The 249,836-nt window shown below is 43.2% G+C and overlaps 3 protein-coding genes across 9 annotated transcripts in view; 1 reads left to right on the forward strand and 2 right to left on the reverse strand.

Moving 5' to 3' along the window:
* Positions 1-15,197, reverse strand: part of TFDP1 (transcription factor Dp-1) — a 171,848-nt gene extending 156,651 nt beyond the window's left edge. The window contains exons 1-2 of one of the 2 annotated variants that reach the window (XM_077482832.1): positions 14,640-15,197; positions 12,183-12,261 (exon numbers count right to left, since the gene is read on the reverse strand). In XM_077482832.1, the coding sequence (XP_077338958.1) occupies positions 12,183-12,194 (12 nt within the window). In that variant the 5' untranslated portion in view covers positions 12,195-12,261; positions 14,640-15,197. Of the gene's footprint in view, positions 1-12,182; positions 12,262-12,629; positions 13,078-14,639 lie in introns of those variants that run through there. The other variant, XM_077482833.1, reaches the window with a different exon arrangement.
* A 66,278-nt stretch (positions 15,198-81,475) lies between these two features.
* SLC9D1 (solute carrier family 9 member D1) lies at positions 81,476-190,665 on the reverse strand. 5 transcript variants are annotated; one of them, XM_077482839.1, is made up of 13 exons: positions 190,569-190,665; positions 170,060-170,580; positions 166,476-166,655; positions 149,596-149,781; positions 144,421-144,549; positions 126,344-126,436; positions 121,172-121,358; positions 120,296-120,413; positions 109,023-109,218; positions 104,861-105,011; positions 99,224-99,303; positions 91,172-91,321; positions 81,476-87,180 (listed from the first exon to the last, which is right to left on the reverse strand). In XM_077482839.1, the coding sequence occupies exons 2-13, from the start codon at positions 170,495-170,497 to the stop codon at positions 87,067-87,069; spliced, it is 2,022 nt and encodes a 673-aa protein (XP_077338965.1). In that variant the 5' UTR covers positions 170,498-170,580; positions 190,569-190,665; the 3' UTR covers positions 81,476-87,066. The 5 variants fall into 5 exon arrangements, with proteins under 5 accessions (XP_077338965.1, XP_077338961.1, XP_077338962.1 ...); XM_077482835.1 differs by lacking the exon at positions 190,569-190,665 and adding an exon at positions 190,310-190,465; XM_077482836.1 differs by lacking the exon at positions 190,569-190,665 and adding an exon at positions 190,338-190,453.
* A 56-nt stretch (positions 190,666-190,721) lies between these two features.
* Positions 190,722-242,774, forward strand: DCUN1D2 (defective in cullin neddylation 1 domain containing 2). Of its 2 annotated transcripts, none has more exons than XM_077482841.1 (7): positions 190,722-190,874; positions 213,971-214,187; positions 228,365-228,533; positions 234,118-234,248; positions 238,283-238,365; positions 241,116-241,212; positions 242,233-242,774. In XM_077482841.1, the coding sequence occupies exons 1-7, from the start codon at positions 190,737-190,739 to the stop codon at positions 242,310-242,312; spliced, it is 915 nt and encodes a 304-aa protein (XP_077338967.1). In that variant the 5' UTR covers positions 190,722-190,736; the 3' UTR covers positions 242,313-242,774. The 2 variants fall into 2 exon arrangements, with proteins under 2 accessions (XP_077338967.1, XP_077338968.1); XM_077482842.1 differs by lacking the exon at positions 190,722-190,874 and adding an exon at positions 201,376-201,515.
* Positions 242,775-249,836: the final 7,062 nt, after the last annotated feature.

The following is a 249,836-nucleotide window of genomic DNA, read 5'->3' on the forward strand; positions in this document are numbered from 1 at the left end:
ATTACGTCAGCAGCTACAAATACTGCAACTGCTGACTTTTAATAATCGGACACTCCCAGGGTTCAGCAATACGGGGGAACAAACCCCCCCCCCCCTCGGTTCCCTGCTCCATGATACGCGTCACCTGGGACACGTGACCGGTCCCAGATGACTGTGCGGCGCCGAGGGGAAGTGATGTCAGTGCCCGGGCACTGAAGGAGGCAGACTACGAGGGACCCCCTTAGCAACAGGCATTTAGAGGAGAGTTAAAAAAAAATCAATTATTTTTTTTTTTTTTATGAATTTCAAGCTTTTTTTCTTGGGTGGAAACGCCACTTTAATAATTTCGTTTATTCAGCATAAAATGGAGCTTAGATATGTAGCACAAGGCTGTATATTCTGCAATATTTTCATTTTTGGTAAACTCAATTGACGAATCCAAGCTCTGCAAGCTCAGATAACATGCACTGCATTGATACATTCACACAATTTCACAGTAATCATGAGATAAAACAAAGTTCAGAAACATTAATTTATGCCATTGTTTTGCAAATCTATGTACACTACAAGCTGTATGGTTGAATCAGTTCTGATATTGCTGTTTTACTAACCTGACAACTTATTCTAAATGGGAAACCTTCATTTTGTTTGCAAATATTAAAGATTCTAATTACCAGCAAGAATGAGTCCTTACATTTGAAGGAGCAACTGTCATTTCAGATTCATCATGGCAGCGCCTGTTAGTGGGAATTCATTCACCTGCTGTCACCACATCCCTCACCTTTGTGTGTGCCGAATCACCAGCCATCCCATTAACCACTTGCTTACTGGGCACTTAAACACCCTTCCTGCCCAGACCAATTTTCAGCTTTCTGTATTCTCACTTTGAATGACAATTACTCAGTCATGCAACACTGTACCCAAATGAATTTTTTGTCCTTTTTTTTCCCCCACAAATAGAGCTTTCTTTTGGTGGTATTTGATCACCTCTGGGGTTTTTATTTTTTGCGCTATAAATGAAAAAAAAGACCAAACATTTTGGAAAAAAAAAAACACATTTCGTTGTTTCTGTGACAAAATTATGCAAATTATTAATTTTTCTTCATAAATTTTGGCCACAATTTATACTGCTAAATGTCTTTGGTAAAAATAACCCAAATTAGTGGATATTATTTGGTCTTTGAGAAAGTTAGAGAGTCTACAAGCTGTGGTGCGAATCGCACAAAATTGATCACATCTGATGTACTGGTGGACTATCTCGCTTCTTGTGACCCGAACAAGCCAGGAAAGTACAAATACCCCCCAAATGACCCCTTTTTGGAAAGTAAACGTACCAAGGTATTTAGTAAGAGGCATAGTGAGCTTTTTGATGTTGTAATTTTTTTCCCACAATTCTTTGCAAAATTAAGATTTTTTTTTTCTTCCACAAAATTGTCATTGTAATAGGTTATTTCTCTCACATGGCATGTGTATACCACAAATGACACCCCCAAAAAAATTCTGCTACTCCTGAGTATTACAATACCACATGTGTGGGACTTTTTCATAGCCTGGCCATATAGAGACGCCCAACATGCAGGGAGCGCCATCAGGTGTTCTAAGAGCATAAATTACACATCTAACTTGTTGACTACCTATTACACTTTTGAAGGCCCTGGAGCACCAGGACAATGACATATGCCACCGATGACAGATGGCACTAATACATGGCACTGGGGGAGGATGGCACTTTTTTTTTTTTAAACTTACGGCCGCGGCAGCCGTTAATCTCTCCCTTCTCACATGCTGTCTGTGTGAGGAGGGAGAGCGGCGCTGAGAGATGATCTCATATGTTTACATATGAGATCATCTCACATTGGACACGCCGATCACGCTGTAAACGGCCGCTGTGAGTGGCCATTTACAGCGCTCTGTGACTGGCTGTGTCCGAGGGACCCGGCCAGCACAGAACTTCCCCGATGCACGCTCGCGGGAGCACGCATTGCGGAACTAAACAGGAGGCCGTTCAGGAACGGCCTCCCGGCAGTTGGCGTCCGCTCTACAGCCGTATTTCGGCTATAGGGCGGGCACGAAGCGGTTAAAGAGAATGGACTGTCGTGAGTCAACATCAGCGCAAAGGAGCTGATGCGAGACAGGTAACAGTTGCTCTTTAACCAATTACGGACCACCGCATGGCAATATACGACCTAAGTTTGAAGAGGAATGTCCTTATGGCAGCAGCTAGCTGCCATAACCCCGGTATCATCCTCTTCAGCCAGCGATCCGCTTTCCGATAAGAGTGGTCTCTGCGGTGGATTCATCGCAAGATCACTTTTATCGATGACGTGAGAGGGGTCCCCCCTCCAGCCACACCCTGTAGCTGTCGGCAGCGGCAGTTGGATGTCATCTCTTGCTGGGTATGGAGATGAGTGAGGGGAAGATAGCCCCCACCCGTCTCCATGCCATTGCAAGGCAGAAGCAACGTTAAAACACAGCTCTTAAATGGACTTTTTTTTGTACCAAAGTATTGCAACGACTGCCATTTTATTCTCTAGGGCGTTAGAAAAAAAATGTATAATGTTTGGGGTTCTAAGTAATTTTCTAGCAAAAAATAAAAAATGTTTTTAACTTGTAAACAAATCTTAAAAAAGGCTTGGTCCTTAAGTGGTTAAAAATTATGATTTAAATCAAATCCACCCTGATTGAAACTAACAATTGTAACTTGTTTGGCAATTTTCACCATCGGATTCTACAACCTACTTTACATCTACTAACCTCTACATAGTGCAAGCTTTGTCCAAATGGACACAACTGGAATAGATTGTTTAGGTAGGCTCCACACTAGATCTTTTTAGATTTACCAAAACTGAGACTGCACAGAAATTGTACAACCAGGTTGTAAAGGCATGTTAACAATTCTCCATTTAATTAATTTAATCATTAAAAGCAATTAAAAGTGTCTGAAAGAGATTGATAAGGTTTCCTACTGTAGTTCTTGTTCCTTTGGAGCTTAAATGTGGCCCACACACACCATCATGTGCGTGTACAATCTCCATTCAACAGCTATGTAATGAAAGGGCTTACCTAAACTTCATTTAAATCAGATTCTCCATCACACTGCAAAGTGCAAAACTGATGGTAATTCTAAATGAAGCTGTAAAATAACCCTTTCATGACTAAGCCTATTTTTGGCATTTGGTGTTTACAAGTTAAAATCCACATTTTTTGCTAGAAAATTACTTGGAACCCCCAAACATTATATATTAACAGAGACTCTAGAGAATAAAACAGCGATTGTTGCAATATTTTATGTCACACGGTATTTGCGCAACGGTGTTTTAAATGCAACTTTTTGGGAAAAGGGACACTTTCATGAATTTAAAAAAAAAAAAAAAAAAAAAAAAAAAAAACACAGTAAAATTATACCATTTTTTTTTTGCATAATGTGAAAGATAATGTTACGCCGAGTAAATAGATACCAAACATGTCACACTTTATATTTGCACGCACTTGTGGATTGACGACAAAGTACGGTACCTAAAAATCTCAATAGGCAACACTTTAAACATTTTTTACGGTTACCAGGTTAGCGTTACAGAGGAGGTCTAGTGCTAGAATTATTGCTCGCGCTCTGACGATCGCGGCGATACCTTACATGTGTGATTTGAACACCGTTTACATACGCGGGCGCGACTTCCGTATGCGTTTTCTTTGCTTCGCGAGCTCGCGGGGACGGCGGGCGCTTTAAAATTTTTATTTTTATTTATTTTAAAATGACTAAATTGTTTAAAATAAAAAAAATAAAAAATTTGATCACTTTTTTGCTGTCACAAGGAATGTAAACATCCCTTGTGACAGTAATAGGCGGTGACAGGTACTCTTTATGGAGGGATCGGGGGTCTAAAAGACCCCCCACCCCTCCTTTACACTTCACTGTATTTAGATCACCGAAAACTGCGATTCTGAATACCGGATATTTTTTTTAAACCGGCGCCATTGGCAGCCGAGTAAACGGGAAGTGACGTCATGACGACGCTTCCGTGTTTACTATGAGGAGACTGGAACGAAGCCGATTACGGCTTCGTTCCAGTTCCTCCCCAGCGGCCAGAGGCATCGCACCAGGAATCGGTGCTCCCGATCGAACGGGAGCACCGGTAACAGCGGCGGGAAGGGGGGGAACGACCCCTCCCGCTCCTCCGGCATAACAGCCGAGCGGCTTTTAGCCGCATCGGTTGTTTTGGCTGGATAGCCAATCGCCCGCTGAACAAAACGGTACCGGGATGATGCCTGCAGGTGCGGGCATCATCCCGGTATACCCCCGGAAGCAGAGTACGCACATCTGCGTACGCTCGGCGGGAAGGTGATAATTATGAAATACTGCACATAGTCAGCAGAAAAAAGATAAATAAAAAAAAGTCACAGCTCTCCAATCCTCAATGATTCCAATGTAAACAAAGCTGTCTATACACTGTTCAGCTAGCAGGCTGAACAAAACTAAACAGATTATTCCTCTAGCCACACAAGCAAGGTAAATGGATGAAATCTTCCCCATCTGGGACATTGTATTCTGATAATTGCACCTTCCTTTGTCAGAATATACTAAACAGGCATGTGGGGGGGAACCTCAGCTACTGCCCATTTGACAGAAGTTGATCAAACTTCTGTCAAGCAGGGACAGCATTTACTAATCAAAATTTGATCAGTGTATGGCTAGCTTATGATCGTAAAGGTTTTATTCCTCTTATTTCATTAGAACCACAGTTTCCTGTAAATGAACTACAAGTACGGTCAGCCACTGTGGCAGACATCTTGTAGCCCTGAACAAACTGCAACGGTGCTGACAAGTTCCCCTTGCAGTTCATTCACAAGCCCTGCAGCTTTCAAACTGACAGCCATATGGAAGTACAGCCTGACACTGCACCTCCAAACCACTGATCGCGGATGCAATGCTTGCCAGGATCCTGCAGAAAAAAAATAAACGCAGATTGTTTTTCCCTGCAAAAAGGTGTATTTTTTCCTAAAAAGGTGAACTCATCCTTTAAAAGTTAGTTTCATGGTAGCTGACAGTGCTACAACTAGGGATGCACCGAATGGGTTTTTTGGTGCCGAAACCGATACCGAAAATGAAAAATACACTAGGCCGAAAACAGAAAACGATACCGAAACAGCACCGATAGCGAAAATGACTGTTTTTAAAAAATATTTTTATACAGGAGGTGGTCAGAGACTGGCGACACGGTACAGGAGGTGGTCAGAGACTGGCGACACGGTACAGGAGGTGGTCAGAGACTGGCGACACGGTACAGGAGGTGGTCAGAGACTGGCGACACGGTACAGGAGGTGGTCAGAGACTGGCGACACGGTACAGGAGGTGGTCAGAGACGGGCGACACGGTACAGGAGGTGGTCAGAGACGGGCGACACGGTACAGGAGGTGGTCAGAGACGGGCGACACGGTACAGGAGGTGGTCAGAGACTGGCGACACGGTACAGGAGATGGTCAGAGACTGGGGACACGGTATAGGAGATGGTCAGAGACAGACGACGTGGTACAGGAGATGGTCAGAGACAGACGACGTGGTACAGGAGATGGTCAGAGACAGACGACGTGGTACAGGAGATGGTCAGAGACAGACGACGTGGTATAGGAGATGGTCAGACTGGGGACACGGTATAGGAGATGGTCAGACTGGGGACACGGTATAGGAGATGGTCAGACTGGGGACACGGTATAGGAGATGGTCAGACTGGGGACACGGTATAGGAGATGGTCAGACTGGGGACACGGTATAGGAGATGGTCAGACTGGGGACACGGTATAGGAGATGGTCAGACTGGGGACACGGTATAGGAGATGGTCAGAGACAGACGACGTGGTACAGGAGATGGTCAGAGACAGACGACGTGGTACAGGAGATGGTCAGAGACTGGGGATGTGGTACAGAAGATGGTCAGAGACTGGGGACGTGGTACAGGAGGCCATCCCCCATTGCAGCCAGCGTGTGTGTCCCATTTTGCAGCCAGCGTGTGTGTCCCATTTTGCAGCCAGCGTGTGTGTCCCATTTTGCAGCCAGCGTGTGTGTCCCATTTTGCAGCCAGCGTGTGTGTCCCATTTTGCAGCCAGCGTGTGTGTCCCATTTTGCAGCCAGCGTGTGTGTCCCATTTTGCAGCCAGCGTGTGTGTCCCATTTTGCAGCCAGCGTGTGTGTCCCATTTTGCAGCCAGCGTGTGTGTCCCATTTTGCAGCCAGCGTGTGTGTCCCATTTTGCAGCCAGCGTGTGTGTCCCATTTTGCAGCCAGCGTGTGTGTCCCATTTTGCAGCCAGCGTGTGTGTCCCATTTTGCAGCCAGCGTGTGTGTCCCATTTTGCAGCCAGCGTGTGTCCCATTTTGCAGCCTGTGCAGGGAAGAGAGCCGCCTCCGCCGCCTATTTGATCACAGCGCCGGGAACATCACAGCTTTCATTTCAATAGATGTGTGTTCCAGGCCGCTAGCCGTCACACGCAGCCCCTCCCCCTTGTCCGGGCACTTTGATAGACAGATCATCCGTCCAATCCTGCGGATGATCTGTCTATCCAAGTGCCCGGACAAGGGGGAGGGGCTGCGTGTGACGGCGCGCGGCCTGGAACACACAGCTATTGAAATGAAAGCTGTGATGTTCCCGGCGCTGTGAAAAAATAGGCGGCGGAGGCGGCTCTCCTGCGCTATACAACCCCCATGATGGGCGTCACCAGGGGCGGGGGGCTGAGCCCCGCCCCCCACCCAGGCCACTCCCCATTTTCGGCTCCATTATCGGCCGTTTTTCTCTTTCGGCAAATTGCCGAAAAGTGCATTTTCGGCCGATATGTTTCGGCGGTCGAAATTTCGGTGCATCACTAGCTACAACACTGCATTTTTAAGTGCAAGTTATACACATGGGAGAGGTTGATAGACACCAGTACCAAACATATTAGTGAGCTGTAATAACGTTTATTGCATGCCCTGCAGGCTGCTACTTGATCTATAATTCCTTCCGTAATGCCGACAGATACTGCAGGGTTTGACAGTAGCCTGTCTGAGTGTAAACAATTTATTGTGCCATTTGCTACTTGCTGCCTCTGCCATTCACAAATCATGTACAATTATGGTTACACAACGAAACATGTTCAGTGAATGGAGGGGAGCTGATGAATGACAGGATTTCCCCTGCCTATTCACTGAACACTAGCATTATGGGACAATAATAGTACGAGTTCTGCGAAAGGCAGAGGGCTTATCAAGGGGTTGGCAAGCAGCTAAGTCCTTCACACTCACAAGTGCAACAGCACCGGAAAAATTCTGGGCAGTATAAGCAGCATGGACAAAGGCTTTTTTGGAGCTCTTGCGCACAGCCATATACAAGACATACGGGCGTACAGAGAAAATTAAAGCAGTTGTGGCCACCAGGAGCCATAGTTGAAGTGTATTTTTACTATGGCATGAATTACAGAAAAATCGGTACACATTACAGCAGTTAAAGTATTGAGCACATCACCATTTTTCTAGGTAAAGATATTTCTAAGAGCCTGTTCACACAGGGGCATCTTGGGATCCGACTTCAGGTCGTCCCAAGTCGTGCTGTTGAGAAAATCAATGTTAGTTAATTGAGCCGTCTTAACGTACACTAAAGCAGTTACTCAGACTTCAAAAAAGGTTCCTGTACTACTTCAATCCGACTTCTAGGCGACTTGTATCCATTGATTTCAAATGGGATTTGCCTCAAAGTCGGATCTCCATCTATACTGAAAAGACAACATCGCCTCTCTCACAGAATAATCCGCTCTCGCAGGGGAACTCCACGGTTTTGGGGGGACCCCATGCCATTTTTTTCGCCATGGGGGTCCCCCCAAAACCCATACCAGACCCTTAGCCGAGCGCGCAGCCCAGCCAGTCAGGAAAGGGGTAGGGGACATGTGCTGTTTTTTCGGCATGGGGGGGGGGGGTTCCCCTTAAAATCCATACCAGACCTAAGGGCCTGGTATGCTCTTGGAGGGGGAACCCATGCCTGTTTTTTATTTAGAAATTTGGCGTGGAGTTCCCCCTCGAGAGCTGATTATTCTCAGATTGGCCATGGCCTGGGGCGACTTAAAGCCGTGTTGTAAGTCGCTACTAGTCACGCTGTTATTCATACGCAAGTCGTGTCCAAGTTGCCTCCAAAAGTCACGCTGGAAGTCGTGTTGCCCGTGTGAACCAGCTCTTAAGGTGCTATTGACATGACGTTTTCACCACAAGTCTAACAACCCATGCAATCTTTACATAAAAAGAAACCCAAACAAAAAAGTTCAGAAATTAAGTTGTGTGTAATAAAATTGAATGCCACAAGGAAAAACTGTTGAACACAAGAAGGGAGAGGCAAAAAGGCATAGAAAGCCAAGACACCAGCTGAAATCTATCAGTAATTAGAAAGCAATCCTTCCCTTTGTCGGTGCAAATTAATATCAGCTGGTTCAGTCTCAACTAATGCCCTATAGAAGGCATCTCATTATCAAGGTGTCACACAAACATCTCATGTTGCTTTAACCAAAGAGCTTGCTCAAAACCTTTGCAACCTTATTGTTACAAAACATACTGATGGCATTCGTTACAGAAAGACTTCTAAACATCTGAATGTTCCAGTGAGCACTGTTGGGGCCATGATGCGGAAGTGGAATGAACAACATTACATCATAAACTGGCAACGACCAGGTGCTCTTTGCAAGATTTCTGACAGAGTGAAAAGAATCAGAAGGGTTGTCCAAGAGCCAAAGGACCACCTGTGAAGAGCTTCAGAAAGACTTGAAATTAGCAGGTACAAAATTTTTCAAACAAAACAAAGCACTAAAGCGCCATGGCATGTATACACGCTCACCACGCAAGACCGCATTGATAAAGAAAAAGTGTGTTGAAGCTTGTTTCACAACATTTAGACAAGCCTGTGAAATTCTGGGAGACTATAGTCTGGTAAGATGAGACCAAAATTGAACTCTTTGGATACCATAACACCATGTTTGGGGGTCAAAGCACATCACCCCAAAAACACCCATACCAACAATTAAGTTAAGAGGTGGGATCATAGTGTGGGCTGTTTTTTAGCATACAGTACTGGCAAACTTCATTGCATTGAAAGGAGGATGAATGGAAAAAATGTATCAAGACATTCGTGATAAAAAATCTGCCGCCATCTACCAGGATGCTGAAGATGAAATGAGGGTGGGCATTTCAGCAAGAAAATGATCCCAAACACAAAGCCAAGGAAACTCTCAATTGGCTTCAAGAAAGAAAATACAGCTGCTAGAATGGCCCAGCCAGTCACCAGACTTGAATCCAATAGAAAATCTATGGAAAGAACTAAAGATCAAAGTTCATAGAAGAGGCCCAAAGAAACGTCAAGATTTGAAAACTGTGTGGAAGAATGGGCCAAACATCACACCTGAGCAATGCATGTGACTAGTTTCTCCATACAGGAAGCGTCTTGAAGCTTCCATTACAAAAGGAGTTTGTACGAAGTATTAAATAAATTTCAGTTAGCGTGTTCAATACTTTCTCTGTGTAATTCCATTACACATAACTTGAATCCAGCACTTATTTGTTTTTGGTTCCTTTGTATGTATGGATTTCATGGGTTGATACCGACAAATTTAATGTCAATAACACCTTTAGAAATATATTTACCTAGAAAGATGGTGACATGTTCAAATACTTATTTTACCCGCTGTACATGCGCGTATATGCAGTCGCTTGCGTTTAGAGGTGCACATTTTTTTCCAAAACCCAAAATTTTAAGTTTTGAAAACTATGCCTGCATGCACACATCTGTAAATGAAGGAGCCAGCGTTTACGCATACGTCGTTTCCTGCAAAGGCAAAATTATGCTGCACTTTTTGCTCCCAGGTGCTACTGGGAGTGTATTTTACTCTGTACAGCCATGTGCAAAAGACCTTGAATGAAACAGCAGCCTGCAAGACATGGGATACGTACCATTATAGATAACTAATATGTTTAGTGCTGGCCACCCCCCCCCCCCCAAAATATTTTATTAGATATCTTTTGATGCGACACTGAAGAAATTACACTTTGCTACAATGTGAAGTAGTTGCTGTCCCCTCAAAATAACTCACACAGCCATTCATTTCTAAACCACTAGCAACAGTGAGTACACCACTAAGTGAAAATGTTCAAATTGGGTCCAAAGTGTCAATATTTTGTGTGGCCTCCATTATTTTCCAGCACTGCCTTAACCTTCTTGGGCATGGAGTTCACCAGAGCTTCACAGGTTGCCACTGGAGTCCTCTTCCACTCCCCAATGAAGACATTACGGAGCTGGAGGATGTTAGACCCCTGCATAGCGCCGCTCCTGAATCTCCAGTGTGAAAGCCCAAATGCTTTCACACTGGAGCGGTGCACTTGCAGGATATTAAAAAAAACTCCTGCAAGCAGTGTCTTTGGAGCTGTGTATACAACGCTCCTGCCCATTGAAATGAATGGTCAGTGCAGCTATACCGCGGGCACAGGGCTGCTGCTGCAGCAGCGGTTTGTGGTTTTAACCCTTTCTTGCCAGCTAGCGCGGCGGGGTAAAAAGCACCCTACTAGCGGCCGAACAGTGCTGCGAAATTGATGGTAAAGCGCTGCTAAAAATAGCAGGCGCACCCATCGCCCCAGCGTGAAAGGGGCCCAAGAGACCTTGTGCTCCTCCGCCTTTCTTTTGAGGATGCCCCACAGATGCTCAATAGGGTTTAGGTCTGGAGTCATTCTTGGCCAGTCCATCGCCTTTACCCTCAGCTTTAGCAAGGCAGTGGTAGTCTTGGAGGTGCATTTGGGGTCATGATGTTGGAATACTGACCTGTAGCCCAGTCTCCGCAGGGAGGGAGGGAATGTTCTGCTTCATTATGTCGCAGTACATGTTGGCATTCATTGTTCCCTCAATGAACTGTAGCTCCCCAGTTCCTGCAGCACTCATGCAGCTTCAGACCATGACACTCCCACCACTATGCTGTAGCCAAGACACACTTGTCTTTGTACATTTCACCTGGTTGCTGCCACACACGCTTGACACCATCTGAAACAAATACGTTTATCTTGGTCTCATTGGACCACAGGACATGGTTCCAGTAATCCACGTCCTTGGTCTGCATATCTTCAGCAAACTGTTTGCAGGCTTTCTTGTGGATCATCTTTAGAAGAGGCTTCCTTTTGGGACAACAGCCATGAAGACCAATTTGATGCAACGTGTGGTGTATGGTCTGAGCACTGACAGGCTGACCACACCTCTTCAACAATGCAGGCAGCACTCGTACATCTTTTCCCCAAAGACAAACTCTGGATACGCTGAGCATGTGCACTCAACCTCTTTGGTCACCCATGGCAAGGCCTGCTAAACTGCTGTATGGTCTTGACCACCGTGCTGCAGCTCCGTTTCAGGATATTGGCAATTTCTTATAGCCTAGGCCAGTGATGGCGAACCTTGGCACTCCAGATGTTTTGGAACTACATTTCCCATGATGCTCTGGTACCTTGCATTGTAGTGGAGCATCATGGGCAATGTAGTTCCAAAACATCTGGGGTGCCAAGGTTCGCCATCACTGGCCTAGGCCATCTTTATGTAGAACAATTCTTTTTTTCAGATCCTCAAGAGTTTTGTCATAAAGTGCCATGTTGAACTTCCAGTGACAGTGTGAGAGTGATAACACCAAAATGTAACACACCTGCGACTTTGTAACACTAACGAGTCACAGGACACCAGGGAGGGAAAATGGATAATTGGGCTCAATTTGGACATGTTCACTTTGCGGGGTACTCACTTTTGTTGCCAGCGGTTTAGACACTAATGGCTGTGTTTTGAGTTATTTTGAGGGGACAGAAAATGTACACTGTTATACAAGCTGGACACTCACTACCTTAGATTGTAGCAAAGTGTAACTAATTCAGTGTTGTCACATGAAAAGATAAAATATTTACATAAATGTGAGGGTGTACTCACTTTTCTGATATACTGTAAGTACTTGAAGTCCAGCTTGGACGGTAGTATTAGTCACAGAAACCTACACTCAAGTATTATATTTTTCGAATACACAAGCCAGGTCCTAGTGCCTACATAACTAGAGTATAAACGACAGCTTATTAGCCAAATTCACATGAAGAAAAGGTCAAATAGTAAAGATTCAGCTCATTAGACAGTCACATCAATGTCAAGGAATAAAAGTTAAGAAGTAACGCCAACACTTTTTAACTCACATCTTTTGCCATGATACCAGATAAGTGAAATTAGATGAACGGGGCCCAACAAGCAGGAACGCCACCCAAGGTGAATGCTCTGTTAAAACAAAATAAAAAAAAAAAAGGAAATATTCTTAGTGTCAAATAAGAGCAGACAAAAGGGGAGTGCAACATTTTTCTATCCTAACATTTACATTGATAAGTACATTGCTAATGCAATTTATCTTTCATCAAATAACCAGAGAAATTATTAAATACTTAATTTATCACACACACACCATGCTCTATTATGCTCAACCCTTAGAATATTTAGCAAAAAGCAGGTTGTAAACAGTGCAAGTTGCACTACAAGTACAGACACAATTACAATGTTGATAAGAAAAAGAGAAACGATTTTAGATTAGCAGTTTAGCAACAGAATATTAAAGGTGCACAAAAATACAATATATAAAATCAAGAACATACCTACACACTCACACAACTGCAACTAAGAATATGAAAACAGTGCATGGGCCAAAGTGCAGTACCCTCAGCAACCCAGGCAGTATTCATCCTTTGCTTTTGTATAGCATGTGTCTAATTTGCTCCTTACTCTGGAACCAACATAACCGTACTTCCTTGGGTCATTGAAAAACTGAGGTGACCTTTGACGGATATTATGAAAGCTACATCCTCTGTTCTTAGGCCCCTAGTTAACAATCTAAGCTCCACAGAAGCAGAGCACCTCCTTGAGAGGCCTCAGGGAAGGCACACAGTACTACCTGGCAATATGCGCCAAAGACAAACGTGAATGGATTTCATGACTGAAATCTAGGAAAAACATGATACAAGTTAAGGCAGTAAGATGAGTCTTATTCATTTGCTAAGAAGGATATAAAGCTAAAAGATGCCATCTTGCAAAGTGAGTCTGGCATGCTCTTACACCTCACTTCATATGTAGCCTTTCCTGTGACACGGAGGGGGGGGGGGCACTCTAGGTCAGGGGGATTGTATATCCGTTTCTCTCCCCTCCTTTCCACCCCCAAAATAAAGTCGAGAAGCATACAGGGACCTCGCAGGAAAGGATCATGCATGTATCTGGGAGGGAGGATGGTGTCTCATGGAAAAAAACACAACGCACATGTGCAGCAGCCTGCCATGCACACAGGGGAGGGTGGGGGAGCCAAGCCTCAATCCCATCCGACCCCATGCAAAACTTCTCTATCTCCTGCAGATGTGTCCTAGTGTCATTCCCCTTCCACACAGCAGTATTAGACTACCACCCAGAAAAAGGAAGGGGAGGCCCAAGAACTAGAGCCAAAATGAAACTAAACAAAGTAAGGCTTCACAGCCAGCAGGCCCTAAATAGTGGCAGCCACTCAGTATGCATAAACAGGTCTGCTATGAGCAGATGGGGAAGGCATGGCTTTTATTGAAAAAGAAAACTGGGGCAATTAATATTTGGAAATAGAGGCACAGCTGACCCTTCAGTTTAGATATGACCAATTCAGCTTGCATCAGATGATCCTTATATATATGACCAGAAAATCCTATATATGACCAGTTCAGCTTGGACCAGATGATCCTGTATATGAACAGATCTGCTTGCACAAAATGATCTAAGGCACATATATGATCCAACATATGAGCAGATCAGCTTGCACTAGATGATCCCACATATGATCAGATCTTCTTGCACAAAATTATCCTATATATTATCAGATGTGCTCGCATCAGATGAGCTAAGGCACATATGACCCAATCTTCTTGCCCCAAATTATCCTATATATGACCAGATCTGCTCGGACCAGATGATCTAAGGCACATATATGACCAGATCAGCTTGCCCCAGACGATCCCATATATGATCAGATCAGCTTGCACCAGATTTTCCCATATATGATCAGATCTGCGCACACCAGATGATCTAAGGCACATATATGAACAGATCTGCTTGCCCCAAACGATCCTATATATGACCAGATCAGCTTGCACCAGATGATCCTATATATGACCAGTAACGCTTGGACCAGATGATCCTGTATATGCTCAGATCTGCTTGCACAAAATGATCTAAGGCACATATATGATCCAACATATGATCAGATCTGCTTGCACCAGATGATCCAAAACACATATATGATAAGAACAGTGATTGCATGGAAAGGGGGGGGGGGGGTAAAGCAGGCAATCAGAAGCCTGTCTGGCCACAGGTCTGATGACAGGACCTAGTAAAGACAAGTCCTGTGTGAGTAGGTGTAAGCAGGCAGCCATTTTCCCCGCCAGCTGTCCGGTGCCATGCTGTGTCCCTGGCTCAGGCCTGTACGGGTACGCAGGAGCTGTCATCATCCAGCAGGCCCCACTATAAGCAAGGAGCTGTGGAGGGCCCCGGGCCTAACACTTGCACCCACCGGAGCTCCAGCAGGGAGAAGTAAACAAAAGGCCCGGCCACCTAGCAGTACACGGAGCCCGGCTTTTCCCGTACAGGACACCAACCTCCTCCTCCTCCAGCTCGTCCCGTGCGGCTGTAATGTGTCCACACTTCCGTCAGCACGGCGGCGTTCATGTGAGGGGGGGACGGGAAGGCGAGGAAGGGCCGAGGACGGCGGTAGGTGAACGGCTTGTCAAGGGGGTCTCCCCCAGAAGGAATGCGAGCTGTCACGGGGTGCGAGGGGCAGGAGCGGGCAGGGCCAGGCTCCGGGGGTGCAGCATTCTCAATGGCGGGAGCTCGCCCACTTCTTATCGCACCGTCAGGGCTTTATTCCCTCTCGCCGGCTTGTGACCACCCCTCGCCGCCTGTGGCTGCCGCGAAGCCTACACGCGGTGTCCGCGCACACTGCCGCGAGAAGGCGCGCTAAGCTGGGAAAGGCGGGAGGGGGGTTGGGTGTGTATGTGTGTGCGCTTCTCCGGACGCTCGTCCCTCTAAGGGCCGCGTACTAGTACAGTTCGTCCAAGGCCCTTCTCCTCTTCCTCCTTTTCGCTGTATCCTCCCTTCCCGTCACCTCAAACAAAAAACCGAGCTTGGCGGCGTCTGGACGACCCGCGCGCTCATTGGCTGCCAGCTGTTTCGCGTCAGCCAGCGTGACCCCGCCCCACGCCGGCTCCGGTGGCCAATTCTCCATTCTGTTTGGGTGGAATCGTAGGGAGTCGTGACGACACGGCCAGTTCCGAATCCGCCGGGCGCTGATTGGCAGCGAGCCACATCAGTGAAAGGGATCGGGGCGTGCCTACGAAAACTCGTGCACGAATGTTTGACGTAACCAACCGCCTGTATTATTTACTAGTGATGGGAAGTCCGGATCTTTTAACTGAATCGGTTCATTTCGAACTACTCAGTGAAATGAACCGATTCAATGAACCGATTCTTCGGTTCTTCGGTTCACTTGCTGAGTCTACTGACAAGCAAGTGAACCGAAGCTCTGACTCAGCCTTCTTAAATGATTAGAATCAAAAGAATGATTCTTCTCAGAAGGCTGGCAGGTCCTGGGAGGTTTATTTGCATTTAGTTCCTTGCTAGTAGCACAATCCTATTATTCTGTCAGATCAGCCAGCGTCATCAATTTTGGTGACACATAAAGCTGTGAAAATGAAAAGCGGATTTTTGTGCATATGATGGGCTAACTACACAGTTAACATTGCTAGACATATTTTTCCGTTCTCTTTACAGCGCATTCACAGGAAAAATGATTGTATTTTACTTCCGCGTGCAGGCGAAGTGTCCACGGTAGTAAAATCCAATCGTTAGGCTCCTTTCACACTTGTGCGACTTGAAAGTCATGCAATTTTTGCCACGATTTTTACCGTGACTTTGATGCGATTTTGATGTGACTTGAAGGAATACTTATGTAATCTTGAGGTCTCTGCCTCAAGTCGCATCAAAATCGTACCAAAGTAGTGCAGTAACTACTTTGAAGTCGCTGTGACTGGAAGACCCACAGATATGAACGGTACTCATTGGAAATCTTGGGGTACGACTTGTCATGCGACTTTGTAGTCCCAAGTTGCATGATAAGTCACACAAGTGTAAAAGGAGCCTCATTATGCACTGTAAAGACTACGGACAAATCTGATAGCTAGCAATCTTACCTGTGAAGTTGGCCCATCAGAATGCAGAAAATACACACAAAAACACGCTTTTCATTTACACGACTGTTTGTGCATCACCGAAAGTCGCAATATTGGCTGCTCCTATAGATCGCTTGATCTGACAGAACACCTGCTACCCAGGTCACTGAGCACAATCCTATACTCATATAATCATATACCAGACCCCATATGCAATAAAGAGAACCTGTCACTTCAACAAACGATCACATAGGGGCTTGTTAAGTGAAAAAATTATAAAATAAAAACTAAAACCATCCCCACCAACCCCGATATCTGCATGTGAATAAATGTTTTTTTTTATCGTAATTATTCCAGTACTTTTAAATAGTTTTATATTGTTCTATTAAAAACTGTTGATTTTTTTCCTATTTTGTCTGTGTTATTTTTTTATACCACTATTTAAAAAATGGTCATGGTTGGAGGAATTAAAAAAAATAAATAATAATCTAAGGATCCAGGGGGCATAGAAATCTCAGGACCAGAACGCAGAAAAATATTACCATAAAGCAGGATAAAATGTATTTTTGTGTTATAAAAATTAGACAGCTCTCTCATTCAGTTATATAGCTACTAAATTAGACACATGTCCCAGAAGGCATTCCTGTCCTTCTTAACATGAATATCTTCTTTAGCATAAACCAACTAAATATTAAAGGGTTAAATAATTAATCTGAATGAGGATATCTTCTTATCCTGACTCTGTCCTCTCTGTCTATAAAGCAGTCTGTAAGTGTACTACTGCTAGCTGATCATTGATTTAGTGTAGTGTTCTCTACTGGTGGTGACTCATGGTTCTTTTAGTGTACTGTGTTCTAAAAACTGATATGATTCTTTCACTCGTTAACTCGGTAACTTGTACGATTCTTTAACTCGGTAACTTGTACGATTCTTTAACTCGGTAACAAGTACGATTCTTTAACTCGGTGTACTGTTCGATTCTTTAACTCGGTGTACTGTGTACTCCTGGCTCTTGTTTTAAGTTTGTATCCAGTTCCTGAGTGTCACTGTGCTTAGAGTCAGCTAATTGGTTGCAGGGAGGGGCCGAGCTCTCTCACTCTAGGATCATATTACCACTGCCAGCTCTGCTGCTCTGCTATGTACTGAGTGCAGAGTGAACTGTTTCAAACGAATCAGTTCACTGAAAAGAATCGATTCATCCAGTTCACTAAAAAGAACCGGTTCAAAAGAACGATTCGTTCATGAACTGGACATCACTATTATTTACCTGGATATGGTTGTAGGGAACCTCTTCCAGGCTGCAAGGATTCGCTATATCGTTCTCCCTGCATTACTACATAAGTGCACCCGATTTTATAATACATGTCTTACTATTGTGCGATTTACTAACACTGCAGCAGCTATACAGAGACCAATCAGCTTCCTGCCTCTGTTTGTCATTCTTTAACCATTAGAGCTCCAGAAGATTTTACCCCCTTCACCCCCAAGCCATTTTCTGCTATTGAGCACCACGCTACTTTAACCAACAACAAGCCCTGTTTTTCATACTAGTTGTTTACAAGTTAAAATCAGTTTTTTTTTCGAGAAAATTACTTAGAACCCCCAACCCATATATATATATATATATATAATTTTTTTTTTTTTTTAAGCCAGCCTACAGAATAAAATGGCGGTCGTTGCAATACTTCACGTCACACCGTATTTGCACAGCAATCTTACAAACGGAATTTGAATGAAAAAATAATCAAACAGTAAATTTAGGCTAATTTTTTTTTTTTTTTTATATTGTGAAAGATAATACACCAAGTAAATTGATACCCAACATGTCCCGCTTCAAAAGTGCACCCGCTCTTGGAATGGTGACAAACTTTAATCCTTAAAATTCTCAGATGTTTAAAAACTGCTACAGGTCACCAGTTTTGAGGTACAGCCGAGTTATTTTTCTACAATCATTGCTCTCGCTCGAACGATCGCAGTGATACCTCACATGTGTAGTTTGAACATTGTTTAACACATGCTGGCACAACTTATTATGTGTGCACTTCTGCATGAGAGCAGGGCGGGAGGAGGCTCTTTAAAAAAAAATCCCTTTTATTTTTTAACTATATCTTTAAAAAAAATAAAATAAAATTTGGATCACCTTTATTACGATTACAAGGAATATAAGCGTCAAGTGTCACTGGACTTGATTGACAGCAGTGGGAGCCAATGGCTGTGCTGCTATCAATCTATCCAATCTTGTCCTGTGGGACAAGTTTGAGGGTTCAGATAAGTAAAATGGGGGGGGGGGGGCTGGGAGGCCCGTCACTGACAGGTGTTTTTCATCTGAATGCATAGGAAGAAAAAACACAAAACTTTACAACCCTTTTAACAGCTTGCCACCCCACCGTCGAATGACGGTGGGGCGGTGCAGCTCTCATTCTGGGACAACGACATATGACGGTTGCTAAGACACAGCGTGACCCTGATTTCTGTAAAGAGCTATTAGTGCCTCCCCATCATTGCCACCTAATCAATGCCCACCACCAGTTCAGCCTATCAGTGCCGCCTCATCAGCGCACATCTGTGAATGAGAAAATTACTTAGTTACAAAATTTACTGACCGAAACGAAGTAAAAAAAAAAAAAAAAAGAAATGCATTTCCAAATTTTTGGTCTCACATTAGACAGTATAGGAAATCACAGAATCTCAGCACACCAGTCAAGCAGCTACTAAGGATACGATGGATAAAGAACTATCTAATGTGTGCAGGCTGTGGCTTCACTGTTGCCTGAAGCGATCCTTTCTGCACCTCTTGCAAATCAACACCTAACCTACAGGCACCACTCCCTTCCTCTGGCTCTCTATTAGAAATGTCATGGTCCCTAGACTTGACCTACTGTAGACTTCTGCCATAAAAGGATTTTGCAAATGCCCTGAAAGCACTTGTCACCTTAACCTTTCAAATGACTCTGAGGAGAAGACCTCTATAGGTAATGAGCTTATTCCTTAAATCACATAGTGGAAATTGAAGCCACACTTTCAATATAAAGCATCAATTCTCACTTCTTAGACAAGAAGCTGGTATCAGTGTTAAGTCGGGAAGAGAAACTTTTAAGATCAAAGATGCTCCCCTCCTCCTCTGAGAATATGCCGATTTGGTCTTGCACCCACAAGCCCAAACTGTCCATCATAGAATTCCTAAATCAGTCTTTTACTTTATTTACAAGGAATATAAACAGATGGCTTGACCATTTAATATGTCCAGACTAGGACGTTGCTAGAACCCATAGCAGCGAAGTAAATAAAGTCATACGCTTGGGCGGGCATATGCATATAATATACGTGTGTGTATATGTATATATATATATATATAGTTATGACTTTATATATATGATCATTACATCAGGGTCCCCAGAGAGCCTCACCCTTACATCGGAGTCCCCAGAGAGCCTCTCCCACTTACATCAGGGTCCCAAGAGAGCCCCTTCCTTATATCAGGGTCCCCAGAGAGCCCCCTCTTACATCAGGGTCTCCAGAGAGCCTTCCCCTTATATCTGTGTCCCCCATCAGCGGAGCCCCTCCTTACATCAGTGTCCCCATCAGCGGATCCCCGTTACATACGTCTGTCCCCATCAGCAGAGCCATCCTTACATGCGCCTGTCTCCAACAGCAGAGCCCTCCTTACATGTGTCTGTCCCCATCAGTGGAGCCCTTTTGCATGGGTCTGTCTCCCCATCAGCGGAGCCCTCCTTACATGTGTCTGTCCCCTCTCGTTGGACACGGGGCAGAGGGCTGGTGGCAGCTACAGTTCCCGGCTTTCTCTGTGTGTTCAGTGGAGAGGGGAGGGGTCTCTGATCAATGCAACCATCAGCTTCAGTGTACAAGAGAATTGTCTACTTGTACACTGAAGAGAGAAGCCGATTGGCTGCTCCTTCACTCTCCACTGAACACATGTGGAAATAGTCCTTGCGGCGGCCGTATTTTTGTAGCCCGCCGGCCATTTTTTCTAACAACATTCCCAATTTCCTGTGACAAAGGCAAAATCCTAGGAATTTAATAGGGACGAGCTCTGATTGGGACAAGGGTCTCAAAACCGGGAATGTCCCGGGAAAACCGGGACTGTTGGCAAGTATGATCCAACTTCCCATCAACTCTGACCAGCTTCCCTGTCCCTGTTGAAGAAAAGCATCCCCACACCATGATGCTGCCACCACCATCTTTCACGATGGGGATGGTCTATGCAGGGTGATATGCAGTGTTAGTATTCTGCCACACATAGGCTTTTGGTGTTAGGCCGAAAAGTTCAATTTTGGTCTCATCTGACTAGAACACGTTCTTCCACGTTTGCTGTGTCCCCCACATGGCTTCTCAAAAACTGCAAACAGGACTTCTTACGGCTTTCTTTCAATAATGGCTTTCTTCTTGCCACTCCTTCATAAAGGCCAGATTTGTGGAGTTCTCCCACCTGAGCTGTGGATCACTGCAGCTCCTCCAGAGTTACCATGGGCCTCTTGGCTGCTTCTCTGATTAATGCTCTCCTTGCCCAGCCTGTCATTTTACGTGGATGGCCATGTCTTGTTAGGTTTGCAGTTATGCCATACTCTTTACATTTTCGGATGATGGATTGAACAGTTCTCCATAATCTAACTCTGCTCTAAACTTCTCCATAACTTTAGCTCTGATCTGGCTGGTGTGTTCCTTGGCTTTTATGATGCAGATTGTTCTTTAAGGGTCTCTAACAAAACCCTGAGGGATTCACAGAACAGTAAATAGTGTCCTATAGTCAGGAGCTGCTGGCCTCATGCCAGCCCATTCAAATGCTGTGCTGCGTGAACCACAGAAAAAAACGTATATGAACCCTTTAGAAATGGCAGCCGCAGGAAAACAGCGTGGTCTTTTTGACCATGCCGTTCCCGCACATGCGATTGTGCTGCAGGCAGAGATACATGGGGTGCCATTCAGAATGGACAGCAGCCCCATCCGTCTCACAAGAGCAGCGCAATCTAGCTGTGGGTGGTTGCAGGTATCTATGCAATTCCAGCACCTGCAACTGGAACACATGGCCCCCACTAGTGTGAACTGAGCCTAAAGAGACATTTGTTTTTTTTTCCAAATAACAAATGTTATACTTACCTGTTCTGTGCAATGGTTTTGCACAGAACAGCCCGATCCCCTCCAATCTGCCTAATGCGAGCTGATTGCTATGGGGGCACCTGAGCCACTGCTCTGGGTGTCAATTCACACACAGAGCTCTGCTTGGCACCACCCCCACTCTCTCCTCATAGGCTAACTGTGATTGAGAGTAGCAGGAGCCAAAGGCTACCGATGCTCTTTTAGCCAATGAGAAGCGAGAGAGCCAAGGCTCTCATGCACATTGCTGGATCGAGATGGGTCTCAGGTAAGTTTTAGGGGGCTGGGGGTTCTTCTGCACGAAAAAGGTTTTTTATCTTCATGCATAGAATGCATGAAGATAAAAGACCTCGAGCCTTTACAACTGCTTTAAGCCAGTCAAGCCTGCAGTCTCATGCTTGTGATAGTGTGTTTACACGTGCTTCAAGCTCCGTTTGCCCTGCTTGGCTATTGAATTTCATTGTTTATGACCTCTGATTGGAACTTGAACTTTTCTCTGAACTCTGCCTGCCTTTTGACTACGGATTTGACCCTGACTTTACTTAAACCTTTGGCACCAATTACAGCTTCAAGTCTTTTTGAGTATGAAGCTTGGCACACCTATTTTTGGGCCGTTTATCCCAGTCTTCTTTGCAGGACCTCTCAAGCTCTATCAGGTCGAATGGGGAGTGTTAGTGCACATCCATTTTTAGATCTGTCCAGAGATGTTCAATTGGGTTCAAGTCTGAGATCTGACTGGGTCACTCGAAAAGGTCTTTGCCCCATTCCAAAGGTCCAGAGGTCTCTGGAAGAGGTTTTCATCAATGATGTCTCTGTACATTACTGAATTCATCTTTCCCCTCGATCCCCACAGCATGATGCTGCCACCACCATGCTTCACTGTAGGGTTGGTATTGGAAATGAGCGGTGCCTGGTTTCCTCCAGACATGACGCTTGCCATTCAGGCCAAAGAGTTCACTCACTTCCATTTACGGATGGTGAAGGCCACTGTGCTCATTGGGACCTTTAGTGCTGCAGACATTTTTCTGTACCCTTCCCTAGATCTGTGCCTTGATACAGTCCTGTCTCGGAGGTCTACAGCCAATACCTTGGGTTTCATGGCTTGGGTTGTGCTCTGATATGCACTGTTAACTATGGGACCTTATATAGACAGGTGTATAGCTTTACAAATTACGTCCAATAAACTGAATTTACCACAGGTGGACTCCAATCAAGTTGTAGAAACATCTCAAGGATGATCTGTGTTAAAGCAAAGGCTGTGAATACTGATGTATATGTGATTTTTTTTCCTTTTTTATTTTTAATACATTTGCAAAGATTTCTAACAAGCTTTTTTCACCTGGTCATTATGGGGTATTGTTTGTAAAATTTTCTCCCTCATGTATTATGCTGTAAAACAGGACCAATCAGTGCCGGTGCTATCACTAGGCAAACTAGGCAGCCGCCTCGGGCGCATTGCTGCCTAGGGTTGCCCGGCTGCTGATTTTCCTCCACGTCTGCATGCTATGCAGGCTGCAGCATGTAACTAACTCAGTCCAAGGCAGCTGCTCCGTCCGACCGGTGGTGTAATTAGAAGCACATCACAGCACTGGAGCCCCAGCGCTAGAGGGAGCAGAACCAATGCTTCCTGTATAGCGCTGCCTCCTGTCACATGGGCAGGGCAAAGGGAGTGGAGCCAATGGGGACAGCAAAATTAGGTTTCGCCTAGGGTGTCAAAAATCTTTGGACCAGCCCTGTGACCAATCGCTATGTCTTTTAACTGTAGACATTGGGAAAGTGATCACCTTGATCACTGAATTTCCATTTGCCACTCTACCACATTCTGCCCCACATTCAACAAAAGGGATGCAACAGGGATGCCCACACTCCCCATTTCTCTATAAATTAGGAAGGACCTCTTGGTGGGTGAACACCACAAAGCAAGCCTCTATGGAGGCAACATGCTACTATATATGTTTTCAACCCTAGACCGGCATTTTTCTATCCTACAAGCTTCAAAAGTTTGGTCAACTTTAGAGAGACCACCCATAAATTTGTTGCTTTCAACATAGCCCTTGCCACTACAGAATGACAAATTTCTTTCTACAAATGTTTTCTTTCCTGTGGTCCACAGGAGCAGTTACATACCTAGGAACTAGCAGAACTCACTAAACTTTATAACCTCAGTTACACAGGACAACTACACAAGACTCGGGGAATGATCTTCTAAGAAAAAGTCTTGGTTTGGCTATATAACCCTGTTTAAGGTATAACCAATTTGTTTATTTAATACAGATACTTAGATAGAGCCATAAATGTATGCAGCGCTTTACAAATATATCGTCCCTGCCCTTAAGAAGCTTACAGTCGAAGGTTCCTAACTCCCATTCATACATAAACACACTAGGGCCAATTTAGACAGGAGCCAGTTAGCCTACTAGCATGTCTTTGGAGTATAGGAGGAAACTTGAATAACCAGAGCAAACCCAGCAGCAGCCATAAGAAGAAAGCGCACACTCTAGGCAGGCTGTGGTTGGGATTCAAATTGATGACTCTAGTGCTGCTGGCCAGAAGTGCTAACCACTTAGATGGGCTCTTTTCTTGTCAAGTTTCAATTACATTGTCTCATTCTTAGGGTACTAAAAATGTAAGGGCTGACGCCTTGTCACGACAATTTTCCTCCACTTCCAAGTTGGAGTCCGTTCCGATTCATGCGATTCCTCCTGATTGTATTCTGGCTATGGTTCACACGAGTCTCACTTCTCCTTTGGATGACAAAATTCTTGCTGCTCAGGTCCATGCTCCTCCTGAGAAACCTTGTGACCGCTGCTTTGTCCCAGAGAGTCTCCATACTGCCATGCTCCAGACTTACCATTCTCCTAAGGCTGCTGGCCACCCTGGGAAGAATCAACTCGTTTGAGCCATTTCCCAACAATTCTGGTGGCCTAGTCTATGTGCTGATATAATTGCCTTTGTAGCTGCCTGTTCCGTGTGTGCTCAGAGTAAGACTCCATGACACCTTCCCGTGGGCCTCCTACAGCCCATACCCAATGAAGAGGCTCTGGACCCACCTGTCTATGGATTTCATTGTGGAGTTACCAAACACCCAGGGCAACACAGTTATACTTATGGTGGTTGACCGGTTTTCAAAGATGTGTCATTGTATTCCACTTTAGAAGTTGCCCACTTCTAACAAACTAGCTTCCATTTTTGCTCGGGAGATGTTTCGCTTACATGGGCTACCCAAGGTAAATTGTAGACATGTGCAGAGTAAAATATTTCGTTTCGGAATTTCGTTTTCGTCCGAAAACTTAATTTATTTAGTTACTCCCGAAATTCGTTTTTATTTATTTCGTTTTTCGTTCAAAAATTGCATTCGTCCGAAAATCCACATGAATTACGGTCGAATCTGTCTTGGAAGGCTTATGGTGTCTGTCTAATGTATAAAGAAGATTCGACGGAGCTAACTATATAGCATACTTTAGAACCCTATTAAAGTCTATGGGACTCCAACGTTCAAAATCTAAAGTGCTAATTTTAAAGGCTAATTTGCAAGTTACTGTCCTAAAAGTGTTTGGGGACCCGGGTCCTGCCCCAAGGGACATGTATCAATGCAAAAAAAAGTTTTAAAAACGGCCGTTTTTTCGGGAGCAGTTATTTTAATAATGATTAAAGTGAAACAATAAAAGTGTAATATTCCTTTAAATTTCGTAGGGGGGGGTTGTCTATAGTGTGTCTGTGAAGGGGCGCATGTTTCCCGTGCTTAGAACTGTCCCTGCACAAAGTGTCATTTATGCAGGAAAAAAAGTCCTTTAAAATCACTCGCAGCTATTATGAATTGTCGGCTCCGTAATACAGAGAACACTCATTGAAAGTCATTGATAAAAAAATAAAAAAATAAAAAATAAAAAAAACGTGGGGGCCCCCAAATTCAATTACCAGGCCCTTCAGGTCTGGTATGGATATTAAAGGGAACCCTGCCTCAAATTTAAAAAAAAATTGACGTGGGGTTCCCCCTAAAAATCCATACCAGACCCTTTATCCGAGCACGCAACCTGGCAGGCCGCAGGAAAAGAGGGGGGGACGAGAGAGCGGCCCCCCCTCCCTCCTGAACCGTACCAGGCCACATGCCCTCAACATTGGGAGGATGCTTTGGGGGTCCGTGACCCCTCAAAGCACCTTGTCCCCATGTTGATGAGGACAAGGGCCTCATCCCCACAACCCTGGCCGGTGGTTGTGGAGGTCTGCGGGCGGGGGGCTTATGAGAATCTGGAAGCCCCCTTTAACAAGGGGACCCCCAGATCCCGGGCCCCCCCCCTGTTTGAAATGGTAAGGGGGTACAAAAGTACCCCTACCATTTCACAAAGAAAGTGTAAAAAATGGTTAAATAAAACAAACACACTTTTGAAAAATTTCTTTATTAAAAAAAAAAAAAAAAAAAAAAAAAAAAAAAAAAAAGATTCCAGCGGCGGTAATCCACTCTTGCTATCCAGCGACGGACGGTCCTCTCTCCAGCGATGTCTCATCTCATCCAGCGCAGCGAATACATCCTTCTTCTGTTTCCTCCACGGAGACACTGCAGGCATTCCGGCGGCTGACGTTTCTTATATACGGAGGGCGGGGCCACCCGTCACCTGACCCCGCCCCCCTCTGACGCAAGGGGAAACCCGGGGTTCCCCGTGACGTATGGGTGACCCCGCCCCCCTCTGATGTAACGGAAACCTGCCTGTGTTACATCAGAGGGGTGCGGTTCACCCCTACGTCACAGGGAACCCCGGGTTTCCCCTTGCGTCAGAGGGGGGCGGGGTCAGGTGACGGGTGGCCCCGCCCTCCGTATATAAGAAACGTCAGCCGCCGGAATGCCTGCAGTGTCTCCGTGGAGGAGACAGAAGAAGGATAGATCGCTGCGCTGGATGAGATGAGACATCGCTGGAGAGATGACCGTCCGTCGCTGGATAGCAAGAGTGGATTTACCGCCGCTGGAATCTTTTTTTTTATTTTTTTATTTTTAATAAAGGAATTTTTCAAAAGTGTGTTTGTTTTATTTAACCATTTTTTACCCTTTCTTTGTGAAATGGTAGGGGTACTTTTGTACCCCCTTACCATTTCAAACAGGGGGGGGCCGGGATCTGGGGGTCCCCTTGTTAAAGGGGGCTTCCAGATTCTGATAAGCCCCCCGCCCGCAGACCTCCACAACCACCGGCCAGGGTTGTGGGGATGAGGCCCTTGTCCTCATCAACATGGGGACAAGGTGCTTTGAGGGGTCACAGACCCCCAAAGCATCCTCCCAATGTTGAGGGCATGTGGCCTGGTACGGTTCAGGAGGGAGGGGGGGCCGCTCTCTCGTCCCCCCCTCTTTTCCTGCGGCCTGCCAGGTTGCGTGCTCGGATAAAGGGTCTGGTATGGATTTTTAGGGGGAACCCCACGTCAATTTTTTTTAAAATTTGATGCGGGGTTCCCCTTAATATCCATACCAGACCTGAAGGGTCTGGTTATGGATATTTAGGGGGAACCCCACGTCAAATTTTTTCTTAAATTTGAGGCAGGGTTCCCCTTAATATCCATACCAGACCTGAAGGGCCTGGTAATTGAATTTGGGGGACCCCCACGCTTTTTTATTTATTTTTTTTTTTTTTTTTATCAATGACTTTCAATGAGTGTTCTCTGTATTACGGAGCCGACAATTCATAATAGCTGCGAGTGATTTTAAAGGACTTTTTTTCCTGCATAAATGACACTTTGTGCAGGGACAATTCTAAGCACGGGAAACATGCGCCCCTTCACAGGCATACTATAGACAACCCCCCCCCTACGAAATTTAAAGGAATATTACACTTTTATTGTTTCACTTTAATCATTATTAAAATCACTGCTCCCGAAAAAACGGCCGTTTTTAAAACTTTTTTTTGCATTGATACATGTCCCCTGGGGCAGGACCCGGGTCCCCAAACACTTTTTAGGACAGTAACTTGCAGAATCTTTTCTCTCTGTCAAATCTTTTTTCTCTGTCGAATATTTTCTCTATATAATCTTGGACTAATAGAGGTAAGGTTAGGCACATTCGACCACAGGTTCTATAGACAGATTGTTATTGTCAGAGTCATGTCGAATCTCCTATTCTATATCGAACTGTTGTAACAAGGAAAACGAAAATAAAGCATTTATTTATGTCGGATCTTTCGTTTTTCGGATTTTGTGCTTTCGTTATCGTTTGTCAAAACGAAAACGAAAATAGCTGAAATTAGGACGAAAATGCATTCGGACGAAAACTAATGCACATGTCTAGTAAATTGTCTCGGTCAAGGGTAGTCAGTTTGTGTCCCAGTTCTGGTGAGCCTTTTGTGCACAGTTGGGAATTCAGCTTTCTTTCTCCTCTGCGTATCACCCGCAGTCTAATGGGGCCACAGAACGAGCCAATCAGTCCTTGGAGCAATTCCTTTGTTGCTATATTTCTGATCATCATAACAATTGGCCAGACCTATTACCGTTGGATGAGTTTGCTCACAACAGTGCCTTGAATTCCCGATTGTCCCCGTTTATGGTGCATTATGGTTTCCAACCTTCCATGTTGCCTGATTAGTTTGTTCCGCAGAGTATTATTGCATTAGAGGAGCATCTCTGTGGTCTTTGTTCCACTTGGGCACAAGTCCAGGAGGCTTTGCAACATGCAAATGAGAGGTACAGACTCCATGCTAATCGCAGACGCCTGCCTGTGCCATCCTACCAGGTTGGGTACAGGGTTTGGCTGTCATCTCGCAACCTCCGACTTAGTGTTCCCTCACTGAAGCTGGCACCTCAGTTTCTTGGGCCTTTCCGTATTTTTGGCAGGATTAACCCAGTGGCTTACGCCTTAGACCTTCCTTCTAATATGCGTATTTTGAATGTATTTCATGTCTCCTTATTACAACCTTTGGTCTGCAACAGTTTTACCACCTTGGTGCCATTTCCTCACCCTGTACAGGTTGAGGAGCACGAGGAGTACAGTCCATTGTTGACTCCCGTAGGCGCATACAGTACCTGGTGCATTGGAAGGGGTATAGTCCAGAGGAATGTTCTTGGGTCTCATCCCTCATACATGCTTCTGTCCTCCTCTGTGCTTTCCATAGACATTTTTCCTTCAAGCCTGATGGTTCTCCGAGGGGGAGGGGCCGTTAAGCAGGGGTTACTATCAGGGCTGGGCTCAGCCCTTCCTTCTCTGAGCTGGCTGCTTATCTGTCGGCTAATTGCCAGGTCCAATCTCTCCACAGTTACTCAGTTGTTGATATCCTGCTCATCAGGCCTGCCTACTTAAGCCGCCCAGTCCAGAGGATCTCTGCCTTCTCCTTGGTCAACATCACAGGGACACTCTCCTGCATTGCCGTTTAAAGACTTGCTTTGCTGACATCCCTTCTGGCTCCAGATCCTGCTTGCTGTTCCCTTCACATTGATCCCTAACTTCTGGCTTGGCTGACCATCTGTTCCGGTTCCTGAACTTTGGCTGTTTTAACTATATTTGTTCTTTTTACTTTTATTATTAAACAAGTGTGTTTTAACTGTACTTCTGTCTCAGTCCGATTTCATGGTTTCCGACAGTCTCCCTGAATTAAAATACTACAAATCCAGGTTGCTGACTTACATAATAGACTGGATATTTCATAGTAAGAATAACTTTGGGATAACCTCTAGGACCAGATTTTTAATGCAACCTCAACATTTCCCATTGTATTCATGAACCCATTTTCCTCTGCTGATCTGGTAGGAGACCTAATAGTCAAACCACTGAAAGAAGGTCAAATGGACTATTTCAGTACACAAACTGTGGCGTAACATCCCGATACCAGTTGATAGCTCCACGCTTTTGAACTGCGCAACTTCTTCCAGCAACTCCACAGCCTGGGCTTCACCACAGTGTGGACTCTCGCATTTTAAAACGCTTTTGACTGCAATCCTCTACACCTACTCACCTCATCTCCCAACTATATGCCATTCTCCTTAACCATGAGTTTACCACTGTCCCTTCTTAAAATACTCATGCCGTTTCTTCAGAGCATTGTGCCGTGGCCATAACTACCGTGCGCATGTACAAGAGTAACGTCATCATGGCTCAGCCATTCAAGCAGTGCACCTCTAGAAGGCTTTGTTCTAAGGTAAGTATTTCATAATATGCTAGTATGCAAGGCAAACTAGCAATTATGCCATTGCCTTGCAGGGGATTTTTTGTTTAAATGCTGTGGTTTACTACACTGTATGAAAAATATTACCCCCAATAGTCCCTTTGGCCTCAGACAAGTGCTGGCACTGCAAAAAAGCAAGAGGGACCAAACTACATATATAGTGGACATGCCCCTTGATACTATCCTTCTGGAAACAAATCTTTACTATATATGAACAGGCTTTAAGTCAGAAAGTACACTGTGTGCTGGTGAAAAAATGATTCATAAGAAAAGTTTTTCAGTGTCTTGTAAGAAAACAAAAAACAGAAAAACAAATCTACACCCGATATATCCTTATACATCTTTATACATGTGGAGGGGGATTCGTTCACACATGCAGCTATTGCCAACCATCTGAACCTAGACATGCAGTCACTCCGAGCTGTACACATGCAGCTGCAATACTATGCTAGCACAAAATTAAACAGTGGGGTGGATTTACTAGAGGCAAATTCACTTTGCACTGAAAGTGGAGTTGCTGTAGACCTGAGGGGAAGATCTAAAAAGAGGGGAAGCTCTGATGATTTTATCATCCAATCATGTGCAAGCTAAAATGTTGATTTTATTTTCCTTGCATGTCACCCTCAGATCTACAGCAAGTGCACTTGCTTTTAGTAAATAACCCCCAGTATGTCTTATTCAGCATGCATTACAGCCGCTAAAAGCGACGCAAGCCTATGTAGCTGAGCTGCAACCACATGCAATGGAGAAGTAGTGTGACAATTAAAGGGTTAAATCAGGCAATGAGGCAGCAACACAACGCCCCCTCACTGCTTGCTAAATGCCCTCTGAATAGCAAATACAGATAGCTTTTCAGAGGGCACAGCCCATGTGAACAAGACCTTAAACTGATGCTGTCATAGCTTTCTATATTTTTGGCTTCCCAGAAGATGATGGTGGCTTTAGTATGTAACTATTTCCCCCCTATTTTCAGCAAACATTGCTGCAGATTTCATCAGTCTATGACACATATGGAATTGTAATAAATAAGGAATAAAATAAATACAAATCCAGTGTGTATTCTTAATTTATTGCCTGTTTTGTGACCCGAGTTCCTGTCAGAGGGTTGCTGTGTGTGTTCTCCATGATCCCACTGTGTATAGGAATGTAGCCACCCTCTCTAGTTTATTCCCAAGATGGACTGTGGGATTTATTGTGTGCATAAAGCGTTGCTCATGCCTGTAACTAATGCACGCTGATCAATCCAAAAAAATGGAATTAGTGAGGCGAAAAGAGAGGTTTGGGAGCTCACGAAGAATGTTGCACAAAGCAGAAAATACAGTGAGGCAATTTCATGAAAAATATATCATAGGGATATTAAGTAGTGGAGGTGTATGAATTATATTTTGAGAATAGAGATATTGTTTAGTGTCACTTTAAGGCCACTTCTGAGAAAACTGAACCACTGTAACATAGTCAATGATCATGACAATATGTCATTAAAATAATAATAATATTTGTCGCTAACACAAAAGGTGACAGGATTCCATTACTCAGGCACAAATGCAGGCATTCAGAGTGCTTTTAGCTTAACTAGATAATTAGTATGCACATCCACTGGAATGAGACCTGTGGGTGGAAATAATACCTGAAAACACATTCATGAAACAGGAATTGCTGGTTCAACTCTTATCCAGCAAAAAAACTCCCCTGCAACTGCACGTTTCAGCAGCTTCAAAACAAAATAAATATCTGAAATTACGTTTTATTTTATTTTTTTGGGTAAAATACTTTGTTTCTTTGTACTTTTGAAAGAAAATGGGGGCATTTACTGGGCACAGTATTCTCTCATAAAGCACAATGCTTTAATCTACAGAGATACTGTATAATAAACTTATATGAAGTAGCCATGACAATTTGGTTTCAGTCATTTTTCTTAAAGCAGTAGTAAACTCAGACCCTCCCCACCTAAATTTGAAAGAAGGAAGCGTATTATTTCATTTTAAAACATTGTGCCAGATTGAAATCATATTGCATTTATTTTCCTTCTTTAGTCCTAAGCTCCATTCCAGGTGCAGCCGCCACCATACTGACTGTTGTGTTTCGCGTCTGATGCAATCATAACTTTCGCCTGTTTTCCCTCTCCCTGTTCATAATCTCGCACATGTGCAGTACTTCGTAATCCAAATACACAATAAATGTAGCGCTATAAAAGTGTAATAAACATACGTGATAAGTATGTGAAAAAAATAATAATAAAATCCAAAAATGGAAAATAAAATATAAAAAAAGTCATTAAAGTCCACTCCGGACGTGAAATATAGTGTTTCACACGACGTGAAGACAACAACGTGATCTCGAGGACGTTTCAAAAGCAGTGAATTCTAAGCACAAAGAAACAGGATGGGTACTCTTACCGAAACCATGAGGTCATATGGGCATCAAGAAATAGACCGATCCACATGGGTCCAGCAGCCGTTAGGCTACCGAGCCTCTCTTCCATACTCAACTGCAGGGCAAGAAACAGAGAAAAACTTATACATACAACACAAGGGAGAGACACAGCTCCACCTTAGTAGATTTGAATAAAAGAAACGAACACCTAATCACCAAAAGGAGCTAGTAATTATAATGAAATAAATAAAACTACTACTACTAAAAAAAAAAAACAGAGATGTGCTGGATATAAGTCTAAACCAAAATGAATGATATAAATGGAGAAAAATATATTAAAAAATATAAATAAACACCAAATTAATTTTCATATAAATATCAAAGGAAGGTTTTTTTTCTTTTTATATATATATATATAAATTGGACACGTAGAGCCTTTGTCAAAAAAAAAGCCTACCATCTCAGGGAGGAGACCCTGTGTTCTCAAAAACGTGGAATCTCACATCCAAAAATATATCCAAACGCATATATGAGACATTAGGATATAAATAAACAAAAATTTCTGTGTATCCATACACGACCCTAAAGGAGATATATATATATATATATATATCATCGTGTATATGCAAAGTCTCCACGTCTCCACCATAAGCTTCATATCCAATGGGTATATGCATATATAGAAAAAAATAAATTAAATTTATCTCCAATGAGGAACGAATTTGTCAATAATGACAAACTCCGTTCCTTTAGGGTTCCTGGTTATGGTGTTCCAAATAGTGTTGAGAGACACTATGGTTGGGCTTACCGTTTTTAATGTTAATTGTCGAGAAAAAGCTCAAATTGTACGTCCCACATACTGTTTTTTACATGGACAAGTCAACATGTAAACTACAAACTTTGTGGCACAAGTTGTAAAATGTTCCATTTGATATGAACACTGGGCACTTGTGGATGTGAAAGACTCACTTTTACGCCTGCCATTGATGTTGTTAAGGCAGACGCTGCATCTACAGCACGGGTAGTATCCCTGGCATTCTGAAAAAAAGGGGGTGCGTTTAGGTCTATGATGTTGGGTGCTATTCTCCCTTGTATGGAATGTGCTCCTCTGAAGACAACCCCAGCGTCAATAGGAATATTAGCACTAAGGAATCTGTCACTATGGAGAACACCCCAATGTTTTTGGATGATATTTTTAATGGTTCTAGCATGGATGGAATAAGAAGTAAGAAAAAGACCATCTACATTTCTCTCCGGGGTCCTTCTTTGGTACAGGTAATAGTAAGGCGTCTCTATCCAATCACGAGACACGTTCTATCTCTGTATCCAATAAAGCAGATTGATATCCCTTTTCAACAAATCTATTTTTCAAAATGGTTGACTGTATATGGAAATCTTCTAATCGGGTGCAGTTCCTCCTCAGGCGAAGAAATTGACTCAGAGGAACTGACTTCAACCACTGTGGACGGTGACAACTGTCGACAGGAATATAACTATTCCGGTCGGTAGATTTGAAGTGTGTTTTAAACTCTAATTGTTTCTCTATCACTTGAATATCTAAATCCAAAAAATGAATAGAGGAAAGACTGGCCTCGTAGTTGGTGTATACCTCTATCATTCATGTTTAACAGAGACAAACTCATCGAGGGAAGCAAAATCACCCTTCCATAGGAGAAGGATATCGTCTACGTACCTCGCCCAGAGAACCAATTCGGGTCTCTGGAGAGCATAGACGACATCCTCCTCCCATTTGGCCATGAAAAGGTTTGCCAGGCTGGGGGCAAACTTGGCCCCCATAGCCACACCAGTGGTCTGTAAAAAGAATTTATTTTGAAACCAAAAATAAATTATGCTGGGTGGCAAATCTAAGGAGCTCCATAATGAAATTACCTTGTAACACCGGAAATGAGACATCCTTGGATAGATAGTACTCCACCGCCTGGAAACCAAACTCATGGGGAATGCATGTATATAATGCAGATACATCTGCTGTAACTAGCAGTGTACCTTCAATATACTCAAAAGACTATAGCAACCGAATGGTGTCACCCGTGTCCTTTAAAAATGAGAGCACGCGACGCACTAATGGTTGAAGGTGAAAATCAACATATTTACCAATACGAGATGTAACCGAATCTATCCCACTGACTATCAGTCATCCCGGAGGGTCAGTGGGATTCTTATGGACTTTGGGAAGATAATATACTGTATGGCTGGAATACGGGGTGCAAGTGGAACCAAGAAACTTCATTCTTTTTTATCCAATATCCCCAAAGAGTAACCCTCATTTACCAAATCTAGCAAAGCTTTCTTATATTTAGTAGTAGGGTCAAAATGGATGGAAACATAAGTGTTTGAATCACTCAGGATCTCCTCCATCTTGGCTATATATTTTGCCTTATCAAGTATGACTATCGCACCGCCTTTATCGGCGGGCCGTATAATGAAATCTTTTTGTTCACAAAGATTCTAATCCTTTTTCAAGTTGGGATCAAGATGGCTCTTCTTAGGGGGTAATTTTTCAAGATCTTTGAGTACCAAGTTACGAAACACACTAATAGCTGGAGCAATGGTCCCCGGAGGATTAAATAAAGAAGGACTGGAGAGACCAGTGCGTACATATCCATCATCTACCCTAAAGGTAGTGTTGGACGGAAAAGTCAAAAAGTGTCTTTGAATACTTAGTTTGCGAACAAACTTTTGGACATCAATAAAGGTGGAAAAATGTATTTAATGTCTTAGGGGGAACATATTTAAGTCGCTTATCAAGTACCATTTTTTCTTCATGGGTCAAAGTGACTGTACTCAAATTAAAGATACCTGGACAGGTCAGGTCCTTTTCCTTTTTGCTTTGGATCCTCCGCCCGCCTCTGGTCCCTCTCTTCTTCCGGGACTTCCCAGGTATTCCTGTGTTGACCCGGGAAAACCCGACTGATAGGAGGGTCCTGGTTGACTTTGGTTATATCTATAGGGAGAACGAATATAAGAATCCTCCTCCCTATCTAAATAACCATATGTGTTATCATATGGTGTCCTCTGACCCCTATCTTGTAATTGAAGGAATCGATTTTGTGTACATATCGGTGTTCTCGGGATTTGATCGTACCTATATGCATTGTAATCATACTGATCATGGTGACTGTGCCACCCTGAAGTGGGGACTCTCCCCTGTTCATAATGAAAAGGGTTATTTCATCGACCTCGAGGTGCCCCTCTAGAGTTATTTTTATTGCCTCTTCCTCTGTTACCAGAGTGGTGAGTAGGATTAGAACTCAGAGATATTGGGTCCACCTCTATATGGTGGAGCTCTGGTTGAACCCTGTTGGGTTTGAGGGTTTTTGACCGTTGTTTCTCCAACTAAGGGTTTGTATGTCAATGTTCTATCAACTGAAGGTAGTAGAGACTCTGTGATCTCCATCGCCCTGCGGTGATGTGGAGAGGCCCATTTTCTTTTGCCAACCACACAATTGGTCTTATAATCGGTCACATCACGATTGTATTTCTTTCATTTCTTACTGCGTTGATCCTTCTCCTCTTTCTTGAGATGGTTTCGCAAAGTAGTAGAAAGGGAAATGTACTCAGAGGATGTATTATGTGGTGTACGTTTTTCTTTCAGGTCCTTGATTTCTTTGTCAACAGCAGCCAACCTCAGTTTTTTCCTATCAACCAAGAAACCAAGGAGCCGAAGCTCAACCTCATTAAAATACCCAAACCATGTCTCTATGTCTGAATCTCCCTGAGAAAATACATCCCACCTTAAACCTCTAGGAACCATTTTTTCTTTCATGTATTGTTCAAAAAAGGACCGTATCCCATTTTAGATGGATTTCTGTTGTCATTAAGTTCTTTAATCTGACAAAAATTCCACTGGTTTCAGTGTCCAAATTAGTGACAGTGGAAACACCTTGAGTACAGCCAGACCTCTCTTCCACAATCCACCATATTGTAGTTTCTCTCTGATTGGCCAACTAGAACAAGAGCGTTTTTATATACGCTTGATGGTGATTGGCTGAGTTCCTAATAGGATATTTTAACTGTTTTTCGCTGGCTTTTTGCCCGTTTTTCAATTTTTTTTCACATGTGGCATGGTCTCCTAGTCTCCATGATAGGCTGGGAGATATTTTAGGTTCTCTTTGGGGTTCAGTTTCATGAATACTGATTCGCTCCTTACTGATGTGGGTTGACTTCGCCATATCATGTGAGTGATTTGCCCTATCAGCTTAACCACTTGGGATCCGCGCTATTGCCGAATGACGGCATTAGCGCGGACCTAGATTGCCGGGACTACGTCTATTGACGTCGTCCCGGTTACGAGCGGCCTGCGCGCCCCCTGAGGGGCGCGCGCGGCGCGCTCTGTGATCGGCGAGTCCGTGAGACTCGCCTGATCACCGATCCGTGTAAGGGGTCGATCCCGACCCCTTATCACGTGATCAGCTGTCAGCCAATGACAGCTGATCATGTGATAAAACGGAGCCGGTAATCGGCTAGTATTCCTCCTCGCGCTGACAGCGCGAGGAGAAAAAAAAAAAGCCGATCGCCGGCGGCCGTGTTCGGGACATCAGTCCCGATCACGGCCAGCAATAAAAGCGGACACCTGCCCCCTGCCAGTGCCCACCTGCCACCCGCAGTGCCATCCTGAAATAAAGTAAGTGCCCCCCTGTCAGTGCCACCCAGCAGTGCCCATAGTGCCCACAGTGCCACCCAGCAGTGCCCACAGTGCCACCCAGCAGTGCCCACAGTGCCACCCACAGTGCCACCCACAGTGCCACACAAAATCTGCCTCAAAGGTGCTGCACCCCAGTGCCGCCCATCAGTGCCCAGCAGTGCCGCCCATCAGTGCCCAGCAGTGCCGCCCATCAGTGCCCAGCAGTGCCACCTATCAGAGCCACCTATCAGTGCCACCTATCAGTGCCCATCAGTCCCATCTATCTGTGGTACCTATCAGTGCCCATCCGTGCCACCCATCCGTGCCACTTATCCGTGCCACCCATCCGTGCCATCTTATCTGTGCCCATCTTTGCCCATCAGTGCCGCCTTATCTGTGCCCATCGGTGCCGCCTTATCTGTGCCTATTAGTGCCGCCTTAACTATGCCTATCAGTGCCCACCAGTGCAGCCTATCAGTGCCCACCAATGCAGCCCATCAGTGCCCACCAATGCAGCCCATCAGTGCCCACCAATGCAGCCCATCAGTGCCCACCAATGCAGCCTATCAGTGCCGCCTAATCAGCGCACTTCAATGAAGGAGAAAAATGACCCGTTTGCAAAATTTTATAACAAACTATTAAAACATGATTTTTTTTTTTTTTTTTTTGCATCTTTTTTTGTTTGTTTAGCAAAAAATAAAACTCCGAGCTGTAACTAAATACCACCAAAAGAAAGCTCTATTTGTGGGAAAAAAATGATAAAAATTTCATTTGGGTACAGTGTTGTATGACCGCGTAATTGTCACTCAAAGTGCATCAGCGCTGAAAGCTGAAAATTGGTCTGGGACTGAGGGGGGTTTAAGTGCCCAGTAAGCAAGTGGTTAAACATTATTATTGATTGTATAACCCAATTTGTTATTGGTCTATATTTTATGTATTAGTCTATTTATTTGTGTGCAATACAAGGGAACAGTTAGATGCCCCTGTTGAAGTCCTATGGGACGAAACGCATAATGTGTGGTAGTCATGTTCCCTGTATTGCTTTCTTTTATGTGATCATGCTTTTATTTTAAAGGAACGAAAAATTATAAAAAATGTTATCCTGTACTTGCTGATTTTTATGCCAACAGCCATCTTGTTATTTTTCATCTACACTATGGGAAGCGGTTTTTCTTTTTCTTTTTTGTCCCTCATGTCACCTTCCACCTGAGTTTGGCCTTGCCGATTATTTTGGCTTGTGGTTGGAATTTAATTTCTTCTGTCTATCCCACTGAAACGTTGGATCCCTGTGGAGGATATAGAACATCTTTCCTCTGATCGGAAAAAGACCCACAGTAATCCTAATGGCTACTGGACCCGTGTAGATCGGTCTATTTCTTGATGCCCATATGACCTCATGGTTTCGGTAAGAGTACCCATCCTGTTTCTTTGTGCTTAGAATTCACTGCTTTTGAGACGTCCTCAAGATCACTTTGCTGTCTTCACGTCATGTGAAACACTATATTTCACGTCCGGAGTGGCCTTTAATGACTTGTTTATATATTATTTTTAATTTTTGGATTTTATTATTATTTTTTTCACATACTTATCACGTATGTTTATTACACTTTTATAGCGCTAAATTTATTGTGTATTTCTTTTTATGAATTTGGTTATGTTCGTATGTAGCTGCTGTTTTGCACATTTTGATTAGCACAATATCTTCCTATTTCGTTCTTCGTAATCCAAGCCTTGTTTTCTTTGCAGGGTTACTATGCCAACCAAGTCCCAGGAATAGGAGCCAACCTGCTTTTGTTTTACTCCATATTTGGGGGAATTTATGTATGGGAACGGAGTCTCGCGGGATCTCAAAGCTACCGCTGAAGAAGGGAAATGATGTAGCCCCGGAATGTAAACACAGTACTTGCGGCATGAACAGTGTGCCGCAAAAATCTAACTGAGTGCACATGCGCCAATTACATCATTGCAAACAAAAGGACGGATTACACAGAAACAAACAAGGTAGGAAGCATACTACACAGAGCAATAAGTTAACAACTTTAGAATACTTGAGATGGCGGAAGTAGGACAGGATAGGTTTACTACCGCTTTAAACATTACTTTTTTTAGTGCTTTTTGTTATCAGGCAAATAACTGGTTGGTAATCAATTAGTAAATAACCTCCTGAGGCAGAGCAGAAACATGTCACACAGCAACTTATTGCATTGTTATGAAATAATAGATGCTAAAAATTCCCCTTTCTCAACCCCTTAATATTTGGTGATTTCCAACTTAATAACAAAGCAAACAAGGTAAAATGTAAAGAATTGTTTTTCCAATAGGGTCAAGAAAGAGAAAAAGTTTTGAGCACTACCATGGTAATAGGAATAACAGTAAGGATAATCTATGATTTTCTGTACCAACTTAAGAACTTTTTTCTCAAATACTAGCTGAAGGGTACAGAAAAGATGAACCCTTATTACTATAACCATCTTAAGGACACAAGAATTCAATTGTAACAAGCCTAGTGTCGGTTTCCCTTCAAAGTGTAAACATGCTTTGCCTTTCAGGGCAATTTTGTCAACCTTTATCTGCTTTACATCTGTCCTACATTTGTGGACACTTAGGACCTGTTCACTGTTGTTCTGCATTAGAGCATGTGTGTTGTGTTAAGGCAGTCCAATTATTTAAATGGGCTAACACACCAAAAAACATGCACCTACAATTTTTTAGGACACTGCAATTCGCAGTAGTATGTTATAGTGAGCTCCAAATCACACCCGATACCAAGATGCCATCAAGGATGGATAAAACCCAAGGCAATGCACCAATGCGCACCTTATCTGCCAGGGCTGGTACATTCTTCTAAGGATCTCCTACACTAACCATCTTTTTGCCTCTGACTTTTCTGTATTGGGATTAGGACCTTTTGTCTTGTATATTCTGATCTGACCTGTACTATCTTTGCTTCCAAGAATCATTTACAATTAGCTGGCAATGTGGCATGCTCCCATGTGTATACACTGATGCTGTACCAGCGGTCCTGTGTGCCTGCACTGTACTCACTTCCTGCAATGTCACAGATTCTAGCTCAAGTTCCTTTCAGAAGTTACCAAAACCCCTAGACAAGGCAAGCTGTCCTCTGCCATAAATGCTATAGCTTGTACCTAGTCTGTGTTAAAAAAAAAAAAAAAAAAAATCTATATATACACACATATCAGACACTATTTACAAAAAGTAGGGTGCACCTTCAAACAGAAGGTGTATGGCTTCAAGATCTGTGGTTTGAGTGGGAAGCAGGCTCCTCCCTGTTGCCTACAAGGTATGACAGCTGTAGTGGCTAAAGATTGGCATTATTTTGCTCCATCTACAGACGCGTTGAAGCAGGTACATGGTTCAAGAACCAGCAGGATTGGGAACACCATGTCAAGTGCATGACCAAAGAGACACCGTTTACTAACAGGCAAGCGAGTTTGGTTTTCTCTAAATGTATAATCTTTTACATCCCAGCCTTCTAACCAAAGTGCCCTAGACAATAGAACAGACAATTTCCCCATCCTTAAATGCTTTTAAAAGGCCACAATAGCTGTAGCCTAGGACTCCAGACATTTGTTTAAATTAAATCTTAAAAAGGGAGTCCCTACGGTCTTAGAGTGAAATCCCTAAAGGCTGAAGCTGCTCTGGATAGTAGCTGCATAGAGTAATAGATATCTATAAAGATTCTAGAAAAAAAAAAAGGACTAAAACTAGAAACAAGAATAAAAAAAATAGTCAGAACTTTATAATATAGCTGAGAGAATGGCATCCAACCTTCTAGTGTTGTACAAGTCCAGGATAGTGAACCTTATATGCTGTCTGACTTAAAGGCAAGGATATAAAGATGAGAAGGGCCAAGTCTACAGACTTGTCTAGTATTAATGTGCGCACCTTACAAGGGATCATGGGCTTCAATCTTCAATGCCTGATGGCTCCCAGGTTGCGGCCAACAGACACACCGGTGCAGATGGCAGCTGACCAGCTAAAGGACCAGAACTCAGTACAGAATCGATGGACAATAGGGACAGGACAGAAGTCAGGGCAGGCACTGAACAAGAAATGGCCATTTCTGCCTTTCAGATAAGTTCCCACTGACATAAATGATCTTTTTATCTATCTGTAAAGAGGTACAGTGCATCCAGAAAGTATTCACAGCACTTCACTTTTTCCACATTTTGTTATGTTACAGCCATATTGTAAAATAGATTAAATTCCTTATTTTCCTCAAAACTCTACAAACAATACCCCATAATGACAATGTGAAATAAATTTGTTTGAAATCTTTGCAAATTTATAAAAAAAAATAAAAAATCACATGTACAGTTGTGCTCATGCATTTACATACCCTGGCAGAATGTATGATTTCTTGGCAGTTTTTCAGAGAATATGAATGATAAACACAAAAACTTTCTTTCGCTCATGGTTAGTGAAGCCATTTATTATCAATCAACTGTGGTTACTCTTTTAGAATCATAATCACAACAGAAACTACTCAAATGACCTTGATCAAAAGTTGACATACACTGGTGATTTGGGCCTGATAACATGCACACAAGTTGACACAAAGGGGTTTGAATGGCTATTAAAGGTAACCATCCTCACCTGTGATCTGTTTGCTTGTAATTAGTGTGTGTGTGTGTGTGTGTGTGTGTGTGTGTGTGTGTGTGTGTGTGTGTGTGTGTGTGTGTGTGTGTGTACAAAAGGTCAATGAGTTTCTGGACTCCTAAAAGAAAGACCCTTGCATCTTTCATCCAGTGCTGTACTGATGTTTCTGGATTCTGCGTCATGGGGAAAGCAAAAGAACTGTCAAAGGATCTTCAGGAAAATATAGTTAAACTGTATAAAACAGGAAAGGGATATAAAAAGATATCCAAGGAATTGAGAATGCCAATCAGCAGTGATCAAACACTAAGAAGTGGAAAATGAGGGGTTCTGCTGAAACAAAACCACGGTCAGGTCAGGTAGACCAAGTACAATTTCAGCCACAACTGTCAGGAAAATTGTTCAAGATGCAAGGAAAAACCCACAGATATCTTCAGGTGAAATACAGGACTCTCTGAAAACATGTGGTGTGACAGTTTCAAGATACACAATAAGAAGGCTTGAAGAAAGATGGGCTGCATGGTCGAGTTGCCAGAATAAAGTCATTACTACGCAAATGTCACAAAGTATCCAACTTACAATACGCCAAACAGCACAGAGACAAGACTCAAACCTTCTGGCACAAAGTAATTTGGAGTGATGAGACCCCAATTGAGCTTTTTGGCCACAACCATAAACACTACATTTGGAGAGGAGTCCACAAGGCCTATGATGAAAGGTACACCATTCCTACTGTGAAACACGGAGGTGGATCACTGATGTTTTGGGGATGTGTGAGCTACAAAAGGCACAGGAAATTTGGTCAAAATTGATGGCAAGATGAATGCAGTGTGTTATTAAAAAAAATACTGGAGGAACATTTGCATTCATCAGCCAGAAAGCTGCGTATGGTACGTACTTGGACATTCCAAAATGACAATGATCCAAAACACAAGGCCAAGTCAACCTGTCATTGGCTACAGCAGAATAAAGTGAAGGTTCTGGAGTGGCCATCTCAGTCTCCTGACCTCAATATCATTGAGTCACTCTGGGGAGATCTCAAATGTGCAGTTCAAGCAAGACAGCCCAAGAATTTCCAGGAACTGGAGGCTTTTTGCCGAGAGGAATGGGCAGCTTTACCATCTGTGAAGATAAAGAGCCCCATCCACAAATACCACAAAAGACTTCAAGCTGTCATTGATGTGAAAGGGGGCAATACACGGTATTAAGAACTTGGGTATGTTAACTTTTGATCAGGGTCATTTGGTTAGTTTCTGCTGTGATTATGATTTAAAAAAGAAAAAAGAGTAAACACAGTTGATTAATAATAAATGGCTTCAGCCAAATAATAATCATGAGTGAAAGAAAAGTTTGTGTTGTTATTCATATTCTCTGAAAAATGGCCAAGAAATCCTAAATTCTGCCAAGGTATGTAAACTTATGAGCACAACTGTAATTAAGTATTCACAGCTTTAACACTCAAAAATGAGCTCAGGTGCATTCCGTTTCCACTGATCATCCTTGAGATGTTTCTACATGATTGATGTCCATCTGTGGTAAATTCAGTTGATTGGACATGATTTGGAAAGGCACACACTTGTCTATATAAGGTCCCACAGTTAACAGCACATGTTAGAGCACAAACTAAGCCATGAAGTACAAAAAAAAATGTCTGTAGACCTCACACAGGATTGTATCAAGGCGCAAATCTGGGGAAGGGTACAGAAAAATTTCTGCAGCATTGAAAGTCCCAATGAGCACAGTGGCCTCCATCATCCATAAATGGAAGAAGTTTGGAACCACCAGGACTCTTTCTAGAGCTGGCCGCCCAACGAAACTGAGTGATCAGGGGAGAAGGGCCTTAGTCAGAAAGGTGTCCAAGAACCCAATGACAGAACTTCAGCATTTTTCTCTGGAGAGAGGAGAACCTTCCAGAAGAACAGCCATTTCTGCAGTACTCCTCAGTAAAGCACTTCTCAGTAAAAGAGTTTGCCAAAAGGCACCTGAAGGACTCTGACCATGAGAAAAAAAAAAAACATTGGTCTCATGAAACAAAGATTGAACTCTTTGGCCTTAATGGTTAAGTGTCATGTCTGGAGGAAACCAGCCATTGCTTATCATCTGGCGAATACAATCCCCTACAGTGAAGCATGGTGGTGGCAGCATCATGCTGTAGGGATTTAAATTTTTTTTTGATTCTAGCCTCCATCATCACCAAGAAGAAAAGCACCTCATCCCAATCAGAGTATTTTAGATAATGGAAAAACCAAAGGAGAAAGGGGATTTTTCCGGCACTTAGTTATTGTAAATAAAGCAGCAGAGAGAGAGCAAAACATGAAAAGTATAATACACAGACTAGTGATAATATCAAAATATAATATCAAGCTTAAGATGTAAAAGAGTGTTCACAACCACACGTTCAACGGCTGGGCAAATGGCTCAAGAGGGCATAGACAGGCACCAGTCTAGACAGTAATGAAAAAGGGGATACAATATACTACCAGGATACACGTTATATTTTCTTGTTAAACAGAGTACATATATATATCAATTCCAATATCGCTTGGTTATACCTTCTAACAATAGAGGAAAAAACCAACAGGGGCAGAAGGCCTTCTTATGCAAACTTAACTAGGCTTATTAACCAAGAATTAGGGATGAGTAAATTACCAACCATATAGTATAATTCATATAATTATAGGCTCATGTAAACGAGAGAAAAAAAAAAAAGATGTTTTTTTAAATAAAAACAATCTATCAAAGCGATACTTACTGAAATAGATAGGATGAATGATCAAAATATATACTGGTAAAGCAATATACTGCTGGAGATCAGATATGTCCGGATTGAAATATACTGCTACAGCGGCTACACTTGCACCCACCAGCCAAGGCTCTTTCGTTTGGTAACTAAAGAAATATATAAGCCATAATCAGTATTAGTATATATAAACGTCATTACTGAGCTGAGGTATGGAGTAAATGATCTCCAGGAGTATAGACTTACATATAACGTCCAGTGACATATCAAACGGATCTGACACCTCCATCAGCTGTTCTGAGTGAGTAGAGCTAGCCTTTTATGTCCCTGTCCATCGAGCCGGCATCTCACGTCACCGGCTCGATGCGGACACTCGGGACGGTACTGCACATGTCCAGGAAGGGAGAGGAGAGAGATGGACTACGTTACCCATAAGGCCACTGTATTACCAGTGAACCCTATGTAGTTCTGTGATAACCAATCACAGAATACTGAGGTAACGAGTGGCTAGGATGTATAAAGCCAGAACCATACATTCCTCTCCACACTATTCCTCCGGGAACATCCACAGAGACACCGCCAAAACAAAGGGCGCTCTATGGGACTTCTCCCAAACAAGAACACACCGGGTGTCCGTATGACCTCTCAAAAACATGCCAATAATTATCCCCCAGAGAACAAAGGAAGATTACACAACAACCGGGGCTAAGCATCCAAAGGCAATTAACCCATGATCACAACACGGACCAGAATGATTGTGACTCATAGATGAAGTGCCAGAGGTCCGGGGTGTGGGAAAATTAAAAATAAAATATAATGTACAAAAGCAAAAATATTTACATTGTGCAAAATAAATTCAAAGAAATTTTATTCTATTGTAATTAACCTATAATATAATAAACATAAAAATAAATATAAAGAAAAAAACAACAACAATTCTCCTCCCCTCCCTGCCTCCTCTCCTCCCCTCCTCTAGTGTAATAACTATAAAAATTGTATTATGTATCGTTTGTAATTAAGTCTTGTTTTTGATGTCATCACTAGTCTGTGTATCCCCTGAAGAAGCTTTTGCGAAACATGTCGGGATAATCAAGCACAAGTACTCTCTATCTGCTCATGATGTGGACCAGTCACTATATGTCATTTTTGTATAAATAGATATTAATTTAACACATGTTATGTGTTAATTTTTAACATATGAGAATAAAAGAATTGTTTTTATACTTTTCATGTTTTGCTCTCTCTCTGCTGCTTTATTTACAATAACTAAGTGCCGGAAAAATCCCCTTTCTCCTTTGGTTTTTCCATTATCTAAAATGCTGCAGGGATGTTTTTCAGCAGCATTAACTGGGAGACTGGTGAGGATCGAGGGAAAGATGAATGCAGCAATGTACAGAGACATCCTTGATGAAAACCTGCTCCAGAGTGCTCTGGACCTCAGAGTAGGACAAAGGTTCATCTTCCAACAGGACAACCACCCTAAGCACACAGCCAAGATAACAAAAGAGTGGCCATGGAACAACTCTGTGAATGTCCTTGAGTGAGCCAGCCAGAGCCCAGACATTTCTGGAGAGATCTGAAAATGGATGGCGCTTGAGAGGTTCCGCAAAGAATGAGAGAAACTGCCCAACAATAGGTGTGTCAAGTTTTTAGCATCATACTCAAAAAGACTAATTGGTGCCAAAGGTGTTTCAACAAGGTATTGAGCGAAAGGCTGTAAATATTTGTGTGATTTTTATTTATTTTTTATATAAATTTGCAAAGATTTCAAACAAACTTCTTTCATGTTGTCATTATGGGCTATTGTTTGTAGAATTTTGAGGAAAATTATAATTATAATTAAAATAATTTAATCCGCTTTGGAATAAGGCTGTAACGTGGAAAAAGTGAAGCGCTGTAAATACTTTCCGGGTGCACTGTAGTTCCTCCCAATGATCACAAGTGTAAGGAGCATTCCTTCCCACTGACCATCAGATTAATGTATCATGAGTAGATATAGATATTTGTTAGCAGGAGTTACCCGAGACTGGAAAGGTATTTCCAGGGTTCCTTCTTGTTAAAAAGGTTAAGAAAGGCTGCTCTAGGAGAAGCCAAGCACTACAGTAACTGGGGCCTGCGGCTGGGAATACAACCTGATTCTCAGACAAAGGGGGTTGGTCCTAGCACAGTTTAAAGTATATTTCCAATTTTGCAGTCACATTTGGAAAATTATACTACAGTATATGTTTGCTATGTGTTCATTTTGTTGAAGGGAAGGATAGTCTCAGCTTAGACAGAAGCATATTGTGCTTTGTGCAAGTATGCCAAAGTTTTTAATCAAGTTTTTGAGGAAGAATAATTTCTTGTCTAGCTTTTCACCCCGAATTCAGGTAATCTTTCAACAACAGGAAAGACTTTGGGATTGCTCAAATAAATCTCATCTGAAAATATACTGGTAGAAAACTTCCTATTTTTTATAGATTTGTTACCCTCTTCATTGTAACCATTCTCATCCCTAGAAGAATCAGTGGAGCTGTAAACCCTAACTGAATGGCATTTATTTTGTTAAAACGTTGTATATCAAACAAAAATGTCACCTTTTTTGCATCTTAGTGCTGCTGATCGTTTTTTGTGGCCTGTTTTAGCAACTTCCTGTCTACATACATGCAATTTATTGAAGCATGCATACCAATGCTCAAGGCACCTGCCAATTAGTGACAACAGTGGACATTGATGAGCAGAAAAAGTCAAGCAGATCACAAATTAACAATCACTGATATAGATAATGTAACCGAGTTATGAAACAAATTTTTTTTGTAATATTTTTTATTGTAAAAGTAAAAGAGGTAAACATAAAACTAGTGTGATATTTGACACTGTTTTTGATAAATTAACATGTTGGTGCAGACAAGGGGTGCTCAACCTGTGGCTCTTGGAGCCCTCAACCTCAAACCAGGGAAGCGCATGCCTGGGGTCAGCAATCTGAGCTTGCTGACCCGCCATTCCAGAGCATCAAAGTGCATCAAGCCAGCGCCGGCAGTGAAGTAAGCAGATGACTGCAGAGAGATGGGGAGCTACAAAAGCCAATCTGTAGTGCCAGCTCCTGTCCCAAGCAGAGTGATACCAAGTGCACTTCGTCTGGGACTTTTTTAGCAGCCTGGAGACTGATGCCAGCAAATGCTGGAAGAGGAAAAAAATGTCAGTGTATTAAACAACACATACAGTACACTGCACTTTTGCAATGGGCATATTAGCACCTATAAAGGGGCTAACAACTATTAGGCTGATTTCACAATGCTTATTTAATATCACTCATTCCCTGTCCCCAAAAGGTGTGTGGAGATGTCCTTCACTCAGGGCCGGATTAAGAACATCATGGGCCTGATGCTGAGGATTTTGGTAGGGCTTTTTATAAAAAATAAAAATGCAAACAAATTAAATTAATAGAGAAAGAGAAAGAGAAAGAGAGAGAGAGAGAGAGAGAGAGAGAGAGAGAGAGAGAGAGAGATGAGAAAGAATGCACATGAGCATGCGTGGGAGTGATATCAATGCAGCCCGGCTAAGGCAAGTGAACAAAAGGCACAGAACCTGGAAGGAAAACCGGGTGAAGATGGAAGCACCCCAGGACACGCCGGATTGATCACAAGGCTGCGCTGGAGGGCTCAGTCTGACAGGTAAGGGTACCCTAATGTGCCAATATGCTGTGTCTCTAAAAGTAGGATTTTTTCATCATACTTACCTGTAAAATACTTTTCTTTGAGATCATCATGGGACACAGAGTCAGGCTAATATTCCTTACCTACTGGGTTATACTCCACCCTTCAGGTGAATGGACACTGGACAGGAAGTGATCCCCTATATAACCCCTCCCACACAGTAATCAGTTTTGTAACACGCACTGAATCCTCAAAAAAGAGGAGAGGGATCGCTGTGTCCCATGATGTAGTCAAAGAAAAGGATTTTACAGGTAAGTATGACGAAAAAAAATCCTATTTTCTTTTTTCATACATCATGGGACACAGAGTCAGGCTAATATTCATTACCTACTGGGACATCCCAGAGCAATAGCCTTCAGGAGAGGGAGACACCCTGTCAAATAATAGATATCAGAACTTATACGGCAGCCTGCAGTACACTGCAACCATAAGTCGAATCCTCAGCTGCTCGAACAGCCACTTAATAAAATTTTGTGAACGCATGCTCTGAAGACCCTTACAAATCTGAACCACAGATAGCTGGCAAAAAGCCCAGGAGGTTTCTACACCCCTGGTAGAAGGAGCTCTCACCCTAAAAGGGAGAAGCTTTAAGTTTCATACCATAGGCCTGAATGACCAATTGGTGGACCCAACTGGCAATGGAAGCTTTGGAAGCTGCCTGCCCTTTCTTGGGTCCTTTTAGTAAAACAAAAAATGAGTCTGATCCTCAGATCTCCACAGATCTAGACAAATAAACCTTGACTGCCCGGACAATGTCCAAAGAATGCAGTCGCCTCTCTCCTGCCGAACGAGGCTGAAAGAAAAAAGAAGGCAAACTAAAGTACTGATTTAAATGAAAGGCTGACACCACTTTTGGCAAAAAGGATGGAACAGAGGTTGCAACACGACCCTGTCATTGTGAAGGAACAAGTATGGTTCCCTGCATAAAAGGGCCACCAACTCGACATCCTTCAGGCTGAGGTGATAGCCATCAGAAAGGCTAGCTTGCGTGACAGCAAGTCTAATGGTATTTCCTTGATAGGTTCAAATGGTTGTTTCTATAAACACAGACAGAACAGAGTTCAAATCCCAAGGACACATAGGTGACCTAATCGGGGGAAGCAAACGAGTTGCCCCCTGCATAAAGGTTCGGATCAGTGAATGGGAGGCTAAAAGCCTTTGGAAGAATACCGATAGGGCCGAAACATGACCTCTGATTGTACCCAAAGCCAATTTGATTTCCACAGCTGACTGTAGAAAAGAGAGAATTTTCCCAATCACGTATTTCCAAGCATGCCATTTTCTAGCTTTACACCAAGCAATACAAGTCTTCAAGACCTTATGATAAATTTTCCTAGTGACAGCTTTTCTAGCATTCACTAGGGTAGGCTGATCCTGAGATGCCACGGTCCTTTAAGACAGTGGCTTCAATAGCCATGCCATCAAATTTAGAGACTGTAAATTGGGGTGGAATGTAGGACCTTAAGACAGTAGATCAGGGCGACATGGAAGCATCCAAGGCCCGTCTATTGTCAGTCTCACAATCTCCATGAACCAGGGCCTTCTGGGCCAGGCTGGTGCCATCAGAATGACTGGAACCCCTCTTTCTGAATTCTGCGCAACAAATGCGGAAGGAGAGGAATTGGAGGGAAAGCATAAACCAGGGAGTACTGTCTCCATGGATCGGAGCATCTGCTCTGATTGCCAGAGGATCCCTTGTTCAGGACACAAATGCTGTAGCTTGTTGTTGAACCTGGATGCCAATAGGTTGACCTCTGTCCATCCCCAATGCTGGCAAATTTTTTTTGGAACACCCCTGGGTGTAGAGGCCATTCCCCCAGGGGGATCTGCTGGTGGCTGAGATAATTTGCCTTCCAGTACTCTACTCCCGGGATATGGACTGCCAATAGAATCAGCAGATGTCCCTCTGCCCAGGCTAGTATGTGGCTCACCTCCTTCAGAGCTGAATGACTCCTGGTACCTCCTTGGTGGTTTATATAGGCCACTGCAGTGGCATTCTCGGATTGAAACCCTGTAGGGCAGTCCTGAAGTTCCACTGTCCAAGACCATAGGGCCAGACGTACTGTCTGTAATTCCAGGACATTGATGGGCAGGATCTGTTCTGTCCCTGACCATTTCCCCTAAGCCGTGAGCCCTTCTAGGGTCGCTCCCCAGCCCGAGAGACTGGCATCTGTAGTCAGTACTCTCCAAGTTAACGGCAGAAAGGATTTTCCCTTTCACAGGTTCTGATCCTGCAAGAACCACTTTAGGCTTAAGCATGCCCGAGGAGATAAGCACATAGGATAATCCAGGGCTTTTACTCTTCTGATCCATGCCAACAAGATGTCTTGTTGTAAAGGCCTGAAATGTAAGTGGGCATAGGGCACTGCTTCGAAGGAGGATACCCATCCTCCCTAGAATTCTCGTACAGAGCCGAATGGAGGGTTGTCTGGTGTCCCTTATCTGATGCACCTGAACCTTCAGGGCACAGATCATTACAAGAATACTCTTGCTTGAACTGTATCTAGGATCAGACCTAAATACTTTAGACTTTGAGCTGGTTTCAAGGCTGACTTTTCAGTATTTATGGTCCAGCCTAAGCTTTTCAAATACCGGACTGTGCATATTATGCTCTGTTCTAGAGCCTGTAATGAGTGATCTAGGAGGTTGTCCAGATACCCAAGCTCTAGGATCCCTTCCGCCCCTATAAAGACACATGAATGGTGCTAGGACCTTTGTAAACACCTGGGGAGCTGTAGCCAGCCCGAAGGGTAGAGCCACAAACTGTATGACGTTCCTTTACTGCAAAACATAGGAACCTCTGATGAGGCTGAAAGATGGGTATGTGTAAATATGCACCCTTTATAATCGATGGAGGCTAGAGAGTCTCCCCTCTGGAGTGAGGCTACTACTGAGCGGACAGATGCCACCCGAAAGGACGGTATCAGTAGGGATCCTAGGTCCAAAATGGGCCGTGTGTCCCCGTTTGGTTTCTGAACCGTAAACAGGTTTGAGTAAAACCCTGTGCCCCTTTTGGATACTGGAACCTCTACAAATCACTCCTTGAGGTACTACATGATGTAGTGCCTGAAGCAATAAATTTATTTATAGAGGGATCCGAGAGAACGCTGGATCTTAAAATCTCTAAGGGGGAACCCCACGCAACTCCAGCTTTTAACCGCAAGATATAATTGAGGTGACCCAGTCATCCTGAATTATTGTTTACCAAATGTCCGCAAAGAGCAGCAGCCTCCAACTCGATGGAGTGGGGGCGTCCCCTCAAAAAGAGGGCTTGGTGCTGGTTTTAGAAGAATCTTGGACCCAGGGCTTCTTCTGGCCCTGGCCCTAGTGCCCTGTTGGCGGAAGAACTGCCCTGATGCCGACACATTGGAGGAAGCAGTCCCTGAGGTTTTAAATGAGGGACGTCTGGTGCTTTTCTTTACAGGAAGTACAGAACTCTACCCTCCGGAAATATTTTGGATATATTTGTCCAAATGATCACCAAATAAACATTCCCCATGAAAAGGGAAACCTGCCAATAACATTTTACGCTCAGCTGATTAGCTCTAAAGCCACAAGAGTCTGCGCACAGACGAGAGCCAAACGAAAAACCTGCTGTATTGAATCCTTTAAGGCGGTAATAGCAAAACATAGCGCTCGAGAAATGTCTTACTTTCAGGCAGATCATCCTCCTTGTTAGGCCTATCGTACCATTTGACCTGATCCTTTATGGACTTGGCAGATACCAACTGCTGCAATAGCTGGTTGAATAGCTGAACTGGCTAAGAAAAGAAAGCTTTTAATAATGACTCCAATTTTTGTCAACAGGGTCTTTCAAGCCCTGCGCGTTATCTACCAGACAAGTTAAGTTCTTGTTTAAAGGAATAGACTGCTGCATCTACTGCTGGCATGCTCCATTTTTTAATGAACTTTTCATCCATGGGATATAAAAGGGAAAGCCTCTTAGGAGGAACAAAAATCCTGTCAGGATGTTCCCAATCAGCATACACTGCCTGTTCCAACAGGGGTGTAGAGGGAGAGCCTGTGCAGCCCAAACAGTCCTCAATGATCCCAAAGAGGACCAAGGGGGCTCAGTCATCTCTGCAAGAGGCAACTTAAAGGCAGAACAAACCATTTCGGTCAGAGTTAGGATCAAAAACCTCTGTGACAGAGGCAGACATCAACTTGATCTTCTTGTCCAGATTGCTCGGAATCAGACTCATCTGCCAGGGCCTCCACAGAGTCCTGAGCTTTAAGCTCTTCCCCATCCTCAACCCATTCCTGCTCCAGACTAGGAGGCTCCGGGGAGGGGGATCTGTTAAGCTTTCTGCTACCCTGCGGGATGGAGGCACACAGATACACACAGGTTACATATGCCGCGATCGTTAGGGCAAGAGCAATAATTCTAGCACTAGACCTCCTCTCTAACTCTAAACATGTAACCTGTAAAAAAATAAAATGTAATGCGTCTCCTATGGAGATTTAAGTACTGAGTATAAAAGTCTCTATCTATCTATCTATCTATCTATATATACACACACACACACACAGTGGGGATCGAAAGTTTGGGCACCCCAGGTAAAAATGTGTATCAATGTGCATAACGAAGCAAAGGAAAGATGGAAAAATCTCCAAATGGCATCAAATGACAGATTAGACATTCTTATAATATGTCAAAAAAAGTTATATCTTATTTCCATCATTTACACTTTCAAAATTACAGAAAACAAAAAAATGGCGTCTGCAAAAGTTTGGGCACCCTTCAGAATTTATAGCATGCACTGCCCCCTTTGCAAAGCTGAGACCTGCCAGTATCATGGATTGTTCTCAATCATCGTCTGGGAAGACCAGGTGATGTCAATCTCAAAGGTTTTAAATGGCCAGACTCATCTGGCATTGCCCCAACAATCAGCACCATGGGTTCTTCTAAGCAGTTGTCTAGAAAACTGAAACTGAAAATAGTTGACGCTCACAAAGCTGGAGAAGGCTATAAGAAGATAGCAAAGAGTTTTCAGATGTCAATATCCTCTGTTCGGAATGTAATTAAGAAATGGCAGTCATCAGGAACAGTGGAAGTTAAAGCAAGATCTGGAAGACCAAGAAAAACATCAGACAGAACAGGATTGTGAGAAAAGCAATTCAAAGCCCACGTTTGACTGCACGATCTCTCCATGGAAGAGTCATCAGAAGAAAACCTCTTCTACGTCCTCACCACAAAAATCAGCGTTTGAACTTTGCAAATGAACATATAGATAAGCCTGAGACATTTTGGAAACAAGTTCTGTGGACCGATGAGGTTAAAATAGAACTTTTTGGCCGGAATGAGCAAAGGTACGTTTGGAGAAGAAAGGGCACAGAATTTAATGAAAAGAACCTCTGTCCAACTGTTAAGCATGGGGGTGGATCAATCATGCTTTGGGGTTGTATTGCAGCCAGTGGCACAGGGAACATTTCACGGGTAGAAGGAAAAATGGATTCAATAAAATTTCAGCAAATTTTGGATGGTAACTTGATGCCATCTGTGAAAAAGCTGAAGTTAAAGAGAGGATGGCTTCTACAAATGGAAAATGATCCTAAACACACCTCAAAATCCACGGGGGATTACATCAAGAGGCGTAAACTGAAGGTTTTGCCATGGCCTACACAATCTCCTGACCTCAACATTATTGAAAATCTATGGATAGACCTTAAAAGAGCAGTGCGTGACAGACAGCCCGGAAATCTCAAAGAACTGGAACACTTTTGTAAGGAAGAATGGGTAAAGATACCTCAAACAAGAATTGAAAGACTCTTGGCTGGCTACAAAAAGCGTTTACAAGCTGTGATACTTGCCAAAGGGGGCAGTACAAGATATTAACTCTGCAGGGTGCCCAAACTTTTGCAGATGCCATTTTTTTGTTTTCTGTAACTTTGAAAGTGTAAATGATGGAAATAAAATCTAACATTTTTGACACATTATAAGAATGTCTAATCTGTAATTTGATGCCATTTGGAGATTTTTCCATCTTTCCTTGGCTTCGTTATGCACATTAATACACATTTTTACCTGGGGTGCCCAAACTTTCGATCCCCACTGTGTAAATATATATATATATATATATATATATATATAGATATAGAGAGAGAGAGAGAGAGAGAGAGAGAGAGAGAGAGAGAGATATTATATATAAAAATATGTGTGAAGGTTCTGAGTAATTTTCTAGCAAGAAAATTATGATTTTTACACGTAGGAGAGAAGCGTTAGAATTTGCCTGAGTGGCAAGTCGTTAATTACCATAACTAAGAAATATACAAATAATGATTATATATTGTGTTTAAGGTAATTTACTATATTTTCAAAAACTGTACTAATTACTTAAGTTTGAAGTTATAACTTCCATATATATGATTTAGCTTACCTTTTCAGCAGCAGAAGATTCTCATTTTCCCTCTTAAAGCAGAGGTCCGCCCACCACTTCAAAAATTAAAAGCCAGCAGCTACATATACTGCAGCTGCAGGCTTTTTATAATCGGACACTTACCTGGCCTGAAGTCCAGCGATGTCGGAACCGCAGCTGATGTTTCCACCAGCTATCGGGTGTTGCCGTCGCCATTGCGGGTAAGGGAACCTGGCAGTGTAGCATTACAGCTTCACGCCAGGAAACCTACTGCGCATGCGCAAGGCTCCGCTCTTCTCTCCTACTGGCCTAGCGGGATAGGAAGGAGGAGATAAGGAGGGAGCCTAGCGGTGACAACAGCCACGGCTGTGGCTCTCAGAAGTGGGAACAGGATACCTGTCAAAGAGGTATCCGCCCCCCCAAAGGTGCCAAATGTGGCACCAGAGGGGGGTTAGAGACAAATGAGTGGAAGTTCCACTTTTGGGTGGAACTCCGCTTTAACTATGTGAGAAAAACCAAGAGATATTACACTTCCCACATCTCCAAAATCAGAAGCAGCACTGTGCCAACAATTTAAGGCACCAGCTTTCAGTATAGCATTTAGCAAGTATAATTGTATAAATATTTCCCAGATAAATATACAACTGTGTCAGTGTGCCGACTAAAATTCCAGGCACAGGGATCTTAAACACACTGAAATTGACTGTAAATCCCTTGATAAGTAAGATTCAGCCAGATTTACATTATGTGCTGCTGTTGGTACTTGCTTTACAAAATGTCCCTATGTGCAGAAAAGGACATTTGCTTTGGGGGTGGGAGGGGGATGGTACAGCAGCTGCCACATCTAATCCATGGGCCAGCTGTAACGCAGGGTGAAACAGCAATGATGTCTAACCTGAGCATAGCTGTCATTTTAGAGAATGCATACTAGATGCAGCATTAGGTTCTGAGAGTCTTAAACTGAATACCAAAAAAAAAAGTTCCAAAGTAAGTAATAAACACACCACACAAAGATCCGTTCTTTTAACACAGCCACGAACACGAAGCAGCTAGGAGGGATCACGCTACTGTATAAGGGATTGAGCCAGCTTTACTTGTAGTCATTTCAGCATTACAGCCATTGCAATGTTTTTTTTTTTTCTAATAGCTGCCACCAAGAAGGGGGCCACTTCTAAAAAGACTTGGGATCCGCTCCATCTACACCTTATAGTTTTGTGCAGAGCCACGTCATAATTCATTATTAAGCTTTCTGCCTGAATCAGAGAAAGTTCTTTTACTGAACATTTACGATGAATACTGCAAAGTGGCAAAAATATGCACCATTATCTGCTCTTATTTTCACGGCATTTGTTTTATCAATAACCAAACAAGTGCTGCATTTAGATGGGAAAAAGCAGTTATTCAGAATGTATCAAGGTATCTGAAATAATTCTAATACCCCAAAAGCAATCAAATTCAGATTTGCACTTCAAAAAGACTCAGGCCGCGTACACACGCGCGGACTGTTCGCCCCATTTTGTCCGCTGAACAGTGTTTGGGCAGACAGTCCGCTCGTGTGTGGGCTTTCAGCGGACAGTTTCAGCGGACAGTTTGACGAACAAGGTTTTTCGGAAATTCCGTAAAACTGTCCGCTGAAACCTTGTTTCAGCGAACAGTCCGCCCGTGTGTAGGCTTGTTCGTCAAACTAAGTTCCGCGCATGCTCAGAAAGGATTTACACGCCGAAAGTTATAATGCAGTGTATAGGACGTCGTATTTTTCGTCCCGTCGTACGTGCCGTTCACGTCATCGCGCACGGTTTCAGCAAACTGTTCGTTCGTCGTGTGTGGCCATGTCCGTCCATGCTAATTTTGAGCGGACTGTTTGCCGAAACTGTTGGACGGACAAAGTTGGGCGAACAGTCCGCGCGTGTGTACGCGGCCTCAGAGTGTGAAAGGCAAACTTACTCTGCCAGTGTAGATGATACTGACAGTTTTTTATGCTAAACCCTGATAAACAATTGCAGTGATCCACTTTCTGCCTAATGCTGACCATACAAAGTTCAATCTTTCATCAGATGCAGCAAATTAATCTTAAAATTGTCTATGCACTTATTACTAGGGCCACAAGTTCAAATACTGACTGAAGCGATCCTTAAGGCCGGGTTCACAGAGTATTTTACAAAAGTGAGTACACCCCTCACATGTTTGTAAATATTTTATTCTATCTTTTCATGTGACAACACTGAAGAAATGACATTTTGCTACAATGTAAAATAGTGAGTGTACAGCTTGTATAACAGTATAAATTTGCTGTCCCCTCAAAATAACGCAACACACAGCCATTAATGTCTAAGCCGCTGGCATTAAAAAAGTGACTACACCCCGAAGTGAAAATGTCCGAATTGGGCCCAATTAGCCATTTTCCCTTCCTGGTGTCATGTGACTCGTTCATGTTACAAGGTCTCAGGTGTAAATGGGGAGCAGGTGTATTAAATTTGGTGTTATCGATCTCACTCTCTCATACTGGTCACTGGAAGCTCAACATGGCACCTCATGGCAAAGAACTCTGAGGCTCTGAAAAAAAAAATTGTTGCTCTACATAAAGATGGCTTAGGCCTGGAGTCTTTTTCAAAGAGGGCCACATTTGATGAAGTGAACGTGCGTGAGGGCCGACCATTTTCCCTGACATTTTTTGAACCATTAAAATTCGGTCTGTGTGTTAGTTCGAGCACTAATACACTGCCCAACAAGAATTCTCTTGCCTTTGTGCCTGTGTGTGATTTAAGAGATGAGCTCGAGCGTGTTATTTGGATTTAACGTATTTACTGGCGTATAACACGTACCTTCACTTTAAGAGGGAAGTTTCAGGGGAAAAAAATGAAAATTTTACATAAAAAACGATGAAGTAAAATAAGGGTCAGTGCCCATCTGCAGCCACACCATTGCCATGAGTGCAGCACCCACCATTGCCAGGAATGCAGCCCCCCCATCATTGCCAGGAATGCAACTCCCCATCATTGCCAGGAATGTAGCTCCCCATCATTGGCAGTAATGCAGCCCCTCATCATTGGCAGTAATGCAGCCCCCCATCATTGGCAGGAATGCAGCCCCTCATCATTGCAAAGAAGGCAGCCCCCCATCATTGCCAAAAATGCAGCTCCCCATCATTGCCAAGAATGGAGCACCCCATCATTGCCAGAAATGCAGCTCTCCCATCATTGCCATCAATGAAGCCCCCCCCCCCCATCATTGCCATCAGGAACAGGACGAGCACCAAAAGATTAGCTACAGGAGAAACTCCCGTTTTCTCTGCGGCCTCTTTAATAGAAAGTCTTGCCTCCTTTGATGGACAGATCAGTCGTCCAGTGGCAGCGCCAGAGACAAGGCTTTCTATTACAGAGGCTGCTGTGTAAACAGGAAATTCTCCTGTGTGCACGGCAGGTTCCACTCAGAACAGGCCTCGTCATGGTCGACCAAAGAAGTTGAGTGCATGTGCTCAGCGTCATATCCAGAGGTTGTCTTTGGGAAAAATACTTATGAGTACTGCCAGCATTGCTGCAGAGGTTGAAGGGGTGGAGAGTCAGCCTGTCAGTGCATCAAATTGGTCTGCATGGCTGTTGTCCCAGAAGGAAGCCTCTTCTAAAGTTGATGCACAAGAAAGCCCACAAACCGTTTGCTGAAGACAAGCAGATTTTGGAGATGAATTACTGGAACCATGTCCTGTGGTCTGATGAGACCAAGATAAACTTATTTGGTTCAGATGGTGTCAAGCATGTGTGGCGGCAACCAGGTGAGGAGTACAAAGACAAGTGCGTCTTGCCTACAGTCAAGCATGGTGGTGGGAGAGTCATGGTCTGGGGCTGCACGAGTGCTGCCAGCACTGGGGAGCTACAATTCATTAAGGGAACCATGAATGCCAACATGTACTGTGACATACTGAAGCAGAGCTTGATCCCCCTCCCTTCGGAGACTGGGCCGCTGGGCAGTATTCCAACAGGATAACGACCCCAAACACACCTCCAAGACAACCACTACATTGCTAAAGAAGCTGAGAGTAAAGGTATTGGCCTGGCCAAGCATGTCTCCAGATCTAAACCCTATTGATCATCTGTGGGGCATAGTCAAACAGAAGGTGGAGGAGTCTCTAACATCCACCAGCTCCATGATGTCATCAAGGAGGAGTGGAAGAGGACTCCAGTGGCAACCTGTGAAGCTCTGGTGAACTCCATACCCAAGAGGTTTAAGGCAATACTGGAAAATAATGGTGGCCACACAAAATATTGACACTTTGGGCCCAATCTGGATATTTTCACTTAGGGGTGTACTCACTTTTGTTGCCAGTGGATTAGACAATAAAGTCTGTGTTGAGTTATTTTGAGGGGACAGCAATTTTACACTGTTATAAAAGCTGTACACTCACTATTTTACATTGTAGAAAAGAGTAATTTCTTCAGTGTTGTCACATGTAAAGATACAATAAAATATTTACAAAAATGTGAGGGGTGTACTCACTTTTGTGAGATACTGTATGTGCGGCCGCAGGTTCATGCCTGGGGTCCGATGTGTGTCTGTTCACCGGTCCAGGTCCGCATTTTTGCCTGAATTTGCACCTGAACCAGACCCAAATAGGCGCAGAACCCTACTGAAATCCGAACCGGCGGCCGTGCCAGACCTGTGTGAACCGCCTCCATTGAGAGCCAGTCACACTTGGCTGTCATGCAAATTCACATCCAATTCACATATATGTGAACCTGGCTTTAGCAAAGCATTTCTTACAGGATTTGACAGAAGCAGGAAAATGTAAGTCACTGTCACTAAAGTTCACCTATTTAATTGTTTAACCACTTGGGACCCGCGATATAGCCGAATGACGGCTACAGCGCGGATCTCCTTTTCCGTGACTACGTCTATTGACGTAGTCCCGTGCACGAGCGGCCTGCGCACCCCCTGAGGGGCGCGCGCGGCGTGCTCTGTGATCGGCGAGTCTATGAGACTCGCCTGATCACCGATCAGAGCAAGGGGTCGATCCCGACCCCTTATCACGTGATCAGCTGTCAGCCAATGACAGCTGATCATGTGATATAACGGAGCCGGTAATTGGCTATTATTCCTCCTCGCGCTGACAGCGTGAGGAGAAAAAAAAAAGCCGATCACCGGCAGCCGTGATCGGGACATCAGTCCCGATCACGGCCAGCCCTACCAGTGCCCACCTGCCAGTGCCCACCTGCCCCCTCATCAATAAAGATGATAAAAAAATAAGTGCCCCCCCGTCAGTGCCCACAGTGCCACCCAGCAGTGCCCACAGTGCCACCCAGCAGTGCCCACAATCTGCCTCAACAAAGGTGCTGCACCCCGGTGCCACATATCCGTGCCCATCAGTGTCATCTACCAGTGCCCATCAGTGCCCAGTAGTGCCACCTATCAGAGCCACCTATCAGTGCCACCTATCAGTGCCACCCATCCATCCGTGCCACCCATCCGTGCCATCTTATCTGTGCCCATCTTTGCCACCTTATCTGTGCCCATCGGTGCCGCCTTATCTGTGCCTATTAGTGCCGCCTTAACTGTGCCTATTAGTGCCGCCTTAACTATGCCTATCAGTGCAGCCTATCAGTGCCCACCAATGCAGCCTATCAGTGCCCACCAATGCAGCCTATCAGTGCCGCCTCATCAGCGCACTTCAATGAAGGAGAAAAATGACCTGTTTGCAAATTTTTTATTTTTTTTTGCATCTTTTTGTTTAGCAAAAAATAAAACTCCCAGCTGTAATTAAATACCGCCAAAAGAAAGCTCTATTTGTGGGAAAAAAATGATAAAAATTTCATTTGGGTACAGTGTTGTATGCCCGCGCAATTGTCATTCAAAGTGCATCAGCGCTGAAAGCTGAAAATTGGTCTGGGACTGAGGGGGGTTTAAGTGCCCAGTAAGCAAGTGGTTAATGCCTGGTACACACATTAAGTTTTTTTCTCAAGCAACCCAGCAGGCTGAACGGAATAAAAAAAAAAAAAAAAAAAACTGAGGAGGTTGCTGTACTATGCAATGTAGTACAGCGATCCCCCCCAGCTGTGCTATTGTGTTCTGACAGGTGGACACCCCCCACCGGTTGTGAGATCGGCTTCTGTCGGACACACGGGCCAAAAGTTGTCTGGTTTTTACTGTAATGGCCAATATTCAGCCTGTATGTATGGGGCTTTAGAAAGCAACGTGACCCATGAATGCACAGAAGGCAACCTTTTGTGGATCAACATACCTATACATAGTTGGTGAGGTTGAAAAAGAGACACCAGTCCATCGAGTTCAACCTTTGGTGGGTGGGTGTTTGTGTTTATATCAATAATACATCGTATAGCCCTGTATGTTGTGGTCGTTCAGCACTTGCGGACCGCTGACCGCACATATACTGCAGCAGGGCAGCCCGGCTGCATGAAACAATGTACCTGTACATCGTTTTGTGCATGAGATACTGTGGGCCCACTGCACACCGGGGGAGTGTGCACAGAGATACGGCGGACTCTATGTCCGACCACAACCCGCGATCACTCCACAGAGAGGCAGAACAGAGATCTGCCTATGTTAACAAGGGGCATACTATGTTAACTGACAATTGCGCGGTCGTGCAACGTGGCTCCCAAACAAAATCGGCATCCTTTTTTTCCCACAAATAGAGCTTTCTTTTGGTGGTATTTGATTACTTCTGCAGTTTTTATTTTTTGCTCTATAAACAAAAATAGAGCAACAATTTTGAAAAAAATTCTATATTTTTTACTTTTTGCTATAATAAATATCCCCAAAAAATATCTAAAAAATATTTTTTCCTCAGTTTAGGTCGATACGTATTCTTCTACATATTTTTGGTAAAAAAAAAAAAAAAATCGCAGTTAGCGATTGATTGGTTTGCGCAAAAGTTAGAGCATTTACAAAATAGGGGATAGTTTTATAGCATTCTTATTAATATTTTTTTTTTTTTACTACCCTGTTTCCCCTAAAATAAGACCTAGCGTGATTGTCGGTGTTGGCTGCAATATAAGCCCTACCACCCAAATAAGCCCTACCCTGAAAAGAAGACCTACAAGGACTTTAACTAGGGCTTATTTGGGGGTAGGGCTTTTATTGCAGCTATCACCGACAATCACACTAGGTCCTATTTTAGGGGAAAACAGGGTAATGGCAGCGATCAGCGATTTTTATTGTGACTGCGACATTATGGCGGACACATCGGACATTTTTGACACATTTTTGGGACCATTGTCATTTATACAGCAATCAGTGCTATTTAAATGCAGCGATTCCTGTGTAAATGACACTGGCAGTGAAGGAGTTAACCACTAGGGGGCAGTGTAGGGGTTATGTATGACGTTATGTGTATTTTTTTATTGTGGGGGGGAGTGGCCTGGCATGTGACGTCACTGATCGTCCTTCCCTATAAAAGGGAACAGAGGAACACTAGGAAACACGGGGAGAGGTTTGTTTACACAGACCTATCCTCGTTCTTCAGCTCTGTGACCTGATTGTGGGACACCAGCGTATGTGATTGTGCCCAGCCGTGCCATTCTGTCGACATATATATGCGTGAGATGGTCCTTAAGTGGTTAATCTATTCCCTATTCTGTAGACGCTATAGATTTTGCGCAGACCAATCAATATACGCTTATTGGGATTTATTTTACCAAATATATGTAGAAGAATACATATTGGCCTAAACTGATGAATAAACTTGTTTTTTTTACATTTTTTTGGGGATAAGTATTATAGCTAGGGGTGCACCGAATGGGTTTTTTTTGGTGCCGAAAAACCGATACCGAAACAGCACCGATACCGAAAATGACTGTTTTTAAAAAATATTTTCATACAGCAGATGGTCAGAGACTGGGGACATGGTACGGGAGATGGTCAGAGACTGCAGGCATGGTACGGGAGATGGTCAGAGACTGCAGGCATGGTACGGGAGATGGTCAGAGACTGCAGGCATGGTACAGGAGATGGTCAGAGACTGCAGGCATGGTACAGGAGATGGTCAGAGACTGCAGGCATGGTACAGGAGATGGTCAGAGACTGCAGGCATGGTACAGGAGATGGTCAGAGACTGCAGGCATGGTACAGGAGATGGTCAGAGACTGCAGGCATGGTACAGGAGATGGTCAGAGACTGCAGGCATGGAAAGGAGATGGTCAGAGACTGCAGGCATGGTACAGGAGATGGTCAGAGACTGCGGACATGGTACAGGAGATGGTCAGAGACTGCAGGCATGGTACAGGAGAGATCAAAGCAGCCTCACCAGTTCCCCTCAGATGCAGCCTGCCTGATAAAAATACATGCACAGTGTTTTCCATGTATTCCAATTGCTTTAGTTCACACCATGCAGTCAGTTTCCGGTGCGGAAACTGACTGCATGGTGTGAACTAGAGCCATTGGAATACATGGAAAACACTGTGCATGCATTTTGTGCAAAAAAAAGCACACGGAACTGCATCTGGTGTGAACTGGCCCCAAGCAAGCTACCTGGTTCCGTTGCAACAGACTTCTATTGGGAATGCTCATATCGTTACCTCTACTAGCAATAACTTAACCCTTCCCCATTCTATCACATGGCGATAAAAACCTAGCTGGGTCAAAATCAAGATTATTATTATTTTTTTATATATGGCCAATAAAGGGAGTACAGCCTTTGTCCTGTGACCTGGTTTATATAGCATGGCTACATTCACACAAGTGGCCAGAGGTAGATAGTTTCAGACTTGTACTTTATTTTTATTTTTTTGGGCCAGTTTGATATATGCAGTAAGCAGCATGTTGCATCAAGTACCAATGTGGTCTCTGTAATCAATTTGATTAGTTCTATTACTTTGTCCTAAAAAGGGATGATTAAGGCACACTGCCAGCAAATATGTATTAAGGATCCAATGTAACACATGCATCTCCACTTACCCATGCCCGGATCAGTGCGGTGATCTCCGTGTGTCACGGAGCTGTGCATTGAATTTCCCGGGCGGCTGCAGTAACAATGTCCCGCCTCCTGTAATCACGTCACGCTGATTCAATGTCCCGCCATTGGATCAGTGTACCGTCTGTCACAGGAGGCGGGACATTGTTACTGCAGCCGCCCGGGAAATTCAATGCACAGCTCCGTGACACACGGAGATTACCGCACTGTCGGGCGGGAGGAAAGGAGGAGGGAGGAAAGGAGGAGGGAGGAAAGGAGGAGGGAGGAAAGGAGGAGGGAGGACGGAGGACGAGCCAGGAAAACACCCGTGCAATGGGCGGCACCAGGGGGCGGAGCAAAACATTTTCGGGCGATATGTTTCCCTAATTATAGCAGAAAGTAAAAAGTTGTCGCTCTTTTTTTGTTTATAGTGCAAAAAATAAAAACTGCAGGAGGTGAAATACCACCAAAAGAAAGCTTTATTTGTGGGGGAAAAAGCGCACTTCAATATTGTTTGGTTACAGTGTCGCACGCCCGCATAATTGTCAGTAAAGGCAACGCAGTGCCCTTTTGCAAAAAAAAAAAAAACGGAGTTAGACTTACCGGTAACTCTTTTTCTAGGAGTCTTCCAGGACAGCCTCTGAGATATAGGGCTCCTCCCTCCGGGACAGGAAACACGTCAACCCAATCAAATAAAAGGTGTGGTCCTCCAGGCCCTCCTCAGTTTTACTCCAAGAACCGCCGGAAGGCTCTGAAAGACATAACACACTAACAATCACGTTAGTACACATCCTCACCACTTAGTCCAACTTAAACAACTTTGGGGGGGAAACCAGGCTGTCCTGGAAGACTCCTAGAAAAAAAGAGTTACCGGTAAGTCTAACTCCGGTTTTCTCATATCGTCTTCCAGGACAGCCTCTGAGATGATAAGCAAGGAGCTCACCTTGTCAGGGCGGGACCACTGCCTGGAGGACCTTGCGTCCAAAAGTCTGCACTTTATCAGACCAAAAATCCAGACGGTAGTGTCTTGCAAACGTTGAGTAGCTGGACCACGTTGCTGCCTTGCAGATCTCCTCCGGAGAGGCTTCAGCCCTCTCTGCCCATGATGCGGAAACCGCCCTTGTAGAGTGTGCCTTAACTAAGGGTGCCTGCTTCCCCTCTAATTCATAGGCTTTAACTATCGCCATTCGTATCCACCTGGCGATAGACGATTTGGACGCCTTGCAGCCCTTGCGGGCGCCCGAAAAGTTAACAAAAAGTGAGTCTGACTTCCTGAAGACCTTAGTGGCCTCTAAAAAAATTAATAGACTTCTCCTGACATCTAACAAACTTAGAGATCTCGCCTCCTCCTCTCCTGAGGTTGAGAAAAATGTTGGTAAAATAATATCCTGTGTCCTATGAAAAGTGGACACAACCTTAGGAAGAAAACTAGGGTCAGTCTTAAGTACTACCCTGTCCTCTAAAATTAACAAAAATGGCTCTCTGACCGAGAGCGCCTGCAGATCACTGACCCTTCTAGCTGACGTGATCGCTATCAAAAACAGTCTTTAGTACCATCCACTTAAGTGATGCTCCGTCTAATGGTTCAAATGGATCTTGGGTCAAAGCCCTAAGAACCAAGGCCAAATCCCAAGTAGGACAGGTCTTCATTCTCACAGGCCTGGATCTAGATAAAGCCTTGAAGAAGTTCCTGACAAAGGGATTCTGCTGAAGGGAGGACTGAAGGAAAACACTTAAGGCCGCCACCTGTACCTTTAGAGTGCTGATAGATAGGCCCAGCTCTACCCCTGCTTGTAGAAAATCTAGGACTGCCGGGACCCCAGGACTTGCAATCCCCTGTTCTCGCAACCAGGAATTAAACCTCTTTCCTATCTTGGCGTAAATTGCCCTAGTAACTGGTTTACGGCATTCTAACAAGGTCTTAACCACTCTTTCTGAAAAACCCTGTGATCTTAAGATCTGTTCCTCAGATACCAGGCCGCAAGCTTGAGCCTCTCTATCTGAGGATACAGGATCGGCCCCTGGGAAAGTAAATCCTCCCTGACTGGTAGAAACAGCGGAGGATGAACAGCCAATCTCTTTATGCTGGCAAACCAGGGTCTCCTTGGCCAAAAAGGAGCCACTAAAATGAGGTCCGTAGCTTCCGATCGGAACTTCTGCAGGACCTCCGCCACCATCCTTACAGGAGGAAAGGCATAACACAGGCCGAACAGCCATGGATTGGCAAGGGCGTCTATCCCCCTGGCCCGATCCTGTGGGTGAACCGAAAAAAATTGCGTCACCTTCCTGTTGCCTTCTGTTGCAAATAGGTCTATTTCTGGCCTTCCCCAGCATGACACAATCTCCTCGAACACTTCCTTGTTGAGGGACCACTCGTCCTGACCTATCTTCTGGCGAATGAGAAAGTCGGCCAGCAAATTCTGAGTTCCCTTCAGGTGAATGGCTGATATTGAGAACAAGTTCTTCTCTGCCCAGCCGAAGATTCTGTCCGCAATTACCTGCAGCGCGGGGCTTCTGGTTCCCCCTTGCTTGTTCAGGTAGGCTACTGCTGCCACATTGTCTGAACGAACTTGCAGGTCCCTGCCCTGTAACTGGGACTGGAAGGTTTCTATAGCCTTCCAAACCGCCAGAAGCTCCTTCTGGTTTGAGGAACGACCTGTCTCTAGATTCGACCAGGTACCTTGGGCTAAGATTCCCTCTAGGTGGGCACCCCAACCCAGCGCACTGGCATCAGTCGTGACCACCACCGTAGCTTGTGGGGACCAGGGAAGACCCCTGTCTAGGTTGACCTGGGCCCGCCACCACCACAGAGACCTCCTGACTGCCGAGGATAGGGGCATAACCTGATCCAGGCTCTGCTGCCTGCCATCCCAATAACGGAGCATGAGTCTCTGTAAAGGACGCTGATGATGCCTTGCCCAGGCCACCGCTGGAAAGCATGATGTCATCAACCCCAGTACTCTCATAACCTCCCTGATCTGGGCTTCCCGACCTGATTGAAGCTGGGCTACCGCCTGTTCTAGCTTGCTGATCTTCTCCGCAGGAAGAAATACCCTCATCTCCACCGAAGAAATCCTGTATCCTAAATACAGGACCACCTGTGAGGGGGTCAACTGGGATTTTTCCTGGTTTATTAGCCACCCCAGTGAGCGCAGGAAACCCAAGGCCTCCTGTACATCCTTCTGCAGCTGTTGGGCCGACTGGGCTATGAACAGTAGATCGTCCAGATATGGAATCACTGTTATAGCCTTGAGCCTTAATGGGGCCAGTGCCTCTGCCAGAACCTTTGTAAAGATCCTTGGTGAGGCTGAAAGCCCGAAAGGGAGAGCTCGAAACTGGAGGTGTAACACACCCGTGTTCAACCTCACCGCCAACCTGAGAAATCTCTGAGATTCCAGATGAATCGGGATATGCAAATATGCATCCCTGAGATCCACGGTGGCCATGTGACAGCCCTGAAACAGAAACTTGGTTACCGAGAAGATTGACTCCATCCGGAACCGCTTGTATTTTATGAATCTGTTCAGGGGGCGGAGATTCAGTATTAGCCTGAACTTTCCCGAAGGTTTCTTTACCACGAATATGTGGGAGTAAACCCCCAAGCCTCGCTCCTCCTGAGGCACCTGCACCAGTACTTCTTGGTCCACCAGATCCCCCAGGAGAAGACCCAGAGCCTTTGCCTTCTCTTGGTCCCTTGGTAACCTGGTTACTTGAAAATTTGGGAGGGGAACTGAACCAAACTCCAACCTGTAGCCGTTCCTTATTACATCTCGAATAAACGGACTTTCGGTTGAAGCATCCCATTGTGGGAGGAACTTCCCCAGTCTTCCTCCCACCGGGACGCAGGAGTCACTGGGTTTTAGGGGAGGGTTGAGGAGGATTGAATAAGATTCCTCCTCTACCCCTTCCCTTGTGACCCGTCCAATGCTTTTTGGGGCGAACCTCCCTTTCCTGCAGGTTCTGTTGCCTAGGGCCTCGAAAAAGGCGTTTCCCCTCAGGTCTCTTTTTCCTTTCTGGGAAAGCTTTCTTCCTATCCTGCGTGCGCTCTAACGCCTCTTGCAGGCCGGGCCCGAACAAATGATCCCCTGAAAAGGGTAATCCACATAGCTTCAATTTTGAAGCTGCGTCACCTGACCAGGTTTTAAGCCAAATGGCCCTTCTGGCAGCGTTCACTAGTGCTGCAGATCTAGCAGCCAATTTGACTGATTCTGCAGAGGCATCTGCCAAAAACCCCACTGCCTTGAACAGTAGCGGAAAGGACTTCAACAGCTGTTGCCTAGAAGTGCCCGCAGAAATATGCGATTGTAACTGTGTAAGCCAACACTCTAAGTTTCTGGCCACACAGGTAGCTGCTAAGGCTGGTTTAAGCCCAATGGAAGAGGCATCCCAGGCTCTCTTAAGCAGCACATCTCCCCTCTTATCCATAGGATCCCTGAGTGAACCCATATCATCAAAGGCCAAATCTGTCTTCTTAGAGACTTTAACCAAGGGAGCATCCAATTTGGGAACCTTGTTCCAGGGATGCACCGCATCCGTCTCAAAAGGGAACCTCCTTCTAAGGTTACCTGAAAAAATTGAATTTTTTCCGGTTGTTCCCACTCCAGCAGAATCGCCTCAACTAGCGATTTATGGACGGGGAATACCCTGTCTTTCAGCACACTCGACCCCTGATACATCATGTCGTGTTTTGAAAGCTGGACCTGTTCTTCCCTGATCTCCAAAGTGTCATATATAGCCTTGAGGAGGTCACCCACATCGTCCAAAGACAGCTTGTATCTGGCTGATCTAATGGATTCTTCCTCCCCCTCAGACTCAGAAGTAGATTCTGTCCTAGAGGAGGCTAATGACCTAGGTAACCTCTCCCTATCCACCTCCTCCTCCTGACTTGGTTCGGATAAGGAGGGCATACTCACGGCTCTGGGTAAAGAGACAGAAGGACCCTGCACCCTATCCATCATGCTTTTAAATGACTGGAAGGTGGATGCTATCTCATCCTTTATGGACGACAAAACATTGTGACAAGCTGCCACCGAGTCCTCCTTCACCAGGCTACTGACACAATCCGGGCAAAGTGGCTTCTCCCAACCGGTGCCTAACTTAGCCCCGCACACGGCACATTTCCTTCTGGGCAAAGGTATCTGGGCTCTGTCCTGTTTAACCTAAAAAACAACGAAAAAACAGGGTCCCATTACAATACCAACCCTGACCACACCACTGTGCTTCTAGGGTCTGCCTAGGAAGTGCCCCCCTTCACCAGCAGGTTCTCCACCCCGGGAAGGTACTAAGGTCAGAGTGACCCCTCCACCCCCCAGTGTAAGTCCTGGTCTGCCCTCACCAAGCTTACCTGAGAGGTACTGGAGCCTGTTGAACCGGAGTCCACCTGCACAACTGCACCCTCCATGGTTCCTGTGTCTCACTCAGTCTCTCTGAGCCTTCACACCGCTCCAGGCAACCCTGTAGTCACACCGCCGCGCCCAAAGGACTGGAACAGGTCCTGCGGCGCCCCCAGATGACGCGAATCCGGCGGAAGTGCGTCTCTCCCACTTCCGGATGCTAGGAACGCAAAGACTCCGCCCCAACGCCGTGCGTTCCTTACGAACGCACCGCTCACAGTACCCGAACGCCAGCCGGTGAAACGAACGTCTCTCACCCGCCATCCGACCGACCAGGTACGAGCGGTTAGCGCTACAGAGGGGGGAGATTGCTGCCCATCGGGGTCCCGTTCTCTCCGAACATTTAAATGGCAGCGGGGACTGATAGCTACCCTCTCCTCCCTCCGAACGGACCGAGGGGTGCTAAGGGTCAGGTCCACCAGGTGCTCCCCCCAGGACCAACCCCTGAGAAGGAGCTCCCCTTACTAGTTCCAACGTGCTCCTTCCCGTCCGGCAGGAAACACAAAACTGAGGAGGGCCTGGAGGACCACACCTTTTATTTGATTGGGTTGACGTGTTTCCTGTCCCGGAGGGAGGAGCCCTATATCTCAGAGGCTGTCCTGGAAGACGATATGAGAAAAAATGGCCTGGTCATTAAGGGGGTAAATCTTTCCAGGGCTGAAGTGGTTAGTGTGCCCATCTAATTGTATTTTGAAACTACCAATGCTTCCTGCTGATACCACTGCTTGTGTAAGAGAATTCCACATCCTTCCGCTCTGACAGTAAAGAACCCTCTATGCAGTTCAAGGTTAAAGCACTTCTCTTTCAGTTTTAGTGAATGGCTGCGGGTTTCTTTTAAATTAACTTTTTCCTTATGCTAGGGTCAACAGTACAGCATTTGTACATTGATATCATATCCCCTCTCAAGGGTCTCCTTTCCAGAGAGAATTAGTTCAATGCTTGTATAATCTTTCCCCATAGGGGAGATCCTCCAGTCCCTTTATTAGCTTTGCTGCCCTTCTCTTGACTCTCTCCAGTTCCAGCGCATCCTTCCTTAGGACAGGTGTCCAGAACTGGACAGCATACTCAAGATAAGGCCGGACCAGAGTCTTGTAGAGTGGGAGAATTATTGTTTTATCACTGGAGTAAATCCCCATTCTAATGCATGCCAATATTTTGTTGGCCTAGCATGCCATTGCTGAGCCTGTCATCTACCAGGACCCCGAGGTACTTTTCCATCCTAGATTTCCCCAGAGATTCTCCCCCTAGGGAGTAACTTGTGTTCATATTTTTGGCATCCAGATGCATTACCTTACAGGTTATGAACCTTCCTTTTTTCAACATTAAACCTCAATTGCCATGTAGTTGCCCACTCCATTATTTTGTTTAGATATTCTTTCAAGGTGTCTACATCCTGCATAGAAGTTATTGCCCTGCTTAACTTTGCATCATCCACAAATACTGAGCTTGACTGTTTATCCCATCCTCTAGATAGTTTATGAATAAATGAAAAAGGATTGGTCCAAGGACAGATCCCTGTGGGACCCCATTTTCCACACCAGACCATTCCAAACACTCACCACTTATCACCACCCTTTGGACTCGCCCCTGTAGCCAGTTTTTAATCCAGGCCCTCACCCTATGGTCCATGCCTACATACCTTAGTTTGTACAGTAAATGTTTGAGGGCAACTGTATCGATGCCTTTGCAAAATCCAGATATACCACATCCACAGGCCTTCGCTTATCTAGATGGTTGCTCACTTATTCATAGAAGGTTAATAGATTGGCAACAATGATTCTTCATGCATCCATGTGGATTACTGCTAATGATACTGTTTTCATGACTAAAATCTTGTATATAGTCCCTTATTACGCCCTTCAATAGCTTGCAGACTATTGATGTTAGGCTTACTGGCCTGTAGTTCCCAGGGATGTCTTGCCCCTTTTTTAAATGTTGGTGCCACGTTGGCTTTTCTTCAATAGCTGGTACCATTCCAGTCAGTAAACAGTCCAAAGAAAATAGGAACAATGGTCTGGCTATCATCTGACCGAGTTCCTTAAGGATCCTCGAAAAAATAATATAGCGTGTACAATTCCGATACAAGTCATATGCAGCCACTGTCATTTTCTATAAATGCAATGCAATATGGCTACATGGAGTTGTTCTGTACACAGAATGTGTACCGACCACTCCCCAGAAACATAATTTCCTGCTTGTGTGATTGGCTCGCCAATTTTTCCAGAAGTCTGCCTAAGATACAAGTATGACTTCAGGCATCCCTTGCCACAAAAAGTTATTTTTGGTGAGATACTTCCAATAAAAACACGTCTAAAGGGATGCAGGCCCAGCAGCTTTCCTTATTAGTGCTCTGCAGCTTCCACAGCTGACTGATAATTATGAAACCACTCAGCACAGAGGCACAGACAAAACACTCATGATTTCTTCAGAATAATAAAAGGTAGGAATCTGCAATAAAGGTTGTTAGAATCCTTGCAATATACATAGATCACACAGGGGGGAATGTTTTTTTTTTCCAACAAAAGTAGAGTTACGGTTTAAGTTTTTCAAGTCTATTTCTGATTCTGCCTTTGGTTAGCCATGAAGGTGCTGTGAAGTGTTATTACAATTAACATTACAGTCTTGGTTACTGTATCCCCCACGGTTTCCTTTGTGAAGACTGAGCAGAAGAATATATGTAAAACTTTTGCCTTCTCTGTGTCCTTTGCAGCCAAAATTCCCTTTGTCATCCTTTATGGGGCCAATATGTTCTGGGCTCACTTTATGTTTATATACTTAAATAATTTCTTGTTTTTTTTGTTTTTGTTTTTGTTTTTTTTTAATCTCCTCTGCTATGTGCCTTTCGTATTGCCCTGATTGCATGCTTAAATTTCTTATTGCCGTCTTTGTATTGTTGGAATGCTGATAATGACCCCTCTGCCTTGTACTTTTAGAAGGCCTTTACCTATAGCATGATTGTTCACAACCCCAGTCCATCAGCATTTGTATATGGCTAGGCACTCCACTATGTAATAGCAATTGGGCCTGGGAGCAAGTTATTAGACTATCAGTACTACATTGTGAGATAAGGGAGGAAGTGTGCATAGTGTATGGTCTTTCAAAAGGGTTATGATGGCTGGGAGTCCTACCCTGTAGCCAATGATAAAATGTGCCCTTGGGAGGTAACCCAGGTAGCAAAGTTATGCTGCTTGCTGTGACAATGTGCCAAAGGAACTGGCACATTATCCAACTGGTAAAAAGTGCTGTTCACTGTGTACAATAAGATTCCTGTGATTATAATGGACATTTCTCCTCTCCCCACTTGAAGTTATGAATGAAGGAAATGTTTGTTTTTTCATAAGCATTACCTCATTCTTTATATTATACCTGCAGAACAGAAGTACTGTAGGTTGAAATCCAAAAAATAAATAAAAATTCTTGCAATATTTATAGTTCTAGCTTTTCATAGCTGGAGTTTCACTTTAAGTATACAAGGATGTGTAGAGAGAAAATACATCTTGATTTGTAGCTACTGGTTGCTCTGGTGTTTCAGGGATTCTTAACATGAACACATGCAGTGTAGTATAGGTCATTTAGCTGATAGTTATCTTTTTTCAGCAGATGGCAAGGGTGTGGGTGTACAACGGTCCCAAAGTTCATTACAGCACAAAGCATTCCTTTCAAAGTTTGGTATAAGAACACAGTAAATAAAATACAAATATTTAATCTAAATAAAAAGGAAAAAAAAGGGGGGGGGGGGGGCATCAGCGCCACATCCCGGTCATTTGCTGGATTTAAAAAAAGAAAACAAAGTGTCCCTTTTCCCGAGAAGCCACAATTTTAAATTTCATATCCAGCTGTACTATGAGCACAATTACATCTAGAAGGGATAAGAACAGATTTTCTGCCTGCCATATATGCAACAATGAACAAATGATTATAGATTTGAAAGTCTCAGAAGAGCTCGCATTCAAAAATGACCATTCGGAAAAAAAAAAAGGCAAAATTCAATGGGTTGTTCCAACAAGCAACTGTTCATTTCAAGAGAAATAAATACAAAATACCAGATCACCCATTTAGTGCAATCGATTTCTGAAAGAGTTCTTTTTAAAGAGTGAATTGCTATAGTTAAAAATAGAACCGACGAAGGGGTCAGTATGAGGTGTAAATCAACATACTGTACCCTCTTTTATCAACTGCAAGCAGGATGTTGTTGGGAGGGGAGCATTACAGAAGTTGAACAACCAAATGTTGGAAAATGTACACTCTGCAGAAATATACTCATATAAATGGTAGACTGGTATACAAAAATGGGTAGGATAGGCTATGTCACATCACCTAAAACAGCAGCTTTTCACCAAGGAAACAATTTGCAGTCTGTGTTCCCAGTGGCGTCACTAGGGTTGATGTCACCTGGTGCGAAAAAAATGGTGTCACCCCACCACCACCTATAGTCCCCCTTCAGTATAGACCCCTCTCCACTAACTACAGACCCCCCTCCCGCAGTATAGATCCCCCTTCCTCAGTACAGATCCTCTCACTAGGTACAGACCACCCTCCATCAATATAGACCCCCCTCCCTCAGTATAAACCTCTCCCTTCAGTACAGGCACCCCCACCTCAGTGCAGACCCCTCCATTAGTACAGACGACCCATCGGTACAGACACCCCCACCTCAATGCAGACCCCCCTCTATCAGTACAGACACCCCCACCTCAGTGCAGACCCCCCTTAGTACAGACACACCCCTCAGTGCAGACACCCTCCCCCCTCAGTGCAGACCCCCCAGTGCAGACCCCCCCCAGTACAGACACCCCCCAGTACAGACACCCCCAGCAGTGCAGATAACTCCCCAGTGCAGACAGCACCTCCCCCCAGTGCAGACCCCCCCAGCAGTACAGACACCACCTCCCCTCAGTGCAGACCCCCCCATCAGTATAGATGCCCCCCTTGCAGTCCTCAGAACAGCATATACACACACACAGCATCCCTCGAGCTCGGGCTCCTCCTCCTCTGTGGATGTAAACAGAGAGGAGGGGGAGGCGGCTTCATTCCGATCCACTGAGGGACACAGCCGTGGCGCGAGACACAGGGCAGCGGGCAGTGTTAGCGGTGCCGCTACCCACGGGTGTCACCCCTCTGGTGGATGTCACCTGGGTGCGGCCCACACCTGCCTAGCAACACCACTGTGTGTTCCCCCATCTTCAAAATTTCTTCCAGATGCTCGAATATCCTACACAAAATACTAAGGCTGGCCATACAGTATACAATTTTCTTGTATAGTTTTCTTTTAGATTAACCAACACCAAATAATATGAGGTCAAACCTAAGCACTTTCAATTTGTATGCAATCAGGGAGGCCCTTTCACTACATAGTTGAAGGTAAATGTAAAGTTAACAGAACAAGAAAACTGGATAATGTATGGCCAGCTTCACATGCTAGTAGATCAACTGCCTTACATTATAAAACTGACATTAGTGCATGCATGTGTGTTCTGTATGATTGTTAAAGAGATACAGGTTTTAAAGCTTATCATTTGGAAGATACATTAATGGCCTGTGTTGGCAGGCTTTGGGCCTGTGTCAATAGCATCAGATTGAGATGCTTCTAAGATCATGGACAGGTGACTTTGACCTACAGTTGATCTGACCTGCATTTGCATAGAATTGTATAGGAATGCAAAATCAGCTTGAAGTGAACATAAGGCCTTATGCAGCTTTGAGTTGAATATATCATTAAAGCTATTACTTTTTAATGCCAACAGTGCAAGTACACAAAATGGACTTGTCATCTGCTACTTGCAATCCACTTGGGAGAAGCAGCACAAAAAACTAGACAGTTGTTTTGGAGTGACCAGAGAGCAACAGAGATGATTTTATTAGTGTGCTGCTTTTAATTTCACTGTCCATTCATTCACTGGGGTAGGGACAGGATTTGTACAGGTTATGTTTCAGCAAAAACGTCATGTCTCATGTACCATCTACTGCACCTAAACTCACACAATGCTTTCCTATGGCCCCATTCACACACTGCATTTAGTAATGGTTTTGTTACATGGGGTTTTGTGCGGTTAGAAAAATAAATTTGACTAATAACAAAAACATGCTTTTAACAGCGGCAGAACAGCCACCCGCGTGAAAGAGGCCTTATATCTATATAGTGGTTTGCCTTGGGTTTAGCTTTAAACTTGGGGGGGGGGGGGGGTGGGGGCAGAAAACCTCATGGCTTTTGCTCTGATACAGTATGCATTGTCAGCTGTGAGGCCTTTTTGGTCTGTGATTCACATCTATGCAGGTTGCGGTTGCTGCATTTTGCCAGTGCTTTTTGCATTTTTCCACATGCGTTTTTTTTATGCGTTGTGTTTTTGGGAGGTGGCTGTTGTCTTGCAGGAGAAACCAGCAAAAAGCATAAAAAATTAAAGCAATGTGTTTTGATAAGTTTCTGCTGTAGAGTTTCTATATCTGGAATTTCTCCTTTTACACTCCTGGGATGTGAACCACAGATCACTGGACAGTGAGTTTCTGCCCATGAAATTATTTGGTTTGCTTCCTTAGAGGCTGAGAGAGGTGCCCCCCCCCCCCCCCCATGTCTGACTGATTGAGTATCCATCCAGATAAAGGGAGCCAGCATTACAGAGCCATCCAAACTGCTCTGAGCTCCGGGATGTTGATAAGGAGCTTAGCTTCTACAGGTGACCATGTTTCCTGGACCACGAATGACCTATAAGGAGTGTCTTCTCTATTGTTAGGATTGGATTCGAGATTCCCTTATATGGGAATTTGATTTACTTTGCTGGACAGGAGGCTGGGTAGGTTGAGAGAAGGAGCATGCTTGTGCCATGTCGACACGATGTTCTGTTGGAAATTTCTAGAATGAAACTGGGTAAATCGTACAAGCCTCTCATGGAGAATCTCAGTGTGAGGTTTTATTTTATCTCAGTTCTCAAATGTGGGCACTGAGAGAAAGAATTTTCTTTGCTTGAAGGAAAACCTTTAAGATTCATCCAGGTCCACAACCAAGTATTCCAGGCAAAGAACGCTGGAGAACAGATTTTTTTTTTAATGCATCACCCAATAAAAAGCCTGGAGCATCTGCATTGTCCTGTACATTTCCATATATCTGGAAGGAAGAGAAGTCCTTTAGGAGAAGGTCATCTAGGTAACCTGCATGCCCCAAATTCAAGAGAAGGGAAAGAGATGCTAGGACCTTTATGAATACTCTATGATCAAAGGATAGGGCAAGGGGCAGTGTACAAACTGAAAGTGATATTTTGCCACTATGAAGCACAAAGCACTGATGAGGTGGATACATGTTAACATGTAGATAGGGATCTTGGATGTTTACGAATGCCACATATTTATGTTGTCTCAGAGAGGCAATTACCAACCTTGCAGATTCCTTGTAAAATTTTGGAATTGAAGGTATTTATTGAAAGATTTTAAGCCCAGAATAGGATGAATACCACTGTTGGGCTTTGGTATGGTTAACAAGTTTGAATAAATTCCTTTAAAACTGTAGAAGTACTTGTACAACTACTCCCTTGGAGAAGAGATGGTTCAGGACATTTTGCAACTATAACTGTCACTGAACAGTCTTTGATTGATTTTATATAGGAAAGCGGTGAGGGGATAGAGTTTTGAATTCTGTTTTGTACCCTCTTGAAACCACTGATTGAACCTACAGGTCTGGGATGCCTGTGACCTGGAAAAGGCAAATTGTATGAGACCCCCCCACTGCTTGTAAAAAGAATACCCTCCTCATGAAAGGGACTATTGTAGGCACAATATATGTGGGAAATCAGTAATATAAAATTAACAATAGCTTTGTTATAATAGCATTAAAAAAGAAACAATAAAAATAGACACGGCTAAATCAAACTGCATGAGTTATATTTCGGTGATCACAACAATATCCTTGACCATAAATTGATGATTATGGAGACATCTGATGCATTTTCAAAATAGAGTTATGGTTCTTCAAGGATTCTCCTTCTTAGGAGTAATGATGCCCCTTCATTGGCAAGGAGGCTTTGGGGAATACCTGCTGGGCATTGTGGTCCAATTCTTGGGCCAAAAGGAAGGGTTGAATTTAGGTTTTGAAGTTGAAACCTGGGTAGAGCGATTTGTTGCTCTGCGTTTTGCATAGGTAGAGGCTCCGGAAGAGGAAATTTTTGTTTTCCGCTGTAGAAGTAAAACCTTCCATTGGCCAATTCCCTTGGAACTGGCCAAGTTTCTCTCCAAACAGACATCTTTCCAGGCATATGTGTGAGGTGCTTTTTACGGGCAGCTACCACTGTCAAGGCCATTAGAAACAAGATTCTGTGCATTAGAGCAGGAATGAATGCCATACTAGAAATTTTGTCTCATGACATGTTCCAGAGCATCCACGCAAAACAAGCAGAAATTAAGGCAACTGCTGTAAATGCTCAGTTAAAGCACATTGCTGTATACAGTTTGAGATACTGAAATTGCAGAACTGGGCTTGCAAGAGTATATAGAGTCTTTAACAAGCATCTTAAACATTTTATCTGCAGAAAAAAGGAAAGCGAGAACATCTTTAATAAGTAAACTGAAGTTACTTTAAGGCAGAATCAACCAAAGGAACAGAACAATTTTTTGTGAATGATTTTTCCACTGGATAGAGTTCAGCAATTAAGATTTTGAGGCTAGTAAAAATATTTTCTGGAGTGAACCAATCACCATAGATTGCACATTTCATCTGTTCATGAACAGGGAATGTCCTAAATATTTCAAGCGGCAATCTGGGGAAGACAACTCTTTTCTCTTTTGCAGGCTCTTCAAATACTGCCTTAACGCGCTCTTCATTTCTTTCAGTGTCGTCTACCTTGCGTAAGGAAGGCATATCTGTGTTTCACTCAGGTAGAGAAACGGTCGTAGGTGAAGAGGCATAGTAACTTTGAGCCCAGGGCAAATATGGCTGTATTAGGGCTATTTGTTTGAGGTATTGTAACCTAGATGCAGAAAATTCTGCTTATTGTGTGTCTGGAATAGAGCTAGAATAGGAAGCAGAGATCGGTATACAAGCTGACCCCTGCTGCAATGCAAGGGTGCATCATGATTCTGAGAATGTGTGTTGTGCAGGCCTTCAACAGTGCAAATATTGGAATGGATGCCTTTTGCCTGCCTCTGCCATCTCTATGTGTTAGGGTATTTCCCTGTGGGGTACTCACAAACTAGGGTGTAGAATATAGAGTACAGTGTGTCCAACAGAAGAAGAATGCAGCAAAGCATGTGTAGCCAGTCTTGTAGCGAATCCTCATGGTGAATGTGTGGGAGGAAGCATTTGCAAACTTGAAAAAGTTTACGCTCTAGTGAATACCATTTAAGTATCTTGGTCTTTTACAGTAGCAGTCAGAAGCATGCAGGGTGACCCTGTCTTACCTGTGCACAACGCTGGACTATATATAAAAGTCCAAACTTCACCCTGTCAGTGAGCATAACTTTGAAAGGGTCTTTATGGTTTGGGTTCCATAGACCATGGACCTGTATAGCACCCTGCAGTTCCCAAGGTTTACAGAGGTCGCTCCCATCTGAGCGCACTGCTTCTATTTTTGGCGTTAAAAGGAAATGAAGAGTTGAAGAATTTGAAGATACCTGAAAAGAAAAAAAAAAGAAAAAATAGTTAAGCTAAGAGTAGTTTACTTTACCGCCAACACCCCCCGCCCCAGTGAGAAAGGGGCCTAAAAGCAGAGAATATCCTTTTAGGATTAAGCCTGTTGATTTTTACAGCCTCTTAGTGCCTAAAGGGTATTTCTAAGCTATGGAAACCTTGTTAGGAAAAGTCTATTTCACGCTGCATTAATCGAGGTGTCTACACTGGAGAGCAACTGGTGAGAAACTATAGTTTGTGTCGCATATAATGCACATTTTGCAAAATCCTCTGTAGACTCTTCAATATCTGCATCCACTTTACTTTCCTCCATTTCACCCTCAAACAGGTTGAGTTGATTTATATAGGAGAGGGGCAATGTAATAGTTTTTAACCTCAAGAAACCAAAGGTTCTAAGCACGCTGAAAGCTTTCAGAAGATAAATCTGCTTTTGCAAGACAGGCAGCACTAAAATTATACTAAACAGACACTGTTTCTGCATATGGATGATGGCATTGTAATTTTTTTAATTAAAAAAAAATAAATAAAAGTACATTTTTTCCCAATACAGCAGTCACATGACCCAGATCTTTCTGAGCTTGCCTGCAGGGCAGTTGGAGTTTAGTCCTCTGCTGCAGGTCACATGCTTTTTTAAACACCTTTGGGATGCAGAGAAAAAAAATATATATATTTATAAACTGTTTGAAATTGTCATACAACTATATATCTCAAATCAAATCTATTCTTTGGCAATAGCATCTCCAGCCTGTGTCTTAGCATACCGAGGTGAAGCCTCCATCAACCAACATGTAAGATCCCACCACTATTGTGTTTAGCTGGTTAGTGGGCATGGAGAAGGAATGGAGAGAGTGGGCTGTCAATTACCGTGTATATGCCCACATGTGTGACTCTATAGTTAAATGGGCTGCTCAGAGAACAGTGGGATCAACTAGGCTTTTTTTTGAAAAATACAGAAAAGTAATCCCATAGCGACTGATTGACTATGAGCAGCCTGTAATACGGCATTTACAGATAGTTAATGATGTGGGTTTAATGACATTTAAGTGCGCCTGTAAGGGAGCTATAATCAGAGGAAGGAAACAGTGACCTTATCGGACACTGTTCCAAGACGAGGGAAAAGTTATCACCCTAAGTGGTGTTTTGTGTTTTCTGTAGATTACTGCCACATCCTGGCATTTCCTGCTGCACCAAGGGTGGAAGCCTTAAACAAGATGGGGGCCGCAGCATGCAGTCTACCCAAATGTTTCTATGCCAAAGCCCCCACACCACTACGTGAACTTGTGTTGTGAACACAGTAGGATTTGGCTTACATCCATCCAATATTTTAAATGCAGTGTGCATAAAGAGCCAGTGCCCCACAAGTTCCTTAAAGTGCCAGCACCCTAAGCAAACAAATTAGCCACACCTCCAATCACAGCACTAACCCCCTTAGATGGAGCCCTAGACACTCCATAGCCCTGTACATTTCCCTCCTTCAAAATAAAGAGAGCAGGGGTGAGACAGGATATAAAAAGGGGGGGGAGTGAACTAAAGGGAACACTACTAAGAGGTGCACTGTGACAGACAACTTGGTTGTCTGGTCATACATTCTCCTCCTAGGGACAGAACCCTACAAATAGCACACACGAAAATTGGGCAGTCACAGTCTAACCTGCATGTAGCAACAAACTCCATGCAGCTTGATGGCTGAAAATAGGAAGACTGCCAGGATCTACATTATCCAGCCTGTCTCCCAGTAAGCAATTAGCTTGAAGTAAAGCAGAACAGTAGGATTTACAGAAAAATCCTATGTTGTAATATCTATATACTAGGCTAATGGAGTTGTTTCAGTGTGGGCAAGTTTTTGGCTACCAGCAAGAGCAGCTCCCTAGGCGGTCTATCATTTTTTTTTATTTTGTATCTACCGTCCTATGCAGGCGGCACTATAACCGGTAGATTATGATCCTCCAATAAACAAGAGAAATGTAGCTTTTTTTATTATTAAACTCTACACTTGGCGAACAATAATCATTATAAAACCAACTTCCCCACTTTGAAGCATTATGCTGGCAGGATCATGCAGTGGGGATGTTCCTGAGCAACAGGCCCTGAAAGGCATATGGGGGTAGAATGTAACTAGATACAGGGAAATCCTGATGCAGTGGTGCAAACTTGAGCCCTGGGAGAAAATCAAGCATATAGTCAAGCATAAAGTCAAAACCCTATAAAAATGGCTTAAAAACAAAAGACTTACTGTGTCCTTACTGCAGATCTCAATCAAGTAGAGAATTTGTGGTTGGAAACCAGATGTGCAAAGATGATGACAACAACCTATTCACACAAACTGAAGATTGTAATTACTGCCCAAAGCTCATCCACTAAATATTACCTTGAAGGGAGAGTATACTTATGCAGGTGTGTGTGTGTGTGTGTGTGTGTGTGTGTGTGTGTGTGTGTGTGTGTGTGTGTGTTGTTGTAATTCGTTTAAATCTTTTTGCAAAGACTGGTTTTCACTTTGACAGTAAGCCCCCATTTACACCTGATTGCTTTGCCATTATATTAACCCCTTTTCTGCCAAGGTTCATTTATAAACTTATTTAAAGGGTTAAAAGAATTGAGTAACTAGTACTCATTTTTACAGCCAACCCAACTTGCTTTCAGGTAAAACTGATCCAAGATAGGTGATCTTTTTCTGGCCTTCAAAATGTGCCGATTACTCCACCACCGGCTTCTCAATTATTGTTTGGGGTTTCAATATAATTTCCAGCAAAAAAATGTAGATTTTAACATGCATGCAAAAAAAAAAAGTTGCCCCAAGACAAGTAGTTAATGAAGAACAGCATTACTTAAGATGAAGAATTCCATTATCCTTAATGGGCCTGTTCACACCAAAACCTTCTTTTGCTTGAAGCGCTAAAGAGTTCATAGCTTCTTTGGGACAGATTAGAATTTTTTGGGCACCACAGACTGGAAGCACATTTAAATTAGTTTTTTAGACACTCCCAATTAAAAGTCTATGAAGCCAAACATGCATTGTTCTGCTCCTCCTGTACTAAATTACGCTTATAAATGTGCTTGCGTACATACAAATGTGCAAAAAAAAACAACACTCTAAATCTCCAGGGTACGCTCATGCTCCAGTCTGCATACAGGTTCAGGAGTAGAGTGCATCATATTCACTATGCAAAAAAAATAAAAAAAATCTAATCTTAATAAAAGATGTAAAGCAAAGAAAAAATGGATCATGAAAAATAAATAAATAAAACAAACAATTTCCTTGCACAAGGTTGGATGATTGAAGTCAGCACAACTTGACCTCCTTCACTAAGCTTTTTTATTTATTTTTTTACTAACTTTAGTAAAGCTTTATTAAATCAGGGTCAGTGTGACTCAATAGTCTATGATAGTAAAACATGACAGACTTCCAAGGGGGAAAATTCACTTTTTTTTTTTTTTTTTTAATAATGGTCACGGTGGGAGTTACCCTTTATTGGATAACTCAAGTTTTTAAGAAGGCAGTCCTTTCAAGACACAATTGTGATCTTTACCAGGCATTATTCTAATGTATAACAAAGACAGATGTATCCTTGCAATGACTGCAAATCTCCATATGACATAAGATAAAATGATATATGAAAATGAATAAAAAACACTAGTGCACTGTGTACATGACTAGACAATTTTTTTTTTTAAATGACAAAAAACACAACGCTAGAAACATTAAATATAGACTTTATTTTACCCTTTTATAATATCCTTCATTTGCCCCAGGCTTGTTGAAGTAATTTAGCATTTTTACCTTTCATCCCCTTTTTTACAATATAAATACAAAAAAACACCAGATGCCAGTGTTTAACAGCAACAGACAGTACATTTATAGCAAAACAGAGCAGTGATGGCGAACCTTGGCACCCCAGATGTTTTGAAACTACATTTCCCATGATGCTCTACTACACTGCAGAGTGCATGAGCATCATGGGAAATGTAGTTCCAAAACATTTCGGGTGCCAAGGTTCGCCATCACTGACAGAGGATAATGTCCAACCAGTAAACAAATATAATGTGTAGTTTTTTTTAAGAAAATATCTTCAACCTTGGTCATTTTTATTTTAATTTACTACAGGCTAATGGGTTCATTGGAGAGAGATTTATGCGTGTCCCCATTAAAGTGATCAAACCCACAGTGAAAACAGTTTCCTTCAAGTTTTGCAGTAACTGGTGATCCGGCCAGTAAAACACTTTCTGCCTTAGGGTGTGTCCACACTTACACCGTTGGACAGCAGCATTGTCTGGAGAGATGGCATTATATTGGTGATGGTGAATCTTGGAACAGCAGATGTTTTGGAACTACATTTTCCATGATGCTCATGCACTCTGCAGTGCAGCTGAGAACCGTGGGAAATGTAGTTGCAAAACATCTGGGGTGCCAAGGCTCGCCATCACTGCCCTAGCATATTAAGGCTGGGTTCACACCAGTGCGAATTGGATGTGGGTTTCACCACATCAAATTCATATAGCAGGAGATTGTGACTGGATCTCAATGGAGCCGGTTCACATATGTCTGAGGAGGAGAGCACAAGAAAAAAAGCAGAAGTGACGTACATCGCAATGGAACCATGGGACAAAAGTCCCCAAGAAAATATCCCCCCAAAAAAAAAAAAAGTATGAAAAAAAAAAGGATCCAAAAACAAGGGGCAATGGGGAGTACTTCTGTTTTCATTACATTTTTGCCTGGAACTCCGGCTTTAATATCACCTTAAAGCCAAATGCCCAATAACACATTTTAAGCAGTTATAGCAACAGTTTTATTTTTCCTTTTGGGATAAAGGTTTTACATTAATGGATACATTTGACCATTGTAAGCACCCGTCAGAAATAAAAGCTCTTAAATCAACATCAACACTGACTATTTTTACTCTTTATGCTGCCAGCATTAATTTTACATTTCTTCAGCTGCTTCCTGGTTTCTAGCCTAGGCAAAATTATTTCATAGATTCCATGAGTCTTTGTGGGCATTTTTTTTCTTTCATTTGAAGGAAGGGATTTCTCATCGAAGCACACCCTCCTGCCTGCATACTTAAGATAAGGGCATATGTATTACATGATTACATGAAGTAAATGCTTCATGAATCATTTGTCTTTATTCAGTATGGCCATGGCTAGGGGGGTGGTGTCTTTCAAGGAGTTTTTTTCAATAAAGCATGAAGACATGGATGTATGGGTGCAATTTCTTATACTGTATTTATTGGCGTGTTATACGCCAATATTTCAATTTTAGCTGCTTTGGAGGGGACAGGGAGGGGGGCGGGATGAGCGCCGTCAGATTACATACAGTGAGAATCTCCTGTTTACTTGGCATCCTATGTAATAGGAAGTCCTGTCTCCTGGGCCGTCATTGGACCACTGTTCTGTCTATCATAGGAGATTCTACTGTATGTAATCTGTTGGCGCTCATCCTGCCCCCTCCAGGCTGTAGATGTGCATTGATCAGGCTGCACTGATGGCAATGGTAAGGCTGCTGCATTGATGGCAATGGTGAGGCTGCACTGATGAGGCTGCAGATGGGCACTGACCCTTATTTTGCTTGAAAGTTCCTTATTTACATTTTAAGTTTTTTTTCCCCTGAAACTTCCCTCTTAAAATGAATGTGCGTGTTATTTGCCAATAAATACAGTGAATAGCATTTTCAGTTTGTGGTGGTCAGATACAGTTCCAATTTAAATGGGTTGTTTAACTCCTCTGACACTTTTGCTGGGCAGCTTGAACTGATAAAGAAAGTTGAAAAAATGTCATACTTACTGGCTGGATCACCAAGGGAAAATAAAGGAATACATGTTTAAAAAAAAAAGAAAAGAAAAATGCAGCCAACAAATGTAAGAATATATGCAATATCATATTTTTGTCATGGGTTTAATACCACTTTAGATTTTTTTAAAAAGTGTTATGTTAGAAAAAGAAGTCTATCCTCAACAGAGCACAGTATATTATTAAAACCTCAAAAAGGGTGTAACCAATATACAGTGCTCCAATAGGGAGCTCTTACTTTGCTTAAGCCTGGTACACGCCGCTAGTTTTTTTTTTTTTCGTTCAACCCGGCAAGGCTGGCGTTGTCCGACGTTCAGCCTGTGTGTACTAGGTTTTAGTGTCTTGCTGATAACATGGTTATGGGGTCAGGAAGTAAGAAAAAATATCCCAAAGGAATACATCAGTTTAAACCTGAAAGAGGCTGAAACCAAAAGCCACACCATGTAGCAACTAAGCTAAAAATAAAAGAGGCAAGTCTGGAATTACACTTTATTATTTCTGTACAGAGCCACTTTAGTTACTGACATATACACCGCTCAAAAAAACTAAAGGAACACTTTTTAATCACAGTATAGCATCAGGCCAATTAAACTCCTGGGCTATTGATCTGGTCAGTTAAGTAGCAGAGGGGGTTGTTAATCAGTTTGAGCTGCTTTGGTGCTACAGGGCAAGAATGAGACAACCTCCAAAACAGGAATGTTTTTTCAGGTGGAGGCCACTGACATTTGGTTTCCCTACTCAACTTTCTGATGGTTGTTCACTAGGCTAGGGTCAATGTCACTACTGGTAGCATGAGGCGATACCTGGACTCTATAGAACAGTGATGGCAAACCTTGGCACCCCAGATGTTTTGGAACTACATTTCCCATGATGGCCAAGCACTCTGCAGTGTAGTGGAGCATCATGGGAAATGTAGTTCCAAAACATCTGGGGTGCCAAGGTTCGCCATCACTACTACATATGTTGCACAGGCAGTCCAACTCCTCCAAGATTACAATCAATACGTGCCCTTGCCAGAAAGTTTTCTGTGTCTCCCAACACAGTCTCAAGAGCATGAAGGAGATTCTGGGAGACAGGTAGTTACTCTAGGATAGCTGGACAGGTCCTTATCCCATCAGCAGGATCGGTATCTGCTCTTTTGTGCAAGGAGGAACAGGATGAGTACTGCCACAGGCCTACTAAAATGACCTCCAGCAGGCCACTGGTGTGAATGTCTCTGACCAAACAATTAGAAACAGACTTCATGAGGGTGGCCTGAGGGCCCGATGTGCTCTAGTGGGCCCTAGGCTCACTGCCCGGCACCGTGGAGCGCAATTGGCATTTGCCATAGAACACTAGAATTGGCAGACTCGCCACTGGCGCCCTGTACTTTTCACAGATGAGAGCAGGTTCACTCTAAACACATGTGGCAGACATGAAAGGGTCTGGAGAAGCTGTGGGGAATGTTATGCTGCCTGTAACATCATTTAACATGACAGGTATGGTGGTGGGTCAGTGATGGTCTGGGGAGGCATATCCATGGAGGGACGCATAGCCTTCTACAAGCTAGACAATGGCACCCTGACTGCCATTAGGTATTGGGATGAAATGGGCCCATTGTAAGACCCTACGCTGGTGCAGTGGGTGTTAGATTCCTCCTGGTGCACGACAATGCCCAGCCTCATGTGCTGAAAGTATGCAGCCAGTTCCTGGAGGAAGGAGAAATTGATACTACTGAATGTCCCCCACGATCGCCTGACCTAAATCCAATAGAACACCACTGGGACATTATGTTTTAGTCCATCCAGCACCGCCAGGTCGCACCTCAGTCTGTTCAGGAGCTCAGTGATGTCCTGGTCCAGATCTGGAAGGAAATACCCCAGGACACCATCTATAGTCTCATTTGGAGCAAACCCCCAACGTTGTTAGGCATGCATACAAGCACATGGGGGGCATACAAACTACTGAGTACCATTTTGAGTTGCTGCAATGAAATTTCAGCAAAATGGACTGTCTGGGGCGTCTTTAAATTTAGCTCTCTGTAGGTTGATAATTTTCAATTCCAGCAAACAATGTGGGATTCTTTTATTTCTAACACATTAACCAGTCCATATCAGTATAGATATCCAGCATGATACTTTTCCCCATTGAGATCTGATGTGTTTTCAAAGTGTTCCTTTAAGTTTTTGGACAGTCTATATTCTGCTAAATGGATTTAGCAAGTGTCCTAACTGAATTTATTCATCCACAGAAGATGTGTTATTTATCTGTGTCAGCAATATTTCAAACATGGACAAAGATTATATATATATATATATATATATATATATATATGTACAGCCTACATACCTATTAATTTTTTTGCGTTCTCTTTTAACAAGTTTCAAAAGATACTGTTGGTCTTAGTGCCCTGATGGCTAATAAACAGCAGCAGTCAATAGAGCTTTAGTGTCGTCTGAGGCTGTACCTTTCTGTTACTTCCTTTGGTCTCAATACACGGGAATGGTTGAAAGGATTTTCCAGTAGAAAAACCTAAATTCGTATTTGTATTATACGAATACAGTTTCTGCAATTTTATTGTGCAGCCAATTCAAAAATGATAGAGGAAATTTTCAACATGCTAGGCTGCTTCAATAATCTGAGACTTATACACAGATTTTTAACTATCAAATTTTCAATTAAAAATGTGAGTTTTCAAATGAAAACTTGTGTGTAGCTTGAATAACAGTCAGTACTATAGAATACCAGCAGTTAAACTGGTAAGGGTTTGTGCAACAAGCAAGACGTCTACATAAAAATAAAATGCTTTTTGTTGTGTACAGGGATAGCTAGACTTTTATGGGCACAGCAATGTAAACATATAAAGCCAACCTTAGCAATTTCATCAGATACAGGCTGACTGTATCCCTTCCTATTAACGTTAAATTAAAAAAAAAAAAAAACATTTCAACAATATAAAGCAAAAACAAATATAAACTCCCTTTATATGAAAGATTTCAACACCTAAATAGAGTCAGAAAAATTATACTGTATAGGTTATTGCAGAGAACGCGGTGCTTGGTCAGCCCCAAAAGAGGACACTGTGCCTCGATGTCTAGAACCATAGCAAGTCTTTACAAATAACAATGAAATATTCATTCCAAATACATAACAATCCACAACCTTCCCTAAAAGCTTCTCCGTTTTCCATTATTAATTTACCTTCCCCTTGATCAGACAGGCCTAGCATCGTAGTGCAATTAAAAAAATACTTCAAAGACTGTGTTTTTAACGGAAATTAATTAAAATAAGATTTATATTAAAAAAGGCACATAGAGGAAAAAAATTTCAAGGTTATCTCCAGGAAGTCACTGTACCGTTAATGTAAGCTGAACCATGGGCAAATCTGAAATGGTGATTTCCAGTAACAACCAAAAGCATACGTTTGTTGAATACATGGTTCTCAATGAAAAACATGATTTATGATATACTGTAGACTTATGCCACACTCTCTTGCACTAGTGGGCAGAATTAACCAAGAGTTTTAAGTGCTTAGCCGCTTGTCTGGTCTTGGTACACATTTGGTGATCGCTATTCTCCACAGGGCTGGTGCCAGAAGAAGACTTAGTGTTGTCACACTCAAGATGAGGAGGTAAACCTAAAATTAAAAATACAAATATATATTTTTAAGTGTCATATAAAAACATACCTGCATTCAGACTATTGCTAGCTTCATCTCAAAGACAGTTTTTCCTTCAACCCAGCAGGGCTATACGAAAAAGAAAAAAACCTGACAGCTCGGGAGGAGCCGCTGTACTAAGTGATGTTAGTACAACGATCTCCCGTGCAGTTCTATTGTGTTCTGACAGTGGGACTGCCCCCCGGCCAGAACACTTTGGTCATGATCGGGAGCCGATCGGGAGCCGATCAGCAGACCTTTTTTTAGTCATGCCCCTTCGACAGAAGCCGGCCGACTGGCTGGCTTTTGTCGGACCAACTACAGTACACACAGGCTGAATGTCAGCCGGTTTCTATAGAATTGGCTGATGCCACCCAACCATTCAGCCTGTGTGTACTGGGCTCAAGAAAATTGCTGCCTACCCTGTTTAATCCTAAAATTGATTTGCTGGAAATGTATGCTGCAGTTGAACGTAGTGACAGACACTGGGATCCCAAATCATTCAGGTCAACAACAGACAGATCAAGTAATAATCACAGATAAATAATTCTCTTTTCTGACCACCCTTTACCTTTTAACTAAATTCTGCATGGCTGCTTAATGTGTATGTAAACCCAGTAAAAAAAAAAAAAAAAAAAAAGTTCTGTTACTGTATTTTTAAAAGTAATTTAAATCTGCAGCTTTTATTAAAATAACTTGGACCTAGTGTAATGGGGGTTTATGTTCAGGACCCCTCCGTAGGGAATGACAATGCTCTGTTCTGGTCCAGTCACTCTGTGGCATGCATTTCCAGTAGAGACTATAAGCAGCCATGCCAATGCTCAATGCTCAAGCATGTTTACCCGTTGTCACCATCAGGAAGCTGCAATGACATGCATTCATTGTTGGAGCGCAAGCAAGTAGGCAGAAAGTGGATGCAAAGAGGAAGCATTAGATCAGCAGCACTGAAATGGAAAACTGGGTGTATCAAGGTGAAAACCATATTTTCCAAAAAGAAAAATGGCAAATTATTTGCCATTAAGGCAAACAGCACTTAGGCCGCGTACACACGGGCGGACTGTTCGCCCAACTTTGTCCGCTGAACAGTGTTTGGGCGGACAGTCCGCTCGTGTGTGGGCTTTCAGCGGACAGTTTCAGCGGACAGTTTGACGGACAAGGTTTTTCGGAATTTCCGAAAAACTGTCCGCTGAAACCTTGTTTCAGCGAACAGTCCGCTCGTGTGTAGGCTTGTTCGTCAAACAAAGTTGCGCGCATGCTCAGAAAGGATTTTCACGCCGAAAGTTATAATGCAGTGTATAGGACGTCGTATTTTTCGTCCCGTCGTACGTGCCGTTCATGTCATCGCGCACGGTTTCAGCAAACTGTTCGTCCGTCGTGTGTGGCCATGTCCGTCCATGCTAATTTTGAGCGGACTGTTTGCCGAAACTGTTTGACGGACAAAGTTGGGCGAACAGTCCGCGCGTGTGTACGCGGCCTTACGGCAACTTACATATCATGCAGATAGGATTTATGTCCAGTTTAAAGCCGGGCACACAACAAACGGTGGTCAGATGTTGGCTCATTAGTTACCCCAAGAATGGATTAGCTGGGTATCTTCCATTGTATGCTACACATAAGACCTATTGATTGATCCAGCTGAAAATAACCGTTTAAATATCTTTATGCTGCTTTTCCTTTACATCCTCCCTTTTCTAGTCTCTTCAAATCCTCCCACACCATTATTCCATATTGATGTGAAACACATTTTAATTTCTGCAAACAAAAACGCAACAATGTCTTGAAATGAATGACCGTTACAGCTGTATTTTAGAACACATAGGAAAGCATGTAGCTCAGGTCTAGGTGTTCACATGAAACCTTCCTTGAGCAAATAACACTAGACAGGTGTTGTTTCTGGGTGAGAAAAACAGCTGCTATAGATGGACAAAGGTGCTATGTAATGACCTCTACATCCTTGGAATCAAACTACTATTTTAACACTACCAGCTTACACCCAATGAGTTTTCACAAGCAATAGGGGGTCAGCTGTAGCCAAATGATTTCACACCATCAAGTGCCTGAAGACAGAAAAACTGGAAAGGATATACTAATGCCATTTACAACATACTACAGTGAGGTGATAGAGTAGTTGTAGAACAGATTTGAAATATTTAACACGTTCAGTGCTAAAAGTGAACAAAGACGATTACGTAAATCTCACAAATGGTTAATACAGAAAGCTATAATGAGATGAATACTCTGATTTTGTATGAGAAAAATCCTTAAATAAACATTGAGTCCATAGGTGAAGTGAAAAACATAGTGAATCCGGAGGACCCTTAAAAGGGACTTTCGCCAAAGGTTCATAACATCATATCGGTGGTGGACTACATTCACATATTGTTTCAATACCCTTCACTATTTTTGGATGTCTTAATGTTATCTGAATGGTTCCACAGCTTTATGTGACCTGTGATGTGTCCAAGAAGGCTGCAGGGGAAGAAGGGGAGGCCTAACTTCTGCTCAGAGGACCACAGCGACTTGACCTGAAGTGGCAGCGGGTACCTGTCCAAACCAGGTACACTCCTGCCCCACAAAAAAAGGTGGCAAATTAGAAGGGGTGAAGTTCCACTTTAAGAAGGGAAGTTTAGATTAGCCTTTGGCCTTTACAAACCCTAATCGACCATAGTGCAGCAAGTAAACTGCTTATAAAGTGTTAAGCTGGAGTTCAATCTGTTAGTGTTATCTAAATCTCCTAGGGCATCTAATACTTCCCATCTCCCAGACTGACAATGCAGCTGTCTAAAAAAAGTGTCCCTGTTCTTCATCCAGACCATAGGCACCCTAATACAGGAGCTGTGTTACTGGCCAGATCACTAGGTGATTACAGAGGGGGAAAAGAAAAAGAAACGAATACAACTACAGTCCACATTCCATCAGTATAACCTTCACCAATTCTTTAACACCGACTAGCCTCCAGAATTCTTGTCCTGATTAGCAGCATAATGCAAATACGAATTGTTCTTTTATACGGTCAAACAAAAGATCACATATATTGCTAATTTAAATGGATATAACTACGGTATATCCATCTACAGGCAGCAAGACAGTATGCATAGATGGATTACCTGTAATGATGTCTTTAAATGCAAGTGTTATCTATCTGCATGGCAAAAAAATATATATATATTTTGGTCTAGAAATGGCTTTTTGTAAACGGTTTACTGTTGGTCACCACCGGAGTTGGATATGCACTGGGTGACCAGTCAAACAAATTGCCCCTTTACAGCTTTCTGCAGGCAGTGAAAACATCAGTACAGAGCATTGCCTTCATTCAATGCAGCACAGCAATTGAACCCCACCCTACATGAATGACTAGATAAAGTCAGTTCTCAGTATTCAAAAGAAGTGTTTTTCAACCCGTTTTCAGCCAAGGCACCTTTTAAAATTCCAAGGCACTTCATACTTAAATGTAAAAAACTAGACTAATCGTTTTGCAAAACGCAGCAACATCCACACACGTAGGGCACCCAACGCCAGAGGTGATCTATTCATCCAAATCACAGTGGCACAGACTAATATTTCAGTGTTTCTCTTGCCCCTCAGTTTCTCTCCTTCACTCAGTGAATGTGACCCAAGTACTGACGGAGTAGGAAGAAACTCTGACGTCCTCCTCATCAACCAATGATATCATTGGTTTTCAGGAGGCCTGTGGCTGAAGGCTGTAATAGTGCACACTGAAATCCTTTTAACTAAAAAGCACTTTATCCATCTGCTGGTTTGTATACAGTTTTTGTTCAGTTTTTAGACATATTGCCAAGGCGCCCCAAAAGGAACCTATAGGCATCCTGGTTGAAAAAGGCTAGTCAAGAGTATTGCCCAGGCTAGCACGATCTTAATGGCATATGCAGCATAAATATATATACTGCACTTACCTAGATACTATGGGTTATGTGTGCAGTAAATATCCTAGCCAAACCTTAGCACTTACCTCACGAGAAATTATCCCAGACCTGCGGGCTCTGCTGCCTAAAACAAAAGAAAATTCGCTGACTTGGGCCAGACCAGAAGATACAATCCACTTGATATACTGGCTGCTCTTTGGCAGGATCAAAGACAGGACTAGGACAGCTAAAACAAACTGTTGAGACACAAACATAAGCAACACATTATATACATTGATATTTTATTTGACAATTGCATAGGGTGTAGAAAAAAAAAAATAGAAACCAACATAACTTTGGAGGGAAAACAACAAAAGAATAGAGCAATTTTTATGTATTTAGGTTCCACTTTACAAGGAAAATAACATTTTTGGGACACTGGCAAACAGAAAAGTTGTAAGTAAGCCCCCATATAACCCCTCCTCTACCCAACATAACTCTGTTTTGTAAGAAAGCAATATGCCATTGTCCACTGAGGGACATAGGAATTCAGAAACTGTCAAGATGTCAAAATGCAGCCTAATACGGGATGTGCAACAGTCACTGACAGACCCAAGGTATTGGGAACCGTCAGGGACAAAAAGGTACCTGAAGGACTAATGCCCAAATATAAGCAAGATGAGGAGGACCTTAGCAAGACAGGGGCACTGCCATGACCAAGGGGAAAGTCCAGAGCATGAATCCAGGGCTTCATATCAGGACAGACATACCACTTGTCAAGGAGAATGTGCATGAGGTTGTGGCAAAAAACAGTGTGATCAACATAAAAAAAAAAAAAAAAAAAAAAAAAAAAAAAAAAAAAACCCTACCCAAACCAACAAATCCATAAAAGAACATTTGGACACTCAAAATAGATGAAAAAATAAATAAATAAATAAATATAAAAAAGAGACAACCAGCCGTTCTATATGAAAAGGCTTCAACCTCAAAATCCAAACCTTTTTCAATCAGAGAAAGGATGTTCCATGATAAAAGAACAGGTTGCCAACTCAAGCGACCAAACTTGCCACAATGGGAGAGATTTAGTAAAACTGGTGCACACAGAATCTGGTGAAACTATGCATAGTAGCCAATCATTTCTAACTTCAGCTTGTTCAGTTAAGCTTTGACAATCAAACCTGCAAGTGGATTGGTTTCTATGTAGAACGTCATCAGATTTTGCACTCTCCAGCTTTAGTAAATCAGCCCAATATGTCAACAAAAAAAAGGGACCCCACACAGCATGATATACCAATAGATAGCTAAACAGCACTTAAAATTGACAGAAAACCCCCAAGAGTACCCCAAGGTAAAACCCAGAGAGACATACAGATGTTAGGCAGATGAATCCCTGCTCATCTTTAATGTTGCTCTAGTGTCTTGTATACCAGTTTGATTGCAGTATACCCTCATCACTGTCTACTTATGTTCAGGTGTCATTTGTTAACCCTTTTTCCTCTTAGCCAGGATATCAGTTCTATCCCAGACATTTGAAGAGGTTCTGTTGTTCAAGGTAGGAGATGCATTTGAGACAGCTGTTTTTTTGTCTTTTCACTCATACTTCTCTATCCTCTTTACCGCTCTCTACTAAATGAACATGTTATTGTGGCAACGCATCACACTTCTTTGCTGCTGGGGGGTGCCTATCATAACCTTTATTTATTCTCTTTTTACTTTCTTTTCAACATCAGCCTGTCTACACCTGGAGGCTTTTCCCTGCATATTATGCCCCCACCTTGTATGCATTCTTATTATCTGAAGTCCAATCTGATTGATTGAAAGTTGGATTTTATATATATATATATATATATATATATATATATATATATATATATATATATCTTCAGACTTATTTTTTATCTTTGGCAGGCATATGTTCTCAGCCCGTTTTGGCTATCCCTGTGCACCCCGATTTGCCGCTCCTTCACTGGGATAATATCCGTTCCAGCCTTACACATATTTTTACAACATACGCTGTTTGGGAATCTATCAAGACTCATCAGAAGTGGGAAATGGTTTTCGGTTCCCCTTTACTCATCTTGTCCAGTTTTGCTATGCGATTCAGCAGTCTTTGAAGCACGAGGTACCATCTGTTTCAACTGTGCTGTGCACTATTTAAAAAGAACACATGATCTACGAGTACTGTGTATTGCAAATGTCTGTTCTCTGCCATGATGAAATCAATTGCTGCATCAATAGATATCTGTTTACTATTGAACATAATTTTCATTTACTCATACATTTATATATTTTTTCAATAGAACTATATCAGCATGCTTCCATTTAACCCCTGAGGAAGGAAATGAATACAATATCAATCTAGCCTTTTGGCTTTTCTCCGAACCATGTTGGGATTTGTTACGACCACCACTTACATTCGACTTTATGTCTAAAATATTTGTATGTCTCAACATTTAGCAGCTGTTAAATCATATTCATATGCGTTCTATTCTAATGTTTTTAGATGTTTATGGTCTATTTCATTTTGTATTTAGCTACTGAATAAAATGTATATAATTTTTATAATTTTCTAGCACCCTTGTTCTCAATATCTTGTCAATTTTCTTACCCGCACTATCCCTTGGGGCATTTTCTCCAAGTTCTTTAAGCCTTTTCAAGGTAGGACATCTTAGCATTCTGCAATGGGGATGTCAAAAAAAAAAAAAAAAAAGGCACTAGGATAGACAGTCTAGAATTCTGAACAGCAGCACCAAAGGCCTGGACACTACAAAGTCAGGTCCTTATCAGGGAAAGGAGCAGCAAAAACTGATCCCTTCGAACCCTGAAGGTCCGATCAATCAGAGGGCCCCTTTAGGAGAGGGACAAAGCTGGGAGGTATTGAGCATCACAAGGGTTCACCAGAATCTGAGGATAAAGTGCTGTTGTGACAGGGAGAGGGTTAAGTTTATGTTAGGAATCGCCCATGAAGGCATGTTTCTACTAGGGTAGGAACAAGAGGTTACAATTTATGAGGAAAAAAAATAAACCTAGGAAGATACACTGCTGAATGCAGTAACATCCAAAATTGGTGAGAGATGCCAGACAAAGGCTTTGAGCTAAGGAGAGTGACAAGCTCTCTAAACAAACACAGGGCACCAGACATTTGCTTTAACCCTTCCATGAAAATGGGGCCCTATCCCCATGGGGAATAGGGAGTTTAACTGTTTGTCAGTGAAATCCTTAAAACTGATCATACCATTCAGCCACTTGGTGGTCTGCCTGTTAAAGTGGATCATCGGACAAAAGAGATTCATAAATTCCCTCTCCAAATTGTAAAAAGTTCTGGCACACTCTCAGGAGGGGCCCAGAAACCTATGGCGAGTTTCCATTCCACTATGTAGGGGACAGACCCAAATAGCACATGTGTCAGGAAGGTCTTCGCTTTCGCAGGCACTCTAAAAGACCAAAGACCTTAAACAGTAGGCTGATCCTCCAGGTGCAGGGTGGAATGGTTTGAAACACCACCCCGTAAACTTGGAAAACAGCCTCTCTAGAGCCAGTCTGCTGAGATTCTGAATCAGAGACAGTAACGAGGACTATGGGGTCCAGCATGCGCTAGGGGCTCAGGGTGTTCACAGCCAGACTCTGAACACCAACAGGAGATGACACTGGAGTACATTTAGCAGCTCTGTGGGCAGAATCCTCAAGTATCTGAGCTCAAGTAGATGGACAATGAGGTCCCCGTGGACATAGGGGAGGCCTCACTCACAACCAGTAGAGCTGAAGAAATCATCAATAAACATTACTAAAGCATAATAGGGGTCCCAGAGTCTGAATTATGGGCGGTATTCCCTTCTAGGAGTACTAGGCAAACGTCTTAGAACCATAAGGAAAGTATGGGCTGAGGTCACCCATTGCAGTGGGACTGTACGCTGTATGTCTTGGCAAAGACATGTTGCATCCACACATTGGTAATGCAACTAGACCCAATGCGAGGCAATGCCTCAAGTACTCACAAATCCAGGCAGCTGGTGCTGTTGAAGGTTTCAGATGGCCAGAAGTGACCAAGTTACTGCAGGTAGACAGTGCAAACACATGAGAGGTCCACAAGCTGCTCCAAGGAGTAAGAGCCCCAGTGGGAAGATGCTACCTACAGGCTGAATTGCAGAAAAGATAACACAGAACTCTTGTAGCACTTCACCCAAAGGATAACGTAAGCGCTCAATCCCTCAGCATTAACCCTCACCACAGTCAATTGGCAGTGGCAGAGGGAAATTTGAAACAAAGCCCAAAAAGGTACAATACAGTGAGGATAAGAGAGAGAGGCGCCTCTGAGTGTAGACTGTAAAATTCTTATTTAATGCACAGGTGGTTAAAAACGCTCACATTAAGTGGTACATTAACAGGCAATGTAAAGATTCCAAACCGGAGGGAGACCCTCGATGTGTCATCTGTATCCCTTGCGCTGGGTGGAGTCCTGTCGGCGTGTGTCCGCCCCTGGGGGCTGTATTAGATGTGCAGAGTCGGCTAATGTAGAGCAGTGAGCGTTAGTCCGAGGCGTGGAATGCACGAGGAACTCCGGGCGATGGGAGATGACGTCATAGGGGATGCAACGTGTTTCCTGAGCTGGCAAGACCGTGTATGACAGGACGGCTGCACTCCTTTATCAAGCTGGGCTCTTGGAATCAGGGCAGGGGTATAAATAGCACACAGGGGAGGGAAAGGGGGCGGGGATGCCGGAACCAATATACAGGCATGGGAACTAATAAGGCATGGACCAATGCAGGGGGACCATAATAATGTGAGGACACAGAACTAAATACAATGGAAACAGGAAGAAGAGGAGTAAATGGGAGAAAGAGTAGTGCAAGATCTATGTATGGACATGTATATATATTTATTTATATATGTGTGGTGAGGTAAGAGGAGTTAGTAATGAAACTAAAGTGAAAAAAGATAATGAAACAAATGAAAAAACAAAACAAAAAAAATTTGAGAAAAGAAAGAAAATTAATGAAAAAAAATTATGAGAAGGAGAAGGACAAAATAAATGGGAATTGATGGAAAATAATAAATAAATAAAAATATAAGTATGAAGAAGAAATAAAAATGAAAAATGATGGATGTGGAAATAAAAATAGATATAAATATAAATAAAAATAAATATAAATAAAAATAAATATAAAAATAATAATAATAAATATAAAATATTATATATCAAGTAATAATAGAAAGAGGAGGAATCAAAGAATAGTCAAAATCTCAATACTTTTGTTAATTCCACCAGGCGCCAAGGTGTCTAGGCAGTAGATCCAGTAAGTTTCCTTGGCGCAAAGTTTTATGAAGTGTTCAGCTGGGGGAAGAGAGCTAGGAATTTGTTCTATGACCCAAACCCTGATGCCAGAGGTGGACCCATGGTGTGCAGTGACAAAATGTCTGGGGACACTGTGTGGGTCAGTTTTGCCTTCGATATTTATTTTTATTATTGTTATTTTTATATTTATTTTCATTTTTATTTATTTATTTTATATTTTTTTATTTTTATATTTATATCTATTTTTATTTCCACATCCATCATTTTCATTTTTATTTCTTCTTCATTCTTATATATTTTTTTTTCCATCAATTCCCATTTATTTTGTCCTTCTCATAATTTTTTTTCATTCATTTTTCTTTCGTTTTTTTAATTTGTTTCATTATTATCATTTTTCACTTTAGTTTCATTACTAACTCCTCTTACTTCATATACATATATACATATACACACACACACACACACACACACACACACACATATATCTTGCACTACTCTTTCTCCCATTTACTCCTCTTGCCTCTTGCTTCCTGTTTCCATTGTATTTAGTTCTGTGTCCTCACATTATTATGGTCCCCCTGCCTTGGTCCATGCCTTATTAGTTCCTATGCCTGTATATTGGTTCCGGCATCCCCGCCCCCTTTCCCTCCCCTGATTCCAAGAGCCCAGCTTGATAAAGGAGCGCAGCCGTCCTGTCATACGCGGTCTTGCCAGCTCAGGAAACGCGTTGCATCCCCTGTGACGTCATCTCCCGTCGCCCGGCGCCTCGGACTAACGCTCACTGCTCTACATCGGCCGGATCTGCACATCTAATACAGCCCCCAGGTGCGGACACACGCCGACAGGACTTCCCCAGTGCAAGGGATACAGATGACACATCGAGGGTCTCCCTCCGGTTTGAAATCTTTACATTGCCTGTTAATGTACTACTTAATGTGAGTGTTTTTAAACACCTGTGCATTAAATAAGAAGTCTACACTCAGAGGCGCCTCTCTCTCTTATCTTTACAGTACTAATTGGGAACCTGTTTCAGTTTCCACTGGATGGCTGCCGTGTTTGGACCGTACTTTTACCCCCCTGAGAGTGATTAACCCCTTCCCTGTTGGATTTTAGACCTAGTTAAGGAAGGGGTCCTCTCCTTACTTCCGCCTCTTTCACTCCCATTCCCCCCGTCCCTTTCCATTCCCCCTCTTGTGCTGATTGCACCTACAGCATTATTACTTGCAGCATTATTATTATGCCTTTTAAATATGTTTTTTAAATATTGTGTTTATTATTATTATAGTTTTTCATTTCTTGAAAAATAGTGATAGGCGGGTGGGTGTTTTTATGATGCTTTAGCTTGACCAGTCTTACTCACTGAATCTTCAGAGACAGGGTCAAACCTGGGCTCTGCCATGGATCTTGACCCAGAAATCACTTAGCATCTAACACAGCACGCCAAAGTCTGGAACGCTCTACAATGCAAAACAACTCCCAAAGGTTGCATTCCAGCTAGCGCCACATATCCAGTCCTGAGGGATTAGAGTATGGCCTCCAAAGCCAACACTGAGGTGTTGCTGAACCAGACAGCTACTATGTCAAGACTAGCTCAAGTATCGATGTAAGAAGGAATCTTGCTTAAAATCACCAAGGAATGTTGAAGTCACAAAGGAAAAATACCACAAAGTTAAAAAGCTAGCAAAAAATTTAACTTTTCAGCAGAGCTGAAAAAAAAGGGTATCCAGCCTCCTGGGACATGGATGTATGCCGAGTTGAACAGGGGTTATAAGGGAGCTGAATTACTTTTCTGATTGCCAGTGTCCCCAAACCTCAAAGAAAGACAGAAATCTAAAATTTTTAGTTGTTTGCTATAGGTTACTCCTTGCTTTCTTCACTCTTAAAACAAACACTGTAACGCGACAGAGGAAATCCTATTAACACAGGCAAATTCTGCATTTCTCACACAATATTCAATAAATACTGCACATTTCTGCTGAATAAATAAGCAATCTTTGAGATGAAGATTCTGCTTCTGTCCTCCTATACCCAAACCACCTCTAGGGGGATGATTTATTGTGATGGTTGATGGTTTATTCTTTAGTTTATCGTGATATAGTTTTAAAGTAATCTTTCTGAAAATCTGTGATGACGACCACACTGAGTGTAGTATGACTAGATCAGACAGCAGTTGAAGAGACTTTCAATCATAGGACCAGTATCTGACCACAAGATGACCCAAAAATGGAAAAACCTTTCACTGCACACAAAAAGTCAAATGAGCTATGATCAACGGTCACCATAGTATTTTATTAGTACTTTCACAGTAGAAAGACCACCCTTTTTCTTTTTTTTAATCAATGTTTTATATTTACATAAAAATAGTTAATCTTTTTTTTTTTAACAGTTGTCACATTTGACAGTTTATTCAATCTCAAAGTGCTTTACAACTTTATGATTCTACGAAGCAAAATTTAATTAACTGAAGTTCTGTACGCTGTTCTTTTTTGCTTACCGTCAGCCTAGAATCATGCTCTACAGTTAGCGTGCCGCTATACAAGTAAGCGTGTTTTAGGGCTACATAATCTGTTCATCCATATATATTACAGAAATCAACTTTCTAGTGCAGGGCCCAATTGTGCATTGCCAAATAAAATTCTGCATTTAAAAAAGTTAAAATTGTTTTTATTGCAGATTCAAAAATATAAAGCAGCAGATATGATAAAAACAATGCATTATATTATTTCCACTAAAAACACAGATGATGTACTTCAGGGCACATCATGTAAATGTCAATGTTTGCCCCTGAATAAATCTTTTATAGAGACACTTTATTACTTCAATGAAAAAACTAAAAAAAAAAAAAAAAAAAAAAAAACACACTCACCTTCATTAGTACCAATGTCAACGTTAAGGACAACAGAATAGTCAACTCATAAATTACAAATGTTGGGAATACATGAAGCCCTGTAAGAATAAATACAGAAATACAATAATAATATATTACTAATGGATATTAATAAAGGTACAAAAACAGGATTTTCAGCATTACATTTTTTTTCCCACAAAAAAAGGGGAGGCATCTTCCAGAATGTGAGCATACACAGTCTCTTGAAGCTCCACCAGGGCAATCATAATACTGCTGCTCCTGCCCTGTAGACCAAAAGATCTTTGTGTGTCACCCTTGCTTTAGCTTCAAGGTGGCACACAGACAACCTAGAAAGACTGTTTAGTTGATGGATAGGGCACTGTAAGCCCTTGTACACACGGTTGGAGATTCCAACAGAATGTTTCCTATCGGACCGTTTTGTTGGATATTACGACTGTGTGTAGTTTGCATCGGACTGTTTCAGTCGGAATCTCAGACGGACCAACTTTTCCAACTTGCCGGTAAAATTTGAAAAAAAAATGTGTAGCCTACTCCGACGGACAAAGTGCCACACATGCTCAGATCAAATTTCTAGACCAAAGCTATTGGCTACTAGCCTGAATGTAGTCTCGTCCTAACGAAATAACGTCATCACGTTATGTACAATCGGATTTTCCGACAACTTAGTCCGACCGCGTGTATGCAACATCACTTCCGGAATTAATCCGTCGGAATTTGGTTGTCGGAATCTCCGACCGTGCATACGGGGGCTTAGATGCAGCCGAGAGTTCTAATCTACACGAAAAGCTGGGTAAAAATGGCACTAGCTCTGTATCCTTGCCCTCTTTTACCTCTACTTCGGAGAGGTTTCCTGAGGGACAGGCTGAACAAGCTCATTCTACCTCTCCTCTACAGGCTCCCACCTTGTCTCCGCATATCCATCTAGTCCTGTTGACTCTGGTGAAGAATTGAAAGCTACACTCTCCAAAATCCTAAAAGAAATATACACATCCTATCTGCACTTACGGGGAAAGGGAATAAAATTTGATTAGGCCTGAATATCCTTCCACTTACATACAGAAATGTCTAGAAAAGGGACAGCTAGCGTGGAGAGTTAGTTAGCACTGTGGTGGACACCATATAACCATTTTCTGATAAGCTACCTAATTTTGAGAAAAGGGTCAAAATGGCATGGGGGAAGGCTAGCTACCTTGAAAATAAGTTGCATGGCAACAAAATTAGATTGGTTGGTCACCTTAAAAAAAAATAAAAAAAAAAGTGGAAGGGAATGACATTGTAGATTTCTTGCAAGCATCAGATTCTCCCTGAATTCGGCAGCAACAATCTGTCCCCATTTTATTATTGAACATGCCCATAGGGTCATTTGACTGCAGGAGAAAAAAAATTAAGTCTCCTGGCTGGCTGTGTGGCAGGATTGTGCAAATCTTAGGACTGTATGGACAATACAAATCCTTTGGCAAGTAAAACAACTATCATATTATATATAGAATATATACAGTGCCTTGAAAAATTATTTATACCCCTTTAAATTTTCCACACTTTGTCATGTTACAACTAAAAACGTAAATGTATTTCATTGGGATTTTATGTGATAGACCAACACAAAGTGGCACATAATTGTGAAGTGAAAGGAAAATGATAAATGGTTTTCAAATGTTTTTACAAATATCTATCTGAAAAGTGTGGTGTGCATTTGTATCCAGTCCCCTTTACTGCAATACCCCCCAACTCATATCTAGTAGAACCACTTGCCTTCAAATGTCACCTAATTAGTAAATAGAGTCCATCTGTGTGTAATTTAATCACAGTATACATACAACTGTCCTGTGAAACCCTCAGAGGTTTGTTAGAGAACCTTAGTGAACAAACAGCATCATGAAGGCCAAGGAACACATCAGACAGGTCAGGGATAAAGTTATGGAGAAGTTTAAAGCAGGGTTAGGTTATAAAAAAATATCCCAAGCTTTGAACATCTCACAGAGCACTGTCCAATCCATCATCCAAAAATGGAAAGAGAATGGCACAACTGTAAACCTAACAAGACATGGCTGTCCACCCAAACTGACAGGCCAGGCAAGGAGAGCATTAATCAGAGAAGCAGCCAAGAGGTTCATGGTAACTCTGGAGGAGCTGCAGAAATCCACAGCTCAGGCGGGAGAATCCATCCACAGGACAACTATTAGTCTTGCACTCCACAAATATGGACTTTATGGAAGAGTGGCAAGAAGAAAGCCATTGTTGAAAGAAAGCCCTGGTCTGATGAGACCAAAATTGAACTTTTTGGCCTAAAAGTAAAATGTTGTGTGGCAGAAAATGAACACTGGACATCACCCTGAACACACCACCCCCACCGTGAATCATAGTGGTGGCAGCATCACGTTGTGGGATGCTTTTCTTAAGCAGGGAAGCTGATCAGAGTTGATGGAATGATGGATGGAGCCAAATACAGGGCAATCGTAGAATAAAACCTATTAGAGTCTGCAAAAGACTTGAGACTGGGGCAGAGGTTCACCTTCCAGCAGGACAATGACCCTAAGCATACAACCAGAGCTACAATGGTATGGTTTAGATCAAAGCATATTCATGTGTTTGGCCCAGTCAAAGTCCAGACCTAAATCTAATTTAGAATCTGTGGCGAGACTTGAAAAGTGCTGTTCACAGCCTCTCTCCATCCAATCTGACAGCGCTTGAGCTATTTTGCAAAGAAGAATGGGCAAAAATGTCACTATCTAAATGTGCAAAGCTGGTGGAGACATCCTCAAAAAGACTTGCAGCTGCAATTGCAGTGAAAGGTGGTTCTACAAAGTATTGACTCAGGGGGGCTGAATACAAATGCACGTCACACTTTTCACATATTTATTTGTAAAAAAAAAAAAAAATGGAAAACCAGTCATCATTTTCCTTTCCCTTCACAATTATGTGCCACTGTGTTGGTCTCTCACATAAAATCCCAATAAAATACCATTTAAGTTTTTGGTTGCAACATGATAAAATGTGTAAAATTTCAAGGGGTATGAATACTATTTCAAGGCACTGTGTGTGTATGTATGTATGTAAAATATATGTGCGTATATGCATACACACACACACACACACACACACACATATATAAAGTATCTCGCAAAAGTAAGTACACCTCTCAAATCTTTTCTTGACACTCAACACTGAAGAAATTACACTTTGCTACATGGTAAAGTAGTGAGTGTACAGCTTGTATAACAGCGTAAATTTGCTGTCCCCTCAAAACTCAACACACAGCTATTAATATCGAAACCACTGGCAACCAAAGTGAGTACACCCCTACGTGAAAATGTCCAAATTGGGCCCAATTTGCCATTTCCCCTCACCGCCGTTATACGAGTCGGTGTTACAAGGGGTCGCGTATCAATGGGGATCAGGTGTGTTACATTTAGTGTTCTCTCGCTCACTCTCGCATTCTGGTCATTGGAAGATCAACATGGCACCTCATGGAAGAGAACTCTCTGAGGATCTGAAAAAAAGAACCACTCTACATAAAGATGGCCTAGGCTATAAAAAGATTGCCAAGACCTTGAAACTGAGCTGCAGCACGGTGGCCAAGACCATACAGCGGTTTAACAAGACAGGTTCCACTCAGAACAGGCCTCGCCATGGTTGACCACAGAAGTTGAGTGCACATGCTCAGCGTCATATCCAGAGTTTGTCTTTGGGAAATAGACATATGAGTGCTGCCAGCATTGCTGCAGAGGTTTAAGGGGTGGGGGGTCAGCCTGTCAGTGCTCAGACCATATGCAGCACACTGCATCAAATTGGTCTGCATGGCTATTGTCCCAGAAGGAAGCCTCTTCTAAAGATGATGCACAAGAAAAGCCCGCAGTTTGCTGAAGACAAGCAAACTAAGGACGTGGATTACTGGAACCATGTCCTGTGGTCTGATGAGACCAAGATAAACTTATTTGGTTCAGATGGTGTCAAGCATGTAGGGTTGCAACCAGGTGAGGAATACAGTGTTGCCTACAGTCAAGCATGGTGGTGGGAGTGTCATGGTCTGGGGGTGCATGAGTGTTGCCGGAACTGGGGAGCAACGGTTCATTGAGGGAACCATGAATGCCAACATGTACTGCGAGTGACATACTGAAGCAGAGGATGATCCCCTCCTTTTGGAGACTGGGCCGCAGGGCCGTATTCCAACATGATAACAACCCCAAACACACCTCCAAGACGACCACTGCTTTGCTAAAGAAGCTGAAGGTAAAGGTGATGGCCTGGCCAGGCATGTCTCCAGACCTAAACCCTATTGAGCATCTGTGGGGTATCCTTCAAATGGAAGGTGGAGGAGCGCAAGGCCTCTAACGGCTCTGTGATGTCATCATGGAGGAGTGGAAGAGGACTCCAGTGGCAACCTGTGAAGCTCTGGTGAACTCCATGCCCAAGAGGGTTAAGGCAGTGCTGGAAAATAATGGCAGCTACACAAAATATTGACACTTTGGACCCAATTTGCACATTTTTAATTAGGGGTGTACTCACTTTTGTTGCCAGCAGTTCAGACATTAATGGCTGTGTGTTGAGTTATTTTGCGGGGGCAGCAAATTTACACTGTTATACGAGCTGTACACTCACTACTTTACATTGTGGCAAAGTGTAATTTCTTCAGTGCTGTCACATGAAAAGGTATAAAATATTTACAAAAATGTGAGGGGTGTACTCGCATTGGTGAGAGTGTGTGTGTATATATATATATATAAATTGCGTGGTCATGCAAAACTTCACTCAAATTAAATTTATTTTTTTCACACAAATAGAGCCTTTTTTTTGTCGAATTTAATCACCGCTGGGTTTTTTTATTTTTTGCTAAATAAACTAATAAAGACTGAAATCTTTGAAAAAAAAAAAAAAGAAAAGGTTTTTATAGTTTGTTATAAAAGTTTGCTGGCAACAAAAGTGAGTGCACCTCTGCTTCACTGATGTGCACTGATAGGCAACACTAATGAGGAAGCACTTGCGGGCACTTATTGGCAGCACTGGTGGACACTGTTGAGACTGTACTGATAATCAGTGCACATGTCCCTTTTAGAGAAGCCAGTAAATCGGCTCTCTTCTCCTCATGCTGTCAGCATGAGGAAAGGTGTGCAGATAAACTGCTTCTATTTACATCCATGATCAGCTGTGATTGAACATAGTTAACGTGGTTAATAGCTGCAATCGGTCAACAGCCATAATTGTATTAAAATGGAACTTCACTCTCTCAATCAACATTGACTATTTTTAATCCTCATGCTGCTAGTAAATAGATAGGAAAGTATATCATGTTTACTTGTTTTACATTTCTTTAGTTGCTTCCTGGTTTTCAGACCTAGGCAAATGATGTCATATCCCAGGAGTCTTCAGGAGGGGAGGAGGGGCCTTCTCAGCTAAGCACACTCTCCTGCCTGAGTTAAGGGCAAAAGGATTCCATGATGTAAATGCTACATGAATCATCTGCCCTTACTCAAGATGGCCACAGCCAGAAATGCTAGAGGGTACTTTTCAAAGTACTTTTGCGGCAAAATAAAGAATAGAGATGGATGAGTTTGCTTTAAATATTAGAAATTAATTGAATAGAATTTTTGTGGCGCTCAGATGCAACGTAGTGCCATTTTAAGTGGCAGCATGTACCTATAGATGCAAAGAAAATGATAGCTAGGAAGTCTCGAATGGGTTCAATGCATGACATAACTTCCTCTGTGACCATGTGTCCTTGGGAAGAGATGAGAGCTCCAGCAAGGAAGCACCCCAGTTCCATCGACACATCCAGTAGTTCAGTAACCTGCCAGGAATAAAATATTGAATTTAGGTCAGACCGCTATTCCTCTGGATTCATACATTTTACAGCATTGCAAAGTTCGTTTTGCTCAATTTTTTAAAGATAGCATTTTCTTAAAAAAAATAAAAAAAAATAAAACACCAAACACTACAACCGAGTTATGATATTGATGTAAATAAAAGAGGGCTTAGTTGCATGCATTTGCAAATATTTGTATATGATGTTCACAGTATGCAAATACAACCACTACTTTTATATAAAATGTGAAAGGTTCTCTTAACTGAGACGAGGACTGGCTGCTAGGGAAGTTTGTTAAACTGAGTATTTCGGCTGGGTTCACATACACTATATTGCTAAAAGTATTGGAATACCTGCTTTTACATGGCAACCCAGTCTTAGTCCGTAGGGTTCCATATTGTCACGTGACCTTAAAGCGGGATTCCGCTGCCGTTTTTTTTTTTTTTTTTTACCCGTGTCACTGGTGGGCGATTCCTACGGTGTCTTTGCAGTCACGATCGGCGTCTTTTTAACCCCCGGCGTGACGATTTCATTGCTAAGGAAAACTTTTAAAAAAGCAGTCTGGCGGTTTCCATTTTTACTGTGGGCGTTTGAAGCCCACAGGCATTTACTTCCTGGATGCGATGATGCTGAGCTCCCAGCATCCACCGCTCCATCTCGCACATGCTCATTGAGTGTCCTCTTTGTTTTCCTTCCTCTTGCCTCATGTTCTATAGTGGTAATGGCAGATAGAGCTGCCTGGCCACTTTCAAAATGGCAATTTCGGACATGCCCTCATCACGTGACCGGCGTCCTCCTTCCGAAATCTCACGAGATTTCGGCATGACTGTGTCCCCCACGGATTCCTGGGAAATAGCTAAAAAAGTTCCCAGGGACCATTGCGAAGCCGATAAACACGCCTACTCCCACGGGAGGAGAGCCCGGAAGTTGGCATAAACATTAAAAATAAAAGGTAAATACTGCATATTATTTTATTTCAATGGTCATAACTGCATCTATGTTCCAAAGCCATTTGAATAAGATGAACTTGCAATTTTCTGTACAAAACTGCTTTAAGAAATCCGCCCCACTAGCGCTCGAAAAGCGCAGCTAAAGTGCCACAAAAACTACCAGCGCTGCAGTATGAAAGGGCTCTCAAGGCGTCTGTATACCAAGAGATTTTGGACAATTTCATGCTCCCAACTTTGTGGGAACAGTTTGGGGATAGCCCCTTCCTGTTCCAACATGACTGCACACCAGTGCACAAAGCAAGGTCCATAAAGACATGGATGAGCACATATATGTGAACCAGCTCCATTGAAACCAAGTCTGGTTCACATTATGCGAATCGGATGCGATTCAAAATGCATCAAATCTTCTATCGGGTTGAAGTCAGGATTCTGTGCAGGCCAGTCAAGTTCATGGACTTTGCTTTGTGCACTGGTGCGCAGTCATGTTGGAGCAGGAAGAGGCCATCTCAAAACTGTTCCCACAAAGTTGGGAGCATGAAATTGTGCAAAATGTCTTGGTATGCTGACGCTTTAGGAGTTGCCATCACTGGAACTATGGGGCCAAGCCCAAGCCCTAAAAGACAATCCCACACCATAATCTCCCCTCCACCAAATGATTGGGACCAGTGGACAAAGCAAGGTCCATAAAGACATGGATGAGAGAGTTTTGGGTAAAGGAACTTGACGGGCCTGCACCTCAACCCGATAGAACACCTTTGGGATGAATTAGAGTGGAGACTGCAAGCCAGGCCTTCACGTCCACATCAGTGCCTGACCTAAAAAATGCACTTATGGAAGAATGGTCAAACATTCCCATAAACACACTACTAAACCTTGTGGGTGGCATTGAAGCAGTTATAGCTGCAAAAGGGGTGCCAACTCAATACTGAACCCTTCAGACCAAGACTGGAATGCCATTAAAGTTCATGTGTGTAAAGGCAGGCATCCTAATACTTTTAGCAATATAGCGTGTATGTGGGGCTGGTTTCTATGCAGAGTCTGGTGCAGTTTCCATTCAGCGGTTCAGGTGCGCATTGGACACTTAAATTGCACCTGAACTGGATTGAAAAACATACAGGACCCTTTTTCTAAATTGCACCACAACCGCTCCCCATATATGGGAACCGGTTATATTGCAAGCCAGTCTGGTTCACATGTTATGCAACCAAGCCTTACTGAAATAACCCCAATTTTTTCTCCGAACTGTGTAACACCCATGCACAGTGTAAATGAATTAGAGCAGCTACTATTTTTCATTTTTTTTTTTATTTAGTGCATGGACACAAACATCTTCAGCTGCCTTTTAACAAGCCTGGACCTCATGTTTGCATAACCAAAAGAAATGGAGCCCGGCTTCAGATAAGTCTGCTTTTAATGTATTTAGTGCTACAATGTTTTGTAACCCATGAGCACCATGGTTATGATCATACAGCAGAACTGCATGATACTCAGATATCTTGTTATCTATGCAAATGTATGCAGCTAAGACTTCAAATTTTAATTGAAATTGCAAACAAATTTAAATCGGTAGTCTTTCTTAAAGGATATATGTTAACCCAACATTTCATATTCCTGATATGTGCCTGTTGTTCTATGTAGTTGTGTTTGAAATATCCTATTCTCTTCTTCCTTTGCATGAAATACCTGGTGTTTCAGCAAGTCCCTCTGCTTTTCCAGTTAAAAATGACCACATTAGGCATAGAAGCACATCCATCTCTTAGCATGGTTAGTTTTCTGGCTGTGCTGGAGCAGCCTGCCTGTCCTCCAATGGTCACTTGGAGGATCAGTGTACTGCTGCTTCTCCACCTCTAGCTCTCTAACCCCTTATGCAGCCAAGAACAGAGGTCATGTGATATATTTATTTTTGTATAATATATATATATATATATATATATATATATATATATATATATATATATATATATATATATACACACACACACACAAAGGTTTTACCTTTCATTTTCGATTTTCAACTGAATGGGTTCTTTTACAAGCTAAGGGTTCACATATACTTTAACTAGCAGTGTGGAGTGCCTGGTAATTAGTATTTTATTGTGTACTTAGAGAATTACCCCTCCCAATGTGAATCATCAATACTAGGTTTAAATTAAATTAACTTTAGCATCTCTCATTATTTCTGCCTATAAATTGGCTTCACCTCTGAACTACCTGCATTTTCTCTCCTCTTCAGAATCTTCCTGAAAAAAAAAAAAAGGTTTGGAGGACTCTTCAGCATGATATACAGAGTAAACGCCATGGCTGTGAAAGAGGAAATGCTCAGTGTATGGGAACGATGGCACAAAGATGATATCTCCATTTCATCTCACGCCTCAACGTCAGCTGTTTTAGATGTTAGGTGTTTTTCTATTAACTGTATTATCGTAATGTTTACACAGGTTGGACTTGATGGACTTGTGTCTTTTTTCGACCTCACCTACTATGTAATTATGTAACATAATATGGATCTGAAGGAAGCTGAACACAGTTTCCAGTAAAGAGACGAAGAATATAATTATACCTTAATACATTAATATATTCAATCCAAATTATGGCCAGATGAAAGATTTATGCGTGGCTTTACGAGCATATAATCTATATGAAGAGATGTTATTTCATATTTCCATCAAGGCTGTGAATGTACAGAGTTGCTGTAGGATACAGAAACGTAACCGTACACAGTAATGTATTCATCGGCAGCTGTGAGAAGTGTAAAGCCTAGGTTTCTTCTCTCTTTAATACATGTATGGATGTCACAGTGTGAGGAGCTGTAAAAAGGAATTTCCAGCATACATAAACTGCAAAATATGCAGACATATTCATTCCTCTTCCACAAAGACCACACTGTGCTGCCTGACAAAAGGAAATTCAAACCAGAATACATATATATGTATTTTCTGAACTTATACTTGTACTAAGGCTACCAGAAATATATTCACAAAGCATTTTCTGAATACGCAGCCCTGCTGATGAAACTAATATTGTAAATAAATATACAGAAAATTACCGTGAGCATAAGAAAAATAAATGCAGAAATTCCCATGACCAGAATTTCCTTATTTCCTTTACTTTCTGTATGCAGCTTTCGATAATAAGGTCCAATGAGATAGGTCTTCATAATAAGACAGACAAGAAAGACCGCAAGCAAGGAAAAAAGGATTTGTCCAATCAGTGCCAGTATTCGGAAAACCTCCAGGACTACACTAGGGACACATTAACAAATAAAAAATGTAAATATGAGACTGAATATATCCTAGGAGGTGTAAAGCAAGCAAACAGGGATAAATGTATTCATATATCATATTAAATGTGATTTAAAAGAAAAAAAAAAAAAAAAGAAGAAAAAGGCGTCAGATTTAATGCATTTCAGGGCCAATGCATTGGCATCGTTCTGAGAATTAATTCCAATACCAATCATCTGCGCTACAGTGTGGAAAAAAAAAACTTGCCTTTACAATACCGGTAGCTAGCTGCTGCTTAAAGTGGAGTTCCACCCAAAAGCGAAACGTCCACTTTAAGGACTCCTCACCCCCTTACATGCCACATTTGGTGTGTCATTTTTTTTGGGGGGGGGGTACCTAGTTTTGACAGGTACCCAGCTCCCACTTCCGCTTGCACCTAGGCGACTCCTCCCCTCCCTCCAAACATCTGGGACACGTCCCAGAAGATTTCTTGGCCATTCAGGACACGCAGCGCAACTCGTGCATGCGCAGTGCACACCCGGCTGAAGCCGCAAGCTGTCACAGCCGGGTAAGAAAATATATATATGACAGCACTTGCAGTTGTGATATAATATAATAAACAACAAATAGAATTGTCAACGTGAAATGTAGTCTCTTGCAACGTGCTAAAGTGCTCCAGATAGGTATAAGTTGCTGAAATGCTTCATATACAGCAGGGGTAGGCAATCTGTTGCAGAACTACAAGTCCCATCTTGCCTCTGGGAGTAATTGTAACTGCCAGCCTAGCAATGTCTCATGGGAAATTTAGTTCCACAACAGCTGGAGGGTCCAAGGTTGCCTACCCCTGATATACAGTCTTTTGCAACGTGCTGAAGTGCTTCAAATTAATAGAAAGTGCTGAGGTGCTTCATATAAATGGACTGTGCTGTATGCCACACTCCCCACTTGTATCCCCACTAACTAGAACCAATGGACCCTCAGCTTTGCAGTCTGGGGGTCAAACACGCTATGATCTGGTGTTAGCAGATGGCAATCTGGGACTCCTCAGTAGGATCTTCAAACGTGAAGGATCTTGAGGGTGACTAAAATGACCACCAGGCCCGATAAAAACAAATTAAATGAAATCTCATAGTGAAGGACTGTTAAAAAGCAATTTTATTGTGCATTTATAAGCGCCACTTACAAGATTGCTGACAAAAACAGGCATGAGAAAGAGAAAGGAATTATCTGGGTTTGCCGCGGGCTGGCACGCGTTCCACGGAGGGCGGAAATGGCGTCAGTGGTTGTAAAACCAGAAATGCATCAACGAGTTTTGCCCCTCCTCCAGGGCATCATCAAGGACATAACCTCCGGTTTCGCATGATCAATTTTATATCTGAGGAGCGATACCTCCGCTATCATCAACCAATGAAATGTTGCCAATTCCAGTGGGTGTAATAGCACCAACTTCCTCCACCCAAATAACAAATTCCTGTGTACAATTTACATATGCAATCGTTAAAAGCCTTTTTATACACGATAGAGATAATTCCTTTCCACATAATAATACACATTTCTTTTAATGTAGCAAAAATATACAATTCTGTTAAAATAGAATATTGGATAAAAAAATAAAATGCAAATAAAAAAATAAATAAATATGATATAAAAAAAATGATGTAATACTGATGAACAGAAAAAATAAACCAAAAAAGTTCAGATTGTACCAGTGGAGTATGGGTAGCCCTTCTCCCCTAATAAATTCATCATACCCATCAAACAATATAGATTCTATCAATTGGATAAGAAACAATTTAAATCAAATTCTATGTTCAAGCCAAATGGACTCATAGTATCCAGCCTATGGATCCGTTGGGTTTCATTCTGGGAGATGGCCATCTTGAGATTAGACCCTCTCCAGTTTGCCTCTACCCCATCTATTCCACAAAAGGACAACCCTTTTGGGTCTCTATTGTGATTAGACAAACTGTGGTGCCTGAAACCCTTTCTGATTTTATTGACATGTTCTCTCAACCTTGTCCCCAGCCTCCTTTTGGTTCTCCCTACATATTGGAGACCACAAGAACAGGACAAGAGATAGGCGACATATGTAGTTCCACAAGAGATGAATTTCTTGATCTCAAAAGATCTCCCATGGGAGTGAGACTTAAAATGCATAGTGTTCCTATTCCTATACTTGGAGGTTCTGCAGATTACACATTTTCCACAACTAAACAATTCTGTTTCATCTAAAAAAAGAGTCTAATGATGCGTATACACGATCAGACTATCCGGCGGACAAACCGCCGGAAAGTCTGCCAAATTTCCGAACGAGCGGACCTGCCCACATGGACTATCCTCCGTACTTTTGAAATGAACGACTTGCCCACACACAGAGGAAAGTCCGTTCATTTTGAACGCGGCTCCAGGTAGCCGGGACTAGCGAAGGAAGTCAATGTCATCGCCTTCGGCGGCGAGATTGGCGCGTCGCTGGCCCCGTCCCCTGGTATGGACTTAAAGGGGAAGCCCTATGCCGAAAAAAAAGCGTGGGGGTCCCCCCCCCCCAAGGTCCTTATAAGACCCTTATCCGAGCACACAACCCAGCCAGTCAGGAAAGGGGTGGGGACAAGCTCGCGGCCCCCCCCACCCCAAATCACCTTGTCCCCATGTTGATGAGGACAAGGGCCTCTTCCCGACAACCCTGCCCGTTGGTTGTCGGGGTCTGCGGGCGGGGGCTTATCGGAATCCGGGAGCCCCCTTTAATAAGGGGGCCCCCGGATACCGGCCCCCCACCCCATGTGAATGAGTATGGGGTACAATGTACGCCTACCCATTCACCTCATAAAAACACAACACACAAGGGTTAAAAATAATTTATTGTACAGCTCCGGGGGTCTTCTTCAGTCTTGGGTGGGTCTTCTGGCCGGACTCCTCCGCTATCTTCTGCTCTTTTGCTAGCTATTTTACTAGCGGAGGAGCCCGGCTTTCTTCTTTATCGCCACCGCCCGGGGGTCCTCTTACGACTTCAGGGGTCTTGTCCCCCTCTTCGGTTCTTCTTGCCGGGCTTCCGCTCCTTCTTCCAGCTCTTTTACTGGCGGTGGCTTGGTCTTCTGTCGCCGCTGTCTTCGCCGCCTTCCTTTCTTCTCTTGAGATGTTGACTCATCGCTGTCTCTGGCCGTAATGACAGGGACGTGTTGCGCGGCAACTTATATAGGGACAATGGGCGGGGTCATAACGGGATCGTCGGGTGATGTCCCCGCTCATTATGATGTCACAGTCCCAGCATCCTCTGGGACTGTGACATCATAATGGGCGGGGACATCACCCGCCAATGTCCCTATATAAGTTTCCGCACGCCGCGTCCCTGTCATTGCTGCCAGAGAGTGCGTCGAGTCAACATCTCAAGGAAGAAGAACAAGAAAAAGAGAAGGCGGCGGCGATAGAAGACTGGGCCACTGCTTGTAAAAGCTGGAAGAAGGCGCTGAGGCCCGACAAGAAGAACCGAAGAGGGGGACAAAACCCCTGAAGAGGGGGACAAGCCCCCCGAAGTCGGAAGACGACCCCTGGGCGGTGGCGACGAAGAAGAAAGCCGGGCTCCTCTGCTAGTAAAAGAGCTAGCAAAAGAGCAGAAGATAGCGGAGGAGTCCGGCGAGAAGACCCCCCCAAAGATGGAAGAAGACCCCCGGAGCTGTGCAATAAATTATTTTAAACCCTTGTGTGTTGTGTTTTTTCACAGGTGAATAGGTAGGGGTACATTGTACCCCATACTCATTCACATAGGGTGGAGGGCCGGGAACCGGGGCCCCCTTATTAAAGGGGGCTCCCGGGATTCCTATAAGCCCCCCGCCCACAGACCCCGACAACCAATGGCCAAGGTTGTCGGGAAAAGGCCCTTGTCCTCATCAACATGGGGACAAGGTGCTTTGGGGTGGGGGGGCCGCGCACCCCCCTTCCCCAAAGCACCCCCCATATTGAGGGCACGCAGCCTGGTACGGCTCAGGGGGGGGGCTCACTCGTCCCCACCCCCTTTCCTGACAGGCCGGGTAGCATGCTCGGATAAGGGTCCGATATGGACCTGGGGGGACCCCACGCCGTTTTTTCGGCATACCGGCTTCCCCTTTAAGTCCATACCAGTTGACGGGGCCAGCGACGTGTCAATCTCGCCACCGAAGGCGGCGACATTGACCTCCTTCGCTAGTCTCATCTATCTGGAGCCACGTTGAAAATGAACTGACTTTTTGCCATGCGGGAAAGTCCGTTCATTTCAAAAGTATGGCGGACTAGCACACAAACGGCCGTATTGACCGCTGGACTGCGAGTTTTTGAGTCAAAACTACTTTCTAAGTCCGCCGGACTCTTCCGCCAGATAGTTTGATCATGTGTACGTTGCATAAGACTTTTTGGAGGGATTCCTCCGTGGAACGCAAACCGGCCCACAGCAAACTCAAATGAGTTAATTCTGTCTCATGCTTGTTTTTGTTGGCAACAATTGGCGCTTGTGATTGTGCAATAAAATAGTTTTTTAAACAGTACTTCACTATGAGATTTAATTTGTTTTTAATCGAGCCTGGTGGTCATTTTGGTCACCCACAAAATCCAAAATCCATCATGTTTGGAGATCCTACTGAGGAGTCCCAGAGTTCCATCTGCTAATACCAGATCACAGTGTATTCGACCCCCAGACTGCAAAGCTAAGGGTCCATTGGTTCTGGGGAGTGGGGATACAAGAGGGGAGTGTGGAACATGGCACAGTTAATTTATATGAAGCACTTCAGCATGTTGCAAGAGATTGTATATCAGCAACTTTTTATCTATCTGGAACACTTTAGCACGTCGAGACTGCATTTCACTTTGACAATTCCATTTGTTGTTGTCCATCACATATCAAGAAACGCAAGCAAGGTTTTTTTTTTTTTTTTAAGAGATAGAGATTATATATATATATATATATATATATATATATATATATATATATATATACACACACACACACACACACACACACAGTATCACTCAAAAGTGAGTACACCCTCACATTCTTGTAAACATTTCATTACATCTTTTCGTGTGACAACACTGAAAAAATGCCACTTTGCTACAATGTAAAGTAGTGAGTGTACAGCTTGCATAACAGTGTAAATTTACTGCCCCCTCAAAATAACTCAACACATAACGTCTAAACTGCTGCCAACAAAAGTGGGCACACCCCTAAGTGCAAATGTCCAAATTAGGCCCAATTAGCCATTTTCCCTCCCCGGTGCCATATGACTCCTTAGTGTCACAAGGTCTCAGGTGTGAATGGGGTTACTGGTTAGTGGAAGTTTAACATGGCACCTCATGGCACCCCATTGTAAATAATTCTGAGAATCTAAGAAAAAAAATAAAAATAAAATTGTTGCTCTATATAAAGATGGCCTAGGCTATAAGAAGATTGACAAGACCCTGAAACTGAGCTGCAGCACGGTGGCCAAGACCATGCAAAGGTTTAACAGGACAGGTTCCACTTCTAAAAGGCCTTGCCATGGTCCACCAAAGAGGTTGAGTGCACGTGCTCAGCGTCATATCCAGAAGTTGTCTTTGGGAAATGGACGTATGAGTGCTGCCAGCATTGCTGCAGAGGTTTAAGGGGTGGGGGGGTCAGCCTGTCAGTGCTCAGACCATACGCCGCACACTGCATCAAAATGGTCTGCATGGCTGTCATGCCAGAAGGAAGCCTCTTCTAAAGATGATGCACAAGAAAGCCCGCAAACAGTTTGCTGAAGACAAGCAGACTAGGGACAGGGATTACTTGAACCATGTGCTGTGGTCTGATGAGACCAAGATTAAATTATTTGGTTCGGATGGTTTCAAACTTGTTTGGTGGCAACCAGGTGAGGAGTACAAAAGACAAGTTTGTCTTGCCTACAAGTCAAGCATGGTGGTGGGAGTGTCATGGTCTGGGGGTGCACGAGTGCTGTGGCACTGGGGAGCTACAGTTCATTGAGGGAACCATGAATGTCAACATGTACTGAGACATACTGAAGCAGAGCATGATCCCCTCCTTTTGGAGATTGGGCCGCAGGGCAGTATTCCAACATAATAAAAACCCCAAACACGCCTCCAAGACAACCACTGCCTTGCTAAAGTAGCTGAGGGTAAAGGTGATGGACCGATCAAGCATGTCTCCAGACCTAAACCCTATTGAGCATCTGTGGGGCATCCTCAAACAGAAGGTGTAGGAGCACAAGGTCTTTAAAATCCACCAGCTTCGTGATGTTGTCATGGAGGAGCGGAAGAGGACTCCAGTGGCAAACTGTGAAGCTCTGGTAAACTCCATACCCAAGAGGGTTAAGGCAGTGCTGGAAAATAATGTTGCCCACAAAAAATATTGATACTTTGAGCCAATTTGGCCATTTTCACTTGGGGGTGGACTCATTTTGTTGCCAGCGGTTTAGACATTAATGGCTGTGTGTTGAGTTATTTTCAGGGGTCAAAAAATTTACACTGGCATACAAGCTCTACACTCACTACTTTGCTACAATGTAAAGTGTAATTTCTTCAGTGCTGTCACAGGAAAAGATATAATAAAATATTTACAAAAATGTGAGGGGTGTACTCACTTTTGTGAGATACTATAAATACATTTATTATATCTATATTATATATTATATATATATATATATATATACACACACACATACACACACATACACACTTGCTTGATTTTTTTTTATCACATACATAATTTTTCACATTTGTATCATAGCGTGAGTATTTACTGGTTTAGTGTCACAGCCAGGAGCCCACACTTGCAATGCCGGTGCCGTGGAGAGAAGAGGGAGAGTAATAAGGCTTCGGGCGGCCACATCGCTGGACCGTGGAATAGGTGAGTGTGTATTTACTAAAAGTCAGCAGCTACACTTTTCGTAGCTGCTGGCTTTTAACAAACAGAAAAAACTGTGGAACTCCACTTTCAAGTGTATAACACTTGTTGCATAGATTCTAATACCCTTACACCACTTGCTTCTGAAGACATTGCTTTTTGATGATAAAATGCGTAGGGAGGGACTTCCGGGTAATGTCACTTCTGCTGTTTGGAATGCATGGCAGCCATCTCGGTGCATCTGATGCTTCCTAGTTTACATGCATGGCGGTTTTGATCCCTTTTAACTGATGAATGTGAAATACTTTGAAGGTTTTTTTGTTATAAATATACATACAGCGGGTAAAAGAAGCATTAAAGCACAGCGCCATTTTTTTTAGATAAATATATTTCTGGAGGTGCTATTGACATGAAATGTTCACCACATCAGTAACAATCCATGCATTCAAAGAAACCAAAACAAATACGTTCAGAAATTAAGTTATGTGTAATAAAATGGAATGACACAGGGAAAAAGGTATTGAACACATGAAAGGGAGATGCAAAAAGACATGTACAGCCAAGATACCAGCTGAATTCTATCAGTAATTAGAAAGCAGTCCTGGCTCTTGTCAGTGCAAATCAATATCAGCTGATTCAATCTCAACGGATAGCCTATAAAAAGGTGTCTCATTACCAAGGTGTCACAAGAAACGTCTTATGATGAGTAAAAGCAAAAAACTCTCTCAATACCTTTGCAACCTTATTGTGGCAAAACATACTGATGGCATTGGTTGCAGAGGATTTCAAAACTTCTGAATGTTCCAGTGAGCACTATTGGGGCAATAACCTGCAAGTGGGAAAAAAAAAACTTCTTACCATAAACTAGCCAGGGCCAAGTGGTCCTTGCAAGATTTCTGACAGAGGAGTGAAAAGAATTAATCGGAAGAGTTGTCCAAGAGCCAAGGACCACTCATGGAGAGCATCAGAAAGACCTGGAATTAGCAGGTACAATAGTTTCAAAGAATGCAATAAGTAATGTACTCAGCCACCATGGCCTGTATGCACACTCACTATGCAAGATTCCATTGCTGAAGTAAAAGCATGTTGAAGCCTGTTTAAAGTTTGCTGCACAACATTTAGACAAGCCTGTGAAATACTGGGAGACTATAATCTGGTCAGATGACACCAAAATTTAACTTGTTGCATGCCAGAATACACACCATGTTTGCAGGTCAAATGGCACTGCACATCACCTCAAAAACACCATACCAACAATGAAGTTTGAAGGTGGGAACATCAAGGTGTGGGGTTGTTTTTCAGCATACAGTACTGGCAAACTTCATGTCATTGAAAGAAGGATGAATGGAAAAATGTACCAAGACATCCTTGGTAAAAATCACCTGCCATCTATCAGGATGATGAAGATGAAATTAGGGTGAACGTTTTAGCAAGACAATGATCCTAAACGCAAAGCCAACTGGTTTCAAAGAAAGAAAATAAAGCTGCTAGAATAGACCAGCCAATCACCTGACTTGTATCCAATAGAAAATCAATGGAAAGAACTAAAGATCAGAATCCACAGAAGAGGCCCATTGAACCTTCAATATTTGAAGACTGTGTGGAAGAATGGGCCAAAATCATACCGGAGTAACGCATGCGACTACTTTCTCAATACAGGAGGCGTCTTGAAGTTGTCACTACCGGCAAAGGATTTTGTACTAAGTATTAAATAAATTTCAGTTAGTGTGTTTAATACTTTTAAGCTGCGTCATTCCATTTTATTACACATAACTTAATTTCTGTACTTATTTGTTTTGGTTTTCTTGTATGTATGGATTGCATGGGTTGTTACCAACAAGTGGTGAAAATGTAAAGTCAATAGCACCTTTAGAAATATATTTACCTAGAAAAAAATGTTACCAGCTGTATATGAGGCTCTCCTCTCTTCCTTTATGGCTTGACTTGAGGCATTCTCTGAGCTTATGAAGGGAATTTTAGAGGACTGTACTAAGGCTGGATGGTGATCCTAAGGCTCGGTTCACACAGCGGGCGGCACGACTTGCAGCGCCGCGACCTGCACACGATCAGCGGCGACTTGCAAAACGACTTCTGTATAGAAGTCAATGCAAGTCGCCCGAAGTCGCCGCAAAAGTAGTACAGGAACCTTTTTTCTAAGTCGGAGCGACTTGAGTCGCTCCTATTAGAACGGTTCCATAGTACAGAACGGAGCGCGACTTGTCAGACGGCGAAGTCGCCTGGACAAGTCGCCCCTGTGTGAACCGAGCCTTATAAAAAGCGGCCATTGGAGGAACGCCATCATAGAACACTTTATTTGTGGCACTTTTTCGCACCTTGAGTGTACTTCTGTTTGCAGTGACACTGAGCACTCTTACCACAAATTTGGATGGACTGTTCACTTATATGTTGTACACTACTGTGATTGGAAGGGGTGTTAGGCAGCACTGCACCCATACACAGTGGTTAAGGGGTATTATAACCGTTCTGAGAATGGCTTTCATTTCTCCTTTCACTGAAGGCCCCTACTTGCATCTTTATTGTACATCACAGGCCTTTACACCCTATTCCCAGTCAATCCCTATGGGAAAACAGTTTTAAGGGTAAAATGAAGGCTAAGATTATGTTCCTAATTCTGGAGATGCCAGTCGCAGAACAATCAAGCAGGTCAAGAAAGCCAAAGTGAAAGCAGAACTCCTGATATGCATTACTTGTCCATCATCAGTGACTTAGGCCCCTTTCACATGGGGCGGATCAGTAATGATCCGCCCCATGATAATCCGCTCACTCAGCGGGGATCGCTCCGTTGTCCAGGGCGGTGGACAGGGCGGTCTCCGCACACTGTGCAGGGACCGCCCTGTCAGCTCTCCGCTCTCCTCTATGGGGGATCGGATGAGCACGGGCCGTCTGTCCGTGTTCATCCGATCCGCTCTGCAGACGGATAGAAAAATAGGATTTTCCTCCGTCTGCAGAATCGGACAGTTGCGGAGGCGGACAATAGCGGGTGTCTGCGGATGTTCATCCGCAGACACTCGCTATCCCATAGGGATGCATGTATGTCCGTATTTCATCTGCAAATGGATGGATGAAATACGGACATACTGTCCGCATGTGTAAAAGGGGCCTTAAAGTTTGGAAACGTTTTGGTCAAATTGACAGTCAGGCAACTAGCATTTTGTCAGTAATCAGCAGTGGAAGTTCACACAATTCTCAGGTCAGGTTTTCTGTTAAAGTGGACCTGATGTCAACTATATACTTTAGGTTCTCCCCTTCCCTTTGCTGCTTACTAGGACAATATCAGTAAAAGCGTAGTCATTTTTACCTGTTAGAGTGGACTCCCTCTGCCTTAGCAGCCAGCGTTTTTTTTTTTTTTATACGGAACCTGCTACCAGCTGCAAGCTAGAGCCAGAAGCAGTGGGCCAGTCATCGTAACCAGATCGAGTTTTGGAGCTAATCTTACATTGAGATTTCTATAGGAAGAAGCAGTAGATGGAAAAGGAACTTAAAAAAGGAAGAAAAAAAGTGAACATCACCACAGTGGGCTTTTGTCACAATGTGCATGCACCAGGGAGGCAATTCATTCCGGGACTCAAGGCATGCCGAGTTTGTACATTGAGTTACTCATGTGAAAACAGAAAAAAGTGCTTTAAAAGCAGACAAAATCTAAGGGGTATCTTCTGTAATTATAGCCTATCTGCTAGCAAACCTTAAGGGGTATCTTCTGTAATTATAGCCCATCTGCTAGCAGACTTTTTTTTTTCTTCTTTAAATATACTATATGCCTTTAGGTCAGCTTTAAACCAGCAAACAAAATCCTACCACGCTAGGTCAGCTTTAAACTGGCAAAAAAATCCTACCACTCTCAATCATGCCCCCTCTCATCCAACCTTTCTTTGAAAGTAAAATATATTTTAAGTGTGAAGGACTTACAACCATGTTTTTAATGCTGCATTATGATTGTATAAAAAGTCTCAAAATATAAATAAAGTGGGGCAGCAATAGTTTCTATTTAGACAAAAAAGGTAATTCATGGTACTTGGTGTTACAAGCTTGCTACAGGCAAAATTCCTGTTGAATAACCATTATGGTTATTCAACATTTTTCCAAGCAAAAAAATTCAAATGTTCAAAAAGGTTTAATATTGCTACAAGAAAAACATACATCTACTAAGCATAAAAATAAACAGTTTACCCAAACGAGTGTAACACAGGAAAAAACTATTATATCTTGGAAGCATATTCTAATTTTGAAACAAATCACCTGGAGTAAGTGTTCCCGCCTGCTTGAATAAGAGTTGGCATTGCAGCTATGAACAGGCTTAGCTGGACATCCTGCATTACAAGCATGCCAAGTAGTACACTGCTATAATCAATGTCGCCTGCAGAGAGATAAAAATGGTTTAAAGTTTAAAGCATTTAATACTGATCTTTTCCAAAAGTCAATATATAAGCCAAAGTCTGAAATTATTTTTTTAAATGTTTTTTTCTGCCTGTTAACTGGATTTCAATGGTTTAATCTGAGCCAATTTTCACAAAGAAATGTCAGAAGAACGTAGTTAACATGACTGTCGGCATCAATTTTCCACTCTGATCCTGAAGTAATCTATTTATTATTTAGTAAAGCTCAGGCTGGGAGAGGAAGAACCAGTACAATATTCTCCAGTACCAACAAGGTAGCAAACAGCTGAATGACAGATAAGCTCATCAGTCTGCTGCTTCTCTTTCATGGTATAGTCACTGGCTGGGAGAGGGACAAGATATGCAAGTGTTACTGCAGCAGAGAAAAATCAGGTTTAATGCCCCGCCAGACAGGGCTGTGCTGTGTAAATCAATTGATGCAGTATACAAAACCCTTCAAAGGGTAAAATGGTTTGCTTATGTTTTCAATATGTAAATTGGACTGCTTATTTGTAGGAAGTCATGTTAATTTAGGGGTTACATTTTAAGATTCAGTTGAGGACAATGTTAGGTGTCAGGTATAGTCTAAGGGCCAGGGTAAATTTAGGGATTGTGGAATGCATGAATAAACTATTTTATACTTGTCAACCTTGCAGCAGGTTCCAGGATGGTGAAATCCATTTTAGGATGATCTGTTTTCGTGCAGAAATAAATGTCAATATGAACGGTGTCTTCTTACCATCTTTATCACCACGAGACCCACCCGCAAGAAATCTGGATACCAAGGGTGTGCTTGACAGAGACAAACAAGTTGATATGAAGACACTTTGTGTAGGTCTGATTTGCAGGAAGTGGCCCCAAAGCAAACCAAATGCAATCATCAGAACAGTCATGAAGCATGGTCCTTGCACAGCGATTTTCCATACCTGCAGGATGACAAAAATGTTTAGTCTCATTTTGGTTAACCCAGATGAAACAGCAATATTGTAAATCTCAGATCCAAATTCTTTCTACTCATGCTACCATCAAAGTTTTAGTCAAGATTAGCTAGTAATAGTCAGCAAAAATGTTTTTCTTATAACTAATTGGTACATGCAGACATAGAAGTCAAAAACAGCAGTCTTCTTCTACTACCTTGAGGGCCGCTTATTCAATTTCACACTGCAATGCAGTCCCGAGCTGCAATACAATGTGGATATGCTGCATTTTATGGCAGTGCACAGGATCAGAATAAATAACAAGCATTAAATAAGCAAATACACATTTAATCTTATTATATTATATATTTTTATTTCAGTAAAGAGTCTAGCAAGGCATTAGCTCAAACTGATATTTACACACACAAGTTCAGAAGACAGACATGTGCTTTAGAAGTCTACTCTGGCAGAGGCTTCATAGTCGGACCAATTGAGCCTCAAGACAGTCAACCTATACCAGGGGGAGGGGGGGTCAGAGGACACTGCTATGAGGAAAAAGGGGGGGGGGGGGGGGCGCACAGAGGACACTACTGTGTGTGATGTGAAGGGTGGATTAGACTTCTATTGGGGGGGGGGGGGCAGAGGACACTGCTAAGGACAAAAGCACCCCTATAGCAGTGTCCTCTACCACCCTTCACATAACCAAACCCCCCCCCCAGTATTGTCCTCTTCTCCCCCCAATAGCAGTGTCCTCTACTGCCCTTTACATTCCCTATAACGGGGGCCTCTGACCCCTCCCCACTCCCCCCCCCCCCCAATGGCCAGGTATTGTAAAAATCCGAATTCCCCAGCTAGTGGCAGGGGATCTGGACTTTACAGGCAGTAAAAGCTGAATCCTCAGCCACTTGCCACCCTCCATCCAGAACTTTGCTGCATTCCGCTCCCTCCTCTGTGTACACAGGTGCTTATTTATGGTGGGTAATGTTAAAGAAGCAGAGGACATGGATATTGGGGGGGGGGAGCGATGTGATAAGTGGTGGAGGACATTGCAATGGGGGGGCAGAGGAACCCACTGTGTGGGGGTGGGGGTGATGAGAAGGGGGACAGAGCCACCCCCATAGCAGTGTCCTCTACCACCCTACACATCGACCCACACAGTAATGTCCTCTTCTCCCCCCATAGCAGTGTCCTCTACCGTCCTTTACATGGCAAGCTCCCCCCCGCCGCAGTGTCCTCTGCCCCTCTCTTCAATCCTATAGACATGTATTTTACAAATCTGAATTCCCAACAAGTGGCTAGGGATTCAACATTTTATAGACGGTAAAATCCAAATCCCCAGCCGCTTGCTGGGAATTCTGATTTTTCTTCTGGCGATCCACTTTATTTTCCTCCTGCAGCAGCTGAAAGCCAGCTTCTCCTCCTCTCCCCTCCCACCAACATACAGCTGCTGCAGGAGAAAAATCCAGGGGATTGATTCCAGTAAATGCCTCTCCCGCTGCCCCTCCTGTCCTTGTTCTTTTTTTCTGCTTCCAGGACCCCCATGTGTTCCGCTTTCACTAAAGCTTCTAAAAAAAACAAGGCTTCTAAAAAAAAAATACACCATTTACTGCCCCACTGACACCAACCTCTGTCCTACTGACGGACACCATCCACTTTAAAAGTTAGACTAAAAATGTATTTTTTGTGACGTGTTTTATTATATTTTTCTAAGTTTTCCCATACTATTTTGTTAGACCTTGCCAGTCAAGTTCTTTAAAAAGAAATGGGGCTGAACCCTGGTGATCTTTGATCTCTTTTAATGTTGTTCAGGTAGAACTCTGCCTGTCAAAGGTTGCCTGCCCCTGACCTATACAATATCATGTCCTAAATGTTTGCTTGTCAAACAAAGATTGTATGCAAGCAACAAAAACACACATAAAATAGAAGTGTTAAAAATAAACCTAAAAAAACAAAAAACAAAAAAACTGTAGTCTGTTGTACCTGTGAAGAAGCAGAGGTGAATGGACCAAAGTGAGAAAAAAGAATATTTCCAGAAAGCTGCAGAACCTGAACTTTACAGACATGTGTCCATCTCTATGATGATTAATTACATGTGAATTCATATTCTCAAAAATTCCTAACATAATAAAGTAGCTGTGCTATCATTACAGTCAGTGAACTAAGCAGCTGAGCCAGTAGTAAAAAGTGGTCTGCATTCCACCAGCTTCATAAATCAATGTATTAACATGTTAGTAGATACAAAATGCTAACATTAAAAACATGAATCAACTGCAATAGCTTATGAAAATTCCTTAAATCGTACCTTGTGACCACCAAAGAAATGGTCCACAGTTTATGGTTATTAAATATTCTGGGCGTATAAGTATAAGAAGAGCACTAAAGCACATGCTTAGTATACTTTGCAGAGATTCAACAAGCTGTCTTTTCTTCTGGTGATACAATGCCAATTTCAAAAAAGTTGGGACGCTGTGTAAAATCTACATAAAAACACAAGGCAATGATTTGCAAATCTCAAAGACCCATATTTTATTCACAATATCTCTTGAATAAAATAGCGGTTTATCAGATTTACAAATCATTTCCTTCTGTTTTATGTAGATTTTATTATTATTATTATTATTGTAGATTTTACATAGCATTCTAACTTTATTGAAATAGGGGTTGTAGATCTTTTTTTTTAATATGATACAGAAAAAAACTCCCCAAAACTGTGTAGAAAAAAAGTGAAAAAATAAATAAACCAGCAAATAAGGGGATTAAAATTAAAGTGAGCCTTGTGTATTTAAGACATAAAGTGGATGTAAACCCAGTGAAGTGAACAGCCTGAGATGATACACAGGGATGAATCTCCCTACATAAGTTTTACATGTATATTTGCTGTCTTTAACTAGCTATATTCTTTAGAATTCTTACATCATGTTAGAATTTTCACTTCCTTGTTCCCAGCAGTAGGAATGTATTCTTGGCTTGACAGCAGATTTGAGGAAAGACACATACCCCCTTCTCCAAAAAGGCTGAAGAACAAAGATACTTTAAGACCCCTTTCACACTGGGGCGCTTTGCAGGCACTACAGTGCTATAAATAGGACCTGCAAAGCACCCTGAAAGAGCTGCTGCTGTCTCTCCAATGTAAAAGCGCCGAAGGCTTTCACACTGGAGCGGTGTGTTAGCAGGACGCAAAAAAAAGTCCTGCTAGCAGCATCTTTGGAGCGGTGTATACACTGCTCCTGCCCATTTTAATCAATGGAGCAGCGCGGCTATACCGCCGGCATTTCGTTGATGTAGTAGCACTTTGCAGTGGTTTTAACCCTTTCTTGGCCGCTAGCGGCAGAATAGCACCGCAAATTGACGGTAAAGCGCCACTAAAAATATCAGAGCTTTACCACCAACGCACCCACCGCTCCAGTGTGAAAGGGGCCTTAGAGCTGTGCTGTGACAGGACAAGCTCTCTACTAATCTATTTATAGCAACCTTCCACAACACACACTTTCAGCTGCTTTTATCTCCCATCTGAAAACTTGTCAGAAGTTCTCATGCTCATAACAGAGGAACGGAACTGCAGAAACACATGGGACTTTGGAGAGCGATAAGAAACACTGCAGATATATGTGCATAGATCGAATTTCATGAATTGGGTTCACATCTACTTTAACAACTTGACAACGTAAGCATTTAGAATAGAACTTTAATTTAAAAAAAATTGTGAATAGGTAGATTTTTAATGTAAACGAGACATACTATGTCTCTTCTACATTAGAGTTTCTTACCCGTCTGTCCACAATGTAAACTGAGCTGCACTCGCTCAGTTCAGTGTACAAGTTTAGCATCTGCCTGGACAGACTCACACACATTTGTAGTTCCGCTTTAAAAGGAGGTCTTGTCTATTAAGGACCCAACACATACAAGCAAATGCATATCAGAGAAATAATTTAGCAAAGTCATAAAAATGCATGTCGATTCTGCCACTAATCCAGTGAGCATTTAACTTTCTGTGCACTCTGCATTTGCTGCACAAAGATCTGAAACACTGGGGTTGATTTACTAAAACTGGAGAGTGCAAAATCTGGTACAGCTCCGCATAGAAACCAATCAGCTTCCAGGTTTTCTTTTTTGTGGTCAAAGCTTAATTGAACAAGTGGAAGTTAGATGCGGATTGGCAACCATGCACAGCTGCACCGGATTTTGCACTCTCCAGTTTTACTAAATTAACCCTACATCAATTAGCCTGCCCAATTTAGATCTGTGCATTACAGAACACTTCATTCTTATGTTATGGAGTTGAGGAGAGCGGGTGGTCTTCGGCTGTCACACTTCCTGTTCTACTGTGACAACACTGCTCCTCCACAGATACAGTACAGTGAGTAAGTCTCACTCTAGAAGAGGAAACACTACTAGCAGGATTATCAGCTGAAAATGAAGAGGAAAATTTCCGGAAAAAAATTAAAAACGCAGCCACAAGATCTTAGGACTTTTAAAGGCTGTTTTGGGTTAAAACTTTTCTTTTTTTTATATCAATAATGGAATATCATTGCAAAAATTACAATATCATAACAAGGACAGAGGTAAATTAAATCACCACAGAAAGAGGTAAACATGTTGTACAGAAGAATGTAGCATCTCAAATTTGCTTGATACTTGCTAGTGTCTGTAAATAAAATAATGTGTGTGTGTGTGTGTGTGTGTGTGTGTGTGTGTGTGTGTGTGTGTGTGTGTGTGTGTGTGTGTGTGTGTGTGTGTGTGTCAGTCAATCTGAGAAAGAAAAGATGATTTTCTCACATATTAAATATACTATGAAATTTAGCCTTTGGAAAGGTTACTAAAACATGTGAGATACTACTCAATGACAACAACATTGTGCCTACCAGGCAAATACTTTCCATAAAGTATTCTGAACCTTTTTGTGCATGTTATAGCAGTATGTTATACGTTTCTGAGCTTTAGATTACTAGATAAAAAGAAAGGTAATCAGAAAGAATTAGACAGGTGACACATACCTTTCTCAGTCTTTCTGGAGAGAACTCTAATCCAACAAGAAAAAGGGTGAAAAAGACACCAAACTCGCCGAGAGTTTCCACTTGAACAATAGACTGAGAAGAGAAAAAACACAAATTGCTCTTCAATTCCACATAAGCATTTGCTTACATTTCAATGTGTATATCTGTCTATCTATCCATCTTTTTCTTCCTCACTTATACATAAAAACAGTACCATCAACTTATATGTCAAAACTATTTTTCAGGTTTTGAATATTGATCAAAAAAAAAAAGGCACGTAACAGTTGTGGCCCCTCAACATATTACATACAGAATGTAAGTTAAAGGAAAAGTATGATCAAAGCTTTTTTTGGCCAGACTTCTCTTCTGGATCACAGGAATGCACTTATTTATGCACTCCTGTGACCCAGATTAAGCAGAGCCTTCGTACAGGCTGACGTCACAGAGACTGACCAGGCTCTGCAGGGATTCCGACAACAATGTCAGGACACACCCAGATGCTTGGCCGGCTGCTCCCACCCTCTCCACAGCCTGATGCTCCAGTGAACGTTGAAGGGGCGGAGCAGAAAGCTGTTGACTGACACTCACCACTCTCTGCTCACTAAAGACCAAGAACTTGGGGAGCATATGACTTGAGTTGATGGGGATGCTACAGTCACATAGGTGAGTATAATAGATTTTTTTTTAAACCTGCACTTCTCTTTTAAAATCATGTAAGCACAGAGAATTAAAAGATTTTTTTTCTTTAAAAGATAATAGAATATAACACCAATCATCAATACATGTTACACGCTTTAAGTGCCAAATCAAGAGCCACTTTACGAAAGTCACCATAACTACAGTACTAGGAATCCACAGATCCCAATTTGTTTCACATATTGCTTCCTCAGATGTAAGGTGATAAAGTTTTGCTGTAGAAAGGATAATTGGTGGTGTTAAAACTCCATATATAGGTATGGGGCATGAATGTCACATATCTAGTGGGCACCAGCAAGAAAGGAGCAGAACGCAAGCCACAAAAGTAAGGATACAACCACCAAGTGTATAATTTGTCACAAGAGCAGATGGATGGCAGCACTCCTGATCTAAATAGGCTAGGTCAGTTCAGCCATGCACCATCAGAAAAATCTAATCCAGTGACATCAGGACTGGCAACTGTGTCCATATATAAAACAATATGTGGTCTGTGGGGGGGGGAGGGGGGGTCCCGTTATATAGTTATTCTAGTTGAGAAGAGACACAAATCCATCTGGTTCAACCAATTAAACAACACACCCAAATATAGAAAACATGTGATCAAAGAGGAAGGCAAAAAAACAATAAATCATGATCCAATTTGCTCCAGATGTAGAGTGACCCTCTTTCCTTTGTGATTACTTTAAAGTGAATAACTTTAAACAAAGTTCAGTATTAGGACTACTTATGTGTTTACACATGGGGTGCTATTTCCCCTTAATCTCCTCTTCTCAGAAGAAAAGAAATCGATTTCAGCTAATGTCCTGATCCCCTGATGAAGTCACGTGACTGACGAACACGCGCCGGAAAAACAAGATAACGGAAGTGACGTATACGAGCTCGCCGCTCGTCCTTGTTCTCTGCTTAGTTACTTGTTTTTAAAATGTGAGTACCCTCTTTTTATGCTGCATTAATAAAAACAAGTCTTAAACAATACTGCACTATCAAGCATCCCTCTTGCCTTTTGCAAGGTACATCTACTGCATTTTATGAGAAAAGAGAGACTGCATATACGTTTCAAGTGCATCTAATGAAATCGTCCTGGGGACAACCGGCTTGAGGACACACAAGGGTTTAAAAAACCTTTGTCTATGCTGTAACCTTACAGCAGTAAGGTAAGGGGACACTCATCTACTTAATGAATGGAGTAAAGGAAAAGAGAATCACCCCTTCTCCATTAGCGCACTACCTAGGATCACTAGCACTTTACCTGGGATTCCTTTGGTCATTTGAAGTTTGCACAATTTCCTTATATTGATTGCACAGACACTTTGTGTATTGCATTTATTGTGAAGTTTACACATTGTTTGCAGTGGTTGCACGGACATTATTTGTATTTGGCACTTGCACTTTTTATCTAATTTTCTTGGATCATCACACGATATGCACTTTATATGGCAATAGCCTGTATGGACATTTTTTTAAGCTGTTAAAGTTTTTTCTTTTTGTAGTTCCGTATGAATATTCACTGATATATTTTACACTAAATTCAGTCAAATTTTTAAATTAGAAGGAGTTTATATACAAGGATAGAGTGTGATTGGAATACTGTTTATAGTACACTCACGGGATTATGGCACAATGACCTGAAATAGCCTCAATCTTGTATTACCATATATACCCCTCCTTTTTTTTTTTCTCCCTTTTCCCCCTTTCCCTCTTTCCCTTCCTCCTCCTCTAATCTTACCAATTTCCCTTCCCTCTTGCCTCTTCTCCCCTCTCTTACATTGCACAGCACTACCTCATGCAAATACTTATTTTTGATTTTGGGTTTGAATAATCTTTTTTAGTGCATGCAGCAATACTTCCCCCCTACTTATCTAATTGGCTGGCGCAGAGATACCCTTATCTATCTTCCATTTCAGCTAATGTTTCCTCATAGCTGTTATATGTCTTGTTTTGACCTATTCAATTTTGGGGATGTGGTGTGATCCTCATGGAGACCATTTTCTGCATAAAGACAGGAAAGATTAGAACAGTTATCAGACTTTTATTGCGGTGTCCATGATGGGGAGATCTAACCTCACTATATATAGTGGTGAAAACTTAATACAAAATAAATTAAGAGGGAGTTCAAACATTTAACAGTTGTCGCTGTACTATAAAGTGGAATTTTCAAATGAGGGTGTATTTTCCAGTGGCAACTGTCAGAGGTGGGGGGGGGGGTCTTCCCATCTACTCTTCCCTACTTACTGTATTGTCTCTGGGGAAAGGAAGAGCAGAAAAAATCACCCCAAGGAGACAAAAATCATCACAGATGTTCTAACTGCTTCCATTTTATTCAAAGCGTAGAAAACAAGTTACACACTGCTGCTGTCAAACGCCTTTTTACAGGTGTTTGACGTTTTTATGTTTCTGCCTCTGCACACATAGGCTTTTAGAGGAGTTAAGAGGCAGGGGCATTTAGGGGCAGATATCTGAAGGCAAAAGATTGCATTCAGGGGAGAAATGTTTGAGCAGAAAAAAAACCTGATGCGCTTGAACGTGTGTAAACGCTACATACATTTAGCGCTTAAGTGTTTATTCCTTTTAACAGGCAGAATAAGTTAATAATATTAATATTCTGACCAATTAATGAATAAAACATCCAAGCGCTTGACGTAGTTGAAAGTTTCTAAAAGCACTTGAAAAACAAGGTTTTAAAGCTGCTTTTCTCCTGTTGGCAAAAAAAAGCTCCTGTCAGGAGAAAAGCGCTCAAAGGAGTCTAGTGTTCTTGAGGAATAACATACTCTACAGCATTCTAAGCTGAGACCACATTTCAAGTGGTTAGCACTTCTGCTTGGCAGCACTAGGGTATTCAGTTCAAATGCCTATCATGGCAATACCTGCCTGGAGTTTGCATTAATTTGAGTTTGCATTAAATTGCCTCCTGTCTAAATTGGTCCTCACACAGTGGGGAAAATAATTATTTGATTCCTTGCATATTTTGTAAGTTTGCCCACTTACAAAGAAATTAAGGGTCTATATTTTTTATCAGAGGTGTACTTTAAATGATAGAGAAAGAATATCAACCAAAAATCCAGAAAAAATATGATACAAATGTTATACATTGAGTTGCAGTTCGGTGAGTAAAATAAGTATTTCATCCCCAAGCAAAACATGACTTGGTACTTGGTGGAGAAACCCTTGCTCGCAAACACAGAGGCAAGAGGTTTCTTGTAGTTGGGTACCAGGTTTGCACACATCTCAGGAGGGATTTTAGTCTACTATTCTTTACAGATCTTGCCTAAATCAATAAGGTTTCTTAGGTGTCTCTTGGCAACTCAACGTTTCAGTTCCCTCCATACATTTTCTATAGGATTAAGGTTTGAAGACTGGCAAGGCCACTCCATGCCCTGAAAGTGTAAGTCCATGCAAAAACTAAAATCCCTGCATCTATAGACACCACAGATCTAACACTAACCTCTCTATCCCTGTAAAGAAAAAATTTGTATACATACTAATACTTACTTTTTGGAAGCCGATCTGAACCGATCTCCAGCGGCGGAAGCTCTGCAGAGGACACGGCTGTGAAATGAATGGGAAGGGACGTCCCCCATAGAGTTCCTATGGGGCTTCCATTGTCATCTGTCTCCTCTACATCCACCTCTACAGTGAAGCCACGGCTGACAGCTCAGCATGGGATCCGGTCGGAGCGGGTCAGATCGGCTTCCAAAAAGGTACGTATACCAATTTTTTTCCTCCACAGGGATAGAGAGTAGAGCTGCACGATTCTGGCTAAAATGAGAATCACGATTTTTTTTGCTTAGAAGATAGATCCCAATTCTCTCACGATTCTCACGGCGTAGCATCATCTTTCACATTAAAACAAAAACATTTTGCTAACTTTACTGTTTTTTTTTTATTTTTTTATTATTGAAGTGTATTTTTTCCCAAACAATTGCATTTGAAAGACTTCTGGGAAAACACAGTGTGACATAAAATATTGCAGCAATTGCCATTTTATTCCCTAGGGTCTCTGCTAAAATTATATATATATATATATATATATATATATATATATATATATATATATATATATATATATATATATATATATTTTTTTTTTTTTTTTTTATTATTAATTAATGTTTGGGGGTTCCAAGTAATTTTCTAGCAAAAAAATATTGATTTTAACTTAAGAAAGAAGTGTCAGAAAAAGATTTAGACTTTAAGTGGTTAAACTTCCTGCATTTACATTGCCCGGGATGCTTTATTTTGACAGCTGTGTGAGCAGATAATCTCTCCACTTGTTTATATGAAAGAATCGCCTATTCTCAGTGGGAGAGATCAGAGGAGAGAATCGAGATTGTGTTTTTTTAACGATTAATCGTGCAGCTCTAATAGAGAGGTTCGTTTTAGATCCTCAGTGTCCTATCTGTGGGAAGAAGGTTCTCATTCAAGATTTTACAATACATGGCCCCTTAATGTGGCAAAGAAAGTCGGCCTGTACCTTTGGCAGAGAAACAGCTCCAAAGCATATTTCAAGCTCCATGCTCGACTGTAGGGATGGTGTTCTTGGGGTCATAGTCAGCACTTTTCTTTCTCTTTTCTTCCAGTGAGTCGAGTTAATGACAAAGAGCTAAATTTTGGTCTCATCTGACCACAGCACTTTTTGCCAAGCCTTCTCTGAATCAATTAGATGTTCACTGGCACACTTCAGATGGGCCTGTACATTTGCCCTCTTGAGGAGGGGGACCATGCGGGCACTGCGGGATGTCAATCTATGGTGGGGTATTGTTTTACCAATAGTTTGTTTGGTGACTGTGGTCCCAACTGCCTCTAGATCATTCAAAAGCTTCTCCCGTGTAGTTCTGGGCTGATCCCTCACTTTGCTCATGATCATCCTTACCTCACGAGGCAAAGCCTTAAATGGAGCTTCAGACCGAGAGCGATTAATGGTTATTCTGTATTACTTCTATTTACGAATAATCGCTCCAACAGTTGTCGCCTTCTCGCCAAGCCCAATGCTGGAGGTCTTGTAACCCATTCCAGCCTTGTGCAGGTCTACAAACTTATCACTGACGTCCTTTGGCAGCTCTTCTGTCTTGCCCATGCTGGTGAGCTTTGAATGGAATAAAGAGATTCTGTGGACAGGTGTCTTTTATACACATAACGAGTTGTCGTTAGGAGCACCTTCTTAAAGGAGAAGTCCAGCCTAAACTCATTTGGCTGGGCTTCTCCTATGGGTCACGTTTTGCACTCCTGTGACTAAAGTCCGCTCTCTGCTGATGTCACAGAAATCAGTCCAGGCCCCGTGTCATTATGACAATGGAAGTCAGGATCTGCCAGGTGCCTGGACTGACACCCGTCTCTGCCTCTTAGCGAGCCGCTGAGAGGCTGAGACAGCCGCTCCCTGCACCTCAATCGCTCGGTTCTCAGTGTAGAGGTGCCGAGGGGACAGATTCAGCATCCACCCAAGTAAGATGGGGGAAAACCCCCAAAACCCATACTTCTCTTTTAAATTGACAGGACTAATCGGTGTACATGAGCACATAATGTATCCAGATTGTGGGAGCCAGAATTATTGTTAGTTGGTAGAGGATCAAATACTTATTATACTCACTGAACTGCAACTCATTTTATAACATTTGTACCCTGTGTTTTGTGGATTTTTGGGTTGATATTCTGTCTCTAGCATTTAAAAATCAACCTATGATACAAAAATTATAGACCCTTCATTTCTTTGTAAGTGAGAAAACTTGCAAAATCTGCATGGGATCAAAAAATTATTTTTGCCACGGTATGTGTATGTATTAATGGGAGTTAAGGACCTTAGAATGTAAGCTCCTTGAGGACAGGAACTGATGTGAATGTACAACATATATGTAAAGTGCTGTGTAAATTGTCGGCCCTATATAAGTATCTGTAATAAATAAATAAATTGAGCTAATGTTTTACATTATCTAATGTCGGCACAATGTACGCTTTTAACTAATAAGTAATAAACCAGTAAATAAAAAGAGAAGGAAACCTGTGACAGAGGAAACATAGGCATCCCTTGGCTAATCATGCTGATGCATACATTGCATAAGTAGGATTAGAAAATAATTCTCGTATGACACACAAAAAGAAGAGCTGTAATATAGTGTGATGCAATAGTATAGAATGGTTTTATACCAAGGCTGCCCTCTAGCAGCTAAACATTGAATCTATATAAATAAGGTAGGGCCTATATATGTTATATTAGCTAATAGGTTTAGCAAGGATAAAGATACAATGACAATAACTTTGAAAATCAAGCCACTGTCAAATATATGTTAAAATAAAATCAGAAAAACGTGATAAATAATAATAAAACAAGTGAAAGTCAGTTGATGTGGATTAAACAGTTATTGAATACTTTTTTGTAGAAAATAAAATGAAGCAATACTATCAAATGTGTAAATTTTTACAAATTAAGTAATTTGGGAGAGGCTATATTTTCTGCTTTGTAGTTTCATTGTAGAATGTTTAATGTAAGAAAATAGGATTTTTGTACTTCTGTAAAAAAAAAAAAAAAAAAAAAATGTTATGCAGTTCATTGGGGGACAGAGGAATGCAGAGCCTCTTGGGGTATACAGCTGTCTCCAAGAGAATTTTGGACGCTGGCACACTAAAAAAACTCCTCAAACTGAATGCCTTAATTTGATGACAAAGTAGTACCAAGGGCATGATCATAGACAGATGATTCTGACACAGATGACCTGCATTCTTTAATAAACTCCAAGAAATAGATTTTCAGTAGACCCAAAATGAGAAATTCTTTATTGTTGGTTAAGCCCCCGTTCACATGGGAGCGACTTGTCATGTGATTTGACAGGTCAAATCGCACGACAAGTTGCAGCCTATTGCCGGGCAAATGCACTGCTCAAATCGGTGCGACACCGATTTGAAAAAGTAGTACATGCACTACTTTTGCAGATTTTGGGTGCGACATGAATGCATGAAGCTGCACAGATGTCTTCAAAGTCGCACTGAGACGAGGCTTTGAAATCGTGCAATTTCAAAGTCGCATTTAATGTGAATGGGGGGGGGGGGGGGGGGGGACTAAGGGACAAAGTTATTCAGAGACTGATGATGTCCAAAAGCAGTCCAACTGAGGAGTGAGCAACAGCTACAAAACTTTAAGTGTCATGCAAAAAAAAAAAAAACAGCAGAATTGGGGACGCCTACAGTTCAATAAGCCACCTAAAGAGAGCCCAGGGGCCAATACGTTGAACATTCAAGAAGCAGAAGATAGGTCAAACGTCACAGCCACAAAGTGCTGTGGACCCGCAGGAAAGCTAAGGAAGTGTTGATGCGTTGGAAAAAAATATTGAACACCAGCAGGGATACGCTGAACCCACGCACCAAACCCACCATGTCCTAAAACGTAGCTTTCATTTGACAACTATACAAAACCCATAATATAGGAAACCAAGGGAAGTCCTAGAAAAAAAAAAACTGCCAGGTGTGTGATCTTATTGTGCAATCTAGGACCAGTGCATAGGTATGATATGAGAAGATAATCATAGAAGAGGCAAACAATTACCTTCATTAAAGGGAGAGACATACAACATATCAACAAGTAGCAAATATGTTTTTCGCTGGTGTTGAGAAATCCTATTGTCTGAGCAGAGATGTGTATAGAGTGGGGTCAGTATCCTGGCCACATGCCAATACCTACAGGCACCGACTAGTGCTAGAGGGTCACTGTGGCTACAGAGAGGATTGACTGCCTACTTAAAAGGGAAAAAAAAAAAAAACACATCAAAATGCCCATTCCAGGCTGGTAGACTCTCCTGTTAATACACCATCTCTGTCAGTACTCAACATAGTACACTTTGCCCCAGTAAACAAAGTGCCCATATGTTGTAAAGCGCTGCATAAACTGTTGGCACTATATAAATCCTGTATAATAAAAAAATATAAGTGAAAAAAAAAAAAAAAAATCCCTTATCCCAACATGTTTCACCTCAAGATGAGGCTTCATCAGGGGTGTAACATGTGTGGCTGTGTCAAGAAAAGCACATGGAAAATGGTGCATGCTTGCAGTCATCAGATCTAATTTTAATAAGAGGTAGGGGGCAAGGCAATGTTATACCATATCCACGTGTGACTCCATCTGTCACATAATTCTATGTCATGGCGTCATATGCAACCTGACGTAAATAAATGTCCTGATGTCAGAAAGGACCAAAACAATGTCTTTGCACACAATCTACATCCAGATACAGTCCCCTAAGAAGTGGGTTTGGCACCTTCAAATGGCAGAACAGTATATTGTACCCTCATATTTCTTCCTAATAGATGAAAAATTAATCGCAAGCAATATTCACCATTAATAAGACTTCCTAAAATGTATACAAACTGCATCAATATTCTAAACCAACTACCTATATAAAGGAGGCCCCTAGAAATTAGGCAAACCCTTTGCTGCAATAAAGATAATTGTGAATGCAAAGTATTTGTTTTTTTAGATTGTAAGCTCTAACGAGCAGGGCCCTCTGATTCCTCTTGTACCAAATTGTAATATAACTGTAATGTCTGCCCTCATGTTGTAAAGCGCTATGCAAACTGTTGGCGCTATATCCAACATGATTCGTTAGCCTCCTGCACAGTGTAATATGGGTATTTGACTTATTTTCCAATACATAAGTGTATGGTTTCTCCACCAGGGTTCTGGGGAATCCTAGGGTTGCTCCAGAGATTGTGCAGGGGGCAACTACTGCCTCTTAGATAAGTTCCTATTGACAGCCATGATCTTTTTAGCCATCTGATTCTTCCCAATGACCACAAATGTAAGGATAATTCTTCCTACTTACCCTCAAACTAATGTATCATGAGTTGTAGATATAGAAATATTTAGTGTAGCACCCTCTACCTAAAGGGTAGGTGCTGGACTAGTATTTTTTCCCAGTTCAGGATATGTGCAGGTAAATTTAGGCAGGTTTATGCTGCATGCTGGGCCTGTTTTGATTTTGGGGCTGGGAGTGTTCAGAGTAGTGGTGGGTGTGGTCACCTGTGCTCTGGTTTAGAGATGCCTCCCCTGCTTTCAGAAATATGGTTCTGGAATAGGGGTTGGATCTGAAGTCTGAGTGGCAGGCAGCTCATGTGAGGAGCCATGACCAATTATCTTTCGGTATTGGCAGGGGGCAGGCCTCCAATATAAGCTGAGGTCACAAATGCCACCAGTGAGGAGTCTGAAGTGCCAGAAAAGACAGTATGGAGTATTGAGGTGCTGTTCCGGGCATCCCCACGCAGGGATGCTCCGAGTGCGGAGGAGGGATGGAGGAACCGATGAGAGGAAATCCTAGATAAAGATCTTAGTCTTTAGAAGGTATCAAGCTGCTGTGAGTGGGGAACACAGGACTTGAATGCTGGACAAGATCAATACAGAAGAAGTAGCAGTAAAGTAGAGGAGAGTAGACCAGAGTTCTGTGACCGGGGACACATAACTACCAAGTAGTTTGTCAGTGTAAACGGAAGAACAGAAGAGAAGTTATCAAGAGTAGTGCAGAATGCTGTGGCCGGAGGATGCAGCATTGACAGAAAAGGACTGTCTGGGAACAGTATTCCGCCTATTACCATATGTCAGTCCACCCTTGGGGGGAGGGGATACCATGTTATCTCTGGTCTGGTTAGCACATTGGTAGTACTATTCCAAAAGACTGTATGGCTGTCTGATTCATTGATCCATCGAGGAGTGGCTGTGTAGACCTTTGGTTCTTTGATTCGTTACGGCAGGGCTTGACAAATTTGCTTGGAATCTAGGAGCCTGCTAAAAAAGTTAGGAGCCAGGTCGGTAACAGCGATCCGGACCTGTCCCTGGCCTGACATGGAGACGAGTGAGCGGAAGATAGCGACACCCCCCCCCTCCCCAAGTCATTGCCCATAGCTCTTAGAGGGACATTTTTTTTTTTAAATTGCATTTTAGTGTAAATATGAGATCTGAGGTCTCTCTGACCCCAGATCGCATATATAAGAGGACCTGTCATGCTTTTTTCTATTACAAGGGGTTTTTACATTCCTTGTAATAGGAATAAAAGTGACACAATTTTTTTTTAAAAGAACAGCAAAAAAAATCAAAATCAAAGTTAACCACTTCCCGACCGCCGCACGACGATGTACGTCGACAGAATGGCACGGGCAGGCATATGGGCATACCTGTACGTCCCTGCCTTCCCGCGGGTCGGGGGCCCGATCGGGCCCCCGCCCGGTGCCTGCGGCGGTCGGTATTCGTTTGCGAGCGATCCGGGATGAGGGGGCGGCCATTCATTCATGGCCACCCCCTCGCGATCGCTCCCGACGAATAGAAATCCTTCGTGACATCACTTCCTCTCCTGTAATGGAAACACAGGAGAGGAAGTGATGTAATCTCTCCTCCGTGTCGGTATTTTTCGTTCCGACACCGAGGAGAGAGGATCGGTGAGTTGCACCAACACGACACTTCACAGTAGAACATGCCAGGCACACTCACACCCCCCCGATCACCCCCCCAATTACCCCTGCCCCCCAGTCACAGTGACACCAATGTAATTTTTATTTTTTATTTTTTGCATTGGTGTCATTTGTGACTGTAATAACTGTTAGGGCAGTTAGGGTTAGCCCCCTTTAGTTCTAATGTACCCCCCTAACCCCCCCAATAAAGGTTTAACCCCCTGTGATCACCCCCCGTCGCCAGTGTCACTAAGGCTGGGTTCACATTGCAGCGGTTTATGAGAACGAATGTGATTCGCACCGCACTGCAGTGCAAATCACATCCGATCTCTGTGCGATTCGAGTTCAGCCATACAGATAGTATGGCTGAATTCGTGTCGCACCCGCCGCAAATTCGCACGGGACCCTTTTTTTGGCCCGCAGCAGAATCGGATCGCATGGGTGTTCACACCATGCGATCAGAGTTTGCAGATCGCACTGCGATATGCAAACTGATCTGGGGGTGTCATTAACATTTCACTGACACTCCCAGCAGTTCGCATAGGGCAGTGTGAACTGCCGCCGGGAGGCATGCGATGCGGGAACCCGCCGCGGATTCGTGGCGTTCCCGCATCGCTCCAGTGTGAACCCAGCCTAATAAGCGATCATTTTTCTGATCGCTGTATTAGTGTCACAGGTGACGCTAGTTAGGCAGGTAGGTATTTAGGTTCGCCGCAGCTTTTTATAGCGCCAGGGACCCCCATATACTACCGCATAAAGCCCCCTGATTGCCCCCTAGTTAACCCTTTCACCAGTGATCACCATATAACTGTTACAGGTGACGCTGGTTGGTTAGTTATTTTTTTATAGTTTCAGGGCACCCGCCATTTATTACCTAGTCTCACTAGTGTACCCCTAAATTTAGGGGTGTCTACTTTCCAAAATGGGGTCATTTGGGGGGGGGGGGGTTTGTGCCATCTTGGCATTTTATGGCCTTCAAAACTGTAACGCCCTTAGAAAGCCTGAAGGCGGTGCTTGGTTTTCGGGGCCCCGTACGCGGCTAGGCTCCCAAAAAGTCCCACATATGTGGTATCCCCATACTCAGGAGAAGCAGCAGAATTTATTTTGGGGTGTCATTTCACATATGCCCATGGCATGCGTGAGCAATATATCATTTAGTGACAACTTTGTGAAAAAAAAAATAAAAAAATTAAAGTTTGTAATTTTCCCGCAACTTGTGGCAAAATATAAAATATTCCATGGACTCAACATGCCTCTCAGCAAATAGCTTGGGGTGTCTACTTTCTAAAATGGGGTCATTTGTGGGGGTTTTGTGCCATCTTGGCATTTTATGGCCTTCAAAACTGTAAGGCCTCATGCACACGAGACGCAGTTAAACGCGCGTTCAGATGCAGTTGGACAGTTTTTTCAACTGCACCTGAACTCATTCAATGTTTTCCTATGTGTCCATGCACACAGTCTCGTTTTTTTCCGTTTATATGCAGTTGCGTTTAATCTCGTTTTTCCAGAAGCAAAAAAATGCGTTCAGAAACAAAAATTTCTGCGTTTCAGACGCAAAACGCGGCAAAACGCGGTAAAACGCGGCAAAACGCCGCTATCGCGTTTAGCCGCGTTTGCGTTTATATGCGTTTTTAAAGGTGACCTTTTTTTTTACATTAAAAATCTCAAAAATGATTGCAAATGATGAAAAACCATTAGAAAAATATTTTAAACAATTGCAATTGCAAGTGGACAATCCACAACTTGTGGCAAGTGACGTGGCAAGTGGACAATCCACAACTTGTGGCAAGTGACATGGCAGGTGGCAAGTGATGTGGCAAGTGGATAATCCACAACTTGTGGCAAGTGACGTGGCAGGTGAAGTGGCAAGTGACGTGGAAAGTGGACAATCCACTTGTGGCAGGGGATGTGGCAAGTGACGTGGCGAGTGGACAATCCACAACTTGTGTCAGGTGACGTGGCAAGTGGACAATCCACAACTTGTGGCAGGTGATGTGGCAAGTGATGTGGCAAGTGGACAATCCACTTGTGGCAGGTGACGTGGCAGGGGACGTGGCAAGGGACGTGGCAAGTGGACAATCCACAACTTGTGGCAGGTGATGTGGCTGGTGACGTGGCAAGTGGACAATCCACATCTTGTGGCAGGTGACGTGGCAGGTGACGTGGAAAGTGGTGTGGCAAGTGGACAATCCACAACTTGTGGCAGGTGATGTGGCTGGTGACGTGGTAAGTGGACAATCCACAACTTGTGTCAGATGGCATGGCAGGTGATGTGGAAAGTGGACAATCCACATCTTGTGGCAAGTGACGTGGCAGGTGATGTGGCAAGTGACGTGGCAAGTGGACAATCCACAACTTGTGGCAGGTGACGTGGCAGGTGATGTGGCAAGTGACGTGGCAGCTGACGTGGCAAGTGGACAATCCAAAACTTGTGGCAGGTGACGTGGCAAGTGACGTGGCAGGTGACGTGGCAAGTGATGTGGCAAGTGGACAATCCACAGCTTGTGGCAAGTGACGTGGCAAGTGGACAATCCAAAACTTGTGGCAGGTGACGTGGCAAGTGAACAATCCACAACTTGTGGCAGGTGACGTGGCAAGTGACGTGGCAGGTGAAGTGGCAAGTGACGCGTTAAGTAGAAAATCCACAACTTGTGGCAGGTGATGTGGCAAGTGACGTGGCAGGTGATGTGGCAAGTCACGTGGCAAGTGGACAATCCACAACTTGTGGCAGGTGATGTGGCTGGTGACGTGTCAAGTGGACAATCCACAGCTTGTGGCAGGTGGCATGGCAGATGACGTGGAAAGTGGACAATCCACATCTCGTGGCAAGTGACGTGGCAGCTGACGTGGCAAGTGACGTGGCAAGTGGACAATCCAAAACTTGTGGCAGGTGACGTGGCAGGTGACGTGGCAAGTGACGTGGCAGGTGACGTGGCAAGTGATGTGGCAAGTGGACAATCCACAGCTTGTGGCAAGTGACGTGGCAAGTGGACAATCCACAACTTGTGGCAGGTGACGTGGCAGGTGACGTGGCAAGTGAACAATCCACAACTTGTGGCAGGTGACGTGGCAAGTGACGTGGCAGGTGAAGTGGCAAGTGACGCGGCAAGTAGACAATCCACAACTTGTGGCAGGTGATGTGGCAAGTCACGTGGCAGGTGATGTGGCAAGTCACGTGGCAAGTGGACAATCCACAACTTGTGGCAGGTGATGTGGCTGGTGACGTGTCAAGTGGACAATCCACAGCTTGTGGCAGGTGGCATGGCAGATGACGTGGAAAGTGGACAATCCACATCTCGTGGCAAGTGACGTGGCAGCTGACGTGGCAAGTGACGTGGCAAGTGGACAATCCAAAACTTGTGGCAGGTGACGTGGCAGGTGACGTGGCAAGTGACGTGGCAGGTGACGTGGCAAGTGATGTGGCAAGTGGACAATCCACAGCTTGTGGCAAGTGACGTGGCAAGTGGACAATCCACAACTTGTGGCAGGTGACGTGGCAGGTGACGTGGCAAGTGAACAATCCACAACTTGTGGCAGGTGACGTGGCAAGTGACGTGGCAGGTGATGTGGCAAGTGACGCGGCAAGTAGACAATCCACAACTTGTGGCAGGTGATGTGGCTGGTGACGTGGCAAGTGGACAATCCACAGCTTGTGGCAGGTGGCATGGCAGATGATGTGGAAAGTGGACAATCCACATCTCGTGGCAAGTGACGTGGCAGGTGATGTGGCAAGTGACGTGGCAAGTGGACAATCCACAATTTGTGGCAGGTGACGTGGCAGGTGATGTGGCAAGTGGACAATCCCCAACTTGTGGCAAGTGACGTGGCAAGTGGACAATCCACAACTTGTGGCAGATGCCGTGGCAAGTGACACGGCAGATGCAAGTGTACAACTGCTCTCTATGCTGCTGCTGCTCACTCTGATCAAAATAGCAGAAATAGTTAAAAAAAATGCTTTGAGAGCTTGGGGAGGGTCTACATGATGTTATCTTTATAAACGCGTCTAAACGCAAACGCGTCTAAACGCGTCTAAACGCGACATGCAAACGCGGCAAAACGCGCGTTTCTAAACGCGCGTTTCAGCTTTTTTTTAACAGAGGTTTCATCTGCGTCTCGTGTGCATGAGGCCTAATAGGTAGTGAGGAGTGAAGTCAAATATTTACGCCCTTAGAAAACCTGAAGGCGGTTCTTGGTTTTCGGGGCCCCGTACGCGGCTAGGCTCCCAAAAAATCCCACACATGTGGTATCCCCGTACTCAGGAGAAGCAGCAGAATTTATTTTGGGGTGTCATTTCACATATGCCCATAGCATGTGTGAGCAATATATCATTTAGTGACAACTTTGTGAAAAAAAAATAAAAAAAAATTAAAGTTTGTAATTTTCCCGCAACTTGTGGCAAAATATAAAATATTCCATGGACTCAACATGCCTCTCAGCAAATAGCTTGGGGTGTCTACTTTCTAAAATGGGGTCATTTGTGGGGGTTTTGTGCCATCTTGGCATTTTATGGCCTTCAAAACTGTAATAGGTAGTGAGAAGTGAAATCAAAAATTTACGCCCTTAGAAAGCCTGAAGGCGGTGCTTGGTTTTCGGGGCCCCGTACGCGGCTAGGCTCCCAAAAAGTCCCACATATGTGGTATCCCCGTACTCAGGAGAAGCAGCAGAATTTATTTTGGGGTGTCATTTCACATATGCCCATAGCATGTGTGAGCAATATATCATTTAGTGACAACTTTGTGTAAAAAAAAATAAAAAAAATTTTTTTTGTCATTATTCAATCGCTTGAGGCAAAAAAATAAAATATTCAATGGGCTCAACATGCCACTTATCAATTTCCTTAGGGGGTCTACTTTCCAAAATGGGGTCATTTGGGGGGGTTTTGTACTGCCCTGCCATTTTAGCACCTCAAGAAATGAGATAGGCAGTCGTAAACTAAAAGCTGCGTAAATTCCAGAAAACGTACCTTAGTTTGTAGATGTGACAACTTTTGCGCAAACCAATAAATATACAGTTATTGACTTTTTTTTTACCAAAGACATGTGGCTGAATACATTTTGGCCTAAATGTATGACTAAAATTGAGTTTATTGGATTTTTCTAATAACAAAAATTAGAAAATATCATTTTTTTTTCAAAATTTGCGGTCTTTTTACGTTTATATCGCAAAAAATAAAAATCGCAGAGGCAATCAAATACCATCAAAAGAAAGCTCTATTTGTGGGAAGAAAAGGACACAAATTTTGTTTGGGTACAACATTGCATGACCGCGCAATTACCAGTTAAAGCAGCGCAGTGCCAAATTGTAAAAAGACCTCTGGTCATTTACCAGCAAAATGGTCCGGTCTGAAAGTGGTTAAAAGAAGAAAAAAAATTTTTTTTTTAAACGTGCCCTGTCCCGCCCGCATATGAAAGCGGTGTTCAAACCACACATGTGAGGTATCACCGTGATTGGTAGAGCGAGAGCAATAATTCTAGCCCTAGACCTCCTCTGTAACTCAAATGTGCAACCTGTAGAATTGTTTTAAACGTCGCCTATGTAGATTTTAAAGGGTAAAAGTTTGTCGCCATTCCATGAGCGGGCGCAATTTTGAAGCGTTACATGTTGGGTACCAATATACTCGGCGTAACATTATCTTTCACAATATAAAAAAAAATTGGGCTAACTTTACTGTTGTCTTATTTTTTTATTAAATTATTTTTCCCGAAAAAAGTTTGCTTGTAAGTCTGCTGCGCAAATACGGTGTGACAGACAGTATTACAACGACCACCATTTTATTCTCTAGGGTGTTAGAATAAAAAATATATATAATGTTTAGGTTCTAAATAAAGGGAAGGAGATAGGCAGGCAATAAAAACAGGCAGGGGAAGCTCCATTAGCATTGCTGGTTGTCATACCAACGGCCACCACAGGAGGGCGCCAGATTCCAGAAGGAATCATAGGACCGCAGAAGGCCTCAAAGCCGCAGCCTCAATTACCGGCCGAGCGGCCCGACGCGATCACGCCGGGGGGGGGTCCACGGAGACAGGATACCCCCAGCTGTGCTGCCCCAGGCAACCTGGTGCCTGGGTTTTGTCGAGCCCTGTGTTAAAGGCAACATCATTATGGTCTGCTAGGTGGAATTATTCAGAGTGATTCTTCCTTGTCAAAATTGGAAGTGAAGAAGTAGTGTTTCAATAATTTGCTGAGAATACTAGATGTACAAGAATTTCCAAGACAAGGCTATTCAGTATTGTCGTGCAATATATCAAATGCTATGGGCATCTCATATCACACCCTTGATCCACCCAAGTTGTATCCTGCAAAATCGTGCAAATGACTGTTCATGGTCTTAACTGATCATGGGGAGTCTGGCAGAGGGGTGATTGGTGGATTGCTAAGTAACCAAATCAGCAGCCCCTAAGGGGGTACAGCTACATTAGTAGGGGTTCCCTGAGACTAAGAAGTTATTTTAAGGGTTCCTCTATTAAAAAACTATTGAGAAAAGCTATATTAGTGTAACCAACTCTTATTAAGTGAACTCCATCACATCAGGCATTAGGAAATACAGTTGGGAGATGAGAGGTAGATGTGTATGTTCTTCCCAAGAGTTTTACAACAGATTATTTACAACAGGACTGCATTAAGAAGCTCTGCTCAAGCACGGTTTATAATAGTGCTCACCCTGCATTGTATTTAATAATTTTAAGCTTTATGTCAATCAGTCTTGGGCTGGTCTTTTTTCTGTTCTCAAGGTGCAGCCCTCCACAGACATAAAAGTTTTAAATCTGTATTTGTGACGTGTGAGTTTTTAGGAAAACTATAAACCCATTACAGGTCACAATTTTCTCCTTTTTCTTTAAAGACTATATGCCCGCATATTGGATTTCCAAGATCATATGCTTGGCATACAATATTCCATGAAAAAAAAAAAACTAAGCTCACACATAGGAAAAGAAAAGTTACATTTAGTAATAAAATATTACCTTTATACTGTTTAATCCAGATGGTCCTAAAAGAACTCCACACATGATATAACCAAACATAGTTGGCAGTCCTATCATTGTACACAACCATCCACAAGGAAGAGATAGCATCACTATAGTAACAATATCCTACAAAACATTATATTTATGCATTAGATAAAATGACTGTAATATACATGTTACACAAAACATTTAGAAAAAAACATTACAGCAGTAACAGATCATTTACAATATTTAAATTTACCTGCCTATAGAACTAGCATCCTTGGTGGCTAGGACACAGACAGCTTCTGCTTCCCAATGTCCTTGGTTGCTAGGGCGCAGATGGCATCTGTGACTAAATGTCCTTGGTTTCTAGATGCATGTAGCTCTGGCCTCCTAGTGTCCTTGACTGATAGGACACAGGCAGCCATTCACGGCTGACACGTAAACATCAATAAGTGGGTGATGCTTGGAACGTTGCAGGAAAAATGTACTACTAGATCCGTAGAAAAACATAAGAAGCCTGAAAAATAGGATTTTTTGTACTCACCGTAAAATCCTTTTCTCTGTAATTCATTGACCGACACAGCTCCTCTCTTAGCCATTGGGTTGTTATGCCCACCACTAGGAGAATACTAGGCATTACTTGTTATGCAACACACAGAACTTTCCAGTTCCGCCCAGGGGCCGGTCCCTTGGGTAACAACCCTCCAGCCTGCCATGCAGTCATCAGTACGTCAACAAGCAGTATAATGTAAAGAGAAAAAGGAGGGGTGGGTGCTGCATTAGTCGGTGAATTACAGAGAAAACTATTTTACGGCGAGTACAAAAAATCCTATTTTCTCTTATATTCACCAACCAACACAGCTCCTTCCTTAGTCATTGGGACGTCCCCAAGCAGTGCCAAACGAGGGGTGGGAAAACCAGCATAAAACTTCAACCTCCATGGTAAGTAATAACTAGTGAAAACTTTACCCACAAAAAACAACAGTGCGTGGAAAAAACCACCACCACAAAAACCAGGGTATGCCTCAACAGGAGGAACCACCCTCAACCGCACCAAAAACTGCGATAACTAATGCAACAGTGCATTAACTTCAGGTACTGTGTTTTTTTTTTTTTTTTTTTTTTTTACGAAAAAACAAAACAAAACAGGAAAGAAAAGAAAATACATTGCATATTTAATTGCAACTATACAGCCGCCTGAAAAAAACTTTGTGGCCAAAACAGGCATCAGCCGATGCACCGACGTCTACCTTGTAGAACTTGGTAAACGCGTGGAGAGATGACCAGGTCGCCACTTTACACACTTGAGTAACAGACGCTTCGTGTCGGAAGGCACAAGACGTTCCGACTGCCCTTGTGGAGTGGGCCGTGACCGGAAAGGGGGGGCACCTGCCCCTTCAAGGCATAGGCTTGTACTACAATCTGTCTGATCCACCTGGAAATGGTGGCCAACGAGACCGCCATGCCTTTCTTTGGACCAGACACAAACAAACAGTGAGTCTGACTTTCGAAACGAAGCAGCGGAAGACAAATACACCTTTAGAGCCCAAACCACTTCCAGAGCATGAAGAGCCACTTCCTTAGGGTGTTTTGGCTTAGGACACAGAGATGGTAGCACAATGTCCTCATTGATATGAAAAACCGAGACCACTTTCGACAGAAAAGACGGTTGCAGACGCAACACTAACTTATCCTTGTCGATAACCAGATAAGTGACTTGCATAACAAAGCCGCCAGTTCCGAAACTCTCCTGGCCGATGTGATGGCCACTAGAAAGACAACTTTCTGGGAAAGAGTTATCAAGGGAATCTCTGTGATATTTTCAAACGGCGGTTTTTGAAGTACCGATAACACCAGGTTCAGATCCCACGGGGGTAACGGTGGACGCACCAGAGGGACTACATGTCGCAGCCCCTGAACAAAAGTGCCCACTAATGAGTGAGACACCAGAGGTCGCTGAAAAAATATTGCCAAGATATTTGCCCTTTAATGGTGCTTAACGCCAATTTCTGGTCTACTCCTTGCCGAAGAAACATCAGGATCCTGGATATAGCAAAGGAGCGTGGATGCCATCCATTCTCCTCACACATGGAGCTGTAGGCCTTCCAGGTACGATGATATATCTTCCTAGAAGAAAATTTCCATGCCTTCAGCATAGTTGGGATCACCAAGTCCGACAGACCCCGGTTCCTCAACACCTGGCTCTCAATAGCCATGCTGTTAAAGCCAGCGATGGTAAAGCAGGATGGAAGATCAGACCTTGAGACAGAAGGTCCTCTCGTAACGACAATCACCAGGGGGCATCTGCCACCATGCACACTAGGTCTGCGTACCAAGGTCGCATCACTGGGATCCCCTCGACTTTCATTCTGCAGAGCAGACGTGGTAACAGTTTTAGTGGAGGAAAGGCGTAGATCAGCTGGTACTGATCCAACGGAGCCACCAGCACGTCTGATGCGTCTGCCCAAGGATCTCTTGTCCTGGACAAGAATCTCTGCACCTTCCGGTTGAGATGGGAGGCCAGAAGATCCACGTCTGGTGTGCCCCACCGCAGGCACAGTAGCCTTACTGGTCTGTGGGAGTAGGGTACTCTTACCACAGGTGGCATTTTTAATAATATCATCTAACGAGGCTCCGAAAAGCCAGTCGCCAAGGAAGGGAAGATCCGTCAGGGCTTTCTTAGATGCCTGGTCAGCAGACCAGCATTTTAACCAAATCAGGCGCCTCAGCACCACTGCTGGAACCGAAGCCCTGGATAACAGAGGAAGATTATCCAGGGCCGCGTCACAAACGTACTTAAGGCCTTGCACTAGTTGGTCTGCTAGTTCCACACAGACAGGAGAGTCCTGTTGCTCTCCCAATTTGCGGTGCAACAGTTTAGCCCACTCAGTCAGTGTCCGTGACACAAGTGCAGATGCCAGTACTGGTCGCACGGCGGACCCCACCACCGTAAATAAAAGGAACGAGACACTGCCTCTGCCTTCCTGTCCGCAGGATCCTTAAATTAAGGAGTCCCCTCTACCGGGATCATGGTTACTTTGTTTAACCTGGATACTGGGGGGTCCATGACCGGAGGAGCCACCAACTTCTTGAGAAGGCTCTCGTCAAAGGGGTAACGCACTGTCATGGATTTAGGGACCAAAAAGGTCCATTGCGGGTGACCCCATTCCTTGTAAATGAACTTTTCAAAATAAGTCAGATACAGGAACACCTTAGGTGAATGTGCTGGCTTACGGGACCCAAAAGGTACCGCCACCGCAGCAGAGGGATCTGCTGACTCCTGAATCTTCAGGGTATCACACACAGCTGTGATAAGTGCTCCAACAAGCGCTTTGTTGCGCACTGACCCGGACGGGAACTCATCCTCACTGTCCTGGTCATGGTCGTCTGACAAGACAGAATAGGGGTCCCCAGCCTCAGCAGGGCCCGAGTCTGCGTCAGAGCTCTCCCCAGAGGAGGGGGGTCAGGGGCTGCTTTTTTTGCACCTCCTTACTGCCGCTGGTTGAGGGGCTCTTTCTCGCCGGACTTACCACCCTGAGGGGTTCTGCGCTATCCAGCAGGTAGTGCCTGTAGTCTCTGTTGGCTCCCAGGTGCAGAGGAAACAGTGCTGTGTCGGTGGAAGCAGCTGCTAATGGCGCTAAAACCGCTCTGAATTGTGCTCAGGCTCCAAGAAAATGGTCGCCCAGTGTCCAGCATAAGGACATAAAACACAGGGAAAATGGCCGTCAGAGCACAGGATCCCTTGCTGCCGCTAGAGAACACTGAAAAACGTGTTCAGGCTTCAAGAATATGGCCGCCGGCATCCTGTATAGGGACATTCACAAGGAAAATGGCCGCTGAAGCCCAGGAGAGCATGCTTTCCCTTGCCCACACCTAAGATGGCCGCTGAATGCAAGATCCATGAGGGACAGGGAGAATCAATGGCGGCGAGTACAGTGCTGCACAGGACACCAGCATAGCCTCACAGACACCTTCCAGGGACATGAAAAACAGGACCCAGCGCCACCCCCAGGTGAGAGCCCCTGCACAGACATACACACACACACACACACACACACACCATTCAGCTGCATCCCCCAGGGGGGAGGGGGAAAGGGACAGGGAGAGAGGAGAGGAGGGTGAGGGACCCCCAAAGCGACCTCCCAGGGAATGCCCTGCTGCTCAGCCCCACTGAGGCAGGGAGAGCTGTACTTACCAGTCCTGCAGAGCTGGGAGAAATTCCATTATATACCCAATCATTGATCAGGACAGGGTGGCTGCTGGCCCGGCATACTGTGACGCAGACATCAGTTGCCCGGTCATATGTGTGCCCCGGAGCATAAAAGCTCACCGACCACCTCTGGAGCTGAGGTTTCATTGTGGCCGGCCTAGCGTGGAGCTGCGACCCGCACGCGCTCGATGGCCAGACTGGGGAGACTACAAGAATAAGGGTATCTAGCATGTCACCCAGCCGGCTGTTGATAGCAGATCACAGGATCAATCATCTTGCACAAAAAAAGTCAAGCTTCTGCTGAAAAAAAAAAAGCACAGACCGATGGGCCCGCAGGGTTCCTAGGTCCTTCTCCTTCCCTAGGCAAAATAAAACTGATGACTGCATGGCAGGCTGCTGGGTTGTTACCTAAGGGACCGCCACCTGGGCGGAACTGGAAAGTTCTGTGTGTTGCATAACAAGTAATGCCTAGTTTTCTTCTAGTGGTAGGCATAACAACCCAATGGCTAAGAGAGGAGCTGTGTCGGTCGGTGAATATAAGAGAAATTTACTTTTTTTGTTTTGAATGCAGTTAACAATAGGAACACAGATATGAATCAGAATAGTTTGATAAGTGGATAAGTTTGAAGCTCTGGGGTTGTTATATTAAAATGGTATTATGCATACTAGCACATTACACCATTGTCTTACAAGGTTAAAAAAAAAAAAAAAATAATGTGGTTTACTACCGCTTTAAACATGACTTTAAATTCAAGATCTTATGTTTAAGCATGACTTATTTTTACAAAGCATTTTAAAGCCAGTTGTATATGGAAGTATAAGTCAGTAAGTAAAACAGATCTTCCATTTTTACAGAAGGTCCAATGTAATCCAGTTACAATGCTAAATAATTGTAACTAAGCAATATATTATGAAAGAACAAACTGAAGAGCTTTAGCACAGCAGATTAGCTTATTCCTAAATAAACAAAAAATTACCTTGATAAAGTGATGGTCAGCACGGGGCATAGTGGAATCTCTTGGCTTGGTCAATATGTACTGGTTATTTTGAGAGTCAATAAGCATGCTGAGTCCCAAGTCATCATCTACTTGGCGTTGAGATGTATTCCTTTTCACTTCATCTTCTTCCACTCGCAAGACTGCTTCCACATTTACACCACGTATCTGTCACAGTTCAAAAATAATTTTGTGTTAACATGGAAAAACAGGATTTTTGTACTTGACATTAAATCATTCTCTTGGATTTCATTGACAGATACAGGAAGTCTTAAAAAGATTATCTTTTCATTATGTTTGTAAAGGTAAACTGTAAACTAAACACCAGATACCCTCCCATCTCCCCCTGGTCCCTGCAGTACTTACCCTGTGTGTCAGCACCCTCGCAGCTGGTCCAGCAATTTGAAATCTCTGATCTTCTCCCTCTTCTTCGTGCAGCATTCCTGGGATGGACCAAACGATTCGCTGCAAGGGTGCTGATCAATGAAGGTCTATCCTGGTAGCATTGCACGAAGAGGGAGAAGAGCAGAGATTTAAAATCCCCAGACCTGTACAGCATTTTTTTCTTTAAAAAGGGGAACACCTTAAACCTTTGGGTTTTAAGTGCTGCCTACAGTAGGATTAGACTGGCAAACCAAAAATGGGTAGACTAGCCAAGGACAACCTGCCCAATTTTGTAGAAAATCAGTACTGAGGGAATGAGCATAAACACGGGGGGGGGGGACCAGTTTTCCTCAATAGATACCTAGAAAAGTGCGAAAAAAAAAAAGTTCTATTTTCAGTGCAAATAGAAAAGTCAGTAAGTGATTTTATCACAGCCAATTGTTTACACCGCGCCATATGGTCCTTAGGGGCCTTTTGTAGTGGTGAGAGGCTGGGGGAAACAAGGGGTGCACATGTGAGCACTGAAGTGTGGATCATCGGTGGAAGTGTCACTTACTGAGTTTTCTATTTGCACTGCATGGATACGTTTTGAATTTTGGGACTCAATATCATCACTTTTGGCATTGCACTTTTAAAACTTTATTTATAGCAATTTTTTAAAGATCATTTTTACGTGGAGATATACGGACTTATTGTTTGATTCACTTTGCACTTTATTGAACTATTGCACAATCAGTTATTTCAAGGTCACTGTATTGTTGGTATATACGGATGTAATCTATGTTTCATTTTGCACTGTATTGTATATTGCATAATTGCTCATTTGCACATTTATTATCTTACTGTGAAGATTTGTTGCACTTTATGCGTTTTTTGCACATTAGATATTTTGCACAGTTTACTGATTGCACTTATGTGTATACATTCAATTCGATTTATTTTTCATTTTTTATAGTTACATGTATTTTGGTAGTGCCACATACCCCCTTTTTTCTATTTTAACGGTGCAGAGATGACTTTTTATGTTGGTGGCTTCCTATATTTGAGAGATTAGTTGTTAGATAGCTGGGTTTGTGCGCATTAGTACTCCTGTGTATATCACATGTGATAATTTAAAAGCCAATTAGTGAATAAAAAATATCAAAAACATAAATGTGCAGCACTATAAGTGAGACTTCTTCACCCTAAGAAAATACAAACATGTGTCAATAAAAACAAAAAACATACAACTCCCAAAATGTTGAACATATACATATTAAAGAGAAAAAAAAAACATGCAGAATCAGAAGTGAGACCACCAAAAAAAAAAAAAAAAAATTTGCATCTAAACTTTTTGCACCTGATAAGCACACACACCATAAACAGTGACCAATAGTCCTTCCAAGTGATTATCAAAGCTGAAAATCCAGTTTTTAGTGATATTGATGAACCCAGAAAGAAAAATAATAATCTCTCTTCAACATACCACATGCCACAACAAAAAGTATATGCGCTCACATCATTATTAGACCTCCATTTAGGGCAGTGATGGTGAACCTTGGCACCCCAGATGTTTTGGAACTACAATTCCCATGATGCTCAGCTTCACTGCAGAATGCCTGAACATCATGGGAAATGTAGCTCCAAAACATCTGGGGTGCCAAGGTTCACCATCACTGATTTAGGGTCTTTGCAATTTTAAGTTGAGAAAAATTATATGACATTTTAGATGCAGCTTTTTACATATTGGTGAACTTCTGCCCATCTTTACTTCTGAGAAATGCTGATGCTCTTTTTAAACCCAATCATGTTGCGGACCTGTTGCCAATTGACCTAATTAGTTGCAAAATGTTCTTCCAGCTCTTCCATGTTAAAGCGGGAGTCCGCTGGGAGTTCAGCCGTTTTTTTTTTTTTTTTTTTTTTTAAAGCCAGCAGCTACAAATACTGCAGCTGCTGACTTTTAAAATAGTGACACTTACCCGCCCAGTGCGCCCACGATGTCGGCACCCGAAGCCGATCTCTTGATCGTCTCTCGGGTGCTGCCGCCGCCATCTTGGGTATGGGAATCAGGAAGTGGAGCCTTTCGGCTTAATTTCCCGGTTACCTACTGCGCATGCGCGAGTCGCGCTGCGCAATAAGGATGGTCCCCACTGTCTCTGGGATCCATGTGTTTCCCAGCAGGCAGCGGGGGACTTTCGGAAAGGGGCGTAGATTCTGCGGAAAGGGGCGTACCTTCTGCAGAATCTACGCCGGAAGTGGGTGCAGATACCTGTACTGTACAGGTACCTGTGCCCCCCCTCCCCCCTGAAAGGTGCCAATTGTGGCGCCGGAGGGGGGGAGGATTCCAATGAGCGGAAGGTCCACTTTAGGGTGGACCTCCGCTTTAATACCACTTATCAATCTTTTTGTTGCCCTGCCCCAACTTTGAGACGTGTTGCTGCCATAATTTCAAAATTACCTTATTTTTTTCTTAAAATTTTACATTTTCTCAGTTTAAACATTGGATATGTTTTCGGTTTTCTATTGTGAATAAAGTATGGCTTTATGAGATGTACAAATCATTGCATTCTGTTTTGTGTGTTAATTTACAGCATCCCAACTTTGAAATTGGGGTTGTACACCTCAGATATGAAAAACACAAAAAAAAAAAAACAACACAACATTCTATATTGTGAACGTGGTTCTCTCTGAAGCCTTGGACAAATTAAAAACAGAAACTGCAGTAAAACAGCTTGGGAGTGTGCATGTGGTCTTTGATATCTGGGTAATTTGGGTCATATAATAACTGGGAAATTTGGGTCATATAATTTTGCATGTTAGTGGTAAAAACCTCAGCTGAGAGAGCCTCACCCAACAGAGCCCAAGAGGACCTCACCCAACAACTTTGAGCATGGAAAAGACCCCAAGATCAGAGGATATTATGGTTTCCAGACTGCAGACGACTGCACCACTGCAAGCAGCCCTGGAACAGTTAGCATAATGGGAGCTTAAAGCGGAGGTCCACCCTAAAGTGGAACTTCGGCTCACTGGAAACCTCCCCCCCCTCCGGCGCCACAATCGGCACCTTTCAGGGGGGAGGGGGGGTGCAAATACCTGTACAGTACAGGTATCTGCACCCACTTCCGGCATAGATATCCGCAGAATCTGCGGATATTTACGCCACTTCCTGCGGGTCCCCCGCTGTCTGCTGGGAAACACACGGATCCCAGAGACAGCGGAGACCGTCCTTATTGCGCAGCGTGACTCGCGCATGCGCAGTAGGGAACTGGGAAATAAAGCCGCAAGGCTCCACTTCCTGATTCCCACACCGAAGATGGCGGTGGCAGCACCCGAGAGACGATCGATCGGGTGCCGACATCGCGGCGCGCTGGGCGAGTAAGTGTCCTTATTTTAATAGTCAGCAGCTGCAGTATTTGTAGCTGCTGACTTAAAAAAAAAAAAAAAAAAAAAAAAAAAAAGGCGGAACTCCCGCTTTAAAGGCCTCTTGTACAGTGGGAGTGTCTTTATCGTGTCTCGAATCAGATATGTTGCAACAATGTGACAGTAAGGCAATGTATAGTCCCTAGAGCAGGGGTTGGCAACCTCGGCCCTCCAGCTGTTTTGAAACTACAAGTCCCATGAGAAAGTGCAAGATCCTGACATACACAGGCGTGACTGCTACAGGCAGAGGCACATCTCTCCAGCCACCCCCCGAGTATAATGGGCAGATTCATGATTAACATTAATCTATTCATGGCCACCATTCCTATTATGTCGCTCGGCCCCTTTTCGGGCACTGGATGCCTGAATTACAGCAATAGGCATCAAAAAAGGTGACCTGCGAGCGCCGTTCTTGGTGTTCGCAGTTCACCCAGGTGTGTTAGAACAGCAAATGAATACTCGCTTTCCTAACACTGAACCACCTCTCCGCCAATCAGGTGCTCGGGTCTGTTACTTGTCACCTGATTGGCTGAAACATCTGGCACTGTGATTGGACGCCTATTAAGCGTCTAATAGTCTATAGGAGAGGATGGGAGAAGGCATATGGAGGACACTGCTCGCCATCACCCATTGCCCCACCGAGAAAGGGCAAGCAAGGTACCAAAAAAAAAAAAAAAAAGAAGGAGGACTGGGATGCTTTGTGCAAAACCATTACACAGGGCAGGTAAGTATCACGTTTACCATTTTCTATTTTCGTAATGCTTTCCTTTAGAATCACCAACACAGCAAAGCAGTAGAAAAGATGTCTATGCTCCTAGGGCACTCGCAAAAAAAATAAAAATAATAAAAATAGACATGCTGATAGCAGGAGGTGTTAATCCTGAGTCGGACTACAGTTTTGGTTTTTGGTTTTACAGTATTCAAGGCACATGTTGGCAGTGTAGTCCAAGGGTTTATGATTTCCTGTCCATAGATGAGAAGAAAAAAACATTTTTAAGTATGAAAAGGAAAGAAAAATCTGATCTTACTGACAAAACACCAGTAGAACATTGACAAACAGATATCCTGTATCTTATCAGACACTCTGTGTCACCAAGTTAAATAAAATACTAAATGAGTGCAGTTGCTAAAGTTAATTTTTAGCAATTCTGGCAAAACGCATAGATACTTGAGGACCTGTAATCAGCTATACAATCTATATATATCTATATACACACACACACACACACACACACACAGTATCTCACAAAAGTGAGTACACTCCTCACATTTTTGTAAATGTTTTATTGTATCTTTTTATGTGACAACACTGAAGAAATTACACAATGACATAATGTAAAGTAGTGAGTGTACAGCTTGTATAACAGTGTACATTTGTTGTCCCCTTTAAAATAACTCAACACATAGCCATTAATGTCTAAACCGCTGGTAACAAAAGTGAGTACACCCTTAAAAGTGAAAATGTCCAAATTGGGCCCAAAGTGTCAATATTTTGTGTGGCCACCATTATTTTCCAGCACTGCCTTATCCCTCTTGGGCATGGAGTTCACCAGAGCTTCACAGGTTGCCACTGGAGTCCTCTTCCACTCATGACATCACAGAGCTGGTGGATGTTAGAGACCTTGCGCTCCTCCACCTTCCATTTGAGGATACCTCACAGATGCTCAATACAGTTTAGGTCTGGAGACATGCTTAACCAGTCCATCACCTTTACCCTCAGCTTCTTTAGCAAGGCAGTGGTCATTTTGGAGGTGTGTTTTGGGTCGTTATGTTGGAATACTGCCCTGTGGACCAGTCTCCGAAGGGAGGGGGATCATGCTCTGCTTCAGTATGTCACAGTACATGTTGGCATTTATGGTTTCCTCAATGAACTGTAGCTCCCCAGTGCCCGCAGCACTCATGACACTCCCGCTACCATACTTAACTGTAGGCAAGACACACTTGCCTTTGTACTTCTCACCTGGTTGCTGCCACACACTTGGATTGTGAGCATAATTCGTTCCAGAGACATGCTTGTAATCCAAAAGCACATGTATAATCAAAGCAAATTTCCCCATAAGAAATAATGGAAGAGGATTCTTTCCACAGCCATTTATTCATAGGTCTTTCAGTTTATAGTCCATATAAAAAGATTATAGCAATGTGTTTTATTTCCCATTATTCCTGAGATACTGCGTGGGAAGCCCAGGATCCTGTCACCATTATAGAACTGAGGGATGGCTCACAAGCCTGTATTGACTGAGCGTAATTGACAAGTCACATGCTCTAAGCTGAGCATTCAATACCTAGGGGGGTCACTGGAATAAGAGCAGAAACACATGATCTGCAACACCTGTCAATCATTTCTAGACACATGAATTTATAAGCATGTCAGCAGTGCTATTACTGGATGCCACGCATATGCAATTTTTTTCAACAGGATAGTCACAGCATTGTTTATAAAAAGACTTGTTTTTTTGCATAACAACACTTTTTTGCTATTTAAAGTGTCGTTCCCTATATACCATCGGACACTTATTACAAAGCACTTGGATGCCCATGAGCACTTTATTATTAACGTTTTACAGTAATTGACAGTTATTGTTTTATTTGTCAAATCACATCTATGTCACATTAACACTACATGTGTTTGTTTTAGTTTTCAGCATGCATTTATTGTGTAATATTCTAAAGCACAGCGTATAATTTAGTATTTTTTTGTGCACAAGATTATGAGACGCGTGTAACACATGCATCTGGTTAGTGATATCCATTAGACTTTGGGTTGACTGAGGCTCATAGGAATTTTATTAAATTCTTAATACCGTGTATTGCCCCCTTTAACATAAATGACAGCTTGAAGTCTTTTGTGGAAAAGGCTCTTTATCTTCTCAGATGGTAAAGCTGCCCATTCCTCTTGGCAAAAAGCCTCCAGTTCCTGTACATTCTTGGGCTGTCTTGCATGAACTGCACATTTGAGATCTCCCCAGAGTGGCTCAATTGTATTGAGGTCAGGAGACTGAGATGGCCACTCCTTAACTTTATTCTGCTGTAGCCAATGACAGGTCGACTTGGCCTTGTGTTCTGGATCATTGCCATGTTGGAAAGTCCAAGTACGCCCCATGCGCAGCTTCCTGGCTGAAATACAAAATGTTCCTCCAGTATCTTTTGATAACATACTGCATTCATCTTGCCATGAGTTTTGACCAAATTTCCTGTGCCTTTGTAGGTCACACATCCCCAAAACATCAGTGATCCACCTCCGTGTTTCACAGTAGGAATGGTGAACCTCTCATCATAGTCCTTGTTGACTCTTCTCCAAATGTAGTGTTTATGGTTGTAGCCAAAAAGCTTAATTTTGATCTCATCACTCCAAATGACTTTGTGTCAGAAGGTTTGAGGCTTGTCTCTGTGCTGTTTGGTGTATTGCAAGTGGGATACTTTGTGGCATTTCCGTAGTAATGGGTTTCTTCTGGCGATTCGACCATGCAGCCCTTCTTTCTTCAAGCGCCTTCTTATTGTGGATCTTGAAACAGCCACACATGTTTTCAGAGAATCCTGTATTTCACCTGAAGTTATTTGTGGGTTTTTCTTTGCATCCCAAACAATTTTCCTGGCAGTTGTGGCTGAAATTTTAGTTCTACCTGACTGTGGTTTGGTTTCAACAGAAGTCCTCATTATTATTATTATACACGATTTATATAGCGCCAACAGTTTATGCAGCGCTTTACAATGTATAGGTGGGACAACACAATTACAGTACAGTTCAATACAAAAAGGTACAGGAAGGCCATACTCGTAGAGTTTACATTCTAATAAGGGAGGGGGTGGTGGCACAAAAGGTAATAGCTGCAGAGAATGATTTGATGGGGTGGCTCGGGGACAGTGGTTAGGTGGGTGTGGGATAGGCTTCCCTGAATAAATACATTTTCAGGGATCTCCTAAAGGTGGACAGGGTAGCGGCTGATCAGATATACCGGGGCAGGGAGTTCCAGAGGATGGTAGAGGCTCTGGAAAAATCCTGAAGGCGAGCATGGGAGACGGTAACAAGGGAGCTAGAGAGCAGGAGGTCCTGGGAGGAGCAGAGGTGACGATTTGGGCGATATCTGCAGATGAGGTCAGTGATGTAGATGGGGGCGATGTTGTGAATGGCCTTGTATGTTATGGTTAGCATTTTTTATTTTACATGGTGGGGTAGGGGAAGCCAGTGAAGGGATTGGCAGAGAGGAGCAGCAGTCACGGATCGGCTGGTGAGGTGTATTAGTCTAGCAGCAGAATTCATAATAGACTGAAGGGGGGATAGCCTGCTTAAGGGTAGGCCACTAAGTTGCTTTGTGGTGTCAGTCAGGAAGGGTCAAATTCTGGAGATGTTGCGGAGGTTAAGGCGGCAGGATTTAGCCAGTGATTGGCTATGTGGGGCTGAAGGATAAGTCAGAGTCAAGGATTACACCCAGGACCCTGGCATGTGTGGAGGGACCAATGGTCATGTTGTCGACATTATTGGTGAAGTCACAGGTGGGGGACCATGAAGGAGGAAATAAGTTCAGTTTTAGAAAGATTGAGTATGAGGAAGTGGTGTGACATCCATATCGATATGTCATTCAGTAAGTTTGAGATCCGTGGGGAGATTGAGGAGTGGAGAGATAGATCTGGATGTCGTCGGCATAGAGGTGGTATTGGAAGCCATGGGAGGTTATCAACTGGCCCAGGGAAGAGGTTTAGAGAGTGAGAATAGGAGAGGCCCAAGGGCGGAGCCTTGGTGTACCCCAACAGAAAGAGTTAGAGGAGTGGAGGAGATGGAGTTGTGACACTGAAAGTGCACTGAGATAGGTAGGAGAACCAGGATAAAGCACAATCACAGAGGTCAAGGGAGTGTAATTTGCTGAGGAGCAGCAGGTGGTCAACTGTGTCAAAGGCAGCAGAGAGGTCAAAGAGTAAGGGTATGGAGTAGTGCCCATTGGTTTTAGCAATTAGTAGGTCATTGGTGAGTTTTAGTAGGGCAGTTTCAGTAGAATATTGTGGGCGGAAGCTAGACTGTAGGGGGTTGAGAAGGTTGATGTCCATGAGGTAGCGACTCATTTGGTCATGGACAAGGCGTTCAATGAGCTTGGAGGCAAATGAGAGCAGGGAGATAAGTCTTATGTTAATTAAAGAGGTGGGGTCTACTGAGGGTTTTTTGATTATGGGGATAACCAGTGCACGTTTGAGCAGGGACAGAAAGATGCCAGAGAAGAGAGAGAGGTTGAAGATGTGGGTTAGGGAGTTTGGAATAGAGTGGGAAGGTGGCCGCAGTAATTGAGAGGGGACAGGGTCCAGGAAACAGGTAGTGAAGTGGGCCATGGAGAGTTTATCAACTTCCTCCGTGCTAACTGGGCAAAAGGAGGAGAGAATTGAGTGTAGTGTTGGACCCGATGTGTTGGATAGGGGAGGAATTTCAATGTTGGATATCTCCTTGCAAATTGTGTAGATTTTGCTATTGAAATGGTTGGCAATCTGTTGAGCGGTAAACAAGTTTGTGGGTGGGGGTAGTGGGGGAGGGGGGGGGGGGAGTAAGGAATTAAGGGTAGAAAAGAGTTGACAAGGTTTGTATGAGAGGGTTTTGATGAGAGTGTTGTAATAGGTTTGTTTAGCAGGAGGCAGGAGTTGTATTTAAGAAGGGCAGATGTGTAGAGGGTAAAGTCTTGCAGGGATTTAGATTTACACCTGGCTCGCTCAAGAGCACGGATGTGTCTCTTGAGACTTCTGGTGTCTGTTTGCCTGGGTTGTGGTAGATGGAGACTGGTTCTGCATTTAGAAAAGAGTAGCAAGTATGTCTAAACTGAAAGCTCGAGGGCTTTCACAGTGGAGCAGCATCTTTAGAGCGATGTTGTATACCGCTCCTTCACTGATAATGGCCATTGAAATGAATGGGGCAGCGCGGCTATATCGCCGGCAAAGCGTCGTTGCAGCGGCATTTTGCGGTGGTTTTAACCCTTTCTTGGCTGCTAGCAGGGGGGTAAAACCGACCCGCTAAGGGCCGAATACGAGGGTAAAGCCGTGTTAAAAATAGCACAGTTTTACGACCGGTGTCCGCACTGCCCCAGCGTGAAAGGGGCCCAAGTGTGGTATTTGCATTTGGAATCTATAGCTGTGAACCTACATCATGCGTTCAAAGGAGCTGTCTGTGCAAGTGAAACATGCCATTGTAAGGCTTCAAAAACAAAATAAATCCATCATAGAGATAGCAGTAACATTAAGAGTGGCCAAAACAGTTTGATACATTATGAGGAAAGAATCAGAATGCACCGATGAGCTCAGAAAACATAAAAAGGCCTGGATGTCAACAGAAGACAACAGTGGTCGATGACTGCAGGATCCTCTATGGTAAAGAAAAACCCATTTGCAACATCCAGACAAGTGAAGGACACGCTCCAGGAGGTGGGCGTATCATTGTCAGGGTTTTGCAATCAAGAGAAAACTTCACGAGAGCAAATACAGAGGGTTCACCACAAGGTGCAAACCATTCATAAGCCTGAAGCATAGAAGAGCCAGATTAGACTTTGCCAAAAAACATCTAAAAAAGCCAGACCAGTTTTAGAAAAGCATTCTTTGTACAGATGAAATTAAGATTAATCTGTACCAGAATAACAGGAAGAAAAAAAAGTGCGGAGAAGGCTTGGAACAGCTCATGATCCAAAAGCATACAACATAATTTGTAAAACATGGTGGAGGAAGTGTGATGGCAAGGGCATGCATCGCTTCCAGTGGCACTGGGTCATTAGTGTTTATTGATGGTCACAGAAGCAGCCGGATGATTTCTGCAGTGTTTAGAGATGTTGTCAGCCCAGCTTCAGCCAAACGCAGCAAAGTTGATTGGATGGCGCTTCACAATACAAAGCGACAATGATCCACACTGTAAAAGCAACCCAGGAGCTTGTGAAGGAAAAGAAGTGGAATATTCTGCAATGGCTGAGTAAATCACCTGATCTCAACCCAAATGAGCATGCATTTCAATTGCTGAAAAACTAAAAGGCAGAAAGATACACAAAGAACAACTGAAGGCCACTGCAGTTAAAGCCTGGCAAAATCATGGTCATTGCCAGTAAAGATTCTCAACAAAATATAAAAAATGAACATTTACGATTATATTAAAATTTGTCTAATTACATTTGAGCTCCTGAAAATGGTAGGGGGGGGGGGGGTACTGTGTATACAAAATGGTTGCAGTTCCTAAAATTTCTACTTGATATTTATGTTCAAGCCCTTGAATTAAAGCTGAAAGTCTGCACTTAAAATTCATTTGGATTGTTTTGTTTTACATTTTATTCTGGTGGCATACAGAGCCAAAAGTATGAAAATTGTGCCTGTGTGCAAATATATATGGGACCCAATACTATATATGATTTGCACTCTCCATGTTTGGCATATGTAGTCTGACTTCCTCTCTTTTTTCTTGTATATCATGCTTGTCTAGCTATCAGCAGTGGTACAGTGTAGCCAAAAATTAAAATACGTTTATGAAGAAAAGGAAGTAGTGCAGAGGAAAAACAGTACACCAGGTGAGCTTCTGTAACCAAATTAGCAAAACAATGCATGCAGCTCATACTACATTTCTATTTCAGCACAATACAATTCAAAATTGAAAATCCACTGAAGACTTTCTGCTTCTGGCAGGAATCCTGCTTACTAGATTTTAATTCCTGGCATTGTGCTTACACATACTGGCAGATAAAATAAGGAGTTAAAATGTCAGTTTGCACACATACCTTTAAAATAAACATACTCAAATGTCAAGATAAAACTATGACCACATTCTTGACTGGGATGCCTAAATAAAGATAATGGAAGGGTTGACATATTTACCTTTCCTGTAAAAAAAAATGTTGCTCCAGGCAACCTTTAGTACTGCCTAGGCATGTGGTCATGTGATCCCTGTTGAAAACAAGCTGAACTGGTCAGATGGAGTGGGGGGGTTAGAATGTTCAGCAGAATCTAGCTGCATTCATTCTAGCTGAAAAGAGTTCAGTGCTGCTACCCATATAATCCACCATCAACAGAGCTTACAGGTGCCTGATCCACAGTCGCCCATCAGAGTAGTTATGCAGGAAGATGATCAGCACAACAGTTATTTTTATTTAGGAAACAATATGCAAGTAGTCAGTTGACATCTATAGTGGCTAAAACAATAAAGGCTCCGTCTACTAATCGGATCAACTGATGGAAGCAATGGCAAAGAAAACACACTAAAAAAGCTGATGCAACTGAAAAGGAGCCGATGTGAATGACAATATACTTCACAAACAGACATCATAGAAAGACAATATACAAAAAACATATACAGTGCTCAGCATTAATGAGTACACAGCCTTTAAAAAGTAAGATTTTAATCAGTATCTCAATGAACAAGAGAACAATTTCCAAAATTGACAAAACTGAGTTCTATAGAACATTTGTTTAGCTCCATTACATGAAAGTAAGGTTAATAATATAACTTAAATTACAAAATCTTCAGTTTTACTCAAATTAGTTGATGCAAAAATGAATACACCCCACAACAAAAACTACTACATCTAGTATTTTGTATGAACTCCATGATTTGTAAGGACAGCACCAAGTCTTTTAGGCATGCACTGAACAAGTTGGCGACATACTGCAACATCCATCCTTTTCCATACTTCAAAAAGACCTCTAGAGCTTGGATGCTGGATGGAGAATAGTGCTCAACTTGTCTCTTCAGAATTCACCATAAAGGTTCGATTGGGTTCAGATCAGGAGACATATTTGACCACTGAATCACTTTCACCCTGTTCTTCAGAAATATAACAGTGGCCTTAGATGTGTCCTTGGATCATTGTCATGATGGAAAATGGCATGACAACCAAGGGCATGGCGTGATGGTAGCATATTCTCTTTCAATATAAAGCAGTACATATTTGAATTCCTGATACCATCAATGAAATGCAGCTCCCCAACACCAGCAGCACTCATGCAGCCCCACAGGAGGTCACTGCCACCACCATGTTTTACTGTAGGCACCATGCATTTTTCTTTGTACGCCTCACCTTTGCGACGACATATAGTTTTAAAACATGTATCTTGGTTTCATCAATCCAGAGTACAGAGTTCCAATAGTTGTCTTTTTCAGCATGGTTCCTGGAAATTTTTAAGCTGTCTTTTTTTTTGTGCATGGGCTTTAGGAGAGGCTTCCTTTGTGGAAGACACCCATGCATGTCATTCCTCAGCAGGGTACGCCGTACTTTCATCTAAAACAATCGGCCCAGGTTGTCTGTGCAACTCCAAGCAACCAATCCAGCAATTACTTTCTTCCAAAAAGGTGCATTATATGGCCATCAGTTCCAACTTTTTAAATGCTTTTTAGTGGAATTTTCATTATTACTTAATAAAAAAAATGAGGATCAATCACTTGCACAGTCACACTTTGCATCTCTTTTCTCTACAGCATTTTACCTTTACAAATTAAAATTTTAACTTGATCAAGATTGCCACAGTTTCTAGAAAACATCATATTGGTTAAGTAGTACAAAGAGAATTACAGTCTTATAATAACCTGGACCTTGGGAAGTATAAAACAATAAAAAAAGAAGGTGACAGCCTTTGAAGCAAAGCACAGAATACAATACACTCTAATGTAATGTTGTATTGTATTATGAAAACCAGGCTCTGTCTGGAACTGCAAAATGTCAATGACAAATCACTTGTGGAACAAGAAGTATACAAGCTTCCAAGAGGAGCTACATCCTGCTGCACAGAGATTCAGCAATGCATGCCAACATCCCAGCATTATTTTACTTAACAACTCACAGTGGAAAAAAAGACTGAACATGTTCAGCTGGTACATAACATGCCATCAAGCAATACCTATTCTGCTTATGGGTTATAAAGAAATATTTTTCTGTTACTTGAGGTTTGTAATAAGTTTTTCTGTAATATTGTAAAGCTGCTTGTAATGGTTAGTTGGTAAACAGACCACTTAGGCCACAAACACACGGACGACTACATAACATAAAAATCACACATTTCATCACCAAGAAGCCACAGAGCGTACAGTCACCCATAGAAATTGATTGCTATACACCGGTACCTGCATAAACATATGCCTGGGTACAAACATATGTCTGTACGCATGTGCGTGTTTATGCGTCCTTTAGCGGAGGAGCAGATGAATGACAGGATCTTTCCTACCAACTCACAGTGTGTTGCATTGTGGGACAATAATCGTATGAGTTCTGTGATCAGAGAAGGGGGGCAGAAGCAGCACAAGTCCTTCACAATCACAGGTGCTGCTAACCCTTTGCCACGCAGTATACATGTTTTTTTTTTTTACATGAAGCAGCAGCCTGAAGGACATGAGATACACACTATTACAGGTAAACAAATGTGTTTGGTGCTGTATCCCTCCCTTCAAAAAATATCAAATTTCATCTTTACCATAAAACTACCTTAAAATGAGTAAGCAATGACTGAAAAAGTGTAAAAATTGTCTAGGTTGAATATAATTGTCCAAGTAACCATGAAGATCAAAAAGGAAAAACAAATTTTAGGACATGGGGAAATATCTAATCAATGGTAAGAGAGTAAACCTGGTCAAAAGTGGATGGAAAAAATAAATAAAAATCGCCTGTTTCAGAAGGAACTGGCCAAATTTCGATCCATGTATGGTCAGGCCAATAGTTTACGACGCTGATCAGTGTATTGAGACAACAAAAAGAATAGCGGGTGTTTAGCAAAGGCCCACCAGTATTTTGATGAGACATCGAACAATCAATATAATATATAAAATTACTTTCCTCATTTTTATTACAAAGTTTAAAATCGTTTCTTTAACATAAGATCCAATTTCTTAAGCACAGATACATGTATAGAGAACAGAAAGACTACGGTCATATGTCACGTTGTAAGTTTCACTGTAATTACCGCTTCTTCAGGACCTTTTACTCGTAGATTATAGGTATCCAACATGTAAGAACTCTAGTGTATAATTAGAGAAAATATATTTTACATATGAGTAAAAAGTCCTGAAGAAGCGGTAATTACCACAAAACACGTCGACTTGATGTATTCCGGACATGTAACTTTGTATTAAAAAAAATGGATCTCATGTTGAAGAAATACTCTTCTTTTTAAACTTTGTAATAAAAATTTGAAAAGTTTTTATATATCACTATATTGACAGTTTTTATGTCTGATCAAAATACCAGTGGGCCATCAATTAACACCCTCTATTGTTTTGTGGATTTTATATTTGGCTTAATGACCCCCCCCCCCCACCCCGGGTATATGGCGTTTTAGCCAGTTTTGATAAAACCTCCTTTGTTGTTTTTTCAGCGCCACATATCTATTCCCTGATCAGTGTATTCAGACGGTGGGGAGGTGGGGGCGACTCCCCACTGTCAGAATACAAAGACACAGTGGAGAGGATTCCCACATCCACAACCAATGTGTGGATGGGCGTTTCAGGTCAGTTTTTTAATTTTCAGGTTGGCTGCCTGCATGAAAAAAAAAAAAAAAAAAAAAGGTGAACTGTGTATGGGCAACTTAATGATAGTCAAACATCTGATGGTACTTCAAGGCCACTTGACTGAATACCAATCCCGTTTTTATTATAAAAACAAAACCCAAGACACTTTAACAGGACCAGCTTTGGGAAGGTCAGCGAAGTGATGTATAAAATTGGGCAGTGCTTCACATCAGAGCGAAGCCCTGGGAAAATTAAAACAGCTTACCAGAATGTGGAGATCTTCCTGGAGCCTGACAAGTGTCTGCATGTTGAACCACTAATGGGAGCTCTAAATCAGCTATGAGTGTATACCCTGAGCATGCAAGGGTGCATTGTGGAGGTCCCCTCCATACACAGCATGACAAACACCAGACTTGCCCATTCTCTCTACTGTAGTATGTTTACTCCACCATGCTCTACTTTGAACAGTGAGCTCTATGTTATATAGTTCATCACAGTATAGTAATATCAATTAAAAGACTTTGTTCATACCACTAGTAGAGCTGCACGATTCTGGATAAAATCCGAAATCAAAAATGTTTTTTTTTTTTTTGCTTAGAATAAATATCACGATTCTCTCACAATTCTTGTGGGTCATACTGTTTAGATGTTTATTGAAGTGTATTTTTTCCCCAAAAATTGCGTTTGAAAGACCGGTACGCAAATACAGTGTACAGTATAAAATACTGCAATTGTATTCCCTAGGGTCTGCTAAAAATGAGATTGATATATATATATATATATATATATATATATATATATATATATATATATAGCTAGATATAGACAGATAAAAAAAAATATATATTTATTATACATTTTCTCTAATTTACTTATTTAACAAATCACTCCTTTGTTCACCCCCCCCTCCAGTGCAGGGAGGTGGGGGGGGGACAGGTATCCTGTTCCCACTTCCGGGGGCTGCGGATATTGACGTTGCCGCTCAGCTTTTTCCTCCTTCCGTGCCGCTGGGCCAGTAAGAGAGAGGAGCGGAGCCTCGCGCATGAGCAGTAGAGTTCCCGGCGTGAAGCCGTAAGGCTACACTGCTAGGTTCCCTTACCCGCAATGGTGGTGGCATGCACCCGACAGCTGATGGAAACATCAGCTGCAGTGCCGACATCACTGGACTCCAGGACAGGAAAGTGTCCTATTATGAAAAGCCAGCAACTGCAGTATGTGTAGCTGCTGGCTTTTACATTTTTGCAGCGGTGGGCGGACCTCTGCTTTAAGTGGTTAAACTTCCCTTATTTACACACAGAAGTTAATTCCTTTGATCTAAGAATATTGGTAGGCTGCCTGTTATTTTCTTTTTTTTCTTTTGACAGCTGAGTGAGCAGAGAACTCTCTACACTTGTTACATGAATGAATCAGGAAATTCTGCATAGAGATCGTGACGGTGGTTGAATCAAGATCACGATATTTTAACGATTAATCGTGCAGCTCTAACCACTAGTGCTTCCAAATTCCACCATGTCCAATACATTGGTACACTATGGTTAGTTCACATAGTCCAGATCTAAACGATGCATAAGACCAGCGTCTCATTTCTCATGTGTTTAATTTAATCAAACTTTGCTCCAACATTGTACAGCACAATACTTACAGACTTATTGTCATCAAAAGCATGGTCTTCAATCTCTTCCTCGAGTCTATCAGCAGCTTTTCTTACATCTTCAAGAATCTCATCAAGCATAGAAAGACTTTTATTTTGGTGTTGCATGTTCTTAAGTGCTTCCACCTGATGTTTTTCAGCTGCAAGAAGTTCCACATATTCTTTCTCTTCCTAGAGAAGTAATTCAGTAATTAGGCACAAATAAATACGGACAATAAAATATTTACTGAAATCTAAGCCATTTATAAGAAAGATGCCACATACAGTAGGGGTGTGTGTGTGTATATATATATATATATATATATATATATATATACACACACACATACATACACACACACACATACACACATACACACACACATACATACATACATACATACATACACACACACATACATACAACAGATGTAAAACTTTCAACTGTCATAAAACGGATCCTTTATTCAAATTAAAAGGGATTGTAAAGTCAGGTTTTTCATCTTAATGCATTTCATGCATTAAGATAGAAAAAAAAGAACCTTCTGTGTGCAGCAGCTGCCCCAGCACCCCCTAATACTAAAATGAGCCCCGTCTCTATCCAGCGATGTCCACGAATGTCTTGGGCATCCGAAACTCTCCCTTCTGATTGGATGAGACACAGCAGTCGCGACATTGGCTCCTGCTGCTGTCAAAGTCAGTCAGCCAATCAGGAGGGGGGGGGGGGGGCACAACTCGGCTGTGACTCGGCACAGGTCCCCACATAGTAAGCTGCTTGCTGTGGGGGCACTAAACAGGAGGGAGGTGCCAGGAGCACAGAAGAGGCACCCAAAAAGGTAAGAAGAACATTGTTTTTTTATATATATAAAATTAACAGACTTTACAATCACGTGAACTTCAAAAAGGTGGGAGCTACAGGTATATTGGCTTATATAATTTTAACTGGTTTTAGACTGTTTATATATTTTGATTATAAATTACGCATATAAATATTTTTTACAAATAAACCTTATATGATTTTGTATTTCCATAACACTACAGGTTAGCTAGAGGCAATAGCAAACAAGATTGCTTTGCAGTTCTCTTTCCGATTTAAGTGCATCTTCAGCATTACAATCCCCCTCCACCACTATCACACACCTTCTCATACCCCCCAAAGAACCCAAGCGTTATACCTTGTTTCCTGCAGTCTACTAACCAGGACAATGATGTCACATCACTTTCTTCTGCCTCTGGCAGCATTGGGGTGGGGGCAATCATTCTTTCAGGATTGAGACACGCTTACAGTTCAAATCACTGGGAAATTTACAATAGGCTTAGAAAATGCCTATAAACTCTACATATGCATGAACCCTAAATGACAATTTGACTGAAACAGTATCCATAAATATTTGTGGAATGTAGGTTATAAGACCCTTTCACACATGCGGAACCGTTCAGAGCCGCCTGTCAGTTTTTTCAGCGGATCTGAACGGACGCTCCATACAGCTCTATGGAACATCAGATGTCAACGGCAGCATGTCAGCTGACATCCAATCCGCTCCGCAAAATCCAGACAGATGCAAACCCTATTTTCCATCAGTCTGTCGGACCAGGTGAAAACGGACAAGCAGCCCCTAATCATTCGATCCCCCATAGGGGAGAGCGGGCTCTGACAGGTCCATTCCTTCACAGAGTGCAGAGATAGACTTGTCGTCCGCCGGCTCAGCGGGGGATCAACGGAGCGATCCCCACTGAGCAAGCGGATGGCTAAATATGGGCAGCCCCGTGTGAAAGGGGCCTTAGTGTACATTTTTGTTTTTACGATTATCCTGATTGGGGGCCCCCTAAACCACATTTTGAGGCTTAAGATTTTTTTTTTTTAACCAATTTTATTTTTATTTTGGCCAGAGTGCTGAAAACCCCTTCAGGTTTTTTCTTCCTGCTGGAGAGATTTAGCATCTCCATTTGTCCTAGTGACTATTGTCTCCAGTACAGAAAGTGGTGAGAAATCCAAAATGTCAGTGTTGTCACAGGAACAGGATGTGAGGGAAAATCTTCCAATTGGGACATCCATCACTATGACAACTTTCTAAGAGGTGATTATCACCTTGAATTGGAAAGATTTTTCTACTCCTGTTATGGGACAGGAAGTAAAGAAAAATCTTCCCGATAGCAAAAGAAAATAATTCAAATGGATTGAGTGAGCAATGGTTGAGCTTGGATGGGACTTTCTGAATTTTTTTTCTTTGAACTTCACAGAATAGGTGGTTCAAACAATGTAGAATATAAATGAACAGCATCTATTTGCATCTTACTAAACGTAAGGACTCTCAGGGTAATTACAAAGGAATAGAGCTGTAGATGTGCAGAGTACCCAGATATCTAGGAAGTGTAAGCCATTGGCTCGGTATGCAAGCTCTAGCAGCATTGAGAAGGTGTTGTGGCAGCACTTTGACATGGGAGTGAGGTTTAGTAGCACCGTAGCAGGCCGTTGGTTAGGAAAGGGTCTGTTAATTTGTGAATGAGTGGAAGGACTGGTTGCCAGAAAGTTTGCCGTTTGGGGCATTCTCAAAAAATGTGTAGAATAGTGCCCGGGTTTGCTCACAGCGCCAGCAATGTTCAGATTGAGTGGGAAATATTTTAGCCAAAATAGACGAAGTGCGGTACCAGCATGTGGTTGGACTTTCTGAATTTTGACATATCATGTCATCTTAGTCAGCTCGGTTTAGATGATGTTTATCCTTATACCTTATTAAGTATACCTTATACGTATACCTTATTAAGTATATTGATAATCAGAACATATCCTCAGTATATCAGGCAGGATTTTTTTTATTATGTTTTCAGTTAGAGCTGTCTGAGTTTGTGAAAGGTTTGCTTAAAGAAATCCAGAATTTTGTTTTTCCCCATGCAGTGGTACTGTTCCCACACTGCATGTGTTAACTGCTCCTTTTTGTCTAGGGGTAAGGAGAGTGGAGCTATATATACACCTAATGTGCTGATCCTCAGAGCGCAAGACTGGTCCCTGCAGTGCCTGCCCACCCCAGCAAGCTAGTGGTCTTGGGCAGTGGACTGTCCCCTGATGCCATCACACCCATGGACTGGATCTGGACTGGAGGATGGCACTGGACTGATAGATTGGGCAGGTACAGCCTTTCTGTGCGCCCCTGGACAACATGATCAGTTAACCCATGCAATGCAAGCACACAGCCCCACTGCATGGGGAAACAAAAAATTCCTGAAGTTCGGTATTAAGCATTACTCATATTTTCAGAAACTAAGGGGTTGATTTACTAAAGGCAAATAGGCAGTTTACTTTGCAAATTAATTTTCCCCAGACCTTAGTGAATGTGGTAGTTTCACTTTGCAAAGAATACCCAATCAAATGTAAGGAAAAAAAGTTGAATAATTTGGACACCTGCCATCACATCTAGTCTACCATCAAAGATACTTGGACATGCCTCTGAACTATTGCATTCAGGTGTTTCCAGTGAAGGGTACTGCTAATTTATTTTTCCAGCAAACAGTGCCATGGTTTTAGTGTGATGGCCAGGCATCAAACCTTTGGCTATAAGTGTATTTAGTGTTCAAGTGTCTGGTCAAACATTACAAACCTTTATAGCAGCTTCTCTTAAAGCTTCCAGCCTCTGCCTGCTGCTTTCTTTCATGTTCACTACATCTTTGTAATCTCCTTGCAAAGCCCTGCGTAGCCCATTAACTGCTTGAAACACAGAGTTCTCACTCTCATTTAGCTCCTTTTGGAAGATTTCGAATGTGTGCACTTGAAATAGTTTCTCTTCAGGAGACAATCCGGGGTCTTTTTCCACAGATTTGATAGCATTTTTTAGTTTATTAAGCACCACATGCTTCTGATGAAGTAGCCCAGACAATTTCCGGCAGTTATTAAGTAGCCACTCCTTTTTCTGGCTGGCTGTTGCTCCTTTGCCTCGATGTAGCTTGATGGCGTGTTTAGCTACCCCTTCATGCTCCGCTGCATGCATCAGGTGGTAACACAGCTGCAGAGGTAAAAACCACACAACGTAAATCTTCATGGCTTCTTTCTGCTACTGGCAATGATGACATTGAAACTCAGACTCTCCAGATGGCCTTATTATTTTGCACATGGCTTAACTTTCTAGGAAAGAAGATTGGAGAAATGTTATTAACTTTTATTTTATTTTTGAAAAAAATAAATGATGCGACATGCGATCTCATAATTCAACATTGTTTCTGTCATGATTGCTTTATAAAAATTTTTGGCTTTCATTCTGGGTCATATTTTTAGTATTCTTCCTTACTGCTTTGCCCATACAACCCAAACAATTGTTACAGAAAATATAAATTCTACAACTGTCATTTCCATGTGCAAGTTCAAATGTTTATTTACTAAGGGGGAACACAAGCAACTTTTATTATCTATATTTTAATAATTGAGGAGCACTATGATAGAGACATACAAAAATCCACAGCTCCGCTCAACACTTGCCCCTCCTGTACATTGACAATTTAGGTGCTGACCATTGTAATTTATCTACACACCCCATCAGAAAGAGTAGTTAAAGTGATTGCATACAACAATGTCTCCACCTGGGAACCAGCCATCCTTGTGGGCAAGCCAGGAGTGGTAAAAACGCACTGGTCCCTAACTGGAAACATTGCTGTATGGCATATGCAGTCACTTTGTTGACAACTAATGAATACCGCAAGCGAAGTGTAGAGAAGAGTAGAGCGTTGCTTATACATTTTTTTCATATTTGTAAAGGAACACTAAGGTTGAAGCGATTTAGGTACAACTGTTCAATTGTTGGCACCTGAGCAAATGATCATAAGAGAGAGAGAAATTCAAGCATAGGTTTAAAAAAAAAAAAAAAAATGATTTTAATCTTTAAACCTTTATTATTATAATTCTGCAGGCTTAAAGTGGTATCCACTTCTGGACCAAGGATGTACTTCAAGTAGTTATACCAGGCTGCAGGCATCATCCCATCACCCATAGTCCTATTATGGCCCATTTATATGGCCCACTCTCCTGTTGCCAGTGGTGTCTGACACACGTCAATCAATCATGCTACTAGACCAGAGAGCCTTAAAGCGGAACTTTGCGGAAGTCATACCCCCAAGCCATATTTGGCATATCATTTTTGGGGGAAGGAGTGTGTACTTAGTTTTGACAAGTACACACTCCCACTTGCACGATTTGAGTGCAAGTTCTCCTCCCCCCTTCCCGCAGTCTACTGGGACACATCACAGGTCCCAGAAGACTGCCGGCCCATTGACAAAGCATAGAGCAGCGGTCAACCCGCTGTGAAGCCAAAAGCAGCATAGCCGGCTGACCACACACTTAGGATGTCAGTGTCAGTACACCGGAAGCTAGTGAAGAACTCTCCCGGATGAGGACAGCCCTGGACAAGCGAATGTCCTTTTAATAAAAATCAGCAGCTACAGGATTTGCAGCTGCTGACTTAATTTTTTTTCTCCAAAACCGCTTTAAAAACAGTTAAGTATATGCATCTTTCTTGCACAGGTTACTATACAGTGCCTTGAAAAGTATTCATACTCCTTGACATTTTTCACATTTTGTCATGTTACAACCAAAAACAAAAAATGTGTTTTATGTGCCAACACAAAGTGACACATAATTGTAAAGTGGAAGGAAAATGATAAAGAATTTTCAAAATTCTTTACAAATAAATACCTGAAAAAAGTGTGGCGTGCATGTGTATACAGCCCCCTTCACTCTGATACCCCTAAGATCTAGTGACACCATTTGCCTTCAGAAGTCACCTAATTAGTAAATATGGTCCACCTGTGTGTAATTTAATGTCTGTATAAATACAGCTGTTCTGTGAAGTCCTCAGAGGTTTGTTAGAGAAACAGCATCATGAAGGCCAAAGGAACAAATTTGTGGAGAAGATTAAAGCAGTATTAGGTTATTAAAAAAACACAAAAAAACAAAACAAAAACAGAGTTAGGTACCTGGTAACTCTTTTTCTAAGAAGTCTTCCAGGACAGCTTCCAAGAGATAGGCTCCTCTTCCCTGAAACAGGAAACACATTAGTTCACCTTTATAAGATTTGACAGTCTTACCTGCGTACCTTAGTTTTATTAAAGCACCGAAGTAAGTTTAAAGCTCCCCCATTATACCTGGTATTTGTCGTTTAAGGGTGGGAACTAGTGCTGCCCTGGAAGACTTCTTAGAAAAAGTTACCAGGTATCTTCTCGAATCGTCTTCCAGGGCAGCATCCAAGAGGATGTATCAAGCAATACTTACTAGGGTGGGGAGAAAGAGTGGAGCACTTTGCGATGGTACAGAAGCTCGACCATGTCGCTGTCCTAAAAATCTGCTCCAGAGTTGCCCCTGCTTTTTCTGCGACCACGGTTGCCCAGGCTCTGGTTGTATGTGCTCTTATCCCGCCTGGAGGGGTGAGGTTTTGTGCCTCATAGGTCATCTGTATGGCCATTCGTATCCATTTGCTAATGGTATTTTTGGATTCCTGCTTCCCTTTATTAATTCCTGCATAGCGGAAAAAAAAAAGAAAAAAAAAGAGAAGTCGTTCTTCGCCAATCCTTCATTCTTTCAAGGTATGTTACGAGTGTGTTTCTTACATCTAGCTTGTTGTGTCTCTTTTTGCTGTCCATAGTTTTTGGGAGTGAAGGGATGATGATATTTTGGGTTCTATGGAACGTTGAAGAGACCTTGGGTAGAAAAGCCAGGTCTAGTAAGAGAATTATTTTGTCTATTTTTATCAGGCAGTATGGTTCTATCATGGCCGATACCAGGGCCACAAGAAGTGTCGTTTTTAGTTTGAGATTTTTGTCTGAGTTATCCTCCATCAGTTCGAATGGAGGAGAGAGAAACCCTCTAAGCACCGTGGACATGTCCCAAGTTGGGGTTCTATTCATTTTGTCGTTCTAGCTCTTTTAAGTGACGTTAGGAATCGCTTTATCAACGGATCCTCTGAACGTTTGGTGTCCATGAACGAGGAGAGTGCCGCCACTTGTACTTTCAGGGTGCTTTGGGAGATGTTTTTGTCTGCTCAATCAAATCCAGAATTGTTGGGATTATCCCTCTGTCGGGAATCAGTTTGTTTTTGTTCCAGGAGACAAACTTTTTACTCACATTCTCGTAGACTGTCCTAGTCACTGGTTTCTTGCCGTTTAGGATGGTTTTGATCACCTTGTTCTGAAGTCTTACCCTTTCAGTAACCAAGCCAAAAGCTTCAGTATTCTGTGGTTTGGATGGTTGACTGGGCCCTGTGACAGGAGATCTGGATGGTCTGCCAGCGTCAGTTGAGGTTGGATGCTGAGGTTCTTTAAGTGGCTGGACCATGCCCTTTGGGGCCAGTACGGTGCTATTAGTATCACCGTTGCTCTCTCTGCCTTTAGTTTTTTAATCACTGTTGGTATTATGGCAGTTGGAGGGAATGCATAACACAGCTGCCGTCCCCAGCATTAGCTGAAAGCATCTACTCCGCTGTTGCCATCTGTGGGATCTAGTGAGAAGAACGTTGGTGATTTTGCATTCGCTTTTGTGTTATTTGTGCAAAGGCTGTTTGGTTCAATGACCACTCTGTCTGTTCTATGGTTTTCCAGCTCAGGAAGCCTGCCAGCATGCTTCTTTCAGGTGGATGCCCAAATATTGATCTTATGTTTGTTTCTGCCCATAGCAGGAATTTTTCCGTCAGCCTCATCAAGCTTTGGGACTTTGACCCTCCTTGCCTGTTTAGGTATGCCACTGTTGTAGCGTTGTCCGATTTTACCTTTGTGTCTCTCCCTGTATCACTGGTTTAAATGCTTCCCCCACAGCTTTTAGAGCTCTCATGTTTGAGGAGGCTTGGGACCATCTGGAGTTCCATTTCCCCTGTGTGCAGAGGCCCTCCACATGTGCTGCCCAGCCTAGGGCGCTGCCATCGGTGGTGATCCTGACAGGGTCGGATTGAGCCCATCTGCACCCTTCCATGTATCAGAGCGGATTGACCCACCATTGGAGTGTTTTTTTTTACTGTGGTCAGAACAGAAATGGACTTGTCTAGGGACGAGTGGCTGCCATCCCACTATGACAGAATGTAATTCTGTAGAGGTCTCATGCGAATTTGCGTCCAGGTGATGGTTGAGATTGAAGACATCAGCAGTCCTAGCACTGCCATTCCTTGTCTGATAGTAATGGCATTGGTCCCTCTTACAGAGTTTACTGCCTGTGTGATTTATTTGTTCTTTTCTTCTGTTAGGAAGGTTTTGGTTAGTCTGGAGTCCAGTACATAGCCCAAGTACACAACTCTCTGGCTTGGTATCATCTGTGATTTTTCTGTATTCACTATCTACCCCAGGCTTTGTAGATAGGACATAATTGTGCGCAGGTTGTTCTCTAGGGTCTCTGCTGAATCTGCAAAGAACAGTAGATCTTCTAGGTATTTTATTATGCCAATGCCTTGTTGACCTTTTAGCGCTTCTGCCATTATCTTTGAGAAGATTCTGGGTGCCGAAGAGACGCCAAAAGGGAGAGTTGTATATTGCAGGTGTAGAGTGGTTGCTGGCCCTTGTATTGCGAACCACGGGAATTTTTGATGATCCTCCTTTATGGGGACATGTAGGTAGGCATCCTGTAGGTCTATCGTGGCCATAAATGTCCCCCATGTTAGGATATTTCTGATCGAGTAAATAGTCTCCATCCTGACTTTTTTGTATTTTATGCCCGTTGAGTGGCTTGAGGTTCAGTATGAGCTTGTCTGGCGGTTTTTTCTTTGCAAAAATATGGGAATAAAACCCTGTTTATTCCTCTTCTTGAGGTACATGGCAAATCACTTTCTGATCTAGTAGATTTTCCAGGGACTCTAAAAAAGCCTTTGCACTACATCCTTTGGTAGTATGGTTACTAGGTACTTGGTTGGGGGGGGTGGGTGGAAAATTATATTGCATAGCCCTCTTATGGTGTGCATGATGAATTTGTTTTTCGCTACTTCCATCCATTGGTGAGAAAAAGCTGCAAGTCTCCCCCCCCCCCCCCCCCCCCCCCCGCCGAAGACTGTCATTGTTTTTTGTTCTTTGGGTTAGGAGGCTTGAGGATGAATTCACCCTTGCCTATTTTGTTTTGTTGTCCCCAGTGCTTCTTTGCTCCCGGCTTGTTGCGCTTTTTGAATTGCCGAAAGGGCGCTTTCTCTTGCTTCTTTTTGGTTTGGGGAAAACCCTTGTTCTTTGCTGCAGTCCTATCTAGCATTGTTTCTAGTTCAGGCCCGAATAGCAAATCTCCAGTGAATGGAATTCCACACAGTCTGTTCTTGGGAGGAATATCGCCTTCCCAGGACTTCAGCCACAGGGCTCTTCGGGCTGAGTTGACTAGTGCTATGGCCCTTGAAGATATTCTCATGGTTTCAGCTGAGGCATCTGCTAGAAAAGCAGCCGCTCTGGTTAGTGTAGGGATGGTTCTTCCTAATTATTCTCTAGATGTGCCAGTAATTCTGGTAGCTGGGCTGGGCCGACCCCTCTGTGGGTGGTGAAATCTCAAGTAGAGCAAGTTTGCTAATATTTGCTGCTCCTGCTTGCCCTCCCAAGGCCTGCTGGGATGGATGGGATGCTGGCAGGAGGTCTCCTGCAACAAGCACAGAGACAAGTAAAACAATATACGTTTCTTTGCAGCTGCTGTGGGTCCAGAGGAAACACAAACAACTGAGAAACGCAGGCAAGACTGTGGACAATGGTGGACTAATGCGTTTCCTGTTTCAGGCAGGAGCAGCCTATCTCTTGGATGCTGCTCTGGAAGACAATTCGAGAAAAAAAAAATATTCCCAGCTTTGAACATCTCACAGATGTCAGAAACCATGAAACAGGCTGAGACAGAAGTACAATCAAATCACACTAGTTTATTAACCACCTCCCGCCCGCCCTATAGCTGAATGACGGCCGTAGAGCAGGCGGGTTCCTTTGCCTGGCCATCCCTGGACGGCCTTGTGTTTACTTCCGCAATGTGCGCCGCCGGGGGCGCGCATCGCGGAAGTTATGTATTCGCCGTGTCTCCCGGAGACAGGCAAATACAGATCGCCGTGAACGGCCAATCAAAGCGGCCGTTCACAGCGCGATCGCAGCTGCCAATGGGAGATGATCTCAAATGTAAACATATGAGATCATCTCCCATTGCCGTGTCTCTCCCTCCTCACACAAAGACAGCGTGTGAGGAGAGAGAGGATCTGTAAGTCAGCCCCAGTGCCATCTGTCAGCCCCAGTGCCATCTGTCAGCCCCAGTGCCGCCAGTGCCACCTGCCAGCGCCAGTGCCACCTGCCGTCAGCCCCAGTGCCTGCCGTCAGCCCCAGTGCTGCCAGTGCCACCTGCCAGCGCCAGTGCCACCTGCCGTCAGCCCCAGTGCCTGCCATCAGCCCCAGTGCCGCCAGTGCCACCTGCCAGCGCCACCTGCCGTCAGCCCCAGTGCCGCCAGTGCCACCTGCCAGCGCCACCTGCCGTCAGCCCCAGTGCCACCTGCCAGTGCCACCTGCCAGCCCCAGTGCCACCTGCCAGCCCCAGTGCCACCTGCCAGCCCCAGTGCCGTCAGTGCCGCCAGTGCCACCTGCCAGTGCCGCCAGCCCCAGTGCCACGTGCCAGCCCCAGTGCCACGTGCCAGCCCCAGTGCCACGTGCCAGCCCCAGTGCCATCCGTCAGCCCCAGTGCCATCCGTCAGCCCCAGTGCCATCCGTCAGCCCCAGTGCCACCTGCCAGTGCCATCAGTCAGTGCCAGTGCCACCTGCCAGCGCCATTTGCCAGAGCAATTAGCCAGAGCAAATAGCCAGCCCCATCTGCCTCCACGTGGAGTCAGTGCCACGTGGGGTCAGTGCCACGTGGGGTCAGTGCCACGTGGGGTCACTTTGTGGGCATTTCCATTGTCCTGGTGCTCCAGGGCCTTCAAAAATGTAATAGGTGGTTGAGAAATGAAATGTGTAATTTATGCTCCTAGAACGCCTGATGGTGCTATTTCAATATTGGGCCTCTGTATGTGGCCAGGCTGTGTAAAAATCTCACACATTTGGTATCGTAATACTCAGAAGGAGTAGCAGAACGTATTTTGGGGTGTCATTTGTGGTATACACATGCCATGTGAGAGAAATAACCTATTACATTGAAAATTTTGTGAGAAAAAAAAATAAAAATAAAAAAAAATCTTAATTTTGCAAAGAATTGTGGGAAAAATATGACAACATCAAAAACCTCACCATGCATCTTAGTAAATACCTTGGAATGTCTACTTTCAAAAAAGGGGTCATTTGGGGGGTATTTGTACTTTCCTGACTTGTTCGGGTCGCAAGAAATGAGATAGGCCACCAGTACATCAGGTGTGATCAATTTTGTGCGATTCGCATCACAGCTTGTAGACTCTCTAACTTTCACAAAGACCAAATAATATCCACTAATTTGGGTTATTTTTACCAAAGATATGTAGCCGTATAAATTGTGGCCAAAATTTATGAAAAAAAAAAAATATATAATTTGCAAAATTTTATCACAGAAACAAAGAAATATGCGTTTTTTTTCAAAATTTTCGGTCTTTTTTCATTTATAGCACAAAAAATAAAAACCCCAGAGGTGATCAAATACCACCAAAAGAAAGCTCTATTTGTGGGAAAAAAAGGACACAAAATTCATTTGGGTACAGTGTTGCATGACTGAGTAATTGTCATTCAAAGTGTGAGAGCACCAAAAGCTGAAAATTGGTCTGGTCAGGAAGGGTGTTTAAGTGCCCAGTAAGCAAGTGGTTAATAAAAATAAAAAAAGGTAAATAGAAAAAAGCGTAGTCAAGCATAGCCAGAGTCTAGTAGCCAGATCGGGTAGTCAGCCAGTCCAAAGTTCATTAACCAGATCGGGAAATCAGCCAGGCCAGAAGTCAGGGATCCAGGGAGAGCAACTGCAAGCAGGATAAGAAGCCAGGAGGGATGTCAGCAAGCCAGTCTTGAAACAAACAGCAGGCGATGGTTCCTTGTGATGTGACCAACGTGAAGGCAAGGGAAAAGTGAGTTGGAAGGCTTTAAATAGGCAGGTCAGACGAGCATCATTGGGAACTGTGGAAAGAGAAGAGAGCTGGCAATTAGCCGACAGCTGAGCGGCCAGCCCAGAGGAGGAAGGGCTAAGCCAGCCCTGACAACGGAGCACTGTTCAATCCATCATCTGAAAATCGAAAGGAGTACAGCACAAGTGCAAACCTACCAACACATGGCCTCCCACCTAAACTAACAGGCCGGGCAAAGAGCGCATTAATCAGAGAAGCAGCCAAGAGGCCCATGGTGACTCTGGAGGAGCTGCAGAGATACACAGCTCAGGTGGTAGACTATCTGGCCATTATGGAAGAGTGGTAAGAAGAAAGCCAAAAGAAGTCCCATTTGCAGTTTGCAAGAAGCCATGTGGGGGACACAGCAAACGTGGAAGAAGGTGCTCTGGTCAGAGGAGACCAAAATTTTACTTTTTGGCCTAAAAGCAAAAGGCTATGTGTGTCAGAAAACTAACACTGCACATCACCCTAAACACACCGTTCCCCACCGTGAAACATAGCGATTGCAGAACCATGTTGTGAGGATGTTTTTCAGTGGGGACAGGGAAGCTAGTCAGAGTTGATGGGCAGATGGATGGAGCCAAATACAGGGCAATCTTAGAAGAAAACCTGTTAGAGTCTGCAAGACTTGAAACGGGGCAGGGGGGTTCACCTAGCAGCAGGACAACAACCCTAAACATACAGCCATAGCTACAATGGAATGGTTTAGATCAAAGCATATTCATGTGTTAGAATGGCCCAGTCAAAATTCAGACCTAAATTCAATTGAGAATCTGTGGCAAGACTTGAAACTTGCTGTTCACAGACACTCTCCACCCAATCACAGACAGAGCTTGAGCTAAGTTGCAAAGAAGAATGGGCAAAAATGTCACTCTAGATGTGCAAAGCTGGTAGAGACACCCCCAAAAAGACTTGCAGCTGTAATTGCAGTGAAAGGTGGTTCTACAAAGTATTGACTCAGGGGGGCTCAATACAAATGCACCCCACACTTTTCATATTTACTTGAAAAAAAAAACACATTTATAATTTTCCTTCCACTTCACAATTATGTGGCACTTTGTGTTGGTCTATCGCATAAAATCCCAATAAAATACATTTACGTTTTTGGTTGTAACATGGAAACATTTCAAGGGGTAGAAATGCATTTTCAAGCACTGTAGGTGTTAAAGTGTTAATAAACCAAGGACCCCGCATTCACAATATCTGGTCTCCCCCAGGACATGGAAACGCAATAGTTTTAGTAAATATAAACTGCTGAATACCTTTTCTAATCAGCAGTATATAGCAGACTTGTGACTTCTATCATTGTCTGGTTAAAGCTTGTAGGAGGAGATTTCATTCTCCCTTGATTGTCCTATGAGGCTGCAGGACCCCTGACCCTCTGTCTGGACAGTGCCGATGGGTGGGTGCATGTGATCAGCACGGGGCCAAAGAAAAAAAAAACTCTATAGCAATACACACCAAACTGAACATGTGCAGCTTGTCCCCAAGGCTCTGTTCTATCAGATGGATTGGGACAGTGAAAAAAGGGAAGGAACAGAGAAGACAAGATCAATCAGGCTTTTTAAACAATACAGAGGATTAACCCCTATTGTTCCACAGTGAGTATAACAAGCATGCTTTACTGCATACACAGACTGATTTTACTGTTGTGGGTTTAGTAACACTTTAGGAGGTGATGGGGAACAGTTTTCAAACGAGTGAAGATTAGCCCAGAATTCTACTTTAAAGCGGTTCTGCACCTTAAAGAAAAAAAAAAAAAAAAAAAAAAATTAAAAGCCAGCAGCTACAAATATTGCAGCTGCTGACTTTTAATAAATTGATACTTACCTGTCCCAGGGTCCAGTGACCTCGGCGGCAGAGGACGAGCAATCGCTCATCTCTCTGCTGCCCCTGCCGCCATCCTCTGTCAGGGAATCGGGAAGTGAAGTGTTGCGGCTTCACTGCCCGGTTCCCTACTGCGCATGCGCAAGTCGCGCGTCTCTTCTGGTCCCCGCTGTGTCCTGGGAACTGTGCGTTTCCCAGAACACAAAGGGGGGGGGGGGCATCTGCGGCGGTCTGCGCCAGTCTGTCCCGGAAGTAGGTGTAGATACCTGGATTATCCAGGTAACTGCACCCCCCTCCCCCTGAAAGGTGCCGATTGTGGCACCGGAGGGGGGGGGGGAGATCAGATGAGCGGAACTTCCACTTTAGGGTGGAGAACCGCTTTAAGGTTTGTTATGTAAACCTGGTTTACTATGTAGACTATATATTCAAATTCCTGCATAAGCTCAGTTGTGACTGGTTCTCTTGCATAAAACAAATCATAGTTTCTAGAAATGTCAACAGACAAAATGTCCCCCCCCCCCCCCCCATACATCTATCAGAAAGTATCACATGTGTATGTGACTCTCACATGATCAAACAATCTTTATGGAAACATAGAAAGCAATGAAAGATAAAAGGGTACAAAAAATGATCTGATTTCCTTTTACAGACCACAGTATTATTTCACAAGCTTTCAGGGCTTTGATTGTGGTCTTCCACCAAGGACAGCCAAAAAAAGTCAACGTTTCGCACAGCAATTTGAGCAAGAACTGTTTATGTTTTTATGACATTTGAGTGGTGGACTTTCAGCACAAACCTTGAGATAGTGCATAGTATTTCCCAGTCTATGTAGCAAGCAATCAACATTTTCTTTTTTTTTTTTTTTTTACTGTTCTGCTACTTATCCCCTTCCCGCCGAGTGCACGCAGATGTGCGTACTCTGCTTTCAGAGTGTTATAACGGGATAATGCCCAAAGCTGCAGGCATCATCCCGGTACCATTGTTTAGAGGCAGCGATCAGCATTCCAGGGATAACAACCGCTTGGCTGTTATCCCGGAGGAGCAGGAGGGGATGTCCCCCCACCGCTCAAATCACATGTGAGGTATCGCCGCGATCGTCAGAGCGAGAGCAATAATTCTAGTATTAGACCTCCTCTGTAACTCTAACCTGGTAACCGTAAAAAAAATTTAAAGCATTGCCTATGGAGATTTTTAGGTACCGTAGTTTGTCACCATTCCACAAGTGCATGCCATTATAAAGCGTGACATGTTTGGTATCCATTTACTCTGCGTCACATCATCTTTCACATTATACAAAAAAATTGGGCTAACTTTACTGTTTCGTTTTTTTTTTAAATTCATGAATATGTCCCTTTTCCCCAAAAAAAAGTTTAAAACACCGCTGCACAAATACCGTGTGACAATACCGTGTAAAATATTGCAACAATTGCCATTTTATTATCTAGATTCTCTGCTATATATATATATATATATAAAAAATATACAGACTTTAACTTGTAAATTCCAAATGTCAGAAATAGGCTTATAGTCATGAAAGGGTTACAGTATAACTAAAAGGGAAAACTTTTTTTTTTAGATTTGGACAGAGTAGAGATAAATTAGAACACCTCATTTTTCATTGCTGTCTGTGCCCCGTTAAGGAGTATCACCCCCTCTATTTGTCCTGTTTACCGTTATCATTGAAAGTAATCCCCAGAAAATAGAGGGGAAATGTTCCATTGGGGACACTAGTTCTGGTGACCTAGGGGTCCCCAAGGGATTCCCTTAATTTGCAGAGATTTCCTCTCACTTCTTGTTTGGCTATGGGACAGGAAGAGAAGGGAAATCTCTGTAATGGGACACTGATGGCGAAAATAAACAGGGGCTACTATCCTCCCTTGCTCGATCCTCTTGCTCAGGGGTGGCCAACCCGCGGCTCTCAAGCCGCATGCGGCTCTTTGATCGGTTTCCTGCGGCTCTTCGGGCTGGTTCGGGCTGTTTCATTGCAGTGACAGGCAGCCCGAGTCTCTGCACTCCTCCGCTCCTCCCACACATCAACAGCCAATCAGCGTGTAGTGTCCCCAGCCCGCCACATTTGAATACATAGGCGCTGGAGTGAGGCTGAAGGGGGGCAGAGGAAGGAGAAACACGCTGTATCTGAAGCCGATGAGATACAAAAAGGTATGGTCACAAGTGTGCAGGTTACTGATCTGTCCTCCCTTCTCCCTCTGTCTTGCTCTGTACTTTTTTTTTTTTTTTTTTTTAATAACGTTTCACCTGAACACTGATAAGATCTGCTCAGCACATTGTCAGTCTGTTGATAGTGTGACACACGGCTGGCTGTTAACCATTTCAGCTTCTTTTCACTTATTTATCCAGAGCTGTGTGTGTGCTGCATGCTTTCTGTGATGTTTTTTGGAAGAATTTACTGCTAGTTCAGGCTAGAAGACCCATTAACTGTTTATTGTTATCCTGACCAGTTCACTGTTTGTAAGACAATTTGTATTTTGGAAATTAGATGAGCTGCTGTCTTCTGTCACATGGATGTACTTTCAAAGGAAAATTACTGACCTGTGGTCTTTGTAGTGTTAAAACAGTGTGTGACATTTACAATAAATCCAGCTGAGCAAAAGTATGTGTGTATGAGGAAGGGATGGGGTGATGTTCATGTGTGCCCATGCGTATGATGTGGCTCTTTGCGGTAACTCGGTAAAAAATGTGGCTCTTGGTCTTCGTCTGGTTGGCCACCCCTGCTCTTGCTTTTTATAAAATAAAATAAAAATTGAGCCTATAGTCCTACTTTAACCTTTTCCCATCCGCACTATAGCCGTATGATGGCTACAGCGCAGACCTACTTTGCCGGGAGGGCGCCAATAGACGTTCTACGGCGCTAGCCTGTGTGTGCTCTGATTAGCGAGTCTATGAGACTCAGCTGATCACAGATCGGAGTAAGGAGTCGATCCCGACCCATTACCAGGTGATCAGCTGTCAGCCAATGGCAGCTGATCATGTGATGTAAACAGAGCCGGTAATCGGCTATTTTTTCTCCTCACACTAACAGCGTGAGGAGAAAAAAAAAAGCTGATCAACGGTGGCTGTGAGAGGGACATTCCCGATCCTGGAGATGCTCTGCAGACTCATCTGTGCCCACCTGTGCCACCTACCAGTGCCCATCAGCGCCAACTACCAGTGTCCACAGTGCTACCTATAAATGTCACCAATCAGTGCCTCATCACCAGTGCTCCTATCAATCTCACCTACCAGTGCCCACCTTATTTGTGCCCATCAGTGCAGCACATCAAGGCCGATCATTGCAGCCTATCATTGCCAATCAGTGCAACCTCATCAGCGAATATTAACGAAGGAGAATAATTACCTGTTTGCAAAATTTTATAACACACTATGAAATATTGTTTGTCTTTTTTTTGTTTATTTAGCAAAAACTAAAAACCCAAGAGGTGATTAAATACCACCAAAAGAAAGCTCCATTTGTGTGGAAAATATGATAAAAATGACAAAAATTTAATTGAAGTAAAGTGTTGCATGACTGCGCATTGTCATTCAAAGTGCGACAGCGTTGAAAGCTAAAAATTGGTCTGGGCAAGAGGGGGGTTTAAGTGCCCAGTAAGCAAGTGGTTAAAGATTGGGCTTTTGCAGGATCTGAATGAGATCTTAAATACTAATACATGTGCATGATTACCTAGAAAACAATATTCACTTGCCCTTAAAACCTTGTGTAACGGAATGTCCCACACTCCGCTTGAGTGCTTTCGTCATATACTGCTTCCTCCCAGACTGAATATAGATATCAGATATTCCAATTGCTTACAAGCACAAAACAAGACGATACTTGTTTAGCTGCTGAACATGGACTAATTTCAGATGACACACAAATATATACAGCAGAATAACAATAAGAACTGTAACCAGAAACCCAATTAACATGAGCCAATTAACGAATCCCTTAAAGCAGCCTCCGTGCCCTCCTGAGCATTGTTATGATTAATCAGGATTTCACTACAGGTCAGACTTGTTGTCACCGAGCTTCACACAGTAATATAAAACACAGGGCACCTTCTCATAATAGCAGGAGCTAATTACAATTAAAGTGGTTGTAAACCCTTACAAACCACTTTGACCTACAGGTAAGCCTAGATTAAGGCTTACCTGTAGGTCCAAGAAATATCTCCTAAACCTATACGGTTTAGGAGATATTTTCCCAAAGACAGGCACCGCTGTCTACAGCGCATGCGCCGTAGACATCGGCGCGCAGGCGCACTGAGCGCGGCATTTCCAACAACGGAGCTGCCGCGCGTGTCGGCTCCCGTGCGCATGCGCGGGAGTGACGTCATCGCGGCTCCGCCGAATGACACCGGCGGAGCTGCGAGACCCCACCGAAAAGATGGATGCGACCGGACTACAGGGGACAGCGGTGACTTTGCTGGCTCCTGTGTCAGGTAAGTGACACATAATGGACTACTATGCGATGCATAGTAGTCCATTATGCTTTGCCTTTGCAGGGAATGAAAGAGGAAGTAAACCCATCAGGGTTTACTTCCTCTTTAAAGTGGTTGTAAACCCATCTGGAAAGAAAAAAAAAAAAAAAAGCAACCTGCAAGGCAAAGGCATAATGAGCTAGTATGCATAGCATACTAGCTCATTATAAATAACTTACCTGAGGATGAAGCCCCCGAAGCGGTCCTCCGTCTTCATGTCTGCCGCTGCCATGGATCCCGGAGTGACTTCCGGGTCTCACTGCCCCGGCGCTGTGATTCACCGGAGCAGCGATGACGTCACTCCCGCGCATGCGCACGGGAGCCGACACTCGCGGCATATCGCCGCAATCTGTCGTGCGCCGTAGACAGCAGTGTCTGTCTTTTGTAAATATCTCCTAAACCGTATAGGTTTAGGAGATATTTCTTGGACCTACAGGTAAGCCTTAATCTAGGCTTACCTGTAGGTCAAAGTGGTTTGTAAGGGTTTACAACCACTTTAACAATACCATCAGTGATCTCTCCCCCTCCTCAGCCTAGTAGGCAACAAACTATAGTAGGAGTAGACTGTCCGGCTCCTACCCAGTTCTAGAGGCCATTGTGATCAGCTCTCTCAACTAACATGTTTAGTTCAGAATCAAACACAGAATAGTCTTTACATATATCCTGGGAAATATTGTGGATAAATATTACTGTCCCCTTTTAAGTAATCCAAGACATATTTTCTCAGTCACTATTGAGAATATGGCATATACAGGGTTCCTAGAGTCTGTGTGTCTTGCAGGGGAAATGGACCTGAATCTAAAGTAGACCTCAAGGGTCCCCAGGCACACAGCTTACAAAGAGCACCGTTCCCCCAAATGCCCATAATCTGCAAGCAAGAGGCCAGCATTCATTCCCCTCCAAAAGCCTCTGTCCCCGGTAAGTCTTTCACATTTCTCCCCCATCAAAATTTGACTAACAAGGTCCCAGAACTTCACCTGGTGTGGACATGCGTTAGGCAGAGTGAATTCACAGTCTGTCCGCATGATCTCCTTTCTTGGCTGCAAGGAATAGCTAACCTCAGTAGGTGTGGGGCAGAGGTCATTGACTCTCTGTCTGGCTGTCAGCACTTACCATTCCATGGCTTGGCCTGTTGAAGGGCAGAGGAGCCCACTGCCCCAGTTCCCTGAAGCTAAGAAACTGTAGGCGGTAGACAGAGGCCAGGGATTCAGCTGGGAGTAGCAGCTTCACTACATCAGCTTGTCGCTGGAGAGAGGGGCTGATTGAACAGCTCCATGGATCGCCACAGTTGTTGCCAGTGCTGGGCAGAGGTTGGTAGCACTCTGCCCTGTTGCCAGCACTTCAGCTGGGGACTCCAAATCCTCTGCTCTGGCTAACTGTTGTGGCAGGAGGCTGGATTCCTCCACTCCAAAACTGTGTAGCTGCCCTTGGGGAGGGGAGCTGGCTGCTTCCTGTTCTGTTACCTAATCTAGCTGCTGGGACGACAGGTCTCTGGTACGGTCTCCCAGGTGCACGGATCTTTGCTGGGGAGGAAAGATCGCTTCCTCCACCCTGGCCAACTGTTGGGATGGGACGACAAACACCTCCTCTCCCTTCTCCCCCTGTATCTGCTGCTGGGAAGTGATTGTCACCTTCTCACCCCGAGACCTCGGAACTGCCACAGGCGTGGGGAAGAGATCTTGAACCCTTCGTCTGGTAACCATCGCTTCAGCTGGGGAAGTTCCTTGCAACTCCACAGTTACTGCTGTTGGTGCTGGGCAGAGCACAGTGAACTTTGGCCCCGATACCAGCTCTTCTCCTGGAGGCTCATCAGGTTGTTCTTCCTCAGCAAAAAAGTCTATAAAATCCCCTGTCTCTGCAACTGGTGTCTGGGGATAGAGGTTCACAATCTCCTGTCCATGGAACCCAGAAGATGCTATCAGTGGGCAGAGGTTAGCACAGCTCTGCCCTGATGTCAGCACTTCAGCCTCGGGTGAGTCTGCCACACCTTGTTTGTGTGGAAGGAAGAATTTTTTATTTTTTTTGATTTTTTTTATAAACCTGCTGGCCAAGCAGAGAAAAAAAAATAAAAAAAATAAAAATAAAACAGCGTCCCTCAGAGTTTAGTCAAACAAGAACAACCACACTCTGATCGAAATTCAACCCAATGTGTGAAAGTAGCCATTCTCCCATCATAACAATATCACAAAGAGAACTATGAGGAATGGAAATGGCTACAGTCCTTGGTGTTTGATGCTGGTATGTTAACTTATGGGCTGGGAGACAGGATGTTATCACAATGAAATCAGGTAGTTGACAAAAGATCAAACGCTAGACGGATATCAATTCTGACTCTTAGCTCCATGAATCATCCTCAGGCACGGTGTTAATTTCTAAAGAGGTGGCAATACCGTTCCTTTATATTTTATATCAGGGCTCGACAAAACCCAGGTCTCCATGACAACTAGAAATTGCGTCCTGGTGCTTGGACTTTTGTCAGCTCAATTACTGTTGGTACCAGTAGTAGGGAGGCATAATTCCAATCACTCGAAGCCTGGGACATGTAGTTCCATGCCCCAAGCAATTTACAAAGCCGCGCAGCTGTCTGAATGCTTCCACACACCCTGTGTGCTCCCCCAATGCCAGGCTCGGGATTGGCATAGTGGGTATCAATAGGTAGAGGGGAGGAAGCAGAGCGGACACAGCTGCTCTACTCCCCTTCTTGTTGCGGTCCTGAAAGTGGCGCTTACGACGTCACTTCTGGGTCCCCGTTGACAGTCCCCCCCCCCCCCATCAAGACCAGGAAAGAATGTAATGCAGTGCAATGTGCATTGCTTTACATTACATTCAGTGGAGCACAGGGGAGACACTGAATTAAATTTTAGTAATAGGGTTTAGTTAATATACATGGAATTGATGCAATAGGAGAATGCCATTTGTTCTCTGCACTCAATTTTAATGTTGCTGATGATCTAGTGAACACTTATGGAAGGTATACAAGACTTACTCACCATGATTCCCAGCTTCTGATGATGTCCGTTTTGATGACGAAACGTGTCAAGCTAGGACGCACGGTGCATTGTGCAGGGATCTAGGTGGAACGCACGTTTATACACCTGAGCCTTTTTTATGGTTTATTTGGTGTTACGGATGCCTGTACAAGAGGAGTTTGCATAAATTCCTGTTGGAAACTGTACCTGTTTTAAGGCTTTTAACCGCTTGCTGACCGCTGCACAGTGGTGTAGTGGTTAGCACTCTCACCTAGCAGCAAAAAGGGTCGCTGGTTCAAATCCCAACCACGACACTACCTGCCTGGAGTTTGCATGTTCTCCCTGTGCCTGCGTGGGTTTCCTCCGGGTACTCCGGTTTCCTCCCACAATCCAAAGACATGCAGTTAGGTTAATTGGCTTCTGTCCAAAATTGGCCCTAGTATATGAATGGGGACCTTGGATTGTGGGCTCCTTGAGGGTAGGGACTGATTTGAGTGTTCAATGTACAGGGATAGGGGCAATTATAGACACTCACTCAGGTTGAACTGGATGGACTGGTGTCTTTATTCAACCTTACTAACTATGAAACTATGAAACCCGCGGACTTGACTGGTGCTGGAATACCTGCGATCGTGTCATGGAGCTGAAGAACGGGGATGTAAAAAGCATCTCCCTGTTCTGCCTAGTGACAGGACACGGATCGTCTGCTCCATCATCGGGCGCAGCGATCAGTGTCATGTCATTGCTAGCCCATCCCCCAGACAGTTAAAAACACTCCTCCAGGACACACTTAACCCCTCCCCACCCCCTAGTGGTTAACCCCTTCACTGCCAGTGACATTTTTACAGTAATCAATGCAATTTTATAGTATTGATTGCTGTATTAATGCCAATGGTCCCAAAAATGTGTCAAAATTGCCTGATGTGTCCGCAATAATGTTGCAGTCACAATAAAAAATAAATTGATAAATAGCTGCCATTACTAGTAAAAAAAAAAAAAAATTATTAATAAAAACGCCATAAAACGATCCCCTATTTGGTATACGCTATAACTTTTGCGCAAACCAATCAATAAACGCTTATTGTGATTTTTTTTATTTTTTTTTTAACCAAAAATATGTAGAACACATATTGGCCTAAACTGAGGGAAATTTATATATTTATATATATATATATATATATATATATATATATATATATATATATATATATATATATTTTTTTTTTTTTGGGGGGGGATAATATTTATTATAGCAAAAAGTAAAAAATAATGCGTTTTTTTTTTTTCAAAATTGTCGCTATTTTTTTTGTTTACAGCACAAAAAATAAAACCCGCAGGGGTGATCAAATACCACCAAAGGAAAGCTCTATTTGTGGGGGAAATAAAAAAGGACGTCAATTTTGTTTGGGAGCTACATTGCACGACCACGCAATTGTCAGTTAAATCGACGCAGTGCCAAATCACAAAAAGTGCTCTGGTTAGGAAGGGGGTAAATCCTTCCCGGGGTTGAAGTGCTTAAATAAAGAGTAAAAACTGTTTTACGCTATGCGGTGCCGGTTTCTCTTTGATTGCCATGAGGTCTACCCTTAGATTTATTGAATGCAGCAAAGGGACTACGATTGGAGCTGGTTTGTGGATTCTTTGGTCACTGAGCCAGCTAAAAAAAAAAAAAAAAAAAAAGGACCAAAAATTTTGAAAAAAAATTTTTTCTTACTTTCGGTCAGTCAATTTTGTAAATAAGTAATTTTTCAACTTCACTGATGTGTGCTGATGAGGCAGCACTGATGGGCACCAATAAGCTGCACTTATGGGCACTGATAGGAAGCACTAATGAGGAGGCACTTCTGAGCACTGATAAGAATGCCCATTAGTGCTTCCTAGGTGGCACTGATAGGAAGCACTAATGGGCGTTCTTAGGTGGCACTGATGAGGAGACACTTCTGCGCACTGATTGCTGGCACTGGTGGCGCTTTAGTGTAATCAGATGTCCCCTGGGAGGAGATGCCGCTGTTCGGCTCCATCAGTGTGAGGGAATGCACACCAATTACCGGCATTTACATGTTTACATGTGACCGGTTGCTTATGAACACGCCAATCACATGGTGAAGATCGGGGGTCATCCTAACAACATGGTGCAGCGATGTGAGAGCAAGCATTCTGGGGTGACGTCAGCAGAGCGAGAGGTGATTTGACGGTGGGCAGCAAGCGGTTAAGATGAAAAACCTTCCGCCTTTAAAGCCACTTTAAACCGTGAAAATAAGAGCTAGAAGCTGATTGGTTGCCATGCACAATTGCTCCAGATTCTCTGCCCCAGTGTTTGTGAATCCCCCTGAAAATGGCCATTGAATGAAGAGCTGTCCATATAATACGTGTCTGTTGTTAGTATGTGGCCGGCTGGCGGTGCCCCCTGTGGCTGTGTGCACATTGGTGAGGTGAGGGAGAGCTGTCACCCGGGTGGTGTCTGTGTAGTGATGACTTCCTGGGTGGGTGTGTACAGGGGAGGATCACACCACAGACACTAACACTCCAGTAAAGCTGTACAGAGCCAGGAGAAGCGCCCTACTCACCCCCAGAGCCGCCCGCTCCTCTCCTTACCACCTTCCATGTATCCTCCTGCCCGCCAGGTACTGCCAGCGTCACCAGGCGGCACTACACCCCAGATCAGCACCACTTCCACAACACACATCCCAATACATCATCACCACACGCCGCGCATAGCTTTCTGGGAGCTGTAGTGCGCTGATCACGTCATCTCCTCACGCAGAGCTGACACCACGTGGGAGGATGTTCTTGATTAGAACGTTTCCATGGCGGATTTCTATGTACCTTCGCTCATTCTTGTGCATGGTCTCATTCTCTCAGACACCGTGCTCTCTTTCCAGACTTATGTAGTCAGGGCTGTTTGTAGGAAACCAGCAGGGTACGCACGTCGTCACCCACGCTTAGTTGGTTGCTATGGGCGGAGCCTTTCCTACGGCAGCACCCGCCCGCCACATGAGTGTGGATGTTTGGTGGAAGAGACTCCAATTCCCGGCGTCCTCTGCGGCCAGGGGCGGGTTGTCAGTGTGGGGACTGCGCGTGCGCGCTGACACCTCCGAGCTGTGGAGTTGGGTGATCGGTGGAGATAAAATGGTAGGTTGGGGGTTAGAGGGAGGTGGTGGTGTGTGTGACAGCAGGCTACTACCGGGGGGTTAGGAGTAGTGAGGGCTAGAGGGGAGGAAGGGAGGGGCTGCTGTGTCCTCTGCATGTACACATCATGGAGGAAGGTCACCCGGGGAGCACTCACCTGGGGAGGGGGCCCCCCTGTGCTCGGACTAGTGGGGGGCCCCCTGTGATGGGACCATTGGGGGATCATCATCCCTGAATCTCCATCACATAGCTTCTCTATACTGCTCCAGCACCTCCAATGTAAACAAATCCACATCACACATTGTACTCAGTGCATGCATTCATCCACAACTGAAGGCTGCACTTTTATTTTTACAGGGATTACACCCCCTGTCATGTTTTCATTGCTGTCTGTGTCCCTGTTCGGTCGATTCTTTCTTTCTATTCCTCCTGTGTACTGCTATCGCAGAGCCTAAAATCAAATCCCAAATTTCGGGTTATCACCAAAAGAGATGTTTGGCTATGGAACAGGAAGACAAGCAAAATTTCCCCCGATGAGACACAGACGGCAAAAAAAAATAAAAAGCTGACATGGGTTTTAACCCTCTGTTACTCTATACAAAATGGATACATTTGCTTTCAGTTCTACTTTAGTTGTCAATGAAAAGGTATCTTACTGCATTTACTGGTTATAGATGATCAACATCTGTAATAAATATTGACGTTGTACCTTGCCGCTGCCTATGCAGGCACTATGGCGATAGGATTTATAGTAAAATGCTGGTTGACATACTGTATATAGAAGTGGTGCAGGCCGGCTTTCTAGTTCTGCAGTAATGTAGCGGCTTTGATCACCATCTAGAAGTACCCTTGATGCTTTTTAATATTATATAATCTGTAATAAGTCGATGGAACTTCAAAATAACCTTTTAGGCTCCATGCACACTAATGTTTATTATAAGCTAAAAAAAAAAAAAAACACTGGTAGTAGCTTTTTGTAGTAGCATTAGTGTTTTGCAGTTCCTTAAAATAAACGGGGGGAAAAAAACGCTATCGGTAGCATTTCGGCTGGATTCAAACCTATGCATTTTTTTGTGATTTTTGCATTTTGCAGATTTGCACTGCAGTCCATTTAACATGGTTTCCTATGGAACAAGTTCTGTAGTGCAAATCTGCAAAAAGCCCTAAAAATGCATAGGTGTGAATCCAACTTTAGGAGTGTTTCTGCTGGAAAAACGCTCCAAGAAACTTTACAAAAGATTTATTTTTTTTGTTCCTTAATGCTGAAGCTCAAAAAACACTAAGACCCCTTTCACACTGAGGCGTTTTTCCGGCACTTTTGGCCTAAAAAACATCTCCCCTGCAGTCTGTGTGAGAGCCCGAGTGCTTTCACACTGAGGCGATGCGCTGGCAGGATGTTTAAAAAAACTCCTGCAAGCAGCATCTTTTGGAGTGGTGTGTATGCCTCTCCTAAACTGCTCCTGCCCATTGAAATGAATGGCCAGCGGCGCTTTGCGGGTTGTTTTAACCCTTTTCGGGTGCTATCAGGGATTAAAAGCGCCCCGCTAGCAGCCAAAAACCTCAACAAAAACGACAGTAAAGCACCACTAAAAATAGTGGCATTTTACAGTAAACGCCCTCTCCAGTGTGAAAGCAGCCTAATGTAGTGTGCATGAACACATAGGATAACGCTGTTTAGCTTTTAAGAGCATACGAAAAAAATCAGTGTGTTTACACTTGTGCGACTTGGGACTGCAATGTCCCATGACAAGTCGTACCCCATGATTTCCAAGGGGTACCGTTCATATCTGTGCAACTTTAAAATAGTTCCTGCACTACTTTGGTCCGATTTTGGTGTTACTTGAGGCCCATAGACCTCAGAATTACACAGGCATTGCCTCAAGATACGTGACTTTCAGGTTGCACAGGTGTGAAAGGGTCGTTCAAAGCTTTCGTTAGAATAATAGTCGGCAATCCTGCCATGAGGATTCTTGTTCAGGCACTTCCTTTCTGTTCCTGTCTCCCAGTTGTCTTAATGATTAGTCACCCTGACATGTGGTGGAGATTGGGGATCGACCGATTATTGGTGCAGCCGATATTCATTTTTTTTTTTTTTTTTTGAAGCAATCCGTTATCGGTCGCAAAACTTACCGATTTTGCTTCAAGTGGTTGTACCGTGGTGATGGCTTCAGCTGCAGGCATCACCCCGGTACCGTTCTATAGCGCAGATGGTCGGCTCTTTTGTAATAACAACTGATGCAGCTCAGCTGTTACTACAAACAGCGGGAGGGGACATCCCCCTCCCGCTGCTCGCCCATTCCACCGGGAGACCTGAGCCACCAGCCAGCATGTCTGCCGGCTGGCCAAAGAACCAAACAGAGACGATGCTTTGTCCGTCTCGGATCTAATAACCCGAAAGCGATGTCATGAAATCACTTCCGGATTACTGGCATGCTAAGGACACCAGTTTTAAAAAACAGAAAGTGTTAAAAAAAAAAAAAAAGATCATGACATTTTGAATACCTTCAAGTGCAGAGGAGGGGTTTGGGGACTTGTAGACCCCCGATCCCTCCATAAAGAGTACCTGTCACTGCCTATTACTGTCACAAGGCATGTTTACATGCCTTGTGACAACATTAACCGTGATAAAAAAATAAAAATAAAGTGTAAAAATTTTAAATGCACAGAATATCAGCACATAATATCGGCCTGAGAGGTGGCTGAAATATCGGCACGGAAAAAACGATATCGGTTGAACCCTACTGGAGACTGTAGCTGGTGGTACAGATGCTCACTAATGCAGGCATGGTCTACTGTTGTGACTGTTAGGAACCCCCCTTACTGAGGACTGTAGTACCGCTGCCGCCGCTATTTCTGGTAAGGGAACCCTGTAGTGGAGCCTTTCGGCTTCACTGCGGGTTACCTACTGCGAATGCACAAAACGTGATGCACTTACGAATTGGCCCGGAGGAGTACAGCAATAGCCATAGCAGTTAGCTTGGTTTTTTTTCATTCAGTCCAGGGAGCTGAAAAAAGAAAGACTGAACAGGTTCCTCCATCCAGTCCCCCCACCCCCCCGAGGGACATTATACTCTGACAGTGGGCTTTGGCGCTGTCAGAATACACTGATCAGTGGCTGCAGCTACTGATCGACAAAAGTTTTCCAACGTATCCATTTTACAGAAGTCAATGGTTAGAGCAGGTAGGGCCACACACTGATGAAATCCTGGCTGGTCCCTGCTGAACAAGCCAAATTTCAATCCATCTATGGCCAAATTAAGAGCTCATTCACACCAGATACTGTGAGACTATGCTAGCACTAGCAGCTATCTTTAGTGCAGCCCCAATGCAAAGACAAAGCAAGATGCCTTTTTTGCAATGGTCCGAAAAGTACTGCACAGAACACAATAAAAAAAAAAAAACCTTATACTACAAACCCAGGGAAAACTGCACTTGGTGTTAAATGCAGATCAAGACTGCTACTCCCACTATATCTGAACACAGGATACACACAAGCATGGATACACAGGATACACCGAAGCATGATTTCACTTGGCTCTTATTTTCTAAAAGTTTTTGTTACTGTCTTTGTTCTCATTAGAGAGATAACCTTTTACTTGTCCGGTCCCAGTGGTATCTTATCAAGAAATAAAAGTACCGTATTTATTGGCGTACAACACACACCCCAATTTAAAGAGGGAAGTTTTAGGGAAAAAACTTTTTTTTTTTTTAAATAAACCACTTTGAAGCAAAATAATGGTCAGTGAGAATCAATGCAGCTTTATTGGTGCCCATCTATAGCCTCAATGCAGCCTAATCTGTGCCCATCTGCAGCTTCAGTGCCGCTTGTTCTGTGCCCACCTCCCCCATCAATGCAGCTCCCCATCTCTCGTTTGAAATCACAGAGCCGTCTTCTGTTTCCTCGGCTCTCAGTCGGCAGTCACATACACACTTCCGCCTCCACCATCGGCATTGGACCAGCTCCTGAGATAGACAGAACACTGGTCCAATGCCGGTAATGGAGGCGGGACTGTGTGTCTGACGTGAGAGGCGAAGACAGCTTGGTGACTTCCGGCAGCACTCGTCCCCCTCCTTGGTACGCTGTCAGCGTATGACATGCACCCACGATTTTCAGGGGAAAAAGTGTGTGTTATACACCGAAAAATACGGTATATACAGCCAACAATAAAAAAAAGAAACTGACAAGTTTCAACCCTACGCCACTCTGCAAACTTAAAAAAAATAACTGGTTGTAGTTTGGCTTTTAAAACCAAAATGCAGCCAGACACTAGAAGAAGGGTAGTGGTGACAGCCTCTGGATTTCTCACAGTGAATGTTTTCTTTGAAAGCGGAAATAAACCCATCAATTTAAAGAGGAGGTTCAGCCTGGGTAAAAAAAAAATAAGTCAGCAGCTACAAATACTGTAGCTGCTGACTTTTAATATTAGGGCACTTACCTGTCCATGGAGCCCGCAATGTCGGAACCCCAAACGGTCTTTGTAGCGACTTCGTTCTGCTGCCGCCACTATTTCTGGTAAGAGAACCCCGTAGTGAAGTCTTTCGGCTTCACAGCCGGGTTCCCTACTGTGAATGCGCAAAGCTTGCTGTGCTTTTGAATTGGCCCGGAGGAGGGGGGGGTTGAACTTCTGGAAGATCGGCCCATGGCCTGTCTCTGGTAGTGAGGAAGGGGACCTGTCAAAAACTGGCCACCCGTTTCCCTCCACCCCCCCATGAAAGGTGCCAAATGTGGCACCAGAGAGGGGAGGACGCATATAAGCGAGAGTTATGCTTTTGGGTGGAGCTCTGCTTTAACAATTTCAAAAAACAATTGCAATTCCAGCACGTTCCGTGAATATAACTGTGACATTGGTTGTGCTCTCATCCAAACTGTCAAACCATTCAATGGCTGGTGTCATAACTGATCACATGTGTAGCATCATGGCAGTTGAAGATCAAACAGGCCAAGATGGCAGCTTCCTTGGCTAAAAATGATTGGAGAGTTTAGTTCCGCTTTAATGAATAGAGTATGAGGTCCTCATGCCTTTAGCAGTCATAAATGTGAAAGAATTCTAAGAGTTTTGGCTGCTGATTCTTCACAGCATATCATAAGTGACATTTAAAGATTCAGCTGTCGGTTATCTAATACTGGAATCTGTACATACTGTATAAAATGATCCCATATAACCAGCTTATGAAACCCAGCTACACATACAGAATTGTAATAAGATGCATACCCTGGCATTCATAGGCACCTTCACATAGGCAAGGCTGCTGACTTGCAGTCTGGGGTGAGATGCTTTGTCACCAGCGGTGTCCATTAGCTGCAGCTGTGGTTTGGCCTCATTCTTTTCTATGGGGCTTGATGGTGAAGAGTATTGCCTGCTGAGCGCAACATGCTGTACTTTTTTGTCATATCGCAAAGCCCCAGGGTTAAAAATGCACCTCAACTGCCTGATTTTGCTACCACAACAATGCTCATGTTGAATGGGGCCATAAGGTAATCCATAGAGTTCTGTCAGTGCAGGGAACAGATTCATGTACCTGGTGCATTGATCTGCATATGGAGGGGGGAGGCACTGTAAGGGTGGAATGTCCATACTGTAGACACTCTATCCTCAGTGTATATTCAGTCCCTTGTTAGCTAGGACAGAGTCGGTTGTGCAGCCAGCAGCATCCTAGCAACCAGTGAAACATTCTGCCCATTCAGCTACCAGCCATGAGATTCCCCAGCTGACAGGTGAGTATAAACGGAGGGAGGGGGATGCTTGGTGACATCATTGTCCAAGTATGGCCCTTGTCATATGTAACTTATATTGTCATCCACCATCCCTGTCCCTTTGTTTACACTCACCTGTCAGCTGGGGAATTAACCAATTGGCATCTGATTGGGTCAGGAATGAGGCACTGGTTGCTAAGACGCTGGCTATATTTTGACCCATAAGACCTAAGTAGGATGCCTGTGGTGACAACTTGATAACTGTCCTAGTTGCAAGTATGCTTATATCAGCTTTCAAGCACTCAAATGCCTGGTGCCATAGCTGATCATATGTGGAGCACATGGTACCTGCAGATCTAAATAGCGGCTACAATGGCACCTTTTCTTGACTGCAAAAGAATTTGAGAGTTTAGTTCTGCCTTAAAGCGGAGGTCCACCCTAAAGTGGACCTTCTGCTCATTGGAATCCTCCCCCGCTCCGGCGCCACAATTGCCACCTTTCATGGGGGAGGGGGGTGCAGGTACCTGTACAGTACAGGTATCTGCACCCACTTCCGGCGTAGATTCTGCAGAAGGTATGCCCCTTTCTGCAGAATCTACGCCCCTTTCCGAAAGTCCCCCGCTGCCTGCTGGGAAACACACGGATCCCAGAGACAGCGGGGACCATCCTTATTGCGCAGCGCGACTCGCGCATGCGCAGTAGGGAACCGAGAAATTAAGCCGAAAGGCTCCACTTCCTGATTCCCATACCCAAGATGGCGGCGGCAGCACCCGAGAGACGATCGAGAGATCGGCTTCGGGTGCCGACATCGTGGGCGCACTGGGCGGGTAAGTGTCACTATTTTAAAAGTCAGCAGCTGCAGTATTTGTAGCTGCTGGCTTTAAAAAAAAAAAAAAAACGGCGGACTCCCGCTTTAAAGTAAAACTGAAAGTAACTACCGTATATACTCGAGTATAAGCCGAGATTTTCAGCCTCTTTTTTGAGGCTGAAAGTGCCCCCCTCGGCTTATACTCGAGTCATCGCCGTCTGACTGCTCGATCAGCGTATCGAGCAGACAGACGGCGGACATACTACAATTCGAAAGCCGCGCCTCCGCCTCCGCCTGTGATAGGCGGAACACTGAATTTCCCAGCAGCCTGTGTTCCGCCTATCACGGACATCGTCTCATCCTCGTCCGTAGTACGAGGATGAGACGATGTCCGTGATAGGCGGAACACAGGCTGCTGGGAAATTCAGTGTTCCGCCTATCACAGGCGAAGGCGGAGGCGCGGCTTTTGAATTTTAGAATGGCCGCCGAGGCGCCGACGAAGAGCGGCGATCCTGGCAAGGCACGGGACGGAGGCAAGGCAAGGCACGGGACGGGACGGAGGCAAGGCACGGCACGGGACGGAGGCAAGGCACGGCACGGGACGGAGGCAAGGCACGGCACGGGACGGAGGCAAGGCACGGGACGGAGGCTCGGGACACAGGTAGGCTGGACACACACACACACACACACACACACACACACGGACACACACACACAGGGATGGATGGAGACACACACACACAGGGATGGATGGATGGATGGAGACACACACACACAGGGATGGATGGATGGATGGAGACACACACACACAGGGATGGATGGATGGATGGAGACACACACAGGGATGGATGGATGGATGGAGACACACACACACAGGGATGGATGGACACACACACACACAGGGATGGATGGATGGATGGACACACACACAGGGATGGATGGATGGACACACACACACACAGGGATGGACGGACACACAGGGATGGACGGACACACAGGGACGGACACACACACAGGGATGGACAGGCATGTCTCACCCTCGGCTTATACACGAGTCAATAAGTTTGCCAGTTTTTTTGGGGGTAAATTGGGGGCCTCGGCTTATATTCGGGTCGGCCTATACTCGAGTATATACGGTAGTAATAAACTATGAGCAGACAGCTCTTTATTTCTGAAGAGACAATGCTATTGGCTCTTCAATGCGGCAAAGTCAGCCTGTATGTTTAGCAGAGAAACGGCCCCAAAACATCATGTTTCCACCTCCTGTGCTTGACTGTAAGGATGGTGCGCTTAGGGCATTTGTCTTCCTCCAAACACGGCAAGTCCAGTCAATGCCAAAGAGCTGAATTTTGGTCTCATTTGACCTCAGAAATTTCTCCCAATCCTTCTCCGAAAAATGTAAATGTTAATTGGCAAACTTCAAACAGGCCTGTACATGTGCCTTCTTGAGGAGGAGGATCTTGCGGGCACTGCAGGATTTCAATCCATGGCGACGTATTGTGTTACCAATGGTATGTTTGGTGATTGTGGCCCCAACTCTCTTGAGATCTTTCACAAGCTCCCGTGTAGTTCTGGGATGATCCCTCACTTTTTTCCGGATCATTCTTACCCCAAAAAGTGAAATCTTGCATGGAGCTCCAGACCAAGGGCGATTAATGGTTATTTTGTATTTCTTCTATTTGCAAATAATTGCTCCAACAGTTGTCTCCTTCTCACCAAGCTTTTTGCAGATGGTCTTGTAGCCCATTCCAGCCTTGCACAGGTCTACAATCTTTGACAGCTCTTTTGTCTTGCCCATGATGGTGGGGGTTGAAGTGGACCTTCCACTCATTTGTCTCCTCTCCCCCTCTGGTGCCACAATTGGCACCTTTTGGGGGGGGGGGACAGGATACATGACAGGTATCCAGTTCCCATTTCCAGGAGTCCGTGCCGCGGCCCATGACGTCACTGCGGGGCTCCCTACTCCTTCCCCGGGCTAGGAGGAGAGGGGCCTCGCACATGCGCAGTAGGGTTTCTGGCGTGAAGCTGTAAGGCTACACTGCTGGTTTCCCTCACCTGCAATGGTGGCGGCAGCACCCAACAGCTCATGAAAACATCAGCTGCGGTGCCCACATCATTGGACCCCAGGACAGGTAATCCTATTATTAAAAGCCAGCAGCTGCAGTATGTGTAGCTGCTGGCATTTCTTTTTTTCTTTTTTTTGGGCAGACCGCCGCTTTAAATTAACAGGACTAATCTGTGTTCCACATGAGCACATACTGTAGCCAGTCTGTGTGAGCTAGAATTATTGTTGGTTGGTAGGGAATCAAATATTTATTTTACTCACTGAACTACAACTCAATTTATAACATTTGTATCATGTGTTTTTCTGGATTTTTGGTTGACATTCTATCAATATTATCTATTATATTAAAATACACCTATGGTAACTATGACCCTTCATTTTTTTTGCAAGTGGGCAAAGTAAGGGACCGGTCACGTTCCTCCACCCCAAACAAGCTCATCCAGGTCTTTATAGACCTTGCTTTGTGCACTGGTCCAAATCATTTGGTGGAGGAGGATTATGGTGTGGGGTTGTTTTTCAGGGTTTGGGCTTGACCCCATAGTTCCAGTGAAGGGAAGTCTTAAGGCATCAGCATACCAAGACATTTTGGACAATCATGCTCCCAAATTTGTGGGAACAGTTTGGGGATGGCCCCTTCCTGTTCCATCATGAGTACGCACCAGTCCACAAAGCAAGGTCCATAAAGACATGGATGAGCAAGTTTGAGGTGGAGGAACTTGACTGGCCTGCACAGAGTCCTGACCTCAACCTGATAGAACACCTTTGGGATGAATTAGAGTGAGGACTGTGAACCAGGCCTTCTCATCCACATCAGTGCTTGACCTCACAAATGTACTTCTGCAAGAATGGTCAAACATTCCCATAGACACTCCTAAACCTTGTGGACAGCCTTCCCAGAAAAGTTGAAGCTGTTATAGCTGCAAAGGGTGGGCCAACTCAATATTGAACCCTACACACTAAAGCCTTGTACACACGGTACAATTGTTGGCCAACCGTGCGTCAGATTTTTGTCTTAAGGGCGCGTGCCAGGATCTTGTCTTGTATACTAACGGTACGTAATTATCGTGCAACAAACACGAACTTAGTGACGTACTATGAGGAATTTCAGCTCTTGAGCGCCACCCTTTGGCCCCTTCTGCTAATTTTGTGTTTGTTGACCATTGATTCCGAGCATGCCTGTTTGTACTTTCGACTTTTGTGTGACGGATTTGTGTACTGACCATATGAAAATCTGACAACAGACCACTGTCTGCTGAAAATTTACTAGCCTGCCATCCAACATTAGTTGGCCGAAAGTTGGACAACAATTGTCAAAAGGAGTGTACTAACAGTCAGATTTTAGGACAACAGTCTGTCAGCAGACAATCCCCTGCCAACAATCGTCGATTGCATACACATTGAAACTCCTAAGGTTGTCCACATATTATATGGTTTTAGTAAATCTGAAGAAAAAAAACGAAACAGAAAGTTGAATCGTGTGTATCCAGCTTAAGACTGGGATGCCATTAAAGTTCATGTGCGTGTAAAGGCAGGTGTCCCAATATTTTTGAGAATATAGCGTAGTTAGTCTGGTTAAAAAAAAAAAGACACAATTTAATCCTGTTCAACTCACAGAGAAGGGGCAAAATCTACTAGTTTAGCGTGCAGACTGGCGTGAATGAGCCCTTCACTATTCGCTAATCAGGACTTTGCTATTCCACTTTTTTAGTAAACATTTTTAAGTCTTTGTTGATGCATTGCCATGATAATATTAAGGTGCTGATTATATTTCAATGCTGGCAACCATCATGTGATAGAAAGAAGATCGTTGTGAGACCAGCAGTCCTTGGATTTGGAAATAGTCATCCTCTGTGACGGTGGGGAGGAGAAGTTGGTGTATGACACAGGCCAGGCAGAGGAGTGACAGCGGGAGGAGGGGTCGCTGGTATTTTGAGAGCACAAAACTCAGCTTTGCCTTTTTAGGGAGGCCGTGTAGGTGTGTGTAGAGGACGTGGCTATGCCCCTTCTTCATCCTATACTTCCAGGTTGTTTGTATATATTATACATAAGAGCGCTGTTGCCAGTCAGAGCAGACAGGTAGGGATCACTGTCACTTTATCATCTGTTATTTGCTGTGCTGAGATCACTGGGTGGAGCGACTTGTTCTCATTCTGTATGTCTCTTGTCTTTATTTTATTGCTTTCATTTTTGTGGTCACTTTAGTAGTTTGTTATTAATTGCTGTGACTACTACCAACAGCCCTTAAGATGTGTTATTTCAGTAAAGCTTACTGTATTCATTAAGGTGATGGTTAGAGTGGATGGGGGAGATTTACTAACGCTGGAGAGAATCTGGTGCAGCTCTGCATAGAAACCAATCACCAGGCCTTTTTCTGGCATTTATTGTTTACAAGTGAAAATCATTTTTTTTGTTTTTTTGTTTTGCTAGAAAATTACTTAGAACCCCCAAACATTATTAATGTTTTTTTTTAGTAGAGACCCTAGAAAATAAAATGTCACACTTTATTTGCGCAGCAGTCTTTCAAACAATTTTTGGGAGGAAACACTTTAAAGGGGCTGTAAAGTTAATTTTATTTTATTTTTTAAATAACAAACAGGTTACACTTACCTCCACTGTGCAGCTTGTTTTGCACAGAGTGGCCCCGAACCTGGTCTTCTGGGGTCCCTCGGCGGCTGTCTCGGCTTCCCCCCGCAAGTACTTGTCACATTCATGCGAGCTCCCTCGCATGGTGAGAAGCACTTGCGGGCACGCTCCCGTGATACAGCCAGCGGCTATAGCCGCCCGCTGTATCACTCGGCCCCGGCGCACGTCATTGGATGTGATTGACAGCAGCGCCAGCCAATGGCTGCGCTGATTTCAATCCATCCACTCTAGCCAATCAGTGGCCAGGCTGAGCGACGAAGAGGATGTCGGAGGTGAGCGCGGGACTTTCGAGGGGTCAGGTAAGTAAACCGGGGGGCTGGGGGAGCCAGCACTGCCAGATGTTTTTTCACCTTAATGCATAGAATGTATTAAGGTGAAAAAATATTTACCTTTACAACTCCTTTAATAAATGTAAAAAAATAACAGTAAACTTAGCCCTTTTTTTTTTTTTTGGGAAAGATGACGTTACTCCAAGTTAAATAGATACCCAGCATGTCACACTTTAAAATTGCGTACATTCGTGGAATAGTAAAAAACTGCGTACTTAAAAAATCTCCATAGGCGACACTTTCCCTTTTTTAAAATTTTTTTTTTATAGATTACCTGTTTAGAGCTACAGAGGAGGTCTTGCGCTAGAATTGTCGCTTTCGCTCTAACAATTGCGGCAATATCTCACATGTGTGGCCTGAACACCGTTTACATATGCGCAACTTACGCATGTATCCACTTCTGCGCTGAGCGCTCCAAAACCGCCCAAAAGATCCTGCTTGCAGGTGTTTTCCTAACATCCCGCAAGCGCACCGCCCCAGTGTGAAAGCACTTAGAGGAGGGAGGCAGTTTTCAGACGCTTTACAGGCTCTATTTCTAGAGCTAAAACGCCTGAAAACTGCCACAGTGTGAAAGGGGTCTAAGGCTGGATTCACACCTATGCAGTTTTAGTGCTCTTTGTATTTTGCAGATTTGCTCTACTGTCCATTTAACATGGTTTCCTATGGAACACGTTCTGTAGTGCAAATCTGCAGAAAGAACTAAAAATGCATAGGTGTCAATCCAGCCTTACAAGGATTGTAAACATCCCTTGTTATAGAAATAAGCATGATGAGTCCTCTTTATTGAGAGATGACCTTTAAAAGCAAAATATAAAAAAATCCTGTTCTTCTGTCCGAGGACCGGAAGTGACAACAGAGGTCGCTTCGGTCCTCCAAGGTCTTAGAGCCAAGGGCTATCTTGCTCTCTCTCAACTTTCTGCCATCGGCTGCATCAGACCTGTTCTAAACTTATCGACGGCTCAGGTAAGCTCAAAATTTACCGGAAAGTGGCGGGAGACTCTCCCACCGCCTATAAAAGTGATCTCATGGTGAACCTGCCGATGGGACAGCTTTTATCTGAAAGCCGGCCACCTAAGGGAAAAAAACAATACTGGGTTATGGCAGCTAGATGCTGCCATAACGATGGTATTTAAAGTGGAAATAAACCCTTCTACAGTTTTCAGTCAAGGAAGCTGCCATCTTGGCCTCTAATGATTCTTCAACTGCCATAATGCCACACATGTGATCAGTTATGAAACCAGACATTGGATGGTTTGAAAGTCTGGTTGAGAGCACAACCAATGTGAAAGTTAGCATTTCCGGCATGACAGGAATGTAAAGCCTTGTACACACGATCGGAGAATCCATCGGACTGTGTTGTCAGATAATCGGACTGTGTGTGGTATGCATCGGAATGTTTCTGTCGGAATATCCGTCGGACCCAAATTTCCAACTTGTTGGAAATATTTCCCGACCAACTGGTTCGATCGTGTGTAGAGAATTTTGATCGGACCAAGTGCCACGCATGCTCAGATCAAATTCCTACATCAAAGCTATTGGCTACTAGCCTGAATGTAGTCCCATCGTAACGAAATTACGTCATCACGTTCTGAAAGATCGGATTTTTCGACAACTTAGTCCGACCGTGTGTATGCAACAGTTTCGGACGAGATCCGACGGACAAAATCCGACGGGCAAAATCCGACGGATTTGGTTGTCGAAATCTCCGACCGTGTGTACAGGGGCTAAGTGTTTTTTGAAACTGGGTTTACTCCCGCTTTAATGTCAAAATCATGATGTACATTCCGGGTTAGGCGGTTGGCAAGTGGTTAATTGAACCAACTGAAGCTGATTGGCTACCACATACAGCTGCTCCAGACTTGAGTTTTAGTAAATCTACCCAAATGAGGACTTTCCAGAATGTTCAAACATATAGGTGTTATTTATAGGAAAAGGAGCATGGGAACAATCGTGTAGTTGTTACCTATATTGACCAGTTGAATCATTGAAGAAAACCGGTAATCTGCAAAGCATAAACCCAGTTTGTTTTTATAGGCAAAATAATTACGTTGTTTTGTTATTAATAAGCATTACTTTACTTATTTATATAAAAAAAAAAAGTATTACTATTTTTCATCATCAAAATAAAAGATAAAATACAATGCAAAGTCTTCTTGACAGCTAGGTTTTAGGAGTCCTTCACGGGGGTGCTCGGCTCCATATAGCGCGAACAGCCCTTTGTTTAGTTTTCTGTTCTAGCACTAGAGTAGTAGAATGGACAAGCATTGACGGTACGGACTCATCCGCACCATTGAGTTTGGCAGGATGGGGGCATGAATCTGGATGCACAAGATTTGCGCCCAGGTCTGAGCATCTGTCCCTGCGTACCTAACACACTCAGCTGTGCAGGTGAGTCCGTACAACCCATGCATGAAACTCGCCAGGATGGGTTGCCTGCATACAGGTCAGTGCTAGGACAGAGAAGTAAACAAATGGCCCTTCACATTATATGGGGCTGAGCCCCCTTGTGAATGAGCAGTAAGGGTTCATTCACAACAGGTTGGGGCTCGTTCACATCATGTCAGTTGACCTGCATAGAACAACACAGGCTCAATGCCAGGAAACATAAAAAAGATTGTGCAATGGTGTACACTGTAAAAAAAATGCAGCATGTCTGCATTTTTACACCGTGTGGCTCATCAAATTGTATGTCACCATTTTGTGACATTTCAGTAAAGTAAATAAAAAAAGCGTTTGTTTAGTGTGCGGGATGAGGTGAACAAGCCCTTACATTGTGTATTAAAGTCGAAATCCCAAGAATCTGGCAATATGGGCCCTACTGGAAGGGTCAAATGTTCTTTTTGTCTAGGGGAGCATGTATAAGGTATAATACTTCAGCTGGGTCCTCTCCTGCGCTGCCAATGAGCCAGCACTGCTGCTTCTCTTAGGTGCTTCATGCCACAGGCGCATATTGACTCTACACGTACAATGCACTGCATGTGATGACATACTGGGGTTGATTTATGAAAACCAGAGCATGCAGAATCTGCATAAAAACCAATTGGCTTCTAACTTTAGCTTGTTCAATTAAAGTGTAAGTTTACCTATACAGAAAAATGGTAAGGTGAACTTACACAGGACCCCCTCCCCATTTACCCCCCATCTCCGCCCCCCAGTACCACTGTATCTGAGTCCCGCGATCACCCGCTGTGAAATATCAGGTCGCCGCTTTACCAGTCCAGGGATTTGAAATCTCTGGCTTTCTCTACTCCTCTCCAGCGCTGTAGCTGCTGACTTTTAATATTAGGACACTTACCTGTATTGGAATCCAGCGATATCGGCATCCCAGCTGATGTTTCCTTCATCTCTCAGGGTGCTACTGCCGCCATTCATGATAAGGGAAACCGGCAGAGAAGCCTTGCGGCTTCACAACCAGTTCCCTAATGTGCATGCGAGAAGCATGGTGCACTTGCTAAAAGGCAGAGGAAAGAGGTGGGGGGCCAAACTATCGAGTGATCTCGCCGCAGCGAGATCTCTTGGAAGTGCCCCTCAGAAAGGTGCCAAATGTGGGGGGGGGGGCAGATAAGCGGAGCTTCCACTTTTGGGTGGAACGCCGCTTAAACATGTTCCTTGTTAGCCCATCTGCATGCAGAAAATCTGATTGGCCCCAGTTACTGCCCCTCTCTCCCAGTCTGAGTGCTGCTGTACTATAGAGCTCAAGTAAAAGTCGGGCATTTAAATCCAATTATTGCTCTTTTTATATTTTTTATATATATATATATATATATATATATATATATATATATATATATATATATATCGGCACATAGATTTAACCCTTCGCTCTGCACTTATTTTATTTTGTTTTAATTGGTGTATGTGTCTTGGTGACCACTGACCCTGGAAAAGAAGATGCAGATAATACATATAAACAGGGATAGGCGTAGCAATAAAGACCTGTCATTGGATCTAACCATTCTATATTTATGCTAAATAAGGTCTACTTTTAATGCTTTCCCAGAAACCTATAGTGAGGTTGCAGTAAAGTCTAGTTGCCCTTCGCTGTTTGATCAATGTCATTAGAATACTGCTGATTGGAAGAAGTCACTCTTTTTTTCAGAAAGCTGTTGGAAAGGAAATGCTGAACAACGATTTTATACCTGAAAGGCCTTTGAAAGGAAATATAAGCACTATTAGGCTCCATGCACACTGAAGCTCAAAAAAGCTATTTCTGGATGCCAGATTGCTGGCAGAAAACACTGGTTGAAAAACCTGCTTTTAACAGCGTTTTATACTAGCGTTAATGAGCGTTAATGAGCGTTTTACAGCGTTAGCGTTAATGGGCGTTTTTTATAAAAATACACAGAGGACACTCCAAAAATCCCACAACACATTGAAAAATAGAATGCCGAACACTAATGAACGAGCGTTAATGAGCGTTAATGAGCGTTTGTCGTTTTTTGCCGCTGAAAAACGGCACTTTGAACGCGAATTTCTGGCGTTCAGAAAAAAGCCCATAAACTCCACTGCTCATTAAAGCTGAAAAACGTCCATGTGTGCATGGACACATAGGCTAACATAGAGTGGAGTTTATGGGCTTTTACAAAAAACGCCCAAACTCCAATAAACTGCAGTTTATCAGCTTCAGTGTGCATGGAGCCTTACTTGTCATTCCAAGCAGAACCCGGCTTCTAGGCCTATCGTTTATTTACATTAGAGGGCACGTAAAAAGCAGGGATTGACTAACTAGAAAAATTCCATTAATATGGTTCTTTATAATATTTATTACAGTTATGGGAATGATTTGTAAACCTATTTGGTGAAAAAAAAAAAAAACTTAAAAAATAGTTGGTGGTCTTTTACCTAAATACTTCCAAAAAGTAGTATTAAGCTCCGGTGTGCATGGAGCCTAATTGTGGACTATGCAGGCTTGGATAGGGGGTGGGGAGAGAAGAGTAGGTGAATTCCTTGGCATCCTAGACTACAGGGCTGTGTGTTTTTATTGATGCACACAGTGTAGGGAGATACAACTATAGTCCCTGAATGAAACGGTGGCTCCGTAGGATGCTACAAGAGAAAGGAGCAAACCTGGGACAGCAGTCATGGTACCATCTTAAAGAGGTTGTAACCCTAAAACAAAAAAAATAAAATAAAAACAAAATAAAAATGATCCTGTTCCCTTATAACAGGTTAAACAGCTTAGTGCTTGTGCTGTATAATCTGTCCCTTTCTATGCTGTAAAAACCCTGGTTGATCCTGCCTGCTCCTGTGTCTATCGTAATCATGGCTGATGATCCATTTGTAAGGCTGTGATGCAATTTGTAGCTGGTAGTAAAGTCAAAGAAGGATTATTGCCAGCCCCTCTGTTATTCTAAGCTATACTACACTGTGTACATGTTTGTATAAAATTGTGCCTCTAAATATCTTATTTCAGATTGTCTCTGGCCGGTCACATGACCTCCAGCCTCTCTCCTCCCCTGATCTAAGGGCTGTGGGGGGGGGGGGGCGTTAAGTGGGAAGCACAGTGGTCACGTGACCGCCCGGCTGATGTCAGAGGGGATCTCAGCCCCTCCCGCTTTAGTCCTTAGATCTGGGGAGGAGAGTGGCTGGAGGTCACGTGACCGCACAGAAACAATCTGAAATAATGTACAGTGGTGTGAAAAAGTGTTTGCCCCCTTCCTCATTTCCTGTTCCTTTGCATGTTTGTCACACTTAAGTGTTTCGGAACATCAAACCAATTTAAACAATAGTCAAGGACAACGTACAAGTAAACACAAAATGCAATTTGTAAATGAAGGTGTTTATTATTAAAGGTGAAAAAAAATCCAAACCATCATGGCCCTGTGTGAAAAAGTGATTGCCCCCCTTGTTAAAACATACTATAACTGTGGTTGTCCACACCTGAGTTCAATTTCTCTAGCCACACCCAGGCCTGATTATTGCCACACCTGTTTACAATCAAGGCATCACTTAAATAGGAGCTGCTTGACACAGTAAGGTCCACCAGAAGATCCTTAAAAGCTACACATCATGCCGAGACCCAAAGAAATTCAGGAACGATTGAGAAAGAAAGTAATTGAGATCTATCAGTCTGGAAAGGGTTATAAAGCCATTTCCAAAGCTTTGGGAATCCAGCGAACCACAGTGAGAGCCATTATCCACAAATGGCGAAGACATGGAACAGTGGTGAACCTTCCCAGGAGTGGCCGGCCGCCCAAAATTACCCCAAGAGCGCAGAGACGACTCATCCAAGAGGTCACAAAAGACCCCACAACAACGTCCAAAGAACTGCAGGCCTCACTTGCCTCAGTTAAGGTCAGCGTTCATGCCTCCACCATCAGGAAAAGACTGGGCAAAAATGGCCTGCATGGCAGAGTTCCAAGGAGAAAACCACTGCTGAGCAAAAAGAACATCAAAGCTCGTCTCAATTTCTCCACAACACATCTTGATGATCCCCAAGACTTTTGGGACAACATTCTGTGGACCGATGAGACAAAAGTGGAACTCTTTGGAAGGTGTGTGTCCAAGTATATCTGGCGTAGAAGGAACACTGCATTTCATAAAAAGAACATTATACCAACAGTAAAATATGGTGGTGGTAGTGTGATGGTCTGGGGCTGTTTTGCTGCTTCAGGACCTGGAAGACTTGCCGTGATAAAAGGAACTATGAATTCTGCTGTCTACCAAGAGATCCTGAAGGAGAATGTCCGACCATCTGTTCGTGTACTCAAGCTGAAACGAACTTGGGTTCTGCAGCAGGACAATGATCCTAAACACACCAGCAAGTCCACCACCGAAAAACAAAATTAAGACTTTGGAGTGGCCTAGCCAAAGTCCTGACCTGAATCCTATTGAGATGTTGTGGTATGACCTTAAAAAGGCCGTTCATGCTCGAAAACCCTCTAATGTAACTGAATTAGGACAATTCTGCAAAGATGAGTGGGCCAAAATTCCTCCAGGACGCTGTAAAAGCCTCATTGCACGTTATCGCAAATGCTTGGTTGCAGTTGTTGCTGCTAAGGGTGGCCCAACCAGTTATTAGGTTTAGGGGGCAATCACTTTTTCACACAGGGCCATGATGGTTTGGATTTTTTTTCACCTTTAATAATAAACACCTTCATTTACAAATTGCATTTTGTGTTTACTTGTGTTGTCCTTGACTATTGTTTAAATTGGTTTGATGTTCCGAAACACTTAAGTGTGACAAACATGCAAAGGAACAGGAAATGAGGAAGGGGGCAAACACTTTTTCACACCACTGTATTTAGAGGCATAATTTTATGTAAATATGTATACTCTGTAGTATGGTTTGGTAGAAACATTACTGCATTTCTGGGTAGGGGGCATGCGCCCGCCCGGCTGTGCTTTCACTGGCTCCAGCACATGCTGATCAGTGGTTTCCGGTCAATGATTTATGGCCAGGACCCACCGATCCTCAGAGCGAATAACAGGAGAGAGCTTTGTGTGAGTAAACAACACAGATCTGTCTGTCGGCAGCGATGTGATGCGTTGAACCAAAAATGATCTAAAAATTCATTGTTTTTTTTCATACAATTAAAAAGACAAGCATAATTATATACAAGTACATTCAAGTAATAGGAGCACCAATCCTTGAACAAATGACTTGTATAGCGCTGCAACTGTAGACTGAATTGCCTCAAGGCGCTTGATCCGTCCCGTGCTTCCTGCTTCTTAGAAGAGGTGGGTCTTGAGTTTTTTTCTGAAGGCCCGATGGTTTTCTTCCATGCTAATGTCAGTGGGTAGAGTGTTCCATAGCCGAGGTCCTTGGACTGCAAATCTTCGTTCTCCCTTGGATTTGTAGCGGGATTTAGGGATGAGGAGGAGGTTTTGGCTAGTTGATCGGAGGCTGCGATTGGGTGTGTAATGTTTTATTTTCTCACATAGGTATGGAGGAGCGTTTCCTTGTGTGCATTTGTGGGTGAGGCAGAGGGTCTTGAAAGTGATCTGATCCTTAATGGTTAGCCAAAGAAGTGTCCTTAGGGCTGGGGCGATGGATTCCCAGGGTTTTTTCCAGTGACTAGTCTTGCTGCTGTGTTTTGGGTGACTTGTAGGCATGCCATCTGGTGTTTGGGTAGTCCTATGTCCTTTATAAAGGTCACGGGTGCCCGCTTCTTCAGGACCAATTAGGTTTAGTATAGTAGAAGATTCATATATAATATATCAAAATAAATCTACAAGAAGAAAAAAACAAAAGTTAAAACCGTATAGAGATCAAATATTGGTACAGGTCAAAGCACAACATTGTTACATAATACATCCATATAGGTATAAGAAAATGCCTTGTATATTTTTGTATGTTTTAGTCTATATGGGTTGGGGAACCCAAACATTACATATCAAAGATTCTTACTCGCCCCAATAGGTAAATATAACATGCAAAGTTGGTTGAAGGGTCGAGCTCATTGGTCTGTCAAAGCCTACCATCCCATGGGAGGGTAACCCACAGGTATAAGAGTATTGCCTAGTCAAAATGATCAAACATATATGGACTAGAACAAAAAAGATGATGACCATCAGCACCGATTTATTTTTTATTTTTTTCAGAACACAGATTTTTCTAGTTTTGGTTTATGCAACTAAATGTTGTAAATCAAATAAGACCAGTGTGAATGGGCCCATAGTATAAATTATTACTGTGTTCAGATCCATATCAATTATGAATCTGAACACAGTAAATTGTACGAGGTGTGTCTGAGACCTAAGAGGTCTGATTTAAGGGAGCTGGAGATGCTTTTAGTAAGTAAACCAACACCAAGACTTTAACCACTTATGGGTTTAATGCACCTGAAGGGCTTTTTCACCCAGTCGCAGAGGTCCGTACAGCATGCAGATACAGCCGCCAATTAAAAAATCAGTGACAGGCTGACAGACACAGCAGACTGCATCAAGGGCTGTGCATCTGTCCCTGAACAGAAGTAAATGATTGGCTGTTTGGGAAGATCTGTAGAGTGCTGCATAAGTCAGCCTTTCATTGATTGTTAACAGGCTGCTAGCTAATGGTGTAGCAAACACCAATGTCTCCGTGGTGCATAAACACCACCCTTCTGCAAGCTGTACATGCTTCTGCGCCCACGTGAAGGAGCCCTGAATATGTTTCAATTATTTTCACTGTGACATCAGTTGGCATTTATGTTGCTAGAACAGTTCTGTGCAGTTTTTGTGTGACTACCTCTTATTTTCAGAATGCTTAAAATCAGTAAGTTGGCACTTTCTTGTTGGGCATCATGCTGATGAAAATGGTAAGTTCATACAGCAGGAACCTTGGTATCGCCCTTCTTTGATTTGATAAACAAAACTCCAGTCTGTAGCAGGGAGGGCATACTTAAATGGGCTTTTTTTTCAGAGGAAGCTTCAAATTTTTAGGTACTTTTTCTAACTGAGCTTAAGGCCTTGTGCACATTGGCGTAAAAAAAACAATGTTTTTATAGGTGTCCAGTGTGTGTGTGTATGTTTTATATATATATATATATATATATATATATATATATATATATATATATATATATATATATATATACACATATATACACACACATTGTGCTCAAAAGTTTGCATGCCCTGGCAGAAATGTTGGCATTGATATATGACTGATCATGACAATAAAATGTATTTAATTTAAGGATAGTGATCATTTGAAGCCATTTATTATCAAATAGCTGTTTTGGCTCCTTTTTTAAAATCATAATGATAAAGAGAAATTGCCCAATTGGCCCTACTCAAAAGTGTACATACACTGGAAAGTTTGGCGTTGGTACAGGTGACACACACAGGTTAAAATGATGGGTTTACTTCCTCTTTGATTCCCTGCAAAGGTAAAGCATAATGGACTACTATGGTCCATTATGTGTCACTTACCTGACACAGTAGCCAGCGAAGTCACCGATGTCCCCTGTAGTCCGGAGCATCCATCTTCTCTGTGGGTCTCGCTGCTCCGCCGCTGTAATTCGGCGAAGCTGCGATGACGTCACTCCCGTGCATGCACACGGGAGCCGCCACTCACGGCATATCGACGTTGACAGCCGCTCACTCAGTGCGCCTGCGCACCGCTGTCTACGGCACATGCGCCGTAGACAGCGGTGGCTGTCTTTCGGCAAATATCTCCTAAACCGTGTAGGTTTAGGAGATATTTCTTGGACCTACAGGTAAGCCTTTAATCTAGGCTTACCTGTAGGTCAAAGTGGTTTGTAAGGGTTTACAACCACTTCAAAGGTTATTTCCCATCTGAGGCTTTTTAAATTGTAATTCGTGTCTGTGTATAAATAGCCAATGCGTTAGCTCTCGCATGGATGCACTGAGCAGGCTAAACACTAAGCCATGGGGAGCAGAAAGAAAAACTGTCAAAAGACCTGCATAACAAGGTAACTGAACTTTATAAAGATGGAAAGGGATATAAAAATATATCAAAAACCTTGAAAATGGCAGGCAGTACCATTCCACTAAGAAGTGAAAACTTCTGGGATCTCTTGATACCGAGCCAAGGTTAGGTAGACCAAAAACATTTGCAACCACAACGGCCAGAAGAATTGTTCAGGATACAAAGAAAACCCCACAGGTAACCTCAGGAGAAATATAGGCTGCTCTGGAAAAAGACAATGGAGTGGAATGTTTTTACAGAGCAGAATAAGACAATACTTGAGCAAAAATAAGCTACGTGGTCGCCTTGCCAGAAAGAAGCCTTTACTGCGTCAATGCCACAAAAAAGCCCAGTTACAGTATGCCCAGCAGCACTTTGACACGCCTCACGGGGCTTTTTTTTGTGACATCGGAGCAGTAAAGTCTTCTTTCTGGCAACCTGATCATGCAGCTCATTTTTGTTCAGGTATCGTCGACTGGCATTTTCAAGGCTTTGGATATTTTTTTATATCTGTTTCCATCTTTATAGAGTTCCATTACCTTGTTATGCAGGTCTTTTGACAGTTTTTCTTTCTACCTCCTCATGGCTCAGTATCTAGCCTGCTCAGTGCATCCATGTGAGAGCTAACAAACTTATTGACTATTTTTATATACTAATTGCAATTTAAAAAGCCTCAGGTGTGGGAAATGAACCTTTTAATTGCCATTTTAACCTGTCTGCACCACCTTCTTTGTCTGCACCAAGGCCAAACATTCCAGGGTATGTCAACTTTTGATTATGGCTATTTGCGTAATTTCTGTTATTAAGTGATAGGAGTTTTTTGTTTTTTGTTTTTTTAATACGCTTATGTGCACGAGGTCTAATACCCCCCAACAATACCGTGCGGTTACTTGAAACATAATTTTTCTCCTGCACTGGATAGTAAGTGTTGTGCTTTCGTGTGTAACAATGCCTTTCCATGTAGTATAATGCTTTTACCAAACTCTGGTTTGTTGTTGATAGACATATATAGATGCTGTCCTTTTGAGTTTGCAGATAAGGCATTTTAGGCTCAGAAGAACAAAGTTTTGTCACCTTATGCTGATATGACGCATAATACTGAAATGAAGCATGCGCACAACAAGAGACCTAAATCTTTGTAATGAATAAAATAAACCTAAGTACAATGCTCAAACAACTTCTGCTGCTTCTTTTGCATCCCAAAGCATAAACTTAAATCGTCTCAGAAGGACAAGGTGCGCCAGTTTATGGCATTTACCCAAGCTGGGGAAAGGACTGCAATATACTGTTTAACACAGAATGACTGGAAACTAGAACTGGCAACAGACAACTACTTCCAGAACACATCCTTGTACTGCAAAGAGTCAATGAAAAGTACAGTAGACAAAAAGAAACTAGAACAATTGTATAACCGATACAAAGGTAAGGAACTCCATTGAACTGTATCAGCTGCACCCAGGGCTTTGTGCTCCAGTAACCTATTCATGTGCCTGCCATGGATGTAAGATAGAAAGGCCTCATTTATTTTCATCATCTGATTCTTCAAATGTCTTTTTTATTTTAGGTTATTTGTTGTTTGTTTCATAAGAATTGTGCAGTTCTGTGTTTTTGCCTGTTATAGCTTTTTGCTTTGTCATTTATTGCTATATTTACACTATGGGGTGTACTGATAAAAAAAAAAAAAAAAAAATTCCAAGAACCATTAATCCTGCAAAACTGCATGCATTCATTTTATATAAAGGTCTGCAAAATCAATTTTTAGGCTATTTTTAAGCTAGATGTTCTTCACTCAGGACAATACTGCATTATGGCCATTAGATGGAGCTGATAATCATAAGAAATAAATACTTCTGTACTATGGTCACCTGTTCCATCTAGTGGCCATAATGCAGTATTTTCCTGATTCACGCTGATTCATATGAATGAAGAACATCAGGCCTGGAGAGAAAATAGCCATCCATCCATGCATGTACATGCAGTTACAATTTTTTTTTTTATTACAACCCTATCTTTGTTACCCTGTCTTTGAGGGTTCTCATTTATCCAGGTCTTGGTATACCTAATAGAAGTCTGTCACATTTAACTGGACTTGTTCTGTAAAGTTAGATATTTAGTAGTGTATCCAAGCCACTTCAAGCGGTAGTAAACCCACTGAAAATGTTTTATTTTTTTTCCAGACCTGTAAGGGAAAAGGCATAATGAGCTAGTATGCACCCCATACTAGCTCATTATTAAATACCTTAGAACAAGGCCTCTGACATGTTCCCTCAGCGTGTCTTCCGGTTATTACGACTCCGGAGCTGTGAGTGGCCGGAGCAGCGATATTGTCACTCCCGCGCATGCACGTGGGAGATTTCTTTCCGGCAGGGTCCGCGCCTACCGGGTTTCCAGCCGAGAATCCCCTGTGAGTATGTGCTGCTGCGGTCAGCGGCTCATTGCGAGGGGAATATTTTTTTTTTTTTTTACCTACAGGTAAGCCTTATTATAGACTTACCTGTAGGGAAAAGTAAAAAAAAAAAGAAAAAAACTAATACAACCGCTTTCAGTTCCAATGAGTGTCAGGAAGATACCCCAGCATTTTTATTCAGTACAGAAAATGTTAACGTGATTGTAAAGTCTTATTTTTTTTTCTCCATATAAATAACAAACATGTTATACTTACCTGCTCTATGCAGTGGATTTGCACAGAGCAGCCCAGATCCTCCTCTTCTTGGGTCCCTCTTCCACTCTCCTGGCCCCTCCCTCCTGCCGAGCGCCCCCACAACAAGTAGCTTGCTATGGGGGCACCTGAGCTGAGTCACAGCTCCCTGTGTCCATATAAACACGGAGACCTTATTATACAGGATTTATTAGACATAGTTTGGCCCCACCCCCTCTCTCTACCATTATTTGCTAACTGACTGTGATTGAAAGCAGCGGGAGCAAATGGGGGTGCTTCTGTGTCTCAGCCGATCAGGAGGGAAATTCCCAGATGGCCAAGTCACTTGTGGACATCGCTGGACAGAGATGGGGCTCAGGTAATGGGGGGTCCTGGGGTGGCTGCGGCACACAGAAAACTTTTTATCTTAATGCGTTAAGCTGAAAAACCTTCTGCCTTTACAACCCCTTTAAGCCGGCCATAGATGGATCGAATCTTGGTTATTTCAGCATGGACCAGCTGAGATTCGATCCATCTATGGGCAGGCTGGTTGTACCCAAGTTGATCCATAAATCGGCTTGGATACAACCAGCCTGTTGGATTTTTTACATGTGATTACTGCGAGTAATCATTGTGTACTGCCGGTCGGGAAGGCCCCTGATGCTCTCCGCTGGCAGAACCAGTAGCTCTGTGGAAGTGATTCCTTCCTTAGCACTGACTGTTGGTGGGGGAATAAAGAGATTTTTGAAATCGCACAATCTTTGACCTGCTTAAATCCAACCATGGAATGTGTAGATGTTAATTTTCCAAGGACATCTTTAAAGTGCAGCTCCACCCAAAAGGGCAAGTTACACTTCAAGGCCTTTTTTGGGGGGGTTACCTGGTTTTGACAGATATCCGCTCACATTACCGATTGGATCGCCTAAAAGTTCTCCTCACCCCATCCCTCCCTGCAGTCATCTGTGACATGTCACAGGTCCCAGAACACTGCTGGACCATTCACAATGCGTAGCGAGGTGGGCACCCTGTTGTGAAGCTGCAAGCTGTCATAGCCGGGTGCCCGCAGTTGGGATGCCATTGCTGGGGACAGAAGACAGAGAGAAGGGACAGCTAGGGTAAATACATAGTTGGATCCTGGGACAGATGAGTGTCTTTTTTTTTTTTTTTTTTTTTTAAGTCAACAGATACAGTTTTTGTAGCTGCTGACTTTTAATAAACACAGAAATGACTGGAGCTTCTCTTTAGGTTGTCCAGGACAGGTCTCTTAAGGCGTGGGTTTATATTCTGGGGTATCTTCCTGGGAACTGAGGAAATGGCTTGAATAAGCTACGAAACATCTTCAGCATTACAGAACAGGTCCAGTTGAATTTGACTAACTGCATTTACACCTCTGTGTGTTTTGTGCGGTGTGATTACAGTGCGGCGTCATGCTGTAACATACATTGTACATTTGCCACTATTCAACCACATGAAAGATGTATTAGCCGGAAACTGCTCCAAACAAGCAGAAAGCATTTTTATTTTTTTTTTACCGGGTACTGACCTAAAACAAAAAGGTGTAAATGTAGCTTTACTGAGCATTGTTTTTAGATACCTTGACATTTCATTGCATCTATCTATTTGCCATGTGTCACTGACCATATTTTCTCTTTGCATGCTGTTATTAAATTAAGCCTGTTACCAAATCAAATGTGCATGTTAACCGCTTGCTGACTAGCCGCCGCAGTTATACTGCAGCAACATGACTTGACTGCGCAATTCGTTTTCATGTTATGTCGCTTTGTTTTCTTAATTGTACATCATGGGACACAGAGCCATAGTAATTACCGTGTGGATTATAGGCCACCTTCAGGTGATGGACACTGGCACACTTTAAGACAGGTTCACTCCCTATATAACCCCTCCCACTACTGGGAGTAACTTGGTTTTTTCGCAAGTGTCTAAGGCAGGGGTCTTCAAACTATGGCCCTCCAGTTGTTCAGTAACTACAATTCCCATCATGCCCAGTCATGTCTGTGAATGTCAGAGTTTTACAATGCCTCATGGGATGTGTAGTTCCACAACAGCTGGAGGGCCGTAGTTTGGGGATCCCTGGTCTAAGGTGTTGGTCACAAGTGTCCAAGATGTGCTGTGCTGAGCTCCACTGGAGCAATCCTTGCTGAGGCTAGCCATGTAGCCAGATCCATTCAAAGTGTCTTTTTAGGCCTAATTGAATGATACCTGGGCCTCGTGGTGGAAGAAATGAGGTTTAGCCCGTAATGTTTCTCTTTTTAGAGAGCTGGACCCCGGGATCCAGTGCTTTTGGTTTTTTCAGCCATAAGGTTTTTTTTCTGGCGGGGTGCTATTATGGGTCCAGGAGTGGGATCCCCCGATTAAAAATGGGCCCCAGTTCCTGAAGGTTTTTTTTTAAAACGGAGCCCACCATGAGAGGTGAAGATTGGGTCTGTTGGTTTTACCACAAAATTCCCTGTGGCTGGAAAGGTAAGTGAAGACTTCTAAAGGATTTTAACCAGTTGCCGACCGCCGCACGACGATGTACGTCGATAGCATGGCACGGGCAGGCATATTGGCGTACATGTACGTCCCTTGCCTCCCGCGGGTCGGGGGCCCGATCGGGCCCCCGCCCGGTGCCTGCGGCGGTCGGTATTCGTGCGGGAGCGATCCCGGACGAGGGGACGGCCATTCGTTCATGGCCACCCCCTCGCGATCGCTCCCGACGAATAGGAATCCCCCGTGACATCACTTCCTCTCCTGTAATGTAAACACAGGAGAGGAAGTGATGTATTCTCTCCTCCGTGTCGGTATTTTCCGTTCCGACACGGAGGAGAGCGGATCGGTGAGTTGCACCAACACTCTACACACACAGTAGAACATGCCAGGCACACTCACACCCCCCCTTTACCCCCCGATCACCCCCCCAATTACCCCTGCCCCCCAGTCACAGTGACACCAATGTCATTTTTTTTTTTTTTTTTTTTTTTTTTGCATTGGTGTCATTTGTGACTGTAATAACTGTTAGGGCAGTTAGAGTTAGCCCCCTTTAGTTCTAATGTACCCCCCTAACCCCCCCAATAAAGGTTTAACCCCGTGATCACCCCCCGTCGCCAGTGTCACTAAGGCTGGGTTCACATTGCAGCGGTTTATGAGAACGAATGTGATTCGCACCGCACTGCAGTGCAAATCACATCCGATCTCTGTGCGATTCGAGTTCAGCCATTCGCCGCACCCGCCGCACCCGCCACACCCGCCGCACCCACCGCAAATTCGCACGGGACCCTTTTTTTGGCCCGCAGCAGAATCGGATCGCATGGGTGTTCACACCATGCGATCCGAGTTTGCAGATCGCACTGCGATATGCGAACTGATCTGGGGGTGTCAGTAACATTTCACTGACACTCCCAGCAGTTCGCATAGGGCAGTGTGAACTGCCGCCGGGAGGCATGCGATGCGGGAACCCGCCGCGGATTTGCGGCGTTTCCGCATCGCTCCAGTGTGAACCCAGCCTAATAAGCGATCATTTTTCTGATCGCCGTATTAGTGTCACAGGTGACGCTAGTTAGGCAGGTAGGTATTTAGGTTCGCCGCAGCTTTTTATAGCGCCAGGGACCCCCATATACTACCGCATAAAGCCCCCTGATTGCCCCCTAGTTAACCCTTTCACCAGTGATCACCATATAACTGTTACAGGTGACGCTGGTTGGTTAGTTATTTTTTATAGTTTCAGGGCACCCACCATTTATTACCTAATAAAGGTTTAACCCCCTGATCACCCGGCGGGTGTCATTTGTGACTAATAACTGTTAGGGCAGTTAGGGTTAGCCCCCTTTAGTTCTAAGGTACCCCCCTAACCCCCCCAATAAAGGTTTAACCCCGTGATCACCCCCCGTCGCCAGTGTCACTAAGGCTGGGTTCACATTGCAGCGGTTTATGAGAACGGATGTGATTCGCACCGCACTGCAGTGCAAATCACATCCGATCTCTGTGCGATTCGAGTTCAGCCATTCGCCGCACCCGCCGCACCCGCCACACCCGCCGCACCCGCCGCAAATTCGCACGGGACCCTTTTTTTGGCCCGCAGCAGAATCGGATCGCATGGGTGTTCACACCATGCGATCCGAGTTTGCAGATCGCACTGCGATATGCGAACTGATCTGGGGGTGTCAGTAACATTTCACTGACACTCCCAGCAGTTCGCATAGGGCAGTGTGAACTGCCGCCGGGAGGCATGCGATGCGGGAACCCGCCGCGCATTCGTGGCGTTCCCGCATCGCTCCAGTGTGAACCCAGCCTAATAAGCGATCGTTTTTCTGATCGCTGTATTAGTGTCACAGGTGACGCTAGTTAGGCAGGTAGGTATTTAGGTTCGCCGCAGCTTTTTATAGCGCCAGGGACCCCCATATACTACCGCATAAAGCCCCCTGATTGCCCCCTAGTTAACCCTTTCACCAGTGATCACCATATAACTGTTACAGGTGACGCTGGTTGGTTAGTTATTTTTTTATAGTTTCAGGGCACCCGCCATTTATTACCTAGTCTCACTAGTGTACCCCTAAATTTAGGGGTGTCTACTTTCCAAAATGGGGTCATTTGGGGGGGGTTTGTGCCATCTTGGCATTTTATGGCCTTCAAAACTGTAACGCCCTTAGAAAGCCTGAAGGCGGTGCTTGGTTTTCGGGGCCCCGTACGCGGCTAGGCTCCCAAAAAGTCCCACATATGTGGTATCCCCGTACTCAGGAGAAGCAGCAGAATTTATTTTGGGGTGTCATTTCACATATGCCCATGGCATGCGTGAGCAATATATCATTTAGTGACAACTTTGTGAAAAAAAAAAAAAAAAAAAAAAAGTTTGTAATTTTCCCGCAACTTGTGGCAAAATATAAAATATTCCATGGACTCAACATGCCTCTCAGCAAATAGCTTGGGGTGTCTACTTTCTAAAATGGGGTCATTTGTGGGGGTTTTGTGCCATCTTGGCATTTTATGGCCTTCAAAACTGTAATAGGTAGTGAGAAGTGAACTCAAAAATTTACGCCCTTAGAAAGCCTGAAGGCGGTGCTTGGTTTTCGGGGCCCCGTACGCGGCTAGGCTCCCAAAAAGTCCCACATATGTGGTATCCCCGTACTCAGGAGAAGCAGCAGAATTTATTTTGGGGTGTCATTTCACATATGCCCATGGCATGTGTGAGCAATATATCATTTAGTGACAACTTTGTGAAAAAAAAAAAAAAAAAAAAAAAGTTTGTAATTTTCCCGCAACTTGTGGCAAAATATAAAATATTCCATGAACTCAACATGCCTCTCAGCAAATAGCTTGGGGTGTCTACTTTCTAAAATGGGGTCATTTGTGGGGGTTTTGTGCCATCTTGGCATTTTATGGCCTTCAAAACTGTAATAGGTAGTGAGAAGTGAACTCAAAAATGTACGCCCTTAGAAAGCCTGAAGGCGGTGCTTGGTTTTCGGGGCCCCGTACGCGGCTAGGCTCCCAAAAAGTCCCACATATGTGGTATCCCCGTACTCAGGAGAAGCAGCAGAATTTATTTTGGGGTGTTATTTCACATACGCCCATAGCATGTGTGAGCAATATATCATTTAGTGACAACTTTGTGTAAAAAAAAAAAAAAATTTTTTTTTTTGTCATTATTCAATCGCTTGAGGCAAAAAAATAAAATATTCAATGGGCTCAACATGCCTCTTATCAATTTCCTTAGGGGGTCTACTTTCCAAAATGGGGTCATTTGGGGGGGTTTTGTACTGCCCTGCCATTTTAGCACCTCAAGAAATGAGATAGGCAGTCGTAAACTAAAAGCTGCGTAAATTGCAGAAAACGTACCTTAGTTTGTAGATGTGACAACTTTTGCGCAAACCAATAAATATACAATTATTGACTTTTTTTTTACCAAAGACATGTGGCTGAATACATTTTGGCCTAAATGTATGACTAAAATTGAGTTTATTGGATTTTTCTAATAACAAAAAGTAGAAAATATCATTTTTTTTCAAAATTTGCGGTCTTTTTACGTTTATATCGCAAAAAATAAAAATCGCAGAGGCAATCAAATACCATCAAAAGAAAGCTCTATTTGTGGGAAGAAAAGGACGCAAATTTTGTTTGGGTACAACATTGCATGACCGCGCAATTACCAGTTAAAGCAGCGCAGTGCCAAAGTGTAAAAAGACCTCTGGTCATTTACCAGCAAAATGGTCCGGTCTGAAAGTGGTTAAAGCTTCTTATGAATTGTCTCCTTTAAAAAGTAAATGTTGTCATGCCTAAAAGTCACCACTGGGGGCTGTATAGAGCACATACCTTGTCAGGCTTTCTGAAATCATGCTGTGTCAGCAGATGCTGGCAGAGCTCTCTCTCTGGCTAGCAGTCACAGGACTCCGGTAAAATGTTGGGGGGGGGGGGTATTTCTCAAAAAAAAAAAACACCCCCCACCCGGACAAAAGATCCCCCTCTTTCTGAGTAGAAGGAGAGGCAGAACGATTGGTGGGTGCCACTCCGTTGTCCATCCCCTCTGTACGGCGGTTTGTCACTGCCCTCCTCCTTGCCACCCTCCCCACACACACACACTCCGATCCCGTCGGATCGGAGGCCCAGACTCACGCGGGAAAACGCTCTTTTTTGAAAAGAGGAAGGGGGAGGGCATGGGGGAACACAGAGTGGGCATGGTTTAGTGCGGCGTTGGCGTGAAGCCAACGTCCAGCACGGGGATATTTTTTAAAAGGCTACATTTTTTTTGCTGGCTGCAGCTGTCGGAGAGACACAAAAGCTAAAAAGAGGCCTGTAAGTGGTGACACATGTATTCCTTTGCCACATTTATTAAAAGCATAAGACTGAGCGTTAAATAGCAGCAGCAGTTGCTGGACTGTTTGCTAAAGCAGTGGATGTGATTTGTTCTGGTAGTCCCTCTGCATTTGTGCATCGGGCTATGGTCAGAAGGGGGGTAGAAACACCCCACAAAAGGTCTTAAAGGGTAGCGCTAAACACTCTACATTGGCATTTTCCCCTGAGAGTTCTGGGATGGTCGGTCAGAGTAAGCGATCAGGGCTATCAAATATTGCAATTGTTTTCAACACTTCAGCCCCTGTCAATTTTACTGAAGAGGGTTTCCCTCAAGCCATGATGAGATAGCTAGCGGCTTTAATCGCATCCCAAATGCTCCACATTTCTTGCTACTCTTCATTTAGTCGGTTGATATGCCCAGTTGCTTGTTTGGGTTCATTAAAGCCTCCTCAAGCTGCGCGGCATGCCTTTCCTGTCCATTCGTTGCTGGAAAGGCTTATATATTCTGAGTGGGATCACCCAGATAAACAGTTTTTTCCTCCTATAAGGTTTTAACACTTTTTTCCTAGGGAGGAAAAGTTCACTAAGAAGTGGGAGATAGCAGCAATTGTCGCTGCTATATACTCTGCGAGTGAAAGTTTGACCTGTCCGATAGGCAATGCTCAAATGCTTAGGAATCCAACAGATATAAAGTTGGAAATTCCTATTAAAAAAAAAATGTTTTTTTTCTGATGTTTTAACCTGCGCTAGCAGCAATTGCTGTATGTCAGCCCTCAAGAGACCAGTCTGAACAGGTGCTCAAGGTTTTTCCTCATCAGCAGGCCCAGAATTTAGCCGAGTTATCAGCGGCATTATGTTTGGCAATAGACGCCATGAGAGATTCTATTCTTCAAGCCTCGCACCTTACACTTAACTGATGCATAGGCATAGAATCTTATGGTTGGAAAGTTTGTCAGCCGAAGCCTCATGCAAAGCTCCTGGCTAGTTTTCCTTTTTACAGTGAAAGGCTGTTTAGGTATGATTTGGATAATTAGATCCCAAAAAATGTTTTGTGGAGAAAGTATCCTTTTGCTAACAGGAGTAAACATAGTTCATTTAAACAAGCTCCTTCTTCAGTGCCAGGAGCATCTGCTTCCAGGCAGTCACGTCGGTCTCCGCCGTCAAGATCAAGAAGGAAACTGAAGCCTCCTTTCCGCAGTTCTCAAGAGTCTGGCAGGAAGAGTGTCGGAGCGTGCAGCCACATTACCCTGAAAGCACCCAATATCATCTGATCTCAGAGGCTAAGCAGGGTTCCGACCTGGTCAGTACCTGGATGGGAGACCGCCTAGGAATGCCAGGTGCCATAGGCTGCAGATGGGGGGCTTCCTCAATAACTAAAGGGTACAAACTTGAGTTCCGAAAGTCCCCATCTCCTCGTTTTCTCAGACTCCAGGGGAAAATAAGTCTCTCTTTCAAGCACTGGACCATCTTTTGTCTCAAAAGATTGATCTTCGTGGTTAACACCGTACCAAAACCAAATGAGTATGTCAGACCCATTCTAGATCTCAAAGATCTAAACCGGTTTCTGCATATTCCTTTCCGCATGGAGTCAATCCAATCAGTACTCTCCGTCCTACAAGGTGGAGAACTTCTGGCGTCAATAGACATCAGGGATGCATACCTCCCTGTACCTATATTTCCCGCTCACCAGAAATATCTACGTTTTGAGGTAGAAAATCTTCTTTCAAGGAGATTGGAATACCTAGGTCTGATTAATAATACAGCCCAGAAAAAGGTATTCTTGCCCAGGCGAAGATCAGTGCCATAAAGGAACTGATTCAGATGGTCAAAGCAAAGAATCCTTCTATTCGACTTTGCATGAGGTTGTTGGGAAAGATGGTGACTTCATTTGAGGCCGTTCCATATGCTCAGTCTCATTTGAGGCTGCTGCAAAACAGTGTTTGGTCGGCTTGGAACAAGTAGGTCTAAGCTCAAGATTTCCGAATGTGTCTGTCTCCAGGGTGCACCGCAGCCTCAGTTGGTGGTTGATAACCAAGAATCTGCAGAAGGGAAAATCTTTCCTACCAGATACCTGGAAGATGGTAACAGCAGATGCCAGCCTTTTGGGTTGGGGAACAGTCTGGGAAGAAGCAACTGTCCAAAGTACATAGTCCAGATCAAAAATGACTTTGCCCATCAACATTCTAGGGATTCGGGCAGAGTGCTTGGCCTCGAGGGCTTGGATGTTCAGGTTACGGAATTGTCCTGTCAGGATCCAATCTGACAATACCACAGCAGTGGCCTATATCAATCACCAAGGAGGCACGACAAGTCGTGTGGCCTAGAGAGAGGTGAATTAGATCTTAACTTGGGCAGAAAACAATGTACCTTGCCTATCCGCAGTTTTCATTCCGTGAATAGAAAATTGGCAGGGGGACTACTTGAGTCACCAGCAGTTGTTCCCAGGAGAATGTTCCCTTCAGCCCGATCCCATCCTGGCAATATCCCAAAGATGAGGGGTTCCCAGATGTAGATTTGTTTGCGTCCAGGTTCCACAAGAAAATCGTCAACTTTGTGTCAAGAACGAGGGATACGCTACCATGCGGAACAGATGCCTTGGTGTTCCCGTGGTATCAGTTCTCACTGATTTAGGGCATTTCCTCTTATTCTGCCGCTTCCACGACTGCTTGCAGGATCAAGCAAGAAGGGAGATCCGTTATTCTTGTGGCCCAGAAGATCTTGGTATGCAGAGATCATAAGGATGGCAGTAGGGGACCTATGGACCCTACCACCACATCCAGACCTTCTCTCGTAAGGTCCAGTATTCCATCATACCTTAGAAACGCTAAATTTAATGGTTTGGCTATTGAGACTCATATTCTGAAGAAGTGTGGGCTATCAGGTTCAGTGGTATCTATCTTGATTTATGCAAGGAAGTCGGCCTCCAGAATCATATATTATAGAGTCTAGAAGGCATATGTCTCCTGGTGTGAATCCAGGGGTTGGCACCCCATAAAGTGTGTCCTAAGTAGAATCCTTGACTTTCTGTAGATGGGGTTAGAAATGAAGCTGGCCTTGTGTACTATCAAAGGCCAGGTTTCGGCCTTATCGATATTTCAACAACCACTTGCTTTGCATTCTTTGGTTCGTAGCTTATTCAGGGGGTAACGCGGCTTAATCCTCCAGTTAAGTCACCCCTGAACCTTGGGACTTGGATTCAGTTCTGTTGGCATTGCTGAAACAGCCTTTTTTGAGCCGATACAGAGTATTCCCTTGGTCCTTTTGGCAAGGAAACTAATTTTCTGGTAGCCATTTTTTTCTGGTATCTTCTGCAAGAAGGGTATCGGAGTTGGCTGCTCTTTCTTGTAAAGAGCCATATTTGATTATTCACAAGGATAAGGTAGTATTGCTCCCTCATCCTAACTTTCTACCGAAGGTAGTGTCTAGTTTTTATTCATTTTTTACAAAACCTGTTCTACGGAAGGAAAATTTCTACATTCTCTTGATGTGGTGAGCGCACTCTAGGTCTACTTGAAGGCGACTGCTTCGATTTAAAAAAACAAATGTTTTGTTGTGTTGTCTGAAGGTCCTAGAAGTGGACAGGCAGCATCGAAATCTACTATTTCTAAATGAAGTCACCAGGTAACTGTTCAGGCTTATGGTTTAAAGAGGAGGATTCCAGCCTCAAAAGCGCACTCCACTAGGACTGTTAGTGCTTTGTGGGAGTGCATCACCAAGCTTCCATGGTCTTCAGTCCATACGTTTACCAGATTTTATCAGGTGAATGTAAAAAAGCATGAGGATATCGCCTTTGTGAGTAGTGTGCTGCAGGCAGCAGTATAACTCCTCTAGTTTCATGTGTCCCTAATTTTGTTGCATCTCCCTCCCCTCAGTTGGAATTGCTCTGATCCATCCCACATAATTACTATGGCTCTGTGTCCCGTGATGTACAATTAAGAAAATAGGATTTTTTTTAACAGCTTACCTGTAAAATCCTTTTCTTTGAAGTACATCACGGGACACAGAGGTCCCTCCCCTCTTTCTGGTATACACGTGTATTGCTTTGCTACAAAAACTGAGTTACTCCCAGTAGTGAGAGGGGTTATATAGGGAGTGAACTTCCTGTCTTAGGGTGGGCCAGTGTCCATCACCTGAAGGTGGCCTATAACCCACATAGTAATTACTATGGCTCTGTGTCCCATGATGTACGATTAAGAAAAGGATTTTACAGGTAAGCTGTTATAAAAATCATGTGCCCCTGCTCGCCCACGGAGCCGTTGGGAGTGCCCAGCGGTTGCGATCACCGCCGGGCTCCCGCGATCGATTGGGGCAAACCGGGAGTAGTTTCCGGTTCTCTGAGGGGAGAAAAGACAGATCGTCTGTTCATACAGAGTATGAACAGCGATCTGTCATCTCCCCTACACAGTCCCCTCCCCCCTTCAATTAGAACTGTAGGGAACACAGTTAACCCCTTTATCGCCGCCTAGTGTTAACCCCTTCGCTGCCAGTGAAATTTTTACAGTAATCAATGCATTTTTATAGTACTGATCACTGTATAAATGGCAATGGTCCCAAAAATGTGTCAAAATTGTCCGTGCCTGCCGTAATGTCGCAGTCCCAATAAAAATCACAGATCGCCGCCATTACTAGTAAAAAAAAAAAATAATCATAAAACTATAACCTATTTTGTAGACGCTATAACTTTTGCGCAAACCAGTCAATATACGCTTATTGAGATTTTTTTATTTTTTTTTACCAAAAAATATGTAGAAGAATAAATATTGGCCTAAACTGAGAGGGAAAAAAATATTTTTTTTATATATTTATGGGAGATATTTATTATAGTAAAAAATATAGCTTTTTTTTTTTTTTTTTTTTTTTTCAAAATTGTTGCTTTTTTTGATTATAGCGCAAAAAATAAAAACCACAGAGGTGACCAAATACCACCAAAAGAAAGCTCTATTTGTGGGGAAAAAAGGACGTCAATTTTATTTGGGTGCAATGCCGTAGGACTGCGCAATTGTAGACTTGGCGACGCAGTGCTGAATCGCGAAAAGTGCTCTGGTCAGGAAGGGGGTCAAATCTTCTAGGGCTGAAGCGGTTAATGTTCGTTTGTACATTAGGAAAGATATGTAAAGTTACGGCCCTGACTTCCTGACGTGGTTTTGTACCTTCAGCTGTGACCAGTATGATCACTGGTCATTAGATCTGTAAAATAGATCAATAAAATCTATTATGAAATCTATCCTATTGCTGAAATTTCAGTGTTGGATGGAAACTAGTGGGTTGGATTACCTAAACTTAGTATCGGGACAAGTGCATATTAGTGGAGGTCGAAGAGCCTAGAATGCTTTTAGAAGAGATTCTGGTGTTCTGCTTCAAAAAACTTAAATGTACAGGTTTACCTGTTTGTAATTCTGTTGAGACAATCTTGTGATTTCAACATTGCATACCCAGCAAGTTTTAGTTTCCTGTTACAGTGTATTTCAATAGTGTTCTTTGATTTAGACCCCCATTTAAACTTTAGTCTTTTTGGTGCAATTAATCAAATTCAACATTGCCCATAACATGCATGAACACAAAATACTTGTGTGTTTACATGCATTTTATTACAGGAGGTGGTCTCTCTCCCCTGAAAACAGCACTTTTCAACATGAAGGCAGACATTACAGTTACCATATAATTCAATACAGAATGAATCAGAGGTCCCTGCTTGTTAGAGTTTACAATCTAGAAGGAGGGGTCAAGTGGAACAAAAGGTAATAGCTGTGGGGGGTGATCAGATGAAGAAAATGAAAATACAGTTGTTGGGTGTGGGTAGGGTGTAGGGTAGGCTTCTTTGAAGAGGTGGGTTTTCAGGGATCGTCTAAAAGCTAATAGTGTAGCAGATAATCCAACAGATTGGGGTAATGAGTTCCATAGGATTGGAGAGGCTCTGGAAAAGTCCTGGAGCCGAGCATGGGAGGAGGTGATGCATTTTGTGATGAAAAATCTTGGCGTGATGTGGTAGCAAAATACAAATTAGGAGCTAGTTAAGTGTCCGACATTTTATTTACTGTTCATGCATATTACAAAGGAAATCCCAGTATAACCATTGGTTAGGAAGGGTTACGCAGGTTTACATAGCCCAAGTATTGTATAACCTGTTGATTTTCTGTAAATAATATGCTTTCTTTTTTTGTTTTTTGAAAAATTGCAGATCCACAAGATGAAAATAAAATAGGAATAGATGGAATCCAGTTGTTCTGCGATGATTTACATTTGGATCCAGCCAGTACCAGTGTATTAGTCATTGCATGGAAGTTCCGAGCAGCTACACAATGTGAATTTAGTAAAAAGGAGTTTATTGATGGCATGACAGAGCTTGGGTATGTATGCCCATAGTCCACCCAACAACTACCATAGTTTGAGATTGCCTTGTATTGCAGCATTTAAAGTGTTCAGAAAAAAATAAGCATATTGTATTACTTGTCCTTATAATAGTTAAGACTACTGTAGTGAATTATTCACTATATTTAATTGCAGAAATGGTTTAAGTGGTTGTAAAAGCTCAAGGTTTTTTACCATGCATTCTATGTATGAAGGTAAAAAACCTTTTCGGTGCAGTCCAGCTATTTGCACAAGAGCCTTGGCTCTCCGGGGACTCTCCCTCTCCATTGGCTGAGACAGCAATGGGGGCCTTTGGCTCCCACTGCTGTCAATCACAACCAGTGAGCCAATGAGGAGAGAGAGAGGGGGCGGGGCTGAGCTATGGCTCTGTGTGTAAATGGACATGCAGAGCAGCAGCTCGGGACCAAGCTTGCTTGGGTGCCCCTATTGCAAGCTGCTTGCTGTGGGGACACTCGACAGGAGGGAGGGAACAGGAGTGCCGATGGGGTTGCCGAGAAAAGGAGGATCTGGCTGCTCTGTGCAAAACCATTACACAGGGCAGGTAAGTATGACACTTTGTTATTTAAAAAAAAAAAGGCATTTTCATATCACTTTAAGCGATACCCTTGCTTTGCTATAAATTAGCTGAAGCATTTTTTGTTTTGTTAGACTCAATTCACACTTGTGCAGGTGGTTGCAGATGCGGGACAGTGTGTAAATTGCACCTATTCTCACAGCCAAACCATTCTGCCCCCTTGCAGATGCATGAGGCTGCTATTTATTCCTAATGGTACCCCCATGCATCTGAAACTGCAGCATGTTTTCAGTTACAGGAAATTGCATGGTGAGAAAGCTTCATGCAATTTCCCTCTGGCTGCCTTTTAAAAGAGGTGCAGGAATCTTTTTGCTTTATGAAACGTAGGCACAGCCGTGCTTGTGCAAACGCAGCTTGCAGAGTCGCATTGATGTGAACCTAGCCTTAATGAGTATCTAAACCCAAGAAGAAACCTTTTATATAGAACAGCTTTCCAGTCCTTATATGTGGTGGCTGTGGTTAACTTTTTATTTTATTTGATTTTTTTTAAGTTTTACAAATTACAAAGCCTTTTTCTATTATTTTCGACCTGGTTACTTCCAGTAACAAATGCTCACTTACGGTTTTTGTATCTATGAAGAAGCGCTGTTGTCGCACTAGAACAGGACTATAGACTGCCTCCCACTCTCATTGTAGCTAATGAGGAGGTGTTCTCTAAGACTGGCCATAGACGGAGCAAATTTCTTTCCTACAACCACAGGTTGACATGGGAATCCCTCTTGTCGAGCTATTGTGTTCTCCCAGCTGGGGGAAACCCTCCCCACTGGGAGAACACAGTGATTATTGCTAGTGGCTATAACAGCGGCTAGCGATAATCACATGTAAAATCCAACAGGCTGGTTGTACCCATGTTTATAGATCAGTCAACTAGAGTACATTCAGCCTACCCATACGTGGTTCGAAACTCAGTTTCTGCTGAACCGTCCTAGATTCGAACATCTATGGCCAACTTAATCTAAAGAGATTGGAACGCTTCTAACTGATAATAGTTAGAAGAGGCAAAGATGACAGGAAGTTATCAAGTTCACATGATTTCTTGCAAGATCAAAATAATTTTCTTACACTTATAGAATAGATATAGGAAAACCCTTTCAATGGTATTTTTAACAGACCAAAAAATGGTTGACAACACAGCAAATTACACAGACTACATACAATATCTCACAAAAGTGAGTACACACCTCACATTTTTGTAAATATTTTATTCGATTTTTTTCATGTAACAACACTGAAGAAATTACACTTTGCTACAATGTAGTGAGTGTACAGCTTGTATAACAGTGTAAATTAGCTTTCCCCTCAAAATAACTCAACAGACAGCCATTAATGTCTAAACAACAGCTGGCAACAAAAGTGAGTACACCCCAAGTGAAAATGTCCAAATTGGGCCCAAAGTGTCAATATTTTGGCCACCATTATTTTTTCAGCACTGCCTTAACCCTCTTGGGCATGGAGTTCATCAGAACGTCACACATTGCCACTGGAGTCCTCTTCCACTCCTCCATGATGACATCACAGAGCCGATGGATGTTAGAGGCCTTGCGCTCCTCCACCTTCCTTTTTGAGGATGCCCCACAGATGCTCAATAGGGTTTAGGTCTGGAGACATGCTTGGCCAGTCCATCACCTTTACCCTCAGCTTATTTAGCAAGGCAGTGGTCATCTTGGAGGTGCGTTATCATGTTGGAATACTGCCCTATGGTCCAGTCTCCGAAGGGAGGGGATCATGCTCTGCTTCAGTATGTCACAGTACGTGTTGGCATTCATGGTTCCCTAAATGAACTGTAGCTCCCCAGTGCTGACAGAACTCATGCAGCCCCAGACCATGACACTCCCACCACCATGCTTGACTGTAGGCAAGACAAACTTGTTTTTGTACGCCTCACTTGGTTGCTGCCACACACACTTGACACCATCTGTACCAAATAAGTTTTTATCTTGGTCTCACCTGACCACATGACATGATTCCGGTAATCCATGTCCTTAGTCTGCTTGTCTTCAGCAAACTGTTTGCCGGCTTTCTTGTGCATCATCTTTAGAAGAGGCTGCTTTCTTGGACGACAGCTATGCAGACCAATTTGATGCATTGTGTGGCATATGGTCTGAGCACTGACAGGCTGATTCCCCCACCCCTTCATCCTCCGTAGCAATGCTGGCAGCACTCATACGTCTATTTCCCAAAGACAACCTCTGTATATGATGCTGGCATGTGCACTCAACTTCTTTAGTCGACCATGGCGAGGTCTGTTCTGAGTGGAACCTGTCCTGTTAAACTGCCGCATGGTCTTGGCAATGTAGCAAGGTGTAATTTCTTCAGTGTTGTCACATGAAAAGATATAATAAAATATTTACAAAAATGTGAGATACTGTACACATGTAATTCTGTCCAGCAGTGTGTGTCTGGTTCATACATTTTTGCCGAACCTCACAGCCAAGAGAGACACTGCATTCTCTGTTAAGGCCTAAGTTTAGATTGGATTAAAAACATAAGAGCCTATGTCTGCCTTTTCCTGCTAGATCCGCCATTCATAGAAGCTGTACTACTATCTTGTTTTAATCACAGGAGCTGAAGTATGGCTTTTATGAATGGCGGATCTGGCAGGAAAAGCAGGCTCTCTTGATGAGACCTCCTGGCAGCCCTTTAATTTTAATAATGGCTGCTGCACCAGAAGTTTATGGCAGGGGGGATAGGATGAAGCAAGATTTCTTCTAAAAGAAGAATAATCAACAAAAGGGACATATCATAGTGACTGTGCATTTAATTGCTTGTGCTGAATCTTCCGTTTTTTTATTTTTGCTAAATTTAGGCCGGCCATACACGGTTCGAACCTCGGCCAGTTCAGCAGTATTCTCTTGCGATTATCGCTAGCTGCTAGTGATAATCACTGTCCTGTCCTCCTGGAGAAGACAATTGCTGATTCCCCTGTCAACACTGTCTGGTTGCAGGGAAGAAATTTGCACCATGTATGGCAACCCTTAGGCTTTATGGAATACAGTGGTGTCACCTCCCTGCTCACAGCCTGCTGATTAGATAGTGAAGGGGCTTTTAAAACTTTTTTCCTCTTGGTATTGTGTTATCTTTGAGCACATGTGCCCACAGCAGAGCCTGGTTAGCTGCTGTACTTCCCCCCTCCGTCTTCCAGACTGTCGTGGAAGGGATGACAGATGCTTATCTAGTGGTTTGGAAAAATATGTTTCTTTTTGAAGAACACACAACAGCATTAAATGCTTATGCTTGGGGTTCAGCTTTAACTTTCACCTAGCAGTTTTCAGATCATTATATTTTTGAATAGAAAAATGGTTTTAACACTTTAGAAGATTTATTTATTTAACTAAAAGAATAATACCAGGTATGGATATATTTGAATAGTTGCATTGGTCCAACTTGAGCCAATGTAACTATGAATATACCATACCTGTAGGATCTCTCTAGAAGGTGGAGATCATTATAGTAGAGACCACTGTGCTGAGTGACTGCCCTGCTACATTGTGAACATAGGAGGTTGCCACTCAACACAAGTGCCATTCAGAGAAGGCTTTGCATTTTCTCAATGAACGCAAAGCATTCTCTAATTGGGCAAAGTGAGGAGGCAGGGCGGTGACATCACACTCTCCACATCATCCAAATAGAATTTTTTTTGCATTAGGGATGCACCAATATAATTTTTTTAAAGTACCGATACTTCTCTTTTTTTTTTTTTTTTTTTTTTTTTTTTTAGTACTCGCCGATACCAGTTACCAATACCTACTGCAACTGTTTTGTTTACACTTTAGCTGTCAGCAATGGTACAAAGCATTGAAAAGTTATTTACAAATGAAATAAATGTTTTTTTTTATATATTTTGTACTTTTTTTCAATGTTTAGCATGTGTAAATATATAATATAAAGCAAAAAAAAAAGTTTTCAATTATTAAGAGTTTATAAAATAGAAGTGAACAAAAAAAATCAGCAGCAAAATAAATAAGAATTAAATGGAGAAGGAGAATAGGGAGTTAAAGTTCCGACAAAAAAATAAAATAAAAAAATAAATAAATAAAAGTCAGCAGCTACAAATACTGCAGCTGCTGACTTGTAATAATCGGACACTTTTCTGCCCCAGGGTCCAGCAATGTGGGGGAATGAAGCCTCGCTCGTCTCCCCCTCTTCTCTGCGGCGCCGGCATTGTCACCGTGGGAGAGCCGCGCTGTGATTGGCTGGACAATCATCTGGGACCTATGACGTGTGCCAGATGATTGCCAAGAGGGAGGGGTAAAGGGGAACTTCTGGCGCCATGGTTCCCAGGGAGCTGTAGGGTTTCCGCAAAAAAAAAATTACATGCCAAATGTGGCATGTCAGGGGGTCACATTCACTTAAAGCGGAAGTTCCATTTTTGGGTGGAACTCCCTTTTAATTAAGGATGATTAGAGTAAATTAAGGGTTTATAAAAGGTTAAACAGAGAAATAGTTAATAGTTTATCGCTTTGATCTGTAGATGAATAAACAGAAAGATACAATGATTTTTTTTTTTTTTTTTACATTTCAGCTATCAGTGGGGGAATCCCGCGCTGACAGCTGAAAGAACCCAACCTGAAAGTATCAGTTTCAGGTACTGGAGCATTTGCACGAGTACCGATACTCATGCAAATGCTTAGTGTCTGTGCAACCCTAATTTGCATTCATTGAGAAAATGCAAAGCAGTCTCTGAATGGAGCCTATGTTAAGTGGCGATCTCTTGTGTTCACAATGTAGCAGGGCAGCCACTCAGCACAGGACTTGGAAGTTAGTGAATATCACTGGAATAGCAGTGTCTACTACAGTGATTTTTACCTTCTAGGGGGAGCTCACATTGGTCCATGCACCATCCATATACTGGATCAATGTAAATATAAAAGAATACCACTGCACATCTACATTGCACCACTTGCGTTTCATTAGTGGCATTTACGGTTATATAATTTAGTGCGTATTGCTTTTATATCAAATATTTATTTTTTAATTTATATTTCCAGGTGTGACAGCACAGAAAAACTGAGGGCTCAGTTACCCCGACTTGAACAAGAGCTGAAAGATCCACTTAAATTTAAAGACTTTTATCAGTTTACATTTAATTTTGCAAAAAATCCTGGACAAAAAGGTTTAGGTAGGTATGGGTTTATTTATTACCCCCGGGTTAGCACTTATGTATGCCTCAAAGGCAGATTACTCCCTCCCCCATGTGAGTTGTGAAGGTCATGCTGTTACAGTGCCTTGCGAAAGTATTCGGCCCCCTTGAACTTTTCAACCTTTTGCCACATTTCAGGCTTCAAACATAAAGATATAAAATTTTAATTTTTTGTGAAGAATCACCAACAAGTGGGACACAATTGTGAAGTGTAACGAAATCTATTGGATAATTTAAACTTTTTTAGCAAATAAAAAACTGAAAAGTGGTGCGTGCAAAATTATTCGGCCCCTTTACTTTCAGTGCAGCAAACTCACTCCAGAAGTTCAGCGAGGATCTCTGAATGATCCAATTTTGTCCTAAATGACTGATGGTTGATAAATAGAATCCACCTGTGTGTAATCAAATCTCTGTATAAATGCACCTGCTCTGTGATAGTCTCAGGGTTCTGTTGAAAGTGCAGAGAGCATCATGAAGACCAAGGAACACACCAGGCAGGTCCGTAATACTGTTGTGGAGAAGTTTAAAGCCGGATTTGGATACAAAAAGATTTCCCAAGCTTTAAACATCCCAAGGAGCACTGTGCAAGCGATCATTTTGAAATGGAAGGAGTATCAGACCACTGCAAATCTACCAAGACCTGGCCGTCCATCTAAACTTTCAGCTCAGACAAGGAGAAAACTGATCAGAGATGCAGCCAAGAGGCCCATGATCACTCTGGATGAAATGCAGAGAACTACAGCTGAGGTGGGAGAGTCTGTCCATAGGACAACAATCAGTTGTACACTGCACAAATCTGGCCTTTATGGAAGAGTGGCAAGAAGAAAGCCATTTCTCAAAGATATCCATAAAAAGTCTCATCTAAAGTTTGCCACAAGCCACCTGGGAGACACACCAAACATGTGGAAGAAGGTGCTCTGGTCAGATGAAACCAAAATTGAACTTTTTGCCCACAATGCAAAACGATATGTTTGGCGTAAAAGCAACACAGCTCATCACCCTCAACACACCATCCCCACTGTCCAACATGGTGGTGGCAGCATCATGGTTTGGGCCTGCTTTTCTTCAGCAGGGACAGGGAAGATGGTTAAAATTGAGGGGAAGATGGATGCAGCCAAATACAGGACCATTCTGGATGAAAACCTGTTTTAGTCTGCAAAAGACCTGAAACTGGGACGGAGATTTATCTTCCAACAAGACAATGATCCCAAACATACAGCAAAATCTACAAAGGAATGGTTCACAAATAAACGTATCCAGGTGTTAGAATGGCCAAGTCAAAGTCCAGACCTGAATCCAATCGAGAATCTGTGGAAAGAGCTGAAAACTGCTGTTCACAAACGCTCTCCATCCAACCTCACTGAGCTCGAGCTGTTTTGCAAGGAAGAATGGGCAAGAATTTCAGTCTCTCGATGTGCAAAACTGATAGAGACATACCCCAAGCGACTTGCAGCTGTAATCGCAGCAAAAGGTGGCTCTACAAAGTATTAACGCAAGGGGGCCGAATAATTTTGCACGCCCCACTTTTCTTTTTTTATTAGTTAAAAAAGTTTCAAAAATCCAATAGATTTCGTTCCACTTCACAATTGTGTCCCACTTGTTGGTGATTCTTCACAAAAAATAAAATTTTTATATCTTTATGTTTTGAAGCCTGAAATGTGGCAAAAGGTTGAAAAGTTCAAGGGGGCCGAATACTTTCGCAAGGCACTGTATATGGGGCCCCTAGAAACACCAGGCAGATGCTGGGATCTGCCTTGCAGGGTGGCTTAACCTTTTCCCACTCCATCCAAAACCCCATTCACTTTAATGGGCCCCAATGCAAAATTTATAACCAAATGATTCCTGACATAGTTCCTACTTGATGAATCAAGTGATAGTCTAAAACACGGCAGAGAACAGCAGCCTCTGGTTTCAGAGCATGAGCTTTTTCTATATTCTGATAGACCAGGACATTAGGGAGAATAGCGAACAATAAATGGCGAAATGGGATAGATAAACAGTAGAAATCTTGCGAGCTACCATAAACATATATTGACTTGTATAGAAAGGTGCCTGCACTGATCACATCCCAAATGACCGTACAAATAGAAATAAAAATAAAAAAGTGCTGCGCTAACTTATTATTATTATTATTAACCTGTGCTAATTACTATTTCCATGTGTACTTCTACGTATCTCTGTAAATTAAACACTCTAGAGTCTATCTCAATATTAGAAACCAAACTATTATATAAAGTGCTCTAGTGACAAAACTAGTAATCAATAAAGTGATTCTGTGCAACAGTACAACGTATAAACTAATATCACCTGTCATTAAAAAAAAGACCATTATTTACGTCAAATTTTCTACACAAAAGTGTTCCGGTGCACTAAAAGTGCTATGTGAAAGTTCTAGGATGACAAATTCATGTGAAGAATACTTCATTACTTTTAAAACTCAGGGCGGTGCAAAGAAAAAATCAATTACAGCCCTATAATAGTGGAAAATCATTTATAGCGCTATAAATGATTTGTCCACCGTTATAGGGCTGTAATTGATGTGTTCTTTTTTATGCACCGCCCTGAGTTTTAAAGGTAATGAAGGAGGGATCCTTTGTTCATTGTGTTTTTTACAGTTTTTACATTCTAATGAGGCTAAGAACACAAATACATCAAATAATAGTCCGGACCGTAGGCTCATTATAAATATGATACATGCCCAGTGATGCTAATAGCAGTATTAAACTCCGCGGACAATAGAATGTCTGCAGTCTACAAGAAAATGGCCGCCTTAACACTATATAGTGATTGACACAGCAACCGTCCAATATAATTTCCCCTGATGAAGATACGTCACATTGCTGGTATGGACACGTGTTGGGGAGGGGACAGGTCGGTGCAGGAGACAGTGGATCGGTCTCGGCAAGGAAAGGACATATTGGTTCAGCGGACACAGCGTTTTCTTTTTGTCTGTAAAGAGTGAAGCACTGTAGCACCCAGGAAATGTAGCACCCAGTGAGTACCCTAATAAAGGGGTTAATTTTTAATAGTAGAATATTGTTTAAACTTTTTATTATCTAGTTTCTTTTATTATATACATGTGGAAAATGTGCCAGCAATCAGCCCAGAATCCTAGTACAACACTGAACCCAGAGGCGGTTCATATGCGTGTTTTGACCAAGCTGAACTGCAAGGTCACACACTCTAAGGTGTGCGCATACACTGAAGTGTACACAAGAACACGCTTGTTAACAACATTTTGGATTTGGATGGATTTTATACATTTTATTATATCAACACGTCTTTACATGAATTTGTCATCATAGAACTTTGCACACTTTTGTGTAGAAAACTTGAGCACGTAAATAATGGTCTTTTTTTTAATGATAGATGATGATATGAGTTTATACGTTGTATTATACTGTTGCACAAAGTCACTTTATTGATTATTAGTTTTGTCGCAAAGTAAACAGGAGATTCTCACTGTATGTAATCTGACAGCGCTCGTCCCACCCCCCTCCCTGTCCCCTCCGAGTCAGCTAAAATTGAAGTATTAGCGTATAACACGCTATTTGCACCTGATTTTCATGGTGCAAAAGTGAGTGTTATACGCCAATAAATACAGTAATTGTTTTGTTTATAATATTGAAGATATACTCTAGAGCAGTGGTCATCAACCATGTCCTCAGGGCCTACTAACAGGCCAGGTTTTATGTATTACCTTGGAGATATGCAGACTAGAATACTGCAATCACTGAGCAGCAAATGATATCACCTGTGATGTATTTCAGTTATCTTGCAAACTTGGCCTGTTAGTGGGTCCAGACGACAGGGTTGATGGCCACTGCTCTAGAATGTATCATTTACAGGGATATGTGGAAGTACACACAGAAAAGGTAATTCGCACAGGTTAGTAATAAGTTAGTGCAGCACTTTCTTTTATTTATATTGCGATTTGGGATAGATGCCCGTCTGGTATATTATTATTATATTTTAACATATATATATATATGATTTTATTTGTTGCTTTTTAGATTTGGATATGGCAATTGCATACTGGAATTTAGTTTTATCTGGAAGATTCAAATTTTTAGATCTGTGGAATAAGTTTTTGTTGGTAAGTATCTTATCTGAGTAACGTGCAGAGTATATATATTTTTTTATGTTTCATTCATTTTACAACACTACTGCTATATATAGTATAGTAAACACTCATGTGGTTTAGCTGCTGCCTAATATTTGTTAATCAAATGAGATAAAATTTGCTTGCAGGCTGGTATCTGACACAACATTATGAAACATCAGAACCAAGTCTTTTTTTATTGTCTTTAACCACTTGACCTCTGGAATGTTTTACCCCCTTCATGACCAGAGCATTTTTTTGCTATTCAGCACTGAGATACTTTAACTGGCAATTGCATGAGCATGCAACACTGTACACAAATTAAATGTTTATCATTTTTTTCACACAAATTCATTTATTTTGGTGATTTTTTTTTTTTATATATAATCTTTATTTTATATTTTCAAAATAACATGCATTGATAAAAGTAAAACACAGCTAAACAGAAAAAAAGAAAAAAAACAATGAATGCCTAAGGGGCACATAGGGGGACAAGAGAGGACATTGGATTGTGAGCGTAAAGTAACCTCTGATAAATTCAGATAGCTAGCTTCATATGACTTCATCAAGCTATACCCCAGTCACAGGGGGGCTTGTGAGGTATTTTAACGGTTGTATCAAAACAGGATTGTATTCTCATATATAGGATACAATACCTCGCGCTACATCCAACATAACCCAAAGTGAAATGGTCGGGAAAGGAGAGAGGGGGAATGGGCATACCTGAGAACAAAGAACAGAACGGTCAAAGGTTTTTCTTAGTTTCTGTTACCAAATTTTGCAAATAAATAGTCGTTATTCATAAATTTAGGCCAAAATGTAGTCTGCTACATTTCTTTGGTAAGAATAATCAAAATCAATGTATATTATTTAGTGTGTATGAAAGTTTTATAGAGTCTACAAACTATGGTATATGTTTTTAAAATGTATCAATGCTGATGTACTGACGGCCTATCTCATTTTTTGAGGCCCTAAAATGCCAGGACAGTACAAATATCCCCCAAGTGACCCCTTTTTGGAAGTAGACAGTCCAAGATATTTTTTATATAATGTCACCAGGGCAATACATCATCATCATTTAACTGGTGTGGCGGTGATCAGGGATACTGACTGGTGACAATATGTTAAAAAAAAAAAAAAAAAAACAATACAATAGTAGGCAATTCACTGTTTTGCTTATCATGTGATTACTATGACCAGTCATACCATGCACCGTGATCCACCGGGCACATCAGTCATGGGATTGCACCAGTACTTCGCTCAGCCTGTAGCTGCTGCCCACTTGCAGTACTGTGGGCCAGAGGCAAGTGGTTAAATTGAATAATCTGGGGAGAAAAAAATGCCACTACTTTGTTGATGGCATATACTGTTTTTAATAATACAGCATTAACAAATGCCTTTTTAGGTTAGTTCCTACAAACAGGCGATTGAATAAACTTACAGGGAGAAAGGAGAGGAGCACTGCAGACTGAGTTTGCCAAATGTGTGAAATGTCTTTCAAAATCTGACGTGTTCTACACAGCACACTGCCACTGACATGTATGGGGAGCCATGCACCATGTAATAGAAAGCAACTGTCTATAGCAAGATTTTAGGTTGCAAAATTTGATGCTTCTGTTCATCAAAAAAAAGTTCTAGTTCTGTTCCCCGTTTATATTTAGTGTGTTTTATGGGAGATTAAACATGCATTGATACTCTCTAAAGCAGAAGGCTTTTTGGAATGCATTCATATGTATTGGCCTTTAAATACCTGTGTGAATAAGGCCTTAAGTGGACCTTCACCTAAAAATGAGTTACCTTTTTTTTATTTCCTCTCCCCCGGCCTGTAAAGAAAAAAAATTGACTTTTTTTTTTGGTATTGAGTTTTTGGTGGTACCTGCTCCCACGCCCTCGTTCTTGGTGAGCATTAGGTCTCCTCAGAAGGCCACCCCCACATTTTTTTCCCCATAGTCACACGTTTTTTGCATTCTTTCTTGATCCCTATGAGCTAGGACTCTTGGGAGATCAGAACACCAACAAGAGTAAGCAAAAAGAGGCTTAGACAAAAAAACCTTTAATTCCCTATCAGAAGCTCTGACTCCCTGTAAAACGCACTTTTCTTTTTTGCCCCTCCATCAAGGAATTGGATGTATACCATTAGGTGCTATATTTTTTAGTGGCATACAGTAAAAAAACTCTTGTTGGCATAGCTGTCACAAGAATCAGATCACATGGCACTAATTTATATTGTGCACTTATTGACATTCAATGTAGGATTCACATACCTGCATATTTATGTTGTATATTTGTCATACTATGTATATCTTTCAGTTGCTTTTGCTTCTGAACAATTGTAAGAAATGTAATTTTGGTAAAAAAAAAAAATTTTTTGCGAATAGTTGCAGATGTGATAAGGTTTCCCGTTGTAGCATTATTGCCAGTTCACACAGGGGCGACACGACTTGCAGCGCGACTCACAGACGCGACCTGCACACGACTTCAGCAGCGACTTGCAAAACGACTTCTGTATAGAAGTCAATGCAAGTCGCCCCAAAAATAGTACAGGAACCTTTTTCTAAGTCGGAACAACTTGAGTCGCTCCTATTAGAACGGTTCCATAGTACAGAACGGATCGCAACTTGTCAGGTGGCTAAGTCGCCTGACAAGACGCTCCTGTGTGAACCGGCACTCACTGAATGAATTTACAGCTGGTTGGCTTCTCTGCCATTGTGAAATATTTACTTAGTTGTATTTATTTGTTTCAGGAACATCATAAAAGATCCATCCCAAAGGATACCTGGAACCTTCTGTTGGATTTTGGAAACATGATTGCAGATGACATGTCCAACTATGATGAAGAAGGTATAGTCCTTTGTAACTATTGGAGTGACATACATTCGCATCTAGTTGAATTGTTTATGGATGCTTCTAAAATGGTTCCTATAATTCTGATCCTGTGGCTTTAATTTTTTTTTATTTACTAGTCTAGTACAGCTAGCAGTTCAAGGGTTCTGAATTCACTCACTGCCTACTTCTGACTCACTAATAATATACTGGAATCAGCCAGGCACCGTGACGCCAGGCAGCCAGTACTTTGAGAAGAAGGTTAACGGCACCATCATCTACAATTTCACAGCACAGGTTAACTTTAGGGCCCATTCACACTAGGAACTGCATGTGGATTGCGCTGCATGTTCCTTTGTGATTTACATGAAGTAATGTGCAGTGCAACTTTGCACTGACCCCCTTAGAGCCCGTACACACTAGAATGTCATGTAGGAAACCTGCTTTACATGCCGATTTCCCTCACCACATTCAAATTGCACTGCGCTTGTGATCTGCAGTGGGTGTCAGTGCAAAGTTAACAACACCCTAAACACGCAGTGCGTTTCCCCACACCAGATCACATGGTGCAAATTTACCATATGACCCAGCTGCAGTGTGTTTCCAAAAGTAGTGCATGCACTACTTTGTGATGTGGTGCGAATTCAGCCCATTCAAAATGGGTAGGCTGAAACCACACTGCACAGGAACATGCAGCGCAATCCTGTTTGGTTTGTATTCAGTTCTTCGTGTGAATGGGCCCTTAAAGTCCAACTGTGACGTTGTAGATATGTGGGCTTCCATTGCTGAATGGTCTTTGAACAGTATTTGCATTTAAATGGTTCCAGGACCATTATTCTAACCTGGGTTCACTACTTATTGTGTTACTAACCTAAAACAAGCATGCAGCTCTGTTTCCGGGTCAATGACTCCCTAAATTCTGTAACCAAGGTTAAGAAGGCAACCCTGGAGCCTTCACATTTAAAAGCATGTCTTTGTTAGAATATTCAGCCGTATTTTGTGCTGTGAATAATTTAGTTGTGTTAATTTGTCTTCTAGGGGCATGGCCTGTTCTTATAGATGATTTCGTGGAGTATGCAAGACCATTAGTGACAAGCGAAAAACGCAAAGCTCTTTAACTATGAACTTTTGCAAAGGACTAGTGAAGCTTTTGCCATTTCATTTAGATAATGAAGACTGTTTTTCGCCAACAACTGAGAGTGTGCGTGCAACAGTCACCTGGACACAAGGACATGGAAAATGCCACTGTCTGATTTCTGCCTTAGAACATTATGGTGGATGGCTTTTGGCAAGATGAGAAGATCCCACAGTGGGAGTACGGGCTGTTTGTAGGATGCTGGCTTCATATCTTATATTGGTTGTATCCTATAGGATGTAGAGATTGCATGATTTTATACATTGGAGTCGTTTCAATAGAGGCCATTTTATTAAAACAAATTCTAAGAAAAAAAAAATGAAAGAGCATGCCATTGAGTTTACAAGCCAGAATAAACACCAGCAGTTACTGAACAGCTGTATTATATTGTATCTATATAAAAAGCAGTATTTGTGTTGTAAATTAAATCTCTAATGGAATCTTACATGCCATGTTGCATTTTTATTGCTGTATCTTCAATATAATATAAATTTTTAGCTGCAAGTTTAATTCTTTTAACTGTGCATAAACAGTACATTGCTCTGTGGGGTCGCCATATATCTGTGTCTAAAATAAGGAGAGTCTCCGATTACATTATATTGATATGATTTGAAGCCATAAATAGGTCAGGGCACACACAGCTGGTGCTCAGTAAACACAATACCACCCAAGAATTTAGTCTATGCCTGCCTTTCTCAACCTTTTCAACACAGAGGAACCCTTGAAATAATGTTCCAATCTCAGGGAACCCCTGCTAAAAACAACTACAACGCTTGATACATTAGTGTGATGGTCAGTGAGAAGAATACTCCTTACACTTTTGTGGTCATTAAGAAGAATTACCCCCTTAAAGATAGCTTAACCACTTAAGGACCGCCTCACGGTGATGTACGTTGGCAGAATGGCACGACTGGGCACAGCTACGTTGCCCCTTAAAAGCCCAGCCGTGGGGCGCGCGCACTCCGCCGGCCGCGCACTCACGACCTGGTCCTGAACTCCGTGACCGTGGGACCCGCGTACCCGATCGCTGTCAGTGTACCGCGTTCGGTCACAGAGCTGAACAAGGAGAGGTAAGTGTAAACAAACCTCTCCTCGTGCTTCCTAGTGTGGCTGTCACTGATTGTCTGCTCCCTGTTATAGGGAAAGACGATCAGTGACGTCACATGCCAAGACCCTCCCCCCCCCCCCAACAGTAAAAAACACACACACTCTCACTTAACTCCTACACTGCCCCCTAGTGGTTAACCCCTTCACTGCCAGTGACATTTGTACAGTAATCAGTGCATTTTTAATCGCACTGATCGCTGTATTAATGGCAATGGTCCCAAAAATGTGTCAAAATTGTCTGACGTGTCCACCATAATGTCGCAGTCACAATAAAAATCGCTGATCGCCGCCAATACTAGTAAAAAAAAAAAAATATTAATAAAAATGCCATAAAACTATCCCCTATTTTGTAGACGCTATAACTTTTGCGCAAACCAATCAATAAACGCTTATTGAGATTTTTTTTACCAAAAATATGTAGAAGAATACGCATCGGCCGAAACTGAGGAAAAACTTTTTTTTTATATATTTTTTGAGGATATTTATTATAGCAAAAAATAAAAAATATAGATTTTTTTTCAAATTTGCCACTCTATTTTTGTTTATAGCGCAAAAAATAAGTAATAATCAAAAGAAAGCTCTATTTGTGGGAAAAAATAGGACGCCAATTTTGTTTGCGAGCCACATCGCACGACCGCACAATTGTCAGTTAAAATTACGCAATGTCTAATCGCAAAAAGGGGCCTGGTCCTTTAGCTGGAAAATGGTTCCGGGCTTAAGTGGTTAAAGAGGAAGTAAAACATGCTGGGTTTTACTTCCTCTTTATTTCCCTGTAACAGTAAAGCATAATGGCTACTATGCATCGCTGTTTTGCAGATTTTCAGACAGGACTGTAATATAATATTATGCATGAAAGTCTCCCTTGTCATAAGCAGGTAGCTGGATACAAGCCCTTCGCCTACTGTCACTTATGCCGGCCATACACACATTTTTCCTTCCGAAATGTACATTTTAAGAACATTCGTTGTATTTCTAATTGTTAATTTTTGACCACAGCGACAGGAAAATTGGAAGGAGCAGAATAGAAAACTTCTCGATTTGGATGAATTTTTGGACAGTGTATGTGGGTTTCATTCAGAAGTTACATTAATTTTAAAATTGAAATATATATATATTTATATATTGTGAAGTTTGGGGATACTAGCTCCGCGGGATTAAGTGCATAAACTGTTGTCAGGTGAAACCAAAAATATATTTATTTTTAATTAAATCAAAAATAAAGCTTTTCTTCAGCATATAAAAAAAACGTAAATTAAAGTCAGCTTATCTTCAGCACAAAATAATACAAAAAGAAAAGCGCCTACAGTTCTGTAGACAGGTCTTCACCAAAAAGAATCCTTGCAGAGATCTTTTTGCAGCCTCCAAAACAGCAAACAGCAAATACAACAACACAGCCAGACAGCTCCTCAGACAGGTGTTCATCTCCATCTCCTCCTCACCACCACCTCTCTGTCTACTTCCTGTCTTATAGGCTGTCTGTCTTCCTGGAGGCCGTTAACCCCCTGGTCAGGGAGGGAGGCTCTTTCCCACCCAAATGTCACTTTAGAGCCTCCCAAATTCCGGGTCCCAACTATCTCTCTTAAAATATAGAGAGGACCGCGAATCAGTCTTCTCCCGAAAACTATACCCGGAATCTGTCACCCATTTTTGGGTGACCCCCTGAGGCCTACCACCCTTAAAGGGACCACATCCCGAATATAGGCGCCACATAGTACCCGTCCAGGACCCAACCTTGGCGTCCTGTACTCATATATATATATATATATATATATATATATATATATGTGTGTGTGTGTGTGTATATAATAGAAATGGAATTCGGATATACAGAGTCAGACATGAACCTATATGAAGGGGGGGGGGATATACATCTGTTATCTTAACCACTTGCTTACTGGGCACTTAAACCCCCTTCTTGCCCAGACCAATTTCCCTTATCGTCATTCAGGACAGCCACTATGAGAGATTGTCTCCTCCTCTTCCTCTAGAAAACACTGCGCCAGCCCATAAATTCTTACTTCCTCTACCTGACCTCAGTTGTTAGTGTTTCCTCCGGTGGGGAGACACTGTGCATGGGACCAGGCTAGAGAACAGTCAGGGGGACTGTGGCCATTTTAAGAACCCCTAAGGAAGCAGGGGCTTCCAGGGTAAAAACGAGTGCTACTTACCCGCAACAGAAGCCACCCCTTCCTTTCCGAGTTCAGCATCAGGTTGCAGGGCACTCCTATCGCATTCACAGGGCCGCAGCAGGGTAACTGTCCGCTCTCCCTGTACTCTGTATAGGCCGCAGATTTTTGGAACCAGCGCGCCGGACGGCATTTCCAGCTGAGGGCGGACGTGTTCCCTTTGACCCGTGACTTCTGGGTTCCGGGTCACGGAGCTGATAGGGGCCAGGGCACAGGCTGGAGAGAGTCCAGAACGTGCACAGGCAGTGTGGGACTCACTGTGAAGCAACCACCTGCAGTCATGTCGAAGGCAGATGCTGCAATGCATACTGACACTACCTCCAGCCTTCCTAAGGTAAGAGCACCCTGGGGAAGGGTCCTCTCTATCCAGGATTGCCCCTCCTTGTATGGTTCCTATCTTGGGGGGGCAGACCCCCTGGGTGATCAGGGGGGAAACTCAGATCCCTTGATAGGTGGGTCTAGTGCACTCCCTGGGGTTGTTTTCTACCTGCCTATAAGTAATGTGTTTTTATGCCTTTTTTTGGTACATGTTTTGCAGAAAGCTACAGAAAAGACAAAGTCAACTCATGGCTCTAAGAGGAAGTGTGGACAAAAGACTTGTGTACAGATTGCATAGACTCCCTGGTTAGAGAGAGGGAATCTGAACAGGAGTCTGAGTTGGCAGCCTCTGTAAAGGAGCTTTCATCCACCTTTTCTTAGTTTAAATCCCTTTTTGAAAAATTCCAGCTCCCCTCTAATCCCACTCCGCAGGATACAACCCTGCCACAGCTTCAGGGCTCTGCACCTGCCAAACCTGCAACTACAGCTAGGGCAGAGGAAGTTTCAGGCCCTTCCAAGGTGGAGCAAAGGCAGCCAGATAATGGCACCTATGACTCCCATGAGGAGACAGAGGGAGAGGACCAGAATGGGGAGTCCAGGAAGCCCTCTAGATATAAATTGTCCTTAGACGAGGTAGAGGACCTCCTAGGGGCAATTTACACAACCCTCGGCATACAGGAGGATAAGAAACCCCTGACCCTCCATGACCTGATGTACAAGGGCTTGGAGGAGCAAAAGAAAAAGGTTTTTCCAGTACATGATGTACTGATAGAAACAGTTAGAAAGGAGTGGCAGGATCCAGAAAGGAAACCCTTTTTCTCTCGTTCGGAGGCTCCAACATCCATTTGGAACAAAAACCCCAAATTGTATCCTGCCTTTTCTCAGGTCTTTAGACACACGGACCTGGCATTTGAAGATATGGGGGCCTTGTCCGATGTCATGGACAAGAGCATAGACTCTCTGCTTAAGAAATCATGGGACTCAACAATAGGCAATCTAAAGCCAGAAATTGCTGTTACTGTTGTAGTCTGGAATTTATAACATTGGCTCTCCCAGATTCAGGAGCACATTGAAGCTGGTACAGCTAAGGAGACTATCCTATCCTCCTTTCCCATGATTCTACGAGGTATCGCATACATAGCAGATGCCTTGGCAGAATCAGTCCACATGTCGGCCAGGTCAGCGGCTCTGGCTAACTTGGCCAGAAGAGCCCTCTGGCTGAAGACTTGGCCTGGCAACAGCGCCACTAAAGTCAAATTGTGCGGGATACCCTTGACAGGTGATCTCCTCTTTGGTACCGGGTTACAGACTGTACGGCGGACAAAAAATCCTTCCCTCTCAAATGGAAGGCCCCAGCACAGACAAAGAAAGGGTTTCGTCCGCAAAAGCGTAGGGGGCCCAAAGCCTGAAGGACAAAAGAAAACTTGGGGCCAAAAAGGGGCGATTTTTCGCCCTCCTGAAAAGGCCCGTAAAGATCAATGACTCCTCAGGTGCGGTGTGAGGAAGACTGGGGGCCTTCCATCCACAGTGGGAGTCAATATCCCCAACCGATTCAACCTGGGGGTCATAAGAAGGGGGTACCTCCTGGAGTTCACAAGAATTTCCCCGCAAAGGTTCATTGTCACGCACCTATCCAATTGCACAACAAAGGCCGAGGCTCTAAGGGAGCTAGAAGATCAGAGGGTAATTCGCAGAGTTGCAAGGGGGGAGGAAAGAGAGGGATTCTATTCCCACATATTTGTGGTGAAAAAATCGTCGGAAAAATTCAGATTGATTCTGAATTTGAAACCCCTAAACAGGTCAATTACCTACAACAGATTACGCATGGAGTCAATCTTTACGATCAGAGCCCTGCTTCCACACAATTGCTTCATGGTCTTTCTGGACCTGAGGGATGCGTATTTACACGTCCCTATCGCAGAAACCAGAGGTTTCTCCGTTTAGCAATAGACCTGGATGGTATAATAGTGCATCTACAGTTTCAGCCACTGCCTTTCGGGCTATCCTCCTCGCCCCGCATATTTACCAAGGTCTTGGCAGAGGCCAGTGCTTTCCTGTGACTCCAGGGAGTCTCAGTTATAACGTATCTGGACGACCTGCTCCTATTTGCAGTATCCCCAGAACAGCTATTCAGGGACCTAGATCTAACAAAAAGGGTCCTAACAGGCCTGGGGTGGTTGCTGAACTTATAAAAGTCCAGCCTGATTCCTTTGCAGTGTATTGTGTACCTAGGATACCTGCTGGACTCAATGCTGTTGTGTTTCTCCCGATGGAGAAGATCCTGAAACTGGACAGAGCGGTTGCCTCTCTTCAGTGCAGCCAGCAGGTCTCCAAAAGGTCTCTAATGTCGTCGATGGGCCTTCTAACCTCTGCCCTCCCAGCAGTGCAGTGGACAGGACTGCACTTTCGTCCCCTGCAAACTTTTGTAAGGGTGTGGCATCACAGTCAAAGGGACCTAGACACTTTAGTACACGTTCCTCACCAGGTAAAAAGATCACTCTGGTGGTTGAGGAAGGAAGCGAACCTGTCGCAGGGACATCTGTGTTTTTTTCCAGTTTTTCAGATAGTAACCACAGATGCAAGCAGCAAGGGCTGGGGGGCACATCTGGGCTTCCTTCTTGCTCAGGGCACTTGGGAAGGCGACAAAATAAAAAGATCATCCAATTGGAAGGAGCTGAGGGCAGATGGTCTAGCCCTCAGATTCTTCAGGAAAGAGCTCCAGGGTAACCACATCCAGGGGTGGTCGGAAAACTCATCGGCTGTGGCCTATATAAACAAGCAGGGCGGCACAAGAAGCGGAGTCCTGCTGGCCCTAGCAACAGACCGAGTCCAACACTCTCACTCTAAGCAACGTGATAGTGGACTTTCTCAGCCGAAGAAAGCTGAAGGAGGGAGATTGGGTCTTCAATCTCATATCCAAAAAATGGGGACCCCCAGAAGTGAACCCTTTCGCATCAACAGACAACACGAAAACCCCCTGTTTTTTCTCCCTAAACAAAGTGGAGGGAGCACTGGGGGTGGATGCGTTAAACCAGAACCTTTCAATTCAGGATATGTTATGCCTTCCCTTCAACTAGAAAACGCATCTGATTCTAGTGGCTCCACATTGGCCAAAAAGGGCATGGTTTTCGGTTCTCAAGCAATTGGCAGCAGAACCCCCCCTATTCCTTCCACCTCAGGAGCATCTACTCTCACAGGGCCCAGTCCTCTGCCCACAGGTACACCAGTGGAAGTTAGCAGCCTGGCTACTGAGCAGGGTATATTAAAATCAAAGGGATTTTCAGAGAGATTAATCTCTACTCTCCTCAATAGCAGGGAAAATTAGTCACTTTGTTTCAATGATTGGTGTGTAGGAAGCTCTTTCTCCGTGCAGAGCCCCATAGCCGTGTTGGAATTTCTGCAGTGCAGGACAGACAAGGGTTTATCCTTAGCTACCCTGAAGAGTCGGGTATCAGCACTTAGTGCTTATTTAGAAATATCTCTGGCCACCAATCCGTGGGTGGTCAGATTCTTTAAGGCTCTGTCTAGACTGAGACCGGTCCGAGGTCCACCCTTTCCCAGGTGGGACCTATCTTTAGTTCTGCAGAGCCTAACGAGACTCCTTTTTGAGCTTTTAGATGGATGTTTGCTAAAGAATCTCACTCTAAAAGCAGTATTTTTAGTTGCTGTAACAACTGCCAGGAGGGTCAGCGAGATTGAAGCCTTATCTATCAGGCCTCCTTTTTGTGTTATTTTTCCAGACCAGATAGTTCTCAAGACTGATCCGTTTTTTTTGCCCAAAGTGGCTTCGGGTTTTCACAGAAGCCAGGAGGTAGTCTTACCTTCATTTTGTCTGAACCCCTCAGAAGGGGAATTGAAGTTTCATTTTCTGGATGTAAGGAGAAGTATCCAACAAT

Source organism: Lithobates pipiens, unplaced genomic scaffold, assembly GCF_037356315.1.
Source record: "Lithobates pipiens isolate NorthernLeopardFrog02 unplaced genomic scaffold, aLitPip1_a1.2 Scaffold_16, whole genome shotgun sequence".
Classification (NCBI taxonomy): Eukaryota; Metazoa; Chordata; class Amphibia; order Anura; family Ranidae; genus Lithobates; species Lithobates pipiens.

Coding starts and splice junctions, on each gene's coding strand:
- SLC9D1 (XM_077482839.1), bottom strand. CDS start 170,497: ATGAAGATTTACGTTGTGTGGTTTTTACCTCTGCAGCTGTGTTACCAC. Junction 144,550..149,595: donor CTGACCATCACTTTATCAAG/GTAATTTTTTGT, acceptor AATGTTTTGTAG/GATATTGTTACTATAGTGAT. Junction 105,012..109,022: donor TTATTTTTCTTATGCTCACG/GTAATTTTCTGT, acceptor TATTCCTGGCAG/GTTACTGAACTACTGGATGT.
- DCUN1D2 (XM_077482841.1), top strand. CDS start 190,737: ATGAGTGTGGATGTTTGGTGGAAGAGACTCCAATTCCCGGCGTCCTCT. Junction 190,875..213,970: donor TGATCGGTGGAGATAAAATG/GTAGGTTGGGGG, acceptor TGCATCCCAAAG/CATAAACTTAAATCGTCTCA. Junction 238,366..241,115: donor TGTGGAATAAGTTTTTGTTG/GTAAGTATCTTA, acceptor TATTTGTTTCAG/GAACATCATAAAAGATCCAT.